General features: G+C 48.0%; 1 protein-coding gene and 1 long non-coding RNA gene across 2 annotated transcripts; one reads left to right on the forward strand and one right to left on the reverse strand.

Moving 5' to 3' along the window:
• Positions 1–28,892: 28,892 nt before the first annotated feature.
• ELOA (elongin A) lies at positions 28,893–219,213 on the reverse strand. Its single transcript, XM_069622389.1, has 11 exons — positions 219,065–219,213; positions 189,130–189,186; positions 185,050–185,162; positions 183,512–184,664; positions 128,098–128,212; positions 127,480–127,638; positions 59,966–60,063; positions 58,929–59,109; positions 58,200–58,311; positions 57,804–57,973; positions 28,893–33,196 (listed from the first exon to the last, which is right to left on the reverse strand). Exons 1-11 carry the CDS (start codon positions 219,137–219,139, stop codon positions 33,135–33,137), a joined length of 2,295 nt encoding a protein of 764 aa, XP_069478490.1. The 5' UTR covers positions 219,140–219,213; the 3' UTR covers positions 28,893–33,134.
• On the forward strand, positions 78,894–208,180 carry LOC138502982 (uncharacterized). The gene is made up of 3 exons (XR_011279559.1): positions 78,894–79,364; positions 204,090–204,202; positions 206,424–208,180. It is a non-coding gene; the product is annotated as an uncharacterized lncRNA (long non-coding RNA).
• Positions 219,214–288,358: the final 69,145 nt, after the last annotated feature.

Below are 288,358 nucleotides of genomic sequence, written 5' to 3' on the forward strand. Positions count from 1 at the left end.
AGCAGGGGTTGCAGGGGTGTCCCACGCTCCCTTTAAAATAATGTGCGGTTGCAGGGGTGTGCCAGCAGGTTCAGTGGGTTCATATCGCCGCAAGAATACAGCGCCATTCTTGTATGGCTATATTAACACATGGAACCGTTAATTTGCAGTACTGCCAAAAAGTAGTAGTATACATAGGACATGTATCAGTGGATTGCAGGAAGATAACTCCAGAGAGAACAGACTAATACACAGCACACCACAGCCACGCACGGTCAAGCAGATCAGCACCCACAGCCACGCACGGTCAAGCAGATGCAGCACCCACAGCCATGCACGGTCAAGCAGATGCAGCAGTTCTTAGGTCTGTGCAGTTATTGAAAGGCCTGGGTCTTTGATTACTCCACATTTACGGAGTCCCTGCAAGCACAGAAGACAAAAGGCCCCATAAAATGGACATCCAAAATGAATTGGTAATTTGCTCAAGTGAAGGAAGAGTTAGCACACGCACCAGTTTTAGCAACCCCAAACTATAAATAGAAATCTTTTGTTCTCACATTCTGATGGCACATTGATGACAGCTGTCCTCACTCAAAAGAAGCCACAGGGACACAAGCCCTGGCCTACATTTGTCTCTCGACCCAGTAATGCAAGGCCACTTCCCATGCAAACAGGTACTCGCGAAGCTGCATTTGTCATCAGGAAATCAATGATAACAATGGGCTGCACAGTCACTATGTGGAGCATGCGTTATTTGCAAGATTAGAAAAGTCAAAGACCACATTGACAACTTAGGGAGTGTCAGGATATCAGGTAATTTTATCTAATTCAGCAATTGAGGTAGTGACGTGTCGGCTGTCAACCCAGAGACATTCAAAGCAGAACAGCCAGAGGTAGGGAAGTATATGCACGACTGTGCTTCATACATGGACAGGATGGGGGGCGAGCCTAGAGTTATTCGGCAGTTTGACCGTTCCTGATTTGATCATAGTGGATTGGATCAAATGTTTGGGTGACTTTTTGCCACAAATATATGTGGGGGTGGGGTTAGGGTAATATGGGGAGTAGGGGCTGCGGGGGGCGGCTTGGGTCTCCCACTGCACATATTTGCGACAGAAAAGACCAAAAATTAAACAAATTTGATCAATGCCACCACAATCAAATGAACTCTTAACAAATCCCACAGATCCACCCCCAAGTATACCAAGAACCCATGGACGGAGGAGAGATGCTCTTTGTTGATGGGTCATCAACAATAGATTAGAGCATGGGTTGTTGACACACAGTGCGGCAGTGGTTTGTTATGAAGGAGAATTCCAGGTATGGGCTCAGATGAGTTTGCCACTACACTATACCACACAGTTAGCTGAACTAACGGCCAATGACAATACAGAATGGGATGTAGTCAATATTGCTACAGATTCTGCTTAAGTCACATCCATGGTGCATTCAGGATTGGCCTGCTGAGAACGGAAGTGGTTCAGGAGTAGCAATGGCTCAACCATACAACATGCAGTTACTGTCCAGATTAAGAGAGGTACTGCCCTTTCATGTTCCTCGGGCAAACATACCCGGATTAGGCCAGCCCACAGAGAGCGGTTGCGTGCCCAGTTCTGTCTGTCCACTCTAATGAGGAATCCTCGGTGGACGCAGAGATAGGAAACAAACACTTCATTTTTATGGTTGAAACGGGTGCCACAAAATCATGCATCAGTGAGGAAGATTTCCCATTATCGGGCTACTCTTAACACACACAGAGCTTCTCTGGGGCTGTCTCCACGGTTTCATATGCTAAAGAGGTTGTTTGACACCAAGATAGGGGTGGAGGGTGGTGCATGCCACCCTACTATATTCCGAAAGTTCCCCAGTGAAACTTGTTGGGCAGGGATCTGCTCAGCAAACTCAACATGACAATCTCTTCTACAGACAGTGGCATAGTTTGCGCCACGCAAGGGATGTGCACCATGAGGGCAATGCTGATAATCCATGCAATGGGAGGAGAAGTGGTGGTTTTTTGGGATTCCCATCAACCCAGACATGTTCGCGTATGGAATAACTGTGCTTGTGGCGGCAGTGCCTCAGATTGGCAATGGGCGTTGGTGAATGCACATGGATTTCATATTTCACCCTGTGGTGTCCCCAGAGTTGGCGGCAGGTACAATACGTCTCTATATTTGCAAAAGCTGGCTATTTCTTTGAAAAGGATTGTTGTGATAGGGACAGACCAGGACAGGTGCGAGTGGCGCACAGTACTTAGCAGGGACCCCACAGTGCCTCTGAAGGTAACTGATGCAGAATTGAGGAAAAACCAGATGACAGAGAAGAACAAGTTACTTACCCCTGGTAATGTTCTTTCAACTGGATGTTCCTTCCACATACTTTGATATTCAATATCCGGCTTCAGCCGCTTCAGATTTCTTTTTTCCCGGCAGAGGGCGCTGTGCATCAATGCAGTCAACTCAATGCCCCTCGAGGGCCTTCGTCTTGAGGATGATGTCATCAAAGGTATATATAGCATGCACAGCTCCCGTTGCCGTCAGTTCTGTTTCTTTCAGTAGAACTACCCGTATACACAGGTTCGACCATACTAAGCTTTGAAGGAGTGAAAGCTGTAATAACTGTGGGATAGGCTGGGAGGGCGATGAGGAATACGTGGGAGGAACATCCAGTCGACAGAATGTTACTGGGAGTAACTTGTTCTTCGAATGGATTGTGTCCTCACACGTATTCCTCATCTTTGATTGACTTCCAAAATAGTGTTTGTTCTGGTGGAGGGAGTATCCATTTATCTGTGGTTTCCATGAACCGAAAGGACAGCTTTTCCAAAGCTTCTAACCTGACTGAGGGAATAAGCAAGGCAGTAATGCTTTGTGAACGTGTTTATTGAAGACCACATAGCTGCCTCACAAACGTTTTTAATAGGAATACCTCTTTGCAGAAGAGGTAGCCATGCCCCTGGTGGAATGGGCCTTGGGGCGTTCTAGAATATCTTTGCCCGCCAGCCAGTAGCATTCTGAAATTGCTAGAATGATCCATCTTGATAAAGTGTGCTTTGTTACCGCTTGGCCCAGTTTGTGACCTTTGTAACCTATATAAAGTAGATCATCCAAACGAAGTTTAGACAATCTCGAAATGTAGAAGCTTAGAGCACTATGTGGATCTAATCTGTGCAACCTCTATTCCTCCTTGCCAGTATGAGGTGGCAGGTGAAAAAGTGGGTACAAATCTTTTGTCAAGGAAGCAGGCCAAGGCGAGTTCGCCCCCAGAGCCTTCCCCCAGATGCCTCCAAACAGTCTTAACACTGTAAAAGTGTTAAGAAAATGGCAATTTAGCATGCTCAGCGTTTCAGTCTCCTACCCCATGTCCCCTTCCTTCCCCAGCCCAATCCTGGATCGCAATCCTACCCCTGCACGGTGATTGGTTACTTCCCCCCATATCATGAAACCTCCCAGGGCAGCCCTTGCGGCTAAAGGCCCCAAGGCCAAGGGCAGCTCCTACAGTGGCGGCTAAAGAGTGTCTGTAGGTGTCAGCAGGGGAAGCCAGTGAAGTCAGCAGTTAACAGACACCAACAAAAACTGTAAGTGTGCCATGGGTGGGGTGTAGAGAAATTACTCTAGCTTACCTTTCCGAAACATATACTGCCATAGACTTACACCATGCATACAAAGAAAGATTTGTTAACACCAGCCCAAATCCATTCATGACAGGATTGTAAATGTTGCATTGCATTGCATACTAACATACTTGTCAATATCAACAAGTGCCACACCTGGAGAAAACTGAACATTAGCCTGCATCGGATCTGGATTGGATCCTGAATGTTAACGTGTGCCGCACTAAGATGGAATTATGAACTTTAGCCTGCCTGACATCTAGATAGTTTTATGAATGTTAGCATGCGCTACTCTTAAATGAAACTGAATGTTGACAAGTGCCACACTAAGATGTAATGGTGATCACTAGCCTGCCTCACATCTATATAGGATATTGAAGATTAGCAAGTGCCACACTCGGATGGAATAGTAAATGAAAGCAAGCATCACACCTAGACATAATTGCAAGACCAGCAATGCCAATTAACCAATCCACTAACAATTTCACCCCTCTGCATACACCTCTCAAACTCTAACCAAACACAAGCCCAGAACACAACAATCCGCACAAACTTCACTACACTGCAACAACAAAACAAACCACATACACTCACGACGAATACTGACTGTAAGACACCCCAAGCCCAGCCAACGGACCCAGTGAGCTCAGGCTGCCAACAGCACATCACTGCTCTCTTGCACTTTTCCAGCTTATTCCCACTAACTCACCCACCCCCGCCCCCTTCCATTTTTTTCAGAGCCGCCAGAGCACCATTTCAGTGGTGATATTGCGCAGTACAGTCCAGTAATATTAACTACATGAAAATCTGAAATTATCTTACGCAAAAAAGAAGGCTTAAAACTCAGGACGGATTACAAAGTCTTTCCTAAAAGTCTCAAATTGTTCTAAGAACATGTAAGAAGATTCAAATAATTTCCAATATGGATGTCAACTTCAAAAGTAAGTAGGTCATAGTCCTGTGTGGTCAGAATATGATTTTTATCATGTTCAATAATAACTTCTTATTGGAACAGAGGTCAGCATTTCATCAATAAATCATGGGTTCAAATGCCAATGCATTTCGGAGACAGTGTGCTCCTTCATCAGGGCGAACCCTATATGGTCACCAAATTGTTCCATCATACATCACATAGTGCAAGTGTATATAACAGATCATACAATGCATTTCAGAAAAGGTAAAAGGTATAGAAATGAATGACACATACCAAAGGAATTCCATGTAAAAGAAAATAAAGAGAAAACAAAATGGTGAACAGATGTACAATGAATATCAAATTAGTTTTTGTCACAAATGTGTATAGGCAACAATGGAGAACAGTGGTGCTCTCTTTACCTTTATGCCGTCTTGAAAACGGGTGAACATTTCCTGCACACGGAGCAGATCTGGAACCCTCAAAGAATGGTTCCCTGGTGGATGGTTCCAAAGTCTCTGAACGAAGGGAAGGCAGTAATCTTGGGCAATGGTATCTAATGCCCAAGCATCCAACGTACTGTCTCACCATTCTTTCAGATGCTGTGACAGTCTGCCTCTCACTGGGGTTTCGTGACTCAAGAGCTCAGAGAGGTTTTGAGGCGTCTGAAGCCAGGGCGGTTGATAAAGATGCCCCTTCTTGAGCAGGCTTTGCACCTCTCCCTCGTCCACCACGAGGGAGTCTACTTTGGCCTCTTTGACCAGCCATTCCTTTCGTTCTTCCGAATAGGGAGTAGTAGCGAAAGGATCAACCCCTCTAGGAAGGGCCACTGGGGCAGAGGCTGCCACTGGAGCCTCCCACTCGCCCCTTAAGCACTTCCTTCTTAAGAAGCCCACTGCCGATCCTTCTCCTGCTCACTATCGCCTGATCTCCTTCACTCCTTTCCTGGGCAAACTCCTGGAAATGTTAACCATCTCCCAGCTTAATCTGCATACTGAATCTGTTGGTTATCTCCACGTCTACTAGTCTGGTTTCATAGCTGCCAGAAGCACGGAAACCGCTCTCTTTAACACCCGTGAAGACTTGCTCTCTATTCTTGCTTCGGTCAGTCTCCTTGATCAATCCTCTGCTTTTGACACAGTGAACCATGCCATCTGGCTCAATCGCCTCTGAGACAACCTGGGTAGCACTGGTCAGGCCGTCCTGGATGACCTACTTTCTCACTGACAGACCCTCCCAGGTCCAACTTGGGCCTTTCCTCTTCTAGCTCTCTCCCCCTCTCTACTTGTGGTGTTCCCCAGGGGTCTAACCTTTCTCCCTGGCTGTTCAACCACTACCTGGCACCTCTGGCCCACCGCATTGCTACAATCTGTTCTAACTTTCAGTGTTATGCGGATGACACCCAGCTCTCCTTCAGGCTCTCCTCAGCCACCGCTGCTCCTTCTCTCATACCAGACGGTCTGGACGCAATTCAGGAATGGTGTGGTGCCAATGATCTCTGCCTTAATGCCAGTAGGAACAAGATCCTCTGGACACCTGCTCCTTCCTTTCCTCTGGCTGCCCACCCTGGGCCCTCTTCCTGCTCCTTCCTGTGCGGCTAGGAACCTTGGTGTCATCTTCAAATCCACCCTCTCCTCCTCTCCTCACATCTACGACGTCTCTAAGAAGTCACACTTTCAGCTGCACCTCCTTAGAGGTATTCTGCTTTTTTTCTCACCCCCAGAAGCTTTATGTCCCTAGAGACCCCAGTCCTCTCCAGGTTGGATTATTGCAACAGCCGCTTTCTAAATCTGCCTGTCCCTACTCTTTGACCTTTACTCACTCAGAACAGGACTGTGAGACTTGTCCTTAGCCTCACACCCATCAATCGTATCTCTCCAGCTCTGAAATCTCTGCACTGGTTCTCTGTGGCTGCAAGGATCAGATTCAGGGCCCTTTGCATCATCCACAATGCTTTCTTCGGCCGCACTACCTCCAACTTTCTCTTCCTAAACAACATCTTCCTTCTCAAGCTCATCCACCTCCAATTCTCTGAGGGTCAGACACTTTTCCAAGCAGAAGATGGGGGGCAAATGTCTTTCCTCGGCTGGGGCCTCCCTCTGGAAACAGCCTCCCTGCCTCTCTAAAACTTGAGTAGAACCACCTTTTGTCCCAGAAGCAACTCCAGACCTTCCTCTTCGCTTCTGCATGGTCTCTTCCTCTCCCCTGCTAATGTCCCAGATAGCTCTGCACACTGGTCACCTGGCCACCCCTGAACTTGGGCCCAGGCTCCTGCATGTCCAGTTGCCCTTGCACTGCCTCCGGGCTCCCTCAGAACTTGGGTCTGTATCTGTAACCCTACAGTCCCTTCTCTTTGCACTTAAGAGCCACCCTCTGGCAGCACATTGAGTCACCTGCACTTCTCCCCTCCTCTTCCCTGTACTTGCACGATCTGAATGACACAAGGCCTAGTAAGATCATTGTTAGCCCTCCCGCTTCCCTCTCCTTGTCTTGTCACGCCGAGAAACACTTGTGTACATGTGCGATATAAATGATATGTGTCAATAGCAGCACTAAAAGATGTGGCTGCCATCTTCAAGGTCTGCAGCTTCTCAAGGCTTTCTTCAGTCTTGCTGCCAAAAAGGTGAGACCCGTCAAAAGGCATGTTATGGAGTCTAGATTGCACATCCGGTGCAAATCCAGTCTTCCTTAACCACACAAATCTGCGAATTACGGTGCTTGCCGCCAATGGCTCCGCTGATGCCGTCAGCAGAATCCAGACCCAACTGAAGAGACTTGCAGATTAATACTTTGCCATCTCTAACAATAGCCAAGAAACCGTCTCTTTCCTCCCCTTCGGGAATCTGCTCAGCTGCCATAGGAATACAGTCCCATAGCGTGAATGAAAACTTTGCTAAGGTACATGTGGAGTTGGCCGAGCCATGCTCCCTGCAGACAATACTTTTCCTTCCATGCATCTACCCTTTTATCATCCCTATCCGGTGGAAAGGATGGATAAGCTGCTTGTTCTGAGGTTGTAATAGCTGCCTGCATCACCGGACTTTCTGGAGTGGGGTGCTCTGATAAGTAGTTGGGGTCACTACTAGATGGCCAGTATTTTATTGTCAAGTTCTTGTTTACTGCCAGACTTGACTCCGGCGTCTCCCAATTGGCAGACACACTTTTTTAAAGTGATATGTGGAAAGGTAAAATAGGATAATTTATTTCTTCTATTGCGCTACACACCCATAGGTCTCACAGCGCTCAAATAACAGAAGACATTATCCCACAGAGTGGTACTCATTTCAACGACCATGGAAGGATGAAAGGCTGAGTTGACCATGCTGGGATTCGAACCTGTCACAGGAGGATGCACACAGATATCAAGGGCGAGCGCTTAGGTTGCTGTGCTATTTCACAGGTCCTTTTGCAGACCCTTATAAAGTATGTCTGTTAGATCATCCTGCTCGAAGGGGAGGGTAGGCCTACTCCAAGTAAATTACAACCTTAGACATCAACTATCTATATGATGCATCTGCATGTTCATCAGATTCTGGTTTACCAAATTCTAACTCTGTTGTAGTGTCCACTCCACTGGCTGTTTGCACATTTTCATAAAGGTCTTTTAGCCTGGATTCCTCATGACTTAAAGCTATCGGGGATATTTGGTGTACCATACTGTAACGCAAATGGTGCAACGTTATCCAAAGGCTCATTATCCTCAAATGGAGGTAAGTGAATCCTTTCTAGGTAAAAGTAATTTATCTAGTAAGGGCAAAGGCTTCAAAAGTTTTGAAACCGACGCTCGAGGAGGAGTCGATATTTTCATTGAAATAGTTTTCAACTTCGATGGCACCGAAGGGTTTGGTGGCATAGACTGTGTCGAAGGCGCCATTGGTATCAATGGCGCAGCTGGTGTCGACGACCTAGACTTATTCTTTAACTTGCGGCTCGAAGGATCCTTCGATGATTCCTCATCTCGCCAAGGCCTCTACAGCTCTCGATGTGGATCTGGCCTTCATCCCGGGCTCGAGGGTGGTCAGGATTTGGCTCAAGCCCTTTCCTTACAGGCTTTAGAAGGTGCGGTAGGAGCATGGCTTGTCAAGGGTTTTTGTTTTTCCAAAATGTTCAGCATTTCTAACCTGAATGCTTCCCAATCGGCAGGGGTGGAGGCCTTTGTGGGACAGGCTACAGCTCTCTCAGGAGAGGAGTCAGTTGAAGTCAGCAACTTATGTTGCCTCTTCCTCGACGAGTGGTGGGAGACACTCCTCGACCTGGACCTTTTCACCTTCTTCCTTCAAGGAGAGTTGCCTCTCGCATCGCCCAAAGGTTTCTTCGACGGGGTAGTGAATGGGGATTTCTTGGGGTTTCTACCTACTGCCAATTTCCACTTTCGCTCCTTGAGCTTTTCTGGTCATAGATTGGCATTTTGAACTGGCCTGGGGTCTTGTGCTCCACACTGAGACACCACAAGCATAGTCTATGTGGATCGGACATTGACATTTTAGAATCGCAGTCCTGACACTTTAAACCCGGTCTTCGGGGTAGTTGGTGTTGAAGATTAAGACATTTTCATATTTCATGATGGAAACTATTGAAGCACTGTAGTTCTCCAAGATTAAGCTTACTCAGAAAACCGGAACTAAAGCCAACGGGTGCTGCGCATGCCATATATACCTTTGATGACATCCTCAAGATGGAGGCCCTTGAGGGACATGGAGTCAACTGCATCGATGCAAAGCGCCCTCTGCCAAAATATTATTCTGAAGCAGCTAAAGCTGGATATTGAATATCAAAGATGAGGAATATGTGGGAGGACACAATCCATTTAGTGCTAGTGATCTGTATCCCCTGTGGAAATAAAGGTTCAGTACCAGAAGGTCCAGTGCGCCTTGATGGCCCTTGCAGCCCAACCCCAGTTCGTTGAGGCAGATTTATAACAGGCGCCTTTGAGACTGTGGGCCACTAACCCCCATGACGTAGGGCTCTTACAGGGAGTGACCCCAGTACACAACACTGAAACCAGAAGCAGTACTACCCCGAAGTAAACAATATCCACTCTCCAGGGAGGTAGAGGCGGGAATTAAGAATACCATCAGTGCCCTCTTCAACCAAGGGATAATTGCATCATCTACCTCCCCATGCAACACTGCTATATATCATGTAAAAACGATTCAAATGGGGGAATTGGAGAATTATCCAGGATTTGCACCCCCTAAATGATGTGGTGCAGCAAGAGTTTCCTGTGGTTCCAAACCTTGGCACGATCTTGTCTAGCATTCGCAAAGAAGCAACACATTTCACGTAGTGGACCTAAAAAAAAATATGCATTTTTCCTTACTACTTTTACACATGGGAACGTTCAAACACATAATAGCACCTCAGGGGTACTGTGAGAGCCCCAGCATTTTCAACAGAATATTGCACGCAGACTTAGGCAACATCCAAGTGACCAGCATGATCATCCAGTATGTCGACGGCCTGCGAATGTGCAGCGACACTGAGCAACACTCCAGCCAAAACTCAGTTACACTTTTGCAATTCCTGGCTCACAAGGGGTACACTGTTGACGAGGCAAAACAATACTGTCTACAAGAGATTTTATATCTAGGACAGTTAATACCAGCAAATGGTAAAAGAATACCAACAAACCGCACTGCCTCTGTGCGCACCACCGCACAACCCACGAAAGTAGAGGAAATTCAGAAGTTCCTAGGGTTGTGCAATTATTGCAGGGCATGGATCCCTGATTATGCAGCATATACAAGACTGCTTCTACAGGGTCTCAAAGAAGGACAAAAAACTGACATAATAGTATGACTGAAGAAATGTTACATAATTTCAATGAACTCAAAGTGATTTCAACAGCCTGTGTTAGCAACCCCAGAATTCTACCTATTCTCACACTCCAACAGCCAGCTCATGACTGCCGTGTTGAGACAGAAAAGCACAATGGGCCACAAGCCATTGGCCTACTACAGTGGTACACTAGACTCAGTGATGCAAGGGCAGTTCACTTGCGAACAAGCAGCATTTGCAATTGAGAAGTCCCACCATTCTGATGGGCTGTTATGCGACAGTCTACGTGAAACATGCTGTTTTTGCCATTTTGGAAAAGATCAAAATCTACTCCAACTACTCAAAGAGCAGCAAAAGAATCCGCATTTATACTGTTAAACATAACACGGTTCATGCCTTCTAAAGGGCATCAAGTACCTTTGATTGCATTGCTGCAAAGACAGCATCCTACACCTGCAGTGCCATTTAACGCATTGCCCATTGTGTAAGTGATTGAGTTGCAGGGGGTGCACCCCAACAAGAACAGGAAATGAGGAAAGAGAGGGGCTGCGCACTGTCACCTAGACTGTGGCTCTGGAGACAGAACCGTACAGGAAAATCAGTAATGCCCCAGAAGCTGCTCCAAACTGCCCTGGAGAAGCTGCATTACCCAGTACCCGTCAAGAGCATGTAGCTACAGAAATTAACAGTGCTTTGTGCCTAACCTACAAGAACTGGTAACTTGAGTTTGTAAACGGTCATGTGCCAAAAATGTATATCAGGGAACACACACTCAAAACTAGCAACATTACCACACCCATTGACTGTCCCTTTTCACGCTGGCTGGAGGCTGGCCCATGTGTTCACAATGATGCAAAATCTTTGGTCCATGAAGTGTTCCCAAGGTGGGAGTATGATATGTTGTGGTGTTACAACACTTTATCAACAATCTATTTTAGGAGGTAACATCCCTCCCCGGCATCAAGCAGAAGCTCTGCTCTGCGTACCATCCTCAAGCCAACAGACTTGTTGAGTGTCTCAATCGCCTGCTTAAAGAGTGCATCAGCTGTCAGCGACACTTGGCAAGAAGTGGCTCTATTGTCTCCCGCTCGCTTTATTTGCACTACGCAACTCCCCTGGTGCAGGCCATCATTTGACGCTGCACAAAATTATCACTGGCAGGAGAATGCATGCGACTCTCACGTCTGCCTGTACAATTTTGGACACTAACCACTACGCCCAAATCCTTGGTAACAAGTTTAAAGTATATCTAAATGAGCTCATTAAATCTCTCACCTATATATCACCCCAGATGCAACCACGTCAAGGGAGACTTGCAGGGCCGGCATTGAGCACAGACACTCAACTGCACAAGAAGAAGAGACATTTACAGTACAGCTACCACTTTATACAGGTGAAAAAGTCCTCATCAGGAATTTCACAAGATCTTGGAAAGAACCACATTTCACCGGCATCTTCACTGTGACCTACTGCACCCCAACAGCGGTGAAGGTAGCAGAGGGGCACCCAGGGATTAATCTTTCAGACAACCGTTGGGACAGGTCCAACGCTCCCCTCACAGGAGAAGGGAGGGGGTGGGGCCACCTGATGGGAAGTATTTATCAGTTGTTTGACTTTTTTCTATTCATTTCGCCTGTATAAAAAACCTTGGAGCGGGCCAAGGGTGCTGCAGCAAACTGAGGTGGCTGGAAGCGGACTGACGTATAAGCAACGTTAGTGTAGTGTTTTTATGTTCATTTGTAGTTGAAAGGAGACAGTTCGCCCCCAGTAGGAGCAATACTGAAGGAGTATGCACCAAACGAGATGCATTAAATTCTGAAAAGTTAGAATATGGCATTAGGAGCAGTCATAGCACTGCGTCTGACAATATATGGTATGATGAAATGAAACAGGTGGGGCAAGGGAGGGCCAATGTTATGTTATGTTATTTTGCATTTAAATAGCACCTTATATACCATTGGTATGGTCTGAAGGCGCTGGTAGGTTGAACGCCGTTGGGAACCAAAGTTCGGATCAGTAGAGAGAGTCAAAGGTGCATGTGAGCACCGGATATGTGTGCAGCTGGTGCGGTATTCGTGTGATAGCTGCTTCTTAGCGGTAGGTGTGGTGGTTGAGAGATCAGGAGTATGTGTTAGTTCTGGCAGGATTTATCCAGACCGAATGTGGCTGCGTTAGGCCTGAGGGGAACGCTTGGCTGGGGTGTGTGTAACCAGCAGTGTTTACTTATAATGATGAGGAATGTGCGGCAGATGTTGGTATGAGAACAGTTATACCAAATGGTGTCATAGTATCTCTGTGTTCTAGTTGATTGGTGGTGTAAAGAAGAGAGCAAGCGTGGTGGTGTGATATGATGGGTTATATGCTCTTTCAAACGTTCCCTGCACTCCAAACCATACTATATACGTCACGCAATTCTATGCGGTCCAGTCCGTTCCATGCGCTCCAGTCTCATCCCACACATTACAGGGCCCCCAGTAGGTGTCCGCGGATGAAGGGGGGGGCGTCCGATGCATTTGCCATTGTTCAAGACAAGGGGCTTATTTCAAAGAAACTCAGTTATTGTCCAATGGATAGATGGGGCAGGGAGGAGGTATACGCCGACAATTATATGAAACTCACAAGAAAGGTGAAAAGAGAGGCAACAAAACACACATTAGAATGTGACAGAAGGGGCAAGAAAGGGGGGCGGTCCTGTTCACAAACTACAGCGGATTAAAGTGTCACAATGAAACAGGGCACAGCATTCTGTGGGGCCACACAAGATCATTGATGCAAATTGAGGGGTCAGTCTTCCATGATGGGGTGGGGGCGGTAAAGTTAAAATGTAGGGCAGAAGGGATGGTAGGGTTCGAGGAATATGTAGGGAGAAAAATGAATACCAGTTGCGTCCTAGCTTGGAACAAATGTTCACGCTCTAACATGGAGTTTCCCGACTGTGAGGCTTGTGACAGCAGTTACTATGGATCGATTGGGGGCTTGCGGGACCCAGGCAAATGCCCAGCTCTCGCCAGATTGGGGAGGCACATGTTCCTTTGTCACACTACACAGCCCTGCCCTGGTTGGAACTCATTCCATTCAACAATCATCCGGCACTATTGAATAGAGATTTACAAATGAATAAAGCATTGAGCAGGAAGGGGGTGCATAGATTACCAGCCCGATCGTTGAACTTGAACAGAATTTAAAAAGGGACAATAAATACTGGTCACCAAAGTCATCTGATTGGCGGAATATATTGACTGTTTAGTAAGGCATCAACATTTTTTACGTCCAGATTGCTTCGAGGTGTACGGATAGCAGCCAATGCGAAGTGTCTGCAAATCATCTGTTATGAAGAGTTACAATTGGCAAACTCGACGGAGAAAGGGCTAACCGCTGTGAGGGAAGAGCTGAGGGCTGTCAGATTAGTAGCCCTCCAGAATAGATACATTTTAGATCTACTAACAGCAATGGAGGGCAGCGTCTGCAAGAAAATCAGAAGTAGCCGCTGTACTTTCGTTCCTGCAAATGACACAGCAAACGGAACTTTGACAGAAGGTATTGAGGAGTTATACGCTCCATGAGAGTATGACGAGGAAAACAAGCACAGTAACATAACAACTGGCTCGACAATCCATTTGCCTGTGTGCCATGTGGTTGCCGAACGTTTCTAAAATGGATTTCCCAATGTAACGCTCACCTGATTCCCGCAGAGGCGCCGGTCTTGACTGGGTGAATGCCGTATCTTCAAAGGTGATGTGTAACACACGGTTGGCTCTTTGGGCTGGACCTCTGTGCACTGTATGTCTGACTCGAAGAGTAAGATGTCTGCAGATAGAAAATATGGGATTAATGAACTGGGGTTATTGGGTGCCTCTCTCCTCTTCCCTTTCTCTTCTCCTGTAGAACCCCAAAGGTTAACACCCTCACCTTAGGTAAGTGAACGCCGAGCTCTCCATCTGCCTCGGGGCAGGGTGCCGTAACCAGTTTCTTCACTGGATAAGGGTGCAGGCCTCTTGAACTCAGAGGACTGCTGTCCGTCGTTAACTGCACGAACGGCAAGTTCTGGGCACTTCAAATGTCTTAAAAGTCTTTTGTAATGATATCTCTTGTTTTGCAGGGTTCCGGCGATGGCGGATGGCGGGCTGATGAGAGTTGAGGATCGAACCCGCGTGAGGAATAGAAGCGCCTGGAAGCACGTAAGTAAGCGCTTGTAGCCTGCTTCACGATGCGCACTAACTGTCCCTTTTATCTTGCAGGTACAAGTTCGGAGCTTTAGAGAAGCTGAAGGGTGCTGGAATACCCACTGGATTCGGCGTGGGAAGGAGTAATGGCACGTGAGTAATAAAGTTGCCCAATGTCTTTAAACGCACCTTTTGTCTTTCAGATGCGGGATCCAGCGCCGAAGGCCTCCGGAGCGTGCAAAGAGCTGATAAGCTTTTGTCTTTCAGATGCCGGAATGCAGTGCGAAGACCTCCGGAGCATGCGAAGAGTAGGTAAGCCTTTGTCTTTCAGATGCCGGAATGCAGCGCGAGGCGTTGGTGACAGCCGATGGACCAGGTAAGAGATGCGCTGCCACTGAAGACCGTAGTGCTAACCTGTTCTTTCTTTGTCTTTACAGGTGCTGCTGAAGACTGGATTCCAGGATGGTAAGCCTTTGTTCCCTTAGGCCCAGGATCAGAAGCAGAAGACACGATGAGCGTTCTGCTGCAGAGAATGCAGAATAACGCAAAGCAAGATTCATCCATCGGGTGTGGTTTAAATAGCCTCCTGTAGTGCTTAGGTGTCTCCTTCCACAGCCACGCCTAAGAAAAGAGTTCCTGCTTTCCAGAAGAGTTCCAGTGTTCTGAACCTAGGGAGTGGCTCCTTCCCCACCCAACAGGAAAAGTAGTCCCAAACAGAAGAGGATCAGGGGTTCAACTGGCAGGTAAGTAAGCAGCATGGTCTGCTGCAGGTAAATCCACCCAAGCATTATGAGCCCGGCGCTTCCAGCGCTGGGACTGGGCATCTTTATGAGCCTGGTGCCACTGGCGCCAGGACAGGGTCCAAAAGGTCCCAATTGGGACTGGCTGGCACTCGGAACCGGGGTTATGGGTCTGCTTCCAAGGGAGTCGGGCAAGTCCTGATCTTTTGGAAGCAGAGATCATGACACCCAATGCTACCTAATGCATGTCAATTAAAGGGAGGAATCTATAAGGAAAGCAGGGGAAAGGGTTAATATATAATGCTCCTGAATGCCATCGGGGCCAGGAAAATGACACCTGTGTACACCACACACAAACAGAAATGCGTGGATATGGTCCAGCGGGAAAGCTCACAATGCCACCCTTGGATATAGACAACTATGTAGCTTTTTGGGTAGACTGTTTAGCTAATGGCAAAGTGTGCATGATAATGGGTTGCTGAGTGGAGAGGTACGAGGCTCAAGGTGAAGGTTTGCAGAGGATGACCCGAGTGTGGATACCGAAGGAAAAGAGCAAAGAGCTGGGAGCCCACAATGTGTCGATCGACAGATCGTTCGAAGGGGATAATGTTGTAAAGGTCCAGATCCAACTCTGCCAAGGGGAACACACATACCAATTGCACAAGTAACGTAGTGACATTCAGGATGACGTGGTGGGTGATCTTGTGGGTGAGGACGTCATTGAACACAGCATGGCTTGCAAGAAATGACATAGAAGCAGGCAGCGCGAGAAGTCCAGGGTAGAACTGAAGGAGGGGTGGGTGCGTTGGGGGTAGTTGTATAGGGCGGGCACAGGGTAGGGGTGCAAGATATCATAGGGGGACTTATGGTATGGGGTTTTCTTTGAGCAATGTGAACAGTAGAGAAGTCAGTCATTTTGGTTGTAGGCCCACATTAAGAAAGCATTTGGGTGGTTTAAGATCGCCCTGAGAAAAATAAATGGATTAAAAGGGTGCATTTTGTGTATGGTAACATGAAAAAAATCAAATAGATGCTAAGCCACCAACATCGCACAGGACCTTTTTCCGACACATTTTCATAACGATGCCTACAATATTTGGCAGTATAAAAATAAAAAATTGAAATAAAAATCACATTTTCGTGCTGGCTGTGCTCATACAAGTCAAGTATGACATGCATTACTTACCGTAATAGCATTTCTGATGATTGTATCGGCTTAGATTCACATGCTGTGCATATGGTCCGACATCCAGTGGTAACCGCAGAGTATTGCATCTCGTCTTTTGAGAATCCAAAGGGGACGTCGACATGGGCGTGCCTGTAACACTATCCCTAACGTGACGTGTAGTGTAGTGTAGTGTACTCAAAATCCCTCACACGTTGAGGTCCCTCCGTTGGTATTTTATCTGCCGTGAGGGAGCCTATGACCATCGTGAGTTAGTACAGAAAAGAAAGTAGTAAAACGTCCATGTTCCTTCCATCCGAGCAGGGAGGAAGGGTGGGAGCATATGAATTTAAGCAGATAAAATCAGAAAGGCTTTTACGGTAAGTAATGCATGTCTTCTGATGCTTGTTAATCTGCTTAGAATCACATGCTGTGCATAGACTAGCGAGCAGTACCCGGAGTTGGAGGTGGGATGTGAGAAGGAACAGTAGTGAAAAGATGTTAGTACTGCTTGGACACCTGAGAATCAGACCTAGAATGAGTGTCTAGGCAATAGTGTTTTGTAAAGGTGTGTACAGAACTCCAGGTTGCTGCTTTGCAAATGGACTCTAGGGGAACATTTGCAATGAATGCTCTGGAAGCCCCAGTGCCTCGAGTAGAATGCGCTTTAGGCTTGAAGGGCAGCTCTCTCTTAGCAAGAGTGTAACAGTGTGATGCATTTGACAATCCACCTAGAGATAGTAGATTTGGAGACTTGGGTCTCCTTCTCTACCTGCTGCCCCGAAACGAAAAACTGATTTGTCTCTTAGTGGGTGAGTCCTTTCCATGGAAAACATGACTGCTCTGTGTATATCAAGTGTGTGCAGGCTTCTTTCTCCCATGTTTGAGGGGGTTCTGAAAGAACTTCGCTAGTTCTATAGATTGGTTCACATGGAACTTTGAAATGAATTTAAGCGCAAACCTAGGGTAAGTGTGCAGAACCACCTTATCTCTGAACTGGGGATCTAGAACAGAGCGCTTGTAGTTCACTTCCTCTCCTAATGGAAGTAATAGCTATTAAAAAGGCAGCCTTGTAAGCGAGATCTTTGAGACCTGCTTTAGGCATGGGTTCGAAAGGAGACCCCATAAATCTAGTCAATACCACGTTCACGTCACATCCGGGAGGGTGAATTATCTTTACTCCTTCCATGAAAGCCCTAATAACGGTATCTTCCGCCACGACACCGTCTGTTGTGATGTAGTGTAGGCTGAAAGAGCAGCTAAGTGAACCTTTAGAGAGTTAAAGACCAGGCCTGAGTCAAGTAAATGAGTCGGGTAGAAAACAATATGTGTAGGAGAGCAGTCAATGGGGTTAATGCTCTTAGAGTTGCACCAGATGACTTCCACTTACTGGAATAGCAATATCGAGTGTTAGGTTTTCTTGCCTCCCTGAGTATGTCCATACATCTCTGAGGGAGTTGCAGGTGCCCAAACTCTATGACTTCAGGAGCCAGGCCTCCAAGTTCAATGTCTGCAGGCATGGGTGAAGTGTCTCGCCTTTGTCCTGCGACATGTTATACGGGCAAGGCAGTTTCATTGGAGGAGCTGAAGACATCTCTATCAGATGAACGAACATGGGTTGGCGAGACCACATGGGGCCACCAATATCATTGTGACTGCTTCCTGGTGCATCTTGTGCACTATCTTGTTGAGTAGGGGAGTCGGGGGCGAGTTGGGGAGGCGTAAACAAATTTCCCTGACCATGTGATCCAGAGTCTGTTCCCCTTGGAACGGTTCTGGGGGTACCTGGAGGCGTAATCTTGGCATTGAGCGTACTCCAGAGTTTGAACAAGTCAATCTCTGGAAAACCCCATTCTGCGAAAACGTTGGAGACGATGTCTTCGTGTAATTCATACTCTATTGGTATTGGGAAATCTCTGCTGAGTACATCTGCCAGAAGATGGAGTTCCCCTGGAACATGTTGCGACAACAGAAACATGTGTTTGAGAGCCCATTTCCAAATGTTCTTGGACAGTTTAGCCAGCCCTGGAGAGTGAGTGCCACCTTGTTTGTTCAAATAGTACATGGCCGTGGTGCTGTCGGAGGATCAGAACCGTCTTTCCCTGCAGTTGAGTTTGAAAAGTCTTCAGCACTTTGAATACCGCTAACAGTTCCAACAGGTTTATGTGGTTGGATGCTATGTCTGACGACCCAATTCTGTGCGCTGTTTGTTGAAGCAGGTGAGCTACACATCCTGTGAGAGATGCGTCTGTAGTGAAGAGTGGCCTCCACTGCAGAGGTGGTGAAGGCAGGAACTGCTTGACCTGACTCGGGTCTAGGCTGGATTTCTTCTCGTTGATGGAGAATCCCAGACTGAATAAAAGATACATTGTTCTTTGGGTATTTGACAGACAGGTCTCATAAGAGTCCCCTGTTATGAGCCAGTCGTCGAGGTAAGGATAAACTGGGATGGATTACCTGCGCAGGTGTGCTGCTGCCACTGCTAGTACCTTTGTAAATACCCTTAGTGCGGAGGTTATGCCAAAGGGTAGTACCTTGAATTGATAGTGTTTGTCGTGCATCATGAATCGGAGGTATTTTCGGTGCGCCAGCAACATTGAAATATGAAAGTATGCATCTTTCATGTCCAGTGTTGCCATGTAATCCCCCTGTGAGAGCAGGGGAATTACTTCCTGCAGAGTGACCATTCAGGACTTTTGTGGCTTTACAAATTTGTTCACTGGGCGCAGATCTAGTACAGGGTGCATGGTGAGATCCTTTTTGGGTAGAAGGAAGTACACTGAATAAATACCTTTGTTTACTCGTGAAAGAGGTACGACCTCTATGGCTCCCTTTTCTTGTAGTGTCCCGACTTCCTGCAGAAGGATACGCAGATGGTCTGGCGTCAGTCGTCTTGCTCGTGGAGGTCTGAACTTTGGGGACTGGCAGAACTCTATACAGTACACGTGGGCCACTGTCTTCAGTACCCACTGGTCTGTAGTTATTCCCTCCCATGCCTGAAGGAAGATGTTAGCCGGCCCCCGACCGGGGATGCATGGGAGGGGACCCAATTCTTCGGGTCATTTTGAACCTGAGGCCGGGGAGCCTTTTGGGGTAGAGTTCTGGCCCCTTCCTTTTCCACGACGCTGAACCCTTTGGGGAAACAGGGTAGTGTATCCGCTGCTTCCTTGTGCAGAGGACCAATTATTTCCCGAGGTGTACTGGTTTTGAGGGAAGCGTTGGCCACAGAAAAGGCATCTGGAACCAGTTCCTCGCCTTTTTTTTTTTTTTAAACCCCACTTCTATAGCGCCAAAGCCCTCGGGCATCTAAGCGCTCCTTCACAAGCAGAAACAAGGTTCTGTGAAAGTTGAGCCGAAGTTTAGATAAAAAGTGTCGTTTTCAGCAGTTTTCGAAAGGCCAAAAGATTACTTTGTTTTCCGAGAGCCAAATTGTTCCACGCCTTGGACGCGAGCACTGGGAAGGAACGTCCATTTCCACGAGCTCTTAGTCCTTGCCACCTGTAAAAGCCAGGAGGAAGTGGAGCGAAGATTTTTTGTGGGCTGATAGATGGTAATTTTGACCCTTAAATAGGACGGAGCTGTCCCATGTATACATTTATGGCACAGGGTCAGCATTTTGAACGAAATCCTGGCTGATATTGGTAGCCAGTGTAATTCCTTTCTGGCAAGTGAAGTGGGTTCATGCCTTTTCAAGCCATAAATTATCCGCACAGAGGTATTCTGAATTTTCTGCAATCTTAGAACATCTTCTCTGCTGGCACCCCCAGTAACGTCTTGCAATAATCCAGTCGTGGCAAAATGACTGCACTTACTAACTTGGCTTGATTTTCTTTGGAGATTAGTGGAGCAACTTGTCTCAAGACACGCAGATGGTATAGAGTATGTTTTTCAATAGCATCTACTTGTGCTCCTGCGTCCAACGAGGCCTCCAGATATGCACCCAGGGTTTTTACCTCGTCAACTACTGTGATGGGGCTGTCCTCAACCAGGAAACTAGAAAAAGCAGGTGTTAGTGCCTCTAGATCTTTTGGACCCATAAATCATGAGTTCCGTTTTCCAGGCGTTAAGGCATAGCCAGTTTGTAGTCATCCAGTTCTTTATTACTTTATAGACTTCATTAAGTTTATACTGGTCTTCCTGGTGATCTCCCGATAGTTCCATAGACAACTGTAAATTGTCTGCATAATTAGTAAAGAAAAAGCCCAACTTTTCCAGTTCTCTACAGAGGGGGACGATATGGATGTTAAAAAGTAGGGGCGATAGGCATGCTCCCTGGGGGACGCCACACATGATGGTTTCCATCTCAGAGAATGCGTCTCCCCAGTGCACCCTGGATCTTCAGCCCTCCAAAAAGGATCTAACCCATTTTGTAGTCTCGGTAGCCAGACCACCCGTATCTAGCAGCCTCTCTAATAATATCTTATGATCCAAGAGATCGAAGGCTGCACTAATATCTAATAATATTAGCAGGCCCGGTCTGCTCCTTTCCACTAAAGTTAGCATGTGGGTTTGGAGGTCTACCAGGGCGCTCTCTGTGCCGTGAAAGCGGCGGAAACCAGATTGCCTTTCAAGTAGCCGGCCTAAATTTTCAATATGGAGTTGAAGAGGAGTTGTAGCTACCTTATCGACCAATTTCAGAAAAAAAACTGTATTAGTAGTCGGCCGAAAATTGGTAGCATCTTTGGGGTCTAAGCCTGCCTTTTTCAGAAGTGGTGCGACTGCCACTGTTTTAATGGCCTGAGGGACCGTGCCGTGTCTAAAAGAGGCATTCACAAATCTGCATAGGAATGGAGCAAAAATGGTCAAGTGGTCCAAAATAATTTTAGAAGGTACGAGATCTCCCGGACAACTAGTTGGGTTCATGGCTCTCATAATATCCTCTTTCTCAGCAACTAAGATCTCTGGGAATCTAAATCCTATGTGAGTGGATTTCGATTCCTCATTTATAGGTAATAGATGATCAGTGAAATGTTTTGTTTCTTCATGCTTTAAGTTGCGGGAGTTTGTACCTAGAGTCTGGCTCTGTAATTCTCTCCCGATTTTATCTTGGGCACATAATTTATTAGCGAAGGCTTTCTGTGTCCTAATGTAGTGGGTATGATGGTATGATTAAGGACTTCTGGTTTCTCCCAAGACCTGAAAAGGCAAAAGAGTTCCTTAGTATCATTGTCTGCTAATTCAATTTGGTCATTATAATAGGTCCGTTTGGCCTCCAGGATTGCTTCTTTAGATGCTTTTTCATGTAGTTTCCAAGTGGCTTATTATTTGAGTTTTGGTCTTTGAGCCAGATACGTTCTGTGCGTCTTTTGCTGGCCTTCAATTTGCTTAACTCCGGTGTAAACCACTTTTGTTGGCGTGCAGATTTCCTGATAGTTTTAGACTTCATTGGAGCCACATCGTCCAATAGATTCATCATTTGAGTATTATATTCTTCCACAAGTATATCAGGGTGGTCTGGTTCCTTGGTTTTATGCATAAGGAAATTCATACATTCAGACATGTTATCTGTAGTAAATGCCTTATAATTTCTATGTAAGGTTTTGTGCAGTGTCTCACGTTTAATCTTATTAGAGAGGGCTTGTGTGTGGAGAGCTTTTGTGTGATTTGAACTAGCATCTTCAGGGTGTCGTGCTCCTTCTTTGCAGTCTTCAGAGCTTCGTCGACCACTCTTCCAAATAGGTTGGATTCTTCCAAGGGTTTATTAATAGGTGATGCTCGAGTTTCTGGCTTGAATCCAGAGTTTCTTAGCCACGCGTGTCTCTTTAGGAGGGTGCCTTGAGCTAAAGATAGACTTGCTGTTTCAGCGGAATCCAAAGTGCTTTTGAGTATACTTTGGTTTGTCTGCCCTCGGTTACCGTGGACAGAAGACTAGTTCGCAGCGGTTCAGTAACCTCCTGCAGGCCTTCTTGTAACATGGCCCATTGAGTGTCTGTGTAGCTGGCTAACAAAGTAGTATTGTTAGCAATGTGCGTAGAAAAGGCTGCTGCGGCCATGACCCTCTTTCCTAGGGCGTAGAGTATTTTACACTTTATCAGGGGGTGCAGGTTGCCTCCCCGGTAGACAGGGGTACCCCGGCCCTTTACCTTGTAGTGGTCACACCACGGAGTCTGGGGTGAGTGACCTCTGATGTAAAGGGGGAAGGCTGAAATTGCTTTTCAATCCTTGGATTAATTGCAATTGTGAGGGCAGGTTTTTATAACGAGGGAGACTGACGCTTTTTAATTGAGTTTAGAAGAGGAATAGCCTGGCAGGCCGGCGGTTTCTCTTTAAGAATGTCCTCTACAAAATCAGCCTCAGGAACAGTTTCATCAGTGGCGATCTTGAAATGTTCTGCTGCTTTGCGCAACATGGCGTTAAACGTCATTTGATCGTCCACTGGAGAGGCCCGTCTAGTGGGAGTGGTCTGGGCGGAACCCAAACACAGGGCATCAGGATCTGGTGAAGGATTTGGAGACTGCCAAGGGTCACCCATATCTGGGTTTTCCCCCCACCCCTCTGTGGGATCATGCATGTCCTCGGGGTCAATGAAATGATCATCGTCCTGAGAGTCTGCAAGAACCTCCTCCTCCGTGAGGTCGTTAGTGTACACATCCTTCTCCTAAGAAGGATCAAAGAGTTTTGGAAATTTAGCCACGGGGTCAAAAGGTCTTCTTCCCATGGTCTTTTGGGGGTGGAGTGCTCTGGGAGGGTTACAAACCTGTCAAGCCTCTCCATACAATACTCACATTTTCCCCTGGTCCAAACAGAACACCTAGAGGGGTCTAGAGGTGGAAAGGGCTCTTGTAAACTATCCTCTGACGCCAAACGTCGAGATTGTTTGTCACAACGCCGAAGAAATACCTTCTTCACCTTCCGAAAACATTTCTCGGGGGACTGACAGAGGTTGCATGTCCCTGTGCTTCTCCTTAGGCTTGGCGGAGGGTGTCAGTATTTCTTTCAGCCTATCTTTGGATTTCGACGAATCCTTGGTCTTCCCTGTGGGCGTCGAATTCTTTGTCGCTTTTGCGCATGCCAAAACAATTCTCGCAATGCTTTAGGTAACGTTCTCCGCAGTAGGGAGACACATAGCCTGGGCCTGCGGTTTTGTAGTCCTCAGCCTTATTACGATGCATCTCGACGGTTCTTGGAATATGGGGGTAGCGCCCTTCAATTTAGAGTGCCCGGTCGCTAGGCGCATCTGACACTGCAGTGAGGGCTGCCGATCCCAACGGTTGGTGGGCACGGCCGAAACATCCGGTGTGCCTGTTGGCGCTGTGGCAAAGACTGGCCGGGGGGTTGTGTGTTTAGTGAGTTTGCGAGTGTTTGTTTTTGTTGCTGGGCTGTACAGTCCCCATAGCAATGCCTGATATGTGCCTGGCTGGGCCGGGGACAGGCGACGTGGAGCAGGAGCGCTCTGCTGAAAGATCAACGACCTCTGAATCGGAGGCCCGATTGTCACCGATGCCCTCGTCACACTCTGCGGTTGCGGGAGAACTCGCCTCGGCCTTCGACATCTCATGGGCCCCACACCGCTTGAGACAACACTCCTTCAATGTCTTTGGATGGAGGAGCTTGCAAGCCGCACAGCCTTTTTCTGCGTGATCGAGGGGCAAGCACCAGTTACACCGTTGATGCTCATCTCTCCAAGGAAACTTGCCCTTGCAAATGGGGCAAAACCTAAATGAGTCCTCTCCATAGCTGAGGATAGGGAAAGTGAATAAAACCAGAGAGGAAAGAGGGAGGAAAGGCAAAGGCATTCTCAGATTTTACAGAAATGTCCACCCCAACCCCACTCTCCCTACTGTGTAGGCCGGCTGGAAGGCCCGGCCACGTGGTCAGCAACACCGACTGGTTCACCGTCCATCGAATGTCCGTGGAGGTTTCAGCAGAGATCCGGGACAGCCGTTGATAGGAAGGACGGTCAGGGTGATGTTGAATAATAATAGGATATGCATTACTCACCGTAATAGCATTTCTGATGATTGTATCTGCTTAGATTCACATGCTGTGCATATGGTCCGACATCCAGTGGTAACCACGGAGCATTGCATCTTGTCTTTCGGGAACGTCGGCATATGCGTGTCTGTAACACTATCCCTATCGTGACGTGTAGTGTACCCAAAATCCCTCATGCGCTGAGGTCCCTCCGATTGTATTAGTTTCTGCCATGAGGGAGCCCAAGGCTATTGTGAGCGTTTACATAAAGAAAGTAATAAGACTTCTATGTTCCTTCCACCGGGGCGGGGAGGCAAGGTGGGCGCATGTGCATCTAAGCAGATATTATCAACAGAAATGCTATTACGGTGAGTAATGCAGGTCTTCTGATGCTTGTTAATCTGCTTAGAATCACATGCTGTGCATAGACTAGCGAGCAGTACCCAGAGTTGGGGGTGGGTTATGAAGAACAGTAGCGAAAAGATGTCTTAGTACTGCCTGTCCCACCTGAGAATCAGATCTAGAATGAGTGTCTAGGCAATAGTGTTTTCCAGGTTGCTGCTTTGTAAATGGACTTGAGGGGAACATTTGCAATGAATGCTACGGAAGACCCAGTGCCCCGAATAGGGTGCGCTCTAGGCTTGAAGGGCAGTTCTCTCTTCGCAAAAGTATAAACAGTGTGATGCATTTAACAATCCACCCTGAGAAAGCCGATTTAGAGACAGGATCCCCTTCTCTACCAGCTGCCACTGAAACGAAAAACTGGTTATCTAGGGTGTTTATTACATTTTGGTTGACCCGCCTGCCCTCGGTCATGATAGTGAGTAATTTGGTCCTTGCGTGTTCAGGCACTTCCTGGAGACCTTCTTGCATTAGGTTCCACTGTGCATCGGCATAGCTAGCAAGCAACATAGTGTTTGCTATGCTCGTAGTAAAAGCAGCTGCCCTGGTAATTCGCTTACCCAAGGCGTACAGTCTTTTCGACTCCTTATCGGGAGGTGCCTCTCCTGTAACAAGGGGTACTGCTGCCAGTTTCCAGGTGGTGGTAACCACTAGGGAATCGCAGGAGGCGTGGCTTTTAATATATTGAGAGTCAGTAGGCGATGGCCGAAATAATTTCTCCACCCTTGGATTCACTGCCCTGGTCTGAGCAGGGAAGGAGCCAATCTCCTTTTAATGGAATTTAGGAGCGGAATAGCTTGGCTGGAGGGGGGTTTCTCTTTAAGAATGTCCTCCACAAAATCTTGTTCAGGAATGGCCTCCTGGGTGGCGATCTGAACATGATCGGCTGCCTTCCTTAAAATGGCATTGAAAGCCATCTGATAGTCTACTGGTGAAGCCTGGCGGGCCAGATGGGAATCCAAACATAGGACATCTGTGTCCTGATCGCGAGTAGGGAGCGCCCATGGCTCCGTCTCAGCCTGAGGAGTGTCCTCCCAGTTTTCCGTGGCATCCGCCTGGTCATCCGCAGTGAAGTCCTGTAGGAAGGTAGTATCCTCTTCCTCATTGTAAATGTCTTGATAAGTGTCCATCTGGATTTCATCTTCAGGGTGGATGGAAGTGAAATGTTCTTGAGAAGGTCCTAAATTTCCAGGAAATCTCAAAGTTGACACAGAAGGGGGGCCCTCCCGAGGTCTCTTGGGGGTAGGGTGTTCTGAAAGCGAGACAAACCTTTCCAAACGGTCCATGCACCCTTCGAATATTTCCCTGGTCCATTTAGACGAACCAGAAGGGTCAATGGGTGGAAAATCTTCATTTTCCTCCCGATGGTGCCGAAATTTGTTACAAATAGCGCTAGACAAAGGCTCATGACTGTCTTCGTAGTCCTTGCGAGCATCGGTTTGCTGTGGCGCGTCTTTCAACATGGCCGCAGCACGCTTCTTGCGCTTAGTCGAGTCTTTAGGCTTCAGCCATAAAGCCGAAGTAATACTCACAATACTTTCGTCGATGTCCTGCGAAGCGGGCCGTGCGGTACCATACCATATGACTAGGGGGCGTAGAGGTAGATTTTTTTACCTACCGAGCGACTAAGAGGCCTAGCGGCAGATTTTTCGTCTACCAGGGCCTTGGGGGGCGTCAGAGCGTCAGGAGAGCACGCTTCGCCGGCCAAATGTGTTTCTGAGGTAGCGCCCTTTATTTTCGAAGGCCCAGTCGCAAGATGCGGAGAAGGCTGTTGATCATCAAGATCAGAGGAATCCGTCAACATCTTTGGCGGTCCCGTCGGTGCTTTCGCCCGTTTTGGCAGAACCATCTAAACCAGGGTTGGGGTTGTGTGTTTAGTGTGGCTTTTTTGTACGCCACCGGATTTTGTCCCCATAGAGTGACTTGCGTCAGGCCTAGCGGGGTCGGGGACGGCGTGGCGGACCTAGAAGGGTCCATTTTAAGGTCGATGGCATCCGGTGCGGATGCTTGGTCATCACTAGTGCCCCCGTCACTTTCGGTGGGGAAGAAGATCCAGCTTGTGACATGCCGTCGGCGTCCCACCACTAAACGCAGCGCTCCCTAAGTGTTTTATGTCAAAATAGTCTATAGGCTGCGCACCGCGCTTCGTTGTGGTCAAGGGGCAGACAGTTATTGCACTTATCGTGCTCGTCCTTCCACGGGTATCTGACCCTGCAAGAGGGGCAATACCTAAATGGTGTCCTTTCCATAGCGAAAGGTAATGAAGGCGATGAACAGACCTATAGGGTAAAGAGGAGTGACATAGCGGAAGATATGACCACCCCGACCCCACTCTCCCTACTCTGTAGGCAGGCCAGAGGGCCTGGCCACGTGGATAGCTCTGCCGCCGGATCTTAGGCGTTGAAGCCCACCGCCGTCGAAAGTTCCTGCAGTCTTCGTCGTAGTATTTGAACAAGGATTAACAAGGTCTCTTATAAAGAGCACCACAATAGGGCGACCAGTTATCTGGGCGGAAAAAACCATCTGAGGAACCTCGGCATGTGAGGGATTTTGGGTACACTACACGTCACAATAGTGATATAGACACGCCCATGCCGGCATCCCCTTTCGGTAACCGAAAGACAAGAGGCAATACTCTGCGGTTACCACTGGATGTCGGACCATATGCACAGCATGTGATTCTAAGCAGATTAACAAGCATCAGAAAATATATTCGACCAAAGGTCGAGGGAACAATTAGCAATATCTCTGGACAAGCTCCGCTTAAGGCGACCAGTATACTGGGCGGAAAAAAAACGATCTGAGGGACCTCGACGCATGTGGGATTTTGGGCACACTACACGTCACGTTAGGGATAGTGTTACAGGCACGCCCATGTCGACGTCCCCTTTCGATTCTCAAAAGACAAGATGCGATACTCTGCGGTGACCACTGGATGTCGGACCAAATGAGCAGCATGTGATTCTAAGCAGATTAATAAGCATCAGAAATTCCTGTTTTTCCAAGTTTTGCAGCACCAATGTAGGCCAATATGGCCCCATAAGAACACATGCAGCCTGGGCCCGGAATCCAGACACTGGCTCACTCAGCCCGCCACGCTGGCCCTCAGTTCATGGTCCTGTGCCTCACACAACAGGTAGCATGGAGCGCATCCTGGTTCCTTTATATGTGTAGTGGAGCCAGAGCACCCCAAACGAGCCGACAAAGCCACTCGTTTTGGAGGAACCAAGCCAGTTCAGTGAAGACACACAGCATTTGTGGGCTGGCTTCAATTTTGCAGGGAAACATGGTTTTCTTTGTGCAGTTTAGTACCCCAGCGTGCATGCCCAATGGACCATATAAGGTTGGGGGTTTGCTTCCCCTGCCTTTCATGACCCATTGGGGATGCAGGCTGGGTACTGCATGGGCAAATGTGCTAGGTGGCACACCTTTGAAAAAGCACACTTACACACCTGCCAAGTCTCATGGGCCATCCTCCCAGTTGCCCTTTGAAAAACCAGTGCCCCTCTCTAAACAGCACCACAAATGTAAACTCCAGTGATCGGGCTCCCAAGACCGGGCTGCACGCGTCCTCTCTATTGCAATCTTCCTCTTCTCGAGCCTTCATTTTCTCACTGCTAGCCACCCAACAGGACGCATTGATACCCCCTCCATCCCAGCATAGCATGCCAGTTACATGAAACCTCCCTACAATCCACCCGCAGTATAGCACGCCTTTTTCATAAAACCTCCCCAGCATAGCACGCCAGTTACATGAAGCCTCCCTACCGTCCACCCCCAGCATAGCACGCCCGTCCCATTATCCCTCAGTTAAAGGCATAATGAAACATGATGCCAGTTTGGGAAAGGGAAGTGGACATACACACTGCTCAGACGTGCTTGGCACTAGCCCTAGTGCTGCAAGAACCACTGCTCTCAGAACCTCCTACTGATTCCAGTGAGCACCTGCCCATCAAAGCACACACCAAAAGAGGCAACGCTGAGAAACCCTCACTCGGACGCCAGCAGCCGCAAAACTGCACCAATACGTCCACCTGCAATAAGTACACGACACCCCCAAGCAGACACGGATGAATCCATCTGCATGCAGATCTGAACACCCCCAAGCAGACACCGATGAATCCATCTGCATGCAGATCTGAACACCCCCAAGCAGACACGGATGAATCCTTTTGCAAGAAGATCCGAGCACCCAAAAAACAAAGAATGAACACAGACAATGCGACAGGATTTCATTTTTATTAAGATATGGAAGGCTTCCTTCCTTTTCATATAACTTATCTAATTAAAATATTCTTTTAGGCAGTTACCACAAAAAAAATTTCAAAGGAAAACTTATTTACATAGTTAGGATCCCAAAATACAAACCTACCCCAGCAATTGACCCCTCTCCGAGCCTGCCACCATCTTTTTAAAATCATTTAAAAGAGGTCTTTTGAGGCTGCTTCCAGGACATGCGACGGCAGGCTGAGGGCACAGACCGAGATCAGGGGGAGGTTCCTTTCAGTAATAGGGTCAGCACTAGGCACATCATACACCAGGTGCATAAATGTGCACCGTGCACACCCACTGAATTCAGGCTGGTTCCATAGATTCAAAGTGTGGGCACATTACACACCCATTGCAGTCAAACTGGTTCTGCCACTCTCTGGAAATGGCACAACACCAGAAACCCACAACAGCTAGCCAGGGTACAGGCGCAAAACCCAGAGGCTGGAATTGTTGGGCAGGTAGCACTCAGTGGGGGTATGCTGGTGCCAACCTCAGAACTACTCAAAAGGACAGAGGAAAGAAACCGGAGTTATTTCGCAAACCCTAGGCAGAACTACGCAAGTTGCTGTGCTGCTCTAATAGCTATAGCTTACCAGGCATCATCATGTGCTCAAAAGCAACAGATTGCAGTGTGCCCACAGCCAGCAAAGACTGCAGGAACGTCAGGCAAGTAGAGGTGCACATTAGATGGGAGTACAAGTCTGGTGTTAGTGCAGTCTTGTCAAAGCAAAACGTTAAGCACATCTAATGGCCAAACATATTGCAACGTCTCGGCCCCATTCAGGTCAAAGCCTGGGAGACTTGAAGCGGCCTGGTGCAGATGTGGCCATGTTTGGTCTGTCTGCTCTGTAACCATCAGTACCTCAATTGTAGTTGCCTCTGCAACCCAATACGACAGATGCTAACATTTCACCCGCTGCACTAACCCTGCATCGCCGAAAGACAGATGTCCAGCCCTGGCCTCCTCCTGCAATCTGAAATTGGCAAGAAGAATTGGATAACTAGAAGAATGCAGCACTCTTCTACGGTGCAAGTGAGCGCAACCCACCAAGCTTGCCAAGTCTCATTGTGAGAATACAAAGGCAAAGCATTCTAAACTCAAGCAGCAGGAAATGAATGGCTGGGAACCATGCAGGTACACCAAGTATCAAATGCGCCAAACGTAAACATGTAATAAATAAATTACTTTTATATTATATAGTGTATATAAGCATTTTAAAAACGTTTCAAACTATTCTCTATGGCTTGAAGGACATTACAAGGACTTCCCACGCAGTGCTCTCAACAGGTTATGTTATTTGTTTCCTTTGCTGCCTCAGGCCTCTGTGTTGCACCATCACATTGTGTCAACATACAGGGCACTATTTCCCCAGCAACCACACATGACTTTTTTAGCCTTACTAGCAGCACACAATGCTAGAGGTGCACCGGGTGTGGTAGCACGTGTGCAATGTGGCCATCCAACCCATTGCTTTTCTAAAAGCCCTCCAGCATACGTGTACCCTGGATTATGGTCACTACCACCTTTTTCTGGGGCAAGAAGGCAGTGGATCGACTCATTACTGCTTTTCTCAGCACACATTGCCAATTGGCAACCAAGAGGAAAAGGTGTGGATGGTTAGTTGTACGGGCTGTACACAGCAAAGATGCATTTTGGATCCCAACCGCTGGCAGTCATGGGAAACCTAGAGGCTGGGAATGAAGAATGCAAACCTGCTTGAGTGTGGACATGACCAGATGTCTTTTGGGCGCCGGGCCAATAGAACAGAAGTCTCTCCCTTTCCTATTACAGAGTTCCAGTGCTGCAGAAGAGACGCTTCGGGTGGCACTGGAACACCAGGTTTCACTTCTTCACTCACGACTGCATAATCACAGGCATCAAAATATCGCTGAATGAGCCCAGCAAAAGCCAGCATACTAGAAGAAGGCGTGAAGGTACAGCAGTGACGACTACCGGAGCATAAGCACATGAAGCTTCCGGAAACCCACGAGAAAATTAGAGCTTTACCTCATTCCCAAAACTGGGTTAGCCAGCCATGAGTCAATCATATTGCCTTTCTTCTAACAGAGGAGCTTGAAACAGACTACATGATTCGGTCTGCTCTAGACCCCTCCCACAAAAGGCTGAATCAAATACACCAGAGCAGATGTGGTCCCCACAGTGAATACGATAGTGCCCAGTCGAGCCATCCTGGGCTCCCTGCAGTGTACCCCTAAATCCTGGGGTTTAAAACATGATCCTCTTTTTTAAAAGACATAAAATTTACACTAGTACAAGGAACTTGAGATGCAAAACAAGCGATTCATAAAGGTCTTCACAACAAGAAAGAGTGGAAAAACCCTTTAGACCCCTTTAGCACATAAAATCAGATTTAAGAAAACTAACAAAATAAAATTAAAATATCAACTGTACAAGATGCCCATTCCACGAAAACCCAGCTCCAAGATGCAGCTCTTTGTAACACCAGAGTGATTCACCCAATTTCCCAAAATGTTCTCAGCCGAGTCAGAATAAGGGGAGCACATCGGCAGAGAAAAGACACCATACATCAGTAGGACAGTGTGGGAACGCAGGAAGAATGCAGGAGAACAGTGTGGGTAGACGGCACGGTACAGGAAGAGGGGAAACAGTGAGGGGAAAAAAGATAGCACAGCATGTGACATAAGGCAGCACAAGTTGGAAGAATTACTGGAAGATGAACCGAGTGTGAGCTGGCATGGTCCGAGCAGGTACAGTACCGTTGTGGGAGCACAGGTAGAAACTGAAAGCACAGATAACAGCATGAACCCTAAAGGAAGTGTCTACAGTACTGTATGTGAAACAGGTTTAGGGTGTTAGATGAAATATGAGGATGTGGTACATTGCAGCACAATAGATGGGCTGAGGCATACAAAACAACAGCACCACAAAGTGTAAGAGCACATACAACTGACAAGCTTGTGCTGGGAGCGAGAGCTGGAAGCAAGCAAACACGAGTGGAGAAATGGTCAGAGCACACAGTGCAGGAGGTGGCAAACGGTGTTCGCTGGCATTGCATGTATGGACACAAGAGGAGAGTGCACCGTGCGGCAGGGGCAAGTGACATGACATCAGGTGGGGCACGGGGAGTATAGCAGGCATAATACAGGAAGGGACACTAGAGGAAGCAGTGTTGTGAAGGGTCCAGTGAGGGAGTGGGAATGAGGGGGAGAGGAGGTATAAAGTAGGCAGAGCTATGAGGAGGTAAAGTGCAGTAGAGGGCAAGGGGTGTGAGGAGGAACAATACAGGCAGTGTGGCATGAAGTGCAAGGTAGAGTAGCAGGGGCATGAGGTATAGTGAAGGTGTGGGTTCAGCGGGGTTTGGGTCAATAGTGGATTATGAGGACAAGGGGAGGCAGGCGCAAGAGTCCCCCTGCTTCCATTAGCCTTGTATGTTAAGCACAGACATAGCTTGTCAAGGGGACTTGGAACCCCTCTCCATTTGTAACAATATCCACATTTCTTTGATTGGTGAGCTGCACTGCTTTGGTGCTCATGAGAAATATGTCTCAAGACAGTGATTGCAGAATCTAATCCTGCCCTCACCCCCTAGTGAGGCGGCCCTTAGATGTCTGGATCAGAGGGCAGGACGGCACCAGGAAGAAGCTTTGTTTCTCTAGGGTACAGCCTGTGGTTAATTGCCCAAGCACATTCCACAGAGGAAGCAGTGGGTAAGGCAAACTATTGGTGAGAGATCAGCAAGTCCACCGTGGGCGGCAGTGAGCCAAACAGGTCCAGGGCCACACCTTATGAGCACAGGCACAGCACAGATGGGGTCAGTGTTTGAGCAGGTACAGTGCATGCGAGCAGTTACAGTTCTGGAACACGCACAATGTGTGAGCACAAATGCAATTCAGGATAAAGCAGAAGGGGTGGATGTTGGAGTACAAAGGAGATTGAGGTGAGTGGTGGGGCAAGTCTTAAGCCCTCCCTCCATCTTCTTTGTTTAGGCATTAGAGGAAAGACATCTGATAAAACTAGACTAAAATCAATTAAAATAATCAGATGCTTAAAATATTTAAATTAGGGGAGAGGAGCGTGGAGGGCAGAGTTGAGAAGAAACACTTCGGGTGGTGAAGACTGCGCCGCTGCAGCCCAACACGCTCACAGCTTTGACCATCAAGTCTGGTGTCCACCGTCTTCCATTGACATGTTCACAGTTCAGTTCCACAGCACCTACCGGCGTGAGAAGCGATTCTTAAAAGCTTTAATAGTCTTTGCCATCATCGGTGCAATCTCTGTCAGGAAGAAAACAGATGTTACAAATATTATTCCAGCTCACAACCCACCAGCCCATCCCCAGAAAGTCCTTTCCTTCAATCCTCTCAGATACTTGATGAACTGGCTCAGAGCTCAACCAAACCCGAAATCGTGCATGTTGGGGAGGATTTTCCACAGCATATCGGCATTGGGAGTAAAGAGACCCATCAGGAGTGGAAGGACATGGCATCCATCGAGTTGGCCAACACACTCTCAATGGGTAGCATAGCAGAACAGCCAGGCATAAGAACCCTTTGTCACTTTGAGGTACCATATCATTTGTAAGGTGTAGGCAGGAATCAACAGGGCAAAGTCACGGGTGTGGGTTAAAGCCAGGTAAGCACTTGTTCTACTGCAGAGGTGTAGACCAGGAAGCAACCAATTCAATGTCAGGGCGCAGACACTTGAGGAGTTCCAGTCCCTCCCAATTTCAAGACCCAGACAACCATATTATAACCAAATACAACCAAATATATACTAATGTTCCTGAAGTATGCATATTTGTAACTTACTGTGTACTGTACCTACCTCCATTTCTGCTGTCTTCATTGTACTTATTCCATGTTGTAACTAAGCTTTAAGTATCCTTGTATTTGCTGCGCCCAGTTACCCAAGGGTTCGGTGCGCATTACCAAATAAACAAACCAGAGAACGAAGCGAAAGCAGGATTCGGGCCAATGGCAAATTGCACTTGATTCCAGGACCCGGGGATCCCCGAAAAGGAATTTGAAGCATCTCAGAAACCCACGAGCTAGGGACATGTGCACACGGCACCAGACACTCAAGGCTCTGTTCAGTAGAGGGCAGAGAAGAACCTTGCCTTCTTCCACAGGGATGGCAGCAGGATCTGGTACATAGGGCCCAAGACCCTTGCCCAGCGATTACACAGATAACGGAAAGGAAAAATAATCAATGTCCTCAGGGCGGCAAACTATCGATGAGAAGTCGAGACATCAACAAGGTAACCACCTGGAGGAATGAACCGGACCAAGGAGATCCAGGCAATTTGGGAGGCTATAGCAAGCCAGCCAGACAACTAAGAATGATCCCAGAAAAGATGGGAGGGGACGAGCGGCAACCCAGGCAAGCTGAGTAGAGAAGTAGTGACCTACCTCTCTTCTGAGTGACTGATTCTTCCTACCTTGAGGTGCTTCACCAAAGAGAATTTCATGGGAAAGCAACTCAGGAACGTTCCCAGCACAGGTTGGCGGGTCCAGCCAGCAAGGTCGACTGGGAGGAGAAACCAGCTAGAGAAGATATCCGGCAGCCAAAAGAAGGACCAATTGCCCAGCTAGTATGGCCGACCCTGGGTGTCCCGATGGTTTTCTAGAATGTGGCCTGGTGAATTAATATCTTTGACATGTTTATGGAATTAAATTTGATATATGATCAACTCTATACTCTGGAGCTGCAGTGCGGGCCAGTAGTCCAGGGCCTTGAAAATGTGAAGAGTGCCCAACGCCTATAACAGGTTTTTGCCGCTTGTGGGTGATGTGAATTAATGAAACTAGTTTTCAAATTGGATGTTCTATTTTTTTATTTCGCACTAAAACTACATGCTATGGCAGTTGGAGCACAATATTATTAAGTGCTTTATATGCATCTATTTGTATAGATGGCATCACTGAAGAACTTTTTCTAACATGAAATGAGTCATCGTTTGATGACAAAACCATTAAGGCTCTCTGTTCTTGTTATTTGTTACTTATGTGAATTTTCTTTTGCAAAATTAAATGGGAAAAAGCATAATGTAGCATTGTGTTATTAAACCGAATACAACACTGTGCAAAGTCGTAATGAAAGGTTCTCGATTACTTATCGTCCTGCGACGCTTTAGGGCAGTGTGCAGCAATTCTCCAGACCATAAGCGCAGTGTGGCCTCTGGTATAAAATGCATCTGCGGCCACGAGCTTGTCCTTCGCCACATATTAAAGTAACCAAAAGTCCCAAATGTAAAAGGTTCGGGCGATGACATGCATTACTCACCGTAATAGCATTTCTGATGATTCTATCTGCTTAGATTCACATGCTGTGCATCTAGTCCGACATCCAGTGGTAACCGGCGAGTATTGCAGCTTGTCTTTCGAGAAACGAAAGGGGATGTTGACTTGGGCGTGCCTGTAACACTATCCCTAACGTGATGTGTAATACCCAAAATCTCTCACGTGTCGAGGTCCCTCTGTATTTTTTCTGCCGTTAGGGAGCTTTATGACTACCGTGAGTGAGTACAGAAAAGAATAGTAGCAAGATGTCTATGTTCCTTCCATCCGAGCACGGAAAGACGGGTGGGCGCATGTGAACCTAAGCAGATACAATCATCAGAAATGCTTTTACGGTAAGTAATGCATGTCTTCTGATGCTTGTTAATCTGCTTAGAATCCCATGCTGTGCATAGACTAACGAGCAGTACCTGGAGTTGGAGGTAGGTTGTGAAAAGGAACAGTATATGATATGATATATTTTATTTGTATCGCGCTCGTACACAAGTGTTTCAGAGCGCGACAGTGTTTCAGTAGTGAAAAGATGTCTTAGTACTGCTTGTCCCACCTGAGAATCAGACCTAGAATGAGAGTCTAGGCAATAGTGTTTTGTAAAGGTGTGTACAGAACTCCAGGTTGCCGCTTTGCTAATGGACTACAGAGGAACATTTGCAATGAAAGCTATGGAAGCCCCCGTGCCTCGAGTAGAGTGTGCTCTAGGCTTGAAGGCAGTTCTCTCTTAGCAAGAGAGAAACTGAGTGTGATGCATTGGACAATCCACCTCGAGATAGTAGACTTGGAGACAGGATCTCCCTCTCTACCTGCTGCCACTGAAACGAAAAACTGATGGGCCTTCTTAGTGGTCGAGTTCTTTCCATGTAAAATGTGACTGCTCTGCGTACAGTGTGTGCAGGCTTCTCTCCCCCAGGTTTGAGGGGTTCTGAAAGAATGTTGGTAGTTGTAGGAGTCTAGGGGTGGGAAAGGCTCTTCTAGTTGATCTCCTGCTCTAGAGCGTCGCAATTTTTCTTTTAACGTCTAAGAAAGAGACCCAGGACCCTCTGAAAAGTCTCAGGTTCTGCCGGTTGAAGCGTTTCTTTAGGCCTATCCGTAGGTTTTGATGACTCCTTAGGTCTAGCTTTAGGTTTCGACAAGTCCTTAGGTTTATCCTTTGGTTTCGAAGAGTCCTTCAAACTTCCCCCTAGATTTGTTGCCAAAACGATCTTAGCGATGCTTTCGGCAATACTAGGTATCATAGGAACGTGTTTGGCCTGGACCTGCTGTTGCATGGTTTTTGGTGTAACCGGGGCCTTGTGCGCCGCCGACGCCTTCTTCTGATGCGTCTCGATGGTCGCTTGAATATTGGTGGTAGCGCCCTTTGATTTAGACAGCCCGGTCGCATGCCGCTCCTGCGGTTGCGGGGCTGCCAATCCTGAAGATTGGCGGGTACTGGCGAATTATCCTGTGTGCCTGTTGGCACGATGGAACGTTTCAACTGTTGACGAAGACAGACCGGGGGTTGTGTCTTTAGTGTGGGAAAATTGTCGCCGGGATGTACAGTCCCCATAGCAGGACTCCCGTTGTGCCTATTGGGGACGGAACGGAGCGAGACTGCTCCGCCGAGAGGTCAACGGCCTCCGAATTGGAGCCATGGTCGTCACTAATCCCTTTGTCACACTCGGCGGCTGTGGCAGCAGGGGAACTACTTTCGGCTGGTGACATTCCATAGGCCGCCCAAGCTTAACACAGCAAACCTTTTGTGTCTTCGGACGCAGCAGCTTACAAGCCGGACAGGCCACCTCGTTGTGGTTAAGGGGAAGACACCCATTACACTTAAGGGGTTTGTCTTTCCACAGGAATTTTGCCTTGCATGAAGGACAAAACCTAAATGGAGTCTGGTCCATAGCGCAGGAATAATAGTGACAAGACCAAGGGAACAAAGAGCGAACAGGGAAAAGCATTCTTAAAAGGAAATATCCATCCTGACACCACTCTCCCTACTGTGTTGGCTGGCCAGAAGGCCCGGCCACGCGGTCGGCATCGCCGACCGGATCAACTTCCGCCGAAGGTCCGTAGAGCAGGCTTCGGCGTAGGTCAGGAAACAGCCGTCGAGGGAAGGGATGGTATGATAATATAACGACCAAAGGTCGTTAAGTTTAACAATATAGCAATGTCTATGGAAGAGCTCCGCATAGGGCGACCAGTAAACTGGGCGGAAAACAATCTGAGGGACCTCGACGCTCGAGGGATTTTGGGTACACTACATATCACGTTAGGGATAGTGTTACAGGCACGCCCATGTTGACGTCCCCATTTGATTCTCGAAAAACAAGATGCAATACTCTGCGGTTACCACTGGATGTCGGACTATATGCACAATGTGAGATTCTAAGCAAATTAACAAGCACTGATGGTGGTCTGAAGGACTGACCGGTTTCCCCAGAAATTAAAAGTTACTCAGCGTAGTGATTAACGTACTCTTAGTCATAGTCCCCTTTCCTCCATACTGCATGGGCGATTACAACTGAATGTAGCCCTAGAGACCCTCCTTAAGAAAACAGATTCCTTAGAACCACCTGTCCGAAAGCCGCATCTGACTTAGAGCCAGCATCCAAACAGTAAGGCTTACAGAAAGCCAAAGGGGTGGCCCAGGTGGCTGACCTGCCACGGAACCTTCCGGTGGAATGCAATGGCCGTGGCTCTGACAGCGCAGGCGTGCATGTTAGCTGGCAGTGGCTTGTGCTGCTCCTCGTAGGCCTCCTTGATGGCTGAAACCATCCACCGTGCTATAGATGCCTTGGATGCCTGATACCCGGCCCTTGATCCCCTCACCCCCCCCCCCCCCCCAAAGGTGACAAACATTGCACCCGACTTGCAGAAGCCCTTGGTCCTGTCCAGATAAAATTTCAGATCACGTCTGACATCCAGATAGTATAGGCCCCTCTGAGCCTCATCCTTAGGGTCGGCAGAAAACATAGCTAAGACCATTTCCTTGTTCAGATGGAAAGCGGAGGGTAGGAACGTGGGGTGTGTCCTCAGGATCACCTTATCCTTGTGAAAGGTCCGGGTTGGGGCGCGGGGGGTTGTGTCGATCTCCTTAGAGTCCACCCAGTGACAGAACCTAGTCCATTTACTCTTGTACTGGCTCCTGGTAGCCTTTCTCCTAGCTCCCCGAATGATTTAGCCTGTGATAGCCTGAATGGTTGGCCTACGATAGGCTCAGGTGCTTCAGCGTGACATGCTCAGGAACCACAGTGCGAGGGCTAATTTCTGTGGGGCGGTGTGGATCATACTGCCCCCCCTGCTACGGCAGAGGATGAGCTGGGCTCATCGGACCGTGAATGGGAGGCCTGTCCTAGAGGCTGAGAAGCTCCGAGAAACACGGTCTTGCCAGCCACCACAAGAATATGTTAATGTTAAAGGACATTTGTACTGCGCACTATAACCACCAGAGTGGTCCCCTGGCGCTCTGGCGGCTCTGCAAGAGGGGGAAAAAAGGGAGGGTGAGTTAGCAAGAGAGCAGTGATGTGATGTGCTGTTGGCAGCCTCAGCCCGGTGGCTGGGCCTGGGGTGTTTGCGGCCGGTAGTCGTTGTGTACTGTTGTGTGAGTCTATGTGTGTTTATATCAGAATGATGCTGAGGTGAAAAGATTCCTTTATCTTGCAGATCACCCTGTGGACCAGGGGTGTGGGAGGGAAGGCATATGCGGTCATGCCTTTCCACTGTATCTGGAATGCGTCGCCCAGGGAGCAGGGGCCCTGCCAGGACGCAAACTGCTGGCACTTTCGGTTGTCCCAGGAGGCAAAAAGATCCACTGAGGATATGCCCTTCTGCTGAAGATGTTCAGCAGCACATGTTGTTCAATTGCCACTCGTAATTGTCTGCTCCCAGTCTGCTGAGCCTGTCCGCCAAGTTGTACTCCCCCGGGAGGTGGACGGCCGTGAGGTAGATTTTGCACTCCAGGGCCCATTCCCACATGCTGACCGCTAGGCTGCACAGTGGAGGGGACCTGGTACCCCCCCCCCCCCTGCTTGTTGACATAGTACATGCTGGTGGAGTTGTCAGTCTGGAGAAGGACGACCTTGCCCCCAATGAGCAGAAGAAAGTCTTTGCGAGCTAGCCAGATGGCCTTCAGCTCCAGCCAGATGATATCGGACTCCTCAAACTGCCGGGTCCAGGCTCCATGGACGCTGTGGCTGTCCACAGTGGCTCCCCAGCCCTCTAGGGAGGAGTCCGTAGTGATGGTAACCTGCGGGGTCGGCTGCCCGAAGAGCTTGCCGTCCGCAGGTTGCAGTCCCTGGACCACCATGTGAGGTCCGCGTGGAGAGAATGAGGAATGTTGACAAGCTACGCTTGGGAGCCCCCTCTCCTGATTCCATGAGGCTGTGAAGTGCAGCTGTAATCTCATCTTGAGTCTAGGGGGGGTAGGGCCAGTAGGACCGCTGCCATGATACCCAATAGATGTTGGTACGACCAGGCCGATGCCACTTCTCGGGTGAGGAAGTGAGTAGTGGCCATCTTGATGAGTGATCTTGTCCTCCGAGGGGAACACTCTTGGAGCTTGTGTCCCAGACGAGGCCCAGGAAGATCGGTCTCTGCATAGGCTGCAGCTGCGACTTCTTGAGGTTGAGCACAAATCCCACATTGTGAAGTGTACTCATAAAGGGCAGAGTAAGTGTGATGAACTGCCTTCGGGGATCTTGCCCTGATCAGCCAGTCCCTGGCCCCTGAGGAGGGCCGCCACTGTATTCATAAGTCTGGTAAATACCTTGGGGGTTGAGTTGGGGCCGAAGGGTAGCACCTTGTATTGGAAATGGCAGCCTGTGATCCTGAAAAGAGCGATGCGGCTGCCAAATCGGGATGTGTAGATAAGCGTCCTTCAGATCCAGGGAGCACATCCAGTCTCCCTCGTCTAGTGTCTCCGCTATGAGTGCTGGCGTAACCATCTTGAATTTTCGAAGAGGGAGGGAGAGGTTGAGGGTGGAGAGGTGCAGCACAACTCTCAGGCCAGCCTGGTTCTTTTGTATGGCGAAAATCCTGGAATAGAAGCCCAATCCTTGTAGGGAGGCTGGGACTTCTTCCACGGCCTGGCTCTCGAGCGACCAAACTTTTGCCAACGGAGGAGTTGTCCCAATCTGTGGGAGTGGAGGGAAGGAGAGGAGAGGAAGGGATCGGTAGGCGGTACCCCATGGATACTACAGAGAGGATCCAAGGGTCTGAACTTCTGACACCAAAAATGTGTGTGAAGGGCAAGCCTGCCCCCCACCGGAGACACGTGAACCCAAAGGGACACATCATGCCTTCTTTCCCTCTGAGGCTTTTGCAGAGGGGGGATTGAAAAAAAAGCCCAATCGCCCCCCGTTAGGGAGAGTTCTCAAAATGTGCCAATTCCTCCCACCTTAGAGCCCTCCAGCTCTTTTGCTAAACTTTGGGGCTTTGAACTTTTCAAATCAATGTGTTTTCTCTGTGTTCATTTCTTTTGGTTATGGAGTCCAACCCACTCAATAGGCATCATCTTTTCATTTGTGTCACACAGCACCCTCAGTGCAGTGACACAGGGAAGCCTTTCAGGCTTTCCCAAGGTTTAAATACCTTCTCTGGGATAAACTACCATTTCCCAGAGTACGTAAAGTGAAACTGACTTTACATGTCTTTTAAATTCCTAGACCCAGCACACACTATCTTACAATAGAGTGATGGAGGACTTACTTAGTATCCCCTCTGTCTAGATACTCACATAGGAGTCAAATGCTATCCTTTCCTCTCAGAATGGCTGGTGGCAGTGGTTTTAGAACAAACTATCATGATTTTTCCCGATCGCAAACTATTCGTAGCTCTGGTAACGTTAAATGGCGAGAGCCATGTTTTTCAAGATGGCATCTGAGCCCCCTCTGCAAAAACAGGTCCCCGGTCTTCTTTTTTCACCATTTCTTTGTGGAAAGGTCCTTCTAGAGTGTGTCTCTGTGCCCTAAACCTAGTTTGGTCTCTTTGTTAATTCGCCTTTGGCGGGCTTTAGCAGTGAAGACTGCCTTTGGCGCCAGAGTGTCTGGGGTGGGCAGGAAGTAAGGGAGGAACAAGGACAGCCACCCTGCTGGTTGAGCGACAGCTAGGCTGGAATTAATGGGAGAGAACTGCATAAAAGGCGAGTCTCTTGGCTTGGAAGGCAGAGTCCACCACTGGAACAAAAGAACCGAAGACGAGCTTGAAGAGGACAGCTGCTGCAACTCCTGGACCGTTGGTTTGCCCGGTGAAGCCCTGTGGCAGGTACAAATCGCCAAGTTCACCTCGACAGAGAAGCCCTGCAAGGACGACTTCTCCCTTTTAGTTGGTCGGACCAATCAACTCAACAGTAAGCCACCTGGACACCTATCTCGGAGCTGGTTGCATTTTCCTCAGAATGCTGCAGGAAAACGTATAACCAGGAAGAGGGACACCAGATTACGTGTGTTCCTTACAGCAACCGGAATTGAAGTTTTCCAGTTGCAAGCTTTTTGACCAATCCCAGTGCAGGAGTCCCCCGATGTCCTCCGTCATGTCCGCACGTCTGGGGCACAGGAACAGCGAGATCTGCAGGAACAGAAGTCAACAGCTGCATCTTTTTCTTCATTGAAAGGTACTGTGAAACGAGAGAGTACTTACCTTTCGCGGTGAAAGTGCTTGAAACGTTTGCAACTCGCAGGCCTAATAAGCTTGTGACCCAACATATGATTCTTCTCTTTACAAACTACTTCTGAGCACTTGTGCAGAGACTTCACTGTTTACTTACCAGAACCACTTTATCCTATCTAAGACTTTAGCCCATGGACTTTGGCCTAGCCTATTGAATTTACTCTTCTGGGAAACTCCAAGCATTTGCACTGTCTAAGAATAATTGTAACCTTTCATGTTCTAATAATCTTTGCCTTTTACTCCTCTTGAAAAGTATTCTGAAATAGTATTGAAGTATATTTGTGTGTTATTTGTCTCCTTCTTATGACTGTTTAATAACTGACAGATAAATACAATAAGTAGTCAAAGAAACCTTCTGTAAGAGTTTATTTGAACACCTGTGATTGTAGACCTCTGTGTAACATCATTACTGCTCACATTCCCCTCTTGAGCTAAGCCTGGCTGCTCAGCCCCGCTACCAAAACTGTGTAGTACAGACTTACACCAAAGGGTGTTTTGCTTACACCTGTAGTCATAGTTGTGTGTAGTGTTCCCAGAGGGTACTACATACAAACTCTGCCTAACACTTACACAGAGCGAGTGATGATTTGGTGGTTCCGCGTTTGACCCAGAGGGGCTGAAAGGCAAAGAAGCTGCCGTAATCTGCCATGTAGGGTGCTTCAGATGTCCTTTGGTACAGAGCTCTGCTTCCGAGACTGAGGTTGTCTTGCAAAAACCCCAGGGAAGAACTATCATTCAAGATTTTGTGAAGACACACCAGAGAGGAGTCAAGTCATCGAAGCAGTACTGGGAGGTGAGTTTGGTGAGGCAGTTACAGGACAACAGGCAGACCAGGACCACTGAGCTTCCTAGATGGGGGCGATGGAAGCAGGGTGCTGCTCGACATCCTGGGATGAAGAAACTCGGGTCCAGGTGGCACAGTGTCTTGAAGGGTCTCCCACTTGTGTATCTGGCTATGCAGGTTCAGCCAGACATTTCAGGGAGACTGGGCCTTCAAGAAGGAGCTATGATCCAGTTGCCATTCCAGGGCACCGCCCTTCACCCACACCGAACGAGTGAGGAAGCAGCACCAGTCTCTTGCTTCTGGTCTTCCAGAGAGGAAGGGATTCACAACTGGACTTGGTGGAGTATTAAAAAGGTGCAGTGCAGGGCTTCCGTCAATCCTCGAGCAGCAGGCATTCCAGGAGTGAAGGTGTCCAGCAGTAGACAAGTTGAGTGGGTAAGGTTGTCCATTTTGATACCCTTCGAGGCAGTGAACAAACAGCACACTACCACATTCAAAAACCGAGCTAGTCAGCCAATGACAGACCTGCCTTCCAAGCACACCAATGCACATATGGAAGGGCTCTCCTACAAAGGAAGTGACTCCCCATGTTCCCAGACAAGCATCTGTATAGGCCAATCAGAACGGTTTTCAGACCGACTACCGCCCCCAGCCCTGGGTGATGCAGGCATCCAGTGGCCACAGATGGCCACCACCCTTAAAGAAACACACAGGGGCAGGTGATGGCCATGTGACCTCTCAGACGAATATACACAATTTCCACTATGGAGAAATGGAGGAATGGGTCAAAAATGGCAGCGCCGGATAAAGTTGATTCCAGCCAGAGGAAACACATTATGCAGGTAAAGAAAGTCACCACCAGCTTAGCCACATGACTAACGGAAGTGGTAGTTTATCTGGGACACTATGACAAACCGTGTTAGGCAAGAATTAGTGCAGCCCAACTGGTGAGGACTACACAAGATTTACCTCTTGGTATTAGATAACCCTACTTTTTGTATAGGCCTGTACTACAAAAGTTGGTAGACTGACTGAGCAGCCAGGCTTATTTTAAGAGGGTACTCTGAGCTGTACAATTGAAATCAATAAGTACAAGTAGCCAAGTAACACTTACACACTTAAACATATACATATGTATTTATAATATGCACAAGGTTTAAATAAGCATTCCTTAAAAAGTTTTATCTACTAGTAACATTCAAAGTTTAGATTCAGTTTTTAAAAGACAATAAAAGTTAGTAATTACTTTTCATATGCCAACACATGCTCCAGCACACAGAGTGACTACAGTAAAGGTCAGTATTGCACTTAATTTGATTACCAATTCAGTTATTGAGTTGTTTGAGAAAGGAAAGGTTAGAATAAGACTGAACATACTTTCAACAGTTTGTAAAACAATTACAATCTCCTAAGGGGAGGCAAGTAAGCATTTATCCCAGCAAGAATAGTGTCAACAGTTATAGCCTATGAGGGAACAAGTACAGCTAAAGCCAGTAGGTTCCGAGGAGTGCCTTTATGGAGCTAGGACAGCAATTCTGATGCACTACTTCTTAGATAAAATCTTGACAAAGTTAGTAAGTTCAGAATAAATCACAGTAACTCAGGTAAACCACTTTGTAGAAAGCACAAACTGTTAGGCCAGTGTAGGTGAGTTGAGATCAACTCCAAAACATACTTTACAAGACATGAAGCACAATTTATTGGCTAAAAGGTGAACACCCCAAGCCCCACAGTACCTGCGATTCAAAGAAAAATGTTGTAGCTGGATTCCTCCTTGCTACAGCTTGGCAGACCCTTGTTCCGGGACTTGGCCGTGGTGACGAAAGGGAGAACGTCTGGCGGGATCCTGCGGCAGCACTCCAGAGAGGGACTTGGCAGCCATGGATTTCCTTTGTTTCAGCAGCACTTGTGTTTTGGCGCCTTTTCCTCGGCGGCAAATGAAGAACAAAAACAGAAGCTTGCTCCCTTGGTCCTGGACTCTGGATCAAGATTTCCTGCTTCTACAGGGTCCTTTGGATGCCCACGAAGATTTGGACGGATTTGTACTTCGCAAGACAATGCACTCGTTAATGGTTACAGGAACCTTGGTATTGGGCTTCTGCAGCTCTGGTGAGGCACAGCAAGTCAGGGGTTGCGCCAAATCGAAGCTTTTCTTGAGGCTAGTTGGTTCCACCAGCACAGCGGAGGAGGTCGTGCTGTACAGGTCTTCCCAGACAATATGAAAACCAGGTCAGCACAGCTGCAGGGCATTGCCGGGCACTTTGCGGTCCAGGAGGGTGCTGTTAGCATCTTGTCATATCTTTTTCGGATGTTTCTCTACAGTGGCCTCTAGTCCTAAAAAGCTCACTTTTCCCATTAATTCACAGCCTATGCTGTCAATCATACAGGCACACCTAGAGATAAAGGACAGGGGAGTTTCGGGACTCTCCCTCACTTCCTGCCTTTACAGAAACACTGGAGCATTGGCGGGCTTCAGGGCAGAAACCCACCAAAGGCAATAAACAAAAGGGCTCAAACCAGTTTTAAACTAACAGAGTAAAAGCCAAGAACGAACAAATAGAAAATAGCGAAAAAAGAAGACGGGGGCCATTTTGGGAAAATGGACACCCATGGGTGCTGTACTGCAGCTGAGGGTTCAGACTGTGGTAAAAATGCACACTGGTAGTAAGTAGTAGAATTAAACCACTGCCACTAGCCATTTAAAGTAAGTTAGTGTAACAAAACATGGTACATGAGAAGTGGGATAGGAATTAAGTAACACCACATAGGGTGGTGTGTGCTGGACCCATAAAGTAAGGGTAAGTGAGACAGGGGTCATCTTACTATTCTTGGGAACGGTAGTTTACCAGAGAACATGTATTTAAACATTAGAAGTCCAAGGGATTTCTTAGTGGCACTGCTGGCTGGCACCTAAGATGCTGTGTGTCACCATGTGGGATACATTTACCCACTCAGCAGTACTTCCCTACATCACTAAACTGCACTTCAGCACAACCAGCAATATGGCTGTGCTGGCTCCTGCCAGCACCATTGCACCCAAACTGCGTTTTGCAGCGACAAAAGGATGGCTGCACTGTTTTGCCAAGTGCCATTGGGCAAGATGGAACAGGAAGCACCCTGAGAAAGCTTAGTAGGGTGGGCTCTTGTTTGTCTTAAAGAAATGAAGTGAAAAAGCAGCACTGTTTTGCTGCAAGCCCAAAATTGTCATTGAAAAAGGCAATATTTCACCTTTAAAACGATGCCGCTCAGATGCTATTTGTCCCTGTTCTTCATCACACTACCTAATCAATAAGACCCTGTCATGCCCAGCCATATTCACATTGTGCTCCATCAGAAAAGAGCCTTATTTCTGTGCCAGCCTAACCTGAGAAAATCAACAAAAGTTTTCCTTCAGCTACACGGAAAATGCTTACATTTTGCTACAAAATTACAAAAATCACTGCTTGAAAAGAAAATCATAGCTTTCTGTGCACATGCTGTACAGACTGTTCTGTAAAGCAAGCTGACTACAGCTATAAAACCATGTGGGAATCCAGATGGAAGAGCAAAACCAGATTTGAAAGGAATATGCCATCTTTCACCACATGTGACAGAAGAACAAGTTCCTCTCTTAGCTGGTAACATTCTTTCGATGGGATGGTCCGACGACGTATTCCATATCTTTGACAGATGATGTCCACAGCTGTGCTGCTTTGGAAAATTTTCGGCATCTGCGTCCTGCGTCGATGACGTCGATGCGCCGTCCCCGAGGACCTCCTCCGATGGCCGACGTCACCCGATGTGATAAGTAGGACGCACAACGCCGTAACCTCAGTTGTAGTTTTTTCCCCAGAACGTGTGACACCAGTTTTCTGCCAGTCAGACACACAAGGCCAACAGTTTATGTGACACACATAAGAAATTCTGCAGCAGGGAAGGTAGGGAGGGAGCGATATGGAATACGTCGTCGGACCATCCCATCGAGAACGTTACCAGGTAAGAGAGTAACTTGTTCTTCGAGGGGATTGGGTCCTCCGACATATTCCATATCGATGACAGACTCCCAAAGCAGTACCAAGCAAGGAGGTGGGAAAAGAATTTAGAACACAAATTTAGCATGCCCAATCAAATTGCGGAATAAAGGACTGTCTTGCCAAAGGCCAGATCCTGCCCTCGGATGGAATCGAGGGAGTAGTGACGTACAAAAGTATGTACCGAAGCCCAGGTGGCTGCATCACAGATGTGACGAATAGGAACACCCCTCTGTAGGGCAGTAGACGCAGCCACTCCCCTGGTAGAATGGGCCTGCAAGCCAACCGGAGGGTCCTTACCCGCCAAGCGGTAACACTCAGAGATAGCTAAAATAATCCAACGAGACAGTCTGTTTCGTCACAGCTTGTCCCAAACGCTTTCCAACATAACCAATGAAAAGTTTATCGTCCACTCTGACCCGGGACATGCGGGAAATATAAAAGCTCAACGCTCTCCTAGGATCAAGCCTATGGAGCCTCTCTTCCTTACCAGGATGTGGAGGAGGATAGAACGCCGGAAGAACCACCTTCTGGCTCAAATGAAATTCCGAAACCACCTTCGGGAGAAAGGAAGGACGAAGTCGAAGGACAACCCTGTCCTTCTGAAACACAGTGAAGGGTGGCTTAACTGAAACTGAGTGTAACTCACTCACTCACTCACTCTGCGAGCAGAAGTAACCACAACCAAAAACACAGTTTTAAGAGTTAACAGTATTAAAGGGCAAGAATGCAAAGGCTCAAACGGAGCACCCATAAGAAAGGTTCAAATCCCAACCGGGCACCAGAAAAGGTGACGGAGGAAACACATTAGTGAGCCCTTTTAAAAACTGAGAAATAGCAAAAAAGACAGAACCATGGGAATGTCACACTCAAAAGGATCCACATTCTTGACTCTGCACCAGTCGCAGAACTTACGCCAACGGCAACAGTACAAAGACTTTGTTGCCGGCTGCCTGGCCGAGATCAACACCTCCAACACGTCTTCAGGGAGGTCCCAATCCTTATACCTCAACCTTTCAGAAGCCAAGCGTGAAGGTTGAGGAATCTGACCTCTGGATGGAGAACCTGACCACCCCCCTCCCGGGAGAGCATATCGTCTCGGTGGGGAAGATGACGCAGAGGGCAAATGGACAAGTCGAGAAGGTCCGGGTAACACGTCCTCCGAGCCCACACAGGAGCAATGAGGATCACCCGGGAACCAAACCTCCGTAACCTCCGCAGTACTTGCGGGATGACGGGGACTGGAGGAAACGCGTACAGCAGTGGGAACGACCACTCCACCACAAACGCGTCTCCTAAGGCTCCTTTTGGAGGAAATTCCCGCGAGCAAAACCTCTTGCACTTCCGGTTGACACTGGAGGCGAAGAGATCCACTTAAGGGGTCCCCCAAAGGGCGAAGATCTCCAGGAGAATCTCCTGAGCCAGCTCCCACTCGTGAGAGATCGTGCTCTGCCTGCTCAGAGCACCCGCCGTCTCGTTATCGTCCCCGGCCAGATGAACAGCCTAGATCGAAACTTCCTGCTGGATGGCCCAGAACTCGAGCTGCATCACCTCCCTGCACAGAGGAAGCAACCCTGCCCCACCCCTTTTTGTTGAGGTAGTGCATGGCCACCGTGTTGTCCGTTAGGATCAGGACACTCTTTCCTAGCACAGTCGGCAGAAAAGCCTTCAGGGCTAGCCTGACGGCCCTCAGCTCCAACAGATTGATATGGAGTCTGGACTCCGACGGAGACCAACGACCGCTGACTGTCAAGTCGTTGGCATGAGCTCCCCATCCTGTGAGGGATGCGTCCGTCACGAGCGTCACCTCCGGATAGGGAAGCCAAAACGGGGCCCCCTTCATCAGATTGCCTTCGACGGCCCACCACAGAAGGTCCTGAACGACCAAGGGCGGCACCTGAACAGGGTCTGACATCCTGCTGGAAGATTGCGACCACTGCATCTTGAGTGCCCACTGCAAAGATCTCATCCGCAGACGAGCCTCTGGCACCAGAAGAATGCAGGATGCCATGAGGCCGAGCAACTCGGCAAGTTGAAACTTGTGCACCATCTGCTGAATGTGAAGAGCCCGCCCCTGGGGAGGAAAAAACAGCCCCAGGGATGTGTCGAGCACTGCTCTGATGTACTGGAGCCTCTGAGTTGGTGTCAAATGGGACTTCTTTAAGTTAAGGGAGAAGCCCAGCTTGTGGAGGCAGTGGCAGGTGACTGACAGATGATCCAGGACTTGCTCAGGAGAGTGCGCCCTGATCAACCAATCGTCCAGGTAGGGGTAGATGTGAATCCCCCCTTTCTCGAGGTGCGCTCCCACCACTACCATCAGCTTGGTGAAGACCCTCGGGCGGACGTCAATCCGAACGGCAGGACCCGAAACTGAAAGTGCGAGTCGCCAACCGCAAACCTCAGGTACTTCTTGTGCTTTGGATGGATCGGCACATGAAAATAAGCATCCTTGAGGTCGAGAGACACCAACCAGTCCTGAAGTTGAAGGGCCTGGAGGACTTGAGAAAGAGTAACCATCTTGAACTTGTCCTTCCTGAGGAGTTTGTTCAAACCACGCAAGTCCATGATGGGTCTCAATCCCCCGTCCTTCTTGGAAATCAAAAAATAAGGGGAACACCATCCCTTGTTCCTCTCCGCTACAGGCACCAGTTCTATGGCGCCTTTCTCCAGCAGGGATTGAATTTCCTGCGCAAGGAGCGGATTCGGGCTCTTCAAAGAGAGATTCCCCGGTGGATTGTCTCGAGGCCTCTGCCGGAAAGGAAGACAGTAGCCGTGGGTTATGATCTCCAGAACCCACACATCTGAAGTAATGGCGCGCCACTCTGCAAGATCCTACGCCAGCCTTCCCCCAACCGGCGAACCCTGGGACCTGGTCTCATGACTGAGCTGAAGCGGCTGCGTCGGTGCCTGAGGGCAAAGAGGCAACAGCACGAGCGGCCTTGGCACCTCGAGTACCCTGTTTTCTACCTCTGGCACTCTTACGGTGACCCCTTTGACTGACAGCTCCTCTCGCTTTACTGAAGGACGAGTAATAGCGAAAGGAACAACCCCTCCATTGTTGTCCCCTAGGACGAAAAGCGGAGGTTGTCGAACTGCGGCGCCCAACGAATTCGCTGCAGCTTTCGAGGTCTGCAACCTCTCAAGGCTCTTGTCAGCCTTGATGCCAAAAAGATGTTCACTGTCAAAGGGCATGTTGAGGAGCCGGGACTGCACATCAGGAGCGAACCCCGACTTCCGCAACCACGCAAACATGCGTATTACGGTGCTCGCCGCCATGGACCGGCTGACACAATCTGCCATGTCCAAACCTGACTGAACGGCCTCACATGGCATCCTTGCCATCCTGAACCATAGCAAAGAAACCATCCCGTTCGTCCCCTTCGGGAATATGTTCAGACGCTAATGCAACACAGTTCCACAGAGTGTGTGTGAAACGAGACAAGGCACATACGGAGTTGGCCGCCTGAAGCGCCATGCCCCCTGAAGAAAACACTTTCTTCGCCCAGCCATCAAAACGTTTGTCGTCCCTATCCGGAGGGATGGTAGGATACGACGCCTGCTTTGCCGGGGCCATAGCCGCCTGCACCACCAAACTCTCCGGACTGGGGTGCCTGGACAAGTAGCAGGGGTTGCTACTGGCTGGACGGTATTTTCGCGACAAAGACTTGCCCACTGCCGGGAGACTCTCCGGAGCAGTCCAAGCCGCCGCCACCCTTCTCTGCAGAGACATATGAAACGGCAGTACCGGGTCAGTGGGGGGACCAAGATCAAGGATGTCCGTGAGATCATCCTGAACAAACTCCCCTGGGGGAGCCGACCATCCCAAGTACTCTGTGACCAGAGACATAAGGCGCCGGTACGAAGAATCGGCATGAGTGCCAGGCTCCGGCCTACAAAACTCCACCTCCGGAGAGGTTTCGAGTCCACTGGCATCATGCAGTGACTGCCTCAGGTCATCAAATTGGCTATGGCCGAGAGAAGCTCATCAGACACCGTAACCGGAACCAAGCCCTCATCAGAGCCCTCATCACCCTGTGAAATCTACTCCAGGCAGTGAGAGGAAGACACCTGGGGACCAAAGCTATGCCTGACCCTAGCCAGAGATTTTCTAGGGGCTACCCCCCCATGCCACGGGGCCCCTCCGACACCACCGCCTCGAAAGGCGTTGAGGGCGCCGAACGAGTCAGCGCCGAGTGAATCTGCGTCAGCCGCTGCGCCGCCAGCACCGGCGGCGTCGACACAGGCCTCGAAGCCAGGGCTCCGAGCGTGTCCTTTGACGACCCAGGCGCCGACAGCGTCGACAACCCCCTCAAAAGCAGAGCCTCGAGAGAGGTCTTCCTCGAAGACTGCTGAGGATCACGCGGTCTCAAGCGCGTCGAGGACCGGGACCTGGGACGGGCATGGCGAGAACCGTTACCCTTGTCTGAGCGGGAACTCTCCCGCGAACCATGCCGACCACCCAAGCCCAAAGGCGTGCGAGTGGTGTCTCTCGACCGATCACGACTAAGCGCGGACGGACCGGTGCCCTGCGATTCAAGAATCGCCAACATCTTCCCGAAGGAAGCCCATTCCTCCGGTGTCGCTTGCATGGTGGGATAAGCGACCTGCAGACGGGCGGAGTCCTCGGAAGAGGACGGGGAAGGCGACCGATGCCGGCGCTTCCGGGAATGCCTCGAAGAGGAAGGGGAGTGGCGAGACCGACTCCTGGAAGGAGACCCACTGGACCTCCGACGATGATGCAGAGAGTCGCCTCTCGAATCATCCATTGAAAGCCCCGCAGACATCGACTTCCTGGGCTTAGACACCCTACCTACTGACAACTTCTTCTTGCGCTCCCGCAAGGCCTTGGCCGTGAGCGACTGGCAGTCGACACAGTCGTCCGTTTCGTGGGCCTCCCCGAGGCACTAGAGGCAGGCGTTGTGCGAGTCCGTTACCGACATCTTGGACACACAGTCCCCGCATTTTTTGAAGCCCGGACGCGGGATTGAAGACGAGGTAGACATCGTCACGAACAGGTTTTCACAAAAACCGAACAGGTTCAAAGAACCGAGAAGAATACAACAAACTCCAAAGAGTCGAGGCGTACCGAGATTCACGAAGCGAACACGTTCGCAGAAAAAACAGAACTGAGGCTACAGGCGTCGTGCGTCCTACTTATCCCATCGGGTGACGTCGGCCGTTGGAGGAGGTCCTCGGGGACGGCGCATCGACGTCATCGACGCAGGCGCCGAAAATTTTCCGAAGCAGCACAGCTGTGGACATTATCTGTCATAGATATGGAATACGTCGGAGGACCCAATCTCCTCGAATGGGCTTTTACAAACCAGAGAAAACAAAATGGCTGTTTTAAAAAGTACAATGTTGAATGAAAGCTTGTCCGTGCCTAGCAATGTAAAGGGGTTAAGGGGTTTGTTGCTGGGGAAACATACATGGGCTGTTTTAGTCAACAGGCTTGTTTTGATTCACGACAAAATAAAAGAAAATAAAACTGTTAAACTTCATTGGCTGGATTTTGCAAGCTCCCAAAACAGGTTATTTCAGTTGGTCAGAGCCAAGGCCTCCCACAAAAGGGAACCACCATAAACTTCCAGGACACCTGGTGGATAATTGCTAGGTTGGAAAACGTTGACTGACCAGCACAAAGAAACTTCACATACTAATCAGACTTGGGTCTGGGCTGAGCCATCTTACAATGGAACTTCTAAGACACGGATGTGTGAAAAAGAAATATCACACCTTCTATCCACTCAGAATCTGATTAATTGGGGGTTTTAGGAAACGTTGCAGGGGGAAACCTTACCTTGGGTGCCACCTATCCTATTTCAAAAAGTGCTCCTATTCACTTGTGCGTTATATATGTTCTAGGAGAAGGTTAACTAAGTGCATTGCTTCCATTTTCATTGTTTCATTACTGCCCCATATTAAAATTGTATGATTTCCTTTGAATCTTAAAGTAAATACAATATTGCATTTTCACCAACCAGCCTGGTTCATGGTCCATTGTAACCCGGGGTATTTTAAAAAGGGTGTGCGAGACAAGTTGTGTACAATCTCAAAATGAATCCGCTTAAAATAAAGAGAAAGGCATCTCAGTTGTGCACTATATACTAGGCTGAGACCAAGGTGTGTTGCCCGATTGAAATCCTTACCTATACAAAAAGCAGATGCCGACAGTTTCTCAGACTCCATAAACAGTAAAACACAAAATCCCATTCAGAAAAAATACGAGAGAGTGAGGAAAAAGGTCCCACTCACTTAGGAGAGAAGAAATATATCACAAACTTTAAGGTTGAAGGGAATTTAAGTCAGAGCACAAAATCAGAGCCACGCTCAGTCTCCGTCAGGTTTCTGATTAAGCGTGGCTTGTCGGAGAAAATAGAAAAGCCATCAATGTTCAGAGGCTAGCTCATCAGGTTAAAAAGTGGGATTTTTCCCAACAGGCCCTGGGGACAAATTTTGAATATTCCTTGTCTAGGGTCTCCAGAGGGTTACCCAATCTTTAAAACAAAGCATTATCAGTGAGCGGGACCATAACTCAAATCCACACCACCTACTTCTTGTGCTGGTGGCACAGATCCGGGGAGGAGTAGGCAAGTAATCTTCAATAATGTGTCCTCCCAGGGCTTTGCTGTTGAAGACTTGGAGGGTCTCTGAGGAACCTAGCACTGCCCCGGGAGTGGGATTCCCCTTCTTTCCTCTGTGTGAGGCTGCTTTATCTTCATGGTCATCTGCCTCCTCCAAGGCTGCCACCCTTCAGACTGGACGATTAGGACTGCAGTGGATTGTACTTTTTCGCGAAGGTGATGCCTTTTCCGCAGCAAACACAGCTTTTCTGCAGGCCTCCCCGCCAATACCACCACACCCCCCCGATTGACTTCTAATGAACTGCCTAGCTCTCCCTTTCTAACAAGGCAAAGCAAGCCTTACTGCCTTTTTAAAAGTCCTTCCCATACTTTAAAATTTATACGGGTACGTAAGGTAGCCCTTCACACAAAAGTCACTCAAATGTAGGTGTGAAAGCACCAGGAGGGTTTTCTTTAAGCCTTGTTTCCAGGGATCATGTACATGGACATCGCCTGGTAGATTGGGCTTCCTTTAGACGATACAAGGTATACAAGGCTTTCCTAGGATTGGGGTGGCAAAGCAGCCTAGCCGAACCCTTGTTATGTGAGCAGGGTGGCCAGAAGTTAGAGAAAACACTAACAAAAATGTCTAACAATATATACTCTGAAAAAGACCCCAGCTCACCTTGTGGTTTGTTTGGGCGAGCCGACCGCATGTTTTGAGAGCAGAAGCATGGCCAGCTTCTGCTCTCGTGCAGACGTAGGTACACTCACTTGCAGAAGGAAGGAAAAAGCAAGTACCAATCAGGACTGAAGAGAAGGCGACTCTGGAGCAGGAAAGAGACAGGATCCCCTGCTGATCGACGTGGCAGAAGACAAGCTGCACCAGGTGTGGAGAGTCAGAATGTGGCCGTTCCGAACCAAGAGTTGGCAAGGCCCTGCCGAGATGAACTGCACCAAACCGATATCGCTGAACAACCGGCATGCCGAACTACGACATGGAGCAACAAGAACACGTTGCGAAAATGGAAAGCCTGAACGCCCCAATTCTGCTGAGGAGCACCCCCAAGAAAGCCGAGGTATGCGGTTGCTCTGGGGAACAGGAGAGGCCAAAGAAGACCCCAGAGCGGTGTGAGCGAGACAAGAACCCATGGCAGGGCGAGAGAATCCAGACTGCCATGGTGGGATAAGGGAAGGACAAACCTAAGGTGGGATGACAGAACCCATACCCCAAGGCGGTATGAGAGAAACCAGGTCCCAAGGTGGGGTGAGCAAGGCAAAGACCGCAGCTGGGCAAGAGCTACAGGACCCCCAAGGCAGGGGAGAGACACCAGACAAGCAGAGTGTGAGAAACCATAAACCCAAGAAAGGGTACTTGATGGGTAGAATTCTCAGAAATGTGCAAATTCCGCTCTACCTTAGGAGGCCCCCCAGCACCTTTGCTGGATTTTGAGGACTTTCATTTTTTACCTGGAGAGAGTGAGATGCTTTTCCCCCACTCACGCATGTATTTTTGCTATGACTTGAGCACCGTGTTTGTTTTGGTTGCATAGTCTGACAAACTCCATATGCATCATCTTTTACATTGTACAATACAGCAGATTCAGTGCAGTGGCACAGGGAAGTCTTTCAGATTTCCCCAAGGTTTAAATCCCTTCTCTTGGATAAACTACTGTTTGCAAGGTCAGTGAAGTGAAGACTTTACTTATATTTTACATTTCTAGACCCAGCACACACAATCTTACCATAGAGTGCTGGAGGGGTTACTTAGTATCCCCTTCGTCTAGTTTCTCATGTAACATTTTTATGTTACCCTTTCCTCGATTAATGGCTAGTGGCAGCGGTTTACTTTTAACTACCGTGGCATGCTTTTACAGCAGGCTGCTATTTCTTTGTGAAAAGGTCCTTCTTGAGATTTACTCTGCGCGCCAAACCATGTTTGGTCCCTTTGCTCATTTTGTCTTTGGCGGGATTCACGAGCAACGCCCTCCTCTGGCTCCAGTATGTCTGGTGGGGGCAGGAAGTGAGGGAGGTGCCTGAAACTCCCTGTACTTAATCCCCTTGGTTACAGGAATGCACCCAAAGGTGATTGGCCGGCTGGCTGTCCGGCAAGGACAGCCACTCTGCTATTTGACTGGCAGCTGTGCTAGAATGAATGATAGAAACCTGCATAAAAAGGTGAGGCTATTTGGCTTGGAAAGCAGAGTCCGAAGAACAACTTGGAAGAGACGCTTGCTGCAACTCCTGAATCGTTGGTTTGCCCGGTGAAGCCTTGCTGCTGTGCTGAAGCACAGAATTTGCCTCTACTAGAGAAGCTCTGCAAGGACGACTTATCCCCTTGAGTTGGTGGGACCAATCAACTCCAAAGTAAACCCGTCTGGACATCCTCTCAAAGCTGGTTGTATTTCCACTGCTGCTGGAACCGAAGAGCCAGGAAGAGGAACACCGGGTCGTGTGCGTTGCTTTTAAGTTGGCCAAGAGCTCCAGGAAGCAGGCCTGACCGAGCCTGAGCCACAACAGAGTGCTGGACCCCAGATGCAAGGAAAGCCCATCTCGAGAGCCAAGAACCGCAATGGTGCTATTTGCTGAGGCACGAGGAGCTGAAACCGCGAACTGCCACTAAATAGAAGTTGGTCCTTTTCAGTTGCTGACCGTCCTGTTGCAGTGCAGGAGTCCTCCAGATGTCCTCCCTCTTGTCCTCACGAGTGAGGCCCAGGAATACAGGATCTGCAGAGCTGCAAAGGAACAGAAGCCAGCTGGAACCAGTTCTTCTAACCAAAGGTACTGCACAGTCTAAGTTAACTTACCTTGTGTTGTGTAGCCTCACTTGTTCTCAGTGGAGACTTGTCTTGGTTGCTTCTGTAGAGTTGCTAACAGCTTCATTACCTCAAGCCCAAACAGCTTGTGGCCCTACTTTGATTTCTTCTTTTCTACAAAGACTTCTAAACCACTGTGCAGGACTTTTACTTACCTGCAAGAATTGCTTCAGCCCATATAAGACTTTTATCCAATTGACTTTGGCCTAGCCTCGCTCCCTGAATAACTCTTCTGTACTCTGACGTTGTGTTTTATCCTCCTTCCAGGAAGGGGTCAACTTACTTTGCATTGGGGGTTTCCAAAAGTACTTACCTGCTTCAGAATATTTGTGAGATCTCGTTGTATTCTAATAACCTTTTTCTTTGACATGCTCCTAAGTATTGCTCTAAATGTACCAGTGATATATTAATGTCCACAGTGTCCTAGCTATTTAAGTCAACTGTGGGTGTAGGAAGTGTCTGTGGGCCATCCCAAATGGGTACTTGCTGAGAGAAACTAAGTGTGCATTTTGGAGTGTATTTGAGTGTTGCGATAATATTGCTCCCTTCTGAAGAGGGCTTACTCAAACTGACTGATAAATTAATCATTGTTTAATCAAGAAACCTTGTGTGTATGAGTATTTGAATACTTGTCACTGTGAATCTCTATGTAACTCCCCTAGTGCTCACATTGACCCCTCTCTTGAGATAAGCCTGGCTGCTCAACACGCTACCAAAAACTGTGTAATACACACTTATACCAAAGGCTGAGTTCCTAATGCCAGGAGGTCAAGGTTGTTGTAGCGCACCCAAAGGGTACTGCTCCACATCTTGCTTAACAGTACTGGCCAAGAAAAGCCTTGTGGCGAAGAATGCCTAGAACCTTCCTTGTAGACCATATGCAGAAAGGGGAAAGTAGTAGAAGCGGATTAAAGACACTCATGGGACTGGACGGGACTGGACTGGGGAGAGAATACATGAAGAGACATTCAGACCACTGGATAAGGGCGGGGAGCTCTAGAAGGACAACATTCCTGAGTGGGGGTCCAAAACCAGCCACCCTTCAGGTGCAAGGGCCCGAGTGGATTGTGTTTGATTCATACTACTACGGCCTTCCGAGGGGCCTTCCTCCACCACAGTGCTTTGAAGTCATAACCATGGAAGAAGGCACTGAGCTAATATTAAATGGCATATGTTTTGTTGTGAGTGGGAGGGGAAAGTATGAAGGTTAACCTAGGATTTTGGACAGGAGACTAGGTTTACAGCGGTTAATAAAAAATAAAAAACAATGCCACCTTGTCTCCAGATTCAGACCTAGCAAAGTTGATAGTTATTGAATGTGGTTATAGTGTACCTTTAACCACCCAGCCACTTTGCTGCTCCACCACATTCATCACTAGGGGAGTCAGGCGGACTTGAGGATTCCCGGTTTAGTTGTGGGTAGACCTTTACACGCACCGGGCAGAGGAAAAACCATGGAACAAATGATATGTGCAGCCCTGTTATAACCACTCTGCAATCCTCCCCGGGGAGTTGTCAGTCACTGCTCAATCATAGCTACCAATAGGTGAACTAGTGAAACATCCGAGCATCATGCACTGCTTGCAACAAGGCGGCTTGAATCAGTGCAGAGAGAACTGTCTCCAGAGCCGATGGACATGACATCACTGGAGCTGAAAATATTACTGCACGTCCTGCAGATCTACTATCCTAGAGCAGGTAATTCGATATTCTTTGGACCTAAAACAAACACAAGTTGCTGAACTTTGAGGCAAGACATTGACTCACTTTTCACAGGTGGCCGGCGAAGGTCACCCATGGGAGGGGAAACACTGCTTGCTGAGGTGCTGGAATAGGCGCTGCTGGTGCTTGGACCATCGTAAGATCTTGGCTCGTCGTAGCTTTCCTCAGGAGCAGTAACACTGCTACGTACAGGGGAGAAGGGTGCTGGGATTATCCTGGAAGGGGGCACATGGGGGAGGGGAGAAGCAAAAGCAAAACTTAGGTGAAGGGAAGCCAGAAAGAACTAGGAGAATCAAAAATAAAATAGAAAGAGAAGAGTAAAAAGTGAGATCATCCATTGTGGGGAAAAGGAAGAGGTGGCCTGTAACAGCAAGAGCAAGGACAGCTTTACGCTCATGCTAGAGGGGCCAAAGCTACAACAAGAACAACACTGCTCCACACCTGATCTTATCCTTGGCAACAGCTCCTCCAGTGCCAAACTTTTCTTGTCTTCTGCGGACATCACGTGGGGGCTTTGCTTCCACATTAACAAATGCCATTTTGGCCTGGCGTCCTACAAGGGGGAGTGGAACAGAAAGAGTAGGCGTTAGAATGAAAGAGCAGGAAAAGGAGAAAAGGGGACGCGAAAAAAAGCACGGCAGACAGGTAGACCAAGAGCAAGAAAGAAAAAGGGAAGTGAAAGAACGAGGGAGAAAAGTGACGAGGAGTAGAGGCAGGAGGAGGGAGTGAGGGAGATCAATGTTTAATACAGGCAAATGTTGCAGGCAGAGATGCAAGCCCCATTCAAGCCACCCCTCCCCAAGAATGGGCATGCACGACAGGACCTGCTCCTCTAGTGGGACCCATGTCACTTTTCATCTACCAACCATTAGAGAGCCATGCCAGTCCCGCTACCTGCTTCGGTCCCTCTCACCAGTCATGCCAAACACCAGCCCTTACCCAATTATACTGAACCCATCAAAAAGGGGGCATGGCAGGGCCTCAAAGGTGCCACCAAACACACCCTACAGTATGACCCGCTCTTCTCACTGCTGATGTAAACGGCCACTACCCATCTTTTGCCAGTCGACTTCCATCGAGCGTTGGACACCGACTACTCCTAGACTACTCAAGGGAGCAGCAAGCAGCAGAGGCCTTACGACAAAGGCCATAATCATGGTCCCACCTCACCTTGTGGCTTGTTTGCATGAGCAGAACGAATGTTTTGAGTTAGCATGGCCAGCTTCTGCTCTCGTGCATCGTGCAGGCGTAGGTACAGCTCCCGCCAGGACTCAAACTCGTCAGGCTCATCCTTCTTAAAGTCCCGCTTACAGTGACCCATCCACAGTCTGTCTGTGTCCTCGATAAGCACCTGAGAAGGAGGTAGGGACAGAAGCATCAAAGAGAGAAAGGGGACTGGCTGCAGAACAGGGCAAAATTAGCCCGAGAGGAGATAAGCTAGGGGGTGAAGAAGGGGGATAGGAGCATACAAAAGGCAAAGGGGACTGGCTGCAGAACAGAGCAAGATGAGCCCCGAGAGGAGAGTAGGCATGGGGTGAGAGCAGAAGGGGGACAGGAGCATAAAAAGGGCATGTGGACTGGCTGCAGAAGAGGGCAAGATGTGCCTGAGAGGAGAGAAGCCATGGTGTGAGGGTGCAGAAGGGGGACAGGAGCATAAAAAGGGAATGTGGACTGGCTGCAGAAGAGGGCAAGATGTGCCTGAGAGGAGAGAAGCCATGGTGTGAGGGTCCCAAGGGAACTGACAGCATAACAGGGCAAGATGTGCCCTGAGAGGAGGGAAGACGGGGGAGTGTGGGGGGGGGGGTAGGGAGAAGAAGGGGGGACAGAAACCAGGAGGTGAGCGAGAGGAAGTGGGACAGAAGCATCAAAAGGGAGAGGACTGGCAACAGAACAAGGCAAGAGGAGCCCCGAGAGTAGCGATGCGAGGGGTGAGGAAGGGTTACTGAATCAGTAAGCTAAAAGAAAGTGGGGCCGGGGGTGTGGGGGGGAAAAAGCATACAAGAGAAAGAGCAGATACACACATCAGAGCTGCGGAGGAAGAGGGCAGAGGCAGGAGTCTTGTAGTAATGAAGCAACTGGCACAGAAGATGCTACACAACATGAGAAGGTGCAGAAGCTGAAATGCATGGCCAGTGGGAGTGCAGGGTTGGTGTAGGGGCAAAGACAGAAGGAAATCCGCAGATAAGACACCATTCTCAGGCACTCACATGGTTGCACTCCTCAATGCGGTACAGTTGCGCAGGGGTGCACTTCTCCAAAACTGGCTCCAGTAGAGTAAATGGGACGCCACCCACTTCATCAATTACTAGAGAGAAAATAACAATGAGCACCAAGTAGGTGGACCTTGAGATATTAAGGGGATTAGCAAGTGAGTATGTTGATGGAAGTGGGTCTCAATGAGCAGGCGGGCCAGAAGATTAAACTGTTAGCGAATAAAGCACAAAAGGTTTTAAAAAATAGGAAGAAAAGTAGTTTGCTTTATGCGATTGGGAAATGAGATAAAAATATAGCGAAACGGATGAATTCTGAGAGATGCTATGCAGTGCAGGTGGTGATGACGGAACAGACAACACAATCTCCTCTCCTGATCGCAGTGCTAGTGGCAAGACTTCTCGTCAAATCTCCAAAGTGAACAATATTGCCCCCAGATAGAGGGAGGGGATTATATACATACTTGGTTTTCCTTTTATTCCTTCCCCCACCCCCCTCAGCCCCCGCACCCTCTCACCAATCTTCAAGTGAACAGAGTCCAAAAGGACTTGCTGGCGTCGACTGAGCGTTTAGCAGACTGGTTTCAGGAAGGGCCAGTCGAAGGCTTATAGGAGGCAATGATACGTCACTATATTCAGCAAGCCTAGACACAGACAGGTGGCCATCATGGACCACATGACATGCATTACTTACCGTAATAGCATTTCTGATGATTGTATCTGCTTAGATTCACATGCTGTGCATATGGTCCGACATCCAGTGGTAATCGCGGAGTATTGCATCTTGTCTTTCGGGGGACTTAAAGGGGACGTCAGCATAGGTGTGTCTGAAACACTATCCCTATCGTGACGTGTGTAGTACCCAAAATCCCTCACGTGCCGAGGTCCCTCCGATTGTATTTTTTCTGCCATGAGGGAGCCCAAGGCTATAGTGAGTGAGTACATGAAGAGAGAAAGTAGTAAGAAGTCTATGTTCCTTCCACCCCGAGCGGGGAGGCAGGGAGGGCGCATGTGAATCTAAGCAGATACAATCATCAGAAATGCTATTCCGGTGAGTAATGCATGTCTTCTGATGCTTGTTAATCTGCTTAGAATCACATGCTGTGCGTAGACTAGCGAGCAGTACCCGGAGTTGGAGGTGGGTTGTGAGAAGTAGTGAAAAGATGTCTTAGTACTGCTTGTCCCACCTGAGAATCAGACCTAGAATGAGTGTCTAGGCAATAGTGTTTTGTAGAGGTGTGTACAGAACTCCAGGTTGCTGCTTTGCAAATGGACTCTAGGGGAACATTTGCAATGAATGCTATGGATGCCCCAGTGCCTTGAGTAGAATGTGCTCTAGGCTTGAAGGGCAGTTCTCTCTTTGCAAGAGTGTAACAGAGTGTGATGCATTTGACAATCCACCTTGATATTGCTGATTTAGAGACCGGGTCCCCTTCTCTACCAGCTGCCACTGAAACAAAGAATGGTTTAGTTTTCCTCAGTGGTTTAGTTCTATCCATATAGAACATGACTTCCCTGCGCACATCTAGTGTGTGAAGGCTTCTTTCGGCCATGTTAGTAGGTCTCTGGAAGAACGTGGGTAGTTCGATTGACTGGTTGACATGGAACTTCGAAATAAATTTCGGCGCAAATCTGGGATGTGTGCGCAGAACTACCTTATCTGTGTGGACTGTAACAAAGGGGTCCAAAACCGAGAGGGCCTGTAGTTCGCCAACTCTTCTGATAGAAGTGATAGCTACTAGAAAGGCTGTCTTGTAAGTCAAGTCTTTCAGACTAGCTTCATGCATAGGCTCAAAAGGGGGTCCCATGAGCCTAGTTAAAACCACATTTAGATCCCACCCAGGGGCTGGGTGAGTGATGGCGGGATACATTGTTTTAACCCCTTCCATAAAGGCTTTAATCATAGGTATCTATCACCACGACACCTTCTGCTTTGACGTGGTGTAGGCTGACAAAGCCGCTAGGTGAACCTTTAAGGAATTGAAGACTAACCCAGAGTCCAATAGATGGGTTAGATATAACACAATGTGTGAAGGCGAGCAATCTGTGGGATTGACACCTTTGGAACTGCACCAGATGACAAAACGTTTCCATTTGCTGGCATAGCAATTACGTGTTAGGCTTTCTTGCCTCCCTCAGTATGTCCATGCATCTTTGAGGGAGTTGCAGATGTCCAAACTCTATGACCTCAGGAGCCAGGCTGCTAAATTCAGAGTTTATGGGCATGGGTGCAGAGTCTCCCCCCTGTCCTGAGACAACATGTTGTACGGGCAGGGCAGCTTGACTGGTGGGGAGAGGGACATTTCCATCAGGTGCGCGAACCAAGGTTGGTGGGCCCACATGGGAGCCACCAGAATCATGGCGACTGGTTCCTGGTGCATCTTGTTCAGAAGGGGAGTCGGGGGGGGGGGGGGGGGGGGGGGGTAGCATAGACAAATTTCCCCGACCAAGTTATCCAGAGACCGTTCCCCTTGGACCGGTTCTGGGGGTACCTGGAGGCGTAGTCTTGGCATTTGGCGTTCTCCCGAGTAGCGAACAGGTCGATCTCTGGAAACCCCCATTCTGCGAAGACGTTGGATACAATGGCTTTGTGCAGTCGCCATTCATAATCTTCTGGCAGAGGAAAATCTCTGCTGAGTAAGTCTGCCAGAAGATTGAGGTCCCCTGGAACATGTTGGGATATCAGGAACATCTTGTGTTTGAGAGCCCATATCCAGATGTTTTGGGACAGCTTGGATAGCCCTGGAGAGTGAGTGCCCCCCTGTTTGTTCAGGTAATACATTGCTGTAGTGCTGTCGGTTAGGATCAGCACTGTCTTCCCTTGCAGTTGCTCCTGAAAGGCTTTCAATGCTTTGAACACTGCTAATAGCTCCAGTAGGTTTATATGATTGGACGCTACTTGAGGGGACCACACTCCGTGTGCTGTCTGCCGAAGCAGGTGAGCCCCCCACCCCATGAGAGATGCGTCTGTCGTGAGAGTGGCTTCCACTGCAGGGGTGGTGAAGGTTTTCCCCTTTAAGAGGTTCTCCCTCGACCACCACTGCAGAGAGAACGAGGGCTGGCGACAGATCTTCCCATCGTCCGCTGGCCTGACACCACTGGCTGTTGAGCCACTCTTGCATGGGACGCATGCGCAGTCGCGCGTGGGGAACGAAGTATATGCATGACGCCATCATCCCTAGCAAACGCATAGCTTTGCGTACCGTCACCTCTCGACTGGCTACATGCTGAGGAACCTGAGTGAGCATGTTCTGAACCCTCTCGCTGGAAGGGAAGACTAGACCGTCTTTGTCATACGAATTAGAGCCCCCAGGAACTGTTTTACTTGGCTGGGGAATAAGCTGGATTTCTTTTCGTTGATAGAAAATCCCAGGCTGAACAGTAGGTCTACTGTTTTTTGGGTGTTCGAAAAACAAACGTCGAACAAGTCCCCCGTGATGAGCCAGTCGTCGAGGTAAGGGTAAACTGGAACTGAAAGTCTGCGCAGGTGTGCCGCTGCCACTGCCAGGACCTTGGTAGACGACCTTGGCGCCGAGGCTATGCCGAAGGGGAGTACCTTGAACTGGTAGGGTTTGCCCTGAATCACGAACCTTAGGAATTTTCTGTGCAAAGGCAGCATTGAAATATGAAAGTATGCATCTTTCATATCCAATGTTGTCATGAAGTCCCCCTGTTTCAGCAATGGGATCACCTCTTGCAATGTTACCATGGGAAACTTCTGGGGCTTTATGAACTTGTTCGCTGGGCGCAGGCCTAGAACAGGGCGCATGGTGAAATCCTTTTTGGGTACAAGGAAGTACACTGAATAGATACCCTTGTTTACCTGAAGAATCGGGATGGCTTCTTTAGCGTTTTTTTCCCAGCAGCGCTTCCACCTCTTGGATCAGGATCTGCAGATGTTCCGGTGAAAGGCGTCGATGTTCCGGTGAAAGGCGTCGATGTTTCGGCGGTCTGAACTGTGGAGGTCGGGCGAATTCCATGCAGTAACCGTGGGCGACCGTCTTTAAGACCCACTGGTCTGAAGTTATCCCCTCCCATGCCTTGAGGATAGATGTTAATTGTCCCCCGACCGGGGAGACATGGGAGGGGACCTGGACTTGGTCATTTCTGAACCGAAGTTGACGCTCCTCTGGAATTGGAGCCTCTGCTTCTATTCTTTCCGCACTTCTGACCCCTCTGGGGGTAGTAAGTGGGGCTTGCAGCAGTTTGACTTGAGTTGAAGTTGCCCGTGCCGAAATTGTTTTGAGCGGCGCAGGCTTGTCCTCGAAAGGACCGCCGAGAATTACTGCCTCTCTGTGAAGAGGGTTTTTTGGCAAATTTGGTGCAGCGACTTAATAGTCTTGTGCTCCTTCTTGGCTGTCTCCAACGCATCGTCTACCGCCTTCCCGAAGAGGTTGGCCTCTTCGATGGGTTTGTTGATAATGGATGCCTGGGTCTCAGGCCTGAAGCCCGACGTGCGCTGCCACGCGTGCCTCTTTAGGAGAGTACCCTGTGCGAGAGACCTGCCTGCTGTTTTTGCGGTGTCCAGGGTATTCTTTACCACATTCTGATTGGCAAGTTTGCCCTCCGAGACAATGGCGAGAAGCTTGGCTCTGGTTGGTTCCGGAACCTCTTAAAGGCCTTCCTGGAGTAGGTTCCATTGGCCGTCGACGTAGCTTGCTAGTAACGTTGTGTTATTGGCAATCCGGACGGTACAGGCCGCCGCCGACGTAACCCGTTTGCCTAAGGCATACAACCTTTTGGACTCCTTGTCCGGGGGTGACTCTCCCGTGGCAAGGAGAACCCCTGCTCTCTTGCGAGTGTTGGTCACCACCAGCGAGTCTGGGATTGCGTGTCCTTTGATATAAAGCGGGTCGGTAGGGGAGGGTCGGAAAAGTTTTGAACCTTGAGTTCACACCCCTAGTCTGAGCGGGTGTGAGTAAGGAAGGGGCCAGCCGTCTCTTTACAGAGCTCAAGAGAGGGATAGACTGGCTTGCTGGAGGCTTTGATTAATAATGTCCTCTGCAAAATCTTGTTCGGGCAAGGCTTCAAGCGTGGCAATTTGAAAGAATTCCGCTGCTTTTTTCAACATGTTGTTGAAAGCCATTTGATCATCCACCGGGGAAGCTTGTCGAATTGGGGTGGATGGGGGAGAGTCGAGGCAAACGATATCAGAGTTGTGATTGTCCTGCTGAGTGTCCTCCGAGTTGTCCGTTGCTCCTTGATCTTCCCCATAGTTGTCCAGAAAAGAGGCCTCCTCTTCTTCTGTATAGATGTCTCTATACGTGACCATCTGGACATCTTCTTGATATTCAACTTGGTGTTGGACATCTTGTGTTTGAGGGTTACGGTCTACCCGAGCTTTTTCCGGCGGAGGTTGATCAGAAGCCCTGAAAAACTGCTCCAGCCGATCCATACACCCCTCGTATTGCTCCGTGGTCCACTTGGATGACCCAAATAGACCTAGCTGAGTAGGAACCATGTTCTCAGCCCTAAGGCGTTGAGAGGATCTCCTCAGGGTGCTTGAGAGGGGTACCTGGCTTTCTTCATAAGAGTCTTCGGGATCGTCTTCCAAATCCGTGGAAAACTTTTCGGCGGATTGGCCCATAACTGTGGGCGGAACCGGTACTAGGCCCACCGCCATAGCAGTCCTATTGATGCTCTTACGGATAGTCACCGAAATCTTCGTGAGACAACGCCTCCGATGATGTGTCGGCAGTGGAAGTGTCTTCAGCGGCTCCAGAAGGGCCAGCGGATGGCTTCTCGGGTAGAGGCCTACTCGTAGTTCAGGCGTGTACGGGCCTTGGAAACCGTTGAAGTTCCTTGTTCTGAAACTTCGGCGCGTGTAGTTTGGGGAGGAGCGCCCTTGTTATGTTTGTTATACCCAGTCATGCGCTGCTGCGGATGCGGGGAAGGCTTCGTACCTGACCGATCCGTGGGCACCGACGAAATTTCCGACTAGCCCGTTGGCGCTTTCGCCTTCTTCGGCGAGGTCGTCGAGGGCGGCGTTTGGGTTGTGTGGTTGGTGCGGTGCGATTGTACGCCCCTGTCGCCAGGTGTGTTCCCTGTAGCAAGACCGGAGTCGAGCCTGGAAGGGTCGGGGTAGGCGTGGCGGCCCTAGAAGTGTCCGCCTCAAGGTCTTTAACATCTGCATTGGACGTTTGGTCATCCGATGTGCCCCCGTCACTTTCGGCTGGTGTCGCGGGAGGGGAAGGAGGCTCCATGCGTGACATGCCGTACGCGGCCCACCGCTTTAACCGGCGATCCCCAAGGATCTTAGGTTTAAGGATTTTACACGCCGAACACCGCCTTTCGTCGGGCTCTAGGGGGAGACAAGCGTTACACGAGGTGTGCTCGTCTTTCCACGGATATCTAACCCTGCACACAGGGCAGGATCTAAATAGAGTCCTTTCCAGAGCAGAAGGGAGGGGTGACCAGAACAAAAGGCAAAGCAGTGGAAAAAAGGAAAGACATAATAACAGTATGGCAAACCCCAAGCCCACTCTCCCTACTGTGTAGGTCAGCCGGAAGGCCCGACCACGTGGAAGTCCGAACGCCGAATCTTAGGCATCGGAAAACCACAGCCGGAGACGATTCCCCCGTAGACTTCGTCGATGATGATTTTGATGGGCGAAGTGACTTAACGGGGATAAACCGACAATTCGGTAAAATAAACAATGTCTCATGAAGAGCTCCGCTATAGGGCGACCAGTGATCTGGGTGGAAAAAAACAATCTGAGGGACCTCGGCACGTGAGGGATTTTGGGTACTACACATGTCACGATAGGGATGGTGTTTCAGACATGCCTATGCTGACGTCCCCTTTCGGTCCCCCAAAAGACAAGATGCAATACTCTGCGGTTACCACTGGATGTCGGACCATATGCACAGCATGTGATTCTAAGCAGATTAACAAGCATCAGAATAATCAAATACCAAATCCCTTCTGGTCTCCTAATCAAAAACATGCTCTCGTTCTAGTAGGAGAACAATTTAACAATCTGCCTGAACTCGGGGAGTACTCTCTAAGAAGGGCCCAGTAAAGACAGGGGGAGACCGGGCTGTGTGTTTGCCTCCACCCTTTTTAAGTTGTACATGTCTGACTTACAAGTCTCTCCAGAATACCTCGTTTCCACCAAAGTTGGGTCCCTTGGAGGTAGGTTGGTTGGCCTAGGCAGACAACCTTATTTTTCTCAAAGCCACTGTTAGGGCAAGATTGAATGCACTACTCTTTCAGTGCACTACAATAACCCTAACCTCCTAGCAATAGGAACCCAACCTTTGGTATAAACTTGTACTACACAGGTTGGTAGCGTGTGGAGCTGCCAGGCTTATCTCAAGAGGGGTCAATGTGAGCTGTAGGGGGAGTTACAGAGATTCACAGTGACAAGTATTCAAATAAACTCTTGCACTCAAGGTTTCTTGAATAAACAAATATTAATTTATCAGTCAGTTAGAACAAGCCTTCAGAAGGGAGCAATATAAAAGCAACACACAAATACACTCCAAAACCACACACTCTTAGGTTCTAAATAGGAGGGTGTATCCTCTTTACTCCCTCCATGAAGGCTTTAATAACTGGGACTTTCCACCATGACACCGAGTTGAGAAGCGGTGTATGCGGAAAGTGCAGCTAGATGAACTTTAATAGAATTAAAGACAATCCTGAGTCTAATAAGTGAGTCAGGTAAAGAACAATCTGTGTGGGAGGGCAGTTAACAGGGTTGATGCTCTTATTTCTACACCAGATGACAAATCACTTCCATTTGCAAGAATAGCAGTAACGAGTGTTAGGTTTTCTAGCCTCCCTAAGAATGTCCATGCATCTTTGCGGGAGCTGTAACTGTCCAAAATCTATGACCTCAGGAGCCAGGCTGCTAAATTCATGGTCTGTGTGCATGGGTGTAAATTTCCCTGACCATGTTATCCGGAGACTGTTCCCCTTGGATCGGTTCTGGGGGTACCTGGAGGCGTAATCTTGGCATTGGGAGTTCTCCAGAGTTGCAAACAGATCTATTTCTGGGAACCCCCATTGTGTGAAAACGTCGAAGACGATGTCTTTGTGTAACCGCCATTCGTACTCTGCGGGCAGAGGGAAGTCTCTGCTGAGTTCGTCTACTAGCAGATTGAGTTCCCCTGGTACATGTTGTGACAACAGGAACATGTGTTTGAAAGCCCACTTCCAGATGTTCTGGGACCGCTTGGACAGTCCTGGAGAGTGAGTGCCCCCTTGCTTGTTCAGGTAGTACATGGCTGTGGTGCTGTCTGTGAGGACCATCACTGTCTTCCCTTGCAGGTGTGCCTGCAAAGCCTTCAGTGCCTTGAAGACTGCTAGTAGTTCCAGCAAGTTTATGTGTTTGGACGCTACACCCGGAGTCCAAACTCCATGTGCAGTTTGATGGTGAGCCCCCCCCAGCCTGTGAGGGATGCGTCTGTGGTTAGAGTGGCTTCCACTGCGAGGGTGGTGAATGGTTTCCCTATTACCAGGTTTTCCTTCGACGACCACCGTAGTGAGAGAACCAAGGCCTGCGAGACCACCACTAGATCGTCCCATTGTCCGCTGGCCTGCCACCACTGGCTGTTGAGCCACTCTTGTACCAAATATATACATGACGCCATCATTCCTAGCAATCGCATTGCTTTGCGTACCGTCACCTCTCGACCGGCCACATATTGAGGGATCTGAAACAGCATATTTTGGACCCTCTTGTTGGAGGGGAAGACGAGGCCGTCCTTTGTTCGAATTAGAGCCTCTAGAAATTGTTTGAGCTGGCTGGGGTCTAGGCTGGACTTCTTCTCGCTGATGGAGAAGCCCAGTTGGAACAAAAGGTCTACAGTCTTGAAGCATGTCTCGTAAAAAACCCCTGTTATGAGCCAATCGTCGAGCTAAGGGTATACTGGGATGGACAACCTGCGCAGGTGGGCCGCTGCCACTGCCAGTACTTTTGTGAATAACCTCGGCGCTGACGCTATGCCGAAGGTTAGCACTCTGAACTGGTAGTGTCTGCCCTCTATCATGAACCTGAGGTATTTTCTGTGCGCTAGCAACATTAAATATGAAAGTATGTATCTTTCATGTCCAGTGTAATCTCCCGGTGAAAATAGGGGGATTACTTCCTGTAGGGTCACCATGCGAAATTTTTGAGGTTTGACAAATTTGTTCGCTGGGCGCAGATCTAGTACAGGGCGCATGGTTAAGTCCTTTTTGGGTACAAGGAAGTACACTGAATAAATACCTTCCGTTACCTGTGATAGAGGCACGACCTCTATTGCTCCTTTTGGTATTAGCAGTTCCACTTCTTGAAGAAGGATGGCGAGGTGCTCCTGTGATAAGCGTCGTCCCCTTGGGGTCTGTACTTGGGGGACCGACTGAATTCTATGCAGTAACCATGGGCTATGGTTGACAATACCCAGCGGTCTGATGTTATTCCCTCCCATGCTGGTAGGAAAGATGTTAACCGGCCTCCAACCGGCGATGCATGGGAGGGGACCCGAACCTTCGAGTGATTTGGTGTTGGTAGCCGGGGATCCTCTGGGAGTGGGGCCCAGACCTCTACCCATGCCACGGCGTTGTCCTCTGAGTGTATTGGCCACTGGTTCCCCACGTAGAGGCCCAGTTGCCTGCAGTGTACTGCTGTTGTTGCGGTTGACGTTGGCCTCGAAAAAAGCGTTTGTTGCCGAATCCTCGCTTATTGGGACGCCTTGAGATTTGGTCTAATGTCTTTAGGGTGTCGAAATCCTTCTTCACAGTCTCCAGTGCGTCATCCACTGCTTTCCCAAAGAGGTTAGAATCCTCTATTGGTTTATTAATGAGGGACGTCTGTGTTTCTGGCTTAAAACCTGAATTGGGGAGCCAGACATGACGCTTCAGAAGTATTCCCTGGACTAAAGAGCGGCCAGCCGTTTCTGCAGCATCAAGAGTGTTTTTAATGATGCTCTGGTTAACCAGAGTTCATTCTGTTACCGTGGTTAATAAGCGAGTTCTTAAGGGATCAGGGACTTCCTTGAGGTCTTGCCGTAATTTTCCCCATTGGGCATCAGCATAAATTGCCAGTGGGGTATTATTATTGGCAATTCTGGTTGAAAAAGCTGCAGAGGCTGTAATTCTTTTACCCAGGGCATAGAGCTTCTTTCCTTCCTTGTCTGGGGGTGCTTCGCTGGTTGATAGCGGAACCCCTGCTCTTTTCCTTGTGGTAGTTACCACCAAGGAGTCTGGAATTGAGTGACCCTTAATGTATAGTGGGTCTGAAGGAGAGGGAGTAAACAGTTTTTCAATTCTTGGATTGACCCCTCTGACCAGCGCAGGTGTAGACAGCGATGGGGTGCTTCGTCTCTTAACTGAGGCGAGGAGGGGAATTGTTTGGCTAGTGGGAGGTTTTTCCTTAATGATTCTTTCTACAAAATCAGTATCGGGAGTAATTTCCCCAGTTTCAATCTCAAAGTGCGCTGCTGCCTTCCGTAGTAGCGTGCTGAAAGTGGGTTGGTCATCTATTGGTGACGGATTCCTGACCGGTGTGGTCTGAGGAGAGGGAAGGTGAAGGATCTCAGGGTCTGTAGATGCTGTTGGTGACTGCCAAGGCTACGAGTCACCTTCATCTGTGTCTTCCTCAAAGCTCCCCCCCACCTATGCCAAGGTTTCCCTCAAAACCTTCTTTGAGGTTCTATTGGTCTTCACTATCTAAGAATTCCTCGTCCTCTTGGAAGTGAGGGTATTCCTCAATGAGGTCATAAGTATTAGATTCCTCTTGAAGGGGGTTAAATAGTCTAGGATATTTGGCCCTGGGGTCCTCATGAAGTACCTCTCTTGGCCTTTTGGGTGTTTTATGTTCAGGAGTGGACATAAATCTATCCAGTTTCTCCATACACGATTGGAATCTCTCAAAAGTCCAATGTGGTAACCCAGAACGGTCTGGAGGTGAAAAAGAAGGCTCTTCTCGTAGCCGTCTTGATCTGTCCCATAACGTCGAGGATAAAGTCCCTTCGCCTTCTGAGAACCCTTCTCGTAGGCTAGGGCCTTCTTTCGACGGTGGGAGCGGTCCCTGCCTTCCTTCCGGCATTCTCAGCGTTTCCCTGGCCTTGTGAGCGGTCTTCGGCGTATCACTCACCGTCCGTTTGTGGCGGTCAGTGGAAACTATACGGGCCAAGCTTTCGACGATTAGTTTCTCCGTCGAGGGTTCGTCTGCCGTCGTGCTAGGCGGTGCCGAGTCTTTTTGGGCGACCATAGCACTTTTACGAGGTGTGTCGCCTGGCGTTTCGGTGGTAGCTCTCTTTTATGCAGGTAGCCCAGTCACTAGTCGCGTCTGCAGTGGCGGGTATGGCTTGTGACCCTTATGGTCGGTGGAGGACGCCGGAGGGTCCGGCGTCTCCGTTGGTGCTATGGTTTTCTTCGTCTTCGACGAAGAAGTGACGTGGTTGTGTGTTTATGTTTATGCCTTCTGTGTTCGTCAGTGTCGCCGGGGTGTTCATCCCCATAAGTAGGGCATGAGCCGAACTTGTCGGGGCCGGGGACAAACGCTGAGGAGCAGGCACGCTCCCTAGAGAGGTCTACGACTTCCGGAACGGAGGTCGGGTTATCACTATCCTCGTCACACTCCGCGGCAGCAGGTGAGGAATCAGCTCTAGACATAGCGTAGGCTGCCCACTTCTTGAACCTGTGGTCCTTTAAAGTTTTCGGGCGAAGCAGTTTACAGGCCGCACAGCCTTCCTCGTTGTGGTTGAGGGATAAGCAACGGTTACACCGCTTGTGCTTGTCTTTCCATGTGAATTTGCCCTTACAGCGTGGGCAAAATCTAAACAGAGTCCTCTCCATAGCGGAGGATATAGATACGAGTGATAACGACCCCGAAGGAAAGGGGGAGGGGGTGGGAAGAGAAAGTCATTCTTAGAAATAGAAGAAATGTCCCACGACCCCACTCTCTCTACTGTGTTAGGCCGGCGAGGCCAGGCCACGTGTTCGGCAGTGCCGAAGGATCTCCTCCGTCTAAGTCACTGCCGTCGAAGTTCTTACTCGGCGGTGAAACAGCTTTGCAGCTTCGACGTCGAAGGAGGGATCTAATGTAATGTATAATAGCTAACGACCAAAGGGTCGAGTAAATGTTTTTGCAATTTCTCTCGAGGAGCTCCGCGTTAAGGCGACCAATATCTGGGTGGAAAAAAACAATCTGAGGGACCTCGATGTGTGAGGGATTGTGGGTACAATGCACGTCACTATAGGGATAGTGTTACAGACACGCCTTGTCGACGTCCCCTTTTAGACTACGAAAAAAAAATGTAATACTCCGCAGTGACCACTGGATGTCGTACTATGCACAGCATGTGATTCTAAGCAGATTAACAAACATCAGAAAAAAACAACACACAAATACACTCCAAAACCACACACTCTTAGATTCTAAATCAGTAAAGACCCTTTTGGGTTGGCCCACAGTCACAACCTACACCCTCAGGTGACTTCAATAGTTAGGGTGCTGGAGACAATATCTTACTGTTGCATTCAGAATATTATTAGGAATTTGTCAAAGGAAAGGGTTATTAGAACAAACGAGAGACCACACATTTTCTTAAGCAGGCAAATACTTTCAGATCCCCAATAAGAGTCATTCAGTGGAAGAAGCTAAGCCAAGGTCAATAGGCAAAAGTCTATGTAAGCTGAAGCACTTCTTTGTGGGTAAGTAGAAAAGTCTTTGCACAATGCTTTAGAAGTCTGTGAAGAAGAGAAGAATCTAATGTAGGGCCACAAACTGATTAAACCTGTGAGCAGTAGAAGATGCAAGCAGCAGTAGAAGATGCAAGCAACTCTACAATAAGAGGTAAGTTCTCTCGGTTCCATGTGTTAAAATCGTGGCAAAAATGGCCGTTTACACACAAAAATTGCAGCAAAAAGGCTGTGGTTTTGCCACTGCAATCCATGTAAAGGATGCAGGGGACACCCCTGCAAACCCCACTCCCCTTAAATGGTATAACGGGGCACACCTTTACTTGGTCAAACCACAGCATTTGTGGCACGATTTTTTGCACAGGCGACATTTTTGCCACAATTTTATTACTGCATACCGTTCTCTCAGACTTCACAGTACCTTTGGATTGAAGAAAAAAGTGCAGCAGATGACTTCTGGTCCTGTGCAGCTCTGCAGATCTCACTGTTCCTGGGCCTCAGTCGTGGGGACAAGAGGGAGGATTTCTGGGGACTCCTGCACTGCATTGGGACAGTCACCGCTTGCAACCAGCAATCTTCAAACAAGTGCACTTCGGCGTTTCAACTCCTCGCGACTACCACAAATAGCAACACTGCGGTTTCTGGCTGTTGAGATGGACTTTCCTTGCTTCTGGGGTCCAGCACTCTGTTGAGGAGGCTCAGGCTCGGTCAGTCATGCTTCCTGGGAGTCCGGAGGATCTTCCTGGAGCTCTTGGCCAACTTAAAAGCAACGCACACAATCTGGCGTTCCTTTCCCTGGCATTTTGGTTTCCAGCAGCAAGTCTGTGGAAATGCAACCAGCTCCGAGAGAATGTCCAGGTGGCTTACTTTGGAGTTGATTGGTCCCACCAACTCAAAGGGAGCTGAATTTGATACGAATTTGGAGTTTCGCAGAGCAGCAGGGCTTCACCGGGCAAACCAACGGTGCAGTCAGCCGGGCAATCAACACAGTGCATTTGGGTCTCCTAGGAGACTAAGCACAGGGATGGGGCACCTCGCTCACTTTCTGCCCCCACCAGACACCCTGCAGCCAGAGCCGTGCTTCACTCGTGAATCCCGCCAAAGGCAAAGCGAACAAAGGCATCAAACCTGGTTTGGTGCACAGAGTATATCTCAAGAGGGACCTTTCCAAGAAGAAATGGCGAAAAAAGGAAGACCATGGCCACTGACCCGCTGTAAATGCACACCACAGTAGTTAAAAGTAAACCAATGCCACAAGCCATTAATCGAGTAAAGGGTAACATAAAAATGTTACATGAGAAGCTGGACAAAGGGGATACTAGGTAACCCCTCAAGCACCCTATTGTAGGATAGTGTGTGCTTGCTCTAGAAAGTTACAAATATAAGTAAAGTCAGTTTCACTTCACTGCTCTGGGAAACAGTAGTTTATCCAAGAGAAGGTATTTAAACGTTTGGGAAATTTGAAACACTCCCTGTGTCACTGCACTGAAGGTGCTGGGTGACAATGTAAAGATGATGCCTATGGAGTTTGTCAGGCTCCACAACCAAAAGAAACAGTGTTCAAAATCACATTAAAATACATGAGTGGGAAAAAAGGGTCTCATTCTCTCCAGGTTAAAAAAAATCAAGTCCTCAAAATCCAGCAAGGTTGCTGGGAGTCTTAAGGTAGAGGGAATTAACACATAGTCTGATAATTCTCCCCAACAGCCACCATTATTGGCCAGATGGGTTTTGCACTTCTCCAGGCTATGTGAAATATGTAATCTGGATACTTCACTGAAAGGGTACATGTTTTGCGACTTCTTTTTGGAGGAGGCAGGCAATGACTTGGATTTTCATATCCAGGTTAAGAGAAAGCCAGAGTGGCAGTCCATACAAACCGGAGAAAGCCAATCGAATTCAAAATTGTATAAAGAAGATTCACATTATTTTCCAGCTTATATGGAGCCAATTATAATGATTGTTTGTTTATAACTGACTTGGGTGTGGTTTCAAACCACGGGATCGCGATTCAAAGCCGTGCTGTGCTGCGTTGTCTTGCTTCCAAGACAAATGTGTTGCCCCTGAGCTATACTCCACCCAGCCCCCACTTTCCTTCTCCGCACACATCTCCGACATCTCTAAAAAGTCAAACTTCCTACTTCACCTCTTCAGGAGGTACTCTGCCTTTCCTCTTCTTCCCACAGAAGCTCAATGTCTCCCAAGCTCTGGTTCCCTCTCAGTGGGACTACTGTAACAGCCTCTTTATAAATCTACCTGCCTCCACTCTCTGCCCGTTACAATTAATCAAGAACAGCACTGCAAGACTTGTCCTTGACCTCAAGCCCAGGGATCATAGCTCTGCAGCTCTGAAATCCCTTCATTGGCTCCCAGTGGACACAAGGATTACATTTAAAACACACTGTATTGTCCACAAGGCTTTCTGGGGCCTGGGTCCAAAATACCTTCAACTATCCCTCCGTAAATACCTCCCCTCTCGAGCCCTTTGCTCCTCTACTTCTAACTCCCTCAGGGTCTGTCATTTTTCAAAGAAACGAGCTGGGGCAGATCCCGGTCTTCGGCGGGGACCTCTCTCTGGAACACCTTGAAACTTGAAGAACCATCTCCAGTTCCGGAAGCACTTCAAGACCTTCCTCTTCGCTTCGGCCTTTGCCCCTCTTCTCCCCCTGCTGATCTGTTTTCTCTCTTGGCACCATTCTCCTGGCCACCCTAGGGCCCATGTACCCGCTCTCCCTCCTGCACTGCCTCAGAGCCATCCCGTGCACTGGGATCTGTACCCATACAGTCCCCCATTTTTCTTCTGCACTTAATCAGATATACCCTATCTGACAAATCACGCACTTGCCTCTGCCTTTATTTATTGCACTCATTTATTCTGTTCTCTCCTTTGTGCCGCACTTTTCTACTTTCCCTTCTTCACCCTTTTCCATGCACTTGCACGTTCGTAATGTCACTGGGCCTAGTAAGACCGTTGTTTTTTATTCTCCCTTTTGCCCCTCCCTTTCCGCTCTGAAACACTTGTGTATAAGCGCAATATAAATAAAATATATCATAATAGCAAGTGTGATTAAGTACACGTTTTTAGGATGCGGTTTCTAAGATTTAGGTGCAATTCCCTAAACACATTGGAGGTATTGGGTCCTCAGATGGGTCTTTGAGGTTTGTTATGGAGAATGTTCAGTTTCTGTGCTACATCCCTTTAACCAGAGACCCCGAGCACTTTTGCTGGACTCTGACTTTGATTGTCTCCTGAGTGAGTGGAACCTTTTACTACTCACTCATTCTTTTCCTCCGACTGAGAATCTTATTTTCTGCTTTTATGGAGTATGCTTTTCTCCATGTATCTCAATACAGGCATCTGTGATTGGCTTTTGCGACACACAGCACTCTATTGTCACTTTGGACTTCCTTTTTATTTTTCTTGGTTCTCTTCTGAGAATTACAGTTCCCAAGAGTAGTAAGGTAACTTATCTTACCTTGTTTTTTGTGAGACCTGCACACACCACTTTATGTGGGGTACCGGGGGGGTTGCTTTTAACTATTTTCCCACTGCTCCTGTAACAGTAACTAATAAACATTAATGGCTGGTTGCAGAGGATACGTTTTCTATCTTTTGAGCAAGTTAATTGCAGGCTGATTTCTCAGCTGCAGAACAGCACCCATGTGTAACCTTTTTCTCAAAAAGGCCCCCCCCCCCCCAGTCTTCTTTTTTTGAAATTTTCCATGTGTAGGTTCCTTCCATCATTCCAGGTCGGTTTGGGTCCTTTATGAGTTGTGCCTTTGGCGGGTTTCTTGTGTGAAGCCCGCCCAGGCTTCAGTGTGCCTGGAAAGGAAGGAAGTGATGGAGGGTCCCAAAACTTCACTGTGCTTTGTCTGTGGGTATGCCTGGCTGAAACCATTTCAAACTGACCAGATTAACAATAGGAAGAAGTAGAGTCAAAAACGACCCCCATTCTCAAAACGCACAGTAGGTGTGTGCAAGCTGCAGCATAGGCTAATTTTAGCAAATATTAGCCAAAGGAAAATCAGGACTAGGATTTTTGAACCACAGGCAGTCGACCACTGGAACTGTAAATCCGAAGCAGAACACGAGCAGAGACGGCAGCAGCACCTTCAACAACCACAGAAGTAGCGGTGAAGCCCTGCAGCAGTCCTAACGTAGTTTTCATCTCGACAGGGAAGCTCTGCCAAGGACAACTTCCTCCCTTGGGCGGGTGGGACCATCTACCCAATAACTTTAAATTTGGGCCATCCCTGATCACCTGGGCTGCAGAACACCAATACTCGGGGTACCGGGACCATTTATAAGTGCATCGCCTTGCAATCATCAAATCTCGCTGAAACTTCGCAGGCATCCGTGTGGACCTCCAGAAGCAGGAATTCTTCACCAGAAATACCCTCACCAGAGTTCAGGATCGTGAAATCAAACCGAATCCAACCAGAGATATCCGGTTCTTCTTGGCACTAAGTAAAAAGGCACCACAACCACAAACAGCTGCTGGAGTGAGCAGAATCAGTTTCTGGATTCTTACACTTACCCTTAGGCTTTTTCCAAGTTTGAGAGTTGATCTCAACTCCACTGTGCAGGTTTTGAAACCTGTACTCCCACAGGAAGGCTCCTCTCATCAGAACAGGTGCTGTCCATTTGACTGTGGCTTTGCTGGTTTCCCAATGGTCCATCTTCTTCATCCTACTGATTTTGGCAAGGTTTGTTTCTCCAAACTCCAATTGGGAACACTTTTTTTGTTAGGAAACAGACTGCCTAAAGCCCTCTGGGAGAGTGTACCTCGTTACTTACCAGTTGCTAACTGTTCTGTCTAACCTTTACTTCCCTTTGCAAAATTCAGTTTAAAAGTTCTTTTAATGACCTTAACTGAAGCCACTCTGCGCGCTGGATTTGAAAAATATATGAAAAGATACTCAACTGCATTATTGTGCCTTTTCTGAATCTATTCCATTTTCAATTGAATGTTATTGTTAGTTGCTGCATTTTAGATTTGCTTGTGTGCCTTGTGTATATATATAACTAAATATATTTTAATATAAATTTGAATAAGTGTTTCCTTGGATCTGTGTATGTGTTGATTTCACTGTACTGCTCAATAGCTCACATTACCCCTCCTAAAATAAGCCTGGCTGCTCAGTCACTCTACCAACTTGTGTGGCACAGGCCGATATTAAGAGTTGGGTCCCCAATACCCACAGAGAAGTTTCATGAAGTCCCACACCAGTTGGACTTTAGAAAAACATACCAAACAGCCCGTTACCATTGCAAAAAGGATTATTTTATTTTGTTAAATTCATCCACTTGCACTCAGTTCCAATTTCGGCTAACCCGTGGGGTCGCTTGGCAGTATGACCTGGTTTTAGAGGGGATCTTGGGCCTACCAGGAGACCTTCTTTGAGTTTACAGGTCTGACTTTTCAAAACCGAGGTTCTGAGTTTGCTTGTTCTTGTAAACACTGTGATGGTTGTGTTTATCTCAATTCTGTGCATCTTTGAATGTTGCCAACTCGTAGACTCCTACGTATCTATTGAATAACTGCTTCACCTGTTGAACTCAGATTATGAATTTTAGGTCTGTGCAAGTCAGCTTTATGATGGCTAAGTACTTTTGAATGAGATGGTCCCCTTGAGTTATAACATTATGAAATGTGCCAAGTACTCGGCCTGGCTACATGTGCTAGGCTGCCCTGGAGGGCTGAGATTGGCAATGGCAAGTGAGGGACTGACACAAGGTCTTAATATTTTAAATTTAAGAAATTAATACTCTTTTGGAAGTCTTATGAATTATAATACTCTGCATGTTCCTTCTTTTCAAAGTATTGTATGAATGTTTGATACAAGCTTGAGCATTATAAACTGTAAACATTAAAAAAAGAAAATCAGTAAACGCTCCTAAAATTCCATGAGTTGCACAGCAGTAGCGCGAGCCACTAACAGAATGTGAGGCAAGTGCTAGTATTCACAACAGAGGTTAAAACGCTAGTACATCACAGGTTTTACATTCGTTACGGTCCGGTCCCTGGGAAAATCTTACTCTCATTTGTTCTGTGCTTCATTTTCTCTTCTGGGGGTTTGTTCTATTCTAACATTTGTTCTTTTTAGTTGAATTACTTTCTTGATTTGGTTGGCCCTTAACTTTAGATCTCAGGATGCTGGTGGGAGCCCAAGCCAAGATGGTGGAAAGGAGCAAGAGTCATGATTGGGTGATGGGAAAACAAAAGGAAGGAACTGAACATTCTTAACTGCCATTCATTTAGTTTTCTTGAGAGCAGGTCATGTGTTTTGTGTTCTCTCAAGTATAGTATTTTAGGCCTAGAGTATCCTGTGATGAAATCTGAACTCTGAAGAAATCTGGTTTAAGTTCTATGACAACTTTCAAGAGAGAAGCCTTCGGTTTTGAAGAAAATAAGAATCAATCCAGCTTCCTAAAATTGAATACCTTGAGTTAAGTACCTTTCTATGTGGGCAGATTATGGTATCCTGCTTGTGAATAATTTCCCATGTGAAAAAATGACTATCTAAAGACTGAAAACCCGGTTGGTTAAGGGTTAACTTATTTTTTGACTGCATCATGCGCGCATTTGTTTTCTGGGAGATTCGTGTGTCACGTCATCTCTCACACGTTTTGTTTACCTCTTCAGAGAACCTGCTTTCGGCGTTTCCGTATCGGAGGCAAAACGTGTCCTGCTTCGCATTTGTCGGATCCAGTGCTGAAGGCGACCGTGTCGCGGAGGTTCGCCAGCTGAACGCTACGAGGTGAGAGCGTATTAGTTTCTTCTGAGCAGATCGCTTCAAAGGGAAATAAGGTAAACGGCCGCGCGTGTTTTTTTTCCCTTTGAGATGCTAGTTTCCAGGGATTTTTTGTTCACTGACTTCCCGTGACGTCGTGAACATTTGCAAATAGTTTCCCTTTCTGTGCATGAAGTTAAAGACACTGTTACGAACTGCCAAGATGCAAGGAAATCATTTCTAGTAGATATTACAATTCTTTTTGTGAGCGAGTTATTCCTTACAGTGTCTTCAGATTGCAAGCAACCATCCAAAGTTAACCAAGAATTGTGAGATTCATTCAAGTGATTCTACCAAGGCTTTCATTGAAGTTTTTATGAACTTTTTCTCTGGTGAACAAACGGAAGTATACATAAGTGAATCTGCTTGAGTGGTTTCACTCATACCTACACTTAAAGTGGTTGGCTCCAGTGGGCATCAGCCCCATGAATTTACTTAAGATGCATTTCAGTTTTCGCAGTGGGAAATAAAACACTTGCTCACTCTGATTAACAATTCAATTTCTTAAAAACTGTTGACAATAAGCAATTTATGAACTCTTTGAACCTGCAGAGTCTATCCAGCATTTTTAAATTGAATTCAATAAGAATTAAAGGGTGCACACTTTAATTCTAATGCGAGTTGGAATGCAATTTGAACCTTCAGTACAATTCATCCTTGTAAAAAGCACCAAACATTTAATTGAATACAATTTGTTAAAACAAGGAATAATATCCTCTAGGCAGTTGCAGAGGATTTCTTGGCTAATTATTGTTATGTGGGTTTAGATATTATCTGGTTAAAAGAGAAGAATTTTTTTTATATTAAAAAACTGTGAAATCTCTCATCTATGTAGATATGACTCTCCAGAAGGAGATCCAAGTTCCAGTGTCTGAGTTTGTTATTTTCTCCAATTACCCATTTTCCCGCGGGGTGTTACGAGCTCAACTTGTCATATAGTTAGTTGAGAACGCTACGCTTTCGTGGGTCTGTGGGGTTCAGCAGCTCCCGCATTGGATAGAAGACCAGCCTTGATAGAATGAAAGGCCCAAGTAGTTAACTTAGCCTGAGATGCTGGTACCCCATTTCAGACCACCATGGAAGTATTAGGGAAAATATCAAGGAATTGAGGGATTTGTTGAGAGTGGTAATTACTGAAAATGTTCTTTTAATTAAGAAGGTAGAGGAGATGAGTGTCAAGGTGACTAATATTCAGGAGTTTACTGAGGGGAGAATGTCTGGTAGGAGGGTGGTGCAAAATGAGGATGCTCCAATTCTATAGATGGAGTCGTCCGAGGTAAGAACAGAGTCCGAGATGGGAGCGATAGGAGGGTTGAGGTCATTGATTATGCCTGTGCCTTTGGTGCCGCCAGAACGCTTTACTGGAGAATCTAGAAGGTTTCAGGCATATTTCACTCAATGTGAATTACAGTTTTTGAGCAGGCCTGAGGTATTCGTTTCCGACACTTCGAAGATAACCTTCATGTTATCTTATCTTTCTGTAGAGGCAGCAAGTTGGGCTGGATTGCTAGTTAAACAAGCAGATCCGGCTTTGCATAATTTCAGACTTTTTAAAAGCAGAGTTTGGTCAACTTTTTGATAAACGTCAGATGTCTCTGCAGGTGGATAGGAAGTTGTTAGAACTAAACCAGGGAAATCAGTTATATAACTCAGTTCAAGACTTTAGTTCTAGAAAGTTACTGGCCAGAAGAAAAGAGCTTCTTTATTTTGCAGGCGATTGAGAGACGAGTTAAAAGATGCTTTAGCCGGAATAGTTGATAGACCTTCATCTTGTGAGGCTCTGATAAATCTGGTGGTGCAGTTAGATTTTCGCCAAAATGAAAGAAGACAGGAGCGTAGGAGGTTTTTAGGGGAAAGTAAATTAAATCCTAAAATTGAAAGACCTAGGTTGGAATTTGTCAGTAAGGATTTTAAGTCAAAAATTTGAGATATCTGGGAAAGTAAGATGGCCTCTATCCAAGGAAGAAAAGGAAAGACGACGTACAAATAACCTTTGCCTTTACTGTGTGGAAGTGGTCATTTCCTTAGTAACTGCCCCTATACTTCGAAAAGATTTCAGGCATCTGTGAACAAGACACATCAAGTGGCTAACACTTTTCAAGCGGCTGTGCCACATATTACAGTAAATGTATCCTTATTCTTTGACAAGAGGTTGGTGGGAAGTGGCCCTGTGGTAATTGATTCAGGGGCAACCGGAAATGTTATGGACTGGGGGTTGGCAAAGGGTTTAGGTATCCCTTTGGTTAAGAAGGAGCTGTTCTGTGGATGGTTCAAATTTGAACCAGGGTCCAATTCCCCATGAAACTTCACCTTTGATGATTCTGGCAGGAAGTCATGGAGAGGAGTTGGTTTGATATTATTAATGTGCCCCAGTTAAAAATCATTTTGGTAATGCTCTGGCTCACGTTTCATAATCCCCTGATTGATTGGGGAAGGCAGGTGATTGATTTGAAGTCTGAGTTTTGTAAGGAACACGGTTTAAATTCTCCACATCTTGAGGGTTCTCAGGTTCTTCTTGAGGACTCGGTTGTTAAGAGTTTGGGAGAGGTTGGAACCCTTCTGCACTCTCATACTATTGGTGCTGTAGTTGGAGAACAGCCTGACTGTTATATTGAGTTCAGGGATGTATTTGATGAAACTGTGGCAGGTGAATTGCCTCTGCCTCATTTCTTTGATTGCAAGATTGAATTGGAACTAGGTGCTAATCTTCCATGCAGTAGGGTTTATGCCCTTACTGAAAAAGAATAGGATTACCTTAAAGAATATCCGACGGAAAATTTGGCTAAGGGGTTTATTAGACATTCACAATCCCCATCAGCGTCCCCATTTTTTGTACCGAAGGAGGGCACGCTTCAGACTTGTATTGATTATAGGGCTCTTAACAAGGTGACTATAAAAAACAGATACCCGCTTCCATTAATTTCAGTAATGCTATATCAAATCCAGGGAGCAGAAATGTTCTCCAAATTAGACCTTTGTGGGGCATATCATCTGGCTAGAGTTCGAGAAGGAGACGAATGGAAGACAGCTTTCAAAACTCATTATGGACTATACGAGTATGAAGTGATGCCTTTTGGACTGTGTAACGCTCCTGCTGCTTTCCAGTATTTTATAAATGAAGTGATCCGACAATTTTTGGATATTTTTGCAGTAGTCTACATAGATGACATTTTAATTTATTCCAAGGATCTGGAGCAACCTCAAGATCATGTAAAGGCTGTTCTCAGTAAGGTACGTGAGAATCATTTGTATGCTAAACTGGAGCAAAGCCAATTTCATACGGAGTCGGGAGAGTTTCTTGGCCTTGTAATTTCGCCAAAAGGTCTGGAGATGGACTCAAAGAAGGTTCAGGCTGTGAAGGAGTAGCCTTCTCAGACAAAGGTAAAGGAGGTACAGAGCTTTTTGGGTTTTGTCAATTTTTATAGAAGAATCATCGATGGCTTTTCTTAGATCATTACTCCAATAACTAAGCTTTTAAGGAAAGAAGAAGGATTTGGAGTGAGGCGGCGGAAATTGCTTTTCAGTCTCTTAAAGATTACTACTGGTCCTGTATTACTTCATCCAGATCCTACTAAACCATTTTATGAGGAAGCAGATGCTTCTACTTTCACCATGGGGGCAGAGTTATCGCAAAGGCATGTGACCACTGGACAGCTGCATCCAGTGGCGTTTCTCTCTAAAAAAAATTCTTCAGCTGCGATCTTGGATAGGGAACTTCTGGCGATCAAGTGTGCTTTCGAAGAATGGCGCCATTATTTTAAAGGAGATAGACACACAGTTACAGTTCTGACAGACCACCGTAATCTGTTATTTTTGAAGTCGGCAAAGACATTAACACCAAGACAGTTACGATATTTTTCTCGGACTACGATTTTGTGGTAACTTCGAAGCCTGGTAGGTTAAATGGAAAGGCGGATGCTTTATCTCGAACATTTCTTGGTTGTGAACAGGAAAAAGAATTGAATCAACAGCCTTTAATTCCTTCTGAACGCTTTGTTGTGGCTCGAACTAGAACCTTGAATGATGAAAGTATTTCCAAGGAAATCCAAGAGTTTATGGGCCCGGAACAGATGGAATGGTGGAAGAGGCAAGATCCAGTTAGGGAAATCAGGAATGGGTTACACTACTTGGACTCCAGGTTATATCTACCTTCGGAGAAGCTCAGTGAAAAGATTTTGATGGAATGCCAGGAGTCTGTTTTTTCTGGTCACCCTGGTTTCAGGAAAACGTGAGAACTGGTTAGGAGAGATTTTTGGTAGGAGACGATGAGAGTGGATGTGTTCAAGACTTGCAAAACCTGTGCATGAGTTAAGACTCAAGTGGGAAAAACGATGGGTCTCTTAGAGGCACTTGCCATTCCAACTCATCCTTAACATACCATTTACATGGATTTCATTGTTGACCTTCCTAAGGATCTTAGTTGTGGTTGATGTATTTACCAAGGAAGGACACTTTATTCTTATTAAAGGGGAGGTTTCCGCTGAAAAATTAGCTCAAAGTTTTTCCGAAGGAATTGCTCGGCTGCATGGTCTACCTAGTCAGGTCAGATAGGGGCTCTCAGTTCGTGTCAAGGTTTTGGAGAGCATTCTGTAAGAGTTTGGTTGTAGAGATAAGGTTAACATCTGGATATCATCCCGAGACCAATGGCCAAGCAGAATGAGTGAATCAGGAGTTGGAGAAATGTTTAAGGTGCTATTTTCAGGAGGGAGACAGTTGGGTGGATCGTATTTGGGTGTCTGAGTTTGCGTACAACAATTCTGTTAAGGATTCTACCTCCATGTCGCCATTCTTTTGTAGTCGTGGTTTTCATCCCCGTTAGTACCTGTGGGTCACAAGGTAAATTGTCCAGCTGTTGATATCAGATTGCAAGTGGTGAAGGAGAATTTGGAAAGGGCAGTTAAAGAACTCCAGATTAATAAGGCAAATTACAAGTGTTTTCTGACTTAAAGCGCAGACCAGGTCCAGTTTTTCAAGTTGGGGATAGAGTCTGGTTGTCCACCAAACATTTGAGATTTAAAGGAAAAAAATAGGTTTTGCCCACGTTTTGTTGGACCTTTCGATGTGGAAACAGTAATCAATCCTGTAGCTGTAACACTAAAACTTTCTACTAACCTAAAAGTACATCCTACTTTTTTTTTTTAAACAATTTGTATTGCTTTTTTTAAAAAAAAACACAACAACCAAAATAAACCAAACAGTGAATCCTTGTCTTAACATTTGTCACACCATGTTTAACCACTGTTGCCCAACCTCCCCCTCCCCCCAGAGCTTACTCTTCAACACCTACTGTGGTCATCACCTCTTGGGGCGCCCCTCACCACGGGCCGTTGAGATGGAATCCGATAAGGTAGCCACCAAATGCCTCCAGGCTCTCAGTGTTTCCGCTTTTTCTTCCCCCTCCCCCATTGGCCCCCTCACTCCACATCACTGTTTCTGCATCTACCCATTTCTGAAGGTCATGCCACCATACATCGGTCTATTGGCTGCTTTCCACCCCATGGCAATTCTGCGCTTGGCCAGTATATAGGCCAGATCTTTGAGCTTGCCAACATGTGCTAGCCTACGTGGTCTGGAGAATCCTCCCACCATGCATGCCCACCCAGATTCCACATCTAGTTTGATCCCCCTCTCAGACAAGAGGTGGGCTGCCCCCCCCCCAGAATTTCCTTTCCTCAGGACATGCCCAGAACATGTGTATCATACCCGCATGGGGGGGTGACGGGGGGGGCGGGGGGGTCAAGAACGCCCTATGCGTGATAAATAGTTGGATTTGTTGCAGCCGTGCATTTCTAGATACCTTCTTGTGGTATCTCTGGACCCTCATCCATAACCCGTCATTCATGGTTTCCCCGGCCTCCTCTTCCCAGTCCCTTCTCAGCTGGAGCACCTCCTTCCCCAACTTTGACATCATTAGTTCATAGATGAGGGAAACCTCATGACCTCCTTCCGATATATCATAGAATGTTTCTATGGTCACATCGGGCGAATCCTCCAATACTATTTCTGACCATGACTCCTTTACCTTCCGCACCACCTAGTGTAAGCAATATTAGGCCGGTGTCTGTCGTTAGTGACTCAAACTCCACTACGTTCCCTTCATGCCAGATGTTACCTACCGTTGCTATTCCGAATGGTTCCCACTGCGTGCGAACTACCAACCTCAATTGCTCGTCAACTCCCTTCAAAGCCACCAGCGGCACCTGTGGGGAGCATGGGTGTCGGGTTACCCACGACTCTGTGCGCACTCCGCCAAATCTTCCAACCTAGGTCCAACAATCTCGCCTTCCTGCCCTACTGTGGCTTCGGTGCCCATATCCATTCTTTCAAAAAGTACGGGACACACACACAGCCCGCAGCAGGCTGGACTCCGATGTGGAGTCCTCCAATAACCATCTGGCCACATATTGTAACCGACTAGCCAGATAGTAAACATCGAAGTTGGGCAATTTAATACCCACTTGGTCATATGTGTTCTGAAGCTTTCACAAAGCTATACTATTTCTGGTGTTGTGCCATACAAACACTCTGCACATGCCTTCGAGCTTAACAAGATACCAACAGATTAACAGAAGCGCCTCGGTATCATGTATGGTATATTCCTGAAAAAATGCAGCAATCTAGGCAAGACTACCATCTTTAGTAGTGCCACTCTCCCCATCATGGCCAAGGGGACCTTAGCCCAGAACCTCATACTATTCTCTATGTTAGCCAGTGGCTTCTCGGTGTTATGCTTATATTCAGATTCAACTTTATGATATACATCGATCCCCAGGTACCTGAAGGTTCTGGTCTCGCACTGTATCTGTAGTACCGGTAGTTTCTCTTGAGGTATCCCTCTATACCTGACTAGCGGGAATATATTCGACTTTCTAGGGTTCACCATTATGCCTGACAGCGCTGCATATCTTTCCAATACTTCCAATATGTATTGTAAGTTCTCCTCTGGGTATCTTAGGTATAGTAGCATATCCTCAGCATACAGTTATCAGATGTTGCCCTCCCTTTGTGCTGATCCCCACCTCACTTTATTGCTGTCTCAGATATATCGCCAGAGGTTCCAAAGCCAAAATAAACAGCATTGGAGACCACGGCATCCCTGTCTAGTACCCATTCCAAGCTGCCATAGCTCCGAGACCGTCGCTCATGCTTTAACCCAGTCCAAGGGCGCACTGTATAACAGCTGCGCCCATCTCAAGTATGTGGGCCCAACCCCATACTCCCTCAAGGCGGCCAACAGCCAGGGACACTTGACCGAGTCAAAGGCCTTTACTGCATCTAACGAGACAATAGCAACCTCCTGTGGGTCCTCCTGCATCCGATCTATACCATGGTGTAGTCTCCTGAGGTTATCCGATATACTCCTGTGTGGCACATACCCAGTCTGACCAGAGTGAAATAGTTTACCAATAACAGGTCTCAATCTGTTCGCCAGCACTGCCGTGAGTATCTTGCCATCTTGGTTTAGAATGGATAGAGGTCGGTATGACCCACAGTCTGTGCAAGGTTTATTGGGCTTGAGTAGTGGGACAATGATTGCCTCCCTCAGAGACTCCGGCGATATCCCCGTATCTAGAGCTTCATTAATCATTGCCAACAGAGCGGGGATCACTTCCACCTCATATGTTTTGTAAACCTCACTCGGGAGGCCATCTGCACCTGGCGCCTTGCTAGTGGGAAACAGCTTGATCACTGCTTCTAGTTCCACTGCAATCGGAACCTCCAGGGCCTCCCTATCAGCAGTCCCTAGCTTGGGGAGGCCAATATCTGCCAACGTTTCGGCCACATCCTCTCCTTCCTCCCGCCCAGCGTTCTCTCCTTTCTCGGCCCAGCGTCCTCATACAGTCGCCGGTAGAACTCTAGAAAGCCCCCGTTAACCTAATCTTGTGTATCTACTGTTTGTCCCTCCATTCCCCGTATTGCCCTGATTGTTTGTCTGGGTGCCTCACTCTTGTAGAGCCAAGCTAGTAGCCTGCCAGGTTTGTCCCCTCCCACATGTTGTGTCTCTACGTATTTGTTATGGCTCAAGTTACATAATCCCACCAATGTTCCCCACACTCCTGTTGCCACGGTCTTACCTTCCCAACCACCTCACCTCAGGGGACTACTCTCCCTTCATGACAGCCTCTATTTTCATCTCTGTGTCTTGCAGCTTCTGTACCATTCCTCCTAGCAGGCCTTTGGATCTAGAGATTTCCGCCCCCTCATAACAACCTTGAATGCCTCCCATATTGTGCCGGCTGAGTCCACACTACCCATGTTATGTTCAAAATATTCCACTATTTCTTTCCGCATATCCTCCCTAAATATGGCATTTTTCAGGGCCTCGGCCCTAAGTTTCCACGTGGGAATCCGTGCCCTAGGTGGCATGTATTGCCATGTGATAATGAGGGGCCAGTGGTCAGAGGACACTTGCTTTATATTTCAACCCCACCAGCTCCCCCATCAACTCTGACGCAACAAATATATAATCCAGTCTTGTGTATAGATCATGTGGGGCAGAATAATGGGAGTACTGCCCGTCTTGTGGGTGGTGCATCCTCCACACATCGACCAGATTGAAGTCTTTCAGTAGAGACAGCAAGGTCTTGGCTGCTGGGGCGAGTTTGTTGTTCTTTGTATGATCTATCTACCTTGGGGTAGAGTGTATAATTAAAATCTCCTCCCCATATAACACCCCCCCCCCCAAAACTATGGACCAATTCTGTTGTTTAAGGTCCTGAAGTAACCCGTAGCATCTTGATTGGGGGTGTACGTGTTAACAATGCTCAGTTCTCCGTTATCCACTAAGCCCCTTATCAGGGCCGTCCTCCCGTCGGGCTCTATGGGGGACTGTAGCAGTTTGAAGGGGACATGCGGTGTCACCCACGTAATAACCCCTCTGGCATATGCAGAGTAAGTTGACCCCAAAGTGATTCATTTCCTCGCCACCAACCCCTGCTTCTCTTTAGTTAAGTGAGTCTCTTGTAATAAGGCAATGTCAATTCTCTGTCTCTTCAGGTACATCCTTTTCAAGTAGTTACTGAGCCCCCTAACATTCCATGTCATTATCCTGAGATCTCCCATCTTATTCATATCTTGTTCCGCCCTTCACCTCCTTCTCCATCCGCAATACGGTGTGGGTCCCCCCCACCCCCAAGAACACCCCTTCAAACCCCCTCTGCCCCTCAACTCCCTTCCCACCCCCCTTGACACCCTTCAACAATAACTCCCTTCCCTCCCGCCTCAACCCCAACAGATGCCCAGCTCCATCCCTGGATCTCAGGCTACCCCGCATCTAGCCCTTTCTTGGCTGCTGCCAATACTCGGGACACAGCGGGGCAATTCAACTACTACAACTACTGGGGGTAGGTTGTGCTCCACATGTGCCTTCCCTATTAAGCCATGGTATGCCACGCGCTCTCAGCACATGTCTGACGTTGCACACATATATATTCCAGTCCAACAAGTCCACATGATGAGTGTGCCCAGTTGTCAGTATCTACTCTCCGCAGACATGCCCCATGTACTTCCTCTAGTTTTCACAGCTACATCAATACCCAATCTTAGCAATCAGCAATGTGGCACTGGTTCACTTATCCTGTCCGCCACGCTCCTGTCTATCCGCATCCTCTGGGCAGCCTTGGGCGTCCAACCATCTTGTTGCCTCTTCCGGTGCTTCAAAGAAGTATGCCCTGCCCTTGTGTGGTACTTTGTGCTTTGTAGGATACAAAAGCATATTTGAGACCAGCTGCCCTCAGTCGTCTCTTCACCGCCATGTAGCTATAACGTTGTCTCTGCACCAGTATGGTGTAATCCGGGTACACGGCGAGTTGCTGATGCTCAAATTATCATTCCACCTTTACGAAAATATTCCAGGATCTTTTCCCTGTCCCTGTAAAAAAAAATTGCAATAATTGCACGAGGAGGAGCCCCAGGTTTAGGCCTCCTCGTCTGGGCCTTATGAGCCCGTTCAATCACAAACCCTTGGGAAAGCTTGCTGACCCGCATTTCTTGGATCAGCATATTCTACACGTAGTCCGTGGGGTCCGAGCCCTCTTCCCCTTCAGGCAGCCCCACCATGCAGATGTTATGTCTGGATCGCCCTTCTGCTTCCTCTGCTCGATCTTCCAAGTGGCGTACCCGTTTCAATAGGTGTACATCCTTGGCGTTGGCAGTGCTGACATCTGTGTTAGTTTTCACTGCACTTTCTAGGCCACTCATACGTTCTGCTAGCACTCTCACATGCTGTCTCAGGAGGTTGACATCCACGCCCACCGCGTCAATCTTGAATTCCAGTGCCGTCTTCAGTTCTGCTATCGTGGTCCCCCATGAGGATTTCAGGCCATTATGGCATCCAGGATCAGGTGATCGTCCCGCGGCGAGGCCATCGTTTCCTGTGTGTTAACTTTGGCCTGTACAGGCATGTTCAGGGATTGCGGTGGTTTGGTAAAAATATCCATCGTTGGCTGTTTACCTTTAACTTTGCCACTCTTGAGCGCCATTGCTCTCGTCATCACCGGCTCAGCTTGCCTAATGCACTAAGTCACGAGGCACTAATGCGGTGCAAGTTCTTATGCTGGACGTCAGCCCTCACACAGTGAGTGTGGGGCTCTCAATGGTACAGTCTCTTACCTGCTTGCTTCTTCCTCTTAGTAAGCAGGTCCGCTGTGTGTGGGGTCCACGTCACTCGTCCGCTGGCTTACTGGGCTTATGCAGTCACTGATCTGCTGACGGGGGCCCCGTTCCTCCTCAGCCTAATTTCTGTCCACTACCGCCTTGCCAACAGAGCACTACTCCTGTGCACTTCCACATGCACTAGTGTACATCCCAGCAGTGCTGCTTGCCCAATGCAGCCTATTAAGTCCTTAATCGTTATAATTTGAGCTCGCAGGGCACTCCAACACCTGTTGTGACGTCCCTCAGCCCTCTACCTGGTCAGTGGCTTGCAGGCCTCTCTCACTGCACCATAATCCCCAGCCCCCAGGGTCTGAACAAGAACCATGTAATTGTCTCCGTACCCGGGGGGGTCTTCCGGTGTGTCCTTTTACGTGGGTTGTGCGTCAATGGCACCTACACCTTAAACGCCTCAGGTTAACACCAACCTTTCTCCACGTCTCCTTCTCCGCATCATTGTGTGCCTGCAGGCTCCAGCCACTGCACTACGTTGCGAGCTGTTCTCCTGCGGAACCACCCTGGTCAGCTGCGTCGCTACTCTGGCTAATATTCAGGGCGCCTTATTTGGGATAGGCCCCCACCCAATGCCTTTTCACCTTAAGCGGCACCCTGGCCTTTACAATGTCCTCCTGCATGCCAGAAAGCCTGGCCACAGCCCTGTGGCCCCTCCGTTCCACACCCCAGGGCACACAAAGTATACACTACTCGCTGGGTAGTGTCAATCAGGCTCACTCTGCATTCACTGTACTGCCCTGGCCTTTGCAGCAAATGACTGCTTTGCCAGCATGCCTCTGCATTCACAGGCGCCACAGCCTCAAGATCCCATTGCCAAATGGGCCAAAGCCTCAGTCCGGTCCACAGTGTGCCACAGATATCCCAGACTGGTCGGTGTCCGCCGACCCCTCCTAGGAGATTAGGACAATGCATTACTTACCGTAAAAGCATTTCTGATGGTTGTATCTGCTTAGATTCACATGCTGTGCATAGGTCCGACATCCAGTGGTCACTGCAGAGTATTGCATTTTGTTTTTCGTAGTCGAAAAGGGGACGTCGACAAGGCGTGCCTGTAACACTATCCCTATAGTGACGTGCGTTGTACCCACAATCCCTCACGTGTCGAGGTCCCTCTGTTCGTATTTTTTTTCTGTTTTCTGCCCTGAGGGAGCCTTCTATACGTGAGTGAGTACAGAAAAGAGAGAGATGTGGAAAGATGTCTATGTTCCTTCCATTCGAGCGGGGAGGAAGGGTGGGCGCATGTGAATCTAAGCAGATACAACCATCAGAAATGCTTTTACGGTAAGTAATGCATTGTCTTCTGATGTTAATCTGCTTAGAATCACATGCTGTGCATAGACTAGCGAGCAGTACCCGGAGTTGGCGGTGGGTTATGAGAAGGAACAGTAGAGAAAAGATGTCTTAATACTGCCTGTCCCACCTGGGAGTCAGATCTAGAGTGTGCATCTAGACAGTAGTGTTTTGTAAAGGTGTGCACAGAACTCCAGGTAGCCGCTTTGCAGATGGACTCAAGGGGAACATTTGCAATGAATGCTATGGATGCCCCAGTGCCTCGAGTAGAATGTGCTCTTGGCTTGAAGGGTAGTTCTCTCTTAGCAAGAGAGAAACATAGTGATGCATTGAACAATCCATCTAGATATAGTGGACTTTGAGACTGCATCTCCTTCTCTTCCTGCTGCCACCGAGACAAAGAACTGATTAGTCTTTCTCAGTGGCTTGGTTCTTTCCATGTAGAACATGACAGCTCTGCGTACATCCAGTGTATGAAGACTTTTTTCTCCCAAGTTGGAAGGGTTTTGAAAGAACGTTGGTAGTTCTATTGACTGGTTTACATGGAATTTCAAAATGAATTTCGGTGCAAACCTTGGGTGTGTGCGTAGAACCACCTTATCTTTGTGAACTGTTACGAAGGGGCCGAGAACAGAAAGAGCCTGTAGTTCACTTACTCTCCTAATGGAGGTGATAGCTATTAGGAAAGCAGTCTTAAGAGTGAGGTCCTTAAGAGTTGCCTTGTGCATGGTTTCAAATGGCGAGCCCATGAGTCTGTTAAGTACCACATTTAAGTCCCATCCGGGAGCTGGGTTAGCTATCGGAGGGTGTATTCTCTTTACCCCCTCCATGAAGGCCTTGATAACTGGGATCTTCCACCACGACACTTTAATTTGGGAAGTGGTGTATGCAGAAAGTGCCGCCAGGTGGACTTTAATGGAATTGAACACTAGACCTGAATCCAATAAATGGGTCAAGTACAGAACAATATGTGTGGGAGAGCAGTCAACCAGGTTGATGCTCTTTCCTCTACACCAGATGACAAATCTTCTCCACTTGCTAGAATAGCAGTGGTGAGTATTAGGTTTTCTGGCTTCCCTGAGGATGTCCATACATCTCTGCGGGAGTTGTAGATGTCCAAATTCTATGATCTCAGGAGCCAGGCTGCTAAATTCATGGTCTGAGGGCATGGATGCAGTGTCCTGCCCTTGTCCTGTGACAGCATGTTGTACGGGCAGGGAAGTTTCACTGGGGGAGATAGGGACATCTCCATCAAGTGAGCGAACCATGGCTGCCGGGCCCACATCGGGGCCACTAGTATCATGGTAACTTGTTCCTGGTGCATCTTGTGCACAACTTTGTTGAGAAGGGGAGTCGGGGGAAAGGCGTAAACAAATTTCCCTGACAATTGAATCGACAGACCGTTCCCCTTGGACTGGTTTTGGGGGTACCTGGAGGCGTAACTTTGGCATTGTGAGTTCTCCAGAGTTGCGAACAGGTCTATTTCGGGGAATCCCCATTGCGTGAAGACATCTAAAACGATGTCTTTGTGCAATCGCCATTCGTACTCTTCGGGCAGGGGGAAGTCTCTGCTGAGTTCGTCTGCTAGCATATTGAGTTCCCCTGGTACGTGTTGTGACAGTAGGAACATGTTGTGTCTGAGAGCCCACTTCCATATATTCTGGGACAGCTTGGACAGTCCTGGAGAGTGGGTGCCCCCCTGCTTGTTGATGTAGTACATGGCTGTGGTGCTGTCTGTAAGGACCATCACTGTCTTCCCTTGTAGGTGTTCTTGGAAGGCTTTTAGTGCTTTGAACACCGCCAGTAGCTCCAATAGGTTTATGTGCTTGGATGCTACGCTCGGAGTCCTGTTACGTTCAATAACCATCAGCTAGTCCGTAATATGCCACAAAATGAGGTTTATTTAAGTATGCAGGACGACCCCCGGAAGGGATTCAACAACCGTCCACAGCAGCCTTGTCTCTCCTTCGTCCTGTCTTGGAACCCAGAACCTCTTAAGTTGAGAATCCACATTCCAAGCACCCAGACGAACGATGACACATTACCATTATGATTGTGCAATGAATCTGATAACATGTTTCCATAGATGTGTGACATAACTGATTGATTCTCATATTAACATCTCTTATACATATCCTAACACCTCCTTCCTTTCCTTGAACTAAAAATTTAAGATACAGCCTAACATATTGGCCTAACACAAATACATGTAAATAACTTAAAATAAAGTAGAACCATGAATAAGTAACATGTCTTATACATATCCTGATGTTATTATATATCACCCACTGTGCTAGTGGTGGTAGTACCCGTAATTCTCTTATGTAAGTCTATCAATCCCTTCCATTGACAAATTTGGCAATTGCTACTCTCTCCTTGTTCCAGATACCACCACCTCTGACTAATACCGATGAGCCTAAATCTTTTACCACTTGTTTAGGTTCAGAATATAAAGATGCTCCTTTACGAACTTTAGTAGGTAGTTTGATCTTGATCCAATCCCCTTCATTAATCTTAAGTTCCTTACAACAATTCCTCTTATCATATCGTTCCTTAGATTTAACTCCTGCTTCAAACATTCTACTCCTCACTGTTTCCAAGTCCACACCAACTATCCTAGATTTTCCCATCCACCCTGGGCATAGATGTGAATTTGGCTTCCTACCTCTCAAAATCTCAAAGGGCGTTAATCCTGTGACACTATGAGGTGTTATTCTATACTGGAATGTCCTTTCCATCGCCGTTCTGAACCAATCCCCACCAGTTGCTACCGCAATTCTTATGGCTTCCATCAATGTCCTATTGAAGCGTTCTACGCAACCGTTACTTTGGGGATGATAGAGAGAGGTGTTTGTCTGTTCAATTCCATTCCTATTCAAAAATTCTCTAAATTCCTTGGACACTAATTGGGAACCGTTATCTGACAAACATTTTCTGGGAAAACCCTCTCTCCAAAATAGTTGCTCCAAAAATTTCGTAACACTGCTGCTGGAAATATCTTTAAGCAAACATATCTCAGGCCATTTGGACAATAAATCTATGACCACCAGCAAGTAGCTGTCTCTGGTCCCTCCAATGTTAAATGGTCCTAAAAGATCTATCGCAATCTCATCCCATGGTACACGCGGGCTTTCCCTAATAACCATAGGTACTTTTTGTACACTTAAACCCTTGTTTCCCTCAAGGCACTCTGGACACTCCTTAACTTGCTCTTCAATATCTTTATCAATTCCAGGCCACCAAAACTCAGATCTTATTATACCTTTAGTTCTAGCTAGACCTAAATGTCCTTCATGGGCTAGTTCAATTACCCGTTTCCTCATACCCTGAGGAACTATCATCTGATGCCCTCTATGTAGATATTTGTCATGGATCCATAAATCCCCTTTAACTCTGGCATATCCACCCATGTCACCTTTGTAGTTCCTTATTCTGTTTTCTTTAACCAATGTTAAAGTTTTCTGGTACATTAAATCTTCACTACTAGCTTTATCCCACTCATCTTTTTTCAGGGAATCATGTACTTGGAAAATCTCAAAAATTTCTTCCTGATCAGATTGATTTATACTGATATGGTCTTCTTTATGAATAGACCTTGATAAGGCATCCGCCACCACATTGACTCCACCGCTAATGTGAATCATGGTAAATTGCAAACCTTGAAGAGCTGTGACCCATTTCATAATGCGTCTCGATACTCCTTCCAGCCCACCTTTGGTAAAAATACCAACTAATGGTTTATGATCAGTACAGATCTCAAATTCCCTTCCCCACAGGAACCTTTTGAACTTTTCAACTCCCCATATGCAAGCAAGAGCTTCTTTCTCAACCACTGAATATCTAATTTCAGGATCTTTAAGTGACCTTGAGGCAAATGCTATAGTGTGCAGACCCTCTGAATCTTCTTGCATAAGAACCGCACCTATGCCATAATCACTAGCATCTACAAAAAGTAATGTGCGTTTCCCTTCTTCAAATGTCTTTAGAATGGGAGCATTGATTATGGACTTTATCATTTCAAACTCCTTCTTACAGTCATCACTCCATTTAAATATCACACCTTTACAGGTAAGCCTTCTCATATGTCTTGACATGCCTGACAAATTCTTAATGAATTTGCCATAGAATTCGACTAACCCCAAAAACGACAACACTTCTGCTTTTGATTTGGGCTCTTCCATCTTCCTTATGGCTTCAATAGCCTCCTCTTTGGGTTTGACTCCCTCAGCTGTGATCTCGTGGCCTAAATAAACCACTTTACTTGCTTTAAATGTACACTTCTCTGATGCTATCGTTAAACCAGCCTCTCCTAATATGTTTAACACCCTTTTTAGTCGTCTATCATGCTCCGCCTCATCATTGCCACATACAAGGACATCATCTTGGTAGTACATCACCCCTTTTTCTCCACCTAGTAACCTGTACATGATACTCTGAAATACACTCGCAGCAGACACCAAGCCAAACGGCATGCGTACACATCTAAATAGACCATTAGGAGTGATAAATGCTGTAAAATCTCTTGAATCCGGATGTAACTCAATCTGGTGATAAGCAGACTTGAGGTCCAAAATTGAAAATATTTTGGATCCAGAGACACCCACAAGTAGATTATCTATCCTAGGTAGTGGAAATCTATCTGCCACCACCATACTATTGAGATGTCTTAAGTCAATGCATATCCTCAAAGATCCAGTGGGTTTTCTGACTACTACGATAGGACTCACCCATTCTGAGGAGTCTATTCTCTCAATAACTCCTTCATTCTCCATTCTCTTTAATTCTTTTTCTACACCCTCCTTGAGTGCTAGCGGAATGGTGCGCAATTTCGCGATCTTAGGGACCGCCCCTTTTTTAAATCGTATTTTATGAACAAACCCTTTCATGCATCCAAGCTTATGTTCTTCTTCGATCAATCTCTCACCACTCACTGTTAAGACCTCTTCAGGATGACCAGCTTCAAGTCTGATTTTTAGCTCAGCTTGATCACTCCACGACAGTAATTCTCCCCCTTTGTTGGCAACATAAATGGTAGCGGTGGCTTTCCTATCCTTAAACTGTAGGTTAGCGTCAAAATATCCTATTATCTCTATGGGTTTGTCACCATATGCATTCGCCTTAATTTTGTTTTCACGTAATGTACAGCAATTGAATCTCTCTTTCCACATCTGCACTCCTATTAATGTATAATCCGCCCAACTATCCATAAGCATCGATATTTGTATCCCATTGACCAATACTATGGCATAAGGCTTTTTCTTCTTCACTTTCCCATCAATGGCATTCACCATAAACACCACTTCTCTACCACTTTCACTGTAATCATCTTCCTCATTATTCACACTAACATCAAAGATTTGACCTGAATTGGAATTAAAGTTTTTACAACATCTGGCAATGTGGCCACGTCTGCCACAATTATTGCATATAATGTGTATTGCAAAACAGTCCTTGTCGGATGCCACATGTGAGAAACTCCCACACCGGAAACACCTTCTTGTCGTGGCCTCTCTGTTTGTCACCGCTTCTCTAAAACCTCTGGATAAATTAGGCTCTCTGGAAAAGTTCCTGTTGTCTTTAACCAACCCTTGACGATTCCAACCTTTCCCCATTGGCGGTCTACTCTCTTGTCGATCTTCACCTTTTTGTCCAAACTGCATCTGTCTCTTTGGAAAACCTGAACCCATCCTTGGAGTGACTTTCGATACTTTCTGAACTGCCCCCTCATTTTCCTCTAACTTGGGTTTCTCAATGTTTGACTGATTGTCTGCTTGAAGTAACTTTATACATTTATCAGTGTGTTCCACCATCTTTGCAATCTCTATAGCTCTATCCAAGGTAGGGTCTTTCTCCTTCCATAGCTCTTTTCTAATGTTGTCATTGTTACATTTGATCATTAATTGATCACGTATATGTTCTTCCTGGCAGTGATTGAATCTACATTTCACCGCCAATCCCCTCAGAGCTGTAATGAAATCTTCTATGTTCTCTCCATTCTTTTGCTCTCTGGTGGCAAATTTGTACCTCTCGAGAATAATGTTTTCCTCTACTTTATAATGTTTGTCCAATTTAGCTAACGCCTTCTCCTATGGGCCTGCATCTGGCGTGTCTATAGGTTCTGGTAATTTTCTCAGAACCTCCTGACCTGCTGTCCCAAGACAATGAAACAATAAGGCTTCTTTACGTTCATTAGAATAGTTGGGGCCAAAGACTGCTAACACATACTTGTGGAAGCCTTCCTTCCAGTCTATCCATCGCACTCTGGGTTCTCCAGGTGAAGATAGAAAGAACACTGGAGCTGGAACATTTGCCATTGTCTAGCGTGGTGTCAGTGGCTACAGTTACTAAGCTGTGGTACGATTGCTTTATTTAACATGTATCCCTCAATCACTCATGTATAGAAGCTGTATAATTTGTAACTCACCATCAAGGTTATGGTATGTGAAGTTGTTTGCTGTCCGCCTGTTATGTGACACTCACAAAGTCCGTTGGAGCGTAAGTGCTCGACCGACTTCCAGCTGATGCCAACTACTGTTAGCCGATTCGCGAAGCAGCGATGAGCGTTTCGCTGCGCCGAATATTTCCTGGTTTGTTTACTTGTGGCTGACACGCCGTGTGCGCTCTTCTGTGCTGCGTATAGACGTCAAACACGTCGGAGATCACGCCGTAAGGTCCACTTTTCTAATGCTGGCTCGGTGTTGCAGCAATTCTGCTGAATCGGTCACGTCACTGGTGTTGCCCTGGAACATTACAGTGCGTTTAGAACTTACTAACGGAGTCGCGTTGGGCTACGCGCGCAGGTATTCCAGGTTCAAATATAAACACTGTGCGTATTGGCTTCTTCTCCACCGCTCCTCCAAAATATATTCACTGTGTAAATATATTTATCGCCGGAATCTGTATTTCAAACAGCTCTCTTCTTGTGGCTTCCGAGCGTATGTCAATGCGTGGCCGCTCACTCTTGATTTATGATCCGTAGCCTTTCTCGCTGGGATCGTGCCGGAGGTAGTCTGTAAAATCCTTTATCCTCGTCGCCAGTTGTTACGTTCAATAACCATCAGCTAGTCCGTAATATGCCACAAAATGAGGTTTATTTAAGTATGCAGGACGACCCCCGGAAGGGATTCAACAACCGTCCACAGCAGCCTTGTCTCTCCTTCGTCCTGTCTTGGAACCCAGAACCTCTTAAGTTGAGAATCCACATTCCAAGCACCCAGACGAACGATGACACATTACCATTATGATTGTGCAATGAATCTGATAACATGTTTCCATAGATGTGTGACATAACTGATTGATTCTCATATTAACATCTCTTATACATATCCTAACAAGTCCACACTCCGTGAGCAGTCTGATGGGATAGGTGAGCCCCCCCATCCTGTGAGGGATGCGTCCGTGGTCAGAGTGGCCTCCACCGCGGGTGTGTCAAAGGGTATCCCTATTATTAGGTTTTCCTTTGTCCACCACCGTAGCGAGAGAACCAAGGCCTGCGAGACCACCACTAGATCGTCCCATTGTCCGCTGGCCTGACACCACTGGCTGTTGAGCCACTCTTGCATTGGGCGCAGGCGCGCGTGAGGTACCAAATAAATACACAACGCCATCATTCCTAGCAAGCGCATCGCTTTGCGCACCGTCACCTCTCGACCTGCCACATATTGGGGGATCTGAAACAGCATGTTTTGGACCCTCTCGTTGGAGGGGAAGACGAGGCCGTCCTTTGTTTGAATTAGAGCCCCTAGGAATTGTTTGACTTGGCTGGGGTCTAAGCTGGACTTCTTCTCGTTGATGGAGAAGCCCAGTTGGAACAAAAGGTCTACAGTCTTTTGGGTGTTTGAGAAGCATGTCTCGTAACAATCCCCTGTTGTGAGCCAGTCGTCGAGGTAAGGGTATACTGGGATGGATAATCTGCGCAGATGGGCCGCTGCCACTGCCAGTACTTTCGTGAATACCCTTGGTGCAGATGCTATGCCGAAGGGTAGCACTCTGAACCGGTAGTGTTTGCCCTCTATCATAAACCTGAGGTATTTTCTGTGCGCTGGCAACATTAAAATATGAAAGTATGCATCTTTCATGTCCAGTGTTGTCATGTAATCTCCCTGTGATAGCAGTGGGATCACTTCCTGTAAGGTCACCATACAAAACTTTTGGGGTTTGACAAACTTGTTCGCTGGGCGCAGATCTAATACAGGGCGCATGGTTAAATCCTTTTTGGGTATAAGGAAGTACACTGAATAAATACCTTCCGTTACCTGAGATAGAGGCACGACCTCTATGGCTCCTTTTTCCAGCAGTTGGTCCACTTCTTGGAGAAGGATGGCGAGGTGTTCTGGTGTCATGCGGCGTCCCCTGGGGGGTCTGTATGTTGGGGAACTGTTGAACTCTATACAGTAGCCGCGGGCTACGGTGGAAAGTACCCAGCGGTCTGATGTTATTCCCTCCCATGCTGGAAGAAAGGATGTTAACCGGCCCCCGACCGGCGTTGCATGGGAGGGGACGCGAATCTTCGCGTCACTTGGTGGTGATGGTGGCTTGGGAGCCTCTGGGGGTGGAACCCTGGCCTCTCCCTTTGCCACGGCGTTGACCCCTCTGATTGTACTGGCCACTATTACCTTGGTAGTTGCCGGCAGAATACTGTTGTTGGTTTTGTTGCTGGCGTTGTCCACGAAAAAAGCGCTTATTACCAAATCCCCGCCTGTTAGGGGGTTTTGAAATTTGGTCTAAGCTCTTTATTGTGTCAAATTCTTTCTTTGCGTTCTCCAGCGCGTCATCCACTGCTCTCCCAAAGAGGTTGGACTCCTCGATGGGCTTATTAATAAGGGACGCTTGTGTTTCCGCCTTAAATCCGGAATTGTGAAGCCAGACGTGACGCTTCAGCAAAATTCCTTGTACCAAAGTGCAGCCTGCAGTCTCTGCTGCATCAAGGGTATTCTTGATGATGCTTTGGTTGACCAGAGAGCCCTCGTTAACTGTAGCCAGCAAACAAGTCCTTAGGGGTTCGGGAACTTCTTCGATGTCCTGTTTGAGCTTTGCCCATTGAGCATCAGCGTAGCTTGCCAATAGGGTATTATTATTGGCAATTCTGGTAGAGAATGCTGCAGAGGTGGTGATTCTCTTGGCTAGGGCATACAGCTTCTTCCCCTCTTTATCTGGGGGTGCCTCGCTGGTAAATAGTGGGACTCCTGCCCTTTTCCTGGTGTTGGTCACGACCAGGGAGTCCGGGATTGAGTGACCCTTAATATATAATGGGTCTGATTGAGAGGGAGAGAACAGTTTCTCAATCCTCGGATTGACCCCTCTCACCAATGCAGGAGTGGAAAGAGAAGGAGTAATACGTCTCTTAACTGAGGCGAGGATGGGGATAATTTGGCTAGTGGGGGGTTTTTCCTTGATAATCCTCTCCACAAAATTGGTGTTTGGGGTGACCTCCCCAGTTTCAATTTCAAAATGTGCTGCTGCCTTCTTCAGCAGTGCATTGAAGGTGGGTTGATCATCGACAGGAGAAGGGTTCCTGACTGGTGTAGTTTCAGTAGACCTGATGACTATACTGCTACTGCCTGTGTCTGTCGACCTAGCTGGTGACTGCCAGGGATTTGGGTCGCCCTCGCCTGTGTCCTCCTGGAATCCCTCCTCACCTAGGTTAGTGTACTTGTGAAAACCTTCCTCTTCTTGTTGGTCTTCAACATAGGTGAACTCATCTTCCTCCTGGAAGAAGGTGTCTTCCTCAGTGAGATTGTAAGAGTATATGTCCTCCTGTATGGGGTTAAAAAAATTCTGGTATTTAGCCCTTGGACTCTCCAGTGGTGCCTCCCTTGGTCTCTTGGGTGCCCTGTCTTCTGGGATGGACATGAACCTGTCTAATTTACCCATACAGGTCTGGAACCTTTCAAAGGTCCACTGAGGTCGGCCAGGATGGTCTGGGAATGAAAAGGGAGTTTTTTCCTCCTGTAGTTGTCTGGTTCTGTCCCATAACGTCGAAGAAAGTGAGCCTTCGCCTTCTGAGTAGCCTTCTCGCTGGCTAGGGCCTCCCGTCGGCGTCGGGAAATGGCCTGTGTTTTCCGGCGCTTTCGGCGTATCTTTGGCCTTGTGCGCGATTTTCGGCGTCTCACTCGCCGTACGTCTCTGGCCGTCCTTAGATGCTATGCGCGCGAGGCTTTCGGCGATCATTCTCTCTTCCGAGGGATCGGTCGCCGTCGCGCTATGTAACGTCGAGCCTTTGCTCGTCGAGTCCTTGCTGGCAACGTGAGCGCTCTTACGATGCACGTCGCCGGAGGTTTTGGTGTTAGCGCCCTTATTTTTAGAATGCCCAGTCACCTGTCGCGGAGGTGGTGGCAGGGAGGGCTGACGACCCTTACGGTCGGCGGAAGACGCCGGTGGGCCCGGCGTCCCCGTTGGCGCTATGGCTGCCTTTGTCTTCGACGAATGCGTGCCGGGGGGTATGTGCTTTGGTGTTTTTCGGTGTGCGTCCTTGTCGCTGGGGTGTTCATCCCCATAAACTGGGCGTGAGCCGGGCTTGTCGGGGCCGGACGACGACGAGGAGCGTGAACGCTCCTTTGAGAGGTCTACAGCCTCCATTACGGGGGCCGTGTAGTCACTGTCCTCGTCACACTCGGCGGCAGCGGGCGAGGAGTCAGGCCTAGACATGGCGTAGGCCGTCCACCTTTTGACCCTGTGGTCTTTTAGAGTTTGGGCTTTAGTAATTTACAGGCCGCACAGCCGTCGTCCTGGTGATCGAGGGGTAAGCAACGGTTGCACCGTTTGTGCTTATCCTTCAGGTATATTTACCCTTGCAAAGCGGGCAAAACCTAAATGGCGTCCTCTCCATAGCTGAGGGCAAGAAGTGTGACTACGACCTCGAAAGAGAGGGAGGGGAAAGAGAAAGGCTTTCTTAAAGAGAAGAAAGAAAGACCACAAAACCCCACTCTCCCTACTGTGTATGGCCGGCGAGGCCAGGCCACTTGTTCGGCAGCACCGAAGGATCCCCTCCGCTCGTCCTTCCGTCGAAGATCTTGCTCGGCGGAGAAACAGCTCTGCGTCGAGGGAGGGATCTACGTTATTGATATTAATGACAAACGACCAAAGGTCGAAGAAACTATTTTGCAATGTCTCTCTAGGAGCTCCGCATAAAGGCGACCAGTAGCTGGGTGGAAAAAAACAATCTGATGGACCTCGACGCGTGAGGGATTGTGGGGACAACGCACGTCACTATAGGGATAGTGTTACAGACACGCCTTGTCGACGTCCCCTTTTCGACTACGAAAAACAAAATGCAATACTCCGCAGTGACCACTGGATGTCGGACCCAGGCACAGCATGTGATTCTAAGCAGATTAGCAAACATCAGAAATATATATATATCTCATGTGAGTCGAGCTAGGCTCCGTGTCAGAGCTCCTCCGCGCCGAGTGCCAGAGCGCACAGCAGCGTGCCTCGCTGCGGTTCCCAGTCTGCGGTCGTTACAATGTAGCTCTCTGAGCGCGTGCCCAGCACGTAACAAAGTATTCCTCTGGGCTTGCAGTGCATGGGTCAGCCGAAGGCAGCCCGCTCCAATGCTCGGAGTGCACTGTGGTGTCCCAATAATAGTCTCCTGCCTTCACAGAATATGTTGTGGTCACAGTCCCGGTCCGCATCGGAGTGTCTTCCTTTGTCTTCGGGCTTGCGCCATTTTGTTCCCACCACCTCGGGACAAGCCTTTGTTATGTATCTTCATAACTTCTATGTTCCAGCATGTATCCAAGACTGTGTACACTCAGCTCATGCTCCTCATATTCCGACAGCTGGCAGACCAATTGTAACTTCCAATTTCAGCTTTTGCACGTCGCGTGCATCAGGATCACTGCAGGATGAACAGGAGCACACAGGAACCACAGCCTACTCCATGGCTGCCAAGCCATACCCCATACATCCTTCTTAGTCAATTGAAACCTTTTTGGGCCGGACAAGATTAGGTAAACCTCTCAGTCCAGTCATTTTAGATGATCAGTCTGAAGAGTTTGAAGTTAGAGCAATTTTAGACTCTAGAAGAAGTCTTGGGAGATTACAAGATCTGATTAATTGGAAGTGCTTTGGGCCGGAGGAACGATCTTGGGAGGTAGCTAGTGATGTTCACGCTCCTTCGTTGGTTTCTAGGTTTCATAAAAGGTTCCCTTTCAAGCCTGTGCCCAGGGGGAGATCTTGGAGAGGGGGTACTGTCAGGTCCCTGGGTAGATGCAGGTCCCTGGGAAAATAACTTATGTCGAGGAAGAAGCTTTAGTTAGCGTCTTAGATTGCTTTTCATGTGAACTATTTAGAATGACAATTCTTTGAGATCAGGTGAAAGGTGGGTTCAGCCTTGCCATTTATCAAGTGCCACTCTCGGCGCAATAGAAAGCACAAATGAATATGTATTAAAATGGTGGCAAAGAAGCCATGGACGGCATCTGATCTTCGGTGTCTGTTTTACCAATAATGAGCATTGTTGACGGGGAGTCTTGCTCCCATCCATTCTGCCTGAAACAGAGGCTCCCCTGTTGCATTCGATTAAGGCCACACCCCACTTGTCCAGTTTATCATCATGCAGGAAGGTAGAACGAGACACTGCTTTGCCCCAACATCAACTCCCTCCATTTCTTCTTCCCTTGATTCCTTTGCACTTTGGACCGACCATCATACCTACCCCTCCTCCCCAACACTCTGCAGCTTTGAGATGGGAGAGCCGGCATAAAGAATCATTCCCTTCCAAGGAGGATGCTTTTAATCCCGGAATACGAGACTGAAATATATTTGTCACTTTGGAAATAAAAGGGTGAACGAGACAGCAACGAAGAGGCTCCCCATGCAGGCTTTACAGGAATTCCTCCGCCGTCTCTAGCTCGGTTAATCATTTTTATTATCTAGCATAATTTAGATTCCTCCAGCTCCCAGGCACAAATACTTGCATGCCAACATCCCCCATTCCATTTGACTTTTTTTTTTGTTCAATTTTTTTTACAAAAGTACTACCTGAAACAGCACTTAGGAAAGCCCACCTTGGGTGAACGGGATGTTAGGTACGAATTGGTGCAGTCACACTGTGTGAGACTACACAACCCTTATCTGTTTGTTATTATGCAACCCACCTTTCGGTATAGGGCTGTACTACACAAGTTGCTAGTGTGACTGAGCAGCCAGGCCTTTCTCGAGAGGGGTAAATGTGAGCTGTAGAGCTGTACAATTGAAATCAGTTAATACAAGTAGCCAAGTAACACACTCAAGGTTCCAGTTATAAATAGTATTTAATGCCAGTTTTAAATAAGCATTCCTTAAAAAGGCAAAAGATTTTAACAATACGAATAGGCTTTGGAATTACTTTTCAGAAACAAAGCCATTCAATACTCTTTGGATAGGCTTAATAGATTTCTCCTACACCCGGAAGGGACTTCAATCACAAGGATAGTATCTGCATTTATATATTACATTAACATACTTTGCTGATTCTAAGTTGCAGAAAAGGAAGCAAAAATGTTAGAACAGATTCTCAGGAGAAGTGAGGACAACTAAATCCTCCAATGAAGTCTAGATAAGCCTTTCCCAGAACTTACTGTTTAACAAACAAGCCACAACCTATCGGGGGAGAAGCAATACCAAAGTCAGTGGATTTAGAAGGGTGCCTTTAGGGAGCCAGGACAGCCAAAGTCATTTCGATACAGTCTATAGTTCTGATGCACTTCTTGGATAAAAGTCTTGCACAAAGTTAGAGTTCAGAAAAATGAATTGTAGGGACACAGCTGTAAAGCATGTGTAGAGGGAGCTGAAATCAACTCAAAGTAAGTAGGAAGTTTCAAGTGAGACAGCACGACTTAAGGCAAGAAGGTAAGTACCCTCCAGCCCGAAAAAGTACCTTTGGTTTGAAGAAAGGGGTCCAGCTGGATTCAATCTTCCTACAGCCAAGCAGACCCTGGTCCCTGAGCCTCAGTCGTGGGGACAAGAGGGACTACGTCTGGAGGGCTCCTGCGGCAGTACTCGGAAAGGTCGTCGGCAGTGACAAGTTTTCTTCGTTTCAGTGGCACCGCAAACAGCACTGATGCAGAACGATTGACACCGGATGGCCTTTCTGTGCTCTCTCGGTCCGGGACTCTGGATCGAGATTTCCTGCTTCTGGGGTGTCCTTATGCGGCTCCTGGAGCTTTTGGATGGATTTGTTCCGCGGAAGACATTGCACTCGATTATGGACACTCGACCCTAGGCATTGGGCTTCTGCAGCAACGGGGAGGAACAGCAATTCGGGGATGGTGCCAAGTAGAGTTCGTCTCGGGGTTAGTTGGTCCCACTAACCCAAGAGGAGAAGTCGTTCCAACTGAGCGTCTCGGTCGATACGAAAAAGGAGGACAGCACAGCAGCAGGGATTCACTGGTACTTCGAGGTCCAGGAGGTTGGAGCAGGCTTCTCTTCACGGTTTCTTTGGATGCTTCTTCCAGTGGTCGACTTTGCCTGTAGTCTCAAGAACATCGCTTTTTAAGCAGGATTTCCCATGCATCCACACCCTAGGCTGTTAATCACACTGGAGCCAGGGGCAGGCTTCAGGCCTGCAGCCAGCCAAAGGCAAGACAAACAAAGGGCTTAAATCAGTCTCAACGCACAGCAGAGTAAAAGCCAAGAAAGACCTCACAAACAGAAAAGGTTGAAAAAAAAGACGACATGGGCCATTATGCTGAGGGTGCAACCTGTGGTAGAAAAGCACAATGGTAGGAAAAATTAAACCACTGCCAGAACAAAAAAAATGTCACATGGGAAAGTAGGATAAGGGGCTGCTAAGGAGCGCCCCCCCCCCCCCCCAGCGCTCCACATAAAATGGTGTGTGCTGGACCTACAAAGAGAAAAGGTAAGTAAAGTCAATGTATTTATTTAATGTTTGCTTGTTAGGCGCATATACAATAAGAATATACTGTTTCAAAGCACTCACATGGCAGGGAGGGAGGGAAATACATTACAAACACAATATTAAGAGCAGAGGAGGAAGAGGAGGACGGACGAACCTACTATGCCTTATGAGTATTCAGAACATGCAAGTGCAGAAAGGAAGAGCTGTGGACTAAGTGCTAGGAATGAGAGCTACACGGCCTGGCCGCGGAAGGTGTAAGTGCAAGTCTCCAGAGCGGAGGGCGTGCAGATGCAAGTGCTGTGGATAGAACAGGAGCTGGGAAGAATTGGTGAGGTAGGTCAAGGCCCTGAAGATGCATAAGGGCCAAGGACACAGATTCAGCAACTGGTGGATTAGCAGAGGAGAGAATGAGAGGTTAAAGATGACGGTTTTAAGGAGCTTCTGAAATTTAAGATCGTGCTCAAGACACAGGGAGAGGGGGAGGCTATTCCAAAGGAGAGAGCCCACAGAGGAAAGTGAGCGACCCTCTGTGTGTAAAACGCTTTGCTAAAAAGAGGGCAGGGTTGGTGCCAGAGGAGCCAAGTGGTCTAGTGGGAGAGTATTTAGTGAGAAAGTTGAAGATAGTTTGGTCCCCGGTCCCAGGAAGCCCTGTGGACGATGGAGGGATTTGAATGTAATCCGTGCAGCAACCGGGGGCCAGTGAAGACTTTGTAATGCAGGAGAGATGCGGTCCCTCGGCTTAAATCCAAGGATATATCTTGCAGTCCTATTCTGGATAAGCTGAAGAGGTCGAAGAGTGAAGGAAGGAAGATTCAGGAGGAGGCTATTACAGTAGCCAAGTCTAGAGAGCACTAGGACTTGAGTCACATTGAGCCTCTGAGGGGAAAGTGAGAAAAGGTTGAATTCATTTGAGAAGGAAGAGCTGATAGTTGGACTTCTTGGCAATGTCCTGAGTGTGAGTGGGAAGGAGAGGGGAGTCTAAGATGACTCCAAGGTTTCTGGCTTCAGTTGAAGGAGCAAGGGGCGAGCCCATGATTGAAGGCCAGAGCGAGGGGAAGAAAGAGGGAGCAGGGGTCCCAATGGGTAGGATCTCAGTTTTGCAGGCGTTGAGGCAGAGAACTTTGGAAGCGCACCAGGACTGGATGGCAGATAGGCAGTCGGGTATGATGGAGGGTGCAAGAGGGCACACCTGCTTAGAGAAAATAAATCAGTAAACCATATGAATAAGTTAGCTACTTCATTCTGTGTGTGTTTACTGTAATTTGTTCTATTTTCTATTTTTGTTCATGTGTATTTTGACAGCAACTTTGTTCTTGGTTTTTTATTCATCACATACTTTTATGTTGTGTAATTCAACTCTACAAATTAAAAATTCTTTTTTTTTGCCAAAGTTGATGTTTACATACAGATCCGAAAATAACTTGTATTATCTGTTTTTTGGATACACTCATGAAAAAACAAGAGGATTAGATCCTACATTAATATTGTAGCAGCTTTGGAACTGCTCGTCCTGTGGGTGCAAGAGGGTCAGCGGGGAGTCTGAAGAGCAGTGTCATCTGCATAACACTGGAAGTTGGATGAAAAGGAGGAGACGAGGCGTGTAAGGAGAGCAAGGTAGATGTTCGAGAGCCATGGGGAGAGAATAGAGCCCTGGGGGACACCACTGGTGGACACCACTGGTGGAGATGGAATTAGGAGAGGAGAAAGGGCCTAAGGTGACTTGGGAAGAGCAGTGAGTGAGGAAAGAGGACAGCCAATCCAGTGCCCGTTCCGATATACCAAGTGTACTGTGGAGCCTGTGTATGAGGATGGAATGGTTAACTGTCAAATGCAGAGGAGAGGTCATGAAGGATAAGGACAGCTGGGAAGTGGAGTCCAGAGATGCAAGCAGTACTACACAGGTTTTCAGAAGAGCAGTTTCCGTGCCTCTGGATGCTCGGAATCCAGATTGATGGCCGTGGAGGCCACCAACAAGTTCAGTGTGAGAGTTCAGTTGGGGCAGGTAGGGGGTGATGGAGAATGGCCGATAGCTGGCAGGGCAGGAAGGGTCAGAGAAAGGTATTTTCAGGAGTGGGCGCACCAGGGAGTGGTTAGGGGGGGGGGAGGGAAAAGATCCAGTGATAAGAGATTGCAAAAATTAGCCAGGGCTGGGGCAAGGGAGCCAATGTTATCCTTGATGGATCTGGATGAGCAAGGGGAGATCCGTTTAGATGAGACCACCTTGTTACCAGAGCAGGCAACTCTGGTAACTTCTTCAGGTGTGACAGCGGTGAAGGAGGAAGGAGGAGTGGAAGTGTGGGATGGGTTGTGAGGGAGTGTAGAAACTGTGGTCAGGATGTCCTGAGTTTTGGAGGAAAAGTGTGAGGCCAGTGCATTGCTGAGGTCCTTGTTAGGGTGAATTCTCAGAAGTGTGCCAATTCCTCTCTATCTTGGAGAACTACTGTTTCCAAGACCAGTAAAGTGAAATTGACTTTACTTACCAATATACATTTCTAGACCCAGCACACACTATCTTACAATAGGGTGCTGGAGGGATTACCTAGCATCCCCTTTGTCTAGCTTCTCATGTAACATTTTTATGTTACCCTTTCCTCACTGAATGGCTGGTGGCAGTGGTTTACTTTTAACTATCGTGGTGTGCATTTACCACGGCTGCAGTAAAGCACCCATGGGTGCCATTTTTGTCAATATGGCCCCATGGTATTCTTTTTTTAACCATTTCTTTGTGGAAAGGTCCTTCTTGAGATTAACTCGGCGCGCCAAACCAAGTTTGATCCCTTTGTTCACTTTGCCTTTTGCAGGATTCATAAGAAAAGCCTGCCTTTGGCTCTAGGGTGTCTGGCAGGGGCAGGAAGCTAGGGAGGTGCCCAAAACTCCCTGTGCTTAGTCTCCTAGGAGACAGGAATGCACTCTTAGGTGATTGGCTGGCTGGCTGGCTGGCTGTCCGGCAAGGACAGCCACCCTGCTCGGTGACTGACGGCTAGGCTGGAATGCATGGGAGAAACTTGCATAAAAGGTGAGGCTTTTTGGCTTGGAAGGCAGAGTCGACCACTGGATGAAGGAATCCAAAGAAGAACTTGAAGAGGGCGCCTGCTGCAACTCCTGGACCATTGGTTTGCCCGGTGAAGCCCTGCTGCTGTGCTGAAACTCCAAATTCGTATCGACAGAGAAGCCCCTGTAAGGACGGCTTCTCCCTTTGAGTTGGTTGGACCAATCAACTCCAAAGTAAGCCACCCAGAGGAACATCCTCTCGGAGCTGGTTAAAATTCCACTGCAGTTGCTGCTGGAACCAAATAGCCATGGAGAGGAACACCAAATTATGTGCGTTGTTTTTAAGCTGGCCAAGAGCTCCAGGAAGATCCTCTGGACTCCCAGGAAGCAGGACTGACCGAGCCTGAGCCACCTCAACAGAGTGCTAGACCCCAGATTCAAGGAAAGCCCATCTCGACAGCCAGGAACAACAGTGTTGCTATTTGCAGTAGACGCAAGGAGCTGAAACACCGAAGTGCCACGTGTTTGAAGTCGCCAGATGCTCTCCCTCTTGCCCCCCCCCCGACAGAGGCCCAGGAACACCAGGTTCTGCAGAGCTGCACAGAAACAGAAGTCATCTGCTGCCCCTTTTCTTCAACCTAAAAAAGGTACTGTACAGTCTAAGAGAACTTAACTCTTGCGGTGCAACTGCACTTGTTCTCGGTTGGAAAGACCTCTTGTGGTTGCTTTGTAGAGTTGCTGAAAGCTTCTTTACTACACAAGCCTAAACAGCGTGTGGATCTGCTCTGAATTCATCTTTTCTACAAAGACTTCTAAAACATTGTGCAAGACTTACTTACCTGCAAGAAGTACTTCAGCTCACCTAGACTTTTGCCCAATTGACTTTGGCTTAGCCTGCTCCCTGAATGACTCTTCTGCCCTCTGACATTGCGTTTTATCCTCCTTCCAGGAAGGGGTTAACTAACTTTGCATTGGGGGTTACCAAAAGTACTTGCCTGCTTCAGAATATTTGTGTGATCTCGTTTTGTTCTAATAACTTTTTTCCTTTGACATATTCCTAAGCCTGATTATAAATGCAACAGTAATATATTAATGTCCTCAGCACCCTAACTATTGAAGTCACCTGAGGGTGTAGGTAGTGTCTGTGGGCCATCCCAAAAGGGTATTTGCCAATTTAGAAATATTGAGAGTGTATTTTTGAAAGTGTATTTGAGTGTTACTGTTATATTGCCCCTTCTGAAGAAGGCTTACTCTAACTGACTGTTAAATTAATAAGTGTTTAATCAAGAAACCCTGTGTGTAAGAGTTTATTTGAATACTTGTCACTGTGAATCTCTGTAACTCCTCTACAGCTCACATTGACCCCTCTTGAGATAAGCCTGGCAGCTCCACACGCTACCAAGTTGTGTAGTACAGACTTATACCAAAGGTTGCGTTCCTACTGCCAGGAGGTCTGGGTTGTTTTAGTGCACCCAAAGGGTCTGCCACTTCCGTTCTGCTGCCCTGCACTTTCGTTTCACAGCTTCAATTCAGTGCCGTACCAGCTTTGAGGCAGGTTTCAGGTGGATCCACATGACTGGGGCCAGAATGTCAAATGTCAAGAGTGTTGGTGATGGAAAGATGGAGGTTTTAGGGGGCAGGTGGGGTTGGGGGGGGGGTGGCGGTGATGGTGAAGGAAGCAGCAGTCACTCGTTTCATTGGGCGGCTGTTAGTGAACAAGGATGGTGCGACTTTTGGGGGGGCAGTCAGGGGGCCAATGGGACCTAGATGTGAGGAGAGAGTGGTCAGACCAGGAGAGAGAGGTGGCTGATGGGGGAAAGGTCCAAGTGTATGATGGCATCCAACGCATGTTCAGCTGTGTGGGTTCGGCCCAGGGGGGGAGTATGGAGAGGGAAAGCGAGGAGCAGAGGTCAGTGAATAGAGTGGTTGCACAACCAGTGGAGTCCAGTTGAATGTTGAAATCGCCCAGGAGGAGAAGGTTAGAGGTGGAAGTAAAGAAGAGCTGAGTCAGCCCATTCAGAGAGAAATAGGGAAGTGGCACCTGGAGGCCTGTAGATGGCAGCAATGGTCAGAGTGGAGGTGGGAGAGATGACCAACTTACAAACCAGGCTTTCACAAGAGGAATAGGTCTGGGAAGATAAAATGGAAGCAGGAACCCACTCGGGGAAGATTAAGGCAGTTCCTCCGCCAGTGCAGTGAAGTTGAGGCTTAGAGATCTTGAAGCTGTCAGGGAGGAGGGCGTCAAAGGCAATGAATGGGGGTATTGTATGATTTGACCGACCCCATCAAAAGACCTAAAACACACACCACGAAAAGCTCAGACTACCAAACGTCCGAACTTTTCGCGGTGTGTGTTTAGGTGTTTCAGTGGGGTCGGACTTGGTGCAGGGGGGTATGAGGGGGTGTTAAATGAAGAAAAAGCCGGGTGTTGCGAGGGTGTCCCTCATAATACCCTGCTAACTGTGCTATACAGTATAGTGAGCGGGGCGTTGCGGGGAAGCCCTGCAGCTTCAGACAGAAGAAGAAAGAAAAGATGGGCCCTGCGGCACCAGTACCTGATCACATAAGTGAAAGGGAACTGGTGCCACAGGAACACAGTGTGAAGGAAAGGTAAGTAGGGTTTGGTTATGTTGGGGGTGTGTTGTGGGTGGGGGTTTGTAGGGGTTTTAAATGCGCGTACGCATGGGAAATGTACAAACCTTTTGTGGTTCGCACATTCCTCATGCAAACTTTTCAATCACGCAGATCCGTGACTGGGATGGCATTGAACCAAGTCTCGGTAAGAGCGAGAAGGTCAATGTCTTCAAGAAGGAGACAGATGTCAGAAGAGTGTGTGTTGGCTGAGCGTGCGTTAAGAGTCGCCAGGTGGAAGTGGTCAGTGCTTTTGAAGGTTTTCTGAGGTGGGGTACAGGGGCGTAGTACACCATTCAGAGGAGGGGGAGAGAGAGCGTAGAAAAGGAGGATGAGTAAGGTAGTTAAAAGAGACGGCACGCTGCGGTCAAAGAGGAGGAGGTGGTTGAGGGCTCGGAACCAGAATGATGCCAGTGTGATAGATATTAACTAATCAGCAAGAGAATGCAAAGCCAGCCAAGAGGACTTCCCGATGGTGCCACTGTTAATAGAGGAGTGTCCCCAACAACCTTAAAAAGGTGTGGGTCCTACCACTACTCTAAAAACCCAACCTAGACCCCAACATACCAACCAACTACAGACCCATCACAACTGTCCTTTTTCTCCTGAAAATACTAGACAGAGTGGCATACCTCCAAATACATTATTTGGAAGATAACAATCTCCTAGGTCTGTGACAATCCGGCTTTAGACCCAGCCATCGGACCGAAACAGCCCTCCTGGACCTAAAAACACAAATGGATGGACACTCTATCTCACCTCCCTTATTAGCATGCCCACACTTAGATAGAATCGTGAATATTAGCATGTCCACACTTAGATAGAATTATGAACACTAGCCTGCGTCGTATCTAGATAAAATTGTGAACATTAGCATGTCCACACCTAGATAGAATTATGAACACTAGCCTGCGTCGCATCTAGATAAAATTGTGAACATTAGCATGTCCACACTTAGATAGAATTATGAACACTAGCCTGCGTCGCATCTAGATAAAATTGTGAACATTAGTATGTCCACACCTAAATAGAATTATGAACACTAGCCTGCGTTGCATCTAGATAAAATTGTGAATGTTGGCATGCCCACACCTAGATAGAATTCTGAACAGTGGCTTGCGCCGCTTCTAGATAGGATTGTGAAGGCCAACAAGTGCCACGCTTAGACAATACTGTGAATGTTAGCATGCTAAAGGGCAGGTAACCCACTAACCAATATAACCTCAAACTCTGCATACTTATCTCACTCAAAAACTCACACAACCATCTCTCGCACCACAAGCCGCACTCACTTCACAACACTGCAACAACACATAAGCCGGAGCAACAGCACACGCGGACTGACACCGATCCAATACCCGCACCAAAGCTCAGCATCTGGTGTATACCGAGTTGAAGCTGCCAACAGAACACCACTCCTCTCACTATCCTACTCCCTCTTCACCTTACTAACCCCCCCCTTATCGTTTACAGATCCGCCAGAGCGCCTGGGGACCAATTCCATTGGTGACGGTGCACGGTACAAATACCTTTAACATTTAAAGACAAGGGCAAACTAGCCATTCTGCTCTTGTTGGATCTGTCTGCAGCCTTTGACCTGGTCGATCATCAAATTCTGACGAAACATCTCCCCTCGGCTGCCGCATTCTCCCAGAATGCCACCAATTGGATTCAGTCCTTCCTCTCTGACAGAACAACCAGGGTATTCGCCCTCTTCAGCCGCGGCTGACCCCGTCCCAAATCAATGTGAAGTTCCCCCAAGGGTTTTGTATTTCCCCCACGCTTTACAACATCTTTACTAAGCTCCTCTTTGACCGGCTTGACGGCCTGGGTGTCACATATACGAACTAAGCCAACGATACCCAGGTCCTGATCACACTCACCGGATGCTATGAGAAAGATGTGGCAAAACTAAATGAAATCTACCTTGAAATCCGAGCATGGATGGCTACCCATAGCCTCTGCTTAAATGACACCAAGACGGAACTGATAATCGTGGGCTCCCAGGCCCGTCTCAACAAACTCGACCCCCGGTACCAGTCTTATCATTGATGGAAATATAAAAGTCTCAAAAGAAGTCAAAACGCTGGGTGTGTATCTCGACGCCACACTCTCGTTCAAAAAACAAATAAACACCACTATGTCTTCCACTGCCTGCAGTAATAAGCTTATCAATGCCTGTAAACCATTTTTATCCACCAACATTTGCCTTACACTGGCTAGAGCCCGGACTCTGTCCAGATTGGATTATTGCAACACACTCTTTCTTGGCTCCACTAATCACAATCTGAATAGATTACAGGTTCTCCAGAATAACGCCCTCAGATATGCCCTTAATCTTCCCCGCAAGGCCCACATCTCCACCTTCAGAAAGGAAGCCCATTGGCTCCTTATTCGTGACAGAATCAAACTACGTTCACTCGTCATTACAAACAAATGCTCTCCCTGACAGCACCTCATTACTTATCAGATAAATTCACCAGACAAAGCACATCCAGTCCGACCAGATCCCCATACCTGCACCAACTAAACATTCCCAAGTTCAACTTGAAAACAGCAGGGGGAGCAAGCGTCCCTGTGCTAGCCGCGAAATGCCGAATACACTTCCTACGGAAATTAGAGCTGACCCTTCGGTCTGGTCGTTCAGATCCAAAGTGAAGGCTCTGCTCACAGCTCAGCAATAGTTTGCTCTCTGCCTTCAGCAAACTCCTTCACACTGCCACTCATGTGCTCTCCAGAGACCCGGTCCTTTCTGCAAACCGGTCTATTATATAACTCTGGCGCTAAACATAGATTCGGACAATCCTGTAACCTGGTCCCTCATGCTATTTATTGTATTATTACTGTCATCTGCTCTCTCTTGTATGCGTAACCGCCTGTAACCTATGTTTTTCTGTAAGTCTTATGCGCCCAGTTAACCCAGGGTTTGGCTGAGCTATACAAATAAACTAACTGTGAGGAGGAAGAGTGGCAATAAGATGAGGGGTCCAGCGAGCAGGAGAAGGGACAGAGAAAAGGGTATCCGTGAAAACATCTCTAGAGGAAGCACTGACATAGGTGTCTGCCATGGGAATTTCATTTTACTATTCTTGGGAACGGTAGTTCACACAAGAAAAAGGTATTTGAAGTCCAAAGGATTCCTCAGCGACACTGCACTCAAGGTGCTGCATAGGCATCTGCTTTTTGTATGGCGACTCCAAAAACAATGAAAACACAAAACCCAAATCTGGTAAAAAAAAATAAATAAAAAAATAAACACAAATGAGCGTGAGAAAAAGGTGCAACTCACTCCAGGGTTCAAATTAAAAAGTCCTAAATCCAGCAAAAGAGCTGGGGGTCTCCAAGGTTGAAGGGAATTAGCACAGAAGAACATGTTACTTACCAACTGGTAACTTTCTTTCGATTGGATTTTCCTCCAACGTAATCCACATCTTTGACATGCAATGTCCACAGCTGTGTACTTCGGAAACTTTTTCTTCAGAGGGCGTTCTGCGTCGCTGGCGTCGGATCGATGTCCCTTGAAGGCCTCCTTCAAGGGCGACGTCACTGGATGTTATAAATAGGACGCACGGGGCCCGTAGTCTCAGTTTATGTTTTTCCTCCATAACGTGTGACATGCACATATCCAATGCCTGCTTGATTGCACATAGCCTTGAGGGAACGTAAACTGCAATAGCATAGGAAATTCTTTAGAGGGGCAGGCTGGGAGGGCGATGTGGAATACATTGGAGGAACATCCAATCGAAAGGAGGTTACCAGTTGGTAAGTAACTTGTTCTTCGAATGGATTGTATCCTCCAATGTATTCTACATCTTTGACAGACTCCCAAAGCAGTACCAGAAAATGGAGGAGGGAAAAGAATTTAGGAGTACCCAATCAGATGGCAGAATAAAGAACCACCTTATCAAAGGCCATACAGGGAGTAATGTTGAACAAAAAGGTGTGGATAGAAGCCCATGTGGCTGCGTCACAAATATTTTTTTATAGGAACTCGCCGCTGCAGGGCTGTGAAAGTTGCCAAGCCCCTAGTGGAATGAGCTCACAATCCTGCCGGAGGGTCCTTGCCCGCCAAACAGTAACATTCAGTAATGGTGAGGATAATCCACCTGGACAAGGTCTGTTTTGTCACGGCCTGGCCCAATCGATAACCAGCATACCCCACAAAGAGTTGATAGTCCACTCTGACCCTGGACATCCTATAAATATAAAAGCTCAGAGCTCTCCTAAAGGGCCAACCTATGGAGTCGCTCCTCTTCCTTACCAGGATGAGGAGGAGGATACAAAGGAGGAAGAAACACTTTCTGGCACAAATGAAATTCAGACACTACCTTAGGTAGAAAGGACGGACATACCCTCAGTACAACCCTGTCCTTGTGAACACAGTAAAGGGCGGCTTAGATGAAAGTGCCTGCAATTCACTCACTCTGCGAGCGGAAGTAGCCGCAACCAAGAACACTGTCTTGAAGGACAATCTCAAAGGACAAGAGTGCAAAGGTTCAAAAGGAGCACCCATGAGAAACTTCAAAACCAAATTCAAATCCCAAACCGGCACCTGGAAAGGGGACGGCAGGAACACATTAGTGAGTCCTTTAAGAAATTAAGAACATTCTTCAGACGAGCGCTTGAAGATAGACAGCGCCGCCAGGTAACCCTTAATGGTACCTACTTGAAGGCCATTGTGGGCCAAAGAAAGCAAAAGATAGAACCACTGGAATGTAACACTGAAAAGGATCGACATTTTGTCCTCTGCACCAGTCGCAAAACTATGCAAACAGCAACGGTACAGGTATCTCCGGGAGGTCTCAATCCTTATACCTCAACCTTTCAGATACCGACCGTGAAGGTTGAGAGTCCTGACCTCTGGATGGAGAACCTGCATTGCCACTCTGCACAACGGGAGTGAACCTACCCACCCTTTTATGTTGAGGTAATGCATGGCCACTGTTGTCCGTCATGATCAGGACACTCTTCCCCCGCAGAGACAGCAGAAAAGCCTTCAGGGCCAGCCTGATGGCCGGCAGCTCTAACATGTTGATGAGGAGTTTGGACACCGACAGAGACCAACGGCCGCTGGCGGTTAAGTCTGCGGCATGAGCTCCCCATCCTGTGAAGGAAGCGTCCGTCACTACAGCACCTCCGGCCACGGTTGTCAAAACGGCTCACCCTTCATCAGGTTCCCCTCGTTGGCCCACCACAAAAAATCCTGGGCGACCGTGAATGGAATCTGAACGGGATCCGACATCTTGCCTGAGAACTGCAACCACTGCACCTTGAGAACCCATTGCAGGGATCTCATCCTCAGCCTGGCCTCTGGCACTAGAAAGATGCAGGATGCCATTAGGCCGAGCAACCTTAAAAATTCGAAAGCCGGGAGACTCTGGGCATGTTGAAACTTGTCCACCATCTGCACAAGGTGATGAGCCCTCACCTTGGGAGGCAAGCACTTCCCCAAGGATGTGTCCAACACAACTTTGATGTACTGGAGCTGTTGGGAAGGTGTCAGATGCGACTTCTTGAAATTGAGGGAGAAGCCCAGCTTGTTGAGGGAGCAGCAGGCGAGACCGAGGTGATCCAATGCTTGATCGGTAGAACGCACACAGATCAGCCAGCCTAGGTAGAAGTGAATTACCCCCCGCCCCCCCTCGCCCGAGATACGCTGCCAACACCACCATTAGCTTGACGAAGACTATCGGGCGGAGGTCTATCCGAATGGCAGGACCTGAAACTGAAAGTGCGAGTCGCCAGTCGCAAACCTCAGGTACTTTCGGTGCTTGGGATGAATCGACACATGAAAGTAAGCATCCTGTAGGTCCAGAGACACCAATCCTGAAGTTAAAGGGCCTGGATGACTTGAGAAAGAGTGACCATCCTGAACTTGTCCTTCCTGCGAAATTTGTTCAACCAATGGAAGTCCAGGATGGGTTTCAATCCCCTGTCTTTCTTTGGGATAAAATAATAAGGGGAATACCATCCCTTGTTCCTCTCCGCTCCAGGCGCCAGTTCTAAAGTGCCTTTCTCTAGCAGGGTCAAGATTTCCTGCACAAGGAGCCGATCTGGAGGCTTCAAAGAGATCCCTCGGTGAATTGTCGTGAGGCCGCTTTAGGAAGGGAAGGCAGTAGCCGTGGGCGATTGTATCCAGAACCCACAGACCCGAAGTAATGGCCCCAACCGGCAAACCATGGGACATGGCCTCATGACTGTTTAGGCGCGGCTGCGCCTCAAGGCAAGGAGGCAGCTGCCTGAGCGGCTTTGGCACCTCTATTTCCCCAATTTACCACAGGTACTTTCACACTGACCCCTTTGACTGGTGGCTCGTCTCGTTCTACCAAAGGAGGAGTAGTAACGAAAAGAGCCTCCCCTCCACTGCTTTCCCCTAGGACGAAAAGGCAAAGGTTGACGCACAGCTAAAGACTTTGCCACAGCTTTTAAGGTCTGCAACCTCTCAAGGCTCTTGTCAGCCTTGCTGCCAAAGAAATGCGCACCATCAAAGAGCATGTTCAGAAGACGGGCTTGCACATCCGGAGCAAAACCCGACTTCCGCAACCGCGCAAATCTGCGTGTAACGGTGTTCGCAGCCATGGGCCGGCTAACACTGTCGTCCGTGTCCAAACCCGACTGAAGGGATTCACACATGGCATCCTTGCACGAGAGCCAGGAACCCATCCCTTGCTTCCCCCTCAGGAATATGCTCAGCCGCAAGAAAAACAGTTCCACAGTGTGTGAAAAGCTTGCCACGGCACAAGTGAAGTTGGCGCCATACTCCCCGAAGAAAACACCTTGCGTGCCCAACTGTCGAAGCGTTTGTCGTCCCTATCAAGAGGGATGGTAGGGTACACCGCCTGCCTCGAGGTGGCTGTAGCCGCCTGAACCACCAAACTCTCGGGAGTGGGGTGAGATGAAAATAGCTGGAGTCGCTACCGGAAGGGTAGTATTTTTTTAGTTAACTATTTGTTAACTGCGGGAAGAGATTCCGGGGCCTGTCAAGAAGCCGCCACCTTTTTCTGCAAGGTCAAATGAAATGGCAACACTGGGTCAGAGGACAGACCTTGATCCAAAACGTCTGTTAAGTCATCCTGAATAAAAGCTACAGGAGGAATAGAGCAACCAAGGTATTCAGTTACTCTAGCCATAAGTCTCCTGTATGACGACTCAGCATGAGCCCTAGGTTCAGCCTGCCGAATTCTACCTCGCGTCGAAGTGTCCAGGCCACTAGCGTCATGAAGAGATTGTCGCGAGTCTTCCAATTGGCTATCCCCGAAAAGACAGGAGCCACATCAGGCTCAAGATCTAAGTCTGACCTCTCCTCCTCAACGATGTCATCCAGAGGGAGGTAAAAGTCCAGTCTCGGAACAGCCGAGGGTCTGGAGTCCAAAACAGGCCTTACAGACTTGGAATTAGCCTTCCTTGGAGGATCGAGAATAGCAGGGATATCTGAGTAAATTTCGGTCAAAAGGCCCCAAAGGCGTAGAGGGCGCCGATGGCTTCTGCATCGAGGGCTTCAGCGTCGACAAGGGAACCGACGGTGCAGAGGGCTGATACGAAGGCAAAGCTTCGACATCCGTATCCGACGGACACGCTGACCTCGAGCCCTTAGCAGGTTTCTGCGATTTCGCTGGTTACGAGGACCGAGACCAGGAAGCACGTCTCTTGCGACCATCCTGAGCCTTGTCCGAACGGGACCTCAAAGGTTCCCGATGAGGATTGCGCTGAGGACCCGAGCCCGAAGGCACAGGAGCCACAGATCGAGACCGTACCTTGCCGGCTTCATCAGAAGGTGCAGCCGGAACTGTTCCCTGCGATTAAAAAAAATTGCTAATATCTGCTCCCTGTAGGCAGCCCACGCCTCCGGAGTCGAGGCCTTTATTGGACAAGCCACCTTCCTTGCGGCTCCATCCTCTGAGGACGGGGAAGGTGACCCGTGACGGTGCTTCCTAGAATGCCGAGACGAGGATGACGAAAGGCAGGAACCCCTCCGGGACCGAGATCCCCGGGAATCCTTCTGATGCGGAGAGTCGTCCCTCGAGTTGGTGGACATACCCTTGGACTTGCAGGACTTAGTGGGTTTAGAACCCCGACCTACCTGAAGCTTTCCCTTACGCTCCTGCAAGGCCTTAGCAGTTAGTGACTGGCATTTGGAACAGTCGTCGTGTCATGACTCTCACCCAACCACCACAAACAAATGAGATGTGGGTCGGTAGTCGACATTTTCGACTTGCGGTCCTGGCAAGTCTTGAAGCCATACTGCGGAGTAGGAGGGGTTGAAGAAGAAGACATTCATGAGGAATGCATGAGGCGCGCAGAGTCTCTGAAGCAAACACATTTGCAGAAAAAACGAACTGAGGCTACGGGCGCGGTGCATCCTATTTAGAACATCCGGTGATGTCGCCCTCGACGGAGGCCTTCGAGGGACATCGACCCGACGCCATTGACGCAGGTCACACTCTGCCGAAAAAGTTTCCGAAGTACACAGCTGTGGACATTACATTTACAAGGAGCAAGACAGTAGATTGCTGCAGGACGTTTCCAGTGGGGAAGCGACAGCAGACCCGGTCACAGGTGTCTTGGTTTATTTGTTTCATTTCTAAAGCGCTGAAACGGAGCCCATGGGCATGGAAGCGCTGAGACAAAGGACAGACACAAGGAACAGAAAGGGAGTCAGACAGCTGGACTGTACATTCAGAACAAGGTCATGAGGACATCAGTTACTCAAATAGAATGGTCTTCAACCCATGTTTAAAGGTTGCTAAGGAGGGGCACAATCTGAGGTCAGGAGGCAGAGCGTTTCACAGATGCAGGGCTGCCAATGGAAAAAAATCCATCCAACACACAAGAGACAATTTGGCCATGGGAGTTTGCAGGAGGTAGCAGTTATTAAACCGCAGTATTCTCCCGATAGTGAGCAAGGAGAGTTGGTTCGAAAGATAGGTTGGATTTTTCCCGTAAAAACAAGCATGGTTAATACACTGTCAGATGTAGATCTCCTTGACACCAAAACATGGTCAGTTTTTCAAAGCCCTTTGATGTAATGTATTTGTATCACGCTCGTACACAAGTGTTTCAGAGCGTGACAAGGCAAGGGAGGGTAAACAGGGGAGAACAAAACAACGATCTTACTAGGCCCAGTGACATCGAGAAGTGCATGGGAAAGGGGAAAAAGTGCAAGGGGGAAGAGTGGAAAAAGCGGAGCACCTGCCTCGCTTCCTGCCCCCGCCAGACACCCTGGAGCCAGAGCTGGCCTTCACTTGTGAATCCCACCAAAGACAAAACGGAAAAAGGGACCAAACCTGGTTTGGCGTGCAGAGTAAATCCCAAGAAGGACCTTTACAAAAAAAATGGCGAAAAAAGACAACCAGGGCCATTTTGACAAAAATGTCACCCTTGGGTGCTTTAGTGCAGCTGCAAACGCAGCCCGCGGTAAAAGCACACCACAGAAGTTAAAAGTAAATCACTGCCACCAGCCATTCATCGAGGAATGGGTAACAAAAATGTTGCATGAGAAACTAGACAAAGTAAAGTAGACTAAGTAACCTCTCCAGCAACCCATTTTAAAGATAGTGTGTGCTTTGTCTAGAAAGTTAAAAATGTAAGTAAAGTCAGTTTCACTTGCGCCGCCTTTATTAGCAGTTTGTTGTACTGGAGTTGGTGGTCAACTGGCAAATCTCCTACCGGCTGGCCCTGATGGTCTAGCAACTGCACTATGTAAATGTCATCACCGTAGCACTGGTCTTGGTCATAGTGGTCCGCCCGAGACCCCACTTCGTCGTCATAATATGAGCCTTGAGATGGGTCTTGTTAGGGAGAATTCTCACCCAAGTGCTAAATTCCCGCTACCTTAGAGCCCTCCAGCTCTTTTGCTAAACTTTGGGGCTTTGGACTTTTCCATTCTGTGTTTTCTGTGTTTATTTCTTTAGTTATTGAGTTTAAGATAACTCCATAGGCATCATCTTTTTATTGTTATGTAACAGAACCTTTAGTGTAGTGGCACAGGGGTTTTCTTTGTACTCCAAGGTTTAAATACCTTCTCTGGGACTGACTGCCGTCTCCCAGAGCATGTGAAGTTAAATTGACTGTACTAGTCTTTTTAAATTAATGGACCCAGCACAAACTATCTTCCTATATAGTGCTGGAGGGGTTACTTATCACTCTTGTAGCTGTCAAAAGCTACCCTTTTCCATTAAAATGGCTGGTGGCAGTGGTTTTATAATGAACTACCATGATTTTTCCCGACCGTGAACACCGTTAGCTAAAAATCAGGGCTGCCATGTTTTTCAATATGGCACCCAAGACCCCTTTGTAAAAACAGACTCCGGTCATCTTTTTTCACTGTTTCTTTGTGGAAAGGTCCTTCTGGTGTTTAACTCTGCGCGCCAAACCAGGTTTGGTCCCTTTGTTCGTGAGCCTTTGGCAGGCTTCGGGACTGAAGACTGCCCATGGCGTCTGAGTGTATGGGGTGGGCAGGAAGCGAGGGAGGTGCCCAAAACTCCCTGTGCTTAGTCTCCTAGGAGACAAGAATGCAATCGTAGGTGATTGGCCAGCTGGCTGTCTGGCAAGGACAGCCACCATGCTGGGTGACTGACAGCTAGGCTGGAATGAATGGGAGAAAACTGTTTAAAAGGCGAGTCTCCAGGACTGTAAGGCAGAGTCGACCACTGGAACGAAAGAACCGAAGACGAGCTGGAAGAGGACGGCTGCTGCAAACACTGGACCGTTGGTTTGCCCGGTGAAGCCCTGCTGCAACCCCGAATTGCCAGATCTCCAATTGACAGAAGCTCCTTCAAGGACGGCATCTTCCTTGGAGTTGGTGGGACCAATCAACTCAGCAAACGCCTGGATACCATTCTCGGAGCTGGTTAAGGTTAACCAGGGGGAAGGACACCAGTTTGTGTTTAGAAGCCACAGCTACTAGAGCTGAAGTGACACCATTCTGTTTGCTCCGACGACGATCCTGTGCAGTGCAGGAGTCCCCCGACATCCTTCCTCTTGTCCCCACGACTGAGGTTCAGGAACAGCGAGACCTGCAGGACCTGCCGGGAACCAACGTCTTCAGCTGCATCTTTTTGCTCCTCTTTAAGGTACTGTGCCATACGGTTGAGAGATCCCAAATCTCGCAGTGGAAGTTTGTGAAACTTTCCCAACTCGCAGGCCTAATCAGCTTGTGATCTGACATATCTTGCTTTATCGTCTGAACTACTTCTAAAAACTTTTGCAAAGACTTCTCCATTTGTACGAGAACTATGCCGTCCTATCCAAGAACACTAGACTATTGACTTTGGCCTGGCCTATTGAATTGAACAGACCCTCCTGGCACATTGAACCTTTGCGTTGTCTGAAAGAAGTGTTTTCTAACCCTTTGTACAAACCTATGCTTTTTATTCCCATTGAAAAGTACTGAAGTGCTATTTGGCTCCTTTTTCAGGGGAGCGCAAACTGTCTTTATAACTTAGAGTTTGTTACCGTAGTATATTGGTATTAAATATTGAGTTGATTTTGACTAGTGAAAGTTTTCTAAATGACTGTGCAAATAAATGTTAAGTATTTTTTACCAAGAAACCTTGAGTGAAAGTGTCTACTTGAACCACTGCAATTGTGATACTTCCGTGCAACTTCTTCTACTTCTCACATTCCCTCTTGAGATAGGCCTGGCTGCTCAGCTCGCTACCAAATGTGTGGGGTACAGACTTATCCCAAAGGTTGGTTTTTGCTTACACCTGTAGTCCTAGCTGTGTGTCGTGTTCCCACAGGGTACTGCCTGCAATTCTGCCTAACAGGTCTTGGTATTGAGTGGTGTCTTGGAATGTCGAGGCCAGAGCGCCTAGAGCAAAGGTGCTCAGCTGTGGTGAAGGCGAGACTTTTTGGCAGGGTGTGGCTCTGCTGATGCTCCTGGCTGTGAGGCATCTCCAAGTACTGTTAATTGCTCGGGGTGCCTGTCCATGAAGTTCACGAAACGAGACATTCTTCCCAAAATGTTACTTAATTGTTCTGGTGTAAAATGACATGAGGGTGGGAAGCCTGAGATGACAGGGCCCTGGGAGGAAGTGACATCCTTAGCAAAGGTGGGCTTGGAGGTAATGGTATCTTTATGGCACATAGCCCCAGAGAGGGTGCCTGTGGTGTTTGAAAACTCAGTCTGGGTGTCTTTTTGGGCCAAGAGCTTAGAAATTAGTTTTTTGGAAATCTTGCCTTGAGTAGTGAAGTACTGACTTGTTTCTTGATTAACGCTTGTATTTTCTGCGTTTGTTTAGGAGACGCCGAAATGCCTTTCGCTGCCTGTTCTTCGGCGCACGAAAAGGGGGGCCTTTTTATATGCGGTGTCCGAACCGACCTTCGCTTTCGGTTTTTGGGAACTACCACGAGGCGAAAGCATGTGCGATAGCCCAGAGGACAATGAGGAACCTGAGGCTTTGTCCCGGGTCACCACATAGGCCTTGACGTTCAGCGGTCTCGCCATGAGTCAACCATGGGTTGTCCTTAGTGTATTTTTGTTTGTGTATGCCTTGGCCACCGGGGGTCTTCTCTATCACAGGACCACCGACCTGCTACAGAGTCGGGGGCCTGCCCTTGGGGTTTTGATGGATCCTGATCGACCTCGGCGTGACTCATGACCCCGTAGCTGTCCTCGCTGGAGTCTTCCGTCACGTCTATGGAGGCCTCGGCCAGCATGGCATGAGCTGGCCAGCATTTCGGCCACCGATCCCTTAGTGTTTTCGGACGAAAAAAAGCAGACATGATTTACAGTGCTTTTCTGCGTGATCCCTTGGAAGACAGTGATTGAATTTTCGGTGGCAGGGGGGGAAACAAATTAAAATTGGGTTTTGTCCATTATGTTTTAAAAGGGCAGTTGGGCGAAGATAGAAGAAAGGAGATGATGGGATAAACAGAGAACCTTCCCACTCTCTGCCTCCTGTAACGGGGCAATGCCCAAAGAGGCTCTAAGGCCGGGTCTGGTCACCGATCGATCATTCGTCAACGAGATGAGTGTTTGTCAGGGGCCGTCGAGTGGTTGAACAGCCGTGTGGCGTGGCAAACAAAGGAAAGGATGAAAGTCTACAATTACAACTGCAGTAAATCAAAATGTCAGCCTGGAAGAGAACTCGGCATTTGCAACCGACTTCGATGGCAGAAAAAATACAATCTGAGGGACCACAACGCGTGAAGGACCATGGGTAGAGTACACGTCACACTAGGGATAGTAATGCTAATCGCGTCCTGTCGACGTCCGCTTCAGTTTTGAAAACTAATCTTGTAATACTCCGACTTCCCCTAGATGTCAGACTATGCATAGCATGTGATCTAAAAGCTCCAGAAATGCAGATTATTGTGAAAATCTTACCCAACAGTGCCAGTATGTCTAGCGTGCATGCATGAGTCAGCCCCACAGTCGTCCCTGGTTGGGCTATTGCTTGTCTGCATGAGTGGTGCAGATTCTTACTAATGGAGGGTTGATGTTTGATCACTTAACTCAATTTAGAATAATTAGAATAATAAGGAGGAGTCCTGCAGCCATTGCAGCAGACCTCCGAAGAGGAGCCAAGTATCCTGTGTAGCCGTGCAGACGAATGAAGACCCGAGGACGCATCCTTAACAGGCCTGGTGGCCATTCTTGCTTCTGTCCTGTGAAGCCTTGCTAGACTACCAGATCTCCAGACCTATGCTGGTGCTTCAACCCTTTGGACTGGTGGGACCAACCAGTATTCATGCCGTCTCACGTTCTGGAGCCTTCAGAACTGTCCAGGACCACCCGCTGGACTGACCGGGTCCGTTTAGGGCTACCATGCCAAAAGCATTGCCGTTCCGTCTATTTGCATGGAACGTCCAGTGTCATCGGCTAGTCTTGCATGTTGCCTTCCTGCCAAGGTTCATTTTACCAGCATCAAAGGATCCTCTCCTGGAAGTCTGCCTTTGTACGCAGCTGGAGACAGACCTGCTGTCACCCGTATGTGGTGACTGTCGATGGACAGGCCTTCCCACATCTGGTAGCGTGTCCTGAAGAGTCCTGCATCAGTGCCTGTTGCATTTCTTCACTGGAAAAGGTTGCACTCAGCTCCTGAACCAGACCAGAGACTTCCTTGCTCCTGCAGCTCCGGGCATCTTCTACTGGATCCAATGGCAGGAAAACCTACCTCCAGTGACTCCCATTCGGCCTGCCAAGGCCTTTGTGGAAATCAGAGTATTTGCCTCCCCATTTACTACATTCTTGGAGTAATCTTAGACGCCTCTTTTTCCTTCATCCCTCACATCAAGGACCTTGCCAAGAAGGCCCACTTTCAACTCCACCTCTTCAAAGGCACTCTCTTCCTTTCCTCACTTCCCCCAGAAGCTCAAAGTCTCTAGAGCTCAGGTTTTCTCTAGGCTAGACTACTGCAATAGCCTTTTCCTTAATCTACCCTCTTCTTCTCTACGACCATCCCAGCTAATCTAGAATAGGGCAGCAAGACTTATCCTTGGCTTCAAACCCAGGGACTGCAGCTCTCCAGTCCTTGAGACTCTCCACTGGCTCCCGGTTGCTGCAAGGATCAAATCCCCCTGCATCATCCATAAGGCTGTCAGGGGCCAGGGACCACGCTATCTACAACTGGCTCTCACTAAATACTCTCCCTCTCGACCTTTACGCTCTTCCGACACCAGCTCGCTGTGTGAAGTGCTTCGCTGAACCGGGAGCTGGGGCTGATCTCTCTCCTCGGCAGGCTCCCTTCTATGGAACAGCCTCCCCCGTCCTCGTCTAGAGCCGGATCTCCTCAAATTCCAAACCTCCTCAAGACCTTCCTTTTCACCTCCTCCTTCCCTTCCTCCCTCCTCTGCTAAACCACACAGTTGCTGAGATTGGTGACCAGGGCCCTTTATGGGCCCTGGCCTCCCACACCCAATCGCCATCAGCCTCTGCCAGCACTAGCCTCGGCCCCCACAGGCCTCGGCCCCCACAGGCCTGCACTTATTTATTGGCCGCTGACCACCCACCTAGGCACTTACAGCTGCTCACACACTAGCACCCCCCCCCCCCCCCCCCCAACTCCCTCAACCCTTCTCTCTATCTGCACTTGCACGTTCTGAATGCTCACAAGGCCTAGTAGGACGGCCTCCCTTTCACTGTTTACTCGCTTTTATTGCCATGATCCCTCCCTGCTGCTCTGTGGGCGCTTTGAAACACAATTTACTTTATGTATAAGCGCCTTACAAATGCACAATAAATACAAAACAAATACAAATGTCTGAACAACTTTGATTTATTCCATTTCCTTGCTTTATAAGCATTTAATTTAACAGCCGCTCTAAAAGATAGAAAAGGGATTACTGAGCTGTAAACTGCGTCTAAGGTCTTTTGGAACTCTTCTCGCCATCACAATAACTCTGCAAGCCTTTGTCCTTCCCCTAAATGAACTTTGTGAACTTCAGTGCACAAGCCCCCATTCAATTTAGGGTTTGGACTTATCAAGTTAGCATCTTTATTCCTGTGGACTGTTTTTTTCTGTGCATAACTACTTACCTTCCCCTTTAAGGTGTTTAGGTGAATTGTGTGCATTTCTATACCAAAAGGTGACTGTACCAGGAAGAATGAATGCAGAAAACAAGAATTGGACAGGCAGGAGAAGTCAGGCTTCCATACAGATACCGATAGGACTGAGGGGTGGGGTGAATATTGGCTTCCATGGGGTACATACTTACAGTCTATGTTGTTAGCCAGGACGCGGATGCACTGCTCGTACAGAGACATCATCTTGGGCAGGTACGTAGTCTTGGAGCCAGAATACACTTGCATTTTAGAATTTAATCTGCGTCCGGTGAAGCCAGCCTCCTCCTCTTCAATTACTGATGTGGGCACAACTAGCAACAGAAGAAAGCATGTAAAGACAAAATTACACCGGTTATCCAAACCCTTCATTAACACCACAAATCTGGCAACAGCTTTCGCTACCAGCAAAAGCAATAGTTAAACTTCAGTATATGGGTTCTCCCTCGGGAGAGCAATCCCAAATCACTAGGCCATTACCACAGCATTGTACTAACAGAGGAACCGGGTACTGCCACATGCAGCCATCGTCACCACAGCCCTCCCCCCACATCCCTCCCATCTGTCTCACCGGCTATACCACCAACCCCTCTTCACAAGCCTCAAGCAGCAACACTAACAAAAATGGCAAAAGGAGGCTATACAAGACCATTCCTACTAGTACTAGCAGGGGTGGGATAAGGGGTGAGGGGCAGGGAGCATGTAGAAAGAGGACAGTCGCACTTCAGGTGACAGCCCCACCCTGTCCCAACAGCTCTGTATTCACAATGTACCCTTCTTCTTCTGTGGAGAGAATGGAACAGTCTCCAGAGTGGGCAGAGGCCGATAATTTGGCTGTATTGGGGGTAGAGGAATATCCGGCAGGGTTGGAACCACATCAATCTTAATCTACAAAGAAGAAGAAGAAAAAAAAAAGGAAGTTAGAAACACCAAAATGGGGTTATACTGATAACCATGCCCCAGACAGACAATGGAAAACCAAATGAGATTGGTATTCCAAACGAGCAGCACTTCACGCAGAGAAACAGAAAGAAAGAGTAACTTCATGTTTGAGCAACATGTCAATGCAATAACAAAACTAGGAATAGGTGAACTCATTGGTTCCAAAAACAAGACAAGAAATGATCATTACCACTTCCTGCGGGCTTTCCGCCTCACAAGGAGATACTTTCCATGCAGACAGTGAGCTGTACGACCATGCTCGAACATGGCCTACAAACATAAAAACTGACAGACTCCCCCAAAATATATCATATGGCCATGGAGTCTCAGTAATTTGTTTTAGATTGAATATCCTTACATGCTGCAAATACAAGGATCTGCCAGAGATCACATGAATGAAGTCCAACTAAGTCCAACATTTTCTGCTCAAATTTCCAGTGCTACGCTGACACTGAACTCATTTTCAGGCTGCCCTCTGCCACCTCCTCCCCCTCTCTCTCATCTCCGATTGCCTAACTGCCATTCAAGATTGGTGTGCCGCCAATGATCTTTGTCTGAATGCCAGCAAGACAGAGATCCTCCTCATCGGCACACCTTCACCATCCTTTCCCCTCACTCTCTGGCTGGCCTCCCTTGGTCCTCCTCCTACCCCCACCTGCGAGGCTAAGAACCTCGGGGTCATCTTTGACTCCACTCTTTCCTTCTCCGCCCACATCTCTGAGGTCTCTAAAAAGTCAAACTTCCTACTGCACCTCCTCAGAGGTACTCTGCCTTTCCTCTCCTTCCCCCAGAAACTCATGGTATTCCAAGCACTGCTTCTCTCTAGCTTGGACTATTGTAACAGCCTCTACCTAAATCTACCTGCCTCTACTCTCCGCCCTCTGCAACTAATCCAGAACAGGACTGCGCGACTTGTCCTTGGCCTCAAGCCCTGGGATCGTATCTCTCCAGCTCTGAAATCTCTCCACTGGCTCCCATTGGATGCAAGGATTAAATTCAAAACCCTCTGCATTGTCCACAAGGCTTTCTGGGGCCTGGGTCCAAAATACCTTCAGCTATCCCTCCGAAAATACCTCCCCTCTCGAGCTCTTCGCTCCTCTACCTCCAACTCACTCAGGGTCAATCGTTTTTCTAAGAAATGAGCTGGGGGTAGATCTTTGTCTTCGGCTGGGGCTCCCTCTGGAACAGCCTCCCTGCCACTCTAATACTTGAGGAGAACCATCTCCGGTTCTGGAAGCACCTCAAGACCTTCCTCTTTTCTTCTGCCTTCGCTCCCCCTCACCCCTGCTGATCTGTTCTCTCTTGGCACCGTGCACCTGGCCACCCTCTGTCTTTTGGGCCCAGGTACCTGCTCATTCTGCCACCCTCCCGCACTGCCTCCGGGCCACCCCTTGCACTGGGGTCTGTATCTCTACCCATACAGCCCCCCCTTTTTCTTCCTGCACTTATCAGACCTACCCTGTCTGCTGCCTTAAACCTAGCACTTGCAAATTGCTGGCTGCATTACCACTGTTTGTTGCCTTTATTATTTATTTATTGTTATTTATCTGTTTCTCCTTTGCTTCGCACTTTCCACCTCTCCCCCCTTCCATGCACTTTTCCCCTCCCCCATGCACTTGCGCGTTCTCAATGTCACTGGGCCTAGTAAGATCGCTGTTTTTGTTCTCCCCTGCTCCCCTCCCTTGCCTTGTCGCGCTCTGAAACACTTGTGTACGAGCACGATATAAATAAAATATCAATCAATAAGGGCTTAGTAAAACCATTCAACTGAGGCAGTGCAAGACTCCACTCTTAGTATAAGGCTGTACCATCCAAGTTCAGGGTAGCGTAGACAGAACAGCCAGGCTCATTTTAAGAGGGAGAGAGGGCTGTAGCATCCGTTCAAATGAAATCGTAATACAAATGGTACGAACTGAAACACTATGTAGTGTAAAAATAAATAGTTTACTTAAATACAAGTAGGCCCAGATAAATCTTGGGGGAAATAAATAGCATCACAGATCATATAAACACATGATAGAATAACAACACTATGCTTGCAGGTACACAGATCAAAGCATAGAACCTAATTTGTCTACCTGTGTGCCCCCCACTGCCTCCCCGTGTCCACCCGTGTGCCCCCGCGTCCACCCATGTGCCCCCGCTCCCCCCCACGCATGTGCCCATGCTGCCCCACCACCCGTGTCCACCTGTGTGCCCCTGCTGGCCCCTGTGTCCACCTGTGTGGCCCCGCTGGCCCCGTGTCCATCTGCCAGCCTTCTTACCCCCTTCACCTTTCAATTTTCCTAGCACTTACTCTTATCATTGTCCCTTGACCTTTGATAACAGCTTGTCTGTCCCCCCCTTTCCTCCTCGTCTTCTCCCACTCCCTAGCAGCACTACCTTGATCAGTCATTGACCCTTAAGATAGTCACTTGCTTTGTTTCCTCTCCCCTTCCCTTCCCCCACACCTCCCCTCCTCGTGTCACACTTGCACTACAACAATTGTCGTCAGGCCATCAGGAGACCACCAACAAGTTCTGTATGAGACATAAGTTTGGGGGAGGGAATGTTTCTCCAAGAGTTTCCCCAATGAAGGGGGTGATGGAGATAGGGGGTAGTTGGCTGGGCAGGTGGGGTCTGCTGAAGGTTTTTTCAAGAGAGGGCGCACAAGGAAGTGCTTGAGAGGGGAGGGGAAAGGTCCAGTGGTAATGGAGTGGTTGCAGAAATCAGCGATTGCAAGAGAGCCAATGTTGTCCTTAATGGTTCTGGAGGAGCACAGACACCTGTTTGGAGGAGACGACAACTCTGGTGACCTCATCATGTGCGACGGGGTGAAGGAGGAGAGAGAGGAGGAAGGAGGCCATAGGATACAAGGGAGTGGAGGAAGGGTCGGGGGAGAAGGACGCAAGGGTGCTCAGGATTGTGAGGACAATATTTCTGAAGTCCAACTAAGGGCTTAGTATAACCATTCAACTGAGGCAGTACAAGACTCCACTCTTAGTATAAGACTGCACCACCCGAGTTCGGGGTAGCGTAGAGCGAGCAGCCAGGCTTATATTAGGAGGGAGAGAGGCCTGTAGAATCAGTACAATTAAATTGTAATACAAAATGGTCCAAAGAAACACTGAAACCATATGCATTTAAAAAAGAAATGGAATATTTAAATAGAAATAGGCCAAGATAAATCTTGGGATACATATGTACCATCACAGACCATATAAACACATTATAGAAAAACTCACTACTATGTTTGAAGGTACAGAGACCAAAGTATAGAACCTAATTTGGAATGCCTAACAGGAGTTCTAGGGAATTCAAACCAAGTTACTTTTTTTATTACTTTCAGTAATAAGGGTAGCAGAGTAGTACCCTGACGCTCAGCAAGAAATCATATAGGAATATCAACTGAACAATATACTTTTCTGATCTAGTGAAGCACAGATTCTAGGAACAGTATAAACCTATAACTCCGATTCAGGCCAACAGCTATTCTAGGGGAGTTGGATCTTGGGGTGTAATATTCAATTACAGTTGCTTTTCAGTTCACAGACTAAGGGAAGCAATAACTAACTTCTTTTAGGATAACAGTTCTACTCCAGGTAAGTAAAACCTATACACTTTTTACAGGAGCAATAAGCAACTTAAAAGGCATGTGTAAACCCAAGACTGACTTTTTGTGTCAGTCTAAAACAGACCAGGGAAAACAAAACCCAGTGTTACACTTCATGAATGACTCAAGGTTATTCTAGGTAGGTAATACCCAAGAGACTTATTCTGGACAGGCTAACAGCACGCCAGGGGAAGCAAGACCCAGTTAGGGGCACACATACATTTATCCTAACAGGAACAGTGAAGTAAAACCAACAGTATTACTTTTGGGAAGCGGCACAACCAAATCACGGGTGAGTAATATACCCTTATATCTACTTTCTGTTGGAATGGCTAAACAGTTTAAGGAAAGAAAGAGGTTGCATATATTCAGAATGGCAGAACATTTCTAAGCCAAGTAATAACTTTTGTAACTGTTGTAAGGACGGCCTATTATCAACAGTAAGACAGACATGTGATCAAAGTTCAAGGGTGTTTATTGACCTTTCACAAGGGTTTGATAAACGCTTATCTAAACCTAAATCTACAGATGGGAGAAAGCTACGACCATCAAATAATAATAATGCAGTCCTAGAGGTGTCTTGCCTAAATAAAAGAGCCTAATAAACCTATTGCCAAGTCATAACAGCGTGGGGGTAATTTTCATGAAACTGAAAGAAGTGTTCACAAAATGTTATGTCAGGATGTTCGGGCCATTGTCCTCCCTTCCCCACGTTTTCAGCACCGGTTAAGGCGGTTCACTTGAGCTAAGCGATCTCGGATTCAGTCGACACGAGGATACAATTCTATTTCCAGCAACAGGGCCTTCTGTACACAAGTCTCTTGATTCAGAGGGCCTGATGTACACAAAATAAGAGTTATTTTCTGCTCACAGGTATTCAACTCGGGTGCTTCACCCCAGATGCCCCTCAGCCGGGCTCAGATCCCTCCTTTGTACAATTAGTCTCCCTCATCCGGGCTCGGACCAATATGCATTTCACCTTGGATTTGGCTTGATCCGTTGCAGGACTACTTCGATACAAACTTCGGTTTCACAATACAATTGTCATTCAGTTGGATACCTAACAAGAGACCTTCGAATGAGCACCCACGCGGTGACAGACCTCTCTTCATACAGTATTTCACTTGGCCTCCCAAAATTCATTCTCTCCTTTGATTTGCAATTATATTTGCGCCGTTCATCACATGCGTTTCACACACTGTCCTCTTTGGATTTCGTCATACAATGCTGCCTCCTGCAACCTTGGTTCCAACACAAGCTGGTTTTGATATCAGTCTTTCCATCTCACTGGCTGTGCTCTCTTTATTGGCGCTGCTCTGTTGTAGGAACCAAGGCCTGTGCCACGGCAGCATTTGCTCCTTCCAGTCTTGGTTATCGACGCAAGAGAGCCTGGGGTACCTTTGATGCACAGTGTTGCTTATAGCTCCTGTTCAGCTTTAGCTCCCGGTCTTGGGCTTCTTACTTTCCAAAGTTTGCTAAACTAACAGTCATTCAGGGTCAAGGGCACTTCCCTCCATGCAACTCCGATCTCGCTGTCTTTCTCCTTGCGGCAGCTCTCTGTCCACACGAAGAAGAGTGCCCTCATCCAAGCCTGCGTTCTCCGCGGCATCTAACATCTGGGCCGAACTCTTTAAAATCTGCAAGTAACTGCCCAATCCTGCTGCAGTCTCCACCTCTCCAGTCCCCTCCCAGGCACTCTGCACGGCCCTGGCTTCTCATTTCATCTCAAACTCAGGACATCCTGTCCCCCCTCTCTTCCTCTCCTCCTCCTCAGTCTACTGCCTGCTCTTCCTCTGGCACTTCTTCGGCCACCTCTCCTCCCTGCTTCTTTGCCTTTCCCCTGTTCTCCTCAGACGAGGTTTCTAGACAAGTCCGATCTATGAAAGTCTCATCAAAACAGGTTTACCCTTGTTCCTCCAAAACCATCAAGGACCACATTGACACCCCGGCTCCTGCTATGGCAGACTTCTGCAACCACTCTTTCGCCACTGGAGCCTTTCCCCTCCCCCCGAAGCAGTCCCTTGTGCACCCTCTTAAGAAACCCTCTGCAGACCCTTCCTGCCCGGCCAACTATCATCCAACCTCAATTGCTCCTTTCCTGGGCAAACACCTGTAAAAGCTGGCCATCTCCCAGCTTAATCTTCACTCTGAATCTGTTGGTTGTCTCCATGACCGTACGGAAACTGCTCCCCTGAACATCCGTAAAGAATGACTCTCCAACCTCGATTCCAACACCCATTGTCCTTATCTTACTTGATCTCTCGTCTGCCTTTGACATGGTCAACCATGCCATCCTGCTCAACAGTCTCTGTGATAACCTGGGTATCACTGATCAGGCCTTGGCTTGACTGACCTCGCCCCTCTCCGATTGACCCTCCCAGGTCCAACTTGTGTACTTCCTCTCCTCTATCTCTAACTGTGGTGTTCCCCAGGGGTCTAACCTCTCTCCCTGGCTGTTCAACCAATACCTGGCACTTCTTACCCACCGCATTGCTGCTCTCAGTGCTATGCAGATGACACTTCGCTCCTTTTCAGGCTCCCTTCTGCCACCTCTTCTTTCATCTCCGTCTGTCCGCCATTCAGGAGTGTTGTGCCGCCAATGATCTCTGCCTTAATGCCAGTAAGACAGAGATTCTACTCATCTGCACACCTGCTCCCTCCTTTCCTGTCACTCTTCAGCCAGCCTCTTGGCCCTCTTCCTGCTCCCACCTGTGAGGCTAAAAGCCTCTGGGTCATCTTCGACTCCACACTTTCCTTCTCTCCTCATATCTGACGTCTCTAAGAAGTCACACTACTAGCTGCACCTCCTCAGAGTTATTCTACCTTTCCTCTCCTTCCCCCAGAAGTTCACCGTCTCTAGAGCACTGATTCTCTCTAGGCTGGACTACTGCAACACCCTCTTTCTAAATCTGCCTGTTTCTACTCTCCGCCCTCTGCAACTCATCCAGAACAGGACTGTGAGACTTGTTCTTGGCCCCAACCCTAGGGATCGTATCTCTCCAGGACTGAAATCTCTGCACTGGCTCCCAGTGGCGGTGAGGATTAAGTTCAAAACTCTCTGCATTGGCCACAAGGCCTTCAGGGGCCTCAATACCTTCAACTCTCTCTTCCTAAATATCTTCTTTCTCAAGCTCTTCGCTCATCCACCTCCAATTCCCTCCAGGTTGGTCGGTTCTCCAATAAGTGAGTTGGTGGAGATCTTCTGCTGGGGCCTCCCTCTGGAACAGCCTCCCTGCCTCTCTGAAACTTGAGGAGGTGCTTCCGGAACTGGAGATGGTTCTCAAGACCTTCCTCTTTGCTTCCGCTTTCTCTCCTCCTCTACCCCTGCTGATCTCCTGGCTCAGTCTAAAATTGCACTGGTTACCTGGCTACCCTCTAATCTCTGGCCAATGTCCCCTCCCCACCAGTTGCATACCTGCACTGCCCCCCTGGCAACCCTTGCACTTAAGGGGCTGTTTCTGTATCCCTACAGCCCCCTAACAGCACCTGACATCTACACTTACCCTTGCACTTGCCATCAGCTGGCTGCACTTTTGTCTATTTTACTGTGTACTGCCCTGCCCCCTCTGTTTTCCCCTGCACTTTGCCCCTCTCTCCCTCCTCCCCTGCACTTGCGCGATCTCAATGTCACCTGGCCTAGTAGGATCGTTGTCTCAGTCTTCCATCTGTTTCCCGTCCCTTGCCTCGTTGTGCCTTGAAACACGCGTTATAAATGCCATATCCTATCTTGTATTAAACTGCCAACTTGGAACTGCTGTTTCCTTGTGTGCTTTTCCTCACTCAGAGTGTGCTTTCGTGCTCGGCCTTTTATCCGTGTGGGTAAGTGTGATGGCAGTCAGGTATGTGGAATGATCAGTAATTGCCTGACCATTTATCGGGACATGTCCGGTATACAGCTCTGGTGTTAGTCTGCTGTTGCTCACAGTGAACGGTCCACGAGAAAGTGTTTATGTCGGGAAAGGGTGGGGGAGGATGTTGTGGGTCGAGTTCCTAGGTTTCCTACCTGGTAGGATGGGTGTTACATGGAGGGGGATACCGTGTCTCACCATTTGGTGGCCCACTTCCACTCCCACAGGGACCCCACAGCCAGGCGATCCTCCCGCACTGGTCCAGCCCTAGGAACTGGATCCAAAAGCGATAGCTGTGTCCTGGCCACCTGGACGACAGATCCCCGGGGACCAGCGGGTGAGACACCTTCAGGTTTCTCACTGTTCACTCACAGAGTTACAGTTACCAACCAACTTCTTTTGCAAGTAAATAACTTGCAAACACGTATTCTCTTTTCTGGGCAAAAGGCCCAATCCTTAGACATCTTTCCCTTATTCTTGGAGCATGAGTGTTCTCAGTGGCAGAAGGGGGGGGGGTCACTAGGGTCTAGTGTCCAACAGGCAGGTCAGAATAGGTTCTTAAGTATTTTATTGTATTGTATTGCATTTGGTTATTTATATAGCGCTCTATCCCCACTTGTGCTTGTGTGGCCTCAATGTGCTTTTTAGTTGGAACGCCCTTGGTGACCGTAGTCGATGTAGTTGGAGATTCTAGGGAGATTAGCTTAGATGCATGTGTGCATATTGCCGTTCGAAGACTTAGGTGGCTGGCAAGGCTCGACTAGGCAGCCAAGTGGAGGTTAGATACATGGGTGTGTGCTCTTGAGTTAGATATGGATCGCCATTGTTGAGGAGAGTATGTGAGGCCAGCTATACCGGAATCCCTTCGGGTGGTGGTCGCTGTGTGGTGGTCGCTGTATGGTAGTGGCAGGGTTTTTTTAGGTACATCAGGTGTTTCAGTCTGGATGGCTATGTGTGAAACTAGGCCAGATGTGCTTAGCCGTACATGTGTCCTATCGTGCGTTAGTGTTTGACGGTGCCTGCGGCCTGTGTCCACATTAGTGCTGTGTGTTATAAGCACCGTAGGCTGAGAGATTGCTCACTTGTCCAGGACTAGAATTGAGAGTCCTGTAGCGATTGGCCTAGGTTTCAGACTGTAGCCGGTATCAGCGTATAATATACGGAGATGGAGTCCAAACCTAGATTAGAGGATCCTGTACAGTGGAAGAAAGGTCTATGTTTCTAAGTTAAATGTTAAAGGTATTTGTACTGCGCACCGTCACCAACAGAGTTGGTCCCCAGGCGCTCTGGCGGATCTGCAAATGAGAAGGTGGGATGGGTTCGTAGGTGAAGCAGGAGTAGTGCGAGAGGAGTGGTGTTCTGTTGGCAGCTTCAACTCGGTATACACTGGGTGCTGAGCTTCGGTGAGAGTATTGGATCGATGTCAGTCCTCGTGTGCTGTTGGTGTTCCTTATGTGTTGTTGCGGTGTTGTGAAGTGTGTGCAGGTTGTTGTGCGAGAGATGGTTGTGTGAGATAAGTCTGCAGAAATGCTGAGTTTTTTGTTAGTCGGTTGTATGAAGGTTAACAGAAGTTCAGAAATCTGTCCGAGTGTGGCACTCACCAATCCTCCCAATTTCATCCGGGTGGGCAAATGGGCTACGACTGGCAGGGTTTTGGTTTGTGTGGGGTGCTCCCTGTGCTGTTCTAATGCGCTTTGTAAGTGTTATGATTGCTCCTCGCCGTTCTATTCTAGCCAGCCCTGTAGGTGTTCTAATGCCGATGGATTGATTAATGTAGGTTGGGTGTCTATTCTCCTCCTTAGGTGCTGGGCTGGTGTGGCGGACTCCTCTCAAACTTTCTATATAAATCCATCTGCCGGTTTGGATATGGTACGTCCGGAGGGAGTGGGTGAGTCATTTAGGGCTTTCGTCTGGGTCCGAGTATGTGATCAGTCTCTGGAGGCCTCCTTTTGTGGATATTTCCCATGATATCTTATGGTCTGTCGTGTGGTCGGTTCTTTGGGTTCAGTGTTTGTCCATTTGAGAGTGGCCGAGGTTGGTGTCATTTTTTGTTGTTGTTTTAATGGGGTGGGCATTCTAGTGCGTCGCTGTTGTGGTTACGCTGTGAAGAGCCATGATTTGAGGAGTTTCCTGAATACTAGATGGTTTGTTGTGTTCCGTATATTCTTAGGTAGGTCATTCCAGGTTTTCAGTGCCTGGTGAGAGAAAGAGGATTCTCTGAGTTTTCTTCCGTTATAGGGTTTTGGTTCCAGGCGGATATCGGTGCTTGATCTCAGTGTTCTTGTCGGTTGATGTAGGCGTAGTTTATTGCTTAGGAATTCTGCGCCTTGTTTGTGTATTGCTCTGTGCGTGATGCACATGGACTTGATCTTTATTCGCTGTTTTAATGGTAGCCAGTGTAGTATTTTTAGCGCAGGTGTGATGTGTTCTCTTCTGGGTAGGTTGTGGAGGAGTCTGGCTGCTGCATTTTTTATGCGTTGTAGTTTTTTTTAGAAGTCGTTCGGGCATGCCCAGGTACAGGCTATTGGCATAGTCTACTCTGGACATGATCAGAGCGATGATGGTGTTTTGTTGGCGAACGACAGGAACAGTAGGATCCTTTTTTGCTGCTCGCAGGAGGAAGAAACATTTGAGTAGAGAGTTTACTTGTGGCTCTAGAGTGAGGCTGTTATCCATCAGGACCCCTAGGTTTTTTACAGTTGATGATGGTTCTGGTGTGGTGCCGAGCTCTCTTGGCCAGGGGATGTAGCTGATATCTCCTCCCTTTTTTGAAACAATCATTATCTGTTTTGCCTGGGTTGATTTTGAGGTGGTCGAGGTTCATCCAGTTGAATATATCTCACAAAGGCAATTCTCTAGTGTAGCGTTTTCTTCTCGGGTGTCTTGTATGTTGAAGATTATTTGAGTATCGTCGGCGTAGTTGTCGTATGTGAGGCCTTGTTTTTGATGAGTTTGATTAATAGGTACATGTAGATGTTGAATAGAAGCGGCGAGAAGGATGATCCTTGTGGTACTCGGCACGTGGAGTCTCTAGGATTGGATTTAAAAGGTTTCAGCCATACGGTTTCGGTTCTGTTTGTTAGGAAGGATTTGATCCATAGTAAGGCGGTGTCTGTTATCCCTAGTCCTTCTAATCTCTTTATGAGGATGTCGTGGTTGACAGTGTAGAAAGCTGCGGACAGATCAAGGAGAATCAGGGCGGTGCTGTTGTCAGAGTCTGCGTTCGTTTTTAGGTCATCCCATATTGAGAGGAGAGCGGATTCTGTTCCTCTCATTGGTCTGAAGCCAACTTGTGCCTGGTCTAGTAGGCAGTGCTCTTCTACGAATTCTTGGGTTATTTTGTAGACGTACGTTTTTAGCAATTTGGCTATGTAGGGTATATTGGCGATAGGTCTGTAGTTGGATAAGTCCTCTACGTTTCCTGTTGTGACTTTGAGCAGCGGCTTGATGTACGCTGATTTGAAGGCCTGTGGTACTTTACCTGTTGAGATCGAGAGGTTGAGGAGATCCCTGTGGTATTCCATGGGGGTTCCTTGTTTGAGAATTGTTTTGTTTATGTCCGGGGGGCAAAGGTCTTCAGGAGAGCCCGATTTGTTGCTTTGGTTTACCAGTTTAACGAAAGCCTCAACTGATATTTCTGGGAAGCTTTGTAGCTTGTTTGGGTGTTCCTTGTCGGTGTCGCTGGGGTTTGAGCTGTGATTGCTTGGTCTGTTTTGTATGGTGTGTTGGAGGGAGGTCATTTTGTTTTTGAAGTGGTCTCCTAGGTCATCGCAAAGTTTCATCGTTGGAATTGGTGTGTTGTTGCAGCCTGGTGGGTTTTTTAATTTCGTTTATGATTTTGAAGAGTTCTTTTTGTGAGTTTGGTGCTCTGAAGATTCGGTTGTCGTAATGTTTCCTCTTCGCTTTTTGTATTTCCTTTTTATATGAGCGGATCTGTTGCAGCAATTTCAATTTGTTTGCAGTGGTGTTGTTGGTCCTCCATTCAGATTCTAGTTATCGTTTTTTTCTTTTCATGGAGTTGAGTAGTGGGATGAAGAATTTTGCTGTTTTCTTACGTGATGGGGTGAAGGGCTTTTCTTTGGCGATGTTGTCTAGAGTTGTTGCGATCCAGGTGTGGAGCAGGGCAACTTTTTTTTTAGGTCTGCTTCTTGCATGGTTGATGCTTGTGGTTTGCTGAGTTCTAGGAGCTCGGTTAGATTGGAGTTTATGGCTCTCCAGTTTCTTTTCATCATGATCAGTGGTTTTTCTTGTTGCTTTTTTGTTGGTGCAGCCGTTGCGATTATGAATGGAATGATGAGGTGGTCGCTCCAGAATATTTGAATTGGGGGTGCCGCGGTGATGAGATCCTTGCTGGCGAAGATTGCGTCAAGTGTGTACCCTGCTGAGTGTTGCTCCTTTGACTAGTTGTTGTAGGTTCATGGCTGCTAGTTGGGCGGTTAAGGATTTTTGTGTGGTTTCTTCGTCGAACCAAATGTTGAAGTCTCCCGAGGATGATCAGATGATTGTACTTGATGGCTAGGATGGTGATTGCTTCCGTGAATGCGTCTATGAAGGTCGCATCCTAGGGTGGTCTGTATATCAGTATGAATTTCAGGTTAGTTTTGGGGTTTACCGATAGCCGTAGTATTAAGGATTCGCATTAATCGATGTTTAGTGGATCTTCCAATTTGATGGCCAGTTGTTCCTTGTGGATGATCGCTAGTCCCCCCCACCCCCCTTTTGGATTTCCTGTTAGCTTGAATGCATTTGAAGTCTTCAGGCAGGCAGTTGTTGAGTGATCTTGTAGTTGTCGTCTAGCCATGTTTCGGTTACAAACAGGATGTCTATGCCTCCTTCTGATAGGAGGTCTTATATTTCCGTTGAATGTTTGGACATTGACCTTGCGTTTATTAAGTTAGTGGATTCTCTGGGTGTGATTTTGTTTTGTGGTTATTCGTTGTTGTCGTGGTGTTTCCGCATTGGTGGTGGTGGTGGGATGAAGAACGGCGACAGCTGCTTCTTAATTGAATCAGTCCAATAGGTTGATAACAGGGCTGATCAGTCGTGGTGTTTCTGCTGTGATGCTGTTAGGATGAAGATCAGCGATGGCTTCTTCATTGAGTCCGATTGTTGGATGTCGGGGCTTCGCTGTATTGTGTGGGATGTTGTGGAAATCGATGGTGCCCCTCTGTTCTTGTGATGTAAGGAGCGATGGGGTTGGAGCCCTCCCACTCTTGTTGAGTGCTCCCATCTTTTTTCCAGGTGTTTCGGGAAATTCTTTGCATGTCTCGAGGTTTCCGTGTCGAGTCGTCGTCTTTCCGCGGTTGTCATGAGGTAAGGTGTGAGGTATAAGGATTTTTCTCTTACAGATTTTGTTCCGGTTATGGTTGCGTTAGGCGTGTTTCCTTTGCTTCCGATGGGGCTGCTTGTTCTGGGTTCTGTCGGTGTTGTGTGTTCGCGTCTCTTGTTACACAATCTTGTTCTTTCTTGGCGTCCTTTTCTGGGTCGGGCCATTTTTCAGTTTAAGGTGCAGTCATAGTCAGGTAGTTGGTCCTCTATGCTATGTTGTGCAGGCGCAGTGATCTTGGTTTTTTCCTTCTCTGGATACGCTGGGTGCTTTCTAGCTCAGTCTGTCGTTTCTGTCGGTGGGTAGGGTGTGTTTCCTAAGGGTGCACTGTCGTGGAGGGTTAGGGTATTGAATGGTCTGGTGGAATGGGACTTGATTAAGCTAGGTAGTGATGGGTTTCCGGGATTAATAGAGTACTGAATTAAGCACAGTTAGATTAGTGCCCTGTATAATTGGAGACAGGCTTACACTAAGGAGGGTGACAGAGTTCTCGACCTAACAGCTGAATTTGAGGCGGTAGAGGATGATGGAGTTGATGGCTGAGAAGCGGTGTGGATATGTGAAGTAGGGGAAAATCCGCCTGAGGATACGTAAGTGAAAGCAACAGGTTATGGATATGCTGGTGGCGTTTGGGTGAGGGATAAATCTGAGTCGAGTTTGCATCCAAGATTTTTAACCATGTTTGAAGGTGCCGGTGCTTGTCCTAATGATTGGGGCCAAGGGATAGGTTGGGGTGTGGGGGATAAATGAGTGATGTTTTCTCCCAGATTAGATTTGTTTTCCCAGGGTTGAGGATAAGGTGGTTGGTCGTCATCCAGTGATCAATATCAGAGAGGCACGATGACAGGTCCGAGGATTCTTCGGAATCCCTTCGGAATTTGGGATTTTGGAGGATGATCTGGGTATCAACTGCGTAGTTGTAGCAGGTAAGGTTGTACGAACGGATGATTGCGGGAATGGGTTGTATGTAGAAGTTGAATATTAGCGGTGACATGGATGCTCCTTGGGGTCACCTTTGCAAACTGGACGTGATATGAATGTGAATTTGCCAAGGTGCATGATTTGCAATCGGTTAGAGACGAAGAAAGATTCACGAAAGCGCTGTGCTTTTGATCCTAGTATTTGTAGTCTAATATAATCATGTGATCGATGGTATCGAAAGCTGTGGAAAGGTCTAGAAGGATGAGAACCGCGCAGCTGTCTGCGTCAGTTCATTTTAGGTCGTCCCAGATGGAGACCAGGGATGCTTCTGTTCCCCTTAGTGGTCTGAATCCAGATTGTGCTGGGTCTAAGAGGTTATTGGCTTCAGCAAATTGGCCAAGCTGTTTGTAATCCACGCGGTCAATCAGTTTGCCGATGAAACGCGTATTGGTTTGTGTGGTGTGCTGCCGGCGGGTGGTGGTAGGATACCTAACAAGTAGCAAGTTCCTAAGGAAGACTGTTCGAACAAGTAAGTACTTTACTTAGTTGAGGGTACAGGTGGCTTTACAGAAAACACCCTAGGAAGATTCTAGCAGGGGCATGGGTGCACTGGACGAGAGGACTCTCAATCACAGACAACCTCCCAAAACTACACAGAAATCACAAGACACTTAAGGCAAGTAAATACCCAAGCCAGCAGAGTACCGCCGCACAGAAAAAGATTTTGCAGCAGGAGAACTTCAGGATCTGCAGCCAAAAACCTGTTTGCTGAATTCCTTCAGCAAGAAGAGAGAAGACAGGACACTGGAAGGACTTTCGCAGCAAGGATCAGAGGAAAGGCTCTAGGAAAGGTGTTCTTCATGACTGGATGCAGCTCTGGATTTGGCGCCTTTTTCATGAGCACATAAAGACACATCGCTGGTCGTATTCTCGTCGTTTGCAAGGTCCAGCACTCTGGTGAGGGGACTTTTTCAGAGTGGAAACGTGCCTCTGGAGATCCAGCAGGACGCCCACAAAGTTTCAGCGAGATTCGTAATTCGGAAGACGAAGCAGCGCACATCGGTTGATGGTCCGGAGGTATTGCAGCCCTGCAAGGTCACAGCACGGCGTGGGATGGCTCAAAATGCTGGACTTCTTGCGCTTAGTTGGTTTCACCAGGCTCTGGGTTGGTGTCGTCGTTTTTGGATTCCCCTGGTCGATTGGAAGGAAGGGCTACAGCAGGCTCCGGTTACACAGCAGGCTCTCTGCTCGCTGGAAATAGTTTCAGCAGCGATACTTCCGCTTCGGCTTTGGTTCCAGTGGTCGACTACCTCCTAAGCTTCAAGGTTTCGGACTTTTATGCAGAACCCAGCCAATCAAACAGCCTTGCAATAGTCAAACTTGAGGGGGGGGGGTGGCAATCCTTTCCGGACAGCCAGCCTCCCAGTTTGAACTGGAATCTCACACTCAGACTTGTAGAGAAAGGGCTGCAGAGTTTGACTCCTCCCTTGCTTCCTGCCTTCAGAGACACTCTGGAGCCTGGGCCGGGAGTCCACAGGACTCCCGTCGAAGATTAAAAAAAATAATCACACAAAGCAATTTCCCGCCCTGGATGTTGGGGGAAGGAATAAGAAAGGACAAAAAAAAAAAAAAAAAAAAAAAAAAAAAAAAAAAAAAACAGCCTACAGTAAAGGTGCACCGAATTAATAAAAAGGTTCACTGCCACCAGCCATTAAAAGGTAAGTTTGTCCTTGTAACTTAAATGTTACATTTAAAATGAGAAAGTATCTCCCCAGCACTCCACACAAGGCGGCGGGGGGGGAGGGTTGTTGAGTTGCTGGTCTCACCTAATAAAATGTAAAGGGATCCAAAGATCCTTTCTACCCTTGGGAACTGCAGTTCTCACAAGGCTAGCGAGAAAGTTAAAGGGGAGCTCCTAGGGCAACCCAGCCACAATAGGCACTTATTGTCAAGACACTATGGAGAGTCTTAAAAATGACACCCATAAAATGAGTAAAATTGTGAAAAGGTTCACACTCCGGTATAAGGAAAAAATAATCCACCAGTAACAGCAAAACACTGACCTAACACAGGAAACTAAGGAGGGTGAAGGCCTAAAGAGGGGCAGATGCAAAAGCCCTAGGACCTGGACCCGTGAGAGGAAGGAGCTGGAGGAAGCAGAGTGGCACAGCTCCTATACCGCTTAAAAGGGAAGACCGAGGGGTGGAATCAAGGAGACCCCCACGGCCTTTTCCTTGCTGTTTGTTTGAATTTGAGGCCCCCAGCCCTGTTGCGCACCCTCTGCACTCCCTCCCCTCAGCTCGCTTCCAATTCCCTTTTCCGTCCACCTCCCACCGTCCCAGATTGGTGCTCTGCTCTTGTGCAGCTTGGCCTACCGGCCCGCACTGCCTCGCAATCACCTCTTTTCCAAATTTGCAATCAGATGAAAGTTTGGCAAAGAAGACCACACTGGGCATTTTCCTTGCTGTTTTTCGGTTGAATTTGACCTCCTGTTAGAGAGAATTATCAGAAATGTGCTAATTGCTCTCTACCTTAGAGACCCCCAGCACTTTTGCTTACTATATGATTTTTAACCTGGAGAGTGTGAGACATTTTCCATTCTCTCATGTATTTTCTGTGATTTAAACACTGTTTCTTTTGGAGTCTGACAAACTCCATAGGCATCATCTTTGCATTGTGACACAGCACCTTCAGTGCAGTGGCACAGGGAAGTCTTTCAGATTTCCCCACGATTTAAATACCTTCTCTGGGATAAACTACTGTTTCCAAGAGCAGTAAAGTACAATTGTACCTTTCTAGACCCAGCACACACTATCTTACAATAGGGTGCTGGAGGGGTTAATTAGTATCCCCTTTGTCTAGTTTCTCATGTAACAATTTTAGGTTACCCTTTCTGTAATTAACGGCTTGTTACAGTTGCTTACTTTTAACTACCATTGGGAGTTTTTACTGCGGGCAGCTTTCACAGCTGCAGTAAAGCACCCATGGGTGCCCATTTTGTCAAAATGGCCCTGGTCGTCTTTTTTCGACATTTCTTGCTGGAAAGGTCCTTCTTGAGATTTACTCTGCGCGCCAAGCCACGTTTGGTCCCTTTGATCATTTTGTCTTTGGCGGGATTCACGAGTGAAGCAGGCCTCTGGCTCCAGTATGTCTGCCAGGGGCAGGAAGTGAGGCAGGTGTCTGAAACGCCCGGTGCTTAATCCCCCTGGTTACAGGAACGCCGCCAAAGGTCATTGGCTGGCTGGTTGTCCGGCAAGGGCAGCCTCCCTGCTGTGCGATTGACAACTAGGCTGGAATTAACGGGAGGAACCTGCATAAAGGTAGAGGCTTTTTGGCTTTGAAGGCAGAGTCGACTACTGGAGGAAGGAATCTGAAGAAGAACTTGGAAGAGACGCCTGCTGCAACTCCTGGACTGTTGGTTTGCCCGGTGAAGCCCTGCTGCTTTGCTGAAGCTCCGAATTCACCTCGACTAGAGAAGCCCTGCAAGGACGACTTCTCCCCTTGAGTTGGTGGGACCAATCAACTCCAAAGTGAACTCGTTTGGACATCCTCTCGAAGCTGGCTGTACTTCCACTGCTGCTGCTGCTACCGAAGTGCCAGGGAGAGAAACACCAAATCGAGTGGATCATTTTTAAGTCGGACCCGAGCACTAGAAAGATCCTCCGGACTTCCCTGAAGCAGGACTAACCAAGCCTGTGCCACAACAGAGTGCTGGACCCCAGAAGCAAGGAAAGTTTGAAGTGTTATCCGAGAACCGCCAAACAGGAGGAGCTGAGCCGAAGTGCCATTGAATTGAAGTTTGCCCTTTGCCGTCGCCGACTGTCCTGTTGCGTTGCAAGAGTCCTCCCACTTGTCCCCATGACTGAGGCCCAGGAACAGAAGGATCTGCAGAGCCACGCAGGAACAGAAGCCAGCTGGAATCATTTCTTCTAGCCAAAAGGTGCAACCCCCCCCTGCCCCCCCAAAACCCATGCTTTTAGCCTTTAAAATGCACCGAAACAAAAATTAACCCTTTACTCCCCAAAAATATGCATTCGATGGACATTTCTTGGAATGGCATTAGTTGCAATGACCAGATATCGTTCAAAAGTACTTACCTGCTTCAGAATATTTGTGTGATCTCTTGTTTTATTCTGAAACCTCTTTACACTCATCTCAGTATTGCTCTTAATGTACCAGTGATGTATTAAATGTCCACAATGTCCTAGCTATTCAAGTCACCAGAGGGTGTAGGAAGTGTGTGTGCCATCCTAAATGGGTACTTGCTGATTTAGAGAAACTAAGGGGGTGATTCATGGAATTACTTGCGCCACAAAACAGGGATTTGTGCGCCATTCTGCCTGCAAATCCCCATTTGTTAAACAGGGATTTGCAGGCAGAATGGCGCACAAATCCCCGTTTTTCGGTGCAAATTATTCCATGAATCACCCCCAAAGTGTGTATTTCGGAGTGTATTTGTGTGTTGCTATTATATTGCCCCTTCTGAAGGCTTATTCAAACTGACTTAAATACATGAGTAAGTGTTTATTTGGATACGTGTCACTGTGAAACTAACTCCCCTCAGCCACGCTACCAACCTGTGTACTACAGAATTATAGCAAAGGTTGGGTTCCTATTGCCAGCACGTCAAGGTTGTTGTAGTGCACCCAAAGGGTTCTGCTCCAAATCTTGCCTAACAGACCCCCAGACCCATTACGCACCCTCTGCATTGCCTCCCCCACCAGCCCGTTTCCACTTCCCTGTTCCGTCCACCTGCCGCCTCCCAGTCCCCCCCCCCCCCCCCCCAACTGTCCCCAATTAGTGCTCTGCTCTTGTGCAGGTTGGCCTACTGGCCTGCACTGCCTCACAATCACCTCTTCCAAATTTGCCACCAGGCAAGTGTTTGGCCACGAAGGCCCCCTTGGGCCTTTTCCTTGCTGTTTTTCGTTTGAATTTGAGGCCTCGAGCCCAGTCGCGCACCCTCTGCACTCCCTCTCCACAGCCTGCTTCCACTTTCCTGTTCCGTCCCCCTTCTGCCGCCCAGCCCCCCCACACCGTCCTTGCCGAACTAGGTCATAACTGACCTTCCCAGGGCAGCCCTCTACCCGTGCAGCCTATGTGGCTAAGGGCGGCGCCATATTGTGTCTGGAGGTGTGAGCAGGGAAGGCCAGTGGCCAGCCGTTAACCAGCAGCAACTACCAAATTAGGTGTGGCTAGGGTAGGGGTAGAGCAATCACTCTACCCTGGAAGCCCTACTACCATGCAAACTATCCAAACACTAGACTGACTTCTATTAAATCTGCTCGCGCTACATTGATTCAGATCTAGAAAGTGCCTACTTTGGTAGTCCTGCAAGTTAATTACCTTTACCGAACTGTTCTTGCAACACTGTTTCCCCTCAGGAAAGTACACACTATATTGTTACTGAGAGTTACAATAAGTGATTTGCCTGCCTAGGCTACTCACCTAGAATGTGTTCCTGCTACATAGATTCTCATGTAGATAGCGCCCACTGTTATAGTACGAAAACTGCCCTGTCACACACTAAGATTCGGTCCTCGTTTGATTGACTTGCTCCTTGAAAGTTACAATAATTCAGATCCAAATAGTGACTGAGAAAATACTTGGATTTACTTGCCGCTCACTTAGAATTGCTGCTGTTAGCTTAACCCGCATCTAGAAAGTCCCCATGACATATTACGGTGTTGTATTCTGCCCGAGTTATTCCTGTGTCATATTCTGCCTGTCCAACACACTAAAAAGTGTTCTGAGGGGTTGAAATTTACTGTGATTTATTTGTGCCACACACTTAGAAATGTCCTCTTGCTGCATTGAATCTCAACTAGAAATCTCATCTAGAAAGCGCCCCCCTGTGACTTGGAATAGTTCCTGCTAGCCTGAATCTCATCTAGAAAGCGCCCCCTGTGACTCGGAATAGTTCCTGCTAGCCTGAATCTCTAGAAAGCGCCCCCTGTGACTTGGAATAGTTCCTGCTAGCCTGAATCTCTAGAAAGCGCCCCCTGTGACTTGGAATAGTTCCTGCTAGCCTGAATCTCATCTAGAAAGCGCCCCCTGTGACTTGGAATAGTTCCTGCTAGCCTGAATCTCATCTAGAAAGCGCCCCCTGTGACTTGGAATAGTTCCTGCTAGCCTGAATCTCATCTAGAAAGCGCCCCCCTGTGACTTGGAATAGTTCCTGCTAGCCTGAATCTCATCTAGAAAGCGCCCCCTGTGACTTGGAATAGTTCCTGCTAGCCTGAATCATCTAGAAAGCGCCCCCTGTGACTTGGAATAGTTCCTGCTAGCCTGAATCTCATCTAGAAAGCGCCCCCTGTGACTTGGAATAGTTCCTGCTAGCCTGAATCTCATCTAGAAAGCGCCCCCTGTGACTTGGAATAGTTCCTGCTAGCCTGAATCTCATCTAGAAAGCGCCCCCTGTGACTTGGAATAGTTCCTGCTAGCCTGAATCTCATCTAGAAAGCGCCACCTGTGACTTGGAATAGTTCCTGCTAGCCTGAATCTCATCTAGAAAGCGCCACCTGTGACTTGGAATAGTTCCTGCTAGCCTGAATCTCATCTAGAAAGCGCCCCCTGTGACTTGGAATAGTTCCTGCTAGCCTGAATCTCTAGAAAGCGCCCCCTGTGACTTGGAATAGTTCCTGCTAGCCTGGATCTCTAGAAAGCGCCCCCTGTGACTTGGAATAGTTCCTGCTAGCCTGGATCTCTAGAAAGCGCCCCCTGTGACTTGGAATAGTTCCTGCTAGCCTGAATCTCATCTAGAAAGCGCCCCCTGTGACTTGGAATAGTTCCTGCTAGCCTGAATCTCATCTAGAAAGCGCCCCCTGTGACTTGGAATAGTTCCTGCTAGCCTGAATCTCATCTAGAAAGCGCCCCCCTGTGACTTGGAATAGTTCCTGCTAGCCTGAATCTCATCTAGAAAGCGCCTCCTGTGACTTGGAATAGTTCCCGCTAGCCTGAATCTCTAGAAAGCGCCCCCTGTGACTTGGAATAGTTCCTGCTAGCCTGAATCTCTAGAAAGCGCCCCCTGTGACTTGGAATAGTTCCTGCTAGCCTGAATCTCATCTAGAAAGCGCCCCCTGTGACTTGGAATAGTTCCTGCTAGCCTGAATCTCACCTAGAAAGTGTCGCACGAGCTATTACTGTGTTTATTCTACCCGAGTTATTACTGTGTTCTATTCTACCAGTCACACACACTTAGAATTGTTCCCGTTAGCTTGATTCAAGTGCTCGCCGAGATATTACTGTGATGCATTTGTTCCATACACTTAGAAATTGCTCTTGCTGCATCGACTGTCACCTAGAAAGTACCCTCTGTGACTTAAAAATTGTTCCTAGTAGCTTGATTCGCATCTGGGAAGCTGCCCCCTTAAATAGTACTATAATCTATGGGCATGTGCTGCGCACTTGGAATTGCTCCTGTTGGCCTAATCCGCATCTAGACAGTGCCCACTGTTACTTATGCACTTCTAGAAAGTGCACACCGCGATATTTCTGTGATTTAGTTACCTCTGCCGCTCACTTAGAACTCCCTACCGCTAGCCTCCTTGGCCCGCTCCCACTGCCACGGCGACCAGAATCTAGACGTAGTTTGTACATCTTGGGCCTATACTGTTACTAGTTCATCAACCTCTAGTTACTGCAAGGAACTCCCCAGGATGGAGATCCCAACTCTTGATATACCCCCCTCTCCGACCAGATCCCTAGCATCGCCGCACTGTACCCAACCCCTCATTTACCCCTGCCCCCTTGCGGCGCATGGCCCGCGCTTTAGCACCCAACTTCATGATCCCCCCTGATTCATATTTTCTCTCCCTCTGATCAGAGGAGCACTCTGGCGCACCAAACAACTGCCCCATCAAGCATTTAACCCTCTCTCACCATCCCCCACCCTAACACATCGACTCCTACTCTTCCTCTAACATCTATTGAGAACACCCCCCACCCATACACCACTCCCTCTATCGAACTCCCAAGCCAGGTAAGCCTCCAGGTGCTCAAAACAGCACAAACCCACCTCCACTCCACCTTTGTGCCCTCTGAGGAACTCTCCTCCCTCTCTACCAACCTCCCATGCAGCTCACTCCCTCCCCCTTAGAACACCACCCCTCCAAACCCCATCACCCCGCACCAACCAACTTCCCCATTCATATCCCTTCCCCTCTCTAAAATGTAGCGTGTCTCACCCTTGCTAGAACGGTAGCCTCATCTCCCTCCCCCTCTCTCACACCGCTATGGCACCAAAACACACAAAATTCAGAAAACGGGAATGGACCTCTCCCTCGACCCTCTACTCCTCACCACTTCTGCCTCTGCCCACCCTCCCAGCCTCTCCCTCCCCTACCACCCTGCGCTCCCCTCTGCCAGTTTCCACCCCATTTCTCTCGACTTCTCACCCTGTACACCTAAACCCCCTTCGCCCCCAGACTCAAACCAAAATCCGACCACCTAAACCCCATCTCACCATCCAACCCATTCACCACTCTCCCAACCACCCCTCGTCTCTCACATTCCTACCTCTGCCCACCCACTCCCACCACCCCAATCAACGTAACCCTCTCAGCAGATACTCGGCACCACAAGCACCCAGCCCCTCCCGTACCCCTCTTCAACCTGTCTCAACACCCCTGAATGTTCCTACCACACCCACCACCACACTGTGTAGCCATGCCCCTCAAGTCCCCACTCTGATGAGCACCACGAAACCCACATCCTGTCACTTGCATCTTCTTTATCGCCCGCTCGGTAGCAAGAAACAGACAGCATTTTTTACCTATCCTCCGACAAGCCGGAGCTCATTTTTTATCAACGAAACCTGGTTCTCCGACGACTTTTCCGCTGTATCGCACAAAGCCGTCCCCCCTGGTTACTCACTCATCAGTCACAATAGCCCCTCCAGGATTGGCAGTCCTCCACAATCGTCATTTCTCCGTCTCTCGTCGAATCCCAGACATGTATCCCTTCTAGTAAAACTATCTCTACCACCCAACCTTCACTCTCAGCTTCCTCCTCATCTACAGACCCCCCGGATACAGACATTTTGCCAACAACCTCTGTGATTCAACAGCTACCATTCAAGTAAATCACCCATCCCTTTCACCCCTAGGAGACTTTAATATCTGGTTCGATACTCCCTCTAACACCATGACTCATCCGCTGGTTGACAGTCTTGATGCGCTCAACCTCTCCCATCATACAACTGGTCCATCCCACTCAGGTGGGCACACCCTTGATGCAATTTTCAGCTCATATGACCCGGTTTACTTATACCGACCCAGACCACTCATCTGCAACGACCACTATGCCATCCCTTTCTCTATCCACACCCCTGCCCCTCCTCCACCCTCAATTGTGGCAACCGCAGCAAAGAACTCCACATGATCAGATCAGAATTCATCAAACCCACTTGCTCCTCTACCCAATCCACCCCCTCACAATCACTCGAACTCCCGCTCCGTACACTTCTACAACACCGCTCTTGACAAGACATCCCTTAACACCAAATTATCCTTCTCCTCTCGCCATCACTGACCCCGCCTGATCCCATTGCCCCGACACCCAATTTCCCTACCTTTGACTCCTTCAAACCCATCTCCAGAGAGGAGTTCATTGACCTACTATCAGCCAGCAAACCCGCCTCTGTCGTAAAAGAAATCGTTTCCTCTACCTGCGCAGGAGAACACTCATTAGCCATACTAAATGACGCTATCATCTGCATGCACAACATCTCCTTACACTGACGATACCCAAATTAGCTTAAGAATTCCCTAGACAGGCACAAACCCCCTTCCCAACCTTGAAGACGGTCTACGTGATATTGATCGATGGATGACAATAAACCACCTTCTTTTGAACACTGCAAACATTGAAATCACGGTGTGCGGCAATACTGTCCTACCACATCTGCTCCCATGGGCCCCCACCATCCCTTGCCCCCCCCCCGCCCCGATACAGTGAAAAACCTTGGCTGCAATATGTACACAGGCCTGACCCTCTCCCGTCGGATCAACGTGTCGAAATGCTGTCACTACAATTTCAAACTTCTCAGACGCATTTTTCCCTACCTCTCCTTCCCGAACAGACTTGCCGCAGTTATCTCTATTGTGATGTTGAGACTCGACTATGCCAACTCCCTATACCTGGGTGCACCGGCATACCAACTCAACAAACTCCAAAGAGCCCATAAATGCTGCTGCAAAACTGCTCCTCGCCATGGGACACAGAGACCACATCTCACCCACTCTCCGAACCCTCCACTGGCTACCAGTCTGACGAAGGGCCACCTTCAAGACCCTATGTATCACTCACTGAGCACTGCACAAGACCAGCCCTTTATACCTACAAGAAAAGATCAAACCATACCTGACCCCTCACCCCCTTCCCGGGCACCCCAAGATCAAGCACTGCCCTCCTTCTACTGATTCCAACCTCTAAGTGTCAAGATTGGAGGATCCGCCTACTCAACCGTGGACCCAACTCGGTGGAACTCCTCCCCCTCATATTTGACACACCCAAGAATATATGACGATCCGCAAAGCTCTAAAAACATGGCTCTTTCCGTAATACCAATCACAACCTTCTGAAGCGACTGAACCCCAGCAACCAGATGACTAATGCTCAATGAGATCCCGAACAATGCCATCATTGAATACGCTTATTAGTTTGCTATTAAGCAACTGCATGCCTGAAATGCAGAATATCGATCTCCTTAGATCATTAAAGTGCAGCTACACCCCTCGATCAATTCGACCTAGCTGCTCGCATTCGAACATTACCCCATGAACACCTCATCATTCTAATACAACGCAGCTATATCCCATGACAAATCGGCCTAGCTGCACACAAGCGTCCTTCAGGCCCAACGCAGCCAGAACCCAGTCCTGGTGTCCATCCGCCAGACTGCACACATACCAATATCAATACCAATACCACCACACCCAATGCTAGGATGCAGCTACCTTCAAGCAATTACATCAGCTGCACACATAACCGGTGCACACAAGCACCCTACAACACCCTCAACTGACCTAGACTACGGTCCCAGAGGGCATTCAACCTACCAGTGCTGAGGTCATACCAAAGATATATAGAGTGCTATATAAATGGCAAATAACATCAGAGCAGCTGAGATCGAGATGGGCACACAGACCCCAACAGTGAGCTGGAGGTCACAAACACAGATCAGGAAGCAGCGTGCTAGGCATGATCCCTGTAGGGTGGATTATGACCATGGAGCAGTGCTCTCTACCCTGGGAGAGGACCTGTGTAAAAACAAGCAGCTGGATGATGGCTCCCTCCCCCACTGGGCACTATATACCTGAGACTGTGAGGTATTGGGAGTACCTGGGGGAAGACCAGAATGGCTACGATATATAGTCTACCCCATGCTGAGACTAGGGAGCAAAACTAGCCAGGCATAAAGTCACACACCACCTCAATTCTAAACATATACATAGCAGACCATTTCTTACTCGCCTAAAGTCAAATTCCACTATCCAACGGCTAGTGGGGAGTGCAAAAGGTGCACCCTGCCGAGACTATCCACTAAAAGCATGCCCGCACACAGTGACTACCAACAGCACATCAAAGCTCTCGTGCTGGTCCCCCCTCTCAACCCTACTCATTGCTCCAAATAAGATTTGGAAGGGAGCATTTTACTCCCCTTTTTTTAAAGTTGGGGGTAAGATTATATTTTGGGGAGTAAAAATGTGACTGCATTTCCCAATGGGAATATCTTATGAGCCAGTAAAAAACTGGAGAAAGGAAATGTTCTTGTAGCAATTTCTTTGCACCTAAATATTCATGCACACCTTTACTTCTTTTGGATCAGGCCATTATAATAATAGTTTCTTCCTGCGGTACTTACTACATGCACTACTGGTCCAAACATTTCCATGGAGCTGTGTGGGTGGAAGCAAGGGCACCAGGTCCTACATGTCTGCTTTCTCCATTTTGTTGGGAGTATTTTCCTCCCCATTTTTATTTGCTGATTTTTAGGGAGCAAAAGTGTCAGATAACCCCTTACCTGTAGGGGTGACCCTACTACTAACCTCCCCAACCCCCTTCCTTTTCATATCCGCCGGAGTGGCTGGAGACCATGAAAAAGGCAGCGCTGCGCGGGATTAAGTCCCAATTGCACAACTATTCACCAATTCAAAAAGGCGACACCAATTTAGTTGTAAATAACCCCCCACGCCCATATGGGTTTATGCCAACTGGTCTCGGATATCAATAAACACTATGTGAAGGCTCACGTGTTCTGTCCATTTACGACTAATATGGGGTTAACATGGACTATTGAGAAGGAACAAGTTACTTACCTGTAACTGTTGTTCTCCAGCATGGGTCTGGCATGGATTCACATGCTCATGAATATTCCCCATCGTCAGGCTGAGAATCCTCGGTAAAGAAAAAACCAGTATCAGTTTCGTTTCTGATCTGTCTTTCGTAGTAGTAACCAATCACTGATCTCTGCGTCATACTGACCACAGCCAATGACTGCCCTCTACCTAAGCCCCGCCTCTGGCAGCCATCTTGAGATTTGGAAGCACGTGAAGTGGCAGTATGACCAAGTGAAGAGCCGCAGAGGGGTAGGCGGGAGGGTTCGCATGTGAATCCATGCCAGACCCATGCTGGAGAACAACAGTTACAGGTAAGTAACTTGTTCCTTCTCCAGCATGGGGTCTGGCATGGATTCACATGCTCATGAATAAAGAATACATAGCAGTACGCACATGCACAACCACGGGAGGTGGCAAAGGCTCAACATTAAGCATTACATCAAACTCAACATTAAGCAAACCTTACCTCCTCACCAGGCTCACCTTAGGCGAACAGGTTGCGCAGCACTGCTTGACCGACCCTGGACTCCTCCCTAGAATCCCGATCGACACAGTAGAATTTCGTGAAGGTGTGCGTCGACCTCCACGTAGCAGCCCTGCAGATGTCCAGCAGGGGCACACCAGATAGGAACGCCGTGGTAGCTGCGATCGCTCTGGTGGAATGGGCTCTCGGACGGCCAGGCAGCGGTCGGTTTGCCAACCGATGACAGTACATGATACAGCCGGAGAGCCATCTGGAAATGGAAGCCTTCGAGAGAGCCTTCCCCTGATTGACAGGTCCAAAGTTCACAAAGAGTTGTGACGTCTTCCGAAAACACTTTGTGCGGTCCACGTAGAACTTCAGCGCTCTAGCCACATCCAGCGAGTGCAAAGTCCTCTCAGCCGGCGACGAAGGCGACGGGAAGAAAACAGGCAACACCAAGGGTTCGTTGAGGTGGAAGTCCGACGGCACCTTGGGCATGAAGGAGGGGTGCTTCCTGAGCACTACCCTCGTGTCGTGAAAAGTCAAGTACGGGGCCTTGCAGGAAAGGGCCTGGATCTCTCCCACCCGTCGTGCGGAGGTGATGGCCACAGGAAACGCTGTTTTCCACGACAAGAACTTCAAGGGGGCCGAGTGCAGAGGCTCGAACGGAGGTCCCATGAGCTTGGTCAGCACTACGTTGAGCTCCCACACCGGGGCTGGGGCCTTCACCGGCGGGAACGATCTGAACAGTCCCTTCATGAACTCTTTCACCAGACAATGAGACCACAAGGACGTCCGCCCCGTGGTTCTGGTGTATCGGGAGATGGCAGCAAGATGAATCTTGATGGACGCGTGCGCCAGTCCAGCTTTGGCCAGCGTCAGTAGGTACGGCAGTACTTGGGGAGCCGTAATCCGTAGAGGGTTAATCTTCTGTGTGTGGCACCAGACAGAGAACCTCTTCCATTTGTGTCCGTAGCATTTAAGAGTCGAGGACGCCCTGGCCTTTGCAAGAACCTCTGTGCAGTCGGCCGGTATGTCGTATCCTCCAAACTGTAACGCTGCAGGAGCCAGGCCTGCAAGTTCAGCGACTTCGGGTCGTGATGGAGGATGGCGCCTCCTTCCCTGGAGAGCAGATCCGCGTCCACTGGCAGCTTGATTGACGGGGACGCTGACAAGTCCAGAAGGTCCGGGAACCATATCTGCCTCGGCCACGCAGGTGCGACGAGGATCATCCTGCACCGTGACCTCTTGAGCTGGTTGATGAGCCGGATCAGCAATGGCAATGGAGGGAACGCGTATAGGAACAGGCCCTCCCAGGGGAACGAGAAAGCATCGCCCATGCTCCTCGGCTGGGGAAACCTGCTGGCGAACCTCCGGCACTTGGAGTTCGTCGCCGTCGCGAACAGATCGATCTGGGGTGTGCCCCACCGTCGGAAGAGGCGGTCCACTAGATCCTGTCGTAGTTCCCACTCGTGGCACGAGCGCAGCTCCCTGCTGAGTGAGTCGGCGATGGTGTTTTTTATCCCTGCCAGATGAAACGGCACCAGAAACATCCTTTGGGCGACGGCCCAATGCCACAGGTCCTGCGCCTCCTTGGACAGGGCTGGGGACCTGGTTCCGCCCTGTTTCCTGATGTAAAACATGGTGGTGGTGTTGTCGGTGAAGATCCTCACCACCTTGCCCTTGAGGGACGGAAGGAAGGACCTGAGGGCCCAAAACACTGCACGGAGCTCCAGGACGTTGATATGGAGGGACTTCTCCGTCGGGAGCCAAAGGCCTCTCGCGTGCAGATTTTCGGTGTGCGCTCCCCACCCTTCCAGGGAGGCATCCATGGTCACTGTCTCCTGGTGGCCAGGGGTCTGGAAGTCCATGCCCGCCGTCAGATGCGCGCAGGTGCCCCACCACCGGATCGCTCGCCAGAAACTCTCGTCGAGTGTGATCCTCTCCTCGAAGCTGCCTGTCGTCTGGATCCAGCCCGCGTCCAGGAACTCCTGCAACGGGCGCATCCGGAGCCTGCACAGGGGGATGAGGTAGATGCAAGAAGACATCATTCCGAGGAGGGACTTGATGGACCTCACCTTGGCCGCGTCCGCAACCAGCATCAGCTGTACCTTGCCCAGAATGGCCCTCGTCCTTTCCTCCGACGGGGAGGCCAGCAGGGACACTGTGTCGAGCTTCGCTCCCAGAAACAGTGCGTCTTGCGTGGGCACCAGGTGGGACTTGGAGTAGTTTACGGAGAATCCCAGGTCCGTGAGAAGTTGGACGGTCCTTGCCGTGTGAGCCATGGCGAGCTCCCTCGTCTTGGCTCGGATGAGCCAGTCGTCCAGGTAGGGGTAGACGTGGATCCCCTCTCTGCGCAGCTGCGCCGCCACCGGTGCGAGGCACTTGGTGACCACCCTGGGTGCCAACCGCAGTCCGAAGGGAAGGGCTCTGAACTGATAGTGACGCCCTTGGACCACGAACCTGAGAAACTTTCGGTGCCCCTTTAGGATGGGAATATGGAAGTAGGTATCCTCCAAATCCAACGACGACAGGAAATCGCCCTCCTCCAGCTGACCCAGGACGTGCTGGAGGGTGACCATCCGGAACTTCTGCGCCTTGATGAATTTGTTCAGTCGTCGTAGGTCTAGGATGGGGCGCCATCCTCCCGTCTTCTTCTTCACGAGGAAGTATCTTGAGTAAACTCCGGAGCCCCGAAGCCTCTTTGGGACGGGTTCGATGGCGCCCTTCCTGAGCATCGCCTTTACCTCCAAGAGAAGTTGAGGGACGTGAAGTTCTTTCCTGGCCACAGGGGGGACGCGCGGGCACCTTCTTTGAAACTCGAGCGCGTGGCCCTGGGCCAGGGCGTCCAGCTCCCAACGGTCGGTGGAGATGGACTCCCACGCGCTGACGAAGCTCGCCAGCCGGCCTCCCACCGGGGTGCTTCGGTGGGGACCCGACCCCACGGCCGGTTCAGTCCTGCTTCGACGAGGCTTTGCCGCCTTGACCTCCTTGGCGTCGACGGCGGGGTCCGCCTGACTTGCCTCGTCCCCTGTAAGCTTCCTGCGACGACGAACGGGCCGCTTGACGATAAGTGGAAAACCCGCCGCCGGAACCTTTGGAGGCGCCCTTGCCTCCGCCGCTCCGAAAGGGCGGCCGCCGTTGCTGGAGAACCCCGAGAGCCCGGGCCGTCTCCGTGTCCGCTTTGATGGCTTGAAGGGAATCGTCCACTGTTTTCCCAAACAGGTTGTTTCCATCGAACGGCATGTCCAAGACTCTGGTCTGCACGTCTTGACGGAAGTCAGTAGCCTTGAGCCATCCACGCCGCCTAAGGCACACGCCGTTGCCCAACTGGCGAAATCCAGTGTCGGCGATGTCCGTCGCAATCGTGATGGCGTGGTCCGACGCCACCTCGCCTCCTGCAAGTTCTCTAGGGCATCCGCCCTCTTGTCGTCCGGTAGGAAGTCCAGCAGGGGGGCCAGTTTGTACCACAGCTCCCTGTCGTAGCGGGCTACGATAGCCAGGGCGTTGGCCGCCTTAATCGTCGTCGCTGCAGACGAGATGACCCTGTGCCCCATCGTATCCAATTTCTTTCCCTCGCCGTCCGGCGGGGAAGTCGACGTGGAGGCCGCACCCCCCCCCGCTTTCTTCCTGGCCGCCGCGGAGACGGAGTCCGGGGTCGGCTGTGCCCGGAGGCACAAGGGGGCCGCGTCCGGGACCCGGTACTTCTCGTACCGATCTCTTCTAGCCGGCGTCATGGATGGGTTCTTGAGGAGGGCGAGGCCCTCATCCCAAATATCGTCCAATAGAGGCACGGCGAGGACCGTCTTCCTCTTGGCCTCGCGCCGTTGATAAAGGAAACCTTCCTTCTTCTCCTCAGGGCAGAGCTGGAAGAGCTCGGATGCCCTGGCGATCATGGAGTGAAACGATCCAATCTCGTCGGGCGGGGAAGCCCGGGTGGGAGGTGACGACGGCAGATCCTCGTCGTAAACCTCGTCGTCCGTACCCGTCGCGGCCGTGTCAGTCCCCATATCATCCCCTCGAGTCGTGGACAGGGAGGAGGGCTGAACGGGGCGCGACGGCTTAAAAGGAGGTGGAGGGTGAATCCTTCTTTTCTTAGGGGGAGGGCTCCCAGAAGGGCCTGGCTCCGGATCCCCCGACAGGAGTGGTTCCTCCGCTGGTGGTAACGGCAGTCTCGTCCTTATCTCCGAGCATAAGGACTGTATAGCCAACAAAATGGCCTCCGAGTTGTCTTGCGGCGCTGGTAGAGGGGAGTCCGACGGGCGGACAGGGGCCCCGTCGGCACCCTCGACGATATAGTCGCCTCCTGCGTCGGGATCCCTCCCGACGGGCTGGTCATCTTCCACGCCAACGCCGTGGCTTAAGACTTCGATCAGCTCTTCCTCGGAGGTTGAGGCCGAATCCACGACAACCTCCTGCCACCCCTTTTTCTTCTCCACCGGGGGTTTCACGGGGGTCCTGTCGATGGGCATAAAAGAGGATTCCCTCCGCGGTGGCAGAGAAACTCTGAGCCCCGAGGTCGCCACCACTGGTGTAGCCTGCACAGGCTGAGCCAGGGCCGCCGCGACTGTCTCGATAGAGGCCTTGGCCGGATGGATTAAGGCTTTCACCACCCTAGGTGCGCTCACCGCCTTCTCCTTGGGGGGGGGGGGGGGGGGACACTGCCTCGCTCCCCCTCCGATGGGGCCTTCGAGCTCGACCGGGGCCTCTCCAGGAGCTTCGCCGGGTGCTCGGCCTTCCTCTTACCCGAACCAGAGCGTTGGCTCGTGGTTGATGGTGCCGGGGAGGACGCGCCCTGCCTGGCGCCCGTAGAGCCTGACCGTTCGGCGCTCCCGGTGCCAGCGGACTCGCGATGCTTGGCCTTGTGTTGGACCCCCGTCGCCGGGGCATCCTCAAAGGTCTTAGAAGACCGCTCAGATTTCTTCCTCTTCTTCTCGCCTGACGGGCTCTTCCCTTCCAGCCAGTTGGCGAGACGCTGATGGCGGTCCTTCATGGTCCGCTCCGACATGTTGCCGCAAAACGCACAGTCCTTCTCCACGTGCGTCTTGTCCTCATGTAGGCAGTAAAGACAAAAGGAGTGTTCGTCCTCCTTAACAGACCCTGAACAGCTTTCCGGGCGTCGAGCTTCCCTTCTCCTGGGCCATGTCCGAGATGGGCCTGAGAAACTTCTGGAGTCCTCCAAAAGCGTAGCTCGACGAAATCGTCACCCTTGAGAGGCGTAGACTAATCCGACACGGGTCCCCGTTGATCGGATGGAGAGTCGGTGGAGCCTGAGGCTCTTTTTGACCGAAAAAACGAAGTTTTTGAGAAAAAACGTGAAAAAATAGCACTAACGCTCGAGAGCAATAGCACGAGGATCCCAACACTTGAACGTGCGGTAAAAATCTGAAGATGGCTGCCAGAGACGGGGCTTAGGTAGAGGGCAGTCATTGGCTGTGGTCAGTATGACGCAGAGATCAGTGATTGGTTACTACTACAAAAGACAGATCAGAAACAAAACTGATACTGGTTTTTTCTTTACCGAGGATTCCCAGCCTGACGGGGAATATTCATGAGCATGTGAATCCATGCCAGACCCCATGCTGGAGAAGGTAGGTCACTAGATGAGGGGGCAGTGGAAATCTGTTGCGAATGTAATGTCACTTTTTCAGGTTGGGGGCCACTGATGCCCCTCTAATGGTCATTGGTATTCAAGGCTGAGCAGCGAATCAGTTGTACCACACAGCAGAGGAAGCTGCTGCTCCATGCTACACATGCAGGCAACACACACTGCACCTTCTAAACTATTAACTACATCTCGGACATCTAGCACATTGCTGCCTGATGAACATGGTTTGTTTGGGCCAAGTCGCAGGCCAATGTGTTAAATCATTTATTGGCACAATAACCCTGCCACGATGCCGAAGTGCATTACGATTCATGGTACAGGCTTCATGGGAAAGCCGGCCATTTAGAAAATGAACCATCACTTGTGCTTAAAATGATCACCCAAGCAGCAAGCGAGCTCCCATTTAGCATTTCTGCCACAGCGGATGAACACGTACTTAGCATTTATAGAATACAAACTGTTAGCATGGATTTCTAAACTCTGGACAGAGGTTTAGGAGGCCACCCATCTTAGTGAAACAGGCGACACTTCTGGGAAGACAGCCAGACCAATTCACGGTAGCTTGGAGAGCAGTCAGGGCTAAATCTCAGGAGGAGGGGGGGCGATTGGAGGTCTTTAACAAGCACACACAGTGTCACACCAAGAATTGCCATTAGACAGAAGTATACAAAAATGTACTATTTATTAGGCCCAAGAATAAACACAAATGAACGAATAGCAGAATACCACACAAGCAACAGACTATGTAAAATATATACAGTCACTGGAGTCAAAGCGACCAAGTTAATAACTCTGCCAATGCCTGCAAAAGTGTTGGGTAAGATTTTCATATGAGTGATGCAACTTCCTGACCCGTGTCTCCCCAGAACCTTTTGCTTGGACTTGCTAATAATGTTACCTTGTCCCTAGGTGAAGGGGAATCTCTCCCCCCCCCCCCGCTCCTAGTCTTTTACTCTTTTTAGGTCTCTCAATAGTGTATGGTTGACGTTATAGTTTCCTATAACTTTTGGGCTTATACTGGATTGCCCCTTTGGGCTCCTCTATCAATTTCTCTTGCAGGTATTTGGGTGAACTACCGTTCCCAAGTAGTAAAGAGGGATTTTCTTCAGTGTTACATTTTGTGCAAGTCAGCCAGCACACCCCCACCTTATGTGGAGTGCTGTTGAGGAGAATTTTCAGAAATGTGCTAATGCCTCTCCACCTTAGAGACCCCCCAGCTCTTTTGCTGGACTCTAGGACTTACATTTCTTCTGGCCTGCAGAGAGTGAGAGCCTTTTAACCACTCATGTATTTTAATGTGATTATGAACTCTGTTTCTTTTGGTTGCGGAGTCTGACAAACTCCATAGGCATCATCTATTTATATTGTGTCACACAGCACCTTCAGTGCAGTGGCACAGGGAAATCTTTTAGATTTCCCCAAAGGTTTAAACACCTTCTCTGGGATAAACTACTGTTTCCCAGAGCAGTGAAGTGAAATTTACTTTACTTAGCATTGTAACTTTCTAGACCCAGCACACACTATCCTACAATAGGGTGCTGGAGGGGTTACTTGGTATCCCCTATGTCTAGCTTCTCATGTAACATTTTTTATGTTACCCTTTTCTCACTGAATGGTTGGTGGCAGCAGTTTTGTTTTAACTACTGTGGTGTGTGTTTACCACGGGCTGCGTTCACAGCTACATTAAAGCACCCAAGGGTGCAATTTTTGTCAAAATGGCCCTGGTTGTCTTTTTTCACCATTTCTTTGTGGAAAGGTCCTTATTGAGGTTTACTCTGCCCGCCAAACCCGGGTTGCTCCCTTTGTTAAGTGATTGGCCGGCCGGCTGTCCGGTAAGGACAGCACCCTGCTGGGTGACTGACAGCTAGGCTGGAATTAATGGGAGAAACCTACATAAAAGGCGAGGCTTTTTGGCTTAGAAGGCAGAGTCGACCACTGGACGAAGGAATCCAAAGAAGAACTTGAAGACGCCTGCTGCAACTCCTGGACCATTGGTTTGCCCGGTGAAGCCCTGCTGCCGTGCTGAAACTCCAAATTCGTAATGACAGAAGCCCCTGCAAGGACGACTTCTCCCTTTGAGTTGGTGGGACCAATCAACTCCAAAGCAAGCCACCTGGACATCCTCTCGGAGCTGGTTGAAATTCCACTGCAGTTACTGCTGGAACCGAATAGCCAGGGAGAGGAACACCAGATCAGGTGTATTGCTTTTTAGCTGGCCAAGAGCTCCAGGAAGCAGGACTGACCGAGCCTGAGCACCTCAAAAGAGTGCTGGACCCCAGATGCAAGCAAAGCCCATCTCGACAGCCAGGAACCACAGTGTTGCCATTTGCGGTAGACACGAGGAGCTAAAACACTGAGTGCCACTGGTTTGAAGATTGCCGGTTGCGGTCGGTGACCGTCCCATTGCAGTGCAGGAGTCCTCCCTCTTGTCCCCCCCCAACTGAGGCCCAGGAACACCAGGTTCTGCAGAGCTGCACAGAAACAGAAGTCATCTGCTGCCCCTTTTCTTCAACCTAAAAGGTACTGTACAGTCTAAGAGAACTTACCTCTTGTTGTGTAACTGCACTTGTTCTCAGTTGGAATGACCTGTTGTGGTTGCTTTGTAGAGTTGCTGAAAGCTTCTTTACTTCACAAGCCTAAACAGCTTGTGGCTCTGCTTTGAATTCATCTTTTCTACAAAGACTTCTAAAACACTGTGCAAGACTTACTTACCTGCAAGAAGTACTTCAGCTCACCTAGACTTTTGCTCAATTGACTTTGACTTAGCCTGGCTCCCTGAATGACTCTTCTGCACTCTGACGTGTTTGATCTTCCTTCCAGGAAGGGGTTAACTAACTTTGCATTGGGGTTACCAAAAGTACTTACCTGCTTCAGAATATTTGTGCGATTCCCTTGTTCTGTTCTAATAACACTTTTCCTTTGACATATTCCCAAGTCTGATTCTAAATGCAACAGTGATATATTAATATCCCAGCACCCTAGCAATTGAAGTCACCTGAGGGTGTAGGTAGTGTCTGTAGGTCATCCCAAAAGGGTATTTGCTGATTTCGAAATATTAAGAGTATTTCTGAAGTGTATTTTAATGTTACTGTTATATTGCCCCCTTCTGAAGAAGGCTTACTCTAACTGACTGTTAAATTAATAAGTGTTTAATCAAGAAACCTTGTGTGTAAGAGTTTATTTGCATACTTGTCACTGTGAATCTCTGTAACTCCCCTACTGCTCACATTGACCCCTCTTGAGATAAGCCTGGCAGCTCCACACGCTACCAACCTGTGTAGTACAGACTTATACCAAAGTTTGGGCTCCTATTGCCAGGAGGTCAGGGTTGTTGTAGTGCACCCAAAGGGTCTGCATACAACCTTGCCTAACAAGTGCTGGGGGATGCAATGTATCCCCTTTCCTACTTACCTGGGAACATTCTGTTACAATTGCAAGTTCACTTGAATGGCTGGTGGCAGTGGAACCTTTAGTCTTAGTACTTGCAGGCGGTTAATTCCGCCTTGGTAATAGTAGGGGCACCATTTTGCTCAAATGGGGGTCAGAGGGGGGCTCCTTTTTTTTGGACAATTGTGTGCTTGCTGTTTCTGAGATCTACCCCTGCCATTCTAGGTGGGAACGACCTCAGTGCAAGTTTGGTCTTTGGCGATAATCCTGTGTATTCTCCACCCAGGAGCCATAGTGTCCTGGAAGAAACTCCACAGCCCTTTGTCTTACGCATTGCTTGAAATACTACAACTCTCAGTGGGGCACTGGCTGTCCTGGTTGGACAGCCAGACTGCCCCTTGCTATAAAATGCAGGGGGGCTTGGGGGGAATTGCAGAGGTTGTGCTTTATTTCCTAATAAATACTCCGAACCTAGAAGCTGCTGACAAGTCGACCACTGGAGATGAAACCGAAGAGAAAGATGAAGAAGACAGCTATAGTGATTTCCAGCGACCAACGAGCCTCTCTGTAACCAGAGCCTGTTGGAAGAAGCTTTCATAGACTGGACTTGTGTAGAGACCTCCTCAGGTGTGACAGGGGAGAGGGAGGGGAGTGGTGGGGACGGCCGAGGAGGGGTGGGGGGGGGCCAAAAGAGGCGTGTGCACAAGTGGGTGCTTAGGAGAGAGAAGACAGGGTGACCTGTGTTTTGGTGGTGAAGTGTGCAGCCAGGGCAGAGGAAAGGGCCTGGGTGGGTGCAGTAAAGGAAGAGGCTACAGTAGGATTGGCCAGTTCCTTGCAGACTTTGAAAAGTTTGGCCGTGTTGTTGGATGCAGGCTTGAATTTGGACTTCTTGGACCGGATGCAGTCTCTATATTGCCTTTGCAGAAGACAGCAAGCCAGTTTGTCGAGAGTGCGCCTGAAGATAAGGATGTCCAGAGCATTGGAGATGGAAAGGTGAAAGTTAGAGAGGGCTGTATCTGGGTGGGAGTCAGGCGCAAGAGTAGGAGGAGGAGGAGGAGGAAAGCAGGTGGAGGCAAAGGCAGCCACTGACACTTTTATCATGGGTCGGATGACTTTGAAGGTCAGGGGCAGTGCAGGGTGTGCCAGTGCTAAAAAGGAGAGGACAGCTTCAAGTGAGAGGAGAGAAGAAAGTGGTCAGTCCATGAGAGTGGGGTGGTGAGAGTAGTAGAGAGGATTGTCTGAAGAGAAGAGTATCCAAGGTGTGGCCGGCGATGTGCGCTGGTCCAGAAGGTAGAATGGAGAAAGAGGGAGTAGCAAAGGTTGCGGAAGGCTCTTGAAGAGTTAAGATGGATGTTGAGATCCCCCAACAGGAGGAGTTGGGAGGAATAGAGTCTGTACTGTGTTTTTACACTTTTGCTAAATTTTGACTCTAGCTGCACTGTGTTTCGATTTTGGCTGTGCCCAGTGACTGCATTGTGCTACTCTGTCCATCTATTCCTGTCTTGTTCCACCTCTTCTCCTTGTCCTTCGCCAGACCCCCCCGACCCCCACCCCCGTCTCCTTGTCCCCCTCCTCCTCATCACTTATGGCACTCTGTTTCTCCTATCTTCTCGAAGCGCTTCTCCATTGACTATCCTACACTTCTCACCAAGTCTGGTGGGAAGGATATCTTGGTCTCCAACCCTGGTCTCCCCATCGCTGACATTTAGACCAGCGCATCCTCCAAACAGACCCTCACTGACATCCTCTTTGTCATTCCTTTGCCAGACCTTTGGACTCCTCATAAGGTTTCTGTGCCCTGCTTTCTCTTCTTCCCCCATTAATGATGGAACCCGGTGGGAGGCCCTACTGGACCCCTACCACTCCTGTAAAGTAATCAAGGTCTACCAGAACGGCACCATCCTGGTCCAAGACCCTCAGGCCAACCTTCTCCTCTTTGATCGATGCTTCCCGCACCTCATCAACTTCCTTCGCCTGCTGTGCCTACTCTCTCCTCTCTGGCTTCCTTGCCTCCCACCTCTCTCCCCCTCCTTGGCTACCTTGCCCTCTCCTCCCTCTTCTGCCCCACCTCAGGCTCTTTCTACAGTTCCGCAGTGCGTACCTCCAATTTGTACCCCTCCCCGGAAGTCCTTCATGGTTGGGAACCTTCTCCATATTGCCACTCTCCCTCAGCTGTCAAACACTCCTCTGACATCTGCCGCCTCCTGGAAGAACTCGAACTTGATGTCCTCGGTCTCACCAAGACATGGTTCACGGCTAGCTCTGTCACAAGCTTTGACACTCTCCTCCCCGACGGCTAGATCCTCTCCAATCCCAGATCCAACCATCTGGTGGGGGTGTAGCCTTGATCTTCCCAAAGTAGATTCCTGCCTCCGATTCCTATGCAGGCCTACTCCTTCAAATTCCCTCCCTCCCTACCGCTCTCCCTCCCCATTGCTACTATCCATCTACCACCTGGTCAGACTACCTCTTTCCTCTCCGAGTGAGCGGACCTCTCCTCCTCCCTCCTGGCCTCGACCACTCAACTTCACTCCTTGGAGACCTCAATATCCACTTGGATGCTTCCAGTCCCTCCTCTGGACTCTTCTGTGACCTCTGCGACTCGCTTTGTATTCTTCCCTCTGGCCTGACTCACTCTGCAGGGTACACTCTGGAAGCTCTCATCTCCTCCGACCTCAGACCTCCCCCTCTCTAACCCCTTCACCACTGCTCTCTCCTGGAGCGATCACTTTCTCCTTTCCTCCCATCTCTCTCGCAAGCCAAGCCAGCTCCAGCACTGCCACCTATATTCTTGTTCACCCGGCCATTGAAGCGTGCATCAATTGAGGCTTTCGCTGCCACTTTCTCTCTCCTCCTCTGTCTGGCTCATCCCGACACAGCCCTTTCCAAGCTCCAATCTGCCATCTCCGATACGTTCAATGTTCTTGCCCCTGTCATGAGGATCCGCCAGAAGCCCAAAGCCAAGTGCAACTCTTGGTACGACTGACCGCGCCACCCTTAACCCCAAGTGTAGAGTGGCTGAGAGAAAATGGCGGGCATCTTTTTTTTTTGTTGATAACTGGGCATCTTGTTCATCCGCGGACAAACTGGCCTGCTCCAAAGGCAATACCGGCTCTCTGTCCGCACTAGGAAGAATGCCCACATCAAAGCCTGCGTCACTGTGGCATCTAACAACTCGGGCGAACTCTAAAATATGCAAGGAGTTGGCCAATCCTACTGCAGTCTCTGCTAAACCCATCCCCACCCAGACCCTCTGCACAGCCCTGGCTTCTCATTTCATCTCTAAAACCCAGGTCATCCCGTCCACCCTCTCGTCCTCCCTCCACTAACTCTGGCCTCCCTGCAGCCAGCTCTCCTCCCTCTTTCTCTCCCTATCCTGAGATTTCTAGACTAGTCTGATCTATGAAAGGCTCGTCAAAACAGGTTCTTCCCTGTTCGTCCAAAACCATCAAGGACCATATTGACACCTTTGCTCCTGCCCTGGCCGACTTCTGCAATCACTCCTTTGCCACTGGAGCCTTCCCACTGAAGCACTCTTGCGCACCCTCTTCTCAAGAAACCCAAAGCAGACCCTTCCTGCCCGGCTAACAAACGCCCGATTTCCATCACTCCTTTCCTGGGCAAACTCCTGGAAAAGCTGGCCATCTCCCAGCTTAACCTCCACACTGTTTCTGCTGGTTGTCTCCATGACCCCCAGTCTGGCTTCAGAGCAAACAGAAGCACGAAAACCTCTCATGAACATCTGTGAAGATTGCTTTCCAACCTTGCCTCTAATCTCCCCTCTGTCCTCATCTTACTTGTTCTCTAATCTGCCTTTGACATGGTCAACCATACCATCCTGCTCAACCGCCTCTGTGATAACCTGGGTATCACTGATTAGGCCCTGGCCTGGCGGTCCTCTCCTCTCCAACTGACCCTCCCAAGTCCAACGTGGATCCTTCCTTTCCTCCATCTCACTGTCCACTTGTGGTGTTCCCCAGGGGTCTAACCTCTCGCCCTGGCTATTCAATCAATACCTGGCACCCCTCGCCCACCGCATTGCTGCTCTCTGCTCCAACTTTCAGTGCTATGCGGATGACTCAGCTCGTTCTCAGGCTCCCCTCTGCCACCCCTTCTCCCTCTCTCATCTGTGTCTGCAATCCAGGAGTGGTGTGCCGCCAATTATCTCTGCCTTAATGCCAGTAAGACAGATTCCCTTCATCAGCACACCTGCACCCTCCTTTCCCATCACTCTGGCCGGCCTCCACACTTTCCTTTTCTCCACACATCTCCGACGTCTCTTAAGAAGTCAAACTACCAACTGAACCTCCTGAGAGGTATTGTTCCTTTCCTCTCCTTCCCCCAGAAGCTCACTGTCTCCAGAGCTCTGATTCTCTCTAGGCTAGACTACTGCAACAGCCTCCTTCTAAATGTGTCTGCTTCTACTCTCTGCAACTCATGCAGAACAGGACTGCAAGACTTGTTCTTGGCCTCAAGCCCATGGATCGTATCTCTCCAGGACTGAAATCTCTGTGCTTGCTACCATTGGCGGCGAGGGTCACTTTCAAAACCCCGGCATTGTCCACAAGGCTTTCTGGGGCCTGGACCTCAATAAATTCAACCGTCTCTTCCTAAATATCTTCCTACTCAAGCTCTTCGCTCTTCCACCTTCAAGTCCCTTATGGTTAGTCGCTTCTCTAAGCAACGAGTTGGTGGCAGATCTTTCTTCGGCTGGGTCCTCCCTCTGGAACAGCCTCCCTGCCACTCTGAAACTTGAGAACCATCTTCGGTTCCGGAAGCACCGCACGACTTCCCGCTTTGCTTCTGCCTTCTCTCTTCCTCTACCCTGCTGATCTCTGCCTGTTCCTGGGCACCTGGCTACCCTTCTGAATCTGGGCCTGGCTCCCTGCCCACCCAGCTGCATATCCGCACCACCTCCTGGCAACCCTTGCACTTGTCTGCATCTGCAACCCTACAGTCCCCTTACCTGCACTTATTAGACACCTGGTGCCTGCACTTAACTCTTGACATGGCCAGCTGCTGGCCACACTACCTGTTCTTGTTTGATCACTTGTTCAGCACTTTCCACACCTCTCCTGCCCCTTGCACTCTCCACCTCCCCTCTCCCTTGCAGTTGCACGTTCACAATGTCACTCGGTCTAGTAAGATCGTTGTTTTTCCTACTTTGTACCCATCCCTTTCCTAGTCACGCCCTGAAACAGTTGTGTATGGGCACAATATCAATAAAATATATCAGAGAAGATGCCAGGTCAGCCTATTCCGAGAGTAAGTAAGAGAGTGGACTGGCCCGGTGGCCGATGGAAGGTGGCCAGAATAAGCGAAGAGACAGGGGGGTTGGGGGGGGGGGGGGGGGAAAGAGAGCCTGCAGATCAGGCATTCGAAAGAGGAATATGCCCGAGTGGGATCCACTCTGGAAAGAGGAAGATGTGAGCTGTAGGTAAGTACACTGCACCTTAGTTAGACATGCACACCAAAGAAACTATTACACGTACAATTTATATAAAATTATATATACACACCCCAGAATCATTTTAAATACTTGAGGGGTTTACACTAGAACACTTCAGAATATAATTCAAAGGACACTTTGTGTTTGTTCGTGGTTACATTTGTAGCAACGTTAGAAAGGGAAGAAACAATGTTATTGTATTATTGGTTATTACGCACACCTGCGGTTTCTAACAGTTTATACGGTAATACATTTACTCTGCAAACACATATGGTAAAGTTACTTTAAGGGAGGAAAATCATTAGTTTAACATTAGCTTGGTTCAAGGTTCTAGAGAGGGTGGCTTTGCACAGCAAATCTTTTAAGTCCAAAAACACAACCCTAGCTAAAGGCAGTTCGGAGAGGGCACAAAGTCTTGACAAGCAGCAGAATACGAGAGTTCCTGAGGATTTCTTCCAATCCAAAATACCTTCAGCTATCCCTCTGCAAGTACCTCCACTTTCGAGCTCTTCGCTCCTCTACCTCCAACTCCCTCAGGGTCAGTTGTTTTTCAAAGAAACAAGCTGGGGGTAGATCTCCGTCTTAGGCTGGGGCCTCAGTCTCCCTGCCACTCTGAAACTTGAGAACCATCTCCGGTTCCGGAAGCTCCTCAAGACTTTCCTCTTCGTCACCCTCTCCCCTGCTGATCTGTTCCCTCTCGGCACTCTGCACCTGCTGACCTCGGTCCTCCGGGCCCAGGTACCTGCTCACCCTGCCACCCTCCCGTACTGACTCCGGGCCACCCCTTGCACTGGAGTCTGTATCCGTACCCAAACAGACCCCCCCCTCTTTTTTTTTTTATTCCTGCACTTCAGACCTACCCTGTCTGCTGCCTTAAATCCAGCACTTGCTACTTGCTGGGCACTACCACCGTTTGTTGCCTTGATTATTATTTATTATCTGTTCTCCTCTGCTCTGCATTTTCCACTTCTCCCCCTTCCATGCACTTTTCCCCCTTCCCTCTCCCATGCACTTGCGCCTTCTCAATGTCACTGGGCCTAGTAAGATAGTCGTTTTTTTCTCCCCTGTTCCCCTCCATGCCTAGTCGCACTCTGAAACACATGTGTACGAGCACGATACAAATATAATATCAATTCAAAGCAGGAAGGGAGAACTATAAAAGGACTCAAAAGTGACAAGCGTACCTGGAGGTTGGAGTTTGCGTGAAGATGAATCAAGATGGTTAGCAAACCCAGAGGGACACCCCAGGTCTGCAGTTCACTCCAGACGCCCACAATGTGTGTTGAAGGCGAGGGAAAGATCGAGCCATGCACCATAAAGAATTGGACCTCCCTTGATCTCCCAATAGCCAGATTTGTGATCAAGCCTTTCAATGAAGCCAATTTTCTGTCTGTGCAGAATGCCCCTTCCTTCTGCCCAGGCCTCCAGAGTACTGTGGTGAGGTCTGATCCCCCTTTTTTATAGATGGGAATAACTAGTGCCGTTTCCCACGAATCTGGGAGCTCTAAGATGTTATTTAACACGTCCCGCAAGATCCCAGACCACAACGGTGCATCAGCCAGGGTAACCCATTGTGCCCTGGAGGAAGATTTCTTCCTCATCAGGTCCTCAATGATTTCCCAGAAAAGATAGATATCCCACGGAACCAGTCACTCTCAGATTTCCTATATAGTTGAAGGCAATGAGACCGCCAGACTTCTTCACGAACAGCACTGGCCTGCATCAATGACTGGGATTTCCCCTCGCTATTTACCACTTCCAAAAATTACTTGAGGATTGGCATCCCAGACATCCAAGCATCGCCTCGCTGTCCCTCTGAAGACAAAAGAATCTATGTGCCCCAGACCACACTTTATATGCGTTTGTGGTGGATTTACGCTGTTGTATGTAGCTCATGGGGGAAGAGTGGGCGTTTCTCAAGAGAGTGGATTTCCTTCCTCATTGCCCTTTTCTGTGTACTTGTGGCCTCGTCAAAGTCATGAATATGAAGGCTCCTCCTGGCAGCTGTAATGTCAACGGGTGCATCCATTGACCATAAGAACTCCTGGAAGAGTTTCGGATTGTGGAGCTCTTCCATCCCCCTACCCCACCTGCCTCCAAAGCACAGTGCAATTTCCTATTCAGGACTTTCCAATTCCCGTTGAATTTCAAAATGCGGGATCCACCCGGGTTCACCAACAACACTGGATATACCATCCTGGCCAAATAGCATCTATAGACCCTCAAAGTGAAAACTAACATTTCGTGATCACTGAGTGCTGTCGATTTAACTTTAAAATAGTAACATTGACCAAATAACTCAGCCGAAAGGAAAACATATCGATAATTTACTTTTGCACACAGGCTCCCCTAGTAGGTGCTGGTGGAATATCTCCAAGAATGGAGCCATTAGCCATCTTCAGATTCCAACCACGACAAATCTCTTCCCAAATCCTCCCATTAGACACAGACTTACCCTTAAAACCATTGGGGCTCTCCGCAGTCAGACACTATAAATCCTCAGCAATAATCAGCCCAACACTCTCATCCAACGGTGGTATGTTGGACAACAAAGATAAGGAGAACAGAAAGTCGCCGAGATTGGAGCGCACAGGGTTCCAGTACACATTTATCAGTACTATACAGCTAAGCTTCTCCTGAACATCTCCAATACGAAAGTAGGCCACCGCTGCTAGAATACCCGGTTATCAATTGAAATTTTTACTAGATCTACGAAGATGGTGTTTGTTTCAATGACCTGGCCTCCTGCGGGACGACCCCCGTTGGAATGCAAGGCCAAGTTCTATATAACAGAAAAACCATCTCCCACAAAAGGGCGCAGGAGCCTCTTCCTCTGAAGAAGCACTTTGCTGCAGGGACCAAAAGGTATTAGCACCCTGTCTTTTAGTCACTAAAAGACTGGAACCCAGCGTATTCCAACATACCACATTAACGTGCCCCCTACCTAAAGTGGGAGATAATCTGTGGCAACAGGGATATGACCTTAATCTGCACATCCTGTTGCCGTCTGGCCCACCGCTCTAATTGAAGACCCATCCCCATCCTGAATGGGAGAAGCTCTCGGGGCTACTGACTCCCCACGGGGTTCGACCCGTTCGCTTCTCCCGGTGTGAGGGTTCCCCCACCAGGGCCACACTGGGAGGGCTGACGAAAGCAGGTATCCCATTTTCTTAAACTCCTCTCCCGCAGCTAACAGTGCATCCAAACCAAGGCGGGATTTTAAACCAATCTCTACAACATTGGTTCTAGATACGAAAGGGAAGCATATATAGTCTATGCCCAAAGTAGAAAACAAGTTAAGTTCAGGAATTGATCTAGCAATAGAAAATACCTGCATCCTGTTTAATACACAGCCACCCCCACCTCCCGGCAGCTGGTATAACCACACTCTAGGCAAAACAAAGGGCTTTGCATCAGACATCCTCTCAGCCACCCTCACCCGGACCGGCTGTGAGCTCTCCTATCCCACTTGATGACCAGAAAACGAGGACACCAAGAGACCACTGACCCTGGCCACCCCACTACCCAGGGGCTCTACGCCAGAGGGGGCCCCTGCACTATCTCCCCATTCAGGGCTGTGCAAAAGCTTGTTTTTTTGGTTGAAGATTGGGGCCAATTTAATGGGTCGCACATCAGGGCCATGCCCTCCCCCTTTGACGGGGATGTAGATGGTGTAGCATTGGCGCCTGATTCAGTCTGTGTTGAAAAGTCCCTTCCCTCCTGAGGGACCCGCAGGGGAGATAGGGACACCTCTGGGGTCTAGGCATTTGCGGTCTCTTGGTTCCTCGCTCTTAATCTCCTCATAAAATTCTGAGCCCGCGAGTTCTTGCTCTTTTTAGATGTCTGATTTTTTGTCTTTGGGGCCACGTCCTCCCCTGGAGAAATTGACTAATTTTATTTTTATTTTACTTTTCTCAGTGTGGGAGTCAGGACAGTCTCACCAGTGGCCTCCTCCCCTTCATTTGGAGGCTTACTTTTGGCTTTCGCAAAGCCCTGGTCAGTTTGCAGGCAGTGGTTCCCCTCTCCACTCACATTTGGGAGTCCCAATCCCATTTTCCTTGAAGAGCTGGGCACGGCAAGTTCCTCCACAGGGGAACGAGCCCCAGAATGATTACAGGGGAGTTGCACAAGCCTAATGAATTCTTCCATTGTGGATTCATAAAGAGGAGTGTCATCAAATAGGTCTTGGCCGGTCCCCTCCTCTGTGTAAGTCTTTTGAGGGCCCCCTTCTGGTGGTCGAGTTCTGGCATGAAGGGTAGACAGGTGATTTTTTAAACAGACACAGGACAGATGCTATGCTGCCTTCCAAATAAGACATACGATCATTCATGGAGGATATATTGGACTGCCACACCTGCAGCCTCTGTCCTTGTGCAGCTACTGCAGTTTGTAGGGCCCTGACATTATCCACCATCTCCTGGTTAATGGAGTTACGGAAACCCACCAGGGCAGCATCAATGTCCTCAGGATGCTCCTGAGTTTATGCAGACTCCCCCCAATTCCCCCCACCCCCCAAAGACCATCTAAGACATAGAAACCAAGTGGAGGGCCTTTAGCGTGGGATCCGGTCGCTGACCCGCTTCTGCCTCATTTTGGAGAAGCGGGGCATGCTGTGTATTGCCTGTCACTGTGTCTTTAGGAATTAGGGACACTCCTTCACCCAAGATGTTGGTAGATTCCAATTGTATGGCACTCAAGCCCTCTGCCACTTCCAAACACTCCTGGTCTGGCAATTGTGAATGGTCTTAATGGAGCACACAGCTGCTCACATACGAACATTAACACAAACACCTCATCATTCAATAAAACGCAGCAAAAACCGGCATAGCTGCACATAAGCGTTCTACAGGCCCAACGCAGCCAGAACACAGTCCTGGTGTCCACCCGCCAGACTGCACACATAAATGCTAGGAAGCAGCTACCATCAGGCAATTGCATCAGCTGCACACAACTGGTGCACCCAAGCACCCTACGACACCTTATTCTCTCAACTGTCCTGGACTATGGTCCCAGAGGGCCTAATTTACTTACCTACGTTTTAGATCATAACAACCCAACCTCTCATCTCCCATATCACTATGCCTACTCTCGTCTCTACACCATCACTCAATTAGAGTGCAGCTATACCCCTCAATCAATTTCGGCCTAGCTGCTCACATACGAACATTAACACACAAACACCTCATCATTCAATAAAAACACAGCTATACCCCATGACAAACGGGCCTAGCTGCACACATAAGCGTCCTACAGACCCAATGCAGCCAGAACCCAGTCTTGGTGTCCCCAGCTTTTCTCAGAGTGGGCCGACCTCTTCTCCTCCCTCCTGGCCTCAACCACTCAGCTCCTCCTCCTCCTTAGTGACCTCAACTCTCTCTTTGCTCTTTAGAGCCCCCTGTGATTCCCTCTCCCTCTCTATCCTCCCCGCTGGCCCAACGCACTCTGCAAGACACACACTTGACGCCTTGATCTCCTCTGGCCTCCCCCTCTCTATCCCTCAGACCACTCCTCTCTCCTGGAGTGAGCACTGCCTCGTCTCACCTCTCACGCTCTCCCAGTCACCCCCCCCCCCCAAGAGCCAACTTCACCCTCTGACAAACTAGCCTGTCGCTTGCTCCAAAGGCAATACTGAGGCAATACTGAGAAGAGAGTCCACATTCAAGCCCATGTCTCTGTGGCATCTAACAACTCGGACGAACTCTTTAAAATCTGCAAGGAGCTTGCCAACCCTGCTGCAGTCTCTACCCCTCGCCCCCCAGGCTCTCTACAATGCCCTTGCCTCTCACTTTATCTCAAAATCCCAAGTCATCCTGTCCACCCTTTCCTCCCCTACCCCTCCTATTCTCTCAGTCTGTGCTTGCTGACCCTCCTACATCTAGCCCCCACCCGCACACACCTTCTCGTCCTTTCCCCTTTTCTCCCCTGACAAGGTCGCTAGACAAGTCCGATCTATGAAAGCCTTATCAAAACAGGTTCATCACTGTTCCTCTAAACCATCAAGGACCACATGGATACCCTCGCTCCAGCCCTTGACGATTTCTGCAACCACTCCGTTGCCTCAGGATCCTTCCCCTCCCCTGTGAAGCACTCCCTTGTGCATCCTCTTCAAGAAACCCACAGCTGATCCTTCTTGTCCGGCTAACTATCAGCAAATTTCCATTACTCCCTTCTGGGGCAAACTCCTGGAAAATCTGGCCATCTCTCAGCTTAACCATCATTCCGATTCTGTTGGCCGTCTCCATGACCACCAGTCTGGCTTCAGAGCAGCCAGAAGCACGGAAACTGCTCTCCTGAACATCTGTGAAGATCTGCTCTCCAACCTGGACTCATCCCTCGGTCCTCATCCTACTCAATCTCACTTCTGCCTTCGACACGGTCAACCATACCCATCCTGCTCAACCTTCTCTGTGATAACCTGGGTATCGCTGATCAGGCTCTGGCCTGGCTGACCTCTTTCCTCTCTGATCGACCCTCCCAGGTCCAACTTGGGTCCTTCCTATCATCTATCTCCCTCTCTTTCTGTGGTGTTCCCCAGGGGTCTAACCTCTAGCCCTGGCTTTTCAACCAATGCCTGCCAACTCTCGCACACTGCATTGCCATTTTCTGCTCAAATTACCAGTGCTATGCCGATGACAACTGATTTTCAGGCTGCCCTCGGCCACCTCCTCACCCCTCTCTCATCTCGATTGCCTAACTGCCATTCAAGAATGGTGTGCCGACATTTGAATGCCAGCAAGACAGAGATCCTCCTGATTGGCACACACTTCACCATCCTTTCCCCTCACTCTCTGGCCGGCCTCGCTTGGCCCTCCTCCTACCCCCACCTGCAAGGCTAAGAACTTTAGGGTCATCTCTTTGACTCCACACTTTCCTTCTCTGCACACATCTCTGATGTCTCTAAAAAGTCAAACTTCCTACTGCACCTCAGAAGTATTATGCCTTTCCTCTCCTACCCCCAGAAGCTCACTGTCTCCCAAGCTCTGGTTCTCTCTAGGTTGGACTACTGTAACAGCCTCTTTCTAAATCTACCTGCCTCTACTCTCCGCCCTCTGCAACTAATCCAGAACAGGACTGCGAGTCTGGTCCTTGGCCTCAAACCCTGGGATTGTATCTCTCCAGCTCTGAAATCTCTCCATTGGCTTCCAGTGGATGCAAGGATTAATTCAAAACCCTCTGCATTGTCTACAAGGCATTCAGGGGCCTGGGTCCTAAATACCTTCAGCTATCCCTCCGCAAATACCTCCCCTCACGAGCTCTTCTCTCCTCTACCTCTAACCCCCTTAGGGTCAGTCGTCTTTCAAGGAAACGAGCTGGGGGTAGACCTCGGTCTTCAGCTGGGGCCTCCCTCTGGAACAGCCTCCCTGCCACACTAAAACTTGAGAACCATCTCTGTTTCCGGAAGCACCTCAAGATCTTCCCCTTTGCTTCTGCCTTCGCCCCCCCCCCTCCCCTGCTGATCTGTTTCTCTCTTGGCAACGTGCAACTGGCCACCCTCTGTCCCCTGGGCCCATGTACCTGCCACCCTCCTGGTCACCCCTCGCACTGGGGACTGTATCTGTACTCATTCAGTCCTGCCTTCTCTTTCTGCAATTATCAGACTTACCCAGTCCGCTGCCTTAAACACAGCACTTGCCACTTGCTGGGTGCACTACCACGGTTTATTGCTTCTATTATCCATTTATTTTATCTGTTCTCCTCTGCTCTGCACTTTCCACTCCCCCCCTTCCACGCACTTTTCCCCCCTTTCCCTTGCATGTTCGAAAATGTCACTGGGCCCAGTAAGATCGCCGTTTTGTTCTCCCCAGTTCCCCTCCCTTGCCTTGTTGCACTCTGAAACACTTGTGTATGAGCACAATATATAAATGCCTAACAACATAACAGCCTCTCAGTTTTTTTTCAATCTGGACTTGTACAGCCACTTCGCTCTCCACGGTAGCCAAAATTTCAGATCCAGTGTCCCTGGGAGCCTCTCCGAACTACCCCCTCTCTTCTATAGTATACGGATTCCAGATCACACCGACCCAGTGTCTGGGGTGGTGGAAAACAAGCTTCAATCGTTCTTTTTACTGAGGAGGCTGAAAGGGTATTTATAAACACTCTGTCCCTAACCAGACAACTGTCATTCAAAATCGGGGTGATCGTCCCAGACACCCGGGAGTCCTGTCGTACTGTAGTTATGGGGGTTACATGATTATTTGACGCAACGCCTTCAGTCAAAGATAGTGTTGGTGCGCTTGACTGTAGAGCCGAAAGACTCTGCCTTGCATTCTGATCGTAGAAAATGAGTCCGGCTCACTGGCCCTTACATCATCCCGGTACACTCCACTTAAAAAATGGTACATTCTGAGCATCCTTAATCGTGACGCACAGGGCCGTAACTTAAGTGGTCTATAAAGGAAGCATTAAAGTCCATAGGAAGCCAGCTGAGGGTAGGTAAACAGGGAGGTCTCAGATGAGACCTAAACACTTTGAATTGTGTAGTACTATAGAAAGCCTCCCGCTGCCACTTAATTTGAGGCAGATGGCAATGAGGCTACTCCTTGGCTTCAATAGCCGTCTGCTGCAGCCCGAATGCACCCAGGAAGGAAGTGTCTCTCGGCTGGTCAGGGAGACCGCAAGAATTCTGCGTCCAAACTCTGTGGCAGTTCCGTAGTGTAGTGAGGCAATTCTAGCTTCCTCCTCCTCCTTTCCGGGCACAGAAAGGAGAGGGACAGCAGACTACGGGCTTACAAACAGCGCAGACTGCAAAATCTCTGCGACAAACTCCGCCTGGACCTTTTTCTTTAATTCTGAATGAGTGGAGCCTTTTTCCACTCATTCATTCTTATGGGCTCTGCCATTTGGAACACTTTACTCTGTATTCTACCAGTCCTATTTCCCATTTTCCTCCATCTCTTTAAAAAGGCATCTGTATTTCACTACTGCAGCAAACAGCACCTTATGGGCAGTGTTGCTGGGAAGCCTTTGGGTCCTCCTCCGAGATTCGTTCCTATATCCTAGAGTAACTACAGTTCTTAGTATATCACCAAACACACAGTCACTCATTGGCATACACCACCTTATGTGGAGTGCCTAAGGGACACCTAGCTTCCCCCATCTCTCTACTACTACTGTACCTTTCCAGTCACACAGACAGCCCCCTAGTTATGGTGGCAGTGGACATGTTCTACCAACTGCGAGTTTTCTACTACAGGCGATGTCCATAGCACAATAGGGGCTTCTTTTTTTGTAATTTCTAGCATGGTTATTCTTCGTTAGCCCTACCACGATTCTGGGAGGGTGAGGACTGTGCATGTGTTTTGCCTTTGGCGGTAACGCTTGGGTGTCCCCCGCCTAGGCTCCAGAGTGTCTAGGCAGGCAGGAAGTGGGAGAGGAATCTTCCATCCCCCCCACCCCCTGTCCTTTGTCAGAGTGCCTGAATAGGATCAGCTCGCATTGGAGGTCTGGCTGTCCTGATTAGACAGCTCTACGCCCCTTTCTGTAGATTGCTGATAAGAGATTGCACAGGAGTGAGTGCTGGAACTGTGTAAAAGGTGAGGCTCCTGGCGTGAAAAGCAAGTCGACCACTGGAAACTAAAGGAACTGAAGCAAGATGACCAGACACCTGCAGACCCTTTGAAATGCCGTGCAGAGACCACTGCGACCCATTTTAAGTGAATTGTCGAGCAAAGACCGAATTCGTCCAAGTCCTTACTGAGCCCCCAAAGGACACTCCAGAGACACAATCCACCTTCTCCAAGTCACCACAACAGAGTGCAGGACCCACAGAAGATTGGCCGGGCAAATCCCGTCATTTGTTGGTTCTGCAGAAAAGGCACCAAAACCACAGGGTGGCCAGAGAGGTTGATGAAAGCCGTGCCAGAGGTCCTCCCTCGAGACTGCTGCCGAGAGATCCCGTCCACTGGCCTGTCTTTCGTAATCAGACCAAAGTATGCAGAGGTCGGGTCCAGAGAGGCAACATCGCGGAGCATGAAGCCACAATCCCTTTCTTCTAACCAAAGGTACTGTGGGGAAAAGGCATTGCTTACCTCTTTCCAGAAAGTTGCTCCAGAGCATTTGAGTGCACGTAGGGGTGTCTAGGGCAACTCCCTCTTACCTCCGACTCAAGCTGCTGCTTGGGTCCCTTTAGCAAGTCCTTTAACAGGGTCTCCGACGTTGGTTAAGCCTTCTTGCATTTTTTATCCTAGAGACTAGAAAAGTATCCATAAGAACCTTCTGCTGCTATTCAAGACTTTAAACCTCTCTGAGCTGACTTTTAGCTAGGATTGCGTTTTGGACTTTAAAAAGACTTGCTGTGTGAAGAAACCGCTTATTGAACCTTAAGCTATGCTAGTTTAACACTAACCAATTATTTGCCCTCCTAATCTTATTTGTCTTAGCTAAACTTAAATTACTGTATTACTTTGTGGGTGCACGTCATTACTGATAATACGGTTAAACCTGTCAAACTCCTGTAACAATTGTAAGCGTTCAGCAACCACCAACTGAGAAGCAGCTTTTCGGAAGCAACTAAAAGTATACCTATGAGTATATGTTTATTGTGCCAAGTATCTAACAATGACTTGTGTAAATATAATCTATATTTTTAATATAAATGTATGTGTAAGTGTTTCTTTGATGTGCATTTCTAACTGGGTTCTGTGTACTTACCTACAGCTCACATCTTCCTTCTATGATAAGCCTGACTGCTCTAACAATCTACCAAGGTTCCTGAGTAGTATGATATTGTGGGGAAGCGAGCATTGCGGCCCCCACGGTGCTCGCGGCAGTTTGCCTGGCGGCACCTGCTGGCCTGCCTGCACTGTCACAGCGCCGGCCGCTCTCAGATTTGTCCAGGCCGCCAGCACTGCGGGAGCGCAGGACGGGCTCGGCTGCCCGCAGGCACCATGCAAAACCCTTCCCCCTCTAACGTACGGAAAAGGAAAATGGAGGGGGGATGGCAGCTTTCTTTTAAGGGGCAAGACTCACAGGTTACCAGCCAATCCCATGGAGGGTGGGAGAACTGGTCCATGATTAGCCCATACACAAGCCTATCTCGGAATATAAAAGGAACTGGATTAATCCTCATTCTGTTGCTCGTTGCAGGGAGGAGAAGAGAGTGTAAGCGACTGGTGGGCCTATCTGGCCTCGTGAGAATAGGAGAGACCTCAGAGGAAATACTTACCCCAGACTTTAACCCCACAGTGAAGTAACTGCCCTAAAGTCTGTGGTTATTCAGTTCATGAATTTACACCGTTTCCTTGATTGTTCAGCATCAATACCGGCTCCTGTTGTGATTCTTACAGATACCAAGACTTGGGGGGGGGGGGGGGGGGGATCTATAAACCACTGCAATAGCTTACTAAAGCCTTACCCTCCAAGTAGGACTTTAGGAAAACTCCCTTAACAGTAACAGGTGAGTTTCTGTTAAAGGTATTCTGGGCCTGTCTTGTGGAGGGTGTCAGGAATCAAGTTCCTGTCTGGTCTCTCTGGCATAAGTGGAAAAGGTTACCCCCTTTGTCGGTTATCTCCAGCAACACAGCACTCTCCTTTACCTTCCACTAGAACAAGAAGCAACAGTCTAGTGTTCCCTAAAGATGGCAGAGCTCCCTCTGAAGCCATCACTTCAGTGTTTACTATTTAATGCCTGGATAAGGCGAGCGCTACGCACCGCTTTTAATCAGATACCGACGCTCGTTTACCCTCGACTAGTATCCTTTTACTATATTTTTCTTGGCTTCAGAGGTTCCTTGTATCGTCCACATTCTACTTGATTCATTCCTTATAGCACTCTGTGTTTCCACGGTGCCGCTTCCGTTCCCCGCGAGCTGCCGCCTTTCAGCTCTCGTTTCCTACCGTCACTGCCATCTGCCTGCGCTGCACTCCTGCATCCCATACCATCCTTCCTCATTTGATTCTTCCTGTTGCAGCCTTGATGCTGCTCCTCCTTTGTTCTGAAACACTATTGCTGCATCTTGCGTTCCCGGCCCCCGCTCCTGTGGGGCTCCATTCCTTTGATCCTATACTTCTCTCCAGAGCATTCATTGACTTACATTTCAAGAACTCTTTGGCCTGCACATTCATTCTTCTGGCAACACTTGGAATCAGAAGTGAGCGGCTTCAGTTTTAGTTTAGTTTTTTGGTGACCGAGGGAAGAAAGTGTCGGAGAATGTGGTGTACATATAAAGATTTGGATACAGTGTTATATGGTGCGAGGGTGTCTGATCAGCGTCCATGGTGCATCCCAGGTTCTTTCCTGCGTTGAACACGGCAGGCGGGTGGGCCTAGGGAGGAAGGCCAGGGCTTGGGTTGGGGGAAGAGAGCAGACTTACCACAGATAACTATTTCTGTTTTTCCAGGGATGAGGTGGTGGTGGTGGTCTGTCATCCAATGGTCAATGTCTGAGGCAGGAAGCAAGATCGGGGTGGGGGATGGAGGCAGACTTAGGGATCATAAAGGTGATCTGCGTGTCATCATAGTTCTAACAGGTCAGGTTATGCGAACGAATAAGGGAGGAGGCTCATGTAGAGGTTGAGTAGGGGGGCCCTGTGGGATGCTGTTGATGACAGGACGCCCCTCTGAGGAGAAACAAGGATGATCTGTTAGCAAGGAAAGAGGAAATCCATGCAAGTACTGTGTCTTTTATACCAAGTGAGTGGAGTCTGTCAGTGAGGATGCTGTCAATGGTGTCATCGGCCCCGAGAGGTCAAGGAGGATAAGCGTGGCAGAGCCGTCTGTGTCTGCAGTGCTTTTGGCGGTAAACCAGATGGAAACTAGGGACCATTCAGTTCCACAGAGGGGTCTGAAGGCAAACTTGGCGTGGCTGAGAAGGTGGTTGGATTCGGTGGAGAGACCGAGCCGGGAGTAGGCTGTTCGGTCTATATGTTTGGTTAAGAAGAGGTTGCTGGAGATAGGTCTGTAGTTGGATGGAAGTAGGGGGGCTTGATGTGTGAGGTCTTGACTGCTGCTGGAAATAAGCCTGTGGTGAGAGGAGTCTATTATGGATCTCACAATGCCACCTCCACAGGTTGAGGAAATGATTTAAGGACGACGGAAGGGCATGGATCACTCGGGGATCCCGACGGGCAGCTGCTAGCAAGTAGCTTCAGGAAATCAGGTTGAGAGATGAGAGCGAAAGAGGAGAAGACATGCTGGAAAGGAGTGTGGGGGTGTGATCGGGGTGGGAGTGCCGCTAGTTTTGAGCCAGTGGTGCGGTTTCCTTCTGTCAAAATGTTGTACAAAGGGTCTGAGAGGGCATCACAGAGTGCTTGGGAGAAGTGAGGCCGTGCAAGTAGGGCCTTCAATTCTGAGATCTTGTGGAGTTCCTTGCTGCTGTTTGACCTTTTGAATTTCTGACTTTTAGACATGGATCGGATGGGCGCAGGCAGCTCTATTAGGCGGAGAAGGGCCACCCCGCCATCTGAGTTCTAGGGTGTGGTTGAGTGTTTTGAAGGAAGTAATGATCCATATTGGTGAGGGGCCATGTCTGCTGGAGGCCAACCTGGAGGGGGTGAGAGGCTTGAGAGCCATTGGTCAAAAAGGCTGATGGAGGGTCGACCTCCCTCGACTGGCAGATTTGGAAGGGAGGAAAGAGTAGGGAGTCTGCAAAGTCCAGGGTTACTATGAACTTGCTTCACAGCAGGAATAGGGTGAATGGTCCAGTGTTAGTCAATCATAGAAGAGGGTGTCAAAAGCGATAAGAGAACGGCTGAGCGGTCCGTCAATGTGGGGGTGGGAGGGGGTCATGGAGAGAAGGTTGGAGGAACTGACATGTTCATCAGGGGGGGGGGGGGGCGTGGTGTGTGTGCAACTAAAACTCACTCGCCACTTCAATTATCCGAATACACAGCACACTATGATATGATAGGTTATTTATAAAGCGCTTAAAACCCAGAGGTTTCTAAGCGCGGACCTGGGGATCAAACCTGTGTTGCTCTGCGTCGTCTTCCTTCCAAGGCAAGCACGTTACAGCTGAGCTATCCTCCCGGGACAATGTCTTAATTGCCAAGTGTTGGCCATCACGGGTGAGAGCAAAGGCCTGTTTTCAAGTTTAAACAACGTGTGCTGCACAGATGAGGTGCCTATGCATTTACTGGTGCTTTGATTTATAGATTAAATATAATTCCGCCGAGTCTCCTCTTACAAGATGCACGATTCAAGGGATTATTAACAAAGGACATGCTAAAAGGGCAGGTTACAGGTTTACCAGAATCACCAGGTCTCCCTCTTTCCCTCAGTGCTTCAGGGGGTCCCTATTCAGGGGGAGCCCCCGAAGCACAGAAGGTAAGTGGACGAGTCAGCATTAGCAGCAGTTTGAGAGTCAGAAACATTTACCTTTTTTGGTTTAGGAGGGGGCGAGGGTGTCCTTTCCCGCTTCTCGTGCAAACTTCTTTTGCTGGACTCAGACGTATGGCTGCTCCCCTTTGTGCCGTTCTGTTTGCTGCTGCTTCCTTTATGCGGAGCTGGGGGTGCTGGGGGTGGTGGAGGGACAGGCTTTTTCACAAGTTTTTTCTTCTTTTTAGGAAGGTCATAGCTTAAGCAGGATTCAAAAGACATGGTGGGTTGTTCAAATTTATCCTCTGTGTCAGAGTCTACATCAGAAGAAAACTTCACAGTCTTTTTTTCATGCTGATTTGTGTCTTTGGAATGACTTTTGCTCTTTCCCTCCCGCTCAGTGTGGGGCTTTTCCCGCTCGGCCCTCGGACCATCCAGGTCAAGCCGGGTCCGCTCGCCTTTACTTTTCTCTAGCTCCCTGGACTTCTGTTTCTTTAAAAGGTCTGGCTTTTCCTCTGGGTGCTGCAGTCGCTCCTTTTTAATGACACTTGGTGCAGGATCATGGCTATTGTCAGAGTGCAGCTGTGGACGATCCTTGCGCGAGATGCTGGATGCAGTCACATGTTCATGGCCACGTGCTCTCCTCTCCACGTTCTCAAGCTTCTCCCGGGTGCCACTCAGCGAGGACTGCTCCCTGTGTAAATCCTTCCCAGAGGGCTTGGGGAGTCTTTCGTGGCTCCAATTGACCTCTTCCTTTGCCTCGATGCGATGCTTCTCACGGTGTGAGGTTTTGTGCTCCTTGCTGCGTCTCATGACTGCACCATCAACAGTCTCTCGGTGACCATACTGGGCTTCCAAGTGGGACTGGCCTTTACTAGCTTTGTGGTGAGAGCCGGTCAGTTGAGGCTCCCGCTGGTCTATATAAATAAGTGGGGGGCTGTCAGGTGGCTCTTCCAGGTGACTTTCATCATTGTCCCAATCTTCTTGGTCTGAATACTGCGCTGGTGGGGATGGCACCCATCTTTCCTCTTGCTGTCGGTTGCTTTGCTTCCTATCACGAGATACATGGTCCACAGACTTGGTGCGAGGGGGGTCAATTGCAGCCCTGTATTCGTTCTCCGCCTCATCCTCTTCTTCCTGAGGGGACGGCTCTCGCTGGGGTTTCCGAGAACTGCTCCGATCAAGCTCCCGTTCCTCAGAATGGACATTATTTCTGCAGAGAGAAAGAAACATGGACTAATAAGAATGCTCTCGCAAGCTACTGGTTGAGTGGGTAAGAAAAGCAGGGCATGCAAGAGCGAGCTAGTGAGGAGATAAAAAGGGAAGAGCAGGGACACAGTAAAGCGGGTGGCATGCGAAGAACCAACGTTTGCAATAGCGAAAAGATGATGGGGAGAGGAGAAACTGCCAGGAGAGGAAATCAAGAAATAGGACAAGTTCCAATAGTAAGCAGGAGCTGAGCAGAGTAATGCAAAGCGGATATGGAACAGGAGCCCTGCGGGCATGATCCAGAGGCCAACTAAATCCGAATACTACAATTCTTCAAATCTCATCCTGCAGCACACCCCACAGAAAACCCGAAGATGGAGTGGACATACCGCTCTGGTTCCTGAGGGACCAGCTTCTTCCACCGTGCTACCAGGGACTTTGCAAACTCGCCCACCAGCTCGTGTTTTCGTAACCCGTTCACAGTTTTTCCAACACCAGTTTCCTGCAAGAAAAGAATTTAAGTTAAGAGTAAAGCAGACATCAGCTAAGGAGAATCCCCAAGTTAATAAGGCTTGAAAACGCTTGGCTCTCTGTGGGCCAATAAGCTTTCCCAAGAGTGCAGTTAGGGGAAATTCCCACACCCACCCCAGGCTGCAAAACCAAGAACAGGTAGGTGCTGATGGGTTTGGGGGAGCGTGGGGGGTCTTTACTCAGAGGGAGGACTTGGCTTGCACACAGTCTTGCTTCGTGCCACTTGGTGCCATTATCTCGGTCCCAGACTGAAGAAAACCTACTACTCTCAACAGCCGATGTTGGGCATGACATAACGGCACAGGTCTGGTCTGGTTACATTTTGTGCTCATTGTTGCTGTATGCAAAATGTGGCAAACTTGTTCTAAAATCCACCGGCTCCATATTTTCTCCAATCTGAAAACTTTTTAGACGAGACGCATCACTCTCACACTTTTCAGCTCCAGTTTTTTTTACTGACAAGGTCTTGTCCCAAAGGAAATTAACATTGGGAGAGCTGGGCCATTTATTTTATTTTATTACATTTGTTATACGCCCAGACCTGGGGGAAATCACTGCGTAGTTCCAGACAATGGGAGAATGAACACAGAGGTACACAGGAGTAGCAGTCAATAATATACAACAATATACAAAATAGTCAGATATTATACAATATACAAAGCAGTCAGATATGTACAGTTAATTGGAGCGGATTAGTGCTCTGGTTCAGTTAGTACTTATTGAAAAGCCAAGTCTTCAAGAAACTTTTGAATTTAGGGAAGGAAGTTTCGTTCATGATGTGGGTGGGTAGAGCGTTCCCATGTCTGGGGGCCAGTGTTTTGAAGCTACTACCCCCTGCTTTCTCTCTTTTGTATCTGGGGGTTTCAAGGTATGCGTTTTTGTGGACCTGAGGAGTCTGGTCTGTGGCTTCATCATGACTGTGTTGTTGAGGTATTTGGGTGCTTTGTTAGCCCTGCATTTGCGAGTGATGCTGAGGGTTTTAAATAGAATTCTAGCTTGGATGGGGAGCCAGTGGTGGTCTCTTCTGGTGTTAGAGATATGTTCAGATGTTTTGATGCCTAAGGCTGCTCTGAGGGCTTTGTTCTGCATGAGTTGAAGTTTGGCTATGTTGGCTTTGGAGGTGCCAAGGAAGAGGATATTACAATAGTCTAGCTTAGACAGTATGAGTGCTCTGGCTAGAATAACGCAGTTATTGGCTGAGAGGAATTTACGGCTGAGGCAGATGAGTTTGGAGGTGTAGGAAGTGGACGAGGCTAATGTGTTTACTTGTTTAGACATGGATAGTGTTGCATCTAAGTAGACGGCAAGGGTCTTGACTTGTTTAAGAACAGGGATTATGGTTCCATCGATGGTGAATGATTTGAAAGCGGGCTCAAGGGTATTGATTTTGCTGGAGGAGCCTAGTATGAGGAGCTTGGTTTTGTCGTCGTTGAGACAAAGGCAATTAGCCATCCAGTTTTGAATGAGTGAGTAGATTTGGTTAACCAGGAGGGAGTCTTGTTCGTGATTGCCTGAGAGAGGAATGAGGATTTGGGTGTCATCGGCGAAGTTAGTATAGATGACACCTATGGCATCCAACGCTGCGAATAATAGCTTCGTATAGGCATTATACAGAGTGGGGGATAGGCAGGAGCCTTGCGGCACACCTGCCGGGACAGGCACTGGGTCTGCTGATTCTTTGTCGATGGATACTCTGGAAGTCCTATCAGCCAAGAATGCAAGAATGATTTGATCCAGTTGGTGGCGTTCGGAGCTAGGTTGAAATTGTTTGCTAGAGTGTTACAGAGTTTATCGTGGTCGACCAAATCAAAGGCCGCTGAGAGGTCCAGGAGCATCAGTAGACAGTTTACCTGCTTCTCTAGTGGCATCCATTTGGATCGTCAGATCAGGGAGGGCTGTCTCTGTGCTATGGTTGGGACGGAATCCTGACTGACGGTCTCCTAATAGTTGATGGTGTTCCAAATGGTTCTGTATTTGGCAGTAGGCTATTTTATCAATTATTTTTAGAAGAAATGGGACCGTTGTAATAGGTCGGTAGTTGGTGGGTATTGAAAGGTCCAGGGATGGTTCTTTTAGAAGTGGTGTCACCCAAGCTTTTTTGATACTGGTGGGGACTATGTTTGTGAGGAAAGGGGCATTGATTAATTCGGTGATGATGGGTGTAAGGGTGGGGGTACAGAGTTTCACTAGGTGGGAGGGGAATTGGTCTTCTTTACAGTTGGAGGCTTTAAGTTTCATTATGGTGTCAAATACTTCTTTGTTAGACACTGGTGTGAATTGAAATGGGGGGCCAGTAGCGGCATTTGATGTGGTCATTGATATGGTGGGTGGAGTTTTGTCAGCTAGGAGCGTTCTTTTACTATCGATTTTATTTTGCAGTAGGAGGATTTTAGATGAGAGGGTGTTTTGTATAGTGGTGCACCAGTCTTTACTAGCGTTGGAAGGTGCTGAGGTTTGACAAGGGTTTTCAAGCTCTCTAAGGATGGTAAACAGTTCTTTGCTGTCTGAGGAAGCATTAGTAATACGAAGGATAAAGGCATTGGCTTTTTGAGTGATTATTGCTGATTTGTAAGTTTTGTTGGCGTCAGCGAAGGCTAATGCCGATTCTGGGGTATTGTTTTTCTTATGGAGGTGTTCAAGTGATCTTTTTGTGCGTCTTAAGGCTACAAGTTCCTCATTAAACCAAAAACAGGAACGTTTGTCAGGTCTGCGGGTTTTAGTGGTGATGGGAGCAAGTAGGTCAATAGTTTGGGTAAGACGTTGTTGGTATTGTTCTGCTAGATAGGAAAGGTTGTTGGTGCCTAGAACCGTATGGGCAAGGGCAGCACTCAGGGCTGGAGTGAGTTTGTCGGAAGAGCTTTTTAATATTTCTAGTTTCGAAAGTTTCTGGTTTTTTGGGGGTGATGTGATCTGTACTAGCGTTGTCTATAGTGAAGTTAATTACATAGTGATCTGACCAATTGACTGGGAGGATGGAGTCAATGGTGACTAGAGAGTTAAGAGTGAGAAGCCAGTCCAAGGTTCTTCATTTTGAGTGGGTGGGTTTATCTATCAGCTGTACGAAATTCATTTCTGACATGGCTGTATAGAATGTAGATGCATCAGAGTACAGGGGGTCATTGTATCCTAGGTTAAAGTCACCGAGGACTATGCATTTAGTTTTAGGCTTGATGAGGGGAGTTAGGAGTAGCGGGATGTCCAAGTCGGGGTGTGTATTTTTATTGGGTGATCTGTACACTGCTAGTAAGTTGGTAGTGGTTTTGGGGTTGGAAGTATACTTCACTAGTAGGAGTTCATAACCTTGTATCTGTTCTATTGGGCAAACTCTGATTTCCAGAGTGGTTTTGGCTATTATGGCAACTCCACCTCCTTGGGTGTTTGTCCTGTCTGTTCTAAGGATGCTGAATCCCGGGGGTATGGCAAGGGCTAGAAGTGGTCCTGCCGCTGGGTGAAGCCAGGTTTCAGTGACCACCAGCATATCAAGATGTTGGTCATCGATGAGGTCATGGATATCTATTGCATGGGCACCTAGTGAACGGGCATTGATGAGTGCACTTTTGAGGGTGGAGGTGGGGGCAGGGGGTGGTGTGTTACCTAAAATGGGGGAAAAGTGGTTTTGTTCTTGGTTTGGCGTTTGAGTGGTGCGTTGTGGAGGCTTTTGTGTTGGAAATTGATGGGCGTGGCGTTTAGTTTGGCTGAGGCTGAAGATTAACATTAACAGAGGCTGAAGATCGGCTTTGATTGATGTGTTGGTAGTGGTGGGGGGGAAATAGGGGGGCTGATGGTGATACTTTGGAAAACTGCCCAAAGAGGGGGGGGTGGGGAATGCAAAAATCAATGGCATCAGCTGTTACCAGTACGAAGGACCTTGGCCGATGGAGGAGTCAGCCTACTGGGTCCAAAACGTGCAGAAGGACACACCAGGGAAAAGCTCTTACCGCAAGAATATCAATAGTGATGGGCAGCTCAGCAAGTCTCTTCAGGCTCTTGAACAGCTGCAGAGAAAGGAGAAGGACATTAACACGGACCAAGCGAAACCTGGGATTGGCTTTACCCATGTATATTCCTTTCGGGGCACAAAGTGAGCACAGTTAGCAAAACGCAGGAGTATTAAGTCCTCGAGGAGCACTACTCCCACCCTGCAAGCCCTGCACACCAACGCACCGACTCCCCCCTACCCCCAAAAGAAGCTTTAATGTCTGTTAAACCCACAGCAGATCACAAGCCGGACTCAGGGTCTACACTAGGTCTCAGACAAGTCACATTTTTCTCTGTACTTTTCTGAATGAGAAGAGGCATAGTTCCAGCGAGTTTAAAAAGAAGACTGGTCAGTGGCAAGTAAAAAAATATAACTTAATTTTAAAAACATAGGGACTTTTCTTGTAACCTGTGCTTGCTTTGTAGTTCTCGCAAGTGAAAAGATGCAATGTTATTATATAATTCTGCACAATGGAGTGTGGCTGATGATACAACACACCAGTGAAGGGCATACAAAAGGGCAGATGCCTGCATGTCTGTGGCGTACAGCCCTCATCTTCTTTCTAGCAGGACATGCTGCATATGCGGGTCTCTAGCAGGGATTACTGTGCGACAACCTCTGTCTGAAACAAAAAGGCGCACTTGAAATAATCATTTTCTAAACTGACATGCTCCCATTTTCCTGTATAGTGCGCCTTATAAATATTAAGCAATGGACACAATGATAGGTTTGCATCTTATATGGCAGTTAGATTTGCGGAACACTGTACTACTAGCCCACGAGCTGCTTATACCTCCTGCTCACTGGCTAATGCCGGATACCCAGGAGCTGCATTTAGCTCCTTGTTCCCCAGTGGTAGCTCCTGGTCACTGCCTAATGCTGGATACCCAGGAGCTACTTTTAGCTCTTGCTTTTCCAATCTTAATTTCGATCCTTGCAACTGGAAACGGAGGTAAAAATGTAGCAAGCTATAAAAGGTCACTTGCCACCTCAATTTAACATGAATACAGCATGCCATTTCTTACTCGCCAAGAGACAATGATTACGACCTAGTGGCGGGTGCACATTTTTGGGCCCTGGATCGAAAAATTGTCCCTTCAGTGAATTTTAGGCATTTTAGCAAAGTTGGCCAAAATGTCCAGCAACAGCAAAATTTCGACTTGGAGCAAGAACGTTTATTCGGACTGATCCTGATGCACTACACTCCCTGTGTACAGGCCACCATTCCTCGCGCGGTAGACCTGTGCTTAGAAGAAGGCCGACGGTCTCAGAATTCAACCCCCGCTGCGCCACACCACCTTCCTTCAGGATACCTCCCCAGCGTCAGATATGTGCCCAGCAATGGGACAAGTGTCAAGCTGGGATTTTCACTCTGCTCGATTTCAGTCCAGGTACCCAATAACTGCTCCCCCAAACTCAAAGCAGAATACACTTCAGGTGCTCCTCAAGTAGTTTGTCTCATACCACATCGGACATGGAGGAGCCTGGAGATGAAGACCACCCTGGATTCTTCCAGAACCTGCAAGTGATCCAAGAGGTGGTCTCTGGTTTTCCAACATGAAATTCTTTATCAGAGATTCATTTTGAACCCAGGGTGGAAAAATGAATCCGGTATACATGCTCCTCCTCACCGACAGCAATAGTCAGACCGGAAATGGCCTCCGATCAGTAACTAGCTTTGTCACCATTACAGAAAATGCTGATCCCTCGTACCCCTCAACCCCCAAAAGGATGGAGATTGTTGTTGAATCACTTACCAAAGTGGTCAACATGGGGAGCAAAGTCCAACAGGTCCGGCATCTCCAAAGAACTTGATGACGTCCCAACCGTAAAGCCGACATCAGGCCGCTCCGTAATTTAAACCTGTATAATGCTTAATCGGGGGATGGTACTGGTTCCTGTACGTTTACTCCATTCATTTAGGCCTGTCCCCCGGTCTATGACGCCTACCAGAGTCACCCAGCAACTAATGCATAATATAAAGGAATCTCTCTCCAGGACTTGTGGTCGATGCTTCATCCTATGCACATTCAACCTGCTGGAAGTTACATGCCGGCTGTTTAGGTAAATACAAATAAATAACTTCTCCTACATCCTTTGTCAAAGCTTCTTTGTAGCTTTGGTTTGCATTTTGACAGTTCTGCTGAGAACACCCAAACTCTTTCCCATCTTGATAGAGCACTAACGAAAATACACCTTTTCCTGGGGCTATGAGAACTGCGACAAGCTGTATGGATAGCAAAGGCTTAAAATTCAACGCTAGATAGGACAAAGGTCTACCTTATAGTCTATAGGTAGAATAGGAATCCCTCTTGCTGGCCTGATGTTCTGGGTCACCACACCCACCTGGAGAGCTCTGCAACCTGGCTGATGCTGTGGGTTCTTAGATGGGCTTCGTCCAGTTGAAAAAACTGAAAACCTCTTCCGCCATCAGGTACATTGGTCCACGCCTTAATTCCCCCGCCGTGCGTTTCGTTCCCAAAGCTAAATGATCATCAACTGGACTCTGCCTTACTTATCACCAATGTTATCTGGTAAGCAGTCTCTACACCCCTCTTTTGACCCAGGAGTCACATGCTGCCCTCCATTACAAGTACATGGCAACTGGCGCCCAGGCTAAGAAGGATAAACAAAGGCGGGACTATGCAGATCAGCTCGAGGGATTCCTGTCTCTCACACCACTGCAGCCCAAGCACAACCGCTCTGGGGTAGCCATGATTGACATCCACCCTTGTTTGTTTCTAGTTCTGCCATCTCAAGACCCTGCCCGGTTGGGGGCTAAAGGAATAAGGAGAAAGGTTATTTCTTGGGCTTGGTTGCAACACTTGTAGGCTCGCAAAAGCACCATGGTAGTGTGAAAAGGACGTAGGACCCACCGCTAGCCAAACAGAACGCTTGTGTGACCTCTTTGGTGCCGGCATGCTACAATATACAATCTTTGATAGCATGGCAAACAAAGCACAATTTGCGAACATGGCAAGTTTGCATTTCTGACACGATCCCTCCATGTGTACCAGCTGCCCGGGTCATTTCTCTTGCCTGCAAGTCTGTTTTGGGAACATTGCCTTCCGTTTCATGCCCATTCTCCCTAATCTGGCTGGCAGAGGGGGCCCTTAGTGCTAGTCTTTGGGTTGGCTTGCTTGGGTCCTGGAAGCTTACTTCACTGCTCCCCAGTGCTGTGACATGGCCATTTATATTTGTATTTTATTTATTTGTAAAGCGCACCAGGCCCTGAGGCATCTGGGCGCATTTCTTACATATACATATGTTACATAGTTACATACAGGTTAGTGAAATACAGCAGGTTCAGTTAAGTGCAAGACAGGAGTGCAGGCAAATAAACATGTGGAGAGAAAAAGGCTTTAAGTCTCTTCTGTGGCATAATGTGCTGTAGAGAGTGCGTCAAGGCCTCATGGAAACCGACATGCACGAAGGGTCGGTCCGTCACTGCATAAAGGAGGACAGCCATCTTGCCCTTTTCTCTCCACCTACCCTGTCTGGTCACACACCCATCTCCGCCCATCACATAGTTTAGTGAACCATCCTCCGTTGGGACCTCAGGCTAGATGTCCTCACTACAGAAGGTCACTTATCACTATAATTTAAAAGGTTACTTCCAAGTAAGGCACCACCCAGTCTCACTGTGAAATAACGTCTAGCCTGGCATGACCAGGAAATAACTCAGTAATAAGGGCATCAGGTGCCAGGCTTTACTCGATCCATTTTATTTATTTAATTATAACGTGCCGAAGCTCGCAAGCATCAGGCTGCGAACAAAAACATGTGGACTGGTTGGAATGAAGGCAACGTGTCAGATGAAGATGGGAGAAGAATCACAAGCTCAAGAGCTATTTGAAGAGAGTGGTTTTAAGCTGTTTCCTGAAGTTTAGGATATTGCTTTCCCACCCAACTCCCTTGCCTTTTGTTACCAACAACATTCACTTTTGTCAGGGTTCACACATTCAAGTTGCAAGCTATTAGCCCGCCATAAAGTTACTCACCACCCTCAATTCCATATATAAACGCAGCACACCAATTCTTACTGGGCAAGAGCCAAATACCACTAAACATTCTTCAGCGCAAGGCTCTATGCAGATGGGTGCAGTGTCCTCCTTACAGTATGCTTCACTCTTCATTTGCTGCTTAAGGAGTAGTTTCATAAAACAAAAAGGTTCACAAACAGCGTGATACTAAGTACATCATATGGTGTTGCGGCAAGCAGGGCAATTGTCAACTTTAGGTGGATAAGCTAGCCCTTGCCGCTCACTGATATCATCTGTTTTCAATATAGTGTCAAATATCAGTTTTGGGGGAGGTTGCGGTCGCCAACTGCCCTCAAGCACGATCCACGTAAGCCCAAGCACAGCATTGCAGCCCTACGCATCCATCAAAGCGATATTTATCACCATTAGCACTCAGAGTGACCATCTGGGTAGTTGATACCTTTTTTTGTTTTTAATGGAACCAGGCTTTGCACAACTCGTGCTATTACGCATAGCAATTGGAACACACTATGTTCAGGACCTGAACGTGGTCCAGGAGGTGCGCAGGAAGTGTGAGGGGTGGCACTACAGTGCAGACGCAACCTGGGGCACTACCTCCAAGAACAGGGTGAAGGCTGGGCAGAGGCAAATGCAGGTGGCCACTTGCAGATTCCTCTGGCCTTTCTGGCCTCCATACTGGCCAGCTCTATCGTCAGGTGCCAATATATAATGCAATCATAATAGTGGAGCAAAGCGAGCTCTAGAGACTAACTACAGTGTATGGTACTGCAGTACATCTGTAGACGTATAGAGGGGATGGAGCTACTGATCACTACTTTGTGTAAACATCTAGTTAGCTTTGCGTTACCATTATGCAAGACAAAAACAACAGACTAAACAACGTGAATGGCACGGCAGGCCAAGAACTAAACCAAAAGGTAACGTATCGGAGTTTGCGGCCAGCTCACTTTCAGAGAAGCATAATACAAGCGGTGGCGCGTTACAATCTGCCAATTAAATTGACACTATTTAAGTTACCCTGTTCAATGAAAGCACAGCTCAACCTGCATTTCTATCTTGCCATCTGCGAGAGTGCAGCAGTACTCCACATCCACTATTAAAGTGCCAAAGGCCTGTGTGGAAGTGCTAGGCAAAGATAGAGGTTTTTCCTTTTCAAATATTTGAAATCCAGAAAGTAAATCGGGGTGATACTTTTACTAAGCTAACTGTATATCATGTCTGGCAAAGACCATTATGTGCCAACTTATTTGTAATGAATTTTATTTTTTAAAGTCAGTCATGCAATTGCATTACTAAAAGATTTGTATGTAATGCATTACAGTATTGCTACTGTAAAACACTGCATTGCCTCCATGCTTTATATTGCAGTTTCAGTTAGTATTCATGTTGCTGAGGAACATGCAACACAGACAAGTGAAAATGTACATAACAAGGCCACATGCTTTTGATGGCAAACCCATTTCTGTGACCTTCTAGTTGCACAAGTCTGTGCAACTGGTGCACCACCCACGAGCTGATCTCATACTCGTTGACATTCCATCACCCTGTTGCTTTAGACCAGCTGCTCAAAGTAAGATGGCAGCAAACTACAATATTCCACCTAATGTGCCCACTTCTCCGCCTGCTACACAATCTACTCTGCTTAGTCTCTTTCTTTCCTCTTACATAATGCACACACAAAGCTAACTATAGGTTTACGCAAAGTAGTGATCAATAGCTTCATCCAGTCTGTATATCTACGGATCTACTGCAGTACCATACACTTTAGTTACTCTCCAGAGATCACTTTGCTCAATGATTAGGATTGCAATATATATTAGCACCTGTGGGAGACAGCTGTGCAAACTGTTTTCAGAGCCTTTTTATCATCTCTTAATTTGTGTCCATTCATGCAGCTGACCCTTTACATATTACAGACAGTCATCCAGGGCTCGCAAAAGTCTACTTGCACACTCACATATTTAAGTAGATATTATGAACGGATGTTTGAACATTTTTTGTAACATTTACTTTGTCTGCAGCAAGTTTCACTGTGCATGGCTGGCCTCTAAGTGGTAGCAGTGTACAAACAACGTGGGTTTGTGTCGACATGCACCATTTTTCTGAAAGCACATTTACATTTTTTGTCACTCATTGCCATGGGTTGTGTGCATTCTCTTACGTTTAGTAGGTAAACTAAGTTACACCTGCAGGTTTAGTAGAATTTTAAAGAAATTGCATGGCCCAACTCCACTCACTAAGGTTTCACTCCCGCAGTACACAAAAATGCTGTATTAATGCTAATATTATGTCTTCGGTACAAATGACTTCTGCTGACCTTATAAATAGTTGCAAAACATTGCTAAATCAAGAATATTCTAATTAGAAAATTCTGTTAATTTTAGAAAACAAATGTATGCCTTGAAAGCTGGTATAAAGCAACGGGAGAAAAGGATAGGACGACAAGGAGTTTGCGATCCGCTCATAGGTTGAGCACCAGTTGCAGAGATTATGTAGCCAGCAGGTCACAGAACTAGGTTTGCCATCAAAAGCAGTTGGCCCGGTGATCATGTACATTTTCGAAAGCATCGACTCATCGATATGATGCACCTTCCAAGACAAAACCAAATTTAGTCACTATGAGATTGAGATACACTAACCTAAACTTTAATAAAAACATGGACAATGCAGTGTTTTACCGCAGCAATACTGTAATTATCTTAGCAACTTACATTTATAGGAATAGAATTGCAGTAATGGCTTTAAAAAATGTTTCTTAACACATACTTTTATTTACCAAACAGGATATAGGTAGCTTGATAAAAGTATTCATTTTCATCAAAATTACTTCTGCTTTGCAATTATTTGAAAGAGAGAACTTTTCCTTTGCTGGCAATTCCACACAAGCTTTTGGCACTTAAGAGCAAAGGAGAGCTCTACTGATGCACTCATCTCACCAAAAATACATTGTGTACTCTGTACAATTCTCTAAATCTGCCCTGGAAACACAGCCCAATCATCACAACACTTTAGGACGTATACGCCTCTATCCTTTTAGCAGAACCAGTGTCCACCGAATAGGACCGACATGCAGGCATGCAACACTCCCCACAAACCGCATCTCCCCCCCGCAACCCCTGGGCTTATGTAGCACCCATTTCCTGGTTAATTTGACGCAATACAAAAGCATTGTAAAATATGTATTTTTGCAATTCCATTTTTCGTGGCCTCTAAAAGCACCTCATCGGCAGACTGCAAAGAATACAAAACCTGTGGCAAGAGTACATACGAAACCTGAAAGAGGAGCCACATGTCACCAGCCTTATAACAATTACACTGGCTCCATGAAAAAACCTATTAAGTTTAAGACTCTTGCATTGCACAGAATGCCTACCTTCAAAAATATCTCGTTATCCTTCTAAAATATCTTACGAATCATAGCCTTTGCTTCGAAAAGCAAAACAAAAAGCCAACGTTTCCTTGCATATGCAGGGGTCTTGCCTTCACGGTACCGGTGGCTGCATTGCGCAACCCACTCTCACACATTTAAGTAAAGTGATCTCCTTCGCATTCTATATGACCACATAGAAAGGATGCAATACTTCTCTTGTTCCATGCTCTGTATCGTTACATGGCGTAGACTCGCAGATTACTGCTATGCACAAAAGCACATCCACTAGGCGGTTAGTGAGCTGACGGGTTATGCAGAATGCAGGATCCAGACCTTTGTATGAAAGCTGGATCCTTTTTAACCTTATTAGCATATCCGACTGCTTAAAATGTAGGAACCAACTGCAAAAATAATACCTTGTGCCTAAATATTTGAGTGTGTAATATTGGTCCATTCGTGATGGAGATTACGAGCTCCCGGTGGCCTTCCAGCAACAGTGCTCTTGAAAGATACCCGGAGATGGGAGTGGCACCAAGTATGCAGGTTACGACCTCTTTAAACTCACTTGGAATATTTTAAGACATAATATGGTACCATTTGGCGAGAAAAAGCTACACCTCAGTGCAAAAATATATACTCTTTATATCTAGACCATTTAATTGTGTTGAGCTGAATTCTATTTTCACGAGATTCGGCCTGGACTCTGCCATGAAACACCTCTTCCACATTCTAGGCACCCCACTTCCAGATATATAAGCAGCAAACGGCCTGTGGTAGACATATGCCATACTACTGGGCCACTATGATAACCAACACTGGAATATGAGGGACAAAATCACGACACCCCTGGAGCCATATGTCTGTCTCTAAGCCCTTCCAAAAAGGAACACAAAGAAACTGGGTATTGGGTCAAATGACCTTTTTAAAAATTAATAAAAAATGAAGAAAAAAAAAACAACTCTGATCTCCGGCTATGACACACACAAGTGCGTGCAGGGGCCGACAGGCATGCCAAGACCCAGAAGCGACCAAGAGGAAGAATGAGTACATGTGTGCGTGTTTTTATTATAATGGCAGTCTTGGGTTAGGGAGGGCGGCCAGAAACTGACCAAAATGCAGAACTCGGGGAACTTTCCATCTGCACATATGAACACAACATCAAAACTATCTTGCCCTTGCCCCCTCTCCGCAGTAATCTAACCCACTGTAATGCTAGTGTATAAAATGCAAGCCAGAATAACATGGCGTTGATGCGCAGTCATTATGGACACTCATCTACCATTGCAGTAATAAAGTCTGCGCTTCCGCGGGCCTCACAGAACGAACAAGTAGCAGGGAAAACAGAGCAAGGTCACAGATATTTTGCAAGCGGACTGACTACAGAGAATAGTTATTGTATTGTCCAGTGAAGGACGATACAGAAGAGGAGTTGGAGTGCGCTGCAGCTGCACGATAAGGGGTCTCAGAATGCATGCAAGTAGAGAAGCACTGGGTTTTTCCACCCTTTGTCTCTTCGACTTGTGATCTGCCTTTCGTCCAAGGGCAGAACGCAATTTGGAGAGGGAGGGATGCCCCATAAAGGAGAGGGCATCACGGAAAGGTGGTTGTTGAACCCCGGTGTTGTAGTCTTGTTGATAGGGAGGATGCTCCGCTTCAGACCCAGTTGACCCTAGCAATCTCTTTGCCTATCTGCTGAGGGACTAAGCAGTGTTGTATGGTCGCCAAGATGAGGCTTTCCTCTGCCTCATGGATCACGGTGATGCATCTTATATTCTAATCTATCTGTGTGTGCATGTTTGTATGTAGTGTTCTATTTGTTTATTATTAGTTATTTGATATTAATATAACAAGCCTTTTTTTATAACCTTATATGGTGTGTGTGTGTGCATCTCTTCTGCTAGTCTGAGTCCAATTATCTTATTGCGAGAAGGAGCTGGGGAGACGAAAATGTTTGTGCTCTTCCCCTATAGCCAAATACATACAATACATAATTGGCGCTGCAAGCAGGGTCTTTGTGCTGAAATGGATGCCAAAGAATCTTGTTAATAAATTAAGGTTTAGGATATTGGACGGTAGTGGAGATCTTTTTTTCTCCTCCAGGAAAAAAAGTGTTTTTAACATGTGGGACGTGAAACATTCATCCTGTTGTTATGGCGTCTTTGTTTAAAAAGAAGAGTAGCTCCGCTGGCGGCGATCGCCGAGATATAATGAACCCAGTACGGTCAAAAAGCCCTTATGATAAAAATGATTAAAAGCCCTTATGATAAAAAAAAAATAATAACATTTAAAAAAAAAAACATCGCACAGACTTGGGCATGTGCTGCGGGATTAAGTGACACATGGGATACTAGCATAGGAGAAGCAAGTCCAGATGAACTAATTAAATGTTTACAATTGGTCCCCACGGAAAAGGGGAAGACGTGTTCAGTTCTCGGGAGACGGGGATGGATTTTATTGCATGCTTTCAGAAAAATGCATTAATTAAATGTGGAATTACAAGATTCAGTTTCAAAAGTTAGAAAAAGAATTGGCTGCTGAAAAACAAATAGCTTTGATGCAACAGCTTCCATTGAAGATCTATCACGAGAAAGCAGATACATATCAAACTGTGGCTGAACGTGCTGCGGTTAGAGTCGCACAATAGAAATATCGGAAAAGAAGAGGCAGGGCTAGCGACAGTAATTGCTGCCGCTGATGTAGATTGGGATCCTGATAAATGGGATGGTGATGTTTGATAGTACAAGTAGTGATTCTGATCCTACACCAAAAGCAAAACCGATATGTAAAGTGACAGTTAATCCCATAATTTGCAGGAAAATGGGTCGCCATCTATTCCAGGGGGCGGTGTTATAGATATGACTGCCCTTGAAGATTACTCACAACAAGAAAATGGTGAAATTATCAACATATTGAAACAGAGGTCAGGTGAATATTTGTTGGCTTGGATGGTCAGAATGTTCGATGGAGGTGCTACAGGCCTTCTAGTATATACGACAGATTCTGCTAGGTTTTTACCTTTGTCTAATGATTTTCAAATTCAGGAGACCCTGCGTGCAGGTCCTCCACACGATCGTAATGGTGATGAACAATTATCTCTTTTGCAATTGACTGCACAGGGATGTAATCACAAATATCCAATCACGTCAGACTGGCCGACTAATGATAAAAACTGGTATACCTTGAAGAAAGCTGTTCAAAGAATAGGCAACATGCTCTGTAGGAGGCTATTCATCTTGATACTCCTGAACATATGGGAATGTTACATTTGTCCGTCTCAGCTAGAAATTCACTTATACGTACAGCCCCTCAAAATGTTATAATGACATTGTTAGTGGGAATGACGGGAAGAGACACTGATTCAGTGGTTGAGGCGATTAAACAACTATCAGATTTAAGTGAATGGGAAAAGCCCCAAAAACAGTCATGAGAGGGAGAGTCGATCTGAAAAACGTACTCCTGGCAAAAGGTTCGATAGCAGAGATTCACGCGTATCCAAAAAAGATGTTTTTGGCTTTACTGAAAGATGGCGTCACTAGAGAAGAAATAGATGGAATTCCAAAACATGACATGTATTTATTAGGATGGGAAAGAACGCTATAAACAAGTAAATCAACAGGACTTGCATAAGCCAAAAGATGATTTGGATCCTTTTGTATCGTCACAAAAAGGGGGGGGGGTGAAGAAGAGCTCCCTCAGATCTCGATACCCTCCCAGCCAACTTATGCTGATCTGAGAAAAATGGTGAATGCATTAGCAGAGAAAGAATTGAAAGGCATTCATTTTAAAGATGAATAGGATATTGGTCAAGCTTCAGTGTCAGCAGCCCATATTACAATAGACAAACTCATGTTAAAGTTACATTATTTTGGCATACCGGCAATATACAGGAGGTTTGTACTTTAACTGATACTGGAGCGGAGGCCTCTTTGATTCACAGAAACCCGTCCAAATGCAAGGGTAAACATTTTATGATTACTGGATTGGGTGGTAAAGAAACCTCAGCTGTACAAACTAAAATTGACATGAAAATTGGGCATTTGAAAAGAGGCACTTATCAAGTACTAATCGTTCCCTTGGCAGAATACATTATTGGTTTTGATATTTTGGAGGGTTTGACCCTAGGTCTAAGAGGCAAAACATCAATTTGGCATAAAAGCTTTTACTTGTTCTCCAGTTACCCCCTGTGCAGGTTCTGATAGCAACTAGTGTCCATGAAACAATATCGTATTCCGGGTGAGCGAAAAGGACATTTCAAACACTATCAAAGACTATGTTGATGCGGACGTATTACGTTCCGCGACTACTGCCGGAACAATCCAATCTGGCCTGTTAAAAAGCCCGATGGTAGCTACAGGATGACAGTTGATTACTGCGAATTAATCAAATAAACTCCTCCATTGGTGCCTACGGTACCTGATGCTGTGACGTTAATTGAAAATATACAAGGGCACCCGGTATGCAGTGTTGGATTTGGATAACGCCTTTTGCAGTATACCGATTGTAACTGAGTGCCACGGGAGACAATACACGTTTAATCGTTTGCCTATGGGCTATATGCATAGTCCGACTATTTGTCACTGGCTGGCGGCTGAACAACATGTGGATGAAATCCCATATCTGATGTGCAAATTGTGCACTACATTGATGACACACTAATTCAAGGCAAAGATTGTTATCATGTCTGACACTTAGATGGAATTGTGAATGTTAACATGTGCCTAACTTAGAGGTGAAATCGTGAACATTAGCCTAAATCGCAACTATATGGAATTGTCAACAGGTCCCACACTTCACAGTAGCAGGTGCCTCACTTAGTTAGATTTGTGAATGTTAGCAAGAGCCACACTTAGATGAACCAGTGAACATTGCCTTGGTCACATCTAGATAGAAATGTTATTGTTAACATGTCCTTCACTTAATGAGTGGAAGCATATGCCACACTTAGATGAAATCATGAGTATTACCCGAGTCGCATCCCGATAAATGCAAATGTTAGCATTGCGAACATTAGCCTGCATCTCATCTAGATAAAATGGTATTGCCAGCATGTCCCACACCTAGATGGGATTGTCAACAATGGCATGCGCCGCACGTGGACGCAATCATGAGCATTAGCCAGAGTCGCATCCTGATATAAATGTGAATGTTAGCATGTGCCACCCTTCGATGAACCCAGCAACATTGCCTTGGTCGCATATAGATAGAAATACGATTTCGAACATGTCCCACACTAAGATGGAATTGTGAATGATTAGCATGTGCATCACTTAGTTGGAATTTAAATGGTATCATGTGCCACACTTAGATAAAGATTTAGATGTGATATACAAAGAACAGTAGCATGTCCCACACCTAGATCGAATTGTGAGTGGTAGCATTATGTCTCACTTAGATGGAATTATGAATGGTAGCACGTTCCACTTAGATGAATTTGTGAACAGTTGCATGTCCCTCACCCAAACGCAAGTGTGAATGGTAGCATGTGCCACACTTGGAGATTAAATCGTGAACATTACCATAAATTGCATCCAGATGGAATCGAATTGTCTGCAGGTTGAGTCGCATCTAGACAGAATAGAATTCTCGGGCTGTCCCAAACTTAGATGGAATCATGTGTCACACTGTACTGTGCCCTCCTGTTCCCCATGCTGTTGCTATATATCCGCATCCACCCCCAGATGCTATAACCCCAGCCTCCGCTCTCTGTATGTTTGTCTGTATCCGTATCCTCATACATATCTGTAACCCCATATATACCTGTATCGACCCTGTCGCTATATATCCGTATTTCGCTATGTATGTCCCCACCGTCCTGTCCACGTGTCTGGTCTCTGGCACTTCTTCAGAGAAACCACCAGATCACACCACTACGCTTACTCTCTACTATACACCATCATTCAACTAGAACACAGCTATACCCCTGATAATTCGGCCTAGCTGTTCACTTACGAATAAAACCCCACGATCACTTCATCACCCTAATAAAACGCAGCTAACTGAGCACATTCCAGCCCGGCTGTTTACATAGGCGTCCCACAGGCCTAACGCAGCCAGAACCCAGTCTGAGTGGCCACCCACCAGACAGCACACATCAAACTGATATCTTCAGCACCACACCCATCGCTAGAATCCAGCTACCATCCAACAACTACACCAGCGGCACACATATCTGGTGCACCCATGCACCATACGACACTATCTCCCTCTACTGATGAACTACGGTGCCGGAGGACGTTCAACCTACCAGCGCTTTGAGATCATACCAATGATATATAAGGCGCTATATAAATGCCAAATAAAAAGATGAGCAAAATGTGCTCATGCATTTAAGCCTCATCATGGAAGGTTGGCGCAAAGAAGGGTGGGAAATAAATGATGCCAAGACACAAGGTCCGGCAGAGACGGTTATTTTTCTAGGAATGCAATGGCATGATGGACATCGTGAAAGGGTGCCTAAAGCAAAACTGAAAATTCTTGAATTTCCCCACGCAAAAAACTAAAAAACAAGCACAATTTATTGGTTTATTTGGATTTTGGAGGCAGCATATTCCACATTTAGGACACATTTTGGCACCTCTTTATACAATTATACGTAAAAAAATATACATTTTTATGGGGTGAAGAGCAAGAGATGGCATTTAAATTGGCAAAGAGTACCATTCAAAAAGCGCTCGATTTATGGCCATTGAGGGAAGGTGAAGTTGAGTTCAATGTTTCTACTCAAGATTCCTACGTGGATTGGAGTCTATGGCAAAAGCAAAAACGAGTACCTTTGGGGCTTTGGAGTAGGAAATTACCTGATGCAGGCGATACCCCTTTGGAGAAACAGCTGTGAGCCTGTTATTGGGCTTTAATAGACACTGAACAGATGACTGTGGGTCATGATGTAATTATACGACCAGAAATTCCTATTATGCAGTGGGTGCTTAGTTCTCCTTAGACACACAATTGGGCATGCTCAGGAAACTAGTGTGATCAAATGGAAATGGTAAAGACCGTGCCAATCCTGGTAAGACAGGCGTGGCAAAGCTACACGAACAAGTGGCAGGAGTGCCGCCAATTGATCTTGAACCAGAGGATGAAAAATCTGTGGACAAATCTCCAGTTACTTGGGGGATCCCATATGGAGAATTACCCATTGAACAAACTGAACATGCCTGGTTTACTAATGGAGCAGCTAAATATGTAGGGGATCGAGCGATATTGGAAAGCGGTTACATACAATCCCAAGACAAAAAAGGTGCTTACTACACCCGGAAAAGGAAAGAGTAGCCAATTTGCAGAACTATATGCCTCCTATCAGGCATTAAAACAGGAATCGCCTGGTACCCGTCAGATTTATACCGATTTGTGGTCTGTTGCTAATGGTCTGGTGGTTTGGCTGCCGACTTAAGAATGGATGGAAAATTCACAAAAAAGAACTGTGGGGTAAAGAAATATGGCAAGACATTGCTGACATGTTAGTGCATACTACTGTTACTGTATTTCATGTAGAAGCACATTGTGCAACAGATTAATTGGAATGATGGCTCAATTATGTTGCAGATGGACATGCAAGAGTTAAAATGATGGACTCAAAAGCTGAGGAAGAAGACGGAGGGAATTGCTAAGTGGGCCCACCAGAAGAGTGGACATCTCGGAGAGAAGGCTACTATCAGGTGGGCGCAAGACAGGGGAATCAATATCCCCTTTAGAAATAGTGAAAACTGATTTTACAATGCCCTATATGCCAACATCAGAAGCATCTGTCTATTGATATGATATGGCATTTATAACACGCCTATACACAAGTGTTTCAAGGCGCGACGAGGCAAGGGGGGGGACAAAGGAAAGAGACAACGATCCTACTAGGCCCAGTGTCATTCAGATAACGCAGGTGCAAGGGCAGGAGGAAAGGGAGAAGTGCAGGAGGAAGGGAGAGGGGAAAAGTACAGTACATGGGATAGTAGAATAAATAAGATAAATAAAACGGCCAGCTGGTGGCAAGTGCAAGGTAAGTGCAGAAATAAGTGCTGTCAGGGGATTGTAGGGATACAGAAAACAGTCCCCAGGTGCAGGGGTTGCCAGGGAGGCAGTGCAGGTGGGCAACTGGTGGGGCCTGGACCCATGTTCAGAGGGTGGCCAGGTAACCAGTGCAGTTTCTGTCAGGAGTTCAGCAGGGGAGAGGCAGAGAGAAGGCAGATGCAATGAGGAAGGTTTTGAGGTGCTTCCGGAAACCGGAGATGGTTCTCCTCAAGTTTCAGGGAGGAAGGAAGGCTGTTCCAGAGGGAGGCCTCTGCCGAAGAGAGAGATCTACCACCAACTTGTTGCTTGGAGAAGTGACTGACCCTGAGGGAGTTGGAGGAGGATGAGCGAAGAGCTCGAAAAGAAAGATATTTAGGAAGAGAGAGTTGAAGGTATTGCGGCCCAAAGCCCCAGCAGGCCTTGTGGACAATACAGAGGGTTTTGAACTTAATCCTCGCAGTCACTGGGAGCCAGTGCAGAGATTTCAGCCCTGGGGAGACACGATCCCTGGGCTTGAGGCCAAGGACAAGTCTTGCAGTTCTGTTTTGGATAAGTTGCAGAGGGCGGAGAGTAGAGGTAGGCAGATTTAGATAGAGGCTGTTACAATAGTCTAGCTTAGAGAACCAGGGCTCTGGAGACAGTGAGCATCTGGGGGGGAAGGAGAGGAAAGGAAGAATACATCTGAGGAGGTGCAGCTGGTAGTGTGACTTCTTAGAGATGTGAGGGGAGAAGGAGAGTGTTGCGAGTATTCCTCACATAATTCATGGCACATTAAAGCGTGGGAAGTTACCAGGTCAAATTTGGCAAATTGATTAGATTAGCCCTATGCCTACAAGTAAAGGCTGTCAATATGCATGTACAATTTTAGAGTCATACTCAGGCTATTTAATGGTCTTGCCTTGCAAGAGAGCTATTCAATGGAATACGATTAAATTACTTGATCGGTTGGCTGTATATTATGGTATCCCCTTACAAATTCAAAGTGATAATGGCTCCCATTTTAAAAGGTAAAATGGTCATGGATTATTGTATTGAAAAAAGGATTGAATGGATTTTTCACGTCCCTTATCACCAGAAAGTATCTGGTGTGATAGAACGCATGAACGGGTTATTGAAACAACAACTGCGCAAAATTGGTGATGGTACTTTGCGGAGCTGGCGCAAACACTTATCTGAAGCTGTCCAAATTTTGAACAACCGTCCTATTGCTAACAGTGAAAATCCATTAATGCGTATGTTAACACTAGCTTTGCGAATGAATCCAAACCGTGCACATGAAACTTAATGGGAAACATCTCTGGGCGCTTTGGCTCCTTATCGCACCACTCCGGAGTCTGCAGGGGTGGATTCACATGCTAGAGAAGAGATTGCCTACAGCCTAAGGGTATTGCTGTGATTGATACCGGTATTGGTGTACATATTGCCCCTGCATACATGGGTCTAATTGCTCCAAGATCGGGATTGGCCCTAAAAAGGTATCCAACTATTGGGCAGTATAGTTGACGCAGATTATCAAGGCATCATTAAAGTGATTCTTTTGACTAGTGGTGAAAACATGCTACCCATTCATAATGGAGACCGAATTGCACAATTGATTGTGGTACCGGTTAAAATATCCATAATTACTAAAGGTGAACCTCCCACGACATTGACTATTCGTGGGAATAAAGGGTTTGGTTCATCTGACACAATGGTTCCTGGTGCAAAAGTATGGGTTGAGAAACCTACTGGTCCGCCCTGACCTGCTGATGTAATAGCATCCGGAAATGATCAACTTGTTTTAGTTATGGAACCTGGAAAATCCCTGCTGACAAATGTTATTTATGTGAGTGATGTACTTCACTGATATCTTCCTTTTTTTAAACTGTCTTTTAGATCCTAAGTGTATTTAGAGCCTGTGTGAGGCACATTGGAGTCCTTTCGGGAGAGTCCGGGTTCATATCGGAGGATGTGGCAGACTACTACATTTTGCAAGTGAAGCGTGGCATCTGGAGGAATGATAATTCACCGCCTATTACCTACGCTTGTGAGGATGCATCTATTGCTGCCTATCCGATTGCATTCTTGAAGCGATGTGAGCATAAAAAAAAAGTCTTGCCTTTGTCTCTTCCAGAAGTTCCTACTCCTCCCCCCGCACACCCCCCAATCAGGGGTATTCTGCTCTAGTAAGACAACCTGGAAATTTTTGTATCTCTTTGGCCCAAAAAGTACTTCACATTTCGCACTTTTGCTTGTCGGATGTGCACAGTTCTGCAGAACTAATTTCTACTTGTTTAGTGGCCATTCCGACACCCACGTTTGTGTTGAAACACATGTTTGGAACATTGCACAATGACTCTTGGTGCAACATTCGGATATTTAAAATTCGTTTTCAGTATAGGAGTATGTTAAATTTTGTATGGATACATTTCATAAATATATGACGTTTGTTATCACACACGACATTGCTCCTGCTGACGTTTGTTATAGCATGACATGTGATGCTACATATAATCAAAAAATGTCAAAATAAAATTGGATAAACAATTGAAACGTACTGATTTTGAAAAACAATTGTGTACAAGATCTATTGAAACATGCACTGATGTTGCCAATGATATGATATGCAACTTTACTTGAAACATGTTAAATTTCCGCCTTGTTGGTTATTTCCTTGTGGTAATTTTTCTTATTCTTCTATTCCTGCTAATACTTCTTTCTGGTGGCTCCTGAGCTTTGTCGCGGCTGGGTTTGATGATGTACACATTAACACCTGCAATTACATGTTCTGTACGTGCTACTTATCATACCTTAACTCCTGATTGTAATTCTGATGTACATTTACTCTCGGAGGCTGAAGTGATTGCTTCAACTGTTTCTTTTATTGGCGTTTGGCTGCAGGTACTTCTAAAACCATGATTAAGCTTGCTTGTTTTAGTAGTTAAAAGGCTTAATGAAACTTCACAAGCGTTAACTGAATTAGACAATCGACATTTTAGAAAAGCTATTCTTCAGAATAGGGTGGCTATTGATAACATAACTTAGGTTGTGACGCAATAGAAGGCATGTGTTTTGCTTTAGGTGATCATTCCCGCTCTATTGCAAAGCATATTCAAAATATTAAGGGTCTTGATGCAAAGGTATCACAAGATCAATATGAAAACTGGTGGGAATATTTATTATCCTGGATCCCTGAATCAATGCGTTCAGCTTTATTTTGAATTTTTGGTATTATAGTTTTGATTGGTCTTTGTATTTCATGTATTCCTAATATATGGAGAATGATTGGTCTTCTTCTGAACAACATACCGGTTATGCTAGTTGCGTATTCAAGGGGTGGAATGTAATGCTAGTGTGTAAAATGCGAGCCAGAATAACATGGTGTCGATGCGCAGCCATTTTGAACACTCATCTACCATTGCAGTAATAAAGTCTGCGCTTCCGCGGGCCTCACAGAACGAACAAGTAGCAGGGAAAACAGAGCAAGGTCACAGATATTTTGCAAGCGGACTGACTACAGAGAATAGTTATTGTATTGTCCAGTGAAGGACGAATACAGAAGGGGAGTTGGAGTGCGCTGCAGCTGCACGATAAGGGTTCTGGGAATGCATGCAAGTAGAGAAGTGCTGGCTTTTTCCACTTTCAACTGGATTTTTCCACCCTTTGTCTCTTCGACTTGTGATCTGCCTTTCAGCCGAGGGCAGAACGCATTCTGGAGGGGGGTGGGGGGGGGGGGGGGACATGACCCATAGAATAAAAGAGGGCATCACGGAAAAATGTTGTTGGTGTTGAACCCCGGGTGTTGCAGTCTCGCCGATAGGGAGGACGCTCCGCTTTAGACCCCGTTGATCCTAGCGATCTCTTCGTCTACCTGCTGAGGGACTAAGCAGTGTTAGTTTGCTGGCCAAGATGAAATTTCTCTGCCTCACGGATCACGGTGATGCAATGTGTATTCTAATCCATCTATCTGTACATGTTTGAATGTATTCATGTTCTATTTGTTTATTAGTTATTTGATATTAATAAACTGCCTATAACAAGCCATATGGTGTGTGTATCTCTTCTGCTAGTCTGAGTCCAATTATCTGTTATTGCGAGAAGTAGCTGGGGAGACTTAAGTGTTTGGGTTCTTCCCTTATAGCCAAATAGAGACAATCCCACCATGTCCATTGCAGAACTGTCAGAAACCATGGGGTCCATACAAATGGCGGTGGAGCATGGAATAAACCTTGAGAACAAAACATGACAAATAGAGAAAATGGAGAAACAGTACAGACTGTGCACAGGTAAAGCTGGCTACCAAGTAGAATTCGGGTGTCAACAGGCAAGAAATATGCAGACAGGATGGGCCAACAGTATCTAGGAACAGTCAAAGCAAGAGCTTATATAGGGCCTGTGGCACAAGGCAACGGAAAACGACCTGCCAATCAAAAGAGCCCACAAAATTCCAAAAGCTATAAAATGTTTTTTTTTTAAAAAACAATTTTAACTGCATCCTAGACATCATACCAAACTGGAAAAAAGTGTAAATATTTGGAGGGGGCAGGGGAAAGAACCAGTCAACCCTGCCTTCTTTCAGAAAGCCCCCATTAGGGAGATTTATCATTTGTATGCTTCAGCCCTTCTCCCAGTGAGACCTCCAGCACTTCTTGCTGGACTTCTGGACCCTTTTCTTTAAATCCTGAATGAGTGGAGCCTTTTTACCATCAATCATTCATTCTTTTAGGCTCTGTCTTTTGGCACTCTATTCTTTGTATTCTACCTGTACTATGGAGTCTGTCTGCTCCATAGCTCTTAAAGGCATCTTTGTTTTTACAAGTGCAGCACACAGCTCCTTACGGGCAGTGTTGCTGGGGACGCGAAGGGTCCTCCTTTGAGATTCTTTTTCTATATCAAGTAACAACAGTTCTTAAGGATAGTATTACTCCCAAAACTCTATAGCCTGAGAGAATGCCACACACCACCTTCAGTGGAGTGCGAAAGGGATACGTAGTATCCACCTTCTCTCTGCTCTGGTGACTTTTTAGTCACAAAGACAATCACCTAGTTATGGCTGGTGGAAGGTGACGTGTTCTACCAACTATTGTGTATTTTTTATACCGTAGGTTATGTGCATAGCCTCGGTAGTGCACAATAGGGTCACCCAAGTACCAACATGGGGCCTCCCTTTTTTCGCCATTACTAGCGTGGTAGTTCTTTGTAAGCCCTCCTACCATTATGGGATGGGGATGTCAGTGTGTGTGTTTTGCCTTTAGAGGGAACCCAGGCAGGAAGTGGGGGGGGGGGTGAGTCTTCCACCCCCCATCATTTGTCTACCAGAGTGCCTGAATAGGTCCAGCTCCCACAGGGTGTCTGGCTGTCCTGATTGTATTTATGTAAAATGCTGAGAGAGATTGCAGAGGAGTGTGTGCTGCAACTGTATAAAAGATGAGGCTTCTGGAGTGAAAAGCAGTCGACCACTGAAAACTGAAGTAACCGAAGAAGACAACCAGAGATGCCTGCAGACCCTTTGCAACAACGTGAAGCAATGACTACTGACCAGACCCAGTTTTCTGTACAACAGAGATGCTCCGAAGAGGACGACTCCTTCCCTCTGGTTGGTGGGAAAAACCAGCTCCAAGAAGAACTTTGGAAGAAGCCATCTCCCGAGGTCCTAGGAGTTTCCAGAGCTGCGGAACCACAATACCAGGAGACCTGCTGCCTATTTCGAGTGTAACGTCGTGGAAAGGACAAATCTTTATTGAACCCATAAGTACACTCCAAAAAATCTGATACAACTCGCCCAGACCCACTCATCAGAGTGTGGGACTGCAGGAAGGGAAGAAGATTGATCAGGCGATCCGTGTCCTTTGTTGGTGCTTCAGAAAAGGCGCCAAAACTGCAGTGAACCAAGAGGTTGCCGAAAGTCATGCTACAGATGCTCCCTCAAGACTGTTGCAGAGAGATCCAGTCTATTGTCCTGCCTGCAGTCACCAGACCAAGGAACCCGGAGGTCTGGTCCAGAGCTGCAACATTGCTTAGCATCCAGCATGACCATTTTCTTCGAACCTAAGGTACTGAGGGAGTCGCAGCAGAGCGTTGGAGCTCAAGTAGAGGTGTCCAGGGAAACCCTCTCTTACCTCAGACACAAGCCGCTGCTTGTGTCGCCTTCCAGTCTGTTTTAAGGTCTCCCTTGTTCATCGTTAGCTTACTGCTTCAATAGCACTAGAAACTGGAAGAAATCCACAGGAACTCTTCGTAATTCCCTGCTTGTGAAGACTTCAAGCTGTCTCCGAACTGCTTTTAGCTCGGATTGTTTTTGGACTTGAAAGACTTACTATGCGAAGAAACAGTCTCTTGAACCCTGAACTAAGCCTTATGTTCACTAACCATTTTCGTGCCTTTACTATATGGTTTTGCAGAGTAAATGCATTACTGTATAAACGGTTGAAAACCGCATGAGTGCGCAATAACCAATATCGTCCTTTCCCTGTCTAACGTTGCTACAAATGTAACCGTGAACAAACATAAAAGTGAAAGTGCCCTTTGAAGTGTTTATCAAGTATTCCTAAACTTACTAGTATAAACGTCTGAAGTATTTAAAGTGATTGTGGCGTAAATACAAATGTAAATATAATATATACTTTTTATATACGTGTAAGTGCTTCTTTGCTGCGCCCATCTAAGATTCAGTGTACTTACCTACAGCGCACATCTTCCTCTTAAGATAAGCCTGACTGCACTGCCACTCTACCAAGGTCCCGAGTTAGTACAGACCAATACTAAGTTTGGGGGATGGGGGGGGGATATCTACAAACCACTGGGATAGCTTACTAAAGTCTTACTGCCAGTAGCACCCGCCTACACCGCCATTTGTAGTGCAAATAGCTGCTTATGGGAGAGACTGTTCCTTCCTAGTTCCATGACATCTCCCAGCAAGGACAGTTAACAGTTTGTTCCATATGACAAGCGCCTCCCCATCTCTGAAAGGGACAGCCACTAGAATTAGATAAATGATGCATACTTTTCTTGCCATGGTTAATTTTTTTGTTCCCGGACATATTGCAAATGTAAGATTGCTGTGCTGCTGGACAGTCCAGCCTGCACACACGGTCCGCATACTTCCCGTCACCATCCCGCAACCACAGTAGCACCTCTTGGTCAAGGGATTGTGCACCCACCTTTGTGGGGGACTTCTAGGAAGCCACACCATCTTTTATTGCTACTTCGCCTCACTGCACCAACCTCCCTGTGAAGAAGGCCTGCACGGTTTCAGCATCAATCTGAAACTGAAGATATGGAGCTGCCTCACCACCATATGAGGGGAACGCAGGAAATGTAATTTGGCCTTTGTGCTGTGCATGAGGGGCTTCAGACTTGTGGGGGGACAACTGGGGTAGACTTCTGGGAAAAATAAAAAATAAAAAAAGCCCAGGGTAGGGACCAGAATCCCAGATTTCTGTACACACACCATGTGTTGCAATGGCAGGTCCAAGTCCCCTAAGGCCCACCGTATGTCAATGAGTGAAGTCCCGATTCTGCCCCTCGCCTCGTCTACCAATTCCCAGATCATCATCGCAAAGAGGTTGCAATACACCAGGGAAGAAAAGAAAGAAAAGAAAACAAAAAAGAAGAAGGAGGGGGAGGACTGATACTAGCAAAGTAAGAAAGTTAAATGGGAGCCATCTGCCGAGTCCATGTTTTGTTATGGCTTTCATGCTTTCTACTGCAAGTCACAATTTCCTACATGTGGCTTAAAAATATAGTCTGCTGCCATCATCAACCCATCAAGTTATCCAAAGACGGCTCCCTGCATCAACATACTCAAATGTTATTTTCCAACACACATTACACATACCAAGTAAGCCACCCACACATGGCAACGGAATACTGCTCCCAACACAAGAACACTATAGCTTGACTAACACAGGACCAATGCACCCTAGAACCACCAGCAAAAAGGGCCCCTCTGGAGAGACAAAAGCTTGTAAGATCGACAAAGAATACCTCCATAAGTATCCCTGCGCGCAGAGCTCAGGGTACTTCTAGTCTGTATGTACCGGTATGCACACATCAACAAACCTATCTTGCATTTTCCCCTCTCACCACTAACCTAACCCCAACCCCCACTTTTTCAGGACCACCTGGGGACCATGCAAATGCAGGGGTCGAAATTAAGATTTCATGAGCAGAAGCTAAAACTTACTCCTGGGTATCGAGCATCACCTAATAGGCAAGAACTACCCCCTAAAGAACCAGGAGGTAGTACATAGCGTGACACAAACTAACTTTTTTCCATTCGAATGTTAATGTGTCTTGTACCTCGCACGGTTGCCACTTGCGTGGTCTCTTGGCGTTCTGGTGGGTCTGCAAAGAAAGGAGGATTTCAGGGTTTGTTAGTGGGATCGAGAGGGAGAAGAGCAAGAGAGCTTTGATGTTATGTTGACAGCTTCAGTTCAGAGAAACCAGTCACTGAGCGCTCGTGCGTTTTCGGTCAGTAGACGCCACGTGGCGCTGGAGGTGTGATTATATGTGGCTTGTTTCATATCGAGTGTTATGAAGTGTGTGCTGTTTGTATTGCAGTGGTTGGGTTTAGTTCAGGGTTTGAGGGTACGTATGCAGAAAGGTGAGTATTTAGTAAGGTTGCTTAGTGGCAATACATTTCCAACACCCAACAATCCCTCCAAATGCAATACATTTCACACCCCCAACGAGTGTAATGCCTTTCCCACCCCAGCAATCCATTAAAGTGAGACACATTTGCTGTCCCAAACATTCCATCCAAGTGCAGTATCGTTTCTGCCCCCCAAACAATCCGACTAAGTGCAATGCATTTCGCACCTGTGGCAGTTCATCCCGGGTGAAATAGCACACCAATCCCCCTTCAAAAACTATAACTCAGAACTGTCCATCCAAGTTTGATACGCTTCCCTTCCCAAACATTCCAAGTTTGGTGTACATCCCGTCCCCAACTGCCCACCCAAGTGTGGCACATCTCAGCCCCCCTCCTCCTGCCCCCAAGGCCCTGGCAATCCATCCCAGTGCGACACTTCCCCTCTCCAAACAATCCATCTAGGTGCGATGCATTTCCCACCCCACAATCCATCTCAGGGAGCCGAATTCTGCATGCTACAGATGTTACATAGTGCCCGTCTCCGGGCACTGCAGGGAGTGCTTAGCTATATTATTATATGCGATGCCGAATGTGGATAACCTACACATACAGACTTGGTGAATGTGGCTTTTTACACAGTTAGGCTATATGACAGATAAGGTTAACCTATGATAATAGGCTAAATGCTGGTAGGTGTATAATATCAGGTAATTCGAGTGGTGGGTTTTGTGTACTCGCCATTTTTCTGGTAGGTTTCTCTCGTTGGGTTGTTTTGATGGAGGTAGGTCCCTTCGGAATGTTTTCGATTCATGTTAGGTGTGTTAGGTTAGTCACTGGTTTGTTGGGGTTCCTTTCAGTGCATTTGCTCATTTTGTGGTACGTGGATATTGTTCAGGCATCTTCCTCCTCTTCAGAGCTGAAGAGCAAGGTTTTTAAAAGTTTCCTGAATTTTCGATTGTTCTTATTTCTTTCAGGGGTGGGGGTTCAAGAATTTTACGCCTATGCAAGAGAAGGCTGATTGATCCTCGAAGCGACTTCCTCGTGTAGTGTTTAGATTCTAGGCAGATGTCGTTGCTGGATCGAAGTGTTCTTGCTGGTTTTTAGATGGCGATTTTCTTTTGTATGAATTCCACACCCTGACCGTGGATTGCTCTGTGTGTTATGCACATTGTTTTGAAGGGGATATATTTTTTGACTGGGAGCCAATGTAGCATCCTGGTGTGCTGTGGTCTCGTTGGTAGAGTTTGAGGAGAAGTCTGGCGGCTGCATTCTGTATTCGTTGTAGTTTCCTCAGCAGGTATTCTGGCATTCCAATGTATACGCTGTTGGCGTAGTGTTTTCTGGACATGAGGGAAATGATAGCAAGGTTTTGTTGCGTCAAGGTAAAAAGGTAGTATCTTTTTGATAGTGTGCAGATGGAAGAAGCATTTCTTAATTATGGCGTTGACGAGTGGTGCTAGTGTTAGCTTGCGGTTCATTAGGATTACCAGGTTTTTGACTATTTAGGATGATTCTGATGGGGTTCCCAGTTCTGGCCGTTTCCGTGGTGGTTAGGTGAAATCATGATTTCCTTTTTGTCCTGGTTAATTTTAAAGGTTATTAGTGTTCATCCATTGGTACAGTTCTTAGAGGCAGTCTGTTAGTGTTGGTTTCTACTCTTCATCGACGTTGATTTTGTAGATGATTTGGATATCTGCGTAATTGTGGCATATGAGGCTGTATTTTTTTGAGGAGGCCGTTTAGGGGCATCATCAGACGTTGAACAATAATAGGGATAGCGAGGAGCTCTATTGCACTCCACGGTGCAGATTTGAATGGTTTAATACATATTGTCTCTGTTTTACCGGATAGGAAAGATTTAATCCATAGGAGTGCTATGTTGCTGATCATTATATCTTCCAAGTCTTTTGACGAGGGCTTTACGGTTGACAGTGTCGAAGGCTGCAGAGAGATCAAGTAGTATCAGTGCTGAGTCTGTGTGGTCTTTAGGTCGCCCCATATAGAGAATAGTGCCGTCTCTGTTCCTCTCATGGGTATAAAGCCTAATCTAATAGCTGGTTGTTTTCAACATGTTCCAGTATTTGTTAGTCTCTGTTAGTTTTGCAGAGTATGGAATGTTTGAGATAGGCCTGTAGTTAGAGAGGTCATCAATATCGTCAGCCGTATCTTTGATGAGTGGATTGATACAGGTTTATTTGAAGGCATGTGGTACACTTCCCGCTGAAAGCGACATGTTGAAGTTGTTTAGGTAATATTCTGATGGTGTTCTTTGTGCAAGGATCGCTATGTAGATGTCTGGTGGACAGGAATCAGCTGCCTTGTTGCTTCTGTTCACCAGGCTGATGCAATTTTCGGAAAGAGGTTCAGGTCTGTGGGTTGGTTGAAGTGAGCGGACAGTCTTACTTTGTATGATCTGCTGTATGTTGTTGATTTTATTCTTTAAGTGATCTGCGAGATTGTTGCATAGTTTTTGAAATGGGATTGGTGTGTTATTGCACCCGGGAAGGTTTCTTATCTTGTTTATTATATTGAACAATTATTTCATTATAAACAGTTTGTTACACTTCTACATGGGTTTAATGGGTCTTTGTGTGCATTCTCAGATACAGAAAGTTAACAGCACATTGGTATGTTTGCATGGCACCAGTTTGCCTCTGGGGCCTAAAGTAGCTCAAGGCAGATGTTGGTGTCAAGCTAAGCAGGCCCTCCTGAGCTAGAAGCTACATTACAGCGCAGTAGGTATAAATCCCAGTAGTATAGCCACCAATCACAGGGTGCATGTCAGTGGCCACTGGTCTGCCCACATTATATCCCCACCCTTCCCATCTAGCAAGAACAACCTCGCCCACTGCCTCTCAATGATGCCAGCCTGGCCCAATGCCTCTCAATCATTCCAGCCTCAACCAAAGCCTCTCAATCAATCCAGCCTCAGCCAAAGCCTCTCAATCATTCCAGCCTCACTCAATGCCTCTCAATGATGCCAGCCTGGCCCAATGCCTCTCAATGATGCCAGCCTGACCCAATGCCTCTCAATGATGCCAGCCTGACCCAATGCCTCTCAATCATTCCAGCCTCAGCCAATGCCTCTCAATCATTCCAGCCTCAGCCAAAGCCTCTCAATCATTCCAGCCTCAGCCAAAGCCTCTCAATCATTCCAGCCTCAGCCAAAGCCTCTCAATCATTCCAGCCTGACCCAATGCCTCTCAATCATTCCAGCCTCAGCCAAAGCCTCTCAATCATTCCAGCCTCAGCCAAAGCCTCTCAATCATTCCAGCCTCAGCCAAAGCCTCTCAATCATTCCAGCCTCAGCCAAAGCCTCTCAATCATTCCAGCCTCAGCCAAAGCATCTCAATCATTCCAGCCTCAGCCAATGCCTCTCAATCATTCCAGCCTCAGCCTCTCAATGGTGCCAGCCTCAGCCTCTCAATGATGCCAGCCTCACCCAATGCCTCTCAATGATGCCAGCCTCACCCAATGCCTCTCAATGATGCCAGTCTCACTCAATGCCTCTCAATGATGCCAGCCTCACTCAATGCCTCTCAATGATGCCAGCCTCACTCAATGCCTCTCAATGATGCCAGCCTCAACCAATGCCTCTCAATGATGCCAGCCTCACTCAATGCCTCTCAATGATGCCAGCCTCACTCAATGCCTCTCAATGATGCCAGCCTCACTCAATGCCTCCCAATGATGCCAGCCTCACTCAATGCCTCTCAATGATGCCAGCCTCAACCAATGCCTCTCAATGATGCCAGCCTCACTCAATGCCTCTCAATCATTCCAGCCTCACTCAATGCCTCTCAATGATGCCAGCCTCAACCAATGCCTCTCAATGATGCCAGCCTCAACCAATGCCTCTCAATGATGCCAGCCTCACTCAATGCCTCTCAATCATTCCAGCCTCACTCAATGCCTCTCAATGATGCCAGCCTCACTCAATGCCTCTCAATCATTCCAGCCTCACTCAATGCCTCTCAATGATGCCAGCCTCACTCAATGCCTCTCAATCATTCCAGCCTCACTCAATGCCTCTCAATGATGCCAGCCTCACTCAATGCCTCTCAATGATGCCAGCCTCACTCAATGCCTCTCAATGATGCCAGCCTCACTCAATGCCTCTCAATGATGCCAGCCTCACTCAATGCCTCTCAATGATGCCAGCCTCACTCAATGCCTCTCAATGATGCCAGCCTAACTCAATGCCTCTCAATCATTCCAGCCTCACTCAATGATGCCAGCCTCACTCAATGCCTCTCAATGATGCCAGCCTCACTCAAAGCCTCTCAATGATGCCAGCCTGACCCAATGCCTCTCAATCATTCCAGCCTCACTCAATGCCTCTCAATGATGACAGCCTCACTCAATGCCTCTCAATCATTCCAGCCTCACTCAATGGCTCTCAATGATGCCAGCCTCACTCAATGCCTCTCAATCATTCCAGCCTCACTCAATGCCTCTCAATGATGCCAGCCTCACTCAATGCCTCTCAATCATTCCAGCCTCACTCAATGCCTCTCAATGATGCCAGCCTCACTCAATGCCTCTCAATCATTCCAGCCTCACTCAATGCCTCTCAATGATGCCAGCCTCACTCAATGCCTCTCAATGATGCCAGCCTCACTCAATGCCTCTCAATGATGCCAGCCTCACTCAATGCCTCTCAATGATGCCAGCCTCACTCAATGCCTCTCAATGATGCCAGCCTAACTCAATGCCTCTCAATCATTCCAGCCTCACTCAATGGCTCTCAATGATGCCAGCCTCACTCAATGCCTCTCAATGATGCCAGCCTCACTCAAAGCCTCTCAATGATGCCAGCCTGACCCAATGCCTCTCAATCATTCCAGCCTCACTCAAAGCCTCTCAATGATGCCAGCCTGACCCAATGCCTCTCAATCATTCCAGCCTCACTCAATGCCTCTCAATGATGCCAGCCTCACTCAATGCCTCTCAATGATGCCAGCCTCACTCAATGCCTCTCAATGATGCCAGCCTCACTCAATGCCTCTCAATGATGCCAGCCTCACTCAATGCCTCTCAATGATGCCAGCCTAACTCAATGCCTCTCAATCATTCCAGCCTCACTCAATGGCTCTCAATGATGCCAGCCTCACTCAATGCCTCTCAATGATGCCAGCCTCACTCAAAGCCTCTCAATGATGCCAGCCTGACCCAATGCCTCTCAATCATTCCAGCCTCACTCAAAGCCTCTCAATGATGCCAGCCTGACCCAATGCCTCTCAATCATTCCAGCCTCACTCAATGCCTCTCAATGATGCCAGCCTCACTCAATGCCTCTCAATGATGCCAGCCTCACTCAATGCCTCTCAATGATGCCAGCCTCACTCAATGCCTCTCAATGATGCCAGCCTCACTCAATGCCTCTCAATGATGCCAGCCTAACTCAATGCCTCTCAATCATTCCAGCCTCACTCAATGGCTCTCAATGATGCCAGCCTCACTCAATGCCTCTCAATGATGCCAGCCTCACTCAAAGCCTCTCAATGATGCCAGCCTGACCCAATGCCTCTCAATCATTCCAGCCTCACTCAAAGCCTCTCAATGATGCCAGCCTGACCCAATGCCTCTCAATCATTCCAGCCTCACTCAATGCCTCTCAATGATGACAGCCTCACTCAATGGCTCTCAATCATTCCAGCCTCACTCAATGCCTCTCAATGATGCCAGGCTCGGTAGCTGGCTTTTACTCAGCGTACCCCCTGCTCCTCCATTCCACATTCTATCACTGGCTCCCCGAATGTGCTCATTGGTGCATCAGCACTATCACGTCCCCCGCAGCACAGTCTCCGCGTTACCCCAGGATCTCCCACGTCGACCCATCTCCGCATTGCCCACTGATCTCTGCCACCTCGCCCTGCCCTGTGTGCAGCACTGCACCCCGCCCTCCTCTGCCCTCCCGCTCCTTTATTCGCATCCGCTTCACCTTCTTCGATTCGCCGCCCCCGGTGAGCCTCGCCTGCAGCTTCTCCACCGTTTCCAGTACCCCCCCGGCCGCCATCTTTAGCTCTGGCCCTGCCAGAACAGGAAGTGACTTCACGTACGGCCGCCCAGTCCATCGAGAATGGCCGCCATCTTTCTTGTGGGCACTTGGACCTGACCCAGAAGCGGAAGCGGCAGCTGACCTTGTTTGTTTTGGGCATTAACCAAATGGTGACTATCTCTTCCATGGCAAGAGTCGCCATCTTGCCCGCGAGCCGGAGTCGAACGCGCATGCGCGTGTCACAGGCATGTCCCCATGGAATGTTCATAGTAAACAAACCCACGCAGCCCATTTCCACTAGTTTTCATCTATACGACACAGTCGACTTCAAACCCCCTTGGTAACTGAACAAAAATGCATAATGCACTTGGGCTCATGCCCTGTGTGACAGTTACATTTAAGTCTTTAATTTGGCTCTGATTTTGCACAACCCTTCTGAATCGTCAACAGCAAATAATGAAAAGTGTTAACTTATTACCTTAGTAAAAATAATATAATAACGTTCCTAAGGTACACCCAGGTGTTTCCAAAAAATATCAAGTTTATAAAAGGCCATGCTCTAGGATTACCAAGTTTATAAAATGGTTTCGCAGTACAGCATTAGAAGACCTTTGTGGTGCCTCTGGTGTGTCACCCCTCCTGGGAGCAGTGCTCTGGTCACATGGTGGTGACCATGGGACCTAAATAATAAAAGGGACCAGCCAGTTCTGGCTCGTCAGTCCATGCAACCTTACTCCTGCCTGCTGACTGCAGCGCGATGCTATCTCTATCGCCATGCTACGGAGCCCCTGCTGGGCAACTCCAGCACCGATAGCCTGGGTGCCCCCAGGCCACTGTCTGGGTCTGTGTGATCACGGCCCATCAGGGTGACCCCTGCAACCACGTATGGTGGGTGCCCCCCCACACCACAAGCTGGCTCATGTGCCCGTGAGCCAGCCCGCTATAATGCATCAAGGAGAGTGAAGGAATGCGATGACAAGGTAAGTTTAAAGTGAATACTTTAATCCCACGGAGCTCCCCGGAGCCCCAACACAGCGCTGACTATTTTAAACTCTCTCCTAACCGTTCCCCGTTGGTCACGCGGCTCTCACAGCATAGAATTCAGAGAGCGCGCGATACCAGCTCGAGGACAACATTCCAAGACTGAACTCTACAGAGAGCCTGCTGGGTGCCCCCAGCAAAGGTGTCCTGTGCCCTGAGCCCAGGATAGCTTGTCTGTCCAACCGGGTGATCCTGATTTCTGATGTGTCCCGCTCCAGTCCCCCGAGAGCGGGACACCACAGTGCCATTTGCACCCCTCTTTCTCCAGTATCCACTTTAATAGCAACATGAGTGGCATAGTGTACTGGCCTTGAATGAGACTCTACGCAGGAGGAGGTATAGAGGGATTTATTCTACCACAGTTACAATTGCATAACCAAGCCAACTTGTCCTCATGTGAACATTGCAGCCTTGCAGGGGAAAGCTGCTATGAGGCACTGTGATGCTGGAAATGCATTGGAGGGACAGGGCCTCCGTATCCTTGCTCTTTACTGTTTTTATCGTGTTCTGTTGTGTTTTCCGCACAGGAGTTCATGTGGGACTCCTGGCGGAGCAGCTCTCTCCTTTGGTTTGGTGTACAGGCACATGTGATACCCTTATGGCACCCATGGGTAGGGGTACAACCCTGAGCCCCTAGTGTATGTTTATGGGCACCTGTGTGTGGCCCACAGAGCAGGGAATGGGCTTGTAGCAGCTCCATGCTGAATTTGACAGTTGCTCTGAGTATCCTCCATTTTGGGATACCCAGGCCCTGCCATTGGAATCAGTTGATTCTTGATAGGAAACAAGATGGCCCTTGTGGCCTCTTGCTTTCTATTGCCTGTTACCTTGTTTTCCCAAAGTCCTGGGAAGCCCTGGCTCTGTCCCTTCCCCCTGACTGGATGTTGTGTGGAAGTTCCATATATGTTTGTTTGTTTGTTTGTTTGTTTATTTATTTATATTACGCACCAGACCCAAGGGTATTCGGGCGCGAAGGCAAAAAGAGGGTTGTTCAGTTTAGGTTACAGGTTATAGGTTAAACATCATGGTACAGCTACGGTTACAGTGCTGTTGGTAAGTATTGACAAAGAATCACAGTGTATATACAGTAAGTTTACAAGAATGCTGGTATTATTACAGAATCATGGGGATATATACAACAAGGGCGCGGGTGTTGGCGTCCTGCGAAGGGACTCTGTTTTAGCCCAGGAGGGCCACCGTATTCACAGAGGGGAGGCCACGCCCCCTCCTTATTTCTTCTCCTTATCATCCCCGCAGGGCAGGAAGCCCGCGGGGAAGCAAGGGCGCGGGTGTTGGCGTCCCGCGAAGGGACTCTGTTTTATCCCAGGAGGGCCACCGTATTCACGGAGGGGAGGCCACGCCCCCTCCCTATTTCTTCTCCTTATCATCCCTGCAGGGCAGGAAGCCCGCGGGGAAGCAAGGGCGTGGGTGTTGGCGTCCCGCGAAGGGACTCTGTTTTAGCCCAGGAGGGCCACCGTATTCACGGAGGGGAGGCCACGCCCCCTCCCTATTTCTTCTCCTTATCATCCCCGCAGGGCAGGAAGCCTGCGGGGAAGCAAGGGCGCGGGTGTTGGCATCCCGCAAAGGGTGTTTACGGACCCATGGAGGTGTACCTTCAGGACTTTGTCTCTCCAACCTTGAGGCGGCGCAGGGTCGCAGTGTATAGGAGGTGAAGAGGAAGGCCCGGCCCGGATCCGCCTGGGAGTAAAGGGTGAAAGTAAGTGCTGGCGAGGGACTGTAAGAGCGGACTGTAAGAGGAGCTGTTTGTTTGTTTGTTCTGGACACAAGGGCTGTAAACTGGGGAAAACTGGTGCGGACCTACTAAAACCCGCAATGTCACTCCTCAAGTCCCTGAGATCCTCGAAAGACCACGGCCCCCCTAGGAAACCCCCCCCTCCGTCACCAGCGCTCTCACCCTTCCACCTTCCTCCTTTTTGCTCAGAGGTTCATCTCGCCCGCCAAAAGAGTGGCCCCATTTCCAAGCGAAAGGTCTTGGCTGTGAAGAGGCTTCGCTCCCGGGATCAGAAGGGAGTGCCAGTCAAAGCCCTAAATCTGGATGGTCAAAACTCTGCGGGTGAGCCCTTTACATGTTCCCCCGAACCCCCACTAGAGTTGAAAGAAGGGGGTTGTCGGTTACCGCAGGGGAACCGTATAGTCACAGGACAAGGGATCAGGGAAGATCCAATACCTACCAACATTGGCAGTCTGTCTGATCCTTGTTAAGGAGGGGAATGTACCTCTAAGCCTCAGGCTACCACAGACCCCATCGGAGGAAGACCTCCTGGCCTGCTGTGCCATCCATCCACCGCAGTCGTGCTTTCTCCCCATGTCTCCACCCTGAGCATCAGCCTCCCCAAGGTGTTATCCTTTTCTGGAATTCTTGTTCCCGGAACGGAGATGCCGGAGTCCAATGTGGAAGACACTGCAGGAATTGGAGCTCTAGTCAGCAGCTATCCCTCAGCTTGCTCCATTCCTGCCAGCAACATCACGGCCTCCACCCCGCCATATGGCGCTAACATTTGTGCCAGCTCGGAAAGACTCCTTCCAGCTCTGCTCTGGCCAGCCCAGTTGCGGGGGGCAGCCCTTCTTTTGTCAATGTGCTTGTATGTAACCTTCCCCTGGGCAACAGAAGTTTCGGGAGTGTACCTATGTCTACAGTGCGCCTATTGGCTAGTCCCTCTTTTCATCCATCTCCACTTAAGGTGGCCAAACAACTAAACTGTGAAACCTCCCCGGCTGTAGGGCCGGTTATCAACCCATCAGTCGAGGTGGACATGTCACTCGGGGGGTGTAAGTGTAAACAAGTTTTGGCAGAGTTGGCTGCTATTAGAAATCTGCTTACAACACTAATAGCCATTCAGGGGAGGGGGAAAAGGGAGGGGGAGTCCTTTCCCACTCCGATTGTTTGTAAGGGTCTCTCTGACTCTTCTTTGGTACACCCTAAGAACATCGACCCTCCTTGTCCCGAGACTTTAGCCCCAACATCTTCTGGCCCTAGCTTGTTGTCGGGATGACACATTCGGATATTGGAAAAGTTCCCAGGGGAGGGGGATCCAAGCATTGTGAACCCAGTGGGGCGGTAGAATCTGCCCCAAATTCAGTAGGTCTAAAAAGCCGTCGTCATGGGGGGATGATCGTCTGTGGTCAACGGCACAGAGACGGCCCATCTCAGCCTCCTGTTCAAGGCCAGACTGGCTGAGCTACAGTGTATGTTCATGGGGTACCAAAAATGGAAAGGAACTTGTTGGAGTCTAGGGAGTCCCTCGTAAATAAAAGTGTTCACTGGCTACGATCCGTGAGAGGTTGTTCCTTTGTGTCCAGGGAATCCTTGGTGGGCTGTCGGAGAATGGCCAGTTTGGGCAAAGGCTCGGAGGACATAGTGGAATTGGCCTTTTTTGACTGGAGACTGGCGAGCAGGGTCCTGGGTCAATGGGGGGGGGGGCGGGAGGGACGCCAGGGAGCGGAATTGTAATCAGTCCCCACTTATATTTAGGCTCCAAATACCCCTTGAGGCCAGTCAGGAGGCCCTTCCCCCTGTCTGGGCAAACCTCACTCCCCTGGGCCGTGTTCGGTTAGGCTTTTTGGGGGCCAGGCCCTGGCCAGGGGAGCTATCCAGAGGGTGATGGGATCCTATGTTTCCCCCTTTTTCGTTCCCTTATCTTGTATGGAACTGCAATTTTATGAAATTATATCCTGGATTTGTGTAATAATGTGTATCTCTGTCGTTTAATGGCTGTTTTTATACAACCGAATAAACATGTTTGATTGATTGATTGATATACAGTATATACAGTATGTTTACAAAGGTGTAGTTACAATAGTGTAGTTGTGACATAAATAAGGCAGGACAGATATACAAGATATGCATTAGATCCTGGATGTTAGCTGTGTGCGGTTAGACATCATGATCTTTTAGCCGTTGAATCAGGTGGGATCTAAATTGCTGGTAGGGGAGAGGGAGATCTTCCCTTCGCGCAGGGGGAAGGGAATTCCAATATTGTGCTGCTTTAACAGCAAAGCTACTCCCACCAGATTTAGTGAGTTTGAATCTGGGAACTAATAAAAGGTTGGAGTTAACTTTTCTTAGGGGGCGTGAGGCTGTTTGTCTGGTGAATCTGTCTATAAGGTATTGCGGGGCTGCGTGGTTGAGACATTTGTGTGTGAGGGATGCTGTTTTGAGGAGGATTTTGTCATTGGTGGAGAGCCAGGTCGTAGATCTCCTAAGGTCTGATAAATGGGCATTTTTAGGGAAAATTGGGGCAGCTCTTAGGGCATTGTTTTGAAGTGTCTGTATTTTGGCGGTGATGTATTTGTTACTGCCTATGTAGAGGGCGTTGCAGTAATCTAGTTTCGATAGGATAAGTGCCCTTGCTAGAATGACGCAGTGATTGGGTGAGAGGAAGGGTTTGGCTGCTCTAATTAACTTGCAGGTGTAGGAGGTAGCTGAGGCCATGGCATTCACTTGTTTACCAAAGGTAAGCATGGAATCTATGTAGAAGCCGAGGGTTTTGACTACTTTGGCCACAGTAATGATGTTATTGTCGATAATGAAGGCGTCATAGTTGGGGCCTAGTTTTTTGATGTTGGAAGAAGTTCCTAGAATGAGGAGTTCCGTTTTGTCATCATTCAGGCATAGACCGTGGGAGGCCATCCATGCCTGGATGATGAGGTACACTCTATTCACAAAGGCCAAATCCTTGTCATAATCTCCCGTCAACGGGATGAGTATCTGTGTATCATCTGCATAATTAGTGTAGGTGATACCTAGACTGTCTAGATCATCGAAAATGGGCTTTGTGAATATGTTGTAGAGGGTGGGAGATACGCAGGATCCTTGGGGTACGCCGCATTAGATGGGTGCGGGGTCTGCAGCTGCTAGTGGTGAGAAAACCTGCATTGTCCTGTTGTCTAAGAAGGACTGGATCCATGCGACTGCTTCATGGGAGAAGCAAGCTGCCCTGACCAGATGGTTGCAAAGTATAGCATGGTCTAGCAGGTCGAATGCGGCAGAGAGGTCGAGGAGTAGTAGGAGTGATGTCGTACCTTTATCTCTTAGTGAGTCTATTTGTGCCTTAAGGTCTAGGAGTGCAGTCTCAGTACCATGCTGTGGTCTGAAGCCGGACTGTCCAACTCCTAGGAGGTGGTTTAGTTCCAGGTGGTGCTGGATTTGTAGGTAAGCTACTTTATCCAAGATTTTCAGTAGGAACGGTACAGTGGTTATGGGGTGGTAGTTGGTAGGGATGGAGGGGTCCAAGGTTTGCTTTTTGAGGAGGGGGAGAACCCAGGAGTGTTTCAGGCTGCTGGGTATGGTGCCTGTTGTGAAAGATGCGTTTATAATTTTGGTGATTGTCTTGATATGGGCAATATCTTCCTCGGGGCCAGCCCTCGGGAGCAATAATTACCCAATTCAGCCCAAAATACAGGTTCTATTGTGCTGAGCAGTGATCTCATGCTAGTGACAATGACACCTTCAATAAGTTTTAGTATTTATTCTAAACAGTGAATTTCATATACATTTGGTATTCAAGTTAGAGAAGATTACAAAGCACAAAACTTAGAGAAATGCAAAATATAGAGAAACATAGAACTTAGATAAACATAGAGGAACATAGAGAAACACAGTCTTACGCCCCTTCAATCAGCACTGGGAGACCCTGGCCCTCATAAGCTAGCTGTAACAAGCCCCGCTCAGAGAACAGCGCCGCAGGATGCCGTCAAGAGCTCCAATTCCGGGCACTTGATCTGGCTCGAACCAAGTCCACAGGACGATCTCCCACCCGAGTCATGTGAGCATGTGTATTTTATAATCTCGTGCTGCCCGTCCGTGACGCACAGTTCCAGAACTTTCCCTGTGCAAAATATAGGCTGGCTCATGGAAAAAACCCAACTCTGTTAATTTCCACTGCTCCTTCTTCTGAGCCCCTCCCTGGCTCCCTGGAGCCCATCTGCCAAAGCTCAGGAATGTCTTATCAGTGCCTTCCCAGAGAAAAGGAGATTAGCTTGGGGCCATGCAGGGCTACCGTTAGTGAGGCAGAATATTCTAAGGGAAGCAGGGATGTATTAACCCCATCTGCAAGCTCTAAAAGGCATGCACTCATAGCTTAGTGTTTATAGCGCTTAAGACTGGCTATCTAAGCGCTATATAGGTGCCATAATGTTCCAAACACTCCAAAAATACCGATTAGCTACAGAGCTAGGGCCCTCTCCCTGCCTGTCTATCAACAATGCATAATGTGACCTATCACTCATACTAGGCCTGCATATTCCTTGTAGCTCACTACTGCATAATGGAAGTGCTACAACAGACTACTGTCAGCATTTTTAGCACATACTTTGAATACACTATTGGCTTTCAGCGGCTAATGCTGTCTTCTAAAGCCCTGATTGGCAAGGTTGCAATTTTGTGTATCACTACATTCCACCCCTATTCAACGTGTGTGCGATAAATGCTGACTAATACACATCAATATAGTATTTAGTGCAGTGATAAAGACCTTGGGGCTTTGCAAGAGATTTAAGCAAACTACCTTCTAGCGGTTAGTTAGCGTGGCATGCAAGGTTAGTAAAAAACACTACCTAAACAAAAATGTACACAAAGTGAACAGTGACATATACCCTTGCCAAAACTTGGCCTACACAAAAATACCTACACAAAGTGAACATGGACATTTACTCTAGCCAAAACCTAAATAATTATTGTATAACTGATTGTCAGTTAAAAAGCAGCATGCAGTTAGAATGTCAAGGCAATCCGGTGTAGTCTAATCTACAATGCACTATTGCATTTATGTATGGTTACCAATTCTAAAACCTGGCATCCTTTCATTCTAAGGGCCTACCCTCCCCCCTGATCCCAGGGCATTCAAACGTGACTATGGGCTGTGTGATTAGACACTTCCCCCATGTATGTGGAACCCAACCAGAAACCATCTAATTTCGTGAACAAGGTGAACCCATGGGCACCAGGTTATCTAAATAAAAACAATTCTACTAATTTACATCAAGCATGGCATGTGTTATTCATGCAATCAAAAGCAAGCAATTTGATCCATATGTATGCTGGTAACTGTAGCTCTGCGTGCCAGTGTGTGGAGGATGGTCGCCCCCACCCAGTAAAAAGCCAACACCTGCTGATTTAACAATGTTTGCCATACAATGCATCTTGTGTATTTAGCAGTCTTGTTGATCTGCCCTATGGCAGAAAAAATGTCTTCACACCTAAAATTCTGCCATCTCCAGTGGTTGCCAATACTTGTAGCAGTGTTGGGCGCATCAATGGGCCCCACTAGGCCAGAAGTTCTATAGCAGAGCTGGCATCAGAACCCATAGTGGCTAGCTTATTGTGCACAGTTTCTATGTCACAAACATATAAAGCTCCCGCAATTAATGAATCTAGCTCCCTAGCTACGCGCACTCTAGTGATGGGCCATAGAAATGGACTCCATTTGTAGCAGCTTGGTAGTACTAAGGAAACATTGCCTCATGATAAATCTATGTCTAAGTGTATCACTGTAATAATAGAGGTGTGCATTACCAGCCTACAATTTACATGTTGCCTTACTACTGGAAAATCTAACATGTTCACAGTGTCTACCTATTGTGACTTGGAGAATACCCTTCTTCAAGTGGGATATCTACCATATACAATATTAGTTTTAGCCACAAACACCATACTACCCTCCGGCAGTGGCTGTTTCATCACACCATTGTGTAAAATGCATTTAGTCAAGTTATAGTCCATAAAATCTTGGCGAGAGCACTCGCTGCATTTCTTGGTCAGAAAAACATCACATTAAACAAATTAAACAAATCGTTGTATCCATTCACTGAAACATTTGGGCCTATGACTTCATAGACACCAGTCATATGAGTCAGTGACAAAAGATGTCTGACAATGTGCCAGGCCAGTACGCTAGCAATTCCATGTGGATACTCATTTGTAGCACTTTTCCAAAGAATTATTCCAAATGTCTACAATCAAAAGGTGACTCTTTGCATTAGTGTGCTGGAGACAGCTGTCCCCACTAAAACATGAAACTGGTTGGTTTAACAAAAACCGTGTCACACACTGTGTCATAAAATCAAACATCAAGTCAGTCATGGTTTCATTTACCTGCCTTAAGCTGGCTGTAAAGTATCCAGTGTTTCAAAGGTTACCATCTCAAATTAGAGCTCACACACTTGGCAGCATTACTTCAATTAAGGATCTTAACCTACGCACAGGTGACTTTGATGTGCGCACTCATCTTATCTCAAAATAAATTACACTCCTGCTTGCATATTTCTGCTGCCCCAACAATTCATAAATCATTTTCCTGCCTACGTGCAACGTAGAAGTTTTTTTTTTTCAAAAAAGCAAAGCATCTCTGGTTAAAGCAATTCAGTTGGAAGAGCAAAACCATTTCGTTTTTTCAGATTCATCTCAAAAAGTGCATTTAAAAACCATTTTTCAATGTGTTAGCATTCAAGTGCTGTGTCACACAGCTGTTTGTGGTGCATGATCTTACAGTCCACAACTCATTGTCCACAGTCCTTTAAACAAGAAAGGCAAGACATGTCAATTAAGTTATTTCCAGCAACTGAATCATTTGAATGTGCAGCATCAAATATTTGATAACTAGCCAAGTCTGCACCATGCCAGTTCAGCAAAAGTTATTACTCTGTTGGACACCTTTCGCAGGTTGCAGAACAAATGTCCTCATACGTCATGCATGCTAGCAGCATTGAGTGCGGTGCAGGACATGTTTAAAGTTGACTCGCTTTCTCTGAGCACAGTTTGCTTGACTGATCAGTGTCACCCGCAAATTGAACACATCTACGCCAATAATGGCACGCTATTGTCTTGCTTTTTTGCCTAGGCAAAATACAAACAGAAATGTTAGGATGCCATTAAAAGTACAATGTCATTATTCATCAATATCAGCGTTATCCACCCCTTCCCTGAACACCACCCCCATCTTCAGAAGTCTCACCAGGTAACTACACACTTTATCATTGCTACTGCAATTATTTATCACCCTTCTGCATGTTTCTGGGGGCTTATTTACACTCAACCATATGGGGTGTAACTGCCTAATCACAAACTCATTTGTGCAATTCGATCATAGTTGGTCAATGGTACCTCAGACTGATCTGTGCTTTTACAAAAGCCATATGATAAGTACCCAGGTCGCACAATGCTTTTCTTTTTCACCAAAGCGATCACGAATGCCAGGCGCCAACTTGCTTCCAGTGTCTCATGATCTTGATTTAGTTTGCCCTGCTGGCATCACTCCATTTTTCAAAGGTAAAGTCCTTCAGTCCAATATCGCCTGCAGTTGCACAAGCAGCTTTGTTTATTTTTCTCCATACAGCTAGTGTCTTTCAAGCCTCTGGTTTTTCACTTGTCATTTTTCTCAAAGGGTTTTTGCTGATTTCTTGGACTACCCCTTTGAGCGCGATAGTCTAAGTCAGTTTCTTTTGTTGCTTCAACAAATCATTCATTCTTGCACTAAGCCGTGAGGCTTCTGGATCATGGCTAATGTGCAGTGTTCATGTTGTACTCCAAAGCCCCGCTCTGCATGTTGTCTCTTGCAAAACGGCTAAGCGCTTTTTGTCAGTTTTGCTTCCATCTGGAATGCCATAATGTCTTTGTCAGTTACTCCAGCCCTGGCAATGTAGCTTGCATTTTGCCAGCTGTGTATTCTCTCTTCTCAAAGCGCCTAGAGGTTTCTTCTCCACTGCACAGCGCTTTACTTCAGTTCACATCACATGGAGCACTGGGATGCAGCTTGCACAGCAATAGCGTTTCACTTCACATCACATCACATGGTGCATGGGAATGTGGTTTGCATGGCAATGTCTGTTGGAATGGGCAGCTGTCTTTTCTTAGCCCATTCACAGATGCACAGGTTCCCCAATGTTCAGATGTGATGTGCCCGTCTGCCATCCTGCATGCAGCGTTTGTTTTCCTTCCAGTGTTAGTGGCCAAATTCTTTACTTCTGATCAGCTCTTCTGTCTTTGCACCCCCTCTCCTCAGTTTTTTGCTCACACTGGGTGTCTCTCACAGGGGATGGAATGCAGGAATGTCAATGTTTATCTTTTGCGCAGCAAGCTTATCTCTTTGCTCTATAACTCTTACACTGTGGCGGCTTCAATGGAAAGGCACTCGTTTCAGACAGTTCATCCAGATTAACTCTTTCTTGCACTGCTCCAGCAACTCAGAAAAGCTCCCATATCTGAAACACCATTAAACAGGAGTGCAGTATTCTGCTTTTGTTTGCCTTCCTGCACCTCGCCCAAGACAGCTTCAAGGCACAAGCTCTGCACACACAGCAAGACTCTTATTTTCAAAAGAGGCACTTTCCTTCTCATCAGATTCTACTCCATGTAATTTAGCAAAATGTCAAAGCGTCTTTTAGCCTGTTTTAAACTGATTAATGTCCCATTTAAAAGCATACGTTTTTTTTTCTCTCCTTTTTCCTCGTAACCTTGTAGTTTGGCTTCACGAGCTCACTCCAATGCAATGTGCGATCTTTCAAAAGAACCCACAACCCACTAAATCTTTGTGCTATCTTATCACACACAGATTTTTCATTCTGTTGTACCATTGCCAGAATATAACCACTTATTTCAGTGCATTTAAAAAAAAAAAGCCATATTTAGTGCAGCTCCCTGCACGGTTTTTCTGCAAGAGCAACCCACACTCTATATTGCTTGTGGGCTGTTATTGTGTCAACAACATTTTTCACCATGTATCACAGTCAACAGGTCACTATTTCCAAACATGCATCACTTATAAGGCAACAGTACAAATCCATGGCATAGCGTGGGAACAGTCAAAAATACTCCAGGGGCAATTTAGAGGCAATTTAGAAAAATATAAATTGTTTTTCCCCCCAAACCATTGCAAACTGATTCTGCAATTTCAAATCAATACACAAAAATCGAAAATCCAAATAACATCACTCACTTTCCTTTTTAAGTGAGTCTCTCACCCATTATAAGCATGGCACAGCTTAAAATGCAATATAACCATTTTAGTGTGTTTCCTTTAAACAGAATTTGCCACCAGCACATGGAATTTACAGTTGCCAAAAGAAAAACAAACCCTTTAGGCTCTCAGCACAGATGTTACTCTTTCTCCTAAGCACGGCTCATTCCCCACGTTATCTTTTTTCAGGAATGTCAACACTTCAAAAGCATACATCAAAAAGCGAACCTTCGCCTCCGAACATTACAGCCCCCCACTCGCTAGCACACTGGGGCTGAGTCAATGCTTAAATTACTATTCACAATTTGCATGTCAAATCCTTGCAACTATTTTTCCCTGCCCTCATGACAGAATAGAGATGAGAACTCCGTCTCACTTTGCATTTCAAATTACAACTTTAAACTGGGGAAACCGCATGATAAAATTATTTCCTAATTGAACATACATCTTTCTTGACCATTCATCAGAGCGGTTTAAACAAAGCCATTTCCCGCTTGTTTATCGCCTTGTACTCCCTGGCTCCATTCCCAAGCAATAAGTCAGTCATGACTGATTTACTGAAGGGAGTCTTAACCACACAAGCTATCGGCCACGGCAAGCCGACACAACGCTGCTGTCTTTTGAAGTCTCAGAGCTGCAGTGAGACCACCAAGGAAATGCGACAGCCTGCTCCTGTAACGCTCACCTGATTCCCGTAGAGGCGCCGGTCTTGACTGGGCGTATACCGTATCTTCAAAGGTGATGTGTAACACACGGCTGGCTCTTTGGGCTGGACCTCTGTGCACTGTATGTCTGACTCGAAGGGTAAGATGTCTTAGGTAAGTGAACGCCGTGCTCTCCATCTGCCTCGGGGCAGGGTGCTGTAACCAGTTTCTTCACTGGATAAGGGAAGCAGGCCTCTTGACTTCAGAGGACTGCTGTCCGTCGTTTACTGCACGAACGGTAAGTTTCGAGTAATTCTAATGTCTTTAAAAGTCTTTAGTAATGATGTCTCTTGTTTTGCAGGGTTCCGGCGATGGCGGATGACGGGCTGAAGTGAGTTGAAGATGGAGCCCGTGTGATGAATAGAAGCGCCTGGAAGCACGTAAGTAAGCGCTTGTTGCCTGCTTCACGATGCGCTCTAACTGTCTTTTTATTTTGCAGGTACAAGTTCGGAGCGGCTGCAGGGTGCCGGAATACCCACTGGGTTAGATGTGGAAAGGAGTAATGGCACGTGAGTATTAAAGTTCCCCAATGTCTTTAAACGCACCTTGTTTTGTCTTTCAGATGCGGGATGCAGTGCCGAAGGCCTCCGGAGCGTGCAAAGAGTTGGTAAGCTTTTGTCTTTCAGATGCCGGAATGCAGTGCGGAGACCTCCGGAGCGCAGGAAGAGTAGGTAAGCCTTTGTCTTTCAGATGCCGGAATGCAGCGCGAGGCGTTGGTGACAGCCGATGGACCAGGTAAGTGAAGCGCTGTCACTGAAGACCGTAATGCTAACCTGTTCTTTCTTGTCTTTATAGGTGTTGCTGAAGACTGGATTCAGGATGGTAAGCCTTTTTCCTTAGGCCCAGGATCAGATGCAGAAGACACGATGAGCGTTCTGCTGCAGAGGATGCAGAATAACGCAAAGCAAGATTCATCCATCGGGTGTGGTTTAAATAGCCTCCTGTAGTGCTTAGGTGTCTCCTTCCACAGCCACGCCTAGGTAAGAAAAGAGTTCCTGCTTTCCAGAAGAGTTCCAGTGTTCTGAACCTAGGGAGTGGCTCCTGCCCCACCCAACAGGAAAAGTAGTTCCAAACAGAAGAGGATCAGAGGCTCAACTGGCAGGCAAGTAAGCAGCATGGTCTGCTGCAGGTAAGTCCACCCAAGCATTATGAGCCCGGCGCTTCCAGCGCTGGGACTGGGCATGTTTATGAGCCTGGTGCCACTGGCGCCAGGACTGGGTCCAGAAGGTCCCAATTGGGACTGGTTGGCACTCGGAACCTGGGTTATGGATCTGCTTCCAAGGGAGTTGGGAAAACCCTGACCTTTTGGAAGCAGAGATCATGACAGCTCCTCACTCTGCACCGTGTTCTCTCACACAATTTGTCATTTCACAGCAAGGCACTGCTCTGCACAAATCCCACAAAGCTGCCACCAAATGTCTTGATATGGGCAAAATCTTCCTTGGGGCCAGCCCTCGGGAGCAATAATTACCCAATTCAGCCCAAAATACAGGTTCTATTGTGCTGAGCAGTGATCTCATGCTAGTGACAATGACACCTTCAATAAGTTTTAGTATTTATTCTAAACAGTGAATTTCATATACATTTGGTATTCAAGTTAGAGAAGATTACAAAGCACAAAACTTAGAGAAATGCAAAATATAGAGAAACATAGAACTTAGATAAACATAGAGAAACATAGAGAAACACAGTCTTACGCCCCTTCAATCAGCACTGGGAGACCCTGGCCCTCATAAGCTAGCTGTAACAAGCCCCGCTCAGAGAACAGCGCCGCAGGATGCCGTCAAGAGCTCCAATTCCGGGCACTTGATCTGGCTCGAACCAAGTCCACAGGACGATCTCCCACCCGAGTCATGTGAGCATGTGTATTTTATAATCTTGTGCTGCCCGTCCGTGACGCACAGTTCCAGAACTTTCCCTGTGCAAAATATAGGCTGGCTCATGGAAAAAACCCAACTCTGTTAATTTCCACTGCTCCTTCTTCTGAGCCCCTCCCTGGCTCCCTGGAGCCCATCTGCCAAAGCTCAGGAATGTCTTATCAGTGCCTTACCAGAGAAAAGGAGATTAGCTTGGGGCCATGCAGGGCTACCGTTAGTGAGGCAGAATATTCTAAGGGATGCAGGGATGTATTAACCCCATCTGCAAGCTCTAAAAGGCATGCACTCATAGCTTAGTGTTTATAGCGCTTAAGACTGGCTATCTAAGCGCTATATAGGTGCCATAATGTTCCAAACACTCCAAAAATACCTATTAGCTACAGAGCTAGGGCCCTCTCCCTGCCTGTCTATCAACAATGCATAATGTGACCTATCACTCATACTAGGCCTGCATATTCCTTGTAGCTCACTACCGCATAATGGAAGTGCTACAACAGACTACTGTCAGCATTTTTAGCACATACTTTGAATACACTATTGGCTTTCAGCGGCTAATGCTGTCTTCTAAAGCCCTGATTGGCAAGGTTGCAATTTTGTGTATCACTACAGTGATGAAGGGTGAGAGTTTGCGGGCTGCGTCTTTTATGATTTAGGCTGGGCATGGGTCACCCTGGCAGTTGGAGGGTTTGAGTGTGAGGGTGACTTTCTCGACTTCTTTAGTGGAAACTTTGCGAAAATAGAAGGGAGGGGTGTCAGGTGTAGGTGAAGGAGGAGTGGATTTCAAGGTTGGTAATGAATTCAAGGACGTTTTGGAGGGGGTACCTAAGTTGACAGTATTTGGGATAGTTATGGAGGCTTTTTTGTTGTGGATCTTCGCCTGAAGCAAGGTTATCTTATTGGCAGGGAATTCTGTATGCCTGTGCACCAGTCTTTATCCTTGAGGCAAGAGTCAGGCATTTGGATCGGGGATTCTACTTCTTTTAAGATGGTGAACAATTCTTTGGTCTTGGATTTGGCTTGAGAGATACAGGTGTTGTGGGAGGTTTGTTTTGCAAGGATGATCTCTTTTTTGTAGAGGGTGGCTAATTTCTTCAGGTTATTTTTGTTGAGGTCCGAGGGGTCTGATCTTCAGGTTTTTTCACTTTGGCGTTTTTTTTGTCTGATATTTTCAGTAGGGGTGTGAACCAAGTATTTAGGTGTTGGCGGGGTTTACTCTTCCTAATTTTCAGTGGTGCGATAGCGTCCAGAGAGGCAAGCATCACTTTGTTGTACTTTTCTACCATAGTGGCAGGGTCAGACTGATCTGAAATGGAGTTTAAGGTGGGAAGAATGAGGGGGATAAGATTTTCAGGGGTGATGTTTTTTTATTTCTAGTAGGTGCGGTGGGAGCTAGGATGCTGTTGTTCAGAGGTGTGGTGGCTTCTAGGGTGAAGGATAACATATGGTGGTCGGACCATGGCAGAGGCACGGTAGAAGTGATGGTGGTTGGGCAGTTGTGTTTGGCAATCCAATCGAGGGTCCTTCCTTTAATGTGTGTGGGGCCTGTAATCTTTTGGGTAAACCCTAGTTCCTCGAGGGTATTGTTAATTTGTGAGGCATTGGGGTCGCGTGGGTCATTGAGTCCAAGGTTGAAGTCACCTATGGTGAGACATTGAGTAGAGTTTTTTAGGTTGTCAGATAGAAGATTCATGAGGTCTTCCTCAAAGGAACCTAGGGGGCCTGGTGGGCAGTATATCAAGTGGATAGTAATGGTTTAATAGTTGGCAATAGTGAGTTTAGCTGTGAGGGATTCGCAGGAGTTGGTATTGTGGGGTGGGGAGAGTCTTAGGGCTAGGTTATTTTTGACAATTATAGCAAGTCCACCACCTCTAGACGTAGTGTGGTCCATGCGTATAAGAGTTTAGTTATCGGGATGGCTAACATGGTGGCTGGACCTGCTGCGGGATGAAGCCAAGATTCCGTGATGGCGAGGAGATCTAAGTTCTCAAGTTGGATGATGTCCGCTATTTCAGTGGCATGGGCTACCATAGAACGGGCGTTTATTAAAGCGCCTTTTATTCCAGGTATGGTACTTGGGGTAGGGGGTTGTTGGATTTTGTCTTCGCATTTTGTAGGGGGGGTGGCGGAGTCTCTGAGGATACGACTATTGAGTTGTAGCCTATGTTGACCAATATTAGCTATATGTGGCGGAGTGTTGGAGGTAAGCAAGGTATGGCCAATGGGTTGGTTCTTGGATAGCGGGTCATAGATTCTTGGGAGTCTGGCGCGGAGTCTTAGGTTGCGCTGGTGTGGGCTGCAAGGGTTAGTGGCCATGATTGTGAGCTCCTGGGATGCTCTTCTGTGAAGTGGCTGGTTCTGTGGCTGAGATAGGTTCGAGTTCTGAAGGGTAGTCAAATAGATGAAAGTTCTGAGTAGAACTGTGTAGAATAGTGGCAGATACATAATAAGCAGGTGTAATTGGCATGGAGTGCCAATAGGCTAGCGACTAGCAGTGAGGCAATCAAAAATGGGCTAGCGACTAGCATTGAGGCAATCAACAATGGGCTAACGACTGGCAGTGAGGCAATCAATAATGGGCTATCGACTAGCAGTGAGGCAATCAACAATGGGCTAGCGACTAGCAGTGAGGCAATCAACAATGGGCTAGCGACTAGCAGTGAGGCAATCAGCAATGGGCTATCGACTAGCAGTGAGGCAATCAACAATGGGCTAGCGACTAGCAGTGAGGCAGTCAACAATGGGCTAGCGACTAGCAGTGAGGCAATCAACAATCGGCTAGTGACTGGCAGTGAGGCAATCAACAATGGGCTAGCGACTAGCAGTGAGGCAATCAGCAATGGGCTAGCGACTAGCAGTGAGGCAATCAGCAATGGGCTAGCGACTAGCAGTGAGGCAATCAACAATGGGCTAGCGACTAGCAGTGAGGCAATCAACAATAGGCTAGCGACTAGCAGTGAGGCAATCAACAATGGGCTAGCGACTGGCAGTGAGGAAATCAACAATGGGCTAGCGACTAGCAGTGCGGGTACCGCATATGCTAGCAGACTTAATCAGTGAGGAGATCAACAGTAGGCTAGTGACAGGCGGCAACTAGCCTACTGGACTTCACAACATATGGTGTTGTGAAGTCCAGGCCAGACTGGCTGGAGCCATCTCAGTGATTGTATGTTGTGGGTACACCCTGTGGGTGGGACCTGGGTGAATGGAGTGTGTGACCAATATGCACTTCTTGTTGTGGATTTCTGGTTTCTGGTGTTTGACACAATGACTGAGACAGCCCTTCCCGAAACTGGTATGAATGCAGGTGGAGTGTTGAATGGCTGGGTACTTGTCCCAATACACATAACTTGTTGTGAGTGTCTGGAGAGAAGTGAATGGCCTGAATGCACTATGCACCTGATTGGCTGCCTGCCTGCATGAATTCCCTTCTGACCAATTGGTTGCCTGAGTGTGACCCAGCAGAATGAATGGGAGATCAACTAGTATATCTGGGGCCTCTCACTGCTAGAATTCGTGTTCAGAAGCTGAAGAGAAACTGGAGTTGAAACTGAAGATGAACCTTGAAGCCCTGCTGGAAGAGAAGTCTTGCTGCTGCTCTACTTCGTCGATCTGTAAACTGCTGTGTCTCCAAGGACTGACCCAGAGAGTACCTGGTAAGGCGCCCTCTTTCCGAGCTACGAGGGACCATCGTGCACCAGCTGATCTTTGCCAAAGCTCCCTGGTAGACAGACCTACGACAGGCTGCCGACTGGAGACGGGGACCGCCGTGGAATTACAAGGAGAAGCGCCCGGACACTGTTGTCCATCACCGTCGGGACTGCCGTCGCCGGCCGGAGCCGCCGTGCTCCCTTTGCCTAAGTAACATTTGATCCAAGGACGATCTCGCTTGCACCGTCGACCGCTTTGTCCCGCCGGAGAAAGTCGAGGTTGCCGACATGCCGAGGAGCATCCGCCGGTGGGTTTCCCGCCACCTGAAGACCACAGAGTCGCCGACGACCCGACGCCCTTGCTGGGCCAACTTTGTTCAAACTCTTTGCGGTCCTGAACTATCGTCACCGAGGTGCCCCGCACGCCTCTTCCTTGCAGGATGCCAACGCTTCGTCGTTGACGAGCACCGCTTGGAACGAAGCTGCCACCTCAAGGTCGTCGTTCAACACTTTTTATCGAGGGATCTCGATGATCTGTGGCTCCTGCTTTAAAGGGAGCCGCTCAAGAAGGATCTGTCGACGACTCGTCGTCGAACTCTGCTATTCCAGGTACATTAGGGTGGTAGAAACATTATAGAAGGAAATAAGACTTGTAGAACAATATATGGACTGGGCTTGTGATATATCTTTACTTTACAGGTTGCCCAGGTGGAGGGATCGCCACACAGAACTGTGTCTAGGTAACGGGCCAGTATTCTGCCTATTGTTCTAACCAACTTGTGGGGACATCACGTGATCGCGGGAGCGTGTTCTCGCGAGATCTCGATGCACGGGATCTCGCGAGCCCACGCTCCGCGGGAAAACGTTCCCGCTTCACAGTTGGCGCCCTGCCAGCGAGAGCGGTCGCACAGGAGCGCTGCTCCTGATTTCACAGAAAGGAGAATCATCTCCAGGACCATCTCTACAGCTCATAGGGCATAACACCACAGCCAATGGAGGCTTCATGGGGGCCCTATGAGTTTACAGCGTGCCACCGGTGAGCACAATCCTTCCACAGTGAAGTAACTGGGGAAGCACAGGACCTGGTCAGTTCAACAGTGAGTAAGCGCCCCGCGCCACCAGTCCACCTTAAGACATTCTCCCTTGTTCTCAGTCAATAAAGACTGTTAGAAACCCTATTGCGTCCTGTCATCCATTCAGGCCACAACACAACTGCTTTCCTCTTATATCTATTGTTGGTTTCCTTTACAAACTGATTTGTGTGACATTTAACCGTACAGTTGATGCACTTTAATGAGATCTAATAGTAAGAGTGGTATTTGTATTTGTATTTTTATTATTCGTTTTGCGCACCCTGCCCAAGGGTATCAGGGCGCATGTTTGGAAAGGTAGTTACAGAGACGTTTTGCACAGATATTTACATGTTACACATTGAAGACATATTTACATAGAAGGAGAACAAAGATTAGAAGATAATACACGGACTGCAGAGGTCAAATATACGGTCAAATATACAGTATATAGAGTACATGGCCTATTAACGGTAACCGCGACAGGATCTACAAGGCGGGGACATCCAGTTTGTGAAGCCATTGTTTGGTTTTATTCTTGATCGATTGGTAGTCTGCCACCTCCCTGAGATCATTAGGAAGGGAGTTCCACAGCTTAGCGGCCAGGACTGGGAAGCTAGAACCCCTGGCTGTCTGAAGCTTGAAACTAGGGATGGTTAGTGTGTGTGCCTGCAGGGCTGGACTGGGAACCAAGAGAGGCCCTGGAAATTATTTTCAAAGTGGCCCCATATTACACATTTTCAGCAAGCCCAACCTTTTTTTTATGAGAACATTTGGAAATTCCTGCACAAAAGTGGCCCATGAGGATGCAGGGCGCAGAGGCCTACTGGGAAATCTCCAGAGTTCCCTGTAGGCCAATCCATCACTGGTTGGTTTACATTTCACTTACATTCTGTATCCAACGGCAGCACATGAATGTAATGAGTGTCACATCACCAGGAATGTTTGCCATTTGTCTTTAAACCTATTAACTGCTATGGAAGTGACAGTCGACATCATTGTGCCATCAACTAACTAGACTAGAGAAAAACACTCCAGCACAGTAAAGTGACCAGAATGCATCTAAAGCACCCGCTCTGCTTCGATTACAGATGTAGGGTGCTCGCATTTCTCCTGCGGAAATTAGTTGGCTGAATAAACCACAGAACGTGCAGTAGATACATGAGTTGAAAGATAAACTGTTTAAATTCAAAACACATTGCAATCTTTCCAAGCCGCATTTCAACCATAAAAACACAGGTCTCGTGTGGCTCTCACTTGAGGGGTCTATCCCACATTTTACCCTGCATTATTGTTAAAAGTATTTCCTGTTTCCTGCTGCGAACTTGCAAAACATTCACCCACTGCAATGTCTTGCAAATTAAGCTTTTGGAGGAATCATGACTGCAATGTCAGGGCCCCCTCGGTGGAATTTGGAATAGTTGAAGGTTTTGGAAACCACTTTCTAGTTAAAAACGCAGCCTGAAGCTTGTTCCCTGTGAATACCAAGTCTATTCCCGGGCTTTGAAGTCAGTGGGAGAAGATTAAGCCGCCCGATTTTACTATGCATGAGAAAGTAACTCCCACTTGTAAAAGTGTGCTACACTGCACTTACAATCTCGATTTTAGCGTATGATTTTTACACCACGCAAAGTAAATAATACGTGTTTCATCAAAAAACAAAATGAGGCTATATTCGACAGACGGATCGTTGGATACACAGAAGTGGGACTTATGATTCTGCATTGACCACCCACTCCAGTGCCCACCCTTCCCACTGGCAAACGTTGACACCCTCTTAAGTGCCAACTAACCCGGAGCAAACAGAGCCCCCCATGGGCCTCCCTAACGTCAAGTCATTAGTCTTGCCCATTTTCAATCAAGGGCCACATTTGATGGCCTTCCCCAGTGCATTACCCCCCAGAAAATGCATCCAAGCCATAAGAACTCTCAAATCCACTAAACACTCGTCTCACTGGAGCAGTAAGGCACCAGAATCTGGGCCAAATCGGGTGGCAGTTGTATGTAGTTTAGGAGCTAGAGAGGGATTTTATGTGCATTTGCGCAACTGGGGAGTGGAGTTCGCTGGTGAAGGGTGTGGGAGATGGTGAGCCTCACAAGTAAATACAGGAAATGCTGAGTAGCAGAGAAAGTGGGTAGGGAGGGCTATGCCGTAGTAAATGGGGGAACAGCCCAGAGCAAAAGTAAAGCAAAAGGGACTTCAAACCAGAAAATACAAAGGGTACAACGTTGATGTCATTCACTATGAAAATGTGACTTCAACACTATCAGATGGAAACTAATTAAGCGTATTACAAACATAGAGGGGGTGAGGGTGGGCTCATTCTCCCATGAACATAATAAAAGACAGAGGAGAGTGGGCATTCCTACAGCTGCTGGCTTCAGGATTTTTTCAGAATCCGAAAGACCTTTTTTGAGTTAAAAAAGTAGTGCTTTCTAGTTGAAAACCTGTCGGATAATTCTAATGAGGAGCTTTTTTTAAGTGGCAGGCTAAAACCCCCATTGCATACATATCGCTATCCTAAAGTTCAAATTAGGTAAACATTTCCGTCGCAGGACTCTCGTTACAACGCTAAAAGGTGTGGGAAATTGACTACCGTGTACGCACATACCATTATTGCCTGTAAACGGGCAATGCAGTGCAGAGACTCTTGAGTACAGTTGGGACCCTGCACAGCGCCAGTGAGCACGTCCCTTATCTGCAGGGAATATCTGCAGTGGGATTATTTGTTTTCACCAACCGCATTCTGCGTGAGGTCACCAGTTATGGTAATGCGTGACATATTTCATGTCCCCAGAAAAGCTGAAGGTGTACATCGCCGGTTATGCATCACCTTTCCTTTTGCATTTTCGTACCGCTATTTCTTCTTAAGAAAGGCTGCAGTTTGCCCCTTGCTAAAGGTTAAACTGCTGTGTTTCTGCATGCCACACGTGCCGAATTTAAAATAGTAGTATTTAGTGCAAAAAGATCATATTATGTAAAAGCCATCGTGTACGTAGGTTTGGCCACGCAAACTAAATACCCTTCGTCCCAATCGCAACAACGTAGGTAAAACTCCTAAACGTACATTGCATTGTTGATAGACAACAATGTTGATTATTGATCATTGTTGATAGATAGTTCCTTAGCCCACGCATTGCCACCAAGGTTCTAATGTTGATCTTTGGTATACATTTTTGTCGCCTCTAATCCATTCCCTGGTGTGCGTGACGTGTGCTGCGATCCAACGCCACAGTGCGTGCCCACTTCTATAATTAAAGAACTGCTCTTAAAATACCATTTGCATTTGATTAGTTTGTAACAAAGAAAACTATTGTGCCAGATGTACTGTGATTATCTGCGCAAACTGCCCGCGCCCCTGCAATGTGTGAACCGGGATATGTGAGGGGCAGGTTGTGCACATCGCAAAATATTTCAAGTCTGCACAAGGGGGTTGGTGGGGAGGGGTTGTGTGATGCAGAAACTGGCCCATCACAGAAAACGTTGTGGGCTTTCTGGCAGATTGGGTGTTGACCTCCCAAAAATGCATACTGGTACAGGACTCTTTCATTTTATTCAAACATATGCTCATTAATGGACTGCCGTCCCACATTTGCAAAGAACGTCTCTAAAAGCATAAATTATGAACCCAAATGTTCGACGCAAAACATTATAGCGACTTGCACCGAGCTCTACACACTGCGGCTGGCCAGTGCTTGAACATCCTGTAAGCTCCCGATTTGTTTGCTACAGTGAGCCGTTAGGTAGGGCAAAGGAAGCCTGTATTTGCAGACTTATCACATGTATAATAAAGCTGTCGCAGTGGCGGAACCTCGTTGCAGGCTCAGGGAAAAAAGAACACTTCATAGTCTTACCCTTGGTGTGCAGGGAGAGCAACATGAGAAGGGACACATGGTGCTGCCAGTTGGGCTTCTCCAGCCAGTGCATTGCACCTACGCTCGTGTCCTGGGGCTTGCCTTCATTTCCAGGCTCCTTCCATTCACAAGAGGCCCTTCACACGAGCCGCCCTGGAACGGGCAGAATCTTCAACAATGCGCACAAATGTATGTATCCTTCCTCCCCCAAGAAAAGAGGCCCTATGACCCGAGGCCCAGCGGGGAAACTCCCGTGTCCCGCTGGCCCAGTCCAGGCCTGTGCGCCTGTGCCGATCTCAGAGGTCTAGACGCTGTATGTTGTGTGAAGCGTGAGGATAAGTAAGCAGGTGCAGCATTGTTTTGTGCCTTGTAGGTAAGAGCAAGTGTTTTGAGTGAGATGCACAGTGTAAAGGGTAGCCAGTGTAGATTGCGCCTAGTAGTTGAGATGTGAGTACGCCTAGGAATGTTCAGAGCAGCCCTAATGGCATTATTTTGGCAGACCTGGAGTTTGTCGAGGTTTCTTTGACTGGTCCCTAGGTACAGGGCGTTACAATAATCAAGTTTGGACATGATGAGGGTTCTGGCTAATATCAGACAGTTGTCCGTTGTCAGGAAGGGGCGACAAGCTGTAATAAGTATACAGGTGTACGTTGATGCTGAAACTACTGAGTTAGTTTGTCTATTGAGAGGGAGGGTGGAGTCAAGGTGAATTCCTAGTGTTTTCGTGACGTTGGAAACTTTAATAACATTTCCATCGATAGCGAATGAGATGTATTTGGGGTCAAGTTTCATGAGTTTAGGCAGAGATCCTAGGATAAGTAACTCAGTTCTTTCGTCGTTAAGGCAGAGCCTGTGGTGTGCTGTCCAGGCCTGGATAACAGAGTAGACTGCGTTGAGTGTGTTGGCATCGGTTACATAGTCACCAGTGATAGGGATGAGTATCTGGTTGTCGTCCGCATAATTTGTGTATGAGACACCCAGATAATCAAGAATATCAAAAAGTGGTTTAGTAAACACGTTATATAATGTGGGCGATACACAAGAGCCTTGTGGGACTCAGTACAACTACATACCATGTACAACTGTATATTTGCCATTGTAGATAACCGAGTACAAATTGAATTATCGTGATATTGTACATAACCGTGAACATTAATTATATAAAGACTGTGTTTTAACTAATACAGTGTGTGGACATTCCTTTGTGGGGGCTTGGGGACTACATGTACTTAAGAACCAGCCTGCATCACCTCCTGAGAAGCTAGGCCTTGATTGCTCGTCCATTGCTACCTTATAGAGAATCTTGGCTGGGGTCCTCTGTGCCTCTCCTCTACCATATAGAGAGCAGAAGTACAAACACCCCCCTCAAGTCTTTACACTGGTGTCAGCGGTGGGATGCTTATGGTTTTAAGAATCAGTGTATAACCAGGCCACTTACAAAATATCTGCACTTTGTTAAATTGAGGTTTAGTTGTGTACAAGGTAACTGCATTACAAGCAGTGGAGTCTATTGCAAATGGTAAATTGACTAGGATGAGTTTAGAGGCTCTCCAGAGTGCTTGTGAAGCCAGGGAGTTAGACTTTGTGGATAATTCTAGGGCTGAGCTGATAGGGGGGATGCAACCAATGAGGACTCTGCCCCTGGGGTTGTTGCTGAATCTGTTTCTGGGAATGCCACCATTCCTGCTGCCTCTGTTCCGACCTCCAGCAATTCCTTAGAGCTTGAGTTATTAAGGATGAAATTGGCCTTTGAATACCGCAAGTTGGAAATAGATGCTGAGCTTAAGAAAGAGGAGCTGGTGCGGCAAGTGGAACTCAAGAATAGGGATCTTGAACTCAAAGACAAGGACACTGAATGTCAGAGAATCCGGCTAGAGAAAGCTAGAGTGGAGACTTCAGCTAAACCCGTTGAGAATGCCAGGTCCCCAGCCACCAAGTTTATGAAAGATTTGGTTGGTGTGTTTGTGGAGGGTTCACATATCCTCCAATGGATTGAAGCGTTTGAGATGGCTTGTGCAATTCATGATGTTGATAAGCGAGAGTGGGCTAGGTGTTTGTTAAGCAGAGTGCCTCAGACTGGATATGACTGTATTCTGAAACTGAATGTGTAAGAAAGGGGTCAGTATGCGTGCATGAAGTCTGCTTTGATTGCCAAGGTTGGCAAGACACCTACCCAATACCTTAAAAGATTCAGGGAATTTAAGAAAAGAGAGAATGTGTCTTTGGTTGACTGGGTGAGTGCTGCGCACATCAACATGATGGGGTGGATTGATGGTTACAAAGTGAAAACGTTTGTTGAATTGTCTCACCTTTTGTTTTTTGAGCATTTTTCTGAAGCCTGTTCACCAGAGTTGCGTCAGTATGTTGTTGACCAGAACATTTTGGATCCCTTTAAGCTGGCTAAGTTGGCTGACAAGTGGATCTCCCACCGGGTGTCCCCTAAAGACTCCAGTGGGAAGGACAAGGACAAAGAAAAGGGGACCTCTCAGAAAGCTGAGGAGTCCCAGAAGCAATCACAGTTGCGGCAACCAAAACCTTCCTCTCCTAAGACCCAACAATCTAGTGGGGATAAGTCATCTGTGGGTGGGAATAAGAGTAGTGGTCCACCTGCTGCAAAGCAGGCTCCCAGTAGTTCCAGTACTGTACCCTGCATTCCTGGCACTTGTTGGGACTGTGGGGCTCTGAATCACACGAGGGGTGGCCCCAAGTGCAAGGTAAGGCACTTGGAGTCCAGGCTGTCAGCCTGACCTACCCTTATCCAATGTCTGAGGTGGAGGCCACTGTCCTCCCCTCCTTTACCGGGGTCACATGTGATGCTCCTGTAGAGATTTCCTTAGTGGCCCTTGGGGCCTGGGACCAGTACGCAGAAGTACCGGCGACTATCCCACAGAACACCCGTAGGTTTTTGTGAAGTGTCCTCTTGAATGGCCTGCCTTTTACTGGTTTGAGAGACGCTGGGGCAAGCATCACAGTGGTGGACAGGACCCTGCCCCAGTCAGAGGACTATGTAGGAGCTCCTCTGAGAACCACCTGGTTAGCTGATGGGCCTCCCAAATTATCGCCTGTAGCCTTAGTCACACTCATGATTGGAGACAAGACAGCAAAGCTTCCTGTCCTGGTTCAGGACAATGTCCCTGCTAACATTCTGTTAGGAAATGATCTAGTAGAGTTGGGGTTGATCTCGGATGGTCTCCCCATGACTGCTGCTGCAGTCACTAGGTCACAGGTGACACCGAGTCTGGCTGTGAGTCAAGTACTCGAGCCAAAGGCGAGGCCTAAGGCAAGAAGACGGAAGAACAAGAAGGCCACCTCTGTGAAGGGGTCTCCTTCTCATCCTGCTGTTCCTACAGCACCCATTGGTATCCATGCTCAGGGGGGGCTGGGTCCAGTGGAAAACCCAAACTCAACTCCTGAGGGAGAAGAGACAGAAAACTCTCCTGTGGGAGAGGTTCTCAACCCGGAGGACCACCCCGACCTTCAATGCCTGTTGGCTGAATGGGGACCCTCCCGGGCATACTTCTGTAAGGGACAGAGAGAGTGCCACTCTCTCGAGAGTCTGAGGAAACAGGCCCTGTCCCAGGCACAAGTAAAAGTGCCTAGGACATTCCAAATCTATTCGGAGGGTGAGCTCCTTGTTAGTGAGCCCACTAAGTGTTACATCTCGCGGTGCACCTCATCCCAGAAGACGGGTTTGTACATCAAAGGGCACGCGCACTCTTGTATCCCTTCCTTATGGTGTGCGGCGCTTCACTCCCCCGTTCCTTTCACAATGGAGATTATGGCAGGGAATCTAACAAACTACGATTCCCATGCCGCTCTGCTGCTCTGTCAGGTGCCCTGTTCCTCCAATCAACGTGCTCTGACGTCTTGCTTTCGGTTTGTCAAAAGCAGCGTTTTCATTCAGCTCACCGCTTCTGATTGAAGTTGCAATCCCCTTGAAGTTACGTCTTCAGCACAATCTTGATCTCTCTGTTTATCTGACCTCTGCCTGCCTAACGGACTGCCTTGTTTGCTGATTTTGTTGTCTTTGTCAGGTTAGTGTACCAAGACTCGAATCTCCCTTCACGGACTGCCTTGCTTAACGATTTTGTACTCCTGCCGCCCGTCTGTTAACAGGACCTTTCTTCCTTCCTCCATTGATTGTTTTGCCTAACATTTTGTTCCAGTTATTGCCAGCCTGTAAAAGAAAAAACTGCCCGTGTATTTTTTGGGTTGCTTTCTTCTTTGCACATTTGTCTCAGATACTGTTCAATTGCTTTCAGACATCACAGTTTATACCCAGCATTTTTGTAATCTGCACTGACTCTTGCCGCCTAGCCCCAGACACCAAATCCAACAGCCATCTGGGGTCCACTGATATTGCTATCTTCTGAACTACAAGATATTGGGACATATTTTATCTCTCTCAAAACAAGTGCACAAGTGGACTCTGTGCAGGGTGTGCACCTAGTGCGCTCCTCGTGCCGTTTGGGTTAGAACCCTCACTAACCTCCCTGTTTATTATTTTATACTGCCGTTTTGTTCACCTTTGGACTATTCCCAATACTACTAGTGGTAAGGAGTGTTTAATTACTGGCTCAATTCATCTTAGAGTGCCCCGAACAGTCCTGATATTGTTATCTATTTTCTAGGTAGGAATCTGTGCCCCGATAAAAAGATAAAACACCAGGTATAACACTTAGCAGTTTTGACTGTTTATATCTGAGAATTTGTCACATAAAACTCATCCGTTCGTCTTTATTTTGCAGCTGGTATATCATGGCAGTGTGTTCTCCCCGCTCTTTTGAATGATCAGGCTCTATGGGCCTCATTCCGAGTATGGCGGTAAGGGATAGCGGCCACCGCTAACGAGAGCGGTGGCGGTAATCCCTTACCGCCATACTCCGAGTTCCCTTTGCGCCATGGAGGTTTTAACACCTGCTTTTAGCAGGTGTTAAAAACCATGGCGCTAAGGGACCTTGATGTTAATTACGCCACCGTAATTTACGGTGGCGTAATTAACGCCTTCCCCACTCCCATTATGCCCTATGGGGCAAGAATGGGAATGGGGAAGGGTAAATGGGGATTGGGGAATTACCGCCCCGCCAACCTTGGAATGGGGCGGTAATTCCGCCATCCACCAAGGCGCTGCCGGTCCGGGTACGGCGTCAACCAAGGCGTTAATAGCGCCATTGGTTAGCGCCGTACTCGGAATGAGGCCCTATGTACTGTCCACTCAGTAGAGGGTCATATCATTTCAAAGATCTTTACCCACACAGAGAGGAGCCCGGTTGGAGTCCCCATCTGAGCTCTTCAATAAAAACTGTGAATACCAGACTGGCCCGAAGAAAAACCCGACTGCATACCTAGCCTCATCCTAGTCGGTGAGTGACACTAAGCCTGAACCTGGTGCCCTCAAGAGGTTGGTGGAACCCCAGGTTTACAGGCCCTGCCTGTTGCTGTTGGCGCATGAGGTGTCCTTAGCTGGTCATCTGGGTACCAAGAAGACTAAGCAGAGACTCTCTGCCCATTTCTACTGTGCTTGGATGGGAGTAGAAGTGGAGTCCCACTGCAGGACCTGCCCAACTTGTCAGTTGTCTGTCATTGCCCCACTGCAGCCATTGCCAGTGGTTGGCACACCATTTGAGAGGGTGGGCATCTACATTGTCGGTTCCGTTGACTCTCCCACTTCAGGTGGACATCGGTTCATCCTCGTCTTGATTGATCGTGCCACCAGGTACCCTGTGGCTATACCCCTTTGGACTGTTAATGCCAAGGTGGTTAGCAGGGCTCTCCTGGGCATTTTCACCCGTGTTGGATTCCTTAAGGAGGTTGTCTCTGACAGAGGATCCAACTTCATGTCTAGTTACATGAAAACCATGTGGAAAGAGTGCGGGGAAACCTACAAGTTCTCTAAAACTCTCAAATTTAATAAAACTCTCAATGGCATGCTAGGTGCTTTGGAAGAGCCCCTAAGGAGGAAATGGGATCTCCTCCTGCCATTCCTGTGGTTTGCTTACAGAGAGGTACCTCAAGAGATTGTTGGTTTCAGCCCCTTTGAGTTACTCTTTGGACATCCCGTGAGGGGGCCCCTTGCCTTGATCAGAGAAGGTTTGGAGGCCACCCCTCCACTCCTGCCAAGCAAGTGGGGGACTATGTGTTAGGCCTCAGACGGAGGATGACACAGATGATGGGTTAAGCAACAGCAAATCTCAAGGCCAGCCAGGAACTGAATAAATACTGGCATGACCTTAAAGCCTCACAAGTGGATTGGACTCCAGGACAGGAAATCCTTGTGATGGAGCCTACCAAGCCTATAGCTTTGGCAGACAAGTGGACTGGACCCTTCAGGATAATCTCCAAGATGGGCGAAGTCAATTATCTGGTTGACATGGGAGTCCCCAGGGTAGCCCCTCAGGTATTACATGTTAACAGGCTCAAGCCTTTCCACAGGCGAGCAGAAGTCTTATGTCTCTTGCTAGCTTCAGAGCAAGAAGAGGATGAGAATGAGCCCCTCCTGATTTGCTGCATAGCAACCCTCAGGATGGCTCAGTGGAGGGAGTACATCTCTCTCCAGATCTGACGACAGAGCAGCAGAAGGCCTGCAGGGCTTTGTTCCAGCAGTATGCCTTTCTGTTTTCACTGACAACAGCCCTTACACCGTGGTCGAGGCACAAAATTGATACTGGTGACAGTGTGCCTGTCAAAAGCAGGTGCTACCGTATGTCAGATACAGTTAATAACCACATCCAGGCTGAGGTCACCAAGATGTTGGATCTGGGTGTTATTGAACCCTCAACCAGTCCCTGGTCCAGTCCCGTGGTCCTTGTCCCCAAGGCAAGTTCCCAGGCAGGTACTAAGGATTGGAGGTTCTGTGTGGACTACAGAGGAGTCAATGCCGTCACGAAAACTGACGCGCACCCATTGCCCAGGGCTGATGAGCTCGTGGACACCATAGGTGCTGCCAAATTTGTGAGCACCTTTGACCTTACCTCAGACTATTGGCAAATAGCTCTGACGGACCATGCCAAGGAAAAGACGGTGTTCCAACACCTGAGGGACTCTACCAGTTTAGGGTCATGCCTTTTGGGTTGAAGAATGCCCCTGCCACCTTCCAGAGATTGGTAAATCATGTGCTCAGTGGGCTGGAGGCCTTTTGTGTGGCCTACTTAGATGACATTGCCGTCTACAGTTCCACCTGGGAAGAGCATTTGACACATCTGGATAAGGTGTTGCAGGCCTTGAAAAGGGCTAACCTCACTATCAAGGCCACCAAGTGCCAGATAGCTCAGGGGAAAGTCACATATCTTGGCCATGAGGTAGGAGGGGGTAAAATATAACCTCTCCCCAGTAAAGTACAGGATGTGCAGGACAGTGAGACTCCCACTACTCAAACCCAGGTGAGAGCCTTTTTGGGTCTCACTGGGCATTATCACAATTTCATGGCAGACGATGGAACCATAGCTGCACCCCTGACAGCTCTGACTTCACCCAAACAGCCTAGGAAGGTTTACTGGACTGAAGACTGTCAGAGGGCCTTTGATGGCTTGAAAGAAAGTCTGTGTAGGGCACCTGTGTTGTGTGCACCTGATTACAGTAAGCCCTTTATCGTTCAAACTGATGCCTGCGACTCTAGAATTGGAGCTGTCTTGTCCCAATTTGACAAAGGGCAGGAACATCCCATCATATTCATCAGTAGACAACTCAAGGGTAGAGAACGTAAGTGGGCTACTATTGAAAAGGAATGTTTTAGCATAGTTTGGAGCCTTAGGCGTTTTAGGCCCTACCTTACGGGGTCTACCTTCAAGGTCCAAACCATCATAAGCCCCTAAAGTGGCTTATGCAGATGAAGGGTGAGAACCCGAAACTGCTCAGGTGGTCCATTAGCCAGCAAGGGCTAGACTTCACCATAGAGCATAGACCAGGGAAGAGTCACGATAATGCAGATGGCCTTTCCAGAAGGTATGTTAACCGTCTGGGTGAGGGTGTCTATCCCGTTGGTTTTCCACACAGGAGTGCATGTGGGACTCCTGGCAGTGCGGCTCTCTCCTTTGGTTTGGCGTACAGGCCCATGTGATACCCTTATGGCACTCATGGGTGGGGGTACAACCCTGTGCCCCTAGTGTATGTTTTTGGGCATCTGTGTGTGGCACCCAGAGCAGGTGGCAGCTGGGCTGAATGGGCTGGTGGCAGCTCCATGCTGAATTTGACAGGTGCTCTGAGTATCCTCCATTTTGGGATACCCAGGCCCTGCCATTGGAATCAGTTGATTCTTGATAGGAAACAAGATGGCTCTTGTGGCCTCTTGCTTTCTATTGCCTGTTACCTTGTTTTCCCAAAGTCCTGGGAAGTCCTGGCTTTGTCCCTTCCCCTGACTGGATGTTGCGTGGAAGTTCCATATATGGTGTTGTTGTGAAGTCCAGGCCAGACTGGCTGGAGCATTCCCAGTGACTGTATGTTGTGGGTACACCCTGTGGGTGGGACATTGGTGAATGGAGTGTGTGACCAATATGCACTTCTTGTTGTGACTGTCTGTCACTGCCCAAGGCTCCTTTCCCAGGGATCGCCTCACCTGGATCTTCACTGTGGCTGAGTACCTTCTGCCTCCTTCTCCGGTCCTTTGGAGGTTTCTCTTCTTCCCCTTCCTTCTTTAGAGATCCTTTCCCCTTCTTACGTTCAAAGAGATAGGGGCGGTCTCCTCCCGAGACCACTTTGACCGTTAATAAAACAAACAGTCAAGTGAACCCTGGGGAGCCCGCGCCTTCAAACAGGGAAAAAGCCTGAAAGGCAGAAAAAAACCTGTGTAGCTGCAGATGACGATGGCCGGGTAGATTAGAAGGTCCAGAGGCAGGTGAGGACTTTCTACAATGATCTTGGTTGTAACTCCAAAGGATAGCGGCACTGATGCAGGGCCTTTCTGGATGAAGGAGCCCGGGAAGGAGAGGTAAGGAAGAGTCGCTGAAGAGGACTTCCGCAATACACACGGAAGCGGACAAAGAAGGTGAAGCACGGGAATAGTACTACCGGAGAAACAGGTAAGATCAGAGAGAGCCAGAAGTCAGAACGAGAAAGAGCACAAGAGAGAATGAGTGAGAGAGAGTGAGAGAGCGCGAGTGAGTCTGAGTGAGAGAGAGTGAGAGAGAACGAGTGAGCTTGAGTGCGAGAGAGTGAGAGAGCGAGAGAACGGAGATGTAGTGAAAGTAACCCCAAGCTGGTGGGAGCCGACAAGTCGGAACCCGGCCGCCGGGGAAGGCCGGTCTGCGGCAGCGCGAAGCAGATAGCAGAAACAGAACTAGACAAAGCCGGAGAACGTAAACAGAGTGATATGCAAGGAAGGCAAAGGAAGAGAACCAAGATCCGGCGAGCAGGATAGGGCAGCAGAGGAAATATATAGCAGCAAAAGGGGAAATGCTGAGACGGGAGGAAATCTAGGAAGGCACTGGTAAGGAACAAAACAAAAGTCAGCGAAAGCGAGTTGCAACGCGACTCGCAGGGGGCGTGGCTTCCATATATGCCCGTAGCAAAAAAAGGCTAGACCGCTAACAGACAAGCCGTAGAGTCCTAATAGCGCCTCCATCTTGCCCATAGCTTCCATGGCCGCATCGGTGTGACAGTATGCCCTCTCCTTATCCCTGCTCCTCCGGGTTTCCCTAGGTGAAGGCGATGGAACAGTCTAAGTAGACGTGGGGCGTGAATGTTACGTCTGGGTTCCCAAGATCGTTCTGCAACAGAGTACCCTTTCCAGTGGACCAAATACTGTACGGTGCCATGTCTGTAGCGGGAATCCATCAGCCTCTCTACCTCATACTCTTCAGGGTCAGGATCTTTGATCCTTGAAGAGGAGAGTCCACGACGACTCATGGGATCGGGATGATAAGTCTTCAGAAGAGAGGTATGAAATACAGGGTGAATCTTCTTCAGACTAGGTGGTAGTCGTAAGCGAAAAGCGACAGGGTTCACCTGAGACAAAATAGGAAACGGACCTATGAAACGGGCCGAGAATTTCCCTGGGTGAACCCAACGTGAAAGATATTTGGTTGATAACCACACCTTAGTTCCTACTGTCCACCTGGGATTAGGTGATCTCTTCTTATCGGCGTATTTCTTGTAGCGGATCCTACTAGCCTCCAACTTCTGCACTGCCTCCTTTTGGATGGAACGAAGCTCATGAAGGCGTTGATCAACCCCACTGTAGTAGGAGGTACCCCAAAAAGAGGTATGTGTCTCGGATGATACTCGTAGGTAAAGAAGAAGGGACTACATCCTGTAGCGGAATGTTGGGTATTGCTGTAGGTGAATTCGGCCAATGCTAGATAAGACTGCCACATGTCCTGTTCTGATGGCAGAAACAGCGGAGATATTGTTCGAGGGTGGCATTTAAACGTTCTGTTTGGCCGTTGCTCTGGGGATGGTAACCGGTAACCAGAAGATAAAGCTCTCTTTATTCCCAATGAGCTACAGAACGCTGACCAAAATCGAGAGGTGAATTGAGTCCCCCTATCAGACACAACGGTCCGGGGCAGGCCATGTAATCTCACCACATCTCTCAGAAATACTTCGGCCGCAGCAGGAGCAGAAGGCAGACCAGGCAAGGGAGAAAAATGTGCCATCTTGCTCAGGGTGTCTACAGTCACCATGATAGCTGTGTACCCCTTAGAGGGGGGAAGATCTACAATAAAACCAGTAGAAATATGTTCCCAGGGTTGAGACGGTAGAGGTTCCTGTTGGGGCAGGCCTAAAGGTCGGTGAGTGGTTTGCTTGTTGGCGGCACATACTGGACAACCCGTCACATATGCCCTAATGTCCTTTGTCATTGTCGGCCACCAGAAATATCTAGAAGCCAAATGTAGAGTTGCCCCTTGGCCCTTATGCCCAGCCGAAGGAAGGTCGTGGCACCAATACAGGGCTTGAGTTTGAAGTTCCTTAGACGGTAGAAACAGTGCGCCCTGATGAAAGTACAACATACCCCTCTTAACCAGGAGTGGTTGGTACTCCGATGACACTTCGGAACGACTGGTAGCAACCTCTACATCATGCAAGAAGGAGCTAATCATTCCCAGGATTCTCTTGCCCACAAGTATCTCATCCTGGCCCTGATTCTCTTGGTACTCCAGGCTCCGAGAAAGAGCATCCGCTAAGGCATTGTCCTTTCCGGGAAGGTAAGTTATTTCAAAATCAAATTGGGAAAAGAAATAGGCCCAACGAGCATGTCGGGAGTTCCGACACTCCATCTGCTGTAAAACCTTCAAATTTCGGTGGTCTGTACGGACCAGAAAAGGATGGGCAGCTCCCTGTAATAAATGTCTCCATTCAATGCAGGCCTGGCGGATCGCCAGTAGTTCTCGTTCCAAAACTGAGTAATTCCTTTCACTTGGTGTGAGCGACCTAGAATAATATGCAACCGGATGTTCCATTCCATCCTTGCCAGCTTGCAGGAGGGCGGCTCCAATTGCTCCTCCTGAGGCGTCCGTCTCGACCACAAAGGGGAGAGATTGGTTAGGTTGCACTAGAATGGGAGCAGTCGTGAAGGTCTTCTTGAGTAACTGGAAGGCTTGGTCGGCTTCATAATCCCATTCAAACTTCTGACCCTTCTTAAGAAGACGAGTGATGGGCAATACTATGTCAGAGAAATTAGAGATGAATCGTCTATAAAAGTTGGACAGACCCAGAAACCTCTGTATCTCCTTGGGATTCTTAGGAGTAGGCCATCTAAGGACTGCTCGTAGCTTTTTGGGATCCATCTGTACCCCCTCCTTTGAGAGGATGAACCCTAAATATGACACTGAGGCAGCCTCGAAGACGCACTTCTCTGGCTTAACCAGGAGCTGATTATCCCATGACCTTTGGAGGACCTGAGTGACATGCCTTCGTTGTTCTGAAAGGGAAGAAGAAAAGACCAGGATATCGTCCAGATAGACCACTACAGAGGCATATAACAAGTCTGAAAAAATCTTATCAACAAAACGCTGGAATACAACAGGGGCGTTCACCAGACCGAAGGGCATGACTCTATATTCAAAATGTCCCAGAGGAGTCCGAAAGGCGGTCTTCCACTCATCCCCCTTCCTGATTCTCAGCAAGTGGTAGGCTCCCCGGAGATCTAGCTTGGTGAATATTGAAGCTCCTTCAACAGCCTCAAGTACCTCCTTTATAAGGGGCATAGGGTATCTATCTCGAATAGTCAAGCTGTTCAATCCCCGGTAATCTATACACGGCCTGAGTTCTGTGGTGCCCTTCTTGGGAATGAAGAACATTGAGGCCCCTGCTGGGGAATGAGATTCTTGGATCAAGCCATTTTGTAGATTGGCATCTAGATATTCGTTCAGTGCCCTTCTTTCCGGGAGGGACATCGGATACATACGCCCGAAAGGAACCGATGCTTCAGGCTTCAGATCGATAGCACAGTCCTCTGCTCGATGTGGGGGTAGAGTACGGGGTAGTTTATCTTCAAAAATCTCGGCGTACTGCTGGTAATACGGAGGAATCGTCTGAACAACCGCCGAGGAGGTTGGAATTGCGACTTCCCTCCCCTCAACAGGAGATGCCAGGGGTAGACACGAAGCCGAGCAAAACGGCGACAAAAAGCTGACAGTGTTGGCAGACCAGTCAATCCTGGGATTATGTTTGCGTAACCCAGGTATGCCCAGGATGACATGGAAGTGAGCAGCTCTAATTACATCAAAGGTAATCTGTTCTTGGTGCTGAAACAAAGACATGGTGGCTGGACCGGTCTCCTGGATGATGGGTCCGGATGAGAGAGGAGCTCCGTCTACACCCTCTACTGGCAAAGGACAATCCTTTTGATGTAGGGGAATAGCTTGTTCTTGCGCCCACTGAATATCAATAAAGTTTCCTGCGGCACCGCAGTCCAACATAGCCAAGGTTTCTAATGAAGCGAGTGATTCAAAAATAAGATGAACTGTAAATACCATAAGTCTATGGTCCTCTCCCGACACGTCCTGTTGCCTAGAATTGCAGGGATTCTTCAGCTCCGCCCGGTTCCTTTCCCTGCTCAAGACCGGGGAGATGCGTTTCCCGAACGTCTCGGGGGTACCTCAGGGCAACTCCGAAGCAAATGCTTCGAGGATCCGCAGTACATGCACAGACCCTGACCTCTGCGTCTTTTTCGTTCCTCAGGAGTCAACGGACATCTAGTTGTTCCAATTTGCATAGGCTCTTCTGTCTGTGGTCTGGTAGGGGTATTTGTCGTGGGGTTTCCTATAGACTGATGAAGTCTAAACCTCCTTCTTTCAGACCTTCGCTCGTGCAATCTGTATTCCAACTGCAGAGACATCGTGACCAAATCCTGGAAGGCAGCAGGACGTGCCATCCGAGCAAGCTCGTCCTTAAGTTCATCATGTAAGCCTTGTCGGAAGAGGATCTGCTGTACAGAATCCAGCCACCCTGCCTCTGTCGCCAATTTCATAAATGTGGAAGCATAAGTCTGGACATCTTGGTTTCCTTGACGGAGGTCTAGGAGGGCTTCGTAGGAAGAATATTGGACTTCCGGTCTTTCAAACCTGGCACGCATCAATTGAGTGAACTGAGTGTAGTCATTAACAGCAGGATTTGCCTGAGCTATCAGTGGAGTAGCCCAAGCCAAGGCATTACCCACAAGGTTGGAGACCAGAAACCCTACCCTGGCTCTGTCAAGTTCATAAGCTTTAGGTCGAAACGTAAAGTATATCATACAGGCATCCAAAAATTCTTTCAAGAGTTGAGGACTGCCATCATATTTCCCAAAGGAGAATGTCAGTGGTGGTAAATCGCCTCGGAAATCTTCTTGAGCCGCTACCTGTTGACGTAGGTTGATATTCTCTGTTCTGAGGCTCTGAACCTCTGCCTGAAGGCCTTGGATCGCTGTCACCATCTCCTGGTATTGCTCCAAGGAGGCCATAGTAGCTGTTTGGCGTTGCAAACTGTCACTGCCCAAGGCTCCTTTCCCAGGGATCGCCTCACCTGGATCTTCACTGTGGCTGAGTACCTTCTGCCTCCTTCTCCGGTCCTTTGGAGGTTTCTCTTCTTCCCCTTCCTTCTTTAGAGATCCTTTCCCCTTCTTACGTTCAAAGAGATAGGGGCGGTCTCCTCCCGAGACCACTTTGACTGTTAATAAAACAAACAGTCAAGTGAACCCTGGGGAGCCCGCTCCTTCAAACAGGGAAAAAGCCTGAAAGGCAGAAAAAAACCTGTGTAGCTGCAGATGACGATGGCCGGGTAGATTAGAAGGTCCAGAGGCAGGTGAGGACTTTCTACAATGATCTTGGTTGTAACTCCAAAGGATAGCGGCACTGATGCGGGGCCTTTCTGGATGAAGGAGCCCGGGAAGGAGAGGTAAGGAAGAGTCGCTGAAGAGGACTTCCGCAATACACACGGAAGCGGACAAAGAAGGTGAAGCACGGGAATAGTACTACCGGAGAAACAGGTAAGATCAGAGAGAGCCAGAAGTCAGAACGAGAAAGAGCACAAGAGAGAATGAGTGAGAGAGAGTGAGAGAGCGCGAGTGAGTCTGAGTGAGAGAGAGTGAGAGAGAACGAGTGAGCTTGAGTGCGAGAGAGTGAGAGAGCGAGAGAACGGAGATGTAGTGAAAGTAACCCCGAGCGGGTGGGAGCCGACAAGTCGGAACCCGGCCGCCGGGGAAGGCAGGTCTGCGGCAGCGCGAAGCAGATAGCAGAAACAGAACTAGACAAAGCCGGAAAACGTAAACAGAGTGATATGCAAGAAAGGCAAAGGAAGAGAACCAAGATCCGGCGAGCAGGATAGGGCAGCAGAGGAAATATATAGCAGCAAAAGGGGAAATGCTGAGACGGGAGGAAATCTAGGAAGGCACTGGTAAGGAACAAAACAAAAGTCAGCGAAAGCGAGTTGCAACGCGACTCGCAGGGGGCGTGGCTTCCATATATGCCCGTAGCAAAAAAAGGCTAGACCGCTAACAGACAAGCCGTAGAGTCCTAACAGCGCCTCCATCTTGCCCATAGCTTCCATGGCCGCATCGGTGTGACACTGTCTGGTTTCTGGTGTTTGACACAATGACTGAGACAGCCCTGCCCGAAACTGGTATGAATGCAGGTGGAGTGTTGAATGGCTGGGCACTTGTCCCAATACACATAACTTGTTGTGAGTGTCTGGAGAGAAGTGAATGGCCTGAATGCACTATGCACCTAATTGGCTGCCTGCCTGCATGAATGCCCTTCTGACCAATTGGTTGCCGGAGTGTGACCCAGCAGAATGAATGGGAGATCAACTAGTATATCTGGGGCCTCTCACTGCTAGAATTCGTGCTCAGAAGCTGAAGAGAAACTGGAGTTGAAACTGAAGCTTAACCTTGAAGCCCTGCTGGAAGATAAGTCTTGCTTCTGCTCTAATTCGTCGATCTGTAAACTGCTGTGTCTCAAAGGACTGACCGAGAGAGAACCTGGTAAGGTGCCCTCTTCCTGAGCTACGAGGGACCATCGTGCACCAGCTGATCTTTGCCAAAGCTCCCTGGTAGACAGACCTACGACAGGCTGCCGACCGGAGACGGGGACCGCCATGGAATCACAAGGAGAAGCGACCGGACACTGTTGTCCATCACCATCGGGACCGCTGTTGCCGGCCGGAGCAGCCGTGCTCCCTTTGCCTAAGTAACATTTGATCCAAGGCGATCTCGCCTGCACCGTCGACCGCTTTGTCCCGACGGAGAAAGTCAAGGTCACCGACATGCCGAGGAGCATCCGCCGGTGGGTTTCCCGCCAACTGAAGACCGCAGACCGACGACCCGACGCCCTTGATCGGCCAACATTGTTCAAACTCTTTGCGGTCCTGAACTATCGTCACAGAGGTGCCCCGCACACCTCTTTCTTGCAGGACGCCAATGCTCCGTTGTCGACGAGCACTGCTAGGAACGAAGCTGCCACCTCACCGTCGTCGTTAACCCTTTTCTTCGAGAGATCTTGACGATCCGTGGCTCCTGCTTTAAAGGGAGCAGCTCAAGAAGGATGCGTCAACGAATCGTCGTCGAACTCTGCTATTCCAGTACATTGGGGTGGTAGAAACATTATAGAAGGAAATAAGACTTGTAGAACAATATATGGACTGGGCTTGTGATATAGCTTTACTTTACAGGTTGCCCAGGTGAGGATTGCCACACAGAACTGTGTCTAGGTAACGGGGCCAGTATTCTGCCTATTGTTCTATCCAACTGCTTTCCTCTTATATCTATTTTTGGTTTCCTTTACAAACTGATTTGTGTGACATTTAACCGTACAGTTGATGCACTTTAATGAGATCTAATAGTAAGAGTGGTACCATGTACAACTGTATATTTGCCATTGTAGATAACCGAGTACAAAGTGAGTTATCGTGATATTGTACTTAACCTTGAACATTATTTATATAAAGACTGTGTTTTAACTAATACAATGTGTGGACATTCATTTGTGGGGGCTTGGGGACTACACTGTACTTAAGAACCAGCCTGCATCCCCTCCTGAGAAGCTAGGCCTTGATTGCTCGTCCATTGCTACCTTCTAGAGAATCTTGGCTGGGTTGCTCTGTGCCTCTACTCTACCATATAGAGAGCAGAAGTACAGACACCCCCATCCAGTCTTTACAGGCACCGACACAGGAATTGCAGGAGCGTGTCAGTGACAAAATCACTCTCAGCAGGAGAGCTGTGGCGAGCCTTCCCTCTGACTCCAGGCCCGCTCCAGTCTCCCTTGCACACGCACCCTCGCTGTATTGGTCCTACTCCATCTCCAAGTCCTTGTATTTCGCAGATCTTTTCCTCTCACGTTGTGGACACCTTTCACCCGGCAGCGGGCATGTCAGCATGGTCTCAGTTCCTTCCTCCCTAACCCGGGCGTGCAGTGTACCAACTTCTTCGCTTGGTATTTCTCTTTTGACTTGCGGGTTATCTCCTAGAGTGTTCTCCTATAGCGAGAATTCCCGCTCCTATTATTGTCAATGGAATGTTTCTGGTTCTCCTGGAATGGTCTCCTGCTGAGACAATTCCCTGGGTCCAAAAGTTCTTCTTCTCAACATTGCAACTCTTTTTAGATTCCATTTCCTTCCATTTCTGGTGCATATGTGATTGGTTCCTTTGCTGCCCAGTTAACTGGTGAGCTGTCACGTGATCCTTGTGAGGCAGCTCTATCTTCATCCAGTCCCCTTCATTGACATCTGTTCTCATGGCTGCCCTGTGGGCGTCACTAAGGACCTTTATCTGATCTTTGTTCTTCTGAAACCTCCACTCTTTCATGTCAATCGTGACATCTTACTTCACTTTTGACAACGACATGGGGATTAGGGTGGATGCAGCCCCCCTCCGCCTCAGCATTTGAAACATCAACACATTTGTGATGGCATTTGGGGTCAGTTGATGCGCCTCAATGGCTTCTCTGGCTGTTCTGTAGGTATCCATTCTCATGGCTGCTGCCAATTGCAGAGCTCCCTTGATAAATCCATTTGCCCTTTCCACGAGCCTGTTGGCCTATGGATGATAAAGGCTTGTGTAATCTGCTTGATGTTGTGCTTGTGTAGGAACGACTCTATCGCTCTGGACACAAGCTGAATGCCATTGTCTGTGACCAACTGCTTGGGCAGGCCTTCTATTTGAAAAATGGTGTTGAGTACCTCTATGGCAGTAGAGGTTGTAATGTTGGGCACAAATTCCACTTCAACCCATTTAGATAGGTAGTCCACAATCACTATGCCACACTTATGGTCAAGCGACATAACATCCAGTGGCCCTATGAAGTGTACCCCCACTTTGTGCCACACCCCATCAGAAGTCTCTGTCGGGATCAATGGGGCATGGCGAGTCTTGAGTCTCTTGTCACTTTGCAAGCACTCATGGCACCTTTCCACCATCATCCTTATGTCTTGGTCCATGCATGGCCACCAATAGGATTCTCGTACACTGCATCTGGTCATGTTGCCGCCTAGATGGCATGCATCTGCTCTGTTTAGGATTATCTTTCACATTCCCAACGGGGGTATGATCTGATCACCTCTCATTAGTACCCATCAGCTTCCCATTTGTCGTCATTCACTTTCCATTAGGGTCTCATTCCTTCTGGCATGGTCCCTTTGCCAGGCCAGCCCTCCCAGGCCCACGTAGAAATCCTCTGGAGCACAGTGTCCCTAGCTGCTTCTTCTCTCCAATTACTCGTTGCTTCTCAGGTCATTTACTGACACGACCACGCATTCATGTCGTAGGAAAGTAGTGGCTGGCTCCTTGTGCTTCAATAGGCTTGACATACAGTCCGCTTGAGCATTCCTTCACCATGGTAGATGCCTTATTTAGTACGTATACTACAGTAGCTTGGCTGCAATCCATGCCAAACGTGGAGTGTAAGTCCTGGTGCCCGCAGGGCTCAACATATGGATCAGAGGTTTCTGGTTGGTAACTAGCTGGAACTTCGTGCCCCATACATATGACTGGAAATACTCCACTGCCGAGGCATATGCAAGCATCTCCTTCTCTACTGTGGAGTAGTTCTCCGTGTCTGAGAGAGCCTTGGATGCAAAGCGACCACATGTTCGGCATCTCCTCTTTTCTGCGTCAACGTGGCTCCTAAGCCATATGCACTGGCATCTGTTGTTATGTAGGTGTCCCATTTGGATTGAAAGGCTTTAGGCATGGGGTGTTCACCATTCTTCCCTTGATCTCATCGAACGCCGTTTTCTGCTCTGGGCCTCACTCGTACTCTGCCCCTTTCCTCAGCAATCCTCACAGTGGAGCTGTGGTCTCAGAGAATTGAGGCACAAACTTTGCATAATACTCAGCTTGTCCGAGGAACAAGCATAGTTCATCTCTTGACTCTGGTGTGGGTGCTTGTAATAGAGCCTGAAGTGGATTATGTTTGGGACTGATGCTGTCTTTTGAATTTTAATATCTCAGGTATTCCACCTCCTCAGCTTTTATAACACACTTCTTGTATCTGAGGCGTATTCCAGTTTCTTGAGGTTTCTCCAAAACTTTCCTCAGAGTTCTTTCATGTGTCTATGCGTTGCCGGCATAAATGAGGCTGTCATCTTGGAAGTATGGCATGTTTCCCACCCCTCGCAGTAGGGACTCCATCATCCTCTGGAAGGCAGAGGCTGCCAACGACAATCCAAATGGCATCCGTGTGTTCTGCTAGGTACAGAATGGTGTGATGAATGCTGTCAGTGGTTGTAACTCTTTGAGGAGGCTGATCTGGTGATACAGTCCCCTTTCCTGCACTTATTAGACACTTGTTGTCTGCACTTCTAACACCTGCACTTGCCACCTGTTGGCTGCACTACTTGTTGTGTTGATTCCTTGTCCTGCACTTGTCCATCCTCCCAAACACCCTCTTCCCTCCCCACACCCCTGCACTTACGCAATCTCAATGTCACTAGGCCTAGTAAGATCGTTGTTTTTTGTCCTCCCTTTGTTTCCCCTCCCTTGCCTTGTCGCGCCTTGAAGCACTTGTATATAGACGTGTTATAAATGTCATATCATATCATATTATGCATCGCGCATGTCCAACTTGGAAAAATATTTGGCTTCCTTCATCATAAGGATTTGTTTGTTTATGCTGGGCAGCGGTTTATGTCTGTTATCACCTCAAGGTTTAAGCTGTGCAGGTCGATGCACACCCTGAGCTCATTGGAGTGTTGTTTTTTGATCTATCCGACCGGGCTGAGCCATTCAGAGGATTCCCTTCTTTGATCAGATCATCTTCGTCAACAGATTCTGCAAAGCTCCTCTCGCATTCGCTGGCACGGGCCTCACTTTTTGCTTGATTGGGACTGCGCTGGCTATCAGCCTAATTTTGTGTAAATCGTTTTTTATTATCCCTGGCGTCTCTGAGAAAAGTGCAGGAAACTCATCTCTCAGGGCTGAAACACTCCTTGTAGTAATTGATAGCACTTCAATAGCGCTGGGGTTCAATCTTATGTTCAATTGGTGCTGATCATCACAGCACAATACAGCCGGGCCGTGTTCGGAGAAATAGACTCTGGTGGTGGTACGCCTCAGCTTGAATTCAACGCATGCATTGATGTACCTCAGCAGGTCTACCGAAGCTCCTCCAAACACTATGGGCTTCTGTTTAGTCCTTTGCACTTCAATTTCACGACGTCCAACCATGTCTTTGTAGGTCTGAAGGGGTACTATGGTGTGGTCAGACCCTCAGTCCGCCATCACGCGAGTCTCATGGCCATCACGCGAGTCTTTATCACACAATGAGGCTTTTCTCTTATTTATTTTATTTATTCGTCACTTATTAGGCGTTTATACAATTAGCAAAACTGCTTCTTCCTTTTAGGCTGTTCACCATTATGACGGTGGGTCTCTTGTCCTCGGTTTCTTCGTCCTCGCTTGTAATCTTTTCTCTCCACCCGCAGGCTATTGCAATATGGCAGAACCACCTGCAGTTTGAACATTTCTTGTTCCTCGCCCGGCATTCTTGGTCATTGGCTAAGTGTTGTGTGCTGGCGCACCTGTGGCACTTCAAGGGCTCTTTTCTCCTCCCTCCTTTCTCTTCAACTACATCTCTCGTGGGCTTGCCAAGCTGACCTCTCTGTGTAATATGATATGATATGGCATTTTTAACGCACCTACACACAAGTGCTTCGTGCGCGATGAGGCAAGGGAGGGGGAACAGAGGGAGGACAGAGACAACAATCTTACTAGGCCAAGTGACATTGAGATCGCACAAGTGCAGGGGAGGAGGGGGAAGGGAAAATACCTCAGAGGAGGTGCAGTTGGTAGTTTGACTTCTTAGAGACGTCAGAGATGTGAGGAGAAAAGTAGAGTGTGGAATGGAAGATGACTGTGAGGTTCTTAGCTTCACAGGTGGGAGCAGGAAGGGGGCCAAAGGAGGCCGGCCAGAGAGTGACAGGAAAGGTGGGTGCAGGTGTGCCGATGAGGAGAATCTCTGTCTTACTGGCATTAAGGAAGAGGACGTTGGCGGCACACTACTCCTGGATTGCAGGCAGTCAGAGATAAGAGAGGGAGAACAGGTGGCAGAGGGGAGCCTGAAAATGAGCTGAGTGTCATCCGCATAGCACTGAAATTTGGAGCAGAAAGTGGGAATGCGGTGGGTGAGAGGTGCCAGGCATTGGTTGAACAGCCAGGGACAGAGGTTAGACCCCTAGGGAACACCACAGGTAAAGAGTGAGATAGAGGAAAGGAAGGACCCAAGTTGGACCTGGGAGAGTCGATCAGAGAGGAACAAGGTCCTCCAAGCCAGGGCCTGATCGGTGATACCCATGTTATCACGGAGACGATTGAGAAGGATGGCATGGTTGACCTTGTCAAAGGCAGAAGAGAGATTCAGTAAGATGAGGGCAGAGGGGAGATTAGAATCAAGGTTAGAGAGCAGGTCTTCGCGGATGTTCAGGAGAGCAGTTTCTTTGCTTCTGGCTGGTCTAAAGCCAGACTGATGGTCATGGTGACAACCAACAGATTAATTGTGAAGATTAAGCTGGGATATGGCCAGCTTTTCCAGGAGGTTTCCCAGGAAAGGATTGATGGAGATTGGGCAATAGTTAGCCGGCAGGAGGGGTCAGCTGAGGGTTTCTTGAGAACAGGGTGCACAAGAGAGTGCTGCAGGGGGAAGTGAAGGCTCCAGTGGTGAAGGAGTGGTTGCAGAAGTTGGCCAGGGCAAGAGCCATGGTGTCAATGTTGTATTTGATGGTTTTGGAAGAACAAGAAAGAACCTGTTTTGATGAGACTTACATAGATCAGACTTGTCTAAAACCTTTGTCAGGGCAGAACATAGGAAAGGAAGAGAAAAAAGGAGGAGAGGTGGCCACAGGGGCCTGGAGGTAGAGGAGAGAGTAAAGGGAGGAGGAGGAGTGGACAAGGGGGGTGGACAGGATGTCTTGGGTTTTAGAGATGAAATGAGAAGCCAGGGCATTGCATAGGGGCTGGGAGGGGTCAGGAGAGGTAGAGACTGCAGCGGGTTTGGCCAGCTCCTTGCAGATTTTAATTAGTTTGGCCGAGTTGTTTGATGGCGCAAAGGCGCTGGCTTGGGTGTGGGCTCTCTTCTAAGTGTGGCCAGAGAGTCGGTATTGCCTTTGGAGCAGGCTGCAGGCCAGTTTGTCAGAGGATACACAAGAAGCTAGCCATTTCCTCACAGCCATCCTGCACTTGTGTTTAAGGGTAACGAGGTCAGAGTCCTACCAGGAGTTGCACTTGGCTTTGGGCTTCAAGCGGATCCCCATGACAGGGGCAAGAACATCAAGAGTATCAGAAAGAGAAGAGTGAAGCATGGAAAGGGCTGTGTCAGGATGTGAGTCAGCCAGAGGAGGAGGAGGGGGAAAGAAAGTGGTGGCGAAAGCCTCAACTGACACAGTCGCTTCATGGGTCTGATGACGGAGAAGGAGTGTGGCAGTGCTGGAGTTGGCTTGGGCTGGGGGGTAGCCAGAGAGAGATGGGAGGAAAGGAGAAAGTGATCACTCCAGGAGAGAGGAGAGTTGAGAGGAATAGAGAGGGGGAGGTCTGAGGAGATCAGAACATCCAGAGTGTGCCCTGCAGAGTGAGGCGGGCCAGAGGGGAGACTAGACACAGAGAGAGAGTCGCAGAGGTAGCGAAAAAGTCTAGAGGAGGGACAGGACGCATCCAGGTGGATGTTGAAGTCTCCAAGAAGGAGGAGTTGAGTAGTCAAGGCCAAGAGGGAGGAGGAGGGATCCGTCCACTCAGAGAGGAAGGAGATGATCTGATCAGGTGGCTGAAAGATAGTAGCCACGATAAGAGAGTGGCCAGGAGAGAGAGAAAGCCTGCAGATAAGGCATTCAAATGAGGAGTAGGCGTGCATAGGAATGACTGAAGCAGGAATCCACTCCGGGAAGATCAAGGCTACAACCCGCTCCAGAATGGGGGGATATGGGTGCAGAGAGGAGCTTGTAGCCATCAGGGAGGAGAGCATCAAAGCTCATGACAGAGCTTGCCATGAACCATGTGTCAGTGAGACCAAAGACATCAAGGATAAGTTCTTTCCAGGAGGCGGCATATGTCAGAGGAGTTTTGAAAGCTGAGCGAGAGTGGCAATATGGAGAAGGTTGCCAACCTTGAAAGACTTCCGGGGAGGGGTACAAATCAGAGGTACGCCCTACAGGTCGAAACAAGTGTTGGCAGCATACCATCAAGAATATGTAGAGCAAGTTTTATAACTTTGTATTGATAAATTAGTACACACAACATACCCAATATAGTGTGGTTGGTTTGGAAACAAGCTTGAGGGTCTAGCGCATTAGGCACATGGCCTATTTTTTCTATTTAGTGTTGTGACCCAGGGCTAGTGTCATTCCAGTTGACTGATGCATGCTGATCACCCATCTGTGTATTTTTACGTCATTCCATAAATATACTTTTAGAATAGTAATCCAGGGACATAGCTCGATGAGGGAGTAGCCCAGCATCCTTTTTCTGCTTAGTTACCTCCCCCCATCTTGAGTTGATTGGATCCAGCTAAATAATTATGGACAATGTCTAGAGATGAAGATATTAAGGCCCTTTGTTCACCAAGGGGGAGTCCTCTCAATGCATTTAGAAATACTTCGCCTGTTTCAGAAACATTTAGACAAACGCTTTGGGAGAAAACTGCAAAGAGGACTTATCTAGACCAACCAAAAATTCCCAGAGGATTAAGAGTATTGATTTTACCTAACTTTAACAATTCTGATGAAAAGTGGGAAGAACATCTTATTCAAAGTTCAATTAATATGATGGAACTCTTGATTCAACAAACCACCAGGGAACATGGCAGAGTGGTCAAACAGATAGATGAAGTCAAAAAAGAGATTGAAGCTATGAATACTGTGCCAGCCACAGTGGAAAAGAATTATTAAAAAAGTTAGAGATTTTGAAATTACACCAAATTGAGGTCAAGGTACGAAGTCACACAAATTCTCTTGAGATGAACATGATTATCGAGAGGACTGCGTTTGTAATTTCCAAAGAAAATAGGAATAAAGTGGATCTAGTCAGTCCAGGGAGAGTACTGCACAATCATCTCCAGCGAGTTCTTATGGAGAGAGTCACCCTGAGGTGAGTGAGGGCAGTACCCATATAGTATTAAGAAAGACATTTTTTAGAACAGCTCAGGCGAATCCAAGAAGGAAATTTCAAAGAAATCAGCAATAGGGTCTAGTTTCAAGACCCTCCAGTCACAAGTATTGTAACCAATACCGGACAAGATGAGGCACTAGAGGTGGGAGAAGAGGAAGAGGGAGAAGGCAAAAATCCCAAAACAAGGGTGGTGAGGTCTTGGACTCAAAAACAACAACAAACAAGAAGACTGTGAATCTTGTGATGAACTGATCAAAAAGAAACCTAAGTAGTGTTGAAGAATCGTTTTTGAATAAGGGCTTGTCCTTTGCTCCATCTGTACGAGAGACTGGACCAATACACAAATAGATCTTTATATATTTGAGAGAAAATTCAAATAGCTTTTTCATCAAAGGACTGTTAAATCCTTTAGAGGCACTGAACCAGAACTTGATAAGGAATTGACGGTCTCAGATATCAGGGACATACATTCACTGATGTGGCTAGAGGATTGTGGGACAGGCACGGTATCACGAGAGACACAGACTCAAAGGTTACAGTTTCCAAAACCTTTATTTAATAAAGTTCCGGGGTTGGTGGTATACCTAACTGGCCCTAACTCTAAAGGCATTGTTCCCTCAACTGATGCTTCTAAGGGCCATCGATGTCTGTAAGTCCAAAAACAAATCCGTCTGTGTCGAAACCTATGCTTGCCCTCACTCTCTGATAAAATGTGATAGGAAGTCTCTAAAAAGGAAAAAAGTGCTTCAAAAGGAAAGATAAACCAAGGCTGGTTTCGGGTGGCCTTCTCACAAGGTGTAGTTCTGTCAATGTCATAAAAGTTCATACTATCAAAAGGGTTGTTCGTTAAATCCTCTCCATAGGGTACTTGCGATATTTTCAAACAACTATCAATGTCTCTGGTTCCTTGTGATTCCCTTCCCCCAGCTACAATTCTTCCAAGTGTCAAACAAAACAAAAAAATAACACTGTTTCTTTTTAGTCCTCTCAGGGTTCCCCTCCCCAAGCTTAGGCCTCTCTAGTTTGAGACACAAGTTCAGTTTGTCAGGATGCGCCCTTCTCTTGTATATAGTTTCTTTCACACACACTCCTTTCATAGGATATAATCAGAGACTTTCGAGAATGCCATGCTCTTTGCTCCTCTTAAGCACAACCAATTTGATCTTTAACCCCTCTCCTTCTTTTCTGTACTTGTCTTCCTCTTAGCTCCTCCTTACAGGTGCCTCTTGCACCCCCTTTTCTTCATCTCTATTTCTTTTACACTTTTCCTGTTTTACCATGCACACTTGCACCTTCTTCTTGCTTTGCTTTCTTCTGGTTGCGCATCTTGCACATGTCTCACTTTCTCGTGCACACTTCCACCTTTCCCTTTTTACGTTTGGGTCGCTTGCACCCTTTCCTTGCTTTCGGTTCGCTTGCACCCTTTCCTTGCTTACGTGTCGCTTGCACCCTTTTCTTGCTTTCGGGTCACTTGCATCCTTTTCTTGCTTTTGGGTCGCTTGCACCCTTTCCTTTTCTTTGTATTCCTTAAAGTTCCTCTTATCTCTCTTTACTTCTGCACTGTTTCCTTTCCTGCTCCAGCCATCCACACGCTCCCCAGTTTCTCTCTGAACTTTCACGAAACTCACCCTGGTAGTATGGCACTGGCGAGCAGTCTCTCTTGGATGCATGGGGTCGAGGTCATGGTCTCACCACCGGCCCCTCAGGCACCCTTGGGACTGGCACACGTCCCAAGGGAATGAATATTTCCCGAAACACTGCCAGCAGGATACAGGCTACCACGCTTCAGCTCCCTGGAGACACGGCTCCCTAGCCACGCTGCAGCCCCTCACAAATACTGGGCCAGCGTTTCGGCACACCACTCTTCTACGGATCCTCCAGGCTTCTCTTCCTTCATCTCCCTTCTCCTTGGCTTTTCTGGTCCAGTCAGCATTCCCAGTTCGCTCTTTCCTTCTGACAGAACCACGCTTTTTGTATTGCAAGGGAGAGTGAGTCAAGTGGAATCAGGTGTTCACAGTTGTAGTCAAGTGCCTGACTTTGCCTGACTCTATTAATGGGACACCGTAATGGTGGTTTGTAGTAGGCCTTTATTTGTGTCTCCATGTTGTTCCTATGGGTAATCTTCATTGCTCTCGGTTGCCTTTTCCTCGTCCCAGTACATGGTGGAAATGGGTAGAGGGAGATGGAATGGGAATGGAAATAGCCCGTAAAAGCTGAGGGGGAGGATTTTAGGGGGAATTGAGAAAAGTGAGTATAACATGTCTCGCCCTTGGGTGTTTTCCCCCCAATCCCTCGTGTTCCTCCATTCGGGTGATCCTCCCTCGCTTGTCCGCCCTCACGGTTGGGATCTAAAAGTGATGGCCCATCCCTGGCCACCTGACTAGAGGATCCTGGGGGATTAGGTGGGAGAACACCGTCAGGTTTCTCACAGGATTATGAAAGTTTACCTAGTATTGATCTTTTGAGAGAACTCCAAACTGATCTTAAACACCTCAATAATACTGAGACCTTGGATACATCAAGATGTACCCCATTCTTTGGCACAGAAAATGCCATAGAGTTTTTTCATCAGGCAGCGGTCAAGCATATTCATAAGATGCTGGATAAAGATGACCATAAATCGTTGCATAATGACTTGACTAAGGGTGAACGACAAGCTTTGATTACCCTTAAAAAGGATGAGTCAATAGTGATCAAGCAAGCTGATAAAAGTGGGAATGTGGTTGCCATGGATAGGAGTGATTATATGTCCATGGCTGAAATAAGCCTGGGTGTTATGTTATGTTATTTGTTATGCTATTTGGCATTTATATAGCGCTCTATATATCATTGGTATGACCTCAAAACGCTGGTCGGTTGAACGCCCTCGGGGACCACAGTCCAGGTCAGTAGAGAGAGTAGAGAGGGTTAGAGTCATAGGGTGCATGGATGCCCCAGTTATGTGTGCAGCTGATGTAATAGCATTATGGTAGCTGCATCCTAGCGTTGGGTGTGGTGGTGGAGATATCAGTTGAATGTGTGCAGTCTGGCGCGTGGACACCAAGACTGGGTTCTGGATGCGTTAGGCCTGTAGGACACTAATGTGAGCAGCTAGGCCGGTTTGTCAAGGGATATAGCTGCGTTTTATTAGAGTGATGAGGTGTTTATGGGGCAGTGTTCGTATGTGAGCAGCTAGGCCGAATTTATCGATGGGGTATAGCTGTACTCTGATTGTGTGATGGTGTAGAGTAGAGAGTAAGCGTAGTGATATGATATGGTGTGATATGATAGTTCATCCACAAAGCGCATATGCCTTGTGGATTGGCCCAAAGGGGCACAGGGAGACAGAGGGCTGGGTTTACAGTGACAGGACGGAGGGTAGAGGGATACATAGCAACATCATGGGGAATAGGGAGGCAGGGTTACACAGCGGCACAAGGGGCACAGGGAGACAGAGGACCAGGGTTGGATTGGCTCCTCGACCTTTCGGCCCGTGGCCAGGTCGAAATCGTCTCCGGAGAGTGGGGGCCGGTTTTGAAAAGAAAAAAAAAATATATTATTATTTTTTTTTTTTTCAAAAAGCCTTTCATCCTTCATAGGTTGATAAATGTCAGGAAACCAGCTCCCCGTACTTCCAAACGTTATGCCAAACATGCAAGTCCCGAATCCCCGAGATATTTGGAGCCGAAGCGTTTCATCTCCTCACGTTTCCAAACCCTCTGACAACGCTGGGGGTTGTCTTGGAAACGCTGGTTGCCTGAGCACGTACGTGCACGACTACGGCGTGTGCAACGTTCCCCTCGCGGTCACGTGACTCTGTATAAATCTCCGCCCTGACCATAGAACGCTGCTTCTGAATTTTGTCATTTGGAGCTCTCTTCTTGTTGTTACCTGTTGCCTTGAACCACAACCTTGTTTTTGCCCTACGGATTGATATTGGACACCCCTGGCCTCTTACTTGATACTTTGTATTCCTTGACTTCGGAACGAACGACCATTCCTCTTGCCTTACGTTTTTCTGTCTTGTCGCCTCGGAACTCACTTCCTGCACGTCCTGTTACACGGAATCAATGATCTGTTTTTTCCCCGGACCTTTCACGAGCACGAACTCTCCTCTTCATCCAGAAAGGAACTCTTTTCACTTTTGGGGACTTGTCACATGGAACGCATTCACTTTGGGAACTTGTCACAAGGAACACATTTACTTTGGGAACTTGTCACGGACTTCCATTTCCCTACAGGCGTCCGCGTGCCGGCGGGTACAGGTTTAGGTTGGATTGTCTTTATTTTGGAACCACGCTCCTCAGACGAACTTCCTATTTCTTCTGGGTTTCCACTTCCACTGCTGGAACATTTTCACAGACAAGCACCAAGACTGGTTTCCTGGATATCTCTTGCCTTCCGCTCTGTCTGACTTGCTATCATTGCCCAGAGGTATCCCACTACGTGAGTACTTTGGTTTGCTCAGTTATTGTTTGCTCTTGTTTGCTTCGTGAACCCAACTCCTGACACTGTGTTCTCTGTCTAGGCGGCTGTGTTCCGACTCACCATAATCTTCCGGGCAATTCCCCTTCCAAACAGTCCTTTGGTACTATATATTTTTTTTTTAATTTATTTATTTGAACTTTACTCGGTGAAAACCAAGTTTTGTCAAAAATCGACAGTAGTATGTGGTGCAAATGTCCCTTGATAGCAATGGAAATGCGGTGATGCTGCTTTGCCTCCCCCACCTAGCAAGGTCACATTGTACAGGGCACCTCTACTATTGGGAGTTGCATTGTCAGGAAGATTTCTACGGCTACACTACGCGCTCAACTGAACCCCGGTCTCGCCACCAGGTCTGCATGGGTGATTCCTCACATATTCAGAAGCCGTATAATTAACCATGATGGAAGCTGCCGACGACCCATTGGCAGCTTTGGTGCAGTTGGTTGCTGGTTTACGCGCAGATATGACTGTGGCTCATGATGCCACCCAGCGTCGGATCGACGCCCTGCAAGTTAACTTACAGGCAGGTGGTGGTGCTAGTGCCCCTCCTTCTGGTTCTGCCCTCAGGGCAGGCGATCCTCGACAAGAGAACGCGCCTGTTTACATGACGGCACGGTTTCCCTTGGCCCCTCCGGAACGTTTCATGGGGGATCCGAAGACGTTTGCACTTTCATCAACCAATGTAGGCTACATTTCTTATGTCGTCCTACGTCTTTCCCTGATGCCACTACCAAGGCGGCTTTTGTGTTATCCTACCTTGGGGGAACAGCAGCGGTCTGGGCTAATCCTTTATTGGAACAGGGTAGCCATCTTTTGTACGATTGCGACGCCCTCATCTCTGCTATGTCCCGTGTCTTTGACACTCGGTACAAGTCCCAAGCCTCAGATCTGGAGCTGCTCTCCTCACAACAGAAGGATATGCCCTTATTGTCCTACTTGGCCAAGTTTAACCAACTGGTAGCAGAGAGGGATTGGCCTGAGGCGAAGAAAGGGGCTCTGTTTTATAAAGGTCTTTCAGACTCACTCAAGGATGTTTTGTCCACTGTCCCCGTGGTTCTTGCCGCTTTTTCTGAATTGGTGGACCTGGTTCTTCAAGTCGATGCATGAAGGGCAGAACGCAAAGGGGAAAAGAGTCTGGTTCCCTATCCAACACCAGTATCTAGTGATCAGAGCCATGCTACACCTGAGCCTATGCAGATAGGTACCTTCAGGCCTCCTCTGTCATCTGAAGAAAGAGAGACCCGCAGGAAGAACAATTTATGTTATTACTGTGGTTCCTCGGAACACTTCTTGAGACAGTGCCCCAAGAAACCACGTAAACAGGGAGACTCCAAAGCTCGGCAATAGAGAGAGCCCCTTTGTCGAGTCCCACTAATGCGGGCTCTGATACCATGGTTTTGTTTCCCATTACTGTTGACATTCTCGCTCCTTCAATGGTTTCTTGTTCTGTTGATGCAGTATTGGATTCAGGGGCTACTGGGAATTATGCTGATAGTCAGTTTGTTCAGGACCATGGTATTCCTCTGATTCCCAAGCCTTCCCCCGAACTGGTCAACGCCGTTGATGGCACGACTCTGTTATCAGGGTTGGTTACCGAACAAACGGTGGATCTCCTTATAACTACGTCCTCTGGTCATACCGAATCAATAGCCTTTGATGTTATTACAGCACCCCAATTCAAGCTCATCCTTGGGTTGCCTTGGTTAAGGAAGCATAATCCGTTAGTGGATTGGGCTAAAGGGACGGTATCCTTTCATTCAGAATTCTGTGCTACGTCTTGTGGGACATTAGGATCCTCATCTTCGGGACCCAGTACTCATCTATTGGATTCCGCTTTGATCATTGGAGCAGTCATTACTACGGTATTGCCTCGGGAGTACAGAGACTTCAAGGACGTCTTTGACAAGAAAGGCGATGAGATCCTACCACCACATCGACAGTATGACTGTCCCATCGATTTGGTTCCTAATGCCACTGTACCCTCTGGTTGTGTCTATTCCCTAACCCAGAAGGAGGATGTAGTGCTAAAGGAGTATCTGGACAGGTCCTTGGCTTCTGGCTTTATCAGGCCATCACGTTCTCCGGCTGCATCGCCTCTTTTCTTTGTCCCGAAAAAAGAAGGCGATTTGCGCCCTTGCATCGACTACCGCGCATTGAACGCTATCACCGTTCGTAACCAGTACCCAATTCCGCTTATCTCAGTTCTTTTAGACCAATTGGGTTCTTCTACCATCTTCACTAAGTTGGATTTACGGGGCGCTTACAACCTGGTCAGAATGCGGAAGGGTGACGAATGGAAGACGGCTTTTAAAACTAAGTATGGCCTGTATGAATACTTGGTTATGCCGTTTGGCTTAAGCAATGCCCCAGCTACGTTTCAATATTTTATCAATGATGTTTTCAGTGATTTACTCGACCAATACGTCATTGTATACCTTGACGATATTCTGATCTACTCCCCTGATTATAATACTCATGTTCAGCATGTCTCCACAGTGCTTCAAAGGTTACAAGACCATCGTCTCTATGCGAAATTAGAGAAGTGCATCTTCCATGCCAAGCATGTTGAATTTCTGGGATATGATATCACGAACCAAGGAGTTGGTATGAGTGATTCCAAAGTAAGGGCTGTACTGGATTGGCCCGCTCCTACGTCTATCAAGTCCTTGCAGTCTTTTTTAGGATTTGCTAATTTTTATAGACGTTTTATACGCTCATTCTCTGCCATTGTTGCCCCCTTGACTACCCTTACCAGCCCTAAGAACGGGTTCAAATGGACGGAGGAAGCACAGACAGCCTTTGACAACCTCAAAACAGCATTTACCTCTGCACCAGTCCTCCAGCATCCCAAGCCTATGCAACAGTTCTACGTGGAGGCTGATGCTTCGGATCAAGCAGTTGGTGCGGTGTTGTCTCAGTATTGCAAGGGCACGGGTTTCCTTCATCCTGTGGTGTTTCATTCCAGGAAACTTACCAAATATGAAACAAACTACACTGTCACCGAGCGTGAACTGTTGTCTGTGCGTGATGCTTTCAAAGTTTGGTGACATCACCTCCTGGGTACTGATACTCCGGTTCAGGTCTACACTGATCATCGTAACCTTCTTGCTATGCAGTCAGTGAAATGCACCACAGCCAGGCATGCCAGGTGGCATGAGTTCTTTTCACAGTTCAATTTTCAGATTACGTATCGTCCCGGAGCTCCACATTCCAAAGCGGACGCACTCTCAAGGAGGTATGGGGATAACTCCTCTCCCAAGGACTTTGGTGGCTTGGTGTTACCTAATCAGGTCATATGCTCTTGTACCTTGAAGCCTTCATTAAAGGATTCCATTAGAAAATGGGTTCCGGGGAATCCTCCGGAGATAGAGCGCTTTAACATGACGATTGTTAACACATTGCCTTATGTCAACGGTCGTCTGTTTCTTCCAGATGTTGATTCCAGATGAACAGCATTACATTGGGGTCATGACTCTTTGATTTCAGCCCATTCCGGTTTGCGTAAGACCTTGGAGCAACTTAAGAGATGGCGCTGGTGGCCTTCAATGCAGAAAGACATCTCGGATTACATCTCTACATGCGCCGTCTGTGCCCAGTGTAAATCCACAACCATGAAACCCATACGATTGTTATGTCCCCTTCCGGTTCTGCGCAAACCATGGACTATGATATCTATGGATTTTATAACAGAACTCCCATCTGTCCAGGGCGTTGATACCATATGGGTGGTGATCGAGTCTTTCTCTAAACTGGCCGTGTTTGTCCCATGCCAAGGTCTACCTACGGCACCATTATTAGCGGATCTGTTTCTTCGCCACGTTTTCCGCTGTTTTGGTCTACCTGACATCATAATATCCGATAGAGACTCGCAATTCACCTCGCATTTCTGGAAACACCTTACCACGTCCCTGGGGGTTGATGCGAGGTACTCTACTGCTTATCATACGGAAACGGACGGTCAGACGGAACGATTGAATGCCACTCTTGAGCAGTACTTACATTGCTTGAATATGCAGCATCAAGAGTCCTGGTTGTCGGTGTTAGTGGCAGCCGAGTTTGCATATAACAACTCTTCCACAGGTACTTCTCCTTTCTTCGCCTTGTATGGTTACCATCCACGTTCTTTGCCATTGGATCTTCCGGTCTTGTCAGACAATCCCACAGTCCAAGACAGTCTTAGGGACATTACTATTCTGCATCAACAGGTACATTCTCGTCTAAAAGAAGCCCAGGAACGTTCTAAGGACAACGCCGACCGACATAGGTCTCCCGCGCCCGATTATCACCCGGGTATGTTGGTTTGGCTTTCTACCAAGCACCTCCGTATTCCCATGAGAAGTTGTTTGAAACCCAGATACGTAGGTCCTTATCGGATCAAGGATATCATACACCAGTCTGCAGTTAGACTGGAACTACCGGACAAATGGAAGATCCATCCGGTTTTTCATGTGTCTCTTTTGAAACCCTGTTCTGAGGGGACCAGACTCCCCGTTCGTCCACCTCCGTTCAGGGTACAGGGTGAGGAAGAGTATTAGGTGAAGGCTGTTCTTGCTTCTAAGATTTCCCGAGGTGTTCGGTATTTCCTTATTGACTGGAAGGGTTATGGTCCTGAGGATCGTACCTGGGTGCCTGAATCTAATTTGCATGCTCCAGTTCTTTTGGCTCGGTTTCTGGCCTCTCGGGGGGGAGTGCATCTTTGGGGGAGGATACTGTCAGGAAACCAGCTCCCCGTACCGCCAAACGTTATGCCAAACATGCAAGACCCGAATCCCCGAGATCTTTGGAGCCGAAGCGTTTTGTCTCCTCACGTTTCCAAACCCTCCGACAACGCTGGGGGTTGCCTTGGAAATGCTGGTTGCCTGAGCACGTACGTACACGACTACGGCATGTGCAACGTTCCCCTCGCGGTCACGTGACTCTGTATAAATCTCCGCCCTGACCATAGAACGCTGCTTCTGAATTTTGTCATTTGGAGCTCTCTTCTTGTTGTTACCTGTTGCCTTGAACCACGACCTTGTTTTTGCCCTACGGATTGATATTGGAGACCCCTGGCCTCGTACTTGATACTTTGTATTCCTTGACTTCGGAACGAACGACCATTCTTCTTGCCTTACGTTTTTCTGTCTTGTCGCCTCGGAACTTACTTCCTGCACGTCCTGTTACACGGAATCAATCATCTGTTTTTTCCCCGGACCTTTCACGAGCACGAACTCTCCTCTTCATCCAGAAAGGAACTCTTTTCACTTTTGGGGACTTGTCACACGGAACGCATTCACTTTGGGAACTTGTCACAAGGAACACATTTACTTTGGGAACTTGTCACGGACTTCCATTTCCCTACAGGCGTCCGCGTGCCGGCGGGTACAGGTTTAGGTTGGATTGTCTTTATTTTGGAACCACGCTCCTCGGACGGACTTCCTACTTCTTCTGGGTTTCCACTTCCACTGCTGGAACATTTTCACGGACAAGCACCAAGACTGGTTTCCTGGATATCTCTGGCCTTCCGCTCTGTCTGACTTGCTATCATTGCCCAGAGGTATCCCACTACGTGAGTACTTTGGTTTGCTCAGTTATTGTTTGCTCTTGTTTGCTTCGTGAACCCAACTCCTGACACTGTGTTCTCTGTCTAGGCGGCTGTGTTCTGACTCACCGTAATCTTCCGGGCAATTCCCCTTCCAAACTGTCCTTAGGTACTATTGGGAGTTGCATTGTCAGGAAGATTTCTACGGCTACACTACGCGCTCAACTGAACCCCGGTCTCGCCACCAGGTCTGCGTGGGTGATTCCTCACAATAAATGAGTACCAACACTGGTTGGGTGATATTGTATGCATATTTGTTCCATAAAGAAGATCTTAAGTGTAAGTGCTATACAATATCATATTATCATTTGGCCTTGGACGTCTGCTTGGATTCACAGTAATTTAGTGTACTTAGGAACAATGCTATATGATGCCACTTCCTGTTTTGTCAAATGGTTAAAGGTCTTGTTTCATCGCTTCCCGGGATGTCACTTTGGGGTGGGGTCAATGTCATCATATGTCAAGGGTCGTGAGGCGAGGGGTGGGACACTTTTTTGAGGCGAGGGGTGAGCCAAATTTTTGAGGCGAGGGGTTGGCCACTTTCTTTTGGGTGACCGGGTCTATTTCTTGTCCCAGTCCGACCCTGCAGAGGGCTGGGGTTACAGCTACAGGACGGGGATAGAGGGATACATAGCGACATCATGGGGAACAGGGAGACAGGGTTACACAGCGATACACGGGCACAGAGGGGCATACAGCAACATCACGGGGAATAGAGGGGAGGGCAATACAAAAGGATATATAGCGACATTACGGGAGCAGGGGGACGGGGTACACAGTGACACACGAGGGACACAGCGGCATCACGGGACTAGACGAGTTGTCGAACAGGGAATTGGGAGGAGTTTTGGTCCAGGGAGATCATTATTCTGGATTCAGGGATACAGTTGTCTATAGCTGAATCAATGGTCGTATTCATTGATGACAAGGTCGGGAGTCCCAACGTGTATTTAGTCCTTGAGTTGTTGGAAATTCATTCACTGCTAAGTTTGAGGTTGGTGTTATGGAAACAGCCAAGTTTTTAGTACTTTGCGGAATGTCATATATTCTTGGGTGTCGGGGCCATGGTTGAGAAAGCAGATCCTCCAATCCTGACAGAGTTGGTGGGAGGGATCACTAAAAGGAGGGCAGAGCTTGATCTTAGTGTGCGGGGTGGGAGGTAAGGTTTTAACTTTTCTACCAGGTATAATGGCCGGTTTTGTGCACTGCACGGTGAGTGATACAGAGGGTCTTGAAGGAGGTCTTTCGTCCGACTGGGAGCCAGTGGACGGTTCGGAGAGCTGGAGAGGTGTGGTCTCCTGGACCGAGAGCGAGGACCATCTGTGAAAGGTACAGTGAGCAAAAAGCAATGGCTGCAAACTCTCAAAGTAGTAAAAAACCACAGAACAGGTTATCATGCTATGTTCATTCTTGAGCGGGGCGCCTGCTACATTTTTAGAAATGTTTTTTCAAGGAACTTGGGGTTGGTCACCCTGAGTTACCTGGGGTAACCCAGACGCGGACTCCCTGCTCGCTGTTGGTACTCTTGTTCAGAAGGGAATTGCCGTAGCATTTCGGTGCTAGACTGCCCATATGGGTGGGACAAAGACTGATATGCAAATGGATATTTCCCATCTGTGAAAGGAACAGTGAGCAAAAAGCAATGGCCGCAAACTCTCAAAGTGGGAAAAAACCACAGAACATGGGATCATGCCTTGTTCATTCTGGAGAGGGGCGCCTGCTACCTTTTTTGAAAAAAGAGGAGCAATTTAGCAGCAGCGTTTTTGGCTCTTTGGAGTTTATTAAGATGGTAAGCCGGCACTCGTGGGTATGGGGAGTTGGCATAGTCCAGTCTCGACATTACAGTGGACATAACAGCGGCAAGTCTGCTCGGGAAGGAGAGGTAGGGAAGATGCATCTGAGAAGTTGGAGATGGTAGTGACAACATTTAGACCCATTGTTCGGGAGAGGGTTAGGCCTGAGTCCATAGTGCAGCCTAGATTTTCTACTGTGTTGGAGGGGGTGGGGGCTTGGCCTAGGGAAGGGGGCCAAGGGAGAGGATGAGGTAGAAGCGCAGTGTTGCCGCACACTATGATTTCGGTTTTAGTGGGGTTTAAGAGGAGGTGGTTTATTGTCATCCATTAGTCAAAATCAAGGAGACAGGCTTCGAGATCGGGCTGGGGGTTGGTGTCTGAATTGTGGAACTTAAGGATGATTTGGGTATCGTCAGCGTAGTTGTAACACGAGATGTTGTGCTGGCAGATGATTCCAGGGAGGGTGGACATATATAGGTTGAATAGGTGAGCAGATAGACATGCGCCTTGCGGTACTCCAGTATTAACCGAGCGAGCAGCTGAAACAAATGGAGAGAGGAGGGTTATTTGTTTCCTGTTGCTGAGGAAGGAGGTGATCCACTTGAGAGCGGTGCCACATATTCCAAGGGAGTGGAAACGGTCAAGGAGGATTGAATGGTTAATCATGTCAAAGGCCACAGAGAGGTAGAGGAAAATTAGTGCAGCGCATCCTTCAGAGTGTGCAGTGACCTTAAGATCATCCCAGATTGAGGTCAGAGTGGTTTTGTTACCATGTCGAGGTCTGAAGCCTGATTGTGCAGGGTCAAGTAGGTTGTTGGATTCAACAAAGGCGTTTAGCTGGGAGTATACTGTCCGTTTGATGAGTTTTGCAAGGAATCTGGTGTTCGAGATGGGTCTGTAGTTTTTGGGGTCGAGGGATGGCTTTTTAAGAAGAGGCTTGACATGCACGATTTTGAAGGCATCGAGGCAGATGCCAGAGCTGAGAGAGTCATTTAGTATGGTTCTTACGTGTTCTCCTGCGCAGGTGGGTGAGAATATTTCTTTTAGGACAGAGGCGGGGCAGGGGCCAAGGGTGAAGCCAGACGGTTTGCTAGCAGATAGTAGGTCAAGAAACTCATCGCTGGAGATGGGTCTGAAGGAATCGAAAGTGGGTAAATCGGGGGAAGGGGCAGAGGGGGGAGGGGTGGTTGTTGGGTTTTTCGGTCATTGGGGGAGGAGTCACAGAGCGATTGTGATGGGGCAGATTGGGTAGAGGTGCAAGTGGGTTTGACGAATTCAGAAATGATTTTATGGAGTTCTTTGCTGCGGTTTCCACAGTTGTGAATTTGTTTGTTGTAATAGGCTTTTTTGGCAATCCGGATTTTGGCTTTGTAGTGACAATGGTGCAAGGCAAGGCGGATCTACTGAGATCAGTTTTTGATGCTTGCCATTTGCGTTCTAGAGATTTATTTTGTTTTTTGGTGTTCCTCCGTTTGGGCATGACCCATTTGGGAAATGGTCCATTGTGTGAGGAAGCAGGGTGTGAGGGGGTGAGAGGGATTAGAGATTCATTGAGCCAAGTGTCAAAGGAGTCGATGGTTAAGGATCTGTTTGGGGGGGCGTTGAAGGGGATCTAAGAAGTTGGACTTTGGCAAGGCCAGGAAGGATCTTTATTTTGTTCCAGCATTTCAGGTCTTGGGGGGAGTACAAGGAGGGGTGTAGGGGAAGGGCAGGGGTGAGGATGGAGAAAGGGATGACAAAGTGGTCGGACCAGATGAGGGATATGGGGGGTATAGATGGATCAGGTCGTGGGAGCAGAAGATTGCATCTAGGGTGGGTTGGACCGTTCATATGAAGGGAGAGGTTGATTGCATCGAGACTGTCGACTAGAGGAGGGGTCATGGGGTTGGTGGGAATGTCTGACCAGATATTGAAGTCTCCTAGGACAGTCAGCGAGGGGTGATTTACTTGTATGGTGGCTACAGAATCACAGAGGTTGTTTGAGAAATGTCTGTCGTAACCAGGAGGTCTGTAGATGAGTAGGAAGCTATGGGAGATGGTCGGGTAGTGAGAGTTTAACTCGAAGGGATTTGCATGATGGAATGCATGTTTGAGATTCAACGAGTGAGACGGAGAAAGGAGATTTGAAGAGGACTGCCACGCCGCCTCCTCTGGAAGGTCTGTTGAGCGGGATGAGCGAGTAGCGGGGGGGATTGTTTGTGTGCAATAGGGGCAAAGTCGTCAGAGAGACAGTTTTCAGTGATAAAGACTAGGTCAGGTTTGTCAGAGGAGAGGAGATCGAAGATGCTGTGTCAGGCATTAAAAAGGATACATTAGCCTTCGGTGTGGGGTGTGGTCATGGAGGGGGTCATCGGGATGTGGGCAAGAGGAGCTTAGGGGGTTGGAGCGGGGGAGTGGGATTGGGGGATTCCGGGTCATTGAGACTGGGAGAGGAGGGGGGTAGTGATGGGGGAGGGTGCCATCGGATTCTGAGTGGCGGAGTTGGGTTTACATCAGTGGAGGATGGGAAGAGTAGGCAGACAGAGGAGGATATCTGGAGGGTGTGAGTAGGGTTGGGGAGGGGCGGGCGAGAGGACAGATGGTCAGTGGGTGTGAGGGGGTTGGAGATTGGAGTGAGTCTCGAGGGGATCGTGGGGTCCGGTGTGCAGGCTGAGAAGTCGAGAGTGGGGGTGGAAGCAGGGTGAGGGCAGGGGGGATTGTGATGGGGTGGCGGATGGAGAGATTGGGAGGTAGGGTTGAGGTATAAGAGGTGAGGAATAGGCAGTCGCGGAGGGGGGCCAGACTCGTTTTCTACTTTTTACAGGTTTTGGTGCAATGGGGATGTGAGAGAGGGTAGGGGGGTCGGAAGGTGATGGAGAGGAAGCTACCATTCATGCGAGGGCGAGACACGCAGTTCTTAGAGAGTGGAAGGGATATGAAGGGGGGTTTTGTTAGCAGGGGTTGAGGGGGGTTAAGGTACGGGGAGGGGGAGGTAGGGTGGTGATGAGAGGGTGGGCAGTTCTGAGGTCGGTTAGGGGAGAGGGGGTTGGGGGTGTTGGGTGGTGAAAGGGAGGGAGGGATGTTGTGGAAGAAGGAGTGGAAGAAGAAGAGCGTTTGAGATGTTTGGACGCCAGATGGCTCCTCGGGCTTGGGAGTTTGATGGGAGGCAAGGTATCTATCTTGGCTTGGGGTATTAGGGAGTTATCAATAGCGGTTAGAGGGAGGATGGGGGTGGGGGTTTGGGTGGGAAGGGTGTACGGGAATAGGCTTCTGTGAGGGGAGATGGTTGGCGTGCCAGAGTGCACCTCTGATTTTAGAGTTGGAAGTGGGGTGGTGGTGGGAGAGTGGGCGAGTGGCATTAGTCTGTAGTTAAGTACGCGGAAGGGTTTCAATGGTTGAGTTCAGGGGGGGATAGTGAGCGGGTTTGAGAAAGTGGGTGCTAGAGTGCGGGCCAGGTGCGGTAGGGGATGAGTGAGGAGGGGAGGGCGGGAGCGGGGAATTCTAGGAATCGGGACGGATGCGAGAGGAGGATTCTTGCAAGCTGGTGTCTCCATCTGGTGATGGGAAGCTGGGATTGTAGAGCTAGTGGAGGTAAATGGGCCCTAGATCTACGAATCAGATGAGGGATAGGCTAGTTTGAACAATTTTAGGCGTTTTAGACTTGTAGATCACAGCACAGTAATCTCAGGGCAAACTAACTAGATGCAAGGGATTCTAACAGGAACAGTTTCTAAGCGTATTGGACTGGTAGAATACAACACAGTAGTAACAAGAGTGCAATAGGCAGAATACAACATAATAGTAACTAAGGCGCAACAATCTTAAGTGAGTGAGACAGGCAGAACCAATTACAGTAATCTCTTGAGCACACTATCAAGATGTGAGATATGTTAAGAGGGCAGAATACAACACAGTAATCTTTTGAGCGCACAATCTAGATGCGAGACAGTTTTAAGAGGGCAGAATACAACACAGTAATCTTTTGAGCGCACAGTCTAGATGTGAGACAGTCTTAAAAGGCCAGAATAAATCACAACAGTTTTTTGAGCGCACTATCTAGTTTTGAGACAGGCTAAGAAGGTGGAATACAACACAACAGGGGTAATTCATGGATTATTTGCGCCGAAAAAAACAGGATTTTTTGCACCATTCTGCCTGCAAATCCCCATTTGTTAAACAGGGATTTGCGGGCAGAATGGTGCACAAATCCCGTTTATTTCGGCGCAAATAATCCATGAATTACCCCCAACATCTCTTGGGCACAATGTCAAGACAGTCTTAAGAGGGCAGCATATAACACAATAATCTGAGCTCATTATCTAGATGACGTATACCATATTAACACAGGTCGGTCTGAATTGTTCATCAAGGTTTGACAGACTAACATTTCATGAGATTGGGTATTTTGTAAGGTGGGAAAGAATTGAAAACTAATATGATTAAAGAAATTAAGAGTCTGTGGAGTTCATTGATAAATGGGCAAGAACAGGTCTCTAGACAGACGATGATAGGAAATATCAGACAAATGAGAATCATAGAATTCCAACGATGTATTTTCTGCCGAAGGTTCATAAAGAATTTCAATTGATACCTGAGGGACAGCCTATTGCGACTGGAATAGGCTGGTTAACTGAAAAATATTCCAAGTACACAGATGCGTTCATAGGCAAAGAAATCCCTAAATTGTCAGTGTATCTCAGAGATACAATGCACCTTTTAAAATTATGGGAGAATTTTGAATGGTCAGCAGATTTCTGTTTTGTTACTCAGGATGTGAATGTACTATATGGTGCGGTGAGTTTGGAAAACATCTTGAGTGTGTATGTCACACCCCTGGACTATCTCGCAACTCCTTCCTGACCACGGAAGCCAAATGTAGTTGACCCCTCCCACCTTGGTCGACACAGACTCCTGATTTGGGCTAACAGGTAACCGCAAGACAGCCAATGGGGGGAAGAGGGTTAGGGAGAAGTTGTTGTGGATAGGGAATGGGGTGTTTAGGGTAACTGGAGATAGGTTTAGGGTTTGTGAAAGGGAAAAGCACAAACAACATGGAACATAAGCAACAGTAGTAACCCTCTTGTAAACTTGGTTCCTTTCCTCCTGACCTCTCTCCTGCTCAACAGAACATCATCCTTCTTGATTAGGAATATGCCTGCATGGTACCTATACCTTCAGACTATTCATACCCTGGTTATGTGCGACTAACATAAGCACATAGCGTCCTGGAGAATCCTGAACAAGCAGTAGCACAGAACATGAAACAGGAAAAAACAAATCATGACATTAGCTTTTAACATAGGCTGACAGCTCCCCTCAAACGCCTAATGCCTTCCACCAGCGGGTGCTTCCACAGTTCATTACACAAAAGAATAAGCATGTGGTCTGCATGCCTTTCCGTGAGTCGCCATGAGCAAGCAGCGACAAACAACCATAGCGTCCACCTGAAACTCAAGGTTCAAACACAGAGTGTTCCTGGAAACATCCAACGCTTCCCACAACGTTTTTACTGATTAGCATTCATGTATAGCAGTACCGTTCCTCACACACACACCGCTAAAGCACCATTTTCTCATTTCCCATTCACTTCCCCTTGACAGACAATCCCAGTAATGCACTTAACTGGGGCCTGGGGGGACCGGACGGCACCACCCCAGACAGTGTAGTTCCTGCGTTGATCGGGCGGTCTCCATAATGCCTGCCTTGCCTGCCATGAGGGAGAGGGAGAGAGCAGTGACTCCTCCTCCACACCTTCCGCTCTGCCTCTCACCCCTCGTCACGGCCAGTACCCGGGTCCTCCAGTACGCTGTCCTGCTCTTCTCCGACCCATGCCTGCAAACGCCAAAATCACCAACAAGCAGCACGGGCTGAGAGTCCGCGTGCGCATGTGTGCACTACACAACCCAATGTAATCATGGGAACTGAAGTATTCTGTGTCCCACGACCCGAAAACAGCCTTGCCGGGTTCTTCCATTCCCTTATTTCCTCACAGTGTAGCACATTGGCCACATGGTCTTTCTTTCTATGAAAAGAAGTAGTGGAACTATGTTTCCTGCTGCCCTGCTCCCGCTCCCGAAAACCCCATTGCCAGGCCCCTCTCACGCACAATACAAACCCCCAAACAAATGCACCTGCTCTTTAAGGGAATATTCAGTGCACTGCACTGTAGTGCACATTTCAACTTCTTCCTAAACTTTTATTCTAAAACAAAACCATTCCAGAACAGTTCATTATTACAATAAACGTATAGGAGCAGTAAAACATAATAAAAAAAAGAGGAGCCATTCCCCCAGCCGCTCTTGCCCACTTCGATCACTGACCACTAGAGTAGTGTAAGGAACTCATGGTGGCAACAGTAAAGACAGACACAAGTGATCACAGTTCAAGGGTGTTTATTAAACTGTATAGGTTGGTTGGAAAAACACCCAATCTAAACCTAAATCTAAGATGGGGGCAAGCTACGACCATCAAATAATAAAGAGGCAGTCCTAGTAGCGTCTTGTCAAATAAAAAGGGCCTATACTAGGAAAATCTATGGCCAAACCCTACAGCTAATACAAAAAGGGTGTGGGATGGTTCTCAAGAAAAGAAAGAAGTGTTCCTAAATAATATGGCAGGATGCGGTAGCCTGGATCCCCCTTGCCCACGTTTTAAGCACAGGGTAAGGTGGGATCCTGGAGCACAGCACAGTCTCGAGCTCTCCCAGCACGAGATGACACTGTTTCAGCTTATCAGGAGCCTCAAGGGCCAAGTCTCTTTCACCTTCAAAAAGTCTCTTACCTTCGAGGGTCAGTAAAATCCCAAACAAACACAAAGTTACTTTTCAGTATTCTTTGGTAAATGGATTCACCCCTGGGTCCTCCGCTTCCGGGCGCTGACCCTTCACCAATCATTTTCCACAAATCAAGTATTCCTTTTCAGTGGGTTTTGGGTGATAATTTCACCCCGGAATCCCCCTCTTCTGGGCGCAAATCCCTAGAACATTCTTTTAGCATCAGGGACTTTGGTGGTTCTGTCTCCTGATTCCGAGGGCCTAAGAGGTTTTTTTTTTTAACCAGGACTTTACACAATACAATATAAAAGATAACAAGCATCAACCAATTAAGATCATAAATACATTACATAAAACGAGAATAAAACATTAATGCATTACATTTCAAAATTCTCTAAACACTTCCAGTAAAATGTCACCATAAAATACATTTAATTTAGATCATGTCCCTCCATAAATGTGAGCCAAAGGGTCGAAGTATCAGTGCCATCCATATGATTGTTATAGGATTTCATGAATTTAGCTCCAATAAAAGCAAGACTGGCACATTTAACCATAGTATCCTCAAGCGAATCAATGACCAACTCACAACACTTACGAGTGCGTGCCGAGCGGGGGAATACTTAGTTTTGCGCCTTTTATTTAGAGAACTTCACATTGGTTACATTTTAATAATAGGTACTGTCTTAAGATCCCACTCTGAGGCAAAGCATCGATATAAGATGGAATACAGCTCTGGGGGTTTGTCCAGAGTTGGCCTAACTGGTTCTCAGAACTGAAACTGATTAGCTTCAGCTTTAGCCAATGTTTAGTCCCAAACACATTGGTTACAGCCCAAGAGAGGTCACATCCAACCTGCCATTGATTAAAGAGAGTTCATTTTTTTCCCAGGGTACCCATCCAACTACAATTGTCGAGACACATAAAAGCCTTTAGATAGTCTACCATCACTGTGCCATTGCAGAGTACTTGTACATTTACAAAACAAATATCAGTTCTTGATATAAATGTTGATGCAATCCCGATCAAAAAGTCTCTTGCCTTCGAGGGTCAGTAAAATAACAAACAAACACAAAGTTCCTTTTCAGGTATTCTTTGGGTGATGGATTCACCCCTGGGTTCCCCTCTTCCGGGCGCTGACCCTTCACCGATCGCGTTCCCCACAAATCAAGTATTCCTTTTCAGTGGGTTTTGGGTGATAACTTTCACCCTAGGATTCCCCTCTTCTGGGCGCAAATCCCTAGAACATTCTTTCAGTATCAGGGCCTTCAGTGGTTCTGTCTCCTGATTCTGAGGGCCTGATAGGTTTTAAAAAAACGACGAAGAAACACAAAGTTCTGTTCTATATATTTCCCGGGTTATGGCTTCATCCCTGGGTTCCCCTGTTCCGGGCGTTGACCCATCGTTGCCTTCAGCCTCTCTCCACCGGGTTCACTATGGCTTACTTCTCAGGTGATGGATTCACCCCTGGGTCCCCCTCCTCCGGGTTCAGACCCCTCATTTTCTGCCTCCCTCCACCGGGTTCAGTATGGCTTTTCCATTATTCATCAATCTTAATGGGGGTCATTACGATCCTGGCGCTAAGGGGTTAACGGTGCCGTAAAAGGCTGCGGCGCCGTTAACCCCTTAGCGCCTCACTACGAGGTCCCTTTGCGGGACCCGACCCGAACGGCTGGTCTGGACCAGCCGTTAAAGTAGGGACCCGCAAAGGGACCTTGATGGCAATTACGGTACCACAATTTGCGGTATCGTAATTGCCGCCTTCCACATTCCCATTGAACCCTCTGGGGCAAAAATGAGAATGGGGAAGGGCCATGGAGAAAGGGGGAATTACTGCCCGGCAACCTTGGAATGGGGTGGTAATTCCCCCTTTCTCCATGGCGGCCTCCGGCATGGACCATGGTGCTAATAGCACCATGGTTTAGCGCTGGAGTCCTAATGAGGGCCAATGTCTTTACAAAGAACTCACTGTGGACATCCCTCGGCTGGGTTCACGTTTTGTGGGAGTTTGGACTTTGCCCCCTCTTCATTAGCATCCCTTTCCCGGGTTCACTCTTGCCAACTTCACCTTCACATTTACTTTCAATGTTTACGGGATTCACTTCCCTTGCTTTCTCCTGTGTCGGGATTCACTTCCCTTGCTTTCTCCTGTGTCGGGATTCACTTCCCGTGCTTTCTCCTGTGTCGGGATTCACTTCCCTTGCTTTCTCCTGTGTCGGGATTCACTTCCCTTGTTTTCTTCATAGTTCTTAGGTCAAAGGCTTTCGACTGTACAGGGATTGTGCTTGACCTCCTGATTGACCACTTTGTCCCATCTTGGCGGCTTTCCTACGTCCTTCTGGTATTTGTAGTTTCACTCAGACGGGGATCGACCAGAGTCTCTCGAGTTAGTACACACGTGGTTCTGGTTCCCTCTCTGCAGCTGGTCTCCCCTTAACACCTTTATAGTTCTTTGAACTTGGTTCCACTTGCCACTTTGCGACTTTCATTCATCACAGCCCAGCTCTAATCGGCTCTCCCCTCGTCTCACCAGCTGTGATGAACTGATTGGCTTTCCTCATAATTGGAGTCAAGGCCGGTACCATGGTAGCAGGAGTTTCCCTCGCTCATGCTTACCAGCGTTGACACGCTCCTTTTACTGTTGACATCCGTTGCATCACACTTGGGCTATTGTCCTCGGTCTTACGATTCCCTCTGTGAACGCTTCGAGGGTCTGCGTCGAAAAGGGCAAGGTCATGTCTCTCCTTGTCAGCTTCTCGCTATTTGCCACCTTTCTCCTCCTCTTGAACTGCCGAGCCTAGATAGCTGTCTCGTCGTGCAGTTGGCCTTGATTGTACTGTGCTCTTTTGCTCCACCTTTTATCCTTGTGGGGAAATGAAAGGGCTGTCAGGTGTGCGTGATTTAAATCAATTGCCTGACTCTGCCTGATCCGAGCGGCAGGACCTGTCAGGAAAACAGTTTTATTAGTCTACTGTCTTTCATGTGGAAAGACAGTGTTCCTGTTGGAAAGGAAAGGGTTGGAGTGTCAGAGTATCCTACGAAACGGGATGGGGGTCCGGGGATAGGTGATTTCGGAAGAGTGGGTTTTGGAGGGTTTGTGGGATATGTAATTGTTGGTCCCTTTCAACTGGGAGTTCGAAAAGTGACAATCAGAAAGACGGGATTGGAAAGGTTGACGGGGCAGATGGGACTAGTTGGGATCCTGCAATAAACAAGGGGGATTGATTCCCTTTGTATTGTTTGCTACTTGCGTTTTTACCTGCGTTTTTATTCATTTTAGATTACGTGATTTTAAGAACCTTGTTGTCATTATTATAGACTGATTTTCATTTGTGATCGTTAGATCTGGATAATATAATCTCTCTTACCTGAGTATAGTGCACGTTGAATCAGAGTACCTAGTTTACTCTGCACGCACTCTACGCGAAGGAGCTGTAGTTTTGGCGCGATCATACCGGCGTGGACTAGGCTAGCCTA

This window comes from Ambystoma mexicanum, chromosome 11, assembly GCF_040938575.1.
Source record: "Ambystoma mexicanum isolate Mex_15411 chromosome 11, UKY_AmexF1_1, whole genome shotgun sequence".
In the NCBI taxonomy this organism is placed as follows: domain Eukaryota; kingdom Metazoa; phylum Chordata; class Amphibia; order Caudata; family Ambystomatidae; genus Ambystoma; species Ambystoma mexicanum.

What these genes read in the sequence shown, in the direction of transcription:
- ELOA (XM_069622389.1), bottom strand. Translation starts at nt 219,139, where the DNA reads ATGGCGGCCGGGGGGGTACTGGAAACGGTGGAGAAGCTGCAGGCGAGG. An exon ending in TCACTATTGATATTCTTGCG is followed by an intron (nt 185,163 to 189,129) that starts GTAAGAGCTTTT and finishes CTTTTCTTGCAG; the next exon opens with GAAACTGGTGTTGGAAAAAC. An exon ending in GCATTGAGGAGTGCAACCAT is followed by an intron (nt 59,110 to 59,965) that starts GTGAGTGCCTGA and finishes CCTCCTTCTCAG; the next exon opens with GTGCTTATCGAGGACACAGA.